This window comes from Phaethon aethereus (genome assembly GCF_964289735.1).
Source record: "Phaethon aethereus genome assembly, chromosome: 2".
Classification (NCBI taxonomy): Eukaryota; Metazoa; Chordata; class Aves; order Phaethontiformes; family Phaethontidae; genus Phaethon; species Phaethon aethereus.
The window spans coordinates 72,631,942-72,912,713 of NC_138582.1; the positions used below are offsets into that span (position 1 = coordinate 72,631,942).

General features: G+C 40.7%; 8 protein-coding genes across 8 annotated transcripts in view; 5 read left to right on the top strand and 3 right to left on the bottom strand.

The window, feature by feature from the left end:
* The first annotated feature begins 27,841 nt into the window (after window positions 1-27,841).
* LPCAT1 (lysophosphatidylcholine acyltransferase 1) lies at window positions 27,842-95,768 on the top strand. Its single transcript, XM_081996553.1, is given in 17 exon segments — window positions 27,842-28,416; window positions 28,418-28,456; window positions 28,459-28,501; window positions 28,504-28,727; window positions 36,072-36,214; window positions 37,715-37,929; window positions 49,001-49,113; window positions 50,652-50,712; window positions 53,233-53,291; window positions 58,563-58,597; window positions 61,038-61,092; window positions 64,860-64,942; window positions 79,134-79,259; window positions 85,765-85,918; window positions 86,843-86,941; window positions 89,955-90,093; window positions 95,079-95,768. Coding segments are annotated over 17 exon segments (1,896 nt in total). The 5' UTR covers window positions 27,842-28,293; the 3' UTR covers window positions 95,264-95,768.
* Window positions 95,769-107,991: 12,223 nt separating this feature from the next.
* CLPTM1L (CLPTM1 like) lies at window positions 107,992-137,850 on the top strand (the record flags this gene model as incomplete). Its single annotated transcript, XM_082015112.1, has 17 exons — window positions 107,992-108,165; window positions 108,857-108,957; window positions 110,937-111,126; window positions 112,208-112,350; window positions 114,329-114,407; window positions 118,319-118,436; window positions 121,115-121,209; window positions 123,323-123,407; window positions 125,097-125,200; window positions 127,814-127,879; window positions 128,960-129,010; window positions 129,640-129,722; window positions 132,552-132,586; window positions 132,885-132,940; window positions 133,022-133,066; window positions 136,392-136,507; window positions 137,766-137,850. 17 exons carry the CDS (start codon window positions 107,992-107,994, stop codon window positions 137,848-137,850), a joined length of 1,626 nt encoding a protein of 541 aa, XP_081871238.1.
* Window positions 137,851-148,282: 10,432 nt separating this feature from the next.
* Window positions 148,283-181,853, top strand: TERT (telomerase reverse transcriptase; the record flags this gene model as incomplete). The annotated part of the gene is made up of 16 exons (XM_081996644.1): window positions 148,283-148,969; window positions 150,084-151,986; window positions 154,680-154,875; window positions 159,221-159,410; window positions 162,871-163,053; window positions 164,313-164,474; window positions 164,853-164,948; window positions 166,948-167,033; window positions 169,720-169,833; window positions 171,644-171,715; window positions 173,600-173,785; window positions 175,242-175,368; window positions 175,694-175,755; window positions 177,481-177,605; window positions 177,971-178,108; window positions 181,750-181,853. Exons 1-16 carry the CDS (start codon window positions 148,742-148,744, stop codon window positions 181,851-181,853), a joined length of 3,972 nt encoding a protein of 1,323 aa, XP_081852770.1. The 5' UTR covers window positions 148,283-148,741.
* Window positions 181,854-191,016: 9,163 nt separating this feature from the next.
* Window positions 191,017-216,868, bottom strand: LOC309417337 (sodium-dependent neutral amino acid transporter B(0)AT3-like; the record flags this gene model as incomplete). Its single annotated transcript, XM_082014816.1, has 12 exons — window positions 216,166-216,868; window positions 206,763-206,903; window positions 205,047-205,184; window positions 200,487-200,668; window positions 200,006-200,116; window positions 199,228-199,340; window positions 198,708-198,836; window positions 197,937-198,093; window positions 196,106-196,310; window positions 194,338-194,497; window positions 192,366-192,528; window positions 191,017-191,229 (listed from the first exon to the last, which is right to left on the bottom strand). Exons 1-12 carry the CDS (start codon window positions 216,320-216,322, stop codon window positions 191,017-191,019), a joined length of 1,869 nt encoding a protein of 622 aa, XP_081870942.1. The 5' UTR covers window positions 216,323-216,868.
* Window positions 216,869-218,917: 2,049 nt separating this feature from the next.
* LOC309402583 (sodium-dependent neutral amino acid transporter B(0)AT1-like) lies at window positions 218,918-241,968 on the bottom strand (the record flags this gene model as incomplete). The annotated part of the gene is made up of 12 exons (XM_081996445.1): window positions 218,918-219,127; window positions 220,149-220,311; window positions 222,633-222,792; window positions 223,391-223,595; window positions 224,332-224,488; window positions 226,019-226,147; window positions 228,477-228,589; window positions 229,353-229,463; window positions 230,232-230,413; window positions 231,258-231,395; window positions 232,945-233,085; window positions 241,767-241,968. 12 exons carry the CDS (start codon window positions 241,966-241,968, stop codon window positions 218,918-218,920), a joined length of 1,911 nt encoding a protein of 636 aa, XP_081852571.1.
* Window positions 241,969-255,414: 13,446 nt separating this feature from the next.
* Window positions 255,415-257,153, bottom strand: CCDC127 (coiled-coil domain containing 127; the record flags this gene model as incomplete). Its single annotated transcript, XM_082015002.1, has 2 exons — window positions 256,759-257,153; window positions 255,415-256,088 (listed from the first exon to the last, which is right to left on the bottom strand). Exons 1-2 carry the CDS (start codon window positions 256,877-256,879, stop codon window positions 255,415-255,417), a joined length of 795 nt encoding a protein of 264 aa, XP_081871128.1. The 5' UTR covers window positions 256,880-257,153.
* Window positions 257,154-257,565: 412 nt separating this feature from the next.
* On the top strand, window positions 257,566-273,340 carry SDHA (succinate dehydrogenase complex flavoprotein subunit A). Its single transcript, XM_082015504.1, has 15 exons — window positions 257,566-257,736; window positions 261,009-261,095; window positions 261,396-261,557; window positions 261,960-262,103; window positions 262,250-262,414; window positions 263,622-263,770; window positions 265,054-265,178; window positions 266,435-266,603; window positions 267,356-267,551; window positions 268,336-268,507; window positions 269,830-269,948; window positions 270,332-270,443; window positions 271,591-271,721; window positions 272,255-272,368; window positions 273,247-273,340. Exons 1-15 carry the CDS (start codon window positions 257,671-257,673, stop codon window positions 273,331-273,333), a joined length of 1,998 nt encoding a protein of 665 aa, XP_081871630.1. The 5' UTR covers window positions 257,566-257,670; the 3' UTR covers window positions 273,334-273,340.
* A 1,425-nt stretch (window positions 273,341-274,765) lies between these two features.
* The window catches only part of FH (fumarate hydratase), a gene marked incomplete at both ends in the record, with an annotated part of 19,676 nt that continues 13,669 nt past the window's right edge, over window positions 274,766-280,772 (top strand). Inside the window, one exon of the mRNA XM_082014670.1 lies at window positions 274,766-274,885. Coding sequence (XP_081870796.1) covers window positions 274,766-274,885 — 120 coding nt within the window. The remainder of the gene's footprint in view (window positions 274,886-280,772) is intronic.

Genomic DNA, 280,772 nt, shown 5'->3' on the forward strand with positions numbered 1-280,772 from the left:
TTAATGCAGGGAATATCGCAGATTCATGAAGAACCCCTGGAGCAAAACAGTTAATAATATCGTGTAAACATTTTCCATACAGAGGTCACATATGACTGACACACAGCACTACCGATTTGATAAAACACTTTTGTAGACTAAAACAACATAAGCCAGGCTGTCACTCATTTAAGCCTTAGCCTCAAGGCTTATTTAAGATATAGAAATGAAAACGAAGTGTGTTTTACTGATACTCTCTCCTGTTTCTCTTCCACTGGTGCTGGAAGGACCGGTAGGAGTTCAGTACATGTTGAAGGAAATTGTGGTACCTATTGGTGAATGACACTGCTATTTGTACTCTGTGCCCTACATGACCCAATCAATTCTCTGTTGCAATAACCACCACTGCCTGACTAAAGAATTTAACCTGAGAAATACTGAACCCAAAACAAATGTCATTTGACCTAGATTGGATTTTTTTGTTTGTTTGTTCATTAAAATTGTTCATAAGGTTCCATTTCCTGAGGCAAACCAAGGGCAACAGAAGCAGAGATACACAACTAAACATAAACTTTGATGATCTTATATTGAAACATCAGTGCTCGGCTACTGCCATACATCTTAATTACCCTCTTCTACTCAAACATTCAAATTAACAATTCCAACCAAGAATGCATGAATAAAAAACCTTACTAAAAAAGCCTACCTTCTATGTTTCTCTCTGTTGTATTACTGTATATCAGGCACTCAACCTCAGGTCAAGATTTAGAAGTGATGGGCTTGCATCTAAACTTAGAGTTTTGACTGATATGACAGCAGACTATTCCTGTCTCTTTGTGACCCTTTTGTAAAAAAGACCTGTTCCTAGAGGGAAATACATGGTGCTATTGCAGTTAGCTATCTGGGTGAAGAGTTTCCTTGCTGTGTCTGGTACAATCAGCTTCTCAGGATGCTTTTGCTCATTCAACCTTATGTCTAAGATAAAAACATAATGTTACTAAATGAGCTAGGCAGAGACTAAAACAAGGATATTTTTCTCAGTCCTTGCTAATGTAGGCATCTAGAAAGGTTCAGTAATAGCAGCTTGCCCTTGATATCAGCTTGCAGACTAGTTGTCTAACCAACCTCGGTGAAGGAAGCCACTGGCTGACTGATCTGCGAGCAAAATAAAAATTTTGTCAACCTACTCTGGCAGTCTGAGAGACCACAAGCCCAAAAAAAGAAGCCCAGATATGTTCTAGAAGGCTAGAAGGGTGCCAAAACCTTCCCAGGGAGAATGAAGCATATCATGAAAACTATCAGAAAATCACAGTTGTAGCTGAGTACTGCATGGGACCATACTTCCCTGAGCCTAATTTTGGAATAACAGCAGTACTCCCAGCCATGCAAGAGGGATGGAGAAGGGCTTTCTACACCAACACCACTAAGAAGGGAACAATGCCTGCACCAGAAAAAGACTGTAAATTTTATAAAGTTGGTGTAAGTTGAGTCAACTCCCTCTCCAGATGAACCCTCAGCAATATTTGTATCATCCCCTACCAGTGGAGGGAATCCCATCATGGTACTGAAAGAAATATGCTGAACCTATGACAATCAGTGAAAATATTAGATAACATTGATGCAGATTAACTAGTCCTTGCACAGAGAAGGTATGTGCTATAACTGATATGCACAATGATTTTGCTGTTTTACTGAAAACTTCCAGAGAAAGTGTCATTGTATTATCCATTGGTAGGCTGTTTATTCCACAGACAGTGTTTTATTGTGTGTTTCAATCTACGTTAATTGCTTCATCATATGTTGCATTAAACCTTGAAGACCTTCATAATTTATTGATAATTTAATGATAATTAAAAGCAAAGAGCAAGAGGGCTCCATTGTAGGACTCACTCATTCTCAGAGACAAACATCATAAAAAAGATTTGAGGACTGAGAAAACTGGCGTTAAGGTGTTGTGAAAAAGGATAGGGTTATTGATGATTGCCAATTACTGAAAGACAAAGGCTAGCTATACAACCTTTCTTCACAGAGAGCACCCAAAGTATTTTGGTATTATGGTAGCTCTGATGGTCTAAGGACATAAACATGACAAGATCTGTAATCATCATCCCCTATTAGACCAACTCGTCAGGTTTTTGGGCACAGAGGCTCTTGTGTACATGAAAGCTTGTCTTCATTTTCCATCACATAATAATATTGAGGATATATACTATTAAAAACACAACAATGCAGTTTTTGTTCAATTTTAGGCTTTTTGGAATCTGTATTTGAAGAGTCTCGGGAAAAAAAGAAGTGTTCTTTTTGCCAGTCTCATCACTGTTACAAACACTGTGATTGACTGTGGTTGTTAGTTAATTTTGATCTTGGGAGTAAATCCAAATGAGTGGCATGAATCCACTTTGGATCAGGACTTGACACCATTGTGAAAATTTGTCATGAAAATGGATTAGTGTTCACTTTAATCTTTAACATGCATGATGAAATTTGTGCTGTACATACAGCAATGCAATTTTGAGTGGGGACTTTCTTATAAAAAGATAGAATCCCATTCACAAATTTGGATCTTGGTGACTCTCTTTAGGGTCAACAAATCTGATTTCAGGGACTGATGACTTCATGACAAAAAGGACATTGAGGAATTCCCTTAGACTGTCATCACAACACATTGATTGTGTCCAGTTTCAATCTGCATTGAATGTCATTATATTTTTATTAGTACTAGTGTTAATCATAGCTATAAAAACAAGCTTTGCCCCTGAAGAGTTCTGTTTAGTAATGCACAGCATTCCAACAAAAAACTCACTACAGAAATCATTATTCATATTAGAATGGTTGTAAAATGATGGTTGCCCAAATATAATTATTAATGAGGACTCATTGTTAATAAGGGGTTTCCTAATGAAGTCTCTCGGGGATCAGCTGTCAGGATAATATTCCTCAATATTTCCATGTCAGCTTTGAAGGAAAATACAGGAGGATTATGGCTGTGCAGGGAGCCCAAAGATCAATCAGCAGTGAAAAGGAATCGTCATTTACACAGTGGGGACCGTTATTCAAGTCAGATGGTGGAACATGGGCAAGCAGAAAAGGGTTATGTATAAGTTGTGAATGTTTTTGCTGGCTCTGGGTTTGTATGTATCCTTTAGCAGTTATGGCATGTCTGTCTGGTTTGAGCTCTCCCAAGCAGAAGACAGGGAGAAGCAACGGGTTCTTGTTGCAGTGATCGTTGTTGTAGTCAACCTGGAGTAATGGTGTAGGCAAAAGGGGAAGGGGTGGCAGCTTTGAGAGTGGCCTTGGGTACACACAGACATGCTGAATGAAAAAGGCTGCTGGTGAGGATGTGAATGACTGCTGCATTTTTTTCATAGAATCACAGAACAGTTTGGGTTGGAAGGGACCTTTAAAGTCCATCTAGTCCAACCCCCCTGCAATGAGCAGGGACATCTTCAACTAGACCAGGTTGCTCAGAGCCCCGTCCAACCTGACCTTGAAGGTTTCCAGGGATGGGGCAGCTACCACCTGTCTGGGCAACCTGTGCCAGTGTTTCACCACTTGCATTGCCAAAAATTTCTTCCTTCTATCTAGTTGAAATCTTCCCTCTTTTAGTTTAAAACCATTACCCCTTGTCCTATTGCAACAGGCCCTGTTAAGAAGTCTGTTCCCATTTTTCTTAGAAGCCCCCTTTAAGTACTGGAAGGCTGCAGTAAGGTCTCCCTGGAGCCTTCTCTTCTCCATTCTGAACAACCCCAACTCTCTCAGCCTGCCCTCATAGGAAAAGTGTTCCAGCCCTCTGATCATGTTTGTGACCTCCTCTGGACCCTGACCAACAGGTCCATGTCTTTCCTGTGCTGAGGGCTCCAGAGCTCAGACGCAGGACTCCAGGTGGGGTCTCCCCAGAGCAGAGTAGGGGCACAGAATCACCACCCTCAACCTGCTGGCCATGCTTCTTTGGGTGAAGCCCAGGGTACGGTTGTCCTTCTGGGCCACAAGCGCACATTGCCAGCTCATGTCCAGCTTTTCATCCACATCATCCCATCTCAACCTCACGGCCTGGTATTTCTAAGAAGTCTAAAATCAGTAATAAAATCTTTGTCAGTGGACTCAAAGGAGAATGTTTGGATGAAGAAGACAGACATTGTTTCTGGTTTATAGTAAGAAATCAAGAAGTTTCATAAACGGGGCAGAACTATCAGCAATAACAGGATGGCAGAACAGCAAAACTCAAGTGCACTTTGAAAGAATAATAAGCCTTTCAAATCCTTAGCTTGTAATATTATAATATATTGTGGTTATATCACAATGATTTAAAATGTTAGAAATATGTGTAATTATACTATACAAAGTTGTACTGATGAATGTAGATTCTTTCTAAAAGTAAAAAAACAAAACAAACCAAAACAAAACAAAATAATTGCAGTATTTTTAAGGGTGAGTTACAGGCTTTTTATGAAAATTTTTTTAAGATATTTTGGGGAAAAAAACTGAAGTTGACTTTTATTCATGTAAAGAATGAAGTCCTACAACATTTTTCCAGAAAAAAGAAACCTGTAAACAAATAGAAGTTCAAACTTGAAAGAAACAACTAATAGTCTAAGGCAGTAATGAAAGTAGATACGGTATAATTTTTTGTTGTTGTTAATCAGAAAAGATTTCCACTTCACACAAAGTCATTTGGAGGGAGTGGGGCTCAGAGGTGCAATTGAAGTCAAGTATGCTTCACTTACAGGAATTAAGAGCATGCAAGCTGTAGTACGCTGCTGCTGCAGTGAAACAGCATTATGCAGGATGAAGGAACTCATTACATGACTTTGAGGAAGATTTCACTTTCTTTTAATGCTGATGTAAATCTGCAGTAGCTTCAATCACTTTAATATAGTCACTCATGGCAGACAATAGTAGAGAACAAAATTCAGGTCATTGTTCACATCTCATGGACATTAACCAGAATGCTCATTTTCAAAACTACTAATATCGAAATAAGCAGTAAGCGCCGGTATACAAGAAGTTTTTGTGCATGTGATCATTCCGTATCATTTTTTTCCAATGTATAAATTAAAGCTACAATCCAGAAAAAGAAGGCTTCTTCTAGTCACTTATTTACATTTTGTTATTAGACATCTCCCAATGCTAGACAACTGTTTATTTCTGAGAAAACGCAAGGTCCATATCCAATGGAAATATGTTTGCTAACAGAGCACATGGAACAGGACAAACATTTAATTATGTCATTTGGAAACTCCAAGAGGAGCAGCTAAGATGTAATTTGTCATGTTATTCTGGTTTTGAATACTTCACGGTAAACTGTCTGATTATATAAATTCATGTTGGCTCTCATGTTAAAGGCATTTTTGCTTTTCAGTAATACAGGACAGAGAAAGATTTTCTGTCCAGAAATTGAGGGGTGGGAGTTTTTCTAAGGAACCAATCCTGCTTTGCAAAAAAACACCAGTTTACAAAACACTGCAGGTGACTCTACTGTGAACTAGCTTTGTTTGCCAAAAGACTAAAGTATTTCCATCTGCCTACAGCCATTCAGAAATTGTCCTAGGAATTTTTTTTAATAGGAGATTGAAATGGAAATGATACAACTGTTTCCTGAGAAACGTATAACCCATAATTTATTTTACTCCCCTTAGTCTGAATACTACTTTCCTTTATCTAAAATGCATGAGCCCATTTACATCTATGGTTCATTTTGGCACAAAACTACATTAAAGCTTCCCTCTGAAAAGGAGCTGATTTCTGCCCACATTGTTTACTGTGTTCTCATTGTTCTTCAAAGAGTAAATCAGTACCACAATCGCTTTCAAACTATTAAGTTATAGACTTTGGTATTCTTGATGGATTGTTAGGTCGTCCTGCTCAAAAGCAACATACAAAACCAAAAAGCAAATAGACTTGATAAGTAAATGCGTTGCGATATATTTACAGAAATATGCTGGTGGAAAATGTGGCCAGCTATCAGCTTTCTGAAGTATGTAACCACAGCTGACGTGTAAAGTCAAAGAAAGCTTTAAAGACAACTACCATTTAGATTATATATACTAGTTTTCTGGAACTGTTGTAACTGATCTAACAAATTGTAAAAGTTTCACATTCTGCACTTGAAAGCCTTGACTTCACTATAATGCAGAACAGATTTTTCACAAAAGGAAATCTTCTAGTGATTTTGTGTACTCCCCTTGAGTCTCCAGCCTGTACCCTACCCATGATCATTTGTGGAAAGAAGACGTTTCTGTCTTTCCTGCATTCTTACTCCATCCTCCTGTCTTTGCAGATTCTGGTTCATACATACTGCGTTCATACATCTTCAGAAGACGATTTGGGTTACAATGAAAATATAATACAATTCAAGGGGGGTTGAGGGGAAACACACCAAAAACCAAACTCCAAACGTATCAGCTCTGTCCTGAAGTTCTTAATAAAACATTATATATCTTGATTGAATGTCTCAGTTGAGAGGTCTGAATGCATCAAGACTGCCAGAGAGCAGTGGGTCCAACACAGATGAGAGATGCATCTACAGCGTGCATGGAAGTACCGGACCTCGCAGAAAAGGCAAGTTGTTCGTGTTGGTGCTGATGAAGACCAGGGAGATCCATTATTTGGGGGGAACAGATCTCAAACTGAAGTGAGAGCAGAAAACATTTCAGAATAAATTCATGCCATGCATAGTAGAAAATCACAAGGACCTTTCCTGTTAAATAAAGAAGTTCAGTGAAAACATCGCACCTTCATTTGCAGTGCAAAAGTGATGGTTCAAAGGTTCAAAAAAAGGTTCAAAAACTGCAAAAAAATGCCTCTAAGAGTGCAAGAAAGACTTTAAGACCTCAATCTCTTTAACCTATCGAAGAAAAGACTGAGAGGAGAAATTATTACTCAGTATAATTATCTCCATGAGGGAAAAATACTAATGCAGGTATTAAGTAGTTTTTCAAACTGGCAGTGAAAAGTGCAACAAGAACTAAAGCTGAAAGCTAAAGCCTGACATAGTCACATTATTAAACAGGGAGAATATTTTAATGGAGCGGGTAGTTTACCTCTGAAACATGGCAATAGAGGAAGTAGCAGATTATCCATCTCTCATCGTCTTCAAATTGACTATCCTGCACTAAAACATGAAGGAACTACAGCTTCTTAATGAAGCAATTATAAAGAAAATGTTAACAGGTACAAAGCAGGCTGCTTCTTGTAATCTCTCTCTGGGAAATGACCAGACTATTTCAGGTGAAAATCAAACATGCACAAACACAGAATCAGCTTGAAGCAGGCTCCTTAAAGGTGAAATTTTGCAAGGCTGTAGACAAATTAAATTAAGTCTTAATTATAAGCAATAGTACTAGCTCATTCTTTTCAAACAGCCCTTGGATTTTACCGGTCTTCTGTTCAGAAGGTCAGCCAGAAACAAATTCCACAGCCCAGTGTACTAAGCAAAATTACTGACAGCATCTAGTCATCAGTAAAGTGATTGCTTTCAAATATACACAAAATTACTGTCGCCTCATAGCTGTATTCATGCATATATCTAATAGCCTTGATTAAAACTTCAAATAAAAAATAAGATTTTACGTTCAGAAAAAGATATTTTATTTTCATGAGGACACTAATCATTTCAAAATGCAATGTAATATTAAGAAAATTATCTAGTGTGTTGCTTAAACCAGGAACAATCTGAAATATAATGCAATTATAGAGATTAAGTAGGTATGTTTAAATAGTGAAAAGACATCATGTTTTGAGACCTTCCAAGTTTTTGATATTTTTTTTAAAATTTTTTTCATCGGTGTAGTACTAGGGGTAAAATGCACTGTATCCTTCAGCTATAAAATACAGACATAGTTCTGTACTAAAGCCAGACATACCCACATGCGTATAGTAATGTGCACTCATACACAGGGATTGGATGCAAGTAACAGAGTTTGGCTTTGTGTTTGCAAATTACATTTTTTCTCCCCCTCCCCTAAAATTCAACTGTTGTAATGTAAGCCTTATTAGATTTTCTGCTTATTATTAACCTGGAGGCCCTCCAGCCTCCTCCCTATTCTCTTTCTTATTCGTTTTTATACTCTTGACCCGATGCAATCTGCCTGCAGGGGCAAATACAGTTATCTTCTTCTAAATTAAAATTGTAACTCATTTGGTACAGTTTACACAAGGCCTCAGCTTTGACACATGCAATTACTATGAACATAGGAGGAACATGATTGCTGAGAGCCACCAGAAATAGAGTTTAATCAGAAAACATGGAGTTGTTCCAACAGATTTATAATTTCACCACTTGCTATTCTTTTATGTTCCTGAGTGCTCAGATAATTAGATACACTGGGTTTTTTATTCCCAAGAGGCCAGCGAAAGCAAAATCCCTACTTTTACATTAACAAGATGAAATTATAATACAAACAATCCATAACTTTTTTGTTGAAATGAAAAATTCATGCAACATTAATTTTAGTACTTACAAAATGTTACGAATAATTTGTTCTGTAGTATCTCATAACGTAGACTTATGTGAATTACTTACCCATTCAGATGGATCGCCCAGTCTGCCAGCTTTTACTTACATAAGAACCCCTAGGTAGCTCACCTCACCTATCCCAAAAGGCAGCTTTTTTAAATAGGTCTTTAAAAAATTAAGGTGCACATTTTGTGCCATTATTAGGCACAAAATCCTCCAGTGTTGTGGATCTGACTGCAGATCGGAAAAAAAATTGAGCTGTTACAAAGCCAGTTTCATAGCCCTGCCTGATCTCTGTGCCTCAAGTTCATCTCTGAAAAAAATAATTTTAAATGTATTTGATCAAGTTCAGTGAAACATAGAGTGGAATCAACAGAGACATCAGTCACTGTAATTGGAAAGGAAGATGCAGACTTCAACTACATCCTGCCTTGCATGAGGGCATTACATTCTTCTGAAGATAGGGGAGTTCATGACTCGATTGCTTTTACAAATAAAAGCATCTGAACAGTAAATATAAATGAATAGACATGTGCAACATCCCTGGGTTTTGCAATCTTTTTACTGAGGTCTGAATGCATTCATTTTGATTATACTTTAATATCAAGTTTCCAGGCTGATAGATGGGCCTCTGGGAGGACTGTGGGTCAAATAAGGAGTAAGGTTACAGAAAAGGGTGACAGAAAATACTTTGGGTAAAGAAGATGCATGGCTGATGGTGTGCTCTGTAGTACAAATGTGGTCCTGGCTCTCTGGCTGCTTTTTCAAGAGGCCACCTGCTTTCTATTTCTCCTTTTATGTTAGCCATTAATTTTGCTGCCACAGGCACAATTCATACTTACAAGCTTGGAGGCTCAGACAGGAGCAGCTGCTCTTTCAAATGGCACTACTCCATTCCCAAGACAGCCAACTCAGCTGCAACAGCATCAGTGACCTGGATATACCAAATTCACCAGAAGACAGACTTTCCCATCTTTAACATACTCTTTTCTGCTGAGTACATAACAGCAAGGCAAATACATAAGGCTGAAAGGAAACAAACTGCAAGTATGGCAAAGTTATGGAAAGGAAGAGCCTGGAAGAGCAACAAAGAGAAGCAAAGGAGGAGGGGGAAAAAAAAGGAAAAAAGGGATTGCATAAATATTAGTCCTGAGGTTGCCAATCTGTCTCAAGCAAACTGCTTGGTCTGGAAGCTTTTCTGTGTTAGTAAAAATCTAACTTAGGTAATAGTACTAGCTACCAAATTTATATGAGATGGCAAAATAGAGACATGAAGTAGCATCATGTTTAACAAGTTTGGGATGGCTGAGTCCAGCTCCAAAGGGAGATTTATTTTATTTGGCTCCAGGAAGGCACCCTGAGCCCCTGGGATACACTGCTGTTCTGGCAGCCTGCACACCCCCAGCCCTCTCCCCAGCACCCCGCACTCGGCGGTAGGAAGGCGAAGCACCTGCAGAGCCATCTCAGGTCTTAAAGAGTTTATGAGCTGGGCCATGGTCTTGGGCGACCCATGCTTTTTCTTTCTCAAGCCCATTTGTTTCCACTTCAGCCTGTTCTGGGAAAATCCAGAACTGGAAATGGAGGGGCAGGGCAGCTCAAAGCGGCCCGACGCTATTACAGGCGCGGCTCTTGAATTGCATCGATGCTGGTACAAGGACACAAGGAGGCAAGAGCCTGCAGCCAGGAGCAGGGTCAGGGAAGAGGTGGGGGAGCGAAAAGGACCACAGCGGCCCTGAGCCTTCTGCCTTATGTCACAGTGGAAACATCCCCTGAATCAGCTGAAATTTCATCGTGCCCCAGCGCACCAGGGAGAGTGAGCGCTTGGGAGCAGCGGCTCCAGTAACACATGGGTTCAGCAAGGGCTCACAGTGAGCGATTTTGCAATATCCTGAATGGAGAAGAGACTGACCGTTCCCTGTCTCGTCCAGTACAAGCAGCAAAAGCCATCAAATTAATTCAGTAGTAGCCATGTTCAAAACAAAGACAAGGAAATGTCTCAGCACACAGCAGATCGGAGAGCTGAGAAACTCCTCGCCCAAGAGGTTGTGGCTGCAGAAAGTCTGATGGTGCTCAAACGGCGGCTGCAGGAGCACTTCAAAGATCCTGAGTATTGTAAAAGAGACCACGTACTCTCAGCCAGACAAGTTTTATAAAGAGAAGTTTTTTATAGAATTGCTTTTATTGTTCCCAAGCCATCTGCTTGTGCACACTCTTGGAGACAGGATAATGGATTAGTTGGCCCATGATCTGGTACCAGTCCAGCCACTCCTCTCCTCTTAAGACTGATAAATCCCACCAGCTTCCAGTTAGCAGCAGCTGGGAGATTTCCAGGGCTGCAGCTAAACTGCTGTGTTGAACAGCCACATTAGGCCTCCAAAAATATGACAAATCCCACTTTTAAACCTGTTTCTGGTCTCCACAACATCTTGCAACAATGAATTCTAAACTTTGTTTATAAATTGTGTATAAAGGCACTTCATCTTTGTTACTTTAAATATGCCACTTGGCATCTTCATTGGAAGTGTTATACTCGCCATATTACAAGAAAATAGTTTAAAGTAGGGGAACTCTATCATATTCTTTCTCATATATTCATACAGCTCTTTTCTAGCCTGAAGCAGTTCATTTACTTATTTATATTTATTTATAACTCAACACAAAATTATTCTCATAAAATGTTACAAATTACATATCTTAGGAGGTAGCTTTGAGAGTTTAATGTCAAATCAGATAAAGCATAGTAATTTAAAGGATAAACATTTATTTCTAAGGATTATTTGCAATTCCTATTATGGTCTTCTGTTGTGCTGATTTTTCCTTGAATACAGACTCTACATTTGTACCAGACCCATCTGCATCCCTCTGTCCTAGTTCATACATTTACAGGCACATATACTGAGTCTAAGGGAGTTGGTTAGGACACTGAGTACTGTAAAATGAACGTGAAAACACCAGATGTTAAGTATAGCAGTGGGGAATCCACAGCACTTAAAAAAGAAAGGACTGTGTAAAAGGATATGCTGTATTTTTACGATGGCCATGAAAATCGATAGTAACGGCAGCTAGATAGGAATGAGGATAGAATAAAAACACTTTTGTAATTTGTTCGATTTGTGATGCTAGACTTAAACTAGTCCCCTGTGTTTGTAAATAGAGATAAAAGCAAATGTATACACTTCTAGCATAAAGACAAAATCTCTGTTACCCTCTAGAAACAGTTTGAATTATTTGCTGGACCAGCATGGGTTTCCACTAGATGGTGCTCCTAGGCTTTAGAAAAGCCATAAACGGATTAACCCGCTGCAATGCAAGGGGAGGAACACGTTTCCTGGGTGGTGAATCAACAACCGTGAAGTGGCTTCTTGCAGATCTCAGTCCACCCTCCTAGATCCCCAGGCTGCGGCAATTTTGCTCTTCCCTCACGCCTCCTAAGAACTCACAAGCACAACATTTCCAATTTTGTTCTCCTTTTCCTACAACTTCTCCTCCCAGTGACCCTCAGCTCCTGCCCGTGCCGCTAGTCTTGGCCAAGCCACCCGCACGCCCATTGCCCTCGGCCCATGCTCCAGCCTTCCCACAGCAGAGACTGGCCGTCCCGCACCGCGCTTTTCTTCAGCTGCAGAATTTCACAAAGCCCGTAAGACACTGACCTGCTTTCCGCTGGAATAGAGTCAATTTTTCTCCTAGTAGTGATATAGTGCCACGGTTTGGATTTGGGATGAAAATAATGTTGGTAACGTGCTGATGTCGCTAAGCAGTGAAGGACTGTCCGCCTTCTCACACTGGCCTGCCAGCGAGGAGGCTGAGGGTGCATGGGGAGCTGAGGGGGGGCACAGCCAGGACAGCTGACCCAGGCTAGCTGAAGGGACAGTCCATACCATACGACGTCATGCCCAGTACATAAACTGGGGGAGTTGACTGGGGAGCGCCGCTGCTCGGGAGCTGGCTGGGTATCGGTTGGTGGGTGGTGAGCAAGTGCGTTGTGCATCACTTCTTTTGTGTATTATGCTCCCTTCCTTTTCTGTCTTATTTAACTGTTTTTATCTTAACAGACGAATTTTACTTTTCCTGGTTCTCTCCCCCATCCCACTGGGGCGGGGGGTGTGAGCGAATGGCTCGGCCTGCCGTTTAGCTGCCTGCCAGGTTACACCACCACAGATGCTTCTAAAACGTTTTCTGCAAAGCCACTCATGCAGAAACACCATCTCTCAGAAAGCCACTGCAGGAAAAAATATGTATATGCATATGTTCTGCAGCTTCTTTATCTGGTCATCCTTATTCTTGCTGCTATTCTTTTTACCTCCTCCACTATTGCCATAAGGATTACCATCTTCTTCTTTTTTGACAGATAAACACTAAAAAAAAATTTCCTAAATAAGGCTCCACACACTCACTTTTGCTATTCCATTGGCAGACATCGTAGTGTAGACTGAACCCCAAAAAAGGCATTAATTTCTTTGATTTCTTGGGTAACACCTGCTGATACCTTCCCCTGTACCCTTCCATCTGAGTAGCAGAGCAGCTTTTTCATCAGTCCACTGGCAACATACAGAAGAAAGACATTGGAATACTGGAGACATTTCAGAGACGAGCTGCAAAAACAACTGAAGGTAGGAAAAAGTATCTCCCAGTGAGAAATTCAGAGTTCACATCTGTCTACTTTAAAAGTGCTTAAGCACCATCAAGTCCCAAGATGGGAAAAGAAAGGTAAGAATTAGTACAGAACAAAAAGATATAGATGTAGTTAAGTCCAACACACTATTGGTGTGGAGCAGAGCTGGGTTCACGTGCATTTAGGGACACCTCATGCTCACCGGGTGCGTGAAGAACAACTGCAGCCAGTTCCTGGGAACGCTGCGGTAACTGCAAGCACCAGACCTGCTGCGTGTTGTGTACGGCCACCATGCACATCGGCCACAGTTGTACGGAGGCTTTCCAGACACGCACAAGCCTGGTCAGGGCTGCTGTACAACTCAGGTTGTCCAATTATCTGAAGGGCTGACGTCATAGATTTGTGAGGTGGAAGAAGCTAAAACTGAGCAGACAGCTCTATATGAAGTCTTCCCAAAGAGCCTTTTTTTGCAAGAACTGCCTGTCTTTTGCTCAAAACAGCTGCTACTGGTTGGTGGAACAGACCAACAGCTGGCAGCACCAGCACAATTTCTGTTTTAAAATTGTGCTGCCTCAGTTCACTAAAGTTACATTTCTCTTTGGGATGTAAGATTTTCCTCTTACATCTGGAAGATCATCATTTAGAATTGCTGTAACTGGAGTACTGTTGATAAATCAGCTGTTGTGACAGTAGTACACACCAACATCATGAAGGAGCAGTACCCAGTGTCACAACACATCTGGAAATAACACATAGTCATGTGGACTGCTGGTGAGATTCATGTACCCAACACACTGAGTTTATTCATGGTAAGAATAGTTCTCTGTTGTTTGTCAGAGTTACAGAGAAGGCTGCAGTTACAATAAAACTGGTTTAGCACTCGTAATAGGGAAAGGCAGTTTGTTTTCTTCTCTAGGCTTCAAAACCCTTTAATAATTACTTTGCTAGAAGAGAGGAATGGCTGAACTTGGCCCTAGGCTGACTGACAGTGAAATTGCACTGACAGACAAATGAAGAAATCTGAGGTTGAGGCTGACAGACCCATTTAGCCTCTTCTGGGTGAGCAAGACATATAGCAGAAAGCAATAGACAGAGCTGCTAGAAGTTTGAACTTCAGATGTCCTTTTTATGAAACTCTGTGACTGGGGGTAGCCCACTTTGCCCTACCACTTTGAGCCTTGACTCCGTGCTACAGATTGCATGCCTTTGCGCTTAGTAAAACCGTATCCTTGAAGGGAAGAACCATGGACACTGAGTGCTCAGAACACCGCCCAAAATAAAAATATCTATGCCACCTCTCCCAGATTTATGGCCCTTACTGCTGAGTTTGTCCTCCTGCCCCATGCTCCAGTGCTACCTTGTAGAGCACCTAGTAGAGGAAGAGACAGGTGGCAGCAGTGGTCAGAGTGGTCCTGGTGTCCTCTCAAGCCCATGCCCTTCACAGCAGCAGTCAGGCTGCATTCTCCTGTCCCACAGAACAGAAGAGGTGTTGAAGTCACTGTTACCATGGGGTATCTGGTTGCAGAGATGGCAGCCAAACACCTTTCATTGTAGCAAACAGTGGGGCATCTTATGCTCAGCCTCTCTTCACCAGGGATTTGAGATGGTGTTGGTCTCTATTCCACAGCAGAAACCCTTGGGCTCACTCCATCACCTCCAAAGCCTCTGACGCGTCCTTTTTCACCAGACAGGTACCTGGTGGATTGACTCACCCTGGTCTGAGGAGCCTGTGATGAAAACATGGTGCAAGCTTATTGTGCTTTCTTGAACTTGAAGGCCTTCTCAAGGGCCAGGCACACACCCCCATTGACTACTAGGTCAATGTAAGTGGATTTGCAACCTCTTCAGTGACAGCTGCCAGCTAACTGGAATTTCTAGTTACTTGAAATCCTCCAAAGGAGGACAGATATGCACTGCTGCTACACTTTCTGGCATCTCTTCCTTTCAGGAGTTTCCACATGCAGATGTAGAATTCAGCTCCGTCATTCATCGCTGCAGATTGACCCTGCCCCAACTTGAATGGTAGTGGGTGAAAACTGTTGTGATTTAGGTATCTGTCTGGGCTACCTATATGTTAGCACTCTGCCTGGAAATCACACAGGAACAAGGAGATACACCAAGAAATATCAAGAGTTTTGAAACTTATTGAACTTGGTGCAACAAAAATAAAATTCTATCCATCTTACCAATAGATTTGTGTGTGCAAAAAATATCAGCCTCCAAAGAAAAAAGGTTGAAACCAACAGCTGCACACTCCATGAGTTATGATTAAACATGGCTGAATATAAGGACAGGCTGAAAAGATATACCAATAAAACAAATGCCTTATTTGTACAATTTGTCAATGCGCCTTTACTGCAAAATACAATGAAGTTGATCCTCTTTGGGTTCTTTTCTATGAGGAAAGAGCAATTAAGCAGCAGTCCCGAGTGAAGAAGAGTAACATGCCAGTTCAGCAGAGGTTTGGGGAAGGTTCACAGAAGAACACAAGACATTGTGGGTTAATTGACTTGTATCTTTTGCAGAGAGACATAAAACTGCAGGGTTTTTTATGTGGTCTGTGGCAACAAATTACCTGCACGTAACCAGTTCCTATATGGTAAATGACAGGAGACCAAGAACTCTAAGTATGGTGTATGCATCTGTGTGCATGAATATACATAAATTATTATTATCTATTATATTTTTATAAATATGATGCAGCAGCAAAGCTTCTGCTGAACAGAGAAGCTACCAAGCTGTATTTTTTGCAAGTCAGAGAATAAGCCGATGACAAGGAATCTGACATTCAGGGAGAGGGCCAAGCTAAGAGGGTGTTTCTCACATGCTGTGGATCCTGGCATGGTTTGTTTTTGGAAAAGCAGTATAGAAGATTCTCATAATCACGTCAGACATCAGAAGGCAGCGAGACAATGGCACAAAAGAGGCAAAGTTATGGGAACAAAGTTTTCTTATGCTTTCTGAAGAATCCCAATGAGCAGTTAAAAAGGAAGAGAAAAAAATGCTTTACACCACAGCAGAAATTTACACCATAGCAGCAGTTCATCTGAAAAAAAAGCTCTCTTCTGAGAAACCTCTGAGAAACCTCATTGTCATTCCCTGATTTCACAAACACTTCATGTGACAACAACAGCCTCATCGATGCTACAGATACGGAACTTGAGATTTTTAGGGCAAGTTGGCTATTTCAAGTTGGCTGCTACCTGTCACACTTTGCTTTTTCTCTCTCATACTGACTGCGACCATTGCCTGAGTCCCTGGCTGCTGGTAGATCTCCAGCACAGTTCATTAGTTTAACTTCCTAGCCAAAGAGGTAAAGTCCAGCACTTCTGGAGCAGTGGCCATTCAAGCAGAACACCACATGACCACCTAAGTCGATCCCTATAACTTCTGCTCCAAATCCCAGACAGTAACTTTTGCATTGATTTCTATTTCTATTAAGAAAGACATCAAATCTTTACTAAAAATGTCTCATGGGAGTGATGTAAGAATCTGAAAGGAAGCCTTTGAATGTTTAATTATTTTGTTTTCACTAGCCCTTCCCCAAATCTCCTCTTCTCCAAATTGACTTGAATCTGGATGCTTTCAGTTTGTACTTGCAGTCACTGAATCTTGTTATGATACTGTTTTCTGCAGGGTTAGAGTCATCTACCACTAGAAATCTCCTTAAGTGCATGTAATTATGAATCCTACATAGTACATCAGACTCCAAATTTCTCACCCCCTGTTTTTTTTCCATACCGTGGAATATTCTTTTATGTTCTGGCTGAAACCTCACTTAAAGGCTAGTGTCATTTATGAAGGGTGGATGTGCTGCTCAGGTAGCAATCTCATCTGTGCCACAAGCAAAGGACCGCCGGGGCAGACACATGCTCGATCCAAACAGGAGAGCCATGTAATTGCACGCTTATGACATGAGTGGGAGCCGGAACGTTGTGTTGGGAGGATTAGCTAATTCTGGGATGATGATCCCCTTGCCCTCTTAAATAAATTCATCATCTCTGAATACTGTTTCCCTTCCCTCTGAAGGGAAGTTCTCAGAGAACTACAGCACATGAGTTAAAGGATACAGATAGGGCTGCGACTGCCATGCAACTACCGCTGCTTCCCGGGTACGGCATGTGAGTAGGTCTGTATTGCTAGCAACGCGCAGGGCTGATAATCTCCCCTGCTCCCGTAGCAAATCCTCTGCTGGCTGACCTGTGATTACTGCTGGTTGTGGGTGGAGTTGTGTGAAGTCACACAGATGAGCTTAAACCTCATGTAAGACGTTTTGTTTAACAGGGCTGTTCCGTGGACCATCAGTATGATTACTCTTCTCTGCCACTGAGTAGATTTTCTAAGATCTATCCATCCTTGTCAAAGCTCTGGGAGAACAACCTGATCCAGCCAGCAGCAGCACGCTATGAACGAAGCAAGAGTCACGAGCAGGGAGCTCCTGCTAACTAATAATTGGATACCTAGTACCATCTTTTTCCACCTGACACAACTGATGTAAAAAAAATCAATTACCTTTTGGCAAGAGCCAATGAGAAAGTGTTAAAATCTGAGCACAAGACGAGTATAGAACAGGGCTATGCAATTTATAGCTGAATCATTTCAAGTGATTATTACTACTTGACAGAGTTTTACACTTTCACATTAAATTAATGCATGCGGTTTTGCCATCCTTATTGTTTGTCATCACAGCTCACTGTTGTAAAATATTTCCATTGAAATGTTACTAACACAAAATGTCATATCCAAAGAATAGAATTGTCTTTGTATTGGCAAGATGATCTTTAATTTAAGAAAGGCTTTAGAAAAGTGAGGTACAATCAGTCATATTAACTAACCACTCCGTTCTCCAGTGCCTAGAAATCATTCATAGCATGAAGAGCAGCTAAGTGATACTCAGCTCATACAAGAGCCTATCTAAATTTAACTGTTGTATCACGTTAATGAGAGATAAAATGCCCTTCATCCACAAACAGATGGTGTTAGCCCACATTAATAAACTCAGTGGAGAACTTAATATGCTTAGATTTAGATAGGTTATTCCACTGGATGACGCAGTCGATGACGCATCCTGAAGCAATGTATCTGTATTTGACAGCTCTTTATCATCTTACTCTGTTCTACTGGCTATCCTGTCTGCTCTCCCCGCATCCTGTCCTGCCTCTGGGTTATCCTGACTGGCAAATACACACGTGCAGCCCTTTGTGGTTCTTATCTGTGGAAGCCAAATGCAATCGGAATAAACCACTTACTGTTGCACAGCCATATTTTGTATTTTCACAAGATCTCTGGACTTTACTGACCCCAGGGAAGACCTGTGCACCCATCTGTACTTGGAGAGCAGTCAGTGAATCCCTGCTCTCCCCACCAAAACACACACACACACGCTTATTTTACCTCCCTCTTCCCCCAGCAGAGTGGGGAGGGGTATAGAGGTAAGAAAGATATGGCTGCCTGTTTCTGCCTTGCACCGTCTCATTTGAGGGCTGCAGCTGCCAGGGAGCTGGCATGGGCAGGGGCACGAGCTGGGCATAAAACCACTGGCACCACTGTGAGTCCCATATGGTCTCTTTTTCACTACTGGCTGTGATTTTGCCTCCCTACAATCTGCCTCCCAAGGCAACAGATGGAATCTGGACATTCTTGCCCAGGGATCTTTTGGCAGCTCATCCTATTTGCACTTCCAAAAGCATAAAATGTTTGTATGTTATGTTTTGCATATTTAACCAGTGTTACTAGCTTATAGTAAATAAATATTTCAAATATATTAAATAGTAGACTTTACTACTTCAGAAAAATTAAATGAAGCATTTCGGGTGACTGGAAAGTGGTATCGGATGTGACTGGATCATGGTATTAATTTCACAAAGGCTGCTTTTGGTGAATTCATTTATATGAATTTGATCCACCTTATCAGCAATCTCCATGATTATTTTATTATATGAATAATGCACAAAGCTTCCTAAAATAAATCTTGTGTATGCTGCTTTACTCATCTTCTGAATAATGTTAATTTCATGCTCTTTAAATAAAGGTTGCCTAATACAAAACCTCTGTAAATATGTACAATAACTTAGAAATGAGAAATCATAGGAAGCGGGCAGAAGAGAACATGTGCAAACTGAAAGTTCAAATGTGCTGGAATTCGGAAGGTATTTTCATAAGCTATTGCAATATTTGCACAAAGATACAAGTGTGAAGTCTGCAGAAATCTCAAGATGTTCTTATCTACTTTATATAATGTGATCTGGAAGACGGAAAAAGTTGACTCAGTAGTTAGTATTCCAACTTGCAGAAATTACCAGGACAGTCATATGGAGCTTTAGCTGCTATATACCTGGGCACGGGCTTTAAATATGGGCAGAGAAAAATGGCTTTTTTTGAGCGTAAGTACATCTGTAGAATTTGATGAGCATGCATATTCTACTCGCAAGCCACAGATGTACCTGCAAAGTTACAGAAAAGAATTCAAGGATTTCATTCCCTACCTTCCAAGATTATCTTATGTCAGGGAGAGAGTGCTTCTTTTCCTTAGGATTGCTCTTTCCTGCTGGGACTAGAAACATAACTGTTTCTGTTAGAATACTGTCAGAATCCAACTGACGCCAAGGGGCAAAAGGATTCTTGCTCATGAGCTGGCAGGCCTCATTGAGAGGGCTTTAAACTAGATTTGGAGGGGGGAGGGGATAAAACCGGCCTCACTAGAGTTGAACCTAGGGGTAGGTTCAACGTGCCAGAGTTGAAATCGATAGCCCAGCTCAGGTGCATCTACACCAATGCACGCAGCATGGGCACCAAACAGGAGGAGCTGGAAGCCATTGTGCAGTGTGACAGCTATGACGTAGTTGCCATCACAGAAACATGGTGGGATGCTTCTCATGACTGGAGTGCTGCAATGGATGGCTATAAGCTCTTCCGAAGGGATAGGCAGGGAAGGAGAGGTGGTGGGGTGGCTCTGTATGTTAGGTAGTGTTTTGATTGCATAGAAATCGAAGATTGTGAAGACCAAGTAGAGTGCTTGTGGGTAAGGATGAGGGGGAAGGCCAATGAGGCAGACATCCTGCTGGGAGTCTGTTACAGGCCACCCAACCAGGATGAAGACACAGATGAGACATTCTATAAGCGACTGGCGGAGGTCTCGCATTCGCTGGCCCTTGTTCTTGTGGGCGACTTCAACCTACCGGACATCTGCTGGAAGTATAACACAGCAGAGAGGAAACAATCTGGGAGGTACCTGGAGCGTGTGGAGGATAACTTCCTGACGCAGCTCGTGAGTAAGCCCACCAGGGGAGGTGCCTTACTGGACCTGCTGTTTACAAACAGAGAAGGACTGGTGAGAGATGTGGTGGTCGGAGGCCATCTTGGGCTTAGCGACCACGACATGATAGAATTCTCGGTTGTGAGCAAAGTAAGGAGAGGGGTCAGCAAAACTGCTATCATGGACTTCCGGAGGGCAGACTTTGGCCTGTTCAGGTCACTGGTTGAGAGAGTCCCTTGGGAGACAGTCCTGAAGGACAAAGGGGTCCAGGAAGGCTGGACAGTCTTCAAGAAGGAAATCTTAAAGGCACAGGAGCAGGCGGTCCCTATGTGCTGTAAGAAGAGCTGGCGGGGAAGGCGACCAGCCTGGCTGACCAGGGAGATTTTGCTGGGACTCAGGGAAAAGAGGAGAGTTTATCACCTCTGGAAGAAGGGGCAGGCAACCCATGAAGAGTACAAGGATCTCGTTAGGTCAAGCAGGGACAAAATTAGAAAGGCAAAAGCCCAGCTAGAGCTCAGTCTGGCCACAGTCGTAAAGGATAATAAAAAATGTTTTTACAAATCTATTAACAACAAAAAGAGAGGCAAGGAGAATCTCCATCCCCTACTGGATATGGTGGGGAACATTGTCACCAAAAATGAAGAAAAGGCTGAGGTACTTAATGCCTTCTTTGCCTCAGTCTTTAATAGCCAGTCCAGGTATCCACAGGGTATTCAGCCCCCTGAGCTGGAAGATGGGGATGGAGAGCACAATGTACTCCTCATAATCCAGGAGGAAGCAGTCAAGGACATGCTAAACCACCTGGACACCCACAAGTCTATGGGGCCTGATGGGATTCACCCAAGAGTACTGAGAGCGCTGGCGGAGGAGCTTGCCAAGCCACTCTCCATCATTTATCAGCAGTCCTGGTTAACAGGGGAGGTCCCAGAAGACTGGAGGCTTGCCAATGTGATGCCTGTCTACAAGAAAGTCCGGAAGGAGGATCCTGGGAACTACAGGCCTGTCAGCCTGGCCTCTGTACCGGGGAAGATTATGGAGCGGTTGGTCTTGAGAGTGCTCACAGGGCACCTGCAGGACAACCAAGGGATCAGGCCCAGCCAGCATGGGTTCATGAAAGGCAGGTCCTGCTTGACCAAGCTGATCTCCTTCTATGACCAGGTGACCTGCCTAGTGGATGAGGGAAAGGCTGTGGACGTTGTCTACCTGGACTTTAGTAAAGCCTTTGACAGCGTCTCCCACAGCATTCTCCTGGAGAAACTGGCGGCTCGTGGCTTAGACAGGTTTACTCTTCGCTGGGTGAGGAACTGGCTGGATGGCCGAGCCCAGAGAGTTGTGGTGAACGGCGTTAAATCCGGCTGGCGGCCGGTCACAAGCGGTGTTCCCCAGGGCTCGGTTCTGGGGCCGGTCTTGTTCAATATCTTTATAGATGATCTGGATGAGGGGATCGAGTGCTCCCTCAGTAAGTTTGCAGATGACACCAAGTTGGGTGGGAGTGTTGATCTGCTGGAGGGTAGGAGGGCTCTGCAGAGGGATATGGACAGGCTGGATTGATGGGCAGAGGCCAACTGTATGAGGTTTAATAAGGCCAAGTGCAGGGTCCTGCACTTTGGCCACAACAACCCCATGCAATGCTACAGGCTTGGGGAGGAGTGGCTAGAGAGCAGCCCGGCGGAAAGGGACCTGGGGGTGCTGGTTGACAGCCGGCTGAACATGAGCCGGCAGTGTGCCCAGGTGGCCAAGAAGGCCAACAGCGTCCTGGCCTGTATCAGAAACAGTGTGGCCAGCAGGAGTAGGGAAGCGATTGTGCCCCTGTACTCGGCACTGGTGAGGCCGCACCTTGAATATTGTGTTCAGTTTTGGGCCCCTCACTACAAGAAGGATGTTGAGGTGTCCAGAGAAGGGCAATGAAGATGGTGAGGGGTCTGGAGCACAAGTCTTAAGAGGAGCAGCTGAGGGAACTGGGGTTGTTTAGTCTGAAGAAGAGGAGGCTGAGAGGAGATCTTATTGCTCTCTACAACTACCTGAAAGGGGGTTGTGGAGACGAGGGTGTTGGTCTCTTCTCCGAAGTAACTAGTGATAGGACAAGAGGAAATGGCCTCAAGTTGCACCAGGGGAGGTTTAGATGGGATATTAGGAAAAATTTCTTCACTGAGAGAGTGGTCAGGCATTGGAACAGGCTGCCCAGAGAGGTGGTGGAGTCGCCATCTCTGGAAGTGTTCAAAAAACGTGTGCATGTGGCACTTCAGGACATGGTTTAGGGAACATGGTGGCGCTGGATTAATGGTTGGACTTGATGATCTTGAAGGTCCTTTCCAACCTAGTGATTCTGTGATTCTGTGATTCTGTTATAAAGTGTTTTTAGCTAAGACATTTGGAGAAAGAAGAGGAAGAATGTGTATGAAGACAAAAAAGAAATGAACACATATATAGAGGGTTACAAGCATAGTAAAGCACTGAAAACATTTGCTACTTTAATTTGTACTTAGTCCCCTTTCTCTGTGCTCTATTTTCAACTTCATACACCTTGTGTGTGTAGCCATTTATAAGGATGTGGTTTCTCAAGTCAGAACTGAAAGAAGTTTAGTCTACATCTGAACCATCCCTAAGAACCAATACATTTAAAGGTCAGTGAGGTATTACCAGAACCACTATGGCTTCCCTCTTCTGGGTTTCAGTCTAAGAACAGTAAGGCAGAAATAAAATACACAAGATGAACCGGGATACTCTTGATCAGGTGATGAAGTATAAGGCAGATCTCAGATCTCAGGGCAATTTGTTCCACAGTCTTGGCTCAGCCTTTGAAAGAGTTGAGCAAGGCTCCAGCTGCTCAAAATTTCTTTTTATCAACTGGGGAAGGATGGAATCAGCACACATCGCTCCTTAAATTTGCTCACCCTTGTAATGCTGAGCATTTCCAGTGGTGTGCAGGGGCAAGGTTTGTGCGACAAGTGTGGGCAGCTCAGCACCTTCCAAAGACTCTGTGACACCTAACACATGTGCCTTCTCCTACTCCAGTACTGAGAGGCCACCATCAGATCACAGAATCATAGAATCACAGAACAGTTTGGGTTGGAAGGGACCTTTAAAGTCCATCTAGTCCAAACCCTCTGCAATGAGCAGGGACATCTTCAACTAGACCAGGTTGCTCAGAGCCCCTTCCAACCTGACCTTGAAGGTTTGCAGGGATGGCGCAGCTACCACCTCTCTGGGCAACTTGTGCCAGTGTTTCACCACCTGCATTGCCAAAAATCTCTTCCTTTTATCTAGTTGAAATCTGCTCTCTTTGAGTTCAAAACTGTTACCCCTTGTCCTATTGCAACAGGCACTGCTAAAACATTTGCCCCCAAATGGGAGCTGATGAGTTTGCTCATAGTTGCTGAAGCCAAGGTCATACGTGAATTATAACACTGGGACTCCTGAGGTGAAAAGTACATATTAAGGGAACAATAATTTGAAATCCCTGAATGTTGTTTCCTAATAATTCCTGAATGAAGGAGGTCTCATCCTTTTTTTTTTGTCACAGGGCCTCTTATTCAGGCTGACACATCCAAGATAATACAGCACTATCAAAACAAGAAACCGCTGTTCTTCCCACAGACCTGCCAGTAACTCCAGCCATTCCTCTCCTGATTCAAGAATGTCAGATGGATTCTGCATTTCCTCACGTCAGAATAAAAACCTGAGCACATTTTCATTCAACATGAACTTATTTGATTTTTCTCTTCACAGAATAAAATTTTTCCAAGTGTTTTTAAAACCTTTCCTGGTTTAAATACTGAATAGATTTGCAATGGGAGTCATGAGGCAAAAAATAAGAAAGGAAAACAAACACCCCAAAACAGAAAAAAAACCAACCCTATGGAACATGTGAAATCAACTGTAGAAAAGTTGTTTTAAGGGTGGAGGCGTACCTCAATTGTACTTGAAAAGGTATCAGCTGATTCCACCAAATGGCCATCGAGGTCAAGGACCATCATAAAAATCAAAGCAAGGACTTTTCCTAGGCAAGAATTTTTTTTTTTTAAATAAAGTTCAGTGCTGTGGTCAACACATATTTGCTTTTTATGAACATTTATTTGATTTATTTTAGAGAAAACCACTTCAGTTTAGTTGTTAAATATTGAATACTCCTTTTCCTACTTCAAGGCACACAGACGCATATTTCATAATTAATATTTGTATGCTTTTTATACGTGAGTCTTCTTATTTGTACAGCTCCCTATAAATCATATAAATGAATGACAGAAAGGACCAATTAGAGCTTTTGCGCACCAGGGTAGAATGGCACTCATATGTTTGTGCTGTCTCATTTTAATGGTTTCAGGTTCCACAGTTTCCCTGAGGAGATTATTTGAGAGGTTACTGCAATTTATTCTCATGATAGTCAGCTTCAACATTTCCTTTTCCAATTGTATCATAATACACTTACATCCAACATAATGTATCACGTTTTGTCCTCTTGTGAAGCAAGGTACATTCCATAAAACCTGCAATAAATTCGTCACCTCTTTTTATGTCCTTGTAAGTCCTTATTAAATGAGCTATGTAACATATGCCAGCCTTGTCAGCAACATCATAGTTTGTGATTTGCACAAAAAAGCAGCAATCAAACCCCAATACTAGACTTGTACTTTATTAAATCTCAAAATTAATTCACAAAAACCCCAGGATACTTGTTTTTAAATATGTATATTATGCTACATATTACAAGTATAAAATACTGCCCCTTTTTTATGCACGCTTGCACAGTCTTACTCCCAGGAGCAAGTCTCATCATGTGCCTCTGAAAGGATCCAAATAAACTTCCCAATTGACTGCACAGAAAGGAGTAGTGTGGTATAAGCATGGCTTATTCTTCTGTCCTGCCACGTGTGCCGGTGTCCCTTCAACCCCCGTTTACCACACGCCAAACTGGTTTGCTCGCAGTCTCCCAGCCTGCCTTTCCCATCCAAGCCCTGCCATGGGATTGCCCCTATTCCAGGGCTCCTGCTCAGCTCCTTCACCAGGTGAATTTTCTTTCACAAGGAACAGGGCTTAGACCCATCTTTTTACAATTCCAGGCTAAAGGGACTACAGAGATGGGGAAACACATTCCTGCAAATTTAAGAAAGCTAGGCCGGACATTTTAACTTACTCAAGTTATACTGATCACAGCAGAACTCCAAAGAAAACAAATAAGAACCAAAATCCAGGGAAGCACCTGTTAACCTCCTAATAGTTCGTGTATGTTCATTATAGACTCTAAAACAAACCAGAAGATGGTCATCAAATTACAGCTCATGGAACATTATTTCTACCAGACAAATGAGTTCTATAAAACTACAAAGTCTCCTCAAACTCCTTCAGGTGGTACAGACGTGGTAATTAGAAACTAATAGACTAAAACCATGAAAGCAGTAATAAAAAGTTAGAATACTGCTTGTGCACTCGGTAATACAGAACAGGTGCTCTAATAGTGAAAGTTTACGTGCTAAAGGAACAGGCAGATGTCTAATACTCCACTAGAATTTAGAATTGTGGAAGATGCTACACTGGAGGTGTTCAAAAAATGCGTAGACGTGGCACTTGGGGACATGGTTTAGTGGGCATGGTGGTGTCGTGTTGATGGTTGGACTTGATGATCTTAAAGGTCTTTTCCAACCTTAATGATTCTATGATTCTATGAAATACCAAAAACTCTGATGTGATTAATAGTAGTATTAGATCATTTTTGGAAGCTGGCTTTAGAAAACTAATAAAATACAACTAGAGAACTAAAGAAGTCTGCTTGCATCTCACAGCTGAACCTGTTCCAACACCCTCATCGCACCTTCTGTCCTATGCCTACCAAACGAGTGCACGCGCTGGAGCCCTCCGACGGGCTGCATGCTGTGTAGCTGGTGGCCACCACCTCCTGCCTGCTGACCTGACAGGATGACTTTGACCAGCTGGCAAGCCGGGCAGATCCCTGTGGGGAGTTGCCATGAACCCTTCCCTGGGCACGTGGTGTGCAGGCCCTGTTAGAGGGAGTCTCTGCTTCATTCTTCCAGAAATCTGTCGTTTCTTAGTGAAATAAGCCCTGTATGGTTGAACTCATCACTGGCTTGAAGTCACAGGAGAGGGAGCAATGGAGAGGGCAGCCAAATCGTTTGGAATGCAGCTAAAACAATTTACAGAATTTAAGGTTAAAAGGGATCATTGGATCACATACTCTGACCACGGGCCGGTAAGTCGTACCACTAGTCCCAAACTGAACCAAGGAGCTTATTTAGGATTAAAGCCCTTAGATTTGCCATAGGTTACCTCAGCGCCCTACCACTGATTCTTCTTACACATTTTTCCTACCATTTTATAAAACTTTAGCATGCGATACTTTTCTCTTGTGAAAGTATTTGAACACTGCAGTAAAGCCAACTCTTGCATATCTTTTTGACAAATTAAATTGATGTAGCTTTTTAAATGTATTGTTGTAAGAGATTTCCTCCACTCCTGTAATATTTTGGCAGGTCTTTTCTGCACTATCTGATCTTTAATGTCAGAGCTACATACCTTGTTCTAGTATCAGCCTCATTAATAGACACAGCAATTTATTTCCTGTACGCTAATCCTCTTAGTACATCCAACAGTCTTGCAGGACACATCGCACTGGGACCTCATCTGTACTAGTTTGCCTGGAACTGTTCTTAGACAATGTTTTCCAAGACAATAGCTCTCGTTCCAGAGGCATGGCTTATGTTCTTGGAAAATACATACACATTTGGCTGTAAAAGCTTGTTTGAAAGTGTTAATTTTCCTAAGCAGTCCAGATGACATTGCAGTTGCTCTCACTGTAGTTTACCAGGTTACCATTTAGCACATCCATGAATTTTATTAACAGTGAATTTATTTTGGATCTTTGCTAAACATCTTGAAAGATGCTGTGTCTGCAGAACGTTGCAAACCCCAACATCATGAAGATTAACCTCTGAAAATGTTTCTGATGTTTCAAAAGTCAAAAACTATTTATGTTTAACATATTAACCATTTAATAGCGTTAGCCATTAGAAGTATATACGGTATTAACCATAGGACTCGGAGACCATTTTGCAGTTTTAAGCCTAATGATGAGGAACTGTAGAGTCATTATGTTTCTGCAACTACTTTTATCAATTTACCTTTAAATCTCACTGAATAAGGCTATTGGAATTGTTTTGCAAGACCTGTGAGATGATTGATACTAAAGATATCTTACTTATCGAACTTCCTTATCGTATTAAGAAATGTAAGAAATACTTATCGTATTTCCTTACTGAACATCTTACTTTTCTACTGTTTTGCCTGTGGTTGATGTTAAAAGAGTCAAGAACCATACAGGTCATTGTGCTTGATCTTTTGAAAACGGGCAGAACACGGGTGCTTTTTTTTCTTTCTCAAGAACTTCCTTTCCATTTAAAGATTTATGAAAACCTAAACTAAGATACTTCCTTAGCCAACTGTGTCAAGATCCCAGGGTGCAAATTAGCTACACTCTTCATTAAAAAAAGTTTAGGTGTGCCTGGAACAGAAGATTCCCCACAGACTTGACAAGCACCTCGCCACATGATGCGAGTACCACATCTGGGCTCTTCCAGGTAGGGCAGAGGTGTTCAGTCAGCGCTACCGACGCCAGCGCACCTAAGAACCATCCCCACCTCTGAGAGATTCCCCTCAACCCTTTTGTTTTTCACGTTTTTTTTTTTTTTTAATTTCCCTCAACTGTCCCACGCCCAGCAGCAGCTCCGCTCTGGGGCCCGAGCGAGGTGCCAGCCTCGGCCCCGGGGCGCACCTGAGCGGCCGCGGGTCGCCGCCGCCGCCGCCGCCCTGGACGCTGGAGCTCCCCCCCCCCGCCGCCCGCGACACCGTCCCCGGCCCCGTTCGTACCGGGGCGGTAGCGCGGCCGCGGAACCCGGGCGGCCCCCCCGCCAGAGCGGCCGGGCGGCGCCCCTGCCGCCGGCGGGAGGGGGCCGCCGCGGGGGGCGGGGCCGCTCTCCCAGCATGCCCCGAGGGGAACGGTCGGAAGGATGGGTGGGTGGGCGTGTGAGTGCGCGCGCGGCGGTCGGCGGCGCGCGCGCCCACCCCCCCCACGTCCTCCCCCCCTCCGACGCGGAAACCGGCGCCCAGCCGAGCCGCTGTAGCCGGCGCGCAGGGCGCATGCGCGGGCCCCCAGGAGGGCGGGGGCCGGCGTCTAGTGGCGAGCGAGCTGGCCGCCGGTGCCCGCTCGTCGCCCTCGCCGCCGCTACTCGGGGACTAGCGGTCGCCGCGCAACGTCCGCGCCCTCTCCTGTGCTGGGCCGCGCGTGGTCCTGCTCCGCCATGAAGTTGAGCAGTCGCGGCCAGGGATGCTGCGTGGCCGGCAGCCGGGAGCGCGGGCCGCCGCCGCGGAGCCCCTTCGTGCACCAGCTGCGCCTCAGCCCCTTGGAGAAAGCCAAGGTACGGGCGCGCGGGGCCCGGCCTCCCCCCACTTCGCCTCGTTTCCCGCCGCTTCGCCGCCTCCTTCCGCGCGTCCCCCCGCGGCGCACCGGCTGGCGGGCCGCGGCTTGCGGCGGGCGGGGGCACCCTGCCGCCGGCGCTTTGTGAGCCGCCGGGGGCGGCGGGACCGGGGGAAACCCGTGCGTGTGTGTGCGCGCGAGGCGGGCTTGCGAGGGCTGCGGCGGGCGGGCGGGGGTGGCGCGGTGCAGTGCCCGGTGCGGGCGGGGGGCTGAGGGCGGCCGTGGAGCGAGGGGTCGACGGGGGCGCGAGCGGCCAACGGCCGCTGTAGCGCCCGCTGCTCGGAGGTCGTGTTCTTGAAGCGCCCCGTCACCCCTTTCTTTAAAAAAAAACTAAAAAACTGGTTTCTGTTTTTTGTGTGTTTTCTTTTTTTTAATGGTTTTGTGGTGTGGTTTTTGTTTAAAATGGGGGCCAGGGGAACAGTCCTGTGGAGGCACTCTTTTCCAGCGTCCAGTTTAGGACTGGATGCCTGGGCCGAGGCATCCCGTGCATCTGAAGTTTGGCCCCTGGGTAAATAATCCCTGCGGCATAATTTACCCATTGTACAGGTAGCGTGAGATGACAAGAACTGGTATTAAAATGCAAATTTGCAGTTGCATGGCTTTTTCATTTTTTTTTTTTTTTTTTCTTCTTCATGCCACTGCCTCGCTCACCTCACACAGTGAGGAGTAGGTGGTTGGATATGCAGAGTGCATGGCCCACGTCTTAGGCTTTTGGTAAGATCTGGGTCACTTGCTGGATGAAGAAATACAGTCAAAGGCACACCTAATAAGTGATTGGTCATTTCTTACTACTTTCATTGTTGTGATACTTCACTTCCTTAAATCTGTTGTTTTGGGGGCCTAACAGCCTACAGTACCTATCAACATGAAGATTAAGGTCCACTAATATTGAACCTCTCGTATCAAAATGCTTTAAACGCAACGTTAATTTAATTTACATTCCAAATAAAGTTCATTGTTGCGTTACCCTGTTGCTATCCAGATACTTAACACAAGACATGTATGGCCTGATTTACAAAACATTGGAATGCGCTTCATGTTAAGTATCTGGCAGCCAAGAAGTTCATAGTAAACTCCAGTGGAAAAGGTTTTTGCTTTTTTTAATCAAGTTTCCCAGGATGATAGTTAAATGCTGAATTCAGCGGTTACTGATAAATTGTTGTTTGAATGGGAAAAAGGAGAAAAGTTTTGTGTCATTTGCCTCAGTTTATACTCAGAGCTTCGTCAATAAATCACATAGTTGTAATGACTTATTTTCCATGTAACCTTACTTCATTCCTTAAGTCATGTTTTCTGTGTAATTAATGAGGTAGAAGTCTTTTAGAGAGTAGAGAGAAGCAAAGATGGCATGTGTTCATAAGGACTAAGATTGTATCTAATTATAACAATAACAACGTTTTATTTTGCAGTGTTAATGTATCTTTTTAATGTCACTTTCTACTTGGTTATTGATAAGCAATTTTAAAAATACTGTTGGGAGGCCTGAGTACCAGTTTCACAGTTTTTGCAGTATTGAGTCTCATATGAGTTACTGGCATTGCTGATCTTTTGTTAGTCCTAGCAGACTTTTAGCTGTTTCACCAGCAAAGTGATTGGTTGTAGAACGTACCTGCCTTCTGTGTGGGCTGCCCTGTACCTCTGTATGAGATACGAGCTTTGCCACAGGGTTTCAAGGATTTGTTACTTTCAATGAAAACTGTAAGATGTGTTCAAAGCTCTGTAGTTTTTTACAGTGTGCAGACCAAAGGAATAGCCTCACCAAAGAGTGTGGCTCGGTCTTGCTTTTGAAGTGAACAGTCTCTTATTGATGTACAGTGGCAGAGAGTTCTTTAACCCAGCCTTGCTCAACACCTTATTTCTGCAGTTTCATGTGAGGAATGAGTACGCAAGCAGAGATACAGAACTGTGATAGATTTTCTTCTTTGCCTTACTCATGCTCTCCTAACCTCTTCGCTGATTAAGAGTTGTGCTTGAGATAGAGACTGTTAAAGAAGAGCTGTGGAACTGTTCCACTTGTGACAAATGCTGCTCTCCCAGGCAGCTTCTTGAATGGGGAGGCTGCTTTACAGTGAGTTGCAGCAGTGTGCATTCTCTTCCATACACCCCTGGCCTGTTACCATGGGTTTGATATGAAATATTAGAGCTGAACTCATGTCCTGTTCAGCCGTAGGCACATACTGTGTCACAGGCTTTTCTGTCTGCCCTGTGAATCTAACAGGGGTGAGTTCTGGGATTGCAAAGGCTATTGAGGAAGGTTAGGAATGTGTGGGGACTGGAGGTGCGTGAAGAAGTTGATGAGCACAAGGGACTGGGAGACAAGACTGCTTTGTCTGACGGTCTGTCAGATAGCCCCATTATCTTCACTACCACCTCACCCCTCCCTCATCCTGCACTCTGCAAGAGGTTAGATTAGCTTTTTTTGCTCGTTAATACAACTCAAAGTAAATGCATTTTAAAACATTTCAGTCTGAGAATGTGGGAGTGAAGAAAAAAAAAGACAACAAAACAACTGCAAAGAGGAAGAACAGCAGCAAAAAGAAATCCCTTTGAGTGCCAAGGAGTTGTTCACATCATCTTTTATTGCCTTTATGAAAACTGGGAGATAACAGGAGTGTAAAAGCAGTAAGGCTATTTGAGAACTGAGTCTCATGCTTCCAGTAGAAATGATGGTTATTTCACTCTGATCTGAGGGTGACAGTGGGGGTCATTCTTGAAGCTACCTGTTTTATCTCAGTGCTATAATAAAAAGATCCTTTCTGGAAGAAAGAGACATGATTTCATTAACTGTAAATTTTGTTCATCCCGACATCCTCTGGACACCTATCACAAGTCAAAGCTCGTGATTCTAGTTACCCTTGCAGAACAGGTAGAAGCATTACTAGAGCTGTCACAAAGTGTTTGTAGCTTTGTTTCTGTGACAGTTTTTTTGTGGTTTAACCTGGCAGGCAGCTAACCACCACACAGCTGTTCACTCACTCTCCCTGCCCCCAGTAGGATGGGGGAGAGAATTGGGGGGGGGGGGGGGGGAGAGTAAAATTTGTGGAGTGAGATAAAGACCATTTAGATAGTACAGAAAAGGAAGGGAGAAATAATAATGATAAAAGAATATACGAAGCCAGTGACCTACAGTGCGATTGCTCACCGCTCACCATTCACCAAGTGATGCTCAGCCAGTTCCCAAGCAGCAGCCCCCAGCCAGCTTTCCCCCTAGTATATATAGTGAGTGTGATGTTGTATGGTATTCCCTTGGCCAGCTGGGGTCAGCTGTCCTGGCTGTGCCCCCTCCCAGCTTCCTGTGCACCCCCCAGCCTCCTTGCTGGCAGAGCAGTATGAAAAGCTGAAAAGTCCTTGACCTCGTGTAAACACTGCTTAGCAACAACTAAAACATCAGTGTGTTATCAACATTATTCTCATCCTAAATCCAAACCACAGCACTGTACCAGCTATCAGGAAGAAAATTACCTCTATTCCAGCTGAAACCAGGATGCACTTAAAGACATGGTATGATGCCATTTTTCTTTCTTCCAATGTTTCTGGCCCATCTATTGCACCAATGCTGGTGTTCCTTTGGTGCCTTGGTGAGCTGATTTGGCTCATTAAACCAGCAGATTATTCTATTTTTCTGTATTCTGATTGTTTTGTTTTGCTGGAATTGCTTTTCTTCGCTCTAATGAGCTGCATTGGCTCATTGCAAGCTCAGATAAGTGCTAGAGCTGACTCAAGGGAAGAATTGAGGAGAGAGTAAACAGGACCACCCTCTTCAGCAGCAATCATCTATTAGATTGGCTTAGTTGCACATGAAAGTTTCTACTCCTGTGTTTATTTCCATGATTGTGTCAATTAGGGAATTTGCAGAGTGGGAAAGGAGGTAGTAAGATAATTGTTGAGGGGTGAATTCCTAGCACTTTCAGTACCATCTTTGGTGAATGGAGGCTATAGGGATGATAATAGTGAAGCAATGCAAGTGTGGGGCAAGATGTACTCTCTATCTGATATGATTAAAAGAAAAAGCAAAACTTCAACCGTGTTAAATGTGCAACTGTTCATGATTCCATTTTCTTTGTTCACTATGTGACTGTTACTTTGCAATTAGTCATGGAAATTTTATTGTGGATAAACTGTTTTTTAATCATGTTTCTCACTGTATCGCTAATTTCCAAGACGCATTTTTTTCAGCTTCTCTGTGCATGAGAGGTATGATACTGACTTTCAAGATAGGAAACGGAGACATACAGAAGGAGAAACAAGGGTACTCTGATTCTCTTGCTCAGTGCTTAGATATGTAGGACCTGATGTTTTAGAGAACTTAAAAAGGACTTAAGTTCATATTTTATACCTTCATTGTAAGTTCGTACTCAAATCTGAATGTGAGGTCTCTAATAAATGAGGGGAACGTACGATACCTATTTAGTTTAAGTGACTTGCCTTACATCAGATTGAAGCCCTTCTGACGGATGAGTAGAATACAGTTTCCCAGGGCAGCCTTCTGTTACAAGCTGTAAGACCATCCTCTCCCTTCCTGCAGTCCATGGGTCTTTCACAGCATACACTTAACTTCTGAAAAACTATGTAGGATCCTGTAGACCAGCAAATGTTAAATGAGCTGTAGTCAACCCCCTCTGGAGAAAATCAGTCATGAGCTGAACCTCCCACGGTACAGCTCCGGATGGACCTCTAGGGTTTTCTAAATGTATCTCAAAACACAGGTGTTATATGACTTATTACCAGATAGAATTTGTAATTTTAATAGAAGACATGTCTGTATGAATGTCGTAAATATGTAGAAATAACGATCACCAAAATAAGATGTCCATACAAGGTTAGCCCAGGAGTGCATGTCTCCTATGTTCTGATCTCTGACAGCGGCCAGTATAACGGGATCTTCTCCTGTTTTCACTGACACTACTACTGTACGTAGGTTTTACAGGATAGAAGCTTTCTTACCTAGGAGGATGTCTGAATGTAGAGGTAGACAGAGCTACTTTTAAAATGTTAGTATCTTTGTTGATTCCTAACCTTCTTCAGAGGTAAAAAATACTTCTCTCTCCTACCAAATTTCTTGTGTGGACAGGCACTGCACTACCACCTGCTAAAAGAGGCTAGTGTCACAGCCAGACCCTGTACATCCGTGTACTTGGAACTGCTTCTTGCTTGCTATTTCCACTACTGTTGTCTCTGGACACGGAACACCAAGAGGCCTTTTCTACACATTTATACTATCTTTCACATCCTTACAGATGCAACTACTGCTTCCATTCTGTGATGTGTCTCTAAGTGATCTTGATACAAGGGAATTCTACACAGACGCAAAGGACTGAATAGCTTGGCACCAGTCATCTGCCATTCAGCTTTGTCCTGGTATAGGAGGAGACGTTGAGGAGTGGGAGGGAGAAGGCACGAAACCTAGAGGACTGTGTTTTGTTTCCCTTTTTTTCTTGACAGCTGGGCTTCCTCATCTTTCAAGCCTAGAAGGCAGCTGCTCTCCCTTCTCCACTTCGCAGGTGAATGCTTCCCTATTTGATGCCAGACATGGTGGTCTTGTCTATGGGCACAGAGTTGCTTGATTTGGTATGACTTTGGTGCTCGGCTATCTGACCGTTGCCAGTGTAGGAAGTTGAACTTGTTCATCTGGGAGACTAGCCTATCTAAGAAGAAAATTCCTTTTTCTTCTGATTCTGGAAACTGAAGCAGTCCACCCAGGGATGGGAATCCTGTGTTGGGGAGTGAGACCATGGTTGTTCTGAGATCATGGTGCCAGTCTGAACCATCACTGTAAAATCTGACATTGCAGTGGGCTGATAGCTTAGGGTTTGAAACTGCTGTGTGTTCCCTGCTTCTACCCTAGATCTACAGATTTGTGCAGCTACAGGGTGAGTTGGTTATTGAGCTGTTTTGGGAAGTGAGAGGAAGCAGGAACTGATCAATGGAAAACGGAGCTGCATGATGACTAGATCTGCATCAGGGAAGAGGAGAATAATATGAATAATGCTTTCCACAGCAGCCTGGAGATGCATCAGATTAAGCACAACATGAGACAGCACCTTGTGCCTCATTACTCATCCTTGCCCAGCCATTGTGATGCTGAAAAGTGCTTTTCTGCCTCATCTGTTGCACCTGTGAATACGTAGCATACTTCCTTTTGAATTCTCTTTCTTTACATGGCCTTTCTAGTTCATAGTGTCTTCATCTTCTGTTAGCCTGCACTGTACAGCTTGAGGAGCATTGGTGCTACCCCAGTCGGCTTCTTAGAGTTTTCAGTTCCCTCTCTCTCCCTTAGCCATTCATCTGAAGCTGTACCCTTCTCCATTGTAAGGGCTTTTTTTTTTTTTCCTTTCTTCCTGTCCTTTGAGGGAGAAAGATGGGAGTCTTGTCTTCTGGAACTGTTTCTTGGAGCAAGTGGATCATTGCACAGATAGCTGCTAAGCTGCGTTTTCTGGGGGACAGTTGGGGTAAAACTCCAAACAGCTCAGGAAAGGCCGTGCTTTTGGCAGAGTTCTTCAAAAGCCTGTGGGAGAACTTCCAATGTATCACGTTTTCACCAAAGTTGAAGGCAGGAGGGCTGGCTGGCTGGGAATAGGCTCTCCGAGAACTGGAGTGCTGGGAGGAGGTGCAGAAGCAACTAGGTTCACCCTGGCTTCCCAGGGGATGGTAACTTCTTCAAAATGTCTGCTTTCTAGGGGGCTGTGTCTGTTAGCACAGGCCTGGAACATAGACTCATATGTGCGTCTGGACGTTTGTGCAGAAGTATCTCTGCACAGTGTTCCCCACTGTGGTTTCCCCACAGCTTCTGGTTCCAAGAACATACTACAGAGGAACTGGTGCCTTCCCAGTCCTGGAGGAGCTTCCAGGCTGGGGCCTGTATTGCTGTGTGAATGCACCCTGCTGAAGTGCGTATCACTGGCTGGGAACTGCTGTGATGGACTGGCTTCTCTGTAGCGCAGTAAGATTTACAACACACCCATGCTAAGTGTTTACTTAATGTGAGGCTGCAGAAGAGGAGAAGAGCATGCGGATGTATTCATTGACAAATGCAGGGTCTGAAGAAATGTGGAAAGCTAAGACTGCTTTTGCTGTAAAGAATGTGCTGTGTTTCAGCTACAATTGAGATTGGTGAATACAAAATTGTTACACATACACCACAGTTATTTGTTTGGAATTGAAGTGTATTCTGCTGGTTTTAACATTAGATATTTTAAAGTTAGGACTTCAGATCAATTTTTAGGAATCACTGACTTTTTCAGTCTGAGATTGTGTTAGAATAATGCATTTGTTTTGGATTTTGCAGATTGCCTTCATGACCTTGACTCTGTTTCCTATCCGACTCTTTTTTGCTGCTTTTATGATGTTGCTGGCCTGGCCTTTTGCATTCATTGCTTCCATGGGATCTGATGAGCAAGAGCTTGAAAAGCCCCTCTCCTGGTGGCGAAAGTGAGTCACTGATGTGGTGAAATAATGAAAGAATCATTATTTAGTTCAGCAGTTTGAAATAAGAAGATTGGAAGTACCTGATATCTGTCCCACAGACCTGCTTTTCTTGTCAAAAGAAAAATATAAAAATCATCATTTAAACACTTTCCTCAAATGGGACACTAAAAATACCTCAACTTTTTGATGTAGCGGGTGACCCGAGAATTACAGGGTGAAAAAATGATCATGTCTGGCCTCTTATCTTTATTGAGGATGTAGTGTGACGCTTCATTGTGACATCCTTCAATTTCAATTGTTCTCGTAATGCCAACTTCTTGTTATGAAGATTGACACTACAGAATGTGCCCAGATTTCATATTTGAAATTGTTGTTTTAACCTGCTTCACCCCATTGTTTGCTACCCTGTGATGAATTGACAAAAATTCTGTTGATTCTCTGAGGGTTTGCCCCATGCTTTGGCGCTTATTAGGAAGTCTGTGCTTTCTTTGATATTGGTATGCTTATTAAGGTAGAATGTAAGATAGTGTTCACCCATCCATGAAAACTGCTAAAGAAGTGTATCGCCTCTTCTGTAGAGAACTCTAAAATTTGCTGGCACTAGCATGAGGGAAGCTAGTTGTATTTTGTATCACAGGAGGGAAGGAGGTTGAGAACCAGAGGCATGTCACTTTACATTTCATTTGGAATGATATCAGTATAATGACTAAAGGAATAATGGACTGCCTTCAATCTTGCATACAGTTATTTTGAAGCTTTTTAGATTGTCCCTTCCCCATTTCATCCAGTTTTCAGTGTCGCCCTGCTCTCCGGCATCCAGTCCCTGTGAGTGTAACAGTTTGTGGTGATTGGTTTTTACACTCTGTTGGTTCAAAGTAAATGTTTTTCTTTTAATGACTGTCAGTTCAAAAAACAAGCAAACACCACTCCCCCCCCCCAAAAAAAACCCAAACAACTTTAGGAAGAGATAGGGAAAAGGGAAGAAAATAAAGTATTTCCAGAGCTCCCAGATGTGTTCTGTAGGCATCCCTGTGTTTGAGAATCTCTGCCTTACACTTCTCCACTGTTTTGTTTGGGTAAACTCGAACCCAAGAATCAGGTTTGTTGCATTCTAGCAATGTGCTAATAGCATTTTTCAGGACTCAGTTTATTAGAGCTTTTTTGGTGTTACTAGAAAGCTTTATTAGGCATTGTATAGAAGAAACTCAACAGTCATAGTCTGAATCAAAATTAATTTAGTGATAAAATAAATGCCAATCTTATTGTTATTAAAAAGCATTAATATTCAGGCATGAAATGAAATTGAATGGCATCTTACCTTGAAAGTGGTCTTAAATCTGCTGAGAAAGACAGAAGAGGTCTATGCAGTGTTCCTGCTCCGCTTAAGCAGCGTATCCTATCTGTACTTTTGTCATGCTAACAAAGATTTTTATGTAATGTTGTTCTTTTCATTATTTTAATGTATTCCTGTGGCAGCATAACTGTTTTCTCAACTCTTTACAGGATAGTGGATATTTTGCTGAAAGCAATCATGAGAATGATGTGGCTTGCTGGTGGATTCCACTGGATAAATGTAAAAGGCAGACGCGCGTTGCCGGCGGAAGCAGCTATATTAACTGTTGCTCCCCATTCTTCCTACTTTGATGCCATTCCTGTAACTATGACGTTCGCCTCCATTGTGATGAAAGCAGAAAGCAAAGATATTCCTGTTTGGGGAAGTAAGTTGGTAAATACTTCATTTTTCAAGAACAATTAAAAATTATTACTTGGGAATTTCACTGTCTGTATATGAGAAGGCCTGAAACGCAAAAAAGATTTTGCTATAATATATGGTGAGTTTGTTTGGTTTTTTACTGGTATACTTTGAATGTCAATAGAAAAAAGCTGAGTGGGATTTCCCTTTCTCCAAAGTGGAATCATTGTACAGAGTCAAAACAACGCTATAGAACTCATGGTTGAATTTGCAGTGAAATTGCAACTTTTTAAGACCTGACAAATAGAAAATCAAGTTAGGATGTGGCTAGAGAAACAAGGGTGAAGCTATAGAGAAAGTCCACCAAAACTTCTTTCTTGGTGCAAGTTGGGGTGCCGTCCCAGAAATGCATTTTAGGAATGTTGTCTGCTCTGAATGGTATCTTGCATTGAGGGAGTGCTGCTAATCCTTCATGCATCAATAAGTTTGTTTCAGGCAGAGTGTGAGAGATGAGCGAGCTCAGATTGTTGTGCACTCAGATTTAGTCATAAGAAATGCAGATGCCCAAGTCAGTAGTGTTTGAATACTATCTTTGGAATTACCAATGTAGATTCTCACAAAAGGCTTGAGATAGACCTGTGATTTTTTTTTTGGTGCAGTTGTGCCAAAAAAATGGGTAAGCTTTTAGGCTTGTAGACTTCTAACCAAAGTCTGTAGAAGCATTTTGGAGAAACCCACCATGTTGTGTCTAGGGACCAGCCAAGTTCAAAGAACCTTCCTGTGACTTCTTGTGTCAATTTTAAGGGTAATATAAAAAGGACAAAAGATTTTACTTTGGCCTTGGGTAGGGACTCTTTAAATTAAAAGTCTAAACAAAAGCTTTGAGTTCCTTCGCAACTAAGTGGAATCAGGTTGTTGGTATCGACATCCTATTAAAATTTCATTAGGCAATGTGGTTTTAAGGATGTCTTCAAAATGAGAAGCTGAGACATGGCCGCAAATGGTGAGTGGTTACATCTGGAAGCTTCATGTAGGGAATCTCTTGGTATAAAGGCCTCTCTGTATTGGGTAAAGTTCATGCCAGAACTGTAGCTGTATCTCAATTTCACTGAATATCTGACGACTAGAGTTTAGTAAAAGTTGGTGGCAGTGAAAAATACATGTAAAAATGAATAGATACTCTGAACAAAAAGGGTGTAGGCATGAGTTTTTAAAATCAAATGTATACAAGCAAGCATAATGTGAAAATAAAAAGAAATTTAACTTCCTTCTCCAATACTGAAAGAAGATATTGTTGAGAGATGTTTTGTTGACACTCCTGTACAGTGTAAGTGTATCCAGGCCAGCTTAGGCTTTAGGAGCAGCCCAGCCATAGAAGCAGGGACAGACTGATCTTTCTCAGCTGACTCAATTGACTGTTCAATAATTGCTAGCTCAGCAAAATAAAGTAGTCCATGTGGAGCTCTCCTTTACTTGCAGCTGGACAGTTTGGAGGACCCAAACTAGATGAGGTAACTCCAGGCTATGTTGTGTTACTGAAGGGTGATGAAATGTCAGAATGGCATTTGACAGAATGCTGTAATAGCTGCTTAACTATCCCATGTAATAGATTCAGTGGGGAGTAGTGGGAAAGCCTAAGGAGAATCTGTAGGGATATGGAGGTTGTAGTTACACTGAACATAGCACAAATAATGCATATTGAGTAGTTAAAACTATTTCCTGTATACCTAATTTAATTTTAAGGTAACTATTAAAGGATTCAGTTGAAAGTCTAGACTTACTGCAATAAATTTTAAAAATTACTCACTTGATTTTGTTCATGTGTGAGCAAAACCAGCTACAGAAAAACAGAAAACACAGAAAACTACATATAGTGATTTGTTGGAGTATTACTGGACTGTACAGTGTAGTCAAGTAATGAGTATTTTGTCCTGTATAGCTGCATTCACTTTGTCATGCAGCCACAAAAATTATGTAGTCCCTTATGAAGTGTTCAGAAAAATGCCATGGAAATGAAGCATGGCAGAGATCGTAACTGGGATTCAGAGTTCAAATTTTTTTTTTTTAGAGGAATACTTTTATATTAGCAATATTAATTAAAGCATTTTGTGCTATTAAAGTAAACGGATCTTAACAGAGAGGTAAGTAATCACTGTGATGATTAGTTTGCCTTAAAATTTAGTGAAAACTTTTTCCAGTGGAGTGAAGTTGTGATTTTTTTGTTTTCTTTTACCGCTTGAAAGAGGTTTTCTGTGAAGCAGATGGTACTTACTGACTGTCCTCTCCTCCTTTGATCTGGTATTTTAATTCCAACGTTATTTACACTTCTCTACGTACACACACAAAAATGTATTTCATGTTATAGGACCACTGGTATTCCTCTTATGCTATCTGTGAAAAGATGGTAATGTTTTTCTTGGGTTGTGTGGTGAATTGTCAACACTCTAGACATTCATCTAGAATTTATCCCAGCGAGGTCAGAGTCGTTTTTTATGTCCTTCAGTTTTGTAAATCTTGCAAACTTATGCCATCTCCAGTGAAGTTTTGGAGCCAGCCATTGATAATCCTAACTTTGCTATTTCTTAACTGAGTCTTGTTAATAGTCATTCAGAATCTTCTGGGAAGTTTTAAATAAAGTACATTCATTTAACTCTGTGAGCAGACTTCAGCATATAAAAAATTAAGCAGTAGAGAAAATTTGAAGACAATCTCAAAGGATGAGGGCTTTGAGTGAAGAGTAGAACTTAATCCAGAATATCTAAATATCATATAAATCAGTTGGCTTTCTGATGTAATGACATTGTTTATCAGGACATTGTACATTGTTTACCAGAGGGATCAGGTGCTTTAGCAGGCACAAAAAGATCTGATTGCTAACTGGTTACTGAGATTGGTTCCGAAGGTGGTTTTAATAGGTTTCTGAAGCAGCTGCCTGTATTATTGTACCCTTAGTTTGCCAGTCATGGAATACTTAGTGTTTGATCAAAACACTTTTAAGTCTAGGTGATTAAAAGCCTGTTGTTTTTGGGATTGGAAATATTCCACGAGTGTGTTAGTATGAGTGTTTTATTGCTTTCTAACTTGAAGGCAGCTCTGCTGGACCACAAAGTCCAATTTCAGAAGCAGACTTAAGTCTTGTGACTCCTTCAGACAACTTCCTTCTTTTGAGGAAAATAAGAAAGAACAAATTAACAAATATGACCTCTTCAGTTAGTGGTCAGTAGTGAAGAAGATTATCCACTGAGCACACACGCTCGGTTAACGAACTCTGTAGAGGAACTGCTTGTCCAAATATAAATGCGATATGAACGATCATTAAAAAAAAAAAATCGTGTCTGGTAAGAAAAGAATGCCAGAACAGATGGAGCACATCACCACTATGCTGAAGAAGGACATGTATTTCTGCGTAATGGCTTTCCAGACTTTTGGTAGGTTGGAGATGTGAAGTTTGCTGGACCACTTTAGTGTAATGTATGCAGCCCAGTGAAGATGATGTCTATGGATCTGTTGCACCTTAAGTTGTCTGAAGTAGTTAGATCAGTTCATTCCTCAGCACAGGTCCTTAAACTTTCTTGTTTTCTCTACTGGACCCCAGTTCAAGTCAGGACAAGCTCTTTGCTTAAATTCTGGGTAGTTACACTTCACTGCCTTATTTTTTTCTAGTAAAGCAAGTTGTTATATAAAAGTATATATATTATAGAAGTTATTTTTTCATTGCTGAAGTGGTCAGTGCTACTACAGAAATAGTTCAATAAGAAGAAAAAGGGATTTGTCAGTAAATGTGATTTGGTGGGGATTTTGTTGGACAACTTTTGTGATTCAAACATCTGTGGTCTGAACTTTCAAAACCTAAATTTAAGGTGATAACTAATTTAAATTTTAAGCAACTTCTTAACATCTGTAACCTCACCCTCTGAAAAAGAGAGGAAGTTGATACCTGTGAGATGAATGGGGGAATATCTTAGCTTAAGTTTATAAAGGGGAAGGAGGTCATTTGTACTTGGCAGAATACAGAAGAGCTAAAGAAGGGAGAAGCACACTGCACTGTGTGTGAAGCCATCAATTCTATTGTGGGCGTGTTTTTCCACATCTAGTAAACTTAAGATTTTTTTGTTGTTGTTGTGCAAGCTCATCTTTTGAAAGGGCTTTACAGGCCTTTCTTGAGCATCATAACTAAAAGACAAGAAATAAGTAATTAAGTGGGAAATATTTATGCTGTGGTAGCTGGGTATGTCTTCATCTCAGAACTTAAAAGATGCCATTTTACTTACTCATGAGCTCTGTTATGCAACCTTCAGTCCTCCACCCCAATTGCTTTCTGCCCCATACCTTCCAAATAACACAAGGAAGAGAACCGTGGTAGACCCATAGTTCTTCAGTGAGGATCTCACATTTAAATACTTCTGAGATTCGTTACAGTCCTTAAACAGTCCTTAAACCCCTTATAGAAAAACCTGCTTGTAAGGTGAAGGTGTCACAGATTTCTTCTCTTATATGCTGTAAATCAGCAGCTTAAACGCTGTTAAGGTCACCAGCTTGAATGCCACCATCCTATGGTATGTTGGCATTGTAGCCTGCGTTGAGTATACAAATGAGCTCCCCAGTCCTGGGGAGCATCTTGAAGTTATTGCCAAGCTTATCTGTTTCATCCTCTCCTTTAAAAACTTCCATTTCAAAATTCAGTGTTTCCTTCAGGCTGTGGGCACCCAAATGGTCCCGCGGTATTTCAGTCCTCACAGGACCTTTCTTGGAGAGATGTAAAATAGTTTCACTGTCACCTATGTATTATAGGTATGCCTTTATTGTTTGGGTTGGAATCCTGGACTCGTTGGATTACTATTTTTTTTTTTTACCATGAATTCAGTAACAGTTACTTCTCATTTAAACCACTGCTGGAATACCTAAACCACCATCACATTTTTTAAGCCATCCTAGTTAATATCATTAATGGAAGTTACAAACTACAGTATATAGGAAACCTTCAAACCAACACAACTGCTGCTGTAAAATACTTTTTAGACTGGCAGCAGCAAACTAAAACATACAGCCAAGCCTTCATACAGGTAATGCAGGTACGAGAGCACACAGCAATCTTTGTGTTATGAAAATGGTCTTTGTCCCTCAAGAAGTCCTTAAAGGAAATAAATCACATTTTGAAAGACCAACCCAAATGTCATGGAATTTACTACTTCTGTTAAAGTTGAAGAGAACACTGATTATTTACTTCCCACTACTGACCTGTCCTTGTCCTACAGAGTGCATGTTTTCTGCCTTTCCCTTTGGAAACAGGGAGAAGAACTTTCCCGTTAACCCTACCTCTATACCAGGAATACTTGGTATCTGTTCTGTCAGGTGGTCCGTCTGCTAAGCGTTTAGTCAAATGCTGAGAAGTTGTTCTTGACACATATTTAACTTCAGTGCTTGGTTCAGGCTTGGGTCAAAAAAGTATTTCTGTGTATGATTGTTGCTCTAATAAGATACTACCACTAACTTTTTAAATCTCATGTAGTGTACTGTGACTATGATAACGCTTCTGTCTGTAAAAACACTATTTCTGGTAATGGGACCGGCAGTTTAACATCTTTGTTGGCAACATGGAGAGTGGGGTTGAGTGTGCCCTCAGCAAGTTTGCCAACAACACTAAAGCTGTGTGGTATGGTTGACACACTGGAGGGAAGGGATGCCATCCAGAGGGACCTTGACAGACTTGAGAGGTACACCTGTATGAACCTCATGAAGTTCAACGAGGCCAAGCGCGAGGTCCTGCACATGGGTTGGGGCAATCCCAAGCGCAAACACATTCTGGACAGAGAATGGACTGAGAGCAGCCCTGAGGAGAAGGACTTGGGAGTGTTGGTTCATGAGAAGCTCAACCTTACCCAGCAATGTGCTCTCGCAGCTCAGAAAAACAACCATATCCTGGGCTGCATCAAAAGAAGCATGGCCAGCAGGTCAAGGGAGGTGATTCTTCCCCTCTGCTCTGCTCCGGTGAGACCCCACCTGGAGTACTACTTGCAGCACTGGAGCCCTCAGCACAGGAAAGATGTGGACCTATTGGAGAGGATCAAGAGGAGGGCCCCAAAAGTGATCAGAGGGCTGGAGCACCTCTCCTGTGAAGAAAGGCTGAAAGAGTTGGGGTTGTTCAGCCTGGAGAAGAGAAGGCTCCGAGGAGACCTTATTGCAGCCTTCCAGTGCTGAAGGGAGCTTACAAGTAAAACTGGAGAGAGACTTTTTACAAGGGCATATAGTGGTAGGGCAAGGGGTCATGGCTTTAAAATGAAAGAGAATAGAATTAGATTAGAAGGAAGAAATTCTTTGCTACGAGAGTGGTGAGGCACTGGAACAGGCTGCTGAGAGAAGTTGTGGATGCTCCATCCCTGGAAGTGTTCAAGGCCAGGTTGGATGGGGCTTTGAGCAACCTGGTCTAGTGGAAGGTGTCCATGCCTGTGGCAAGGGGCCTGGAACTAGGTGATCTTTAAGGTCTCTTCCAACCCAAACCATTCTATGATTCTATGAATATAACTTCAAGTGGAAAAGATCCTAATTTTGGTTGACTTCAGTTTTGTGCATTGATACAACTTTGTGTATTTGTTGTGTGTAGATCTGAGGTTTTTTCCCATTTTTAAGACCTCTCTGTCAATATACACAGGAAGCCATCTTATTCTGGAACCTTAATGTTTTTTTTTTCCCATAACCATTAGAAGACTTTTGAGCCCATTGCAGATTTCTTCTTTCCTCTCCAGAAAAGAGCAGTTTTCATATTGGGTATTACTTCATTAGAAAAGGTGTGAGGTCAGAACTTTGTGAGCATGTTCATTTGAGTAAGGCAACTCTTAAAAACTAAGCACAAGATAGCGCTTTTCAACCTTTAGCCTTCATATTTTCGTAAGCCCTAAATACAGAATGCACAAGCAGGCAACTGCTATTAGAAAAATAATCTGTATTTTTTCCCATAGTAGGAAAAATAAAGGAGTAAATACTGTAAATGGATATGCCATTGCAACTCTACCTGTATTACACAGCCTACCTCCATGTTAAATGTAAGCAGAGTCAGTTGTGCTGGCTGTATAGGCTGCCATCTCAGAGTATCACAGGAATGTAGATGATGGGATTTCGTGGTGTTTGGGAGAGAGGCCAAGTGAAAGCCTCAGGTTCAGCATTGTCTACTCTTGCAGCAGATCTGTCACTCTGATGCAGTTTCTACAGTGGTGAAAATTTAACTGCCTACTCAAAAATGCGTGTATGAATACATGTTAGAAGAACAGTATTTAGTGCCACATTGCCATTTTGTTTTTTGTGTTCTCTGATGCCTTGTAGACTAGTGGAGATGCTGCCAGTATAGCTTTATCTACTATGTAGTTGTAACTGTCAAGCATAACTTAAATGGTTTGTTAAAATACTTTCTTCTATTGTATGTTAAATAGCACTTCATGTCTTGATTTGAAACAAGGTTTCCTCACCAACATTTGCCTGGAAATAGGCAGGTGAAATACTTTTTTTTTTTCTTTTCCCTTGTTATCCTGAGAAGTTCATTGACAGCAATTGTATGTGTTCAGCTCATCAGAAACTTTTTTGCTTATACATCAAATGGTGCTTGAAATGATTGCATGGGAGTTACAGTTCTGAAATCAGTTGGAGCTGCCACCCTGCAATTAATTAAAACAATACTGATTTTTTGCAGGCTGTCTTAAAAAAGGCTGTTTTGTGCTGCAGAAAGCAACTTGCTGTCAGTTAGCATATCTGTAGCATTCTGGCTGCCCTGCAAGGCAGAGGATTTGATGAATGACTGGCAGTACTGTTTAAATTGCAGTCACCTGCCTGAGAGGGAGTACAGCATCTGTCACCTGTCTTCAGGACTGTATGTAATGAGCTGAAATTGGGGATGAGTGACTACATCAAGTAGGACTGACACTGCTAGAGAAAAAGCTGGAATAATGACACCGGCAAGGTCAGTTTTGTGAACTGAGGGATTTTCTGCCATCACCCACTAGAACATATAATTTAAGGGAGGTTTTAATGGAGTGAGATGAGATGGGCAAGCACATCTTTCAGCACCTCTTTCAGCACCTCTGAATACTTGAGCTATGGTCTTTACTACCTGGTTACAATCAGTCTTGGACAGTTAAACTGATGAGAAGAGAAGGTTAAGATTGTGTTCTGTTTATTAAGCAATTACACAGTTTGCATGTTTCGTTTAGTCGCTCGGTATGCCAGCTGTCAAGCATTTTCTTGCATGCAGCTTTTTGTTCCTGCTCGGGCTTTACTCTAGTCCTGCCTAATCCTTGCATCATATACTAACTTACAGTACTGCCTCCAGGCTTCCCCATGTTTTGACTTCTGACCACAGTCTCATCTAGTCCACCTATTTTTGGTATGTTTCTCAGCTTCTCTTTACAGACCTTTGGGTCTGCTCCTGACTGCTTCTTGTCCCAGACCAACTTGGTACAGCCTTTCAATTTTCAGATTCCTGCCTGTTTACTGAACATGAAAATATATGGTGAGAGTAAAGGTCTGTGTAGCCTTGTGCTCTGTTTTCAAAAGTGGTTATGAAAAGAGTGTATGAGGAAAAGCAAGTACAGAGCTAGTCTTCCCTTGGTGTGTGCTTTCAGCTTCTTATTGATGAGTTTCAATTTCACTTAAATCGTTGGACTTAGCCACTAAGGCCTGGTAGTTGGTGTCTTACAGGATCTTAAGTTACTGTTCAATGTTAAAACAAGAATTCTGTCAGGTTTTTAATCTGATCCCTAAGGAAGTAAGCCTTAATGTGATCACCTTGTCCCTCCATTAGGCTAAGATTTGGTGGGATGGAGTGAAATGGTGACGGCTTCATGCATGTTTGAAAAAAAGCTATTAGTTTAAAAGATACTAAGTTCTGCAAGCTGCATGAAAATAATGTCTGAACCAGAAAAAAGAAATGAACTTACCTTGCAGCCTGTAATTCAACAGGCAGGACAAATCCATAGGAAACCAAACTTTCAGTTGTCTCTGTTTTTTTGGAATACCATAACAGTTTTTCTTTGCATGTGGGTGTTTTGCTGTTTGTGGTGGTGTCCATTTGTAAGATAACTTGCAGTGTGTTATTTTAGAGCTTGGTAACATTGCAATAGCTTGTTTTTAGGAAGGTTGTAAAACTCCCAGGTTAACACTGCTTGCCTGTCCAGTTTTCGGATGTAGGTTACATTAGTGATTAGAGATTCAGAATTAGTAAGTTGTCTGTAGTCTGATGTTTCTGTCATAATGCCCTAAGTAAAATCTATCTGCTTTCTTAATTTCATGTGTTACTAAGAAGACCCTGCTTGCAGTGCATCCTCAGATAAGAGCCTCAGAGCTCTGGAATTATCTTGTTCATTCCTTGGCCTGAAGTAACCTGAATTCCATTATTCAGGCCTAATGTAAAAGAAACTTCAGTGTGAAGGTTGAGGCTGTTTGAGTCTTTTTTGCTTTCATTTACTTGATAATGTTTGTTTTGCCACAGAATAGTAATATGCAGCAGTAGGGGAAACTGAGGACTAGTGTTACTAAGAAACAAAATGAAGAGTTATGAAACCCAGTATAGATTCTTTGGCATTGTTTATTGCTTGTTCTGTTTGTTTTTTCTATTTTTTTTTAATGTGGTGTTTTTGTGATTTGTTTTAGGGAGTTTTTTTTGGTTGGTTGGGTTTTTTTTTACCTTCCCACAGCAGTAACCCCAGCTGGCCCATGACAATCTTTGCTCCCCTAGCAAGCATTATTGTGTGAATATCGTCTCAGAGCAGGCACGCAGAAAAAAGTGCAAGAGTATCGTAACTTTTCTCTGATATTCTCTGTCTCCTAAGCTTCGGCAGCTTGTGGGATAAAAGCAGTATTTCGGAGGCTGGCGGAATGTTTGGAAACTTGCTGTAAGGTGTGACAGATTAGTTTCACAGAACCATAGAAAGATTTCAGTGAGAGCTGACTAAACTGCCAATGGGGTAACACCAGAATCAGCAGCTTTTGCTGAGTACAGGACTGTAATTCCTTATGCTGTTTTTTTTCTTCACACTTTAAGCACTGGCTGATCCATTAACACAGCAAGTCTATCCTTGACAAAAGAAGATTATACAACAAGTGTCAGTGAACTCATCTTGCCGTAGTTGGAAATATGAAAACTGTATTTTGTATTTGTGTATTAGGCAAATAGAATAGCTAATGATTTAGTGGCTCTTGAACCTTCAAATAGGATTACAAGATACAAAAATGATAAAAAGGTATTTGAAGACAACCTGCTTAAAAGCATGAAATAGTATATTTGAAGATGCTTCTCTTATAGTGCTTTTTGACACTGCAAAAGAGTTGTATATGCTACTTACTAGTTTTTAAGTGGGCCTTGATGTCCTTGTGACGGACATGCATGGAGAGAGGATATTGTGGATTGATTTCTGGTTCTTGCTCACGCTCATTTTGTGTCTGGCTATGTATAAGAGGTTTCCTCTGAGCCAGGAAGAGGATGCTTGAGATCTGATTCATCTGGTATGAGGAACAGGCAAACAGGTGATAGCACAGAAAATAAGCATGCTTTTTTTTATCATGCTGATTCTTTGGAAAAGATAACATAATCCATGTATGGAATGTCTTTGGTGTATCTTCAGTGAAGCTGAGCTGTCATAGGAGACAAAAACTCTAAAAGACAGTGGCAGTTTGACCCACAGAATGTGTTTTGGAACTACTTGGGAGGTTCCTGCTACTTTGCTGGATTGGGGGTGGCTATAGATTTTTGTGGTAGGAGGAAATGGCCTGTAGTCAGCCACAGCTGCTTTGTTGCAGAAAACTATGCATAATATGTATGATCATGTTTTAAATTATGTAATATATGTGTATTATGTGTATTAGTCTATTAAAAATTGAACAAAATGCCAAAATTGTGAAAATGGTTTTCCTCATGGGAATTCATGAAAATATTTCAATAAAACGTCAATAATTCAGCTGAATATTTAAGTTTGCAGTGTAATGTAGTAAAATAGTTATGTACTTGTACCAAAATTTTTGTCCAGAGGACCACGGGGGGTGAGGCGGAATCTTTTTCAAACAAAGATGAAATAAAGGCTGTTTTGCTTGGTTTTGTTTTCCTTCCTCTTCAGCTCTAATCAAATACATCCGGCCAGTATTTGTATCTCGGTCAGACCAGGATTCTCGCAGGAAAACTGTTGAAGAAATAAAGAGACGTGCTCAGTCTGATGGTAAATGGCCACAGGTACTGTATACTACTACTGTGTGACAGATGGTATTTGGGATTTCCAGGCTTTGGATCAGCAGTTTAGTTTTTTCTTTGTGGGATGCTTTAGGTAGTTTGTAGGAAGTGGGCTTTCCCCCCTTCTTTCTAGAAGATACAATGTAAGATTCTCATCTGTACAAAACACTAGTTTTTCATTGAAATGTTTCAAGGGGAGACTGGGTAAGTACATGGGAATACAGCTCTATTAAGTGATACTAAATGGACAGACCACAGCAGGTTTAAAACATCCTCCAAGAAGAAAATAATCAGGTGCTCAGTAGAATACCTTGGGGGGAGTATTGTGTGTTCTTGCTCTTCTCAAGATTTCGACATACTGTCATTGTTGGAGATGCAATACTGGCCAAGACAGCCCAAGCAATTCAGATGTTCCAGTAACTGGAGTACACCTGTATTGGACCACATAATGAAAACATTGCTAAAATAAGTGGCTCAGGGTTTTTTCTGCACCTGAAATATGACTATTTATAATGTGCCTTGGAAGAGGGTGATGGGAAGGAAGGGATGACTACCTAAGGCCTCAGTTTTCTAGAAGCATGTGATTATTTTGAAAACTTAAAGCATTCTTGTGAATTTTTGAGATTAAGATAACAGTATTTCTTTTATGGCATTGTTATTACTACAGTGGTTAGGTCTGCATACTGGGCTACAGAAACATTATAAACAGTTATAAACAATGTGATGGAAAGGCGATATATAGCTTTCACATCATGACTTTTATCAATAGATTTCAAAGCACTTTAAAAAGTAAATATTCTTACTTACAGATGAAGAAACTGAGCTGAAGTGATTTCCAGAATATCTAGCAAGCTAGTACCAGAGTGGGCAATAAAACTAGTAATGTTCATTCTAGTCTATTGCTTTGTCCCCTTACGATATGTATCTGTTTCCTTTAAATATGTCATTCTGTAACTCGACAGACTTTCAGCAGTACTTAGCTTTTTGCTGTCCAAAACTTTTTTTTTACAGTCTAACCTCTTCCTCTGAATTTGGTTCAACTTGAGCATTTTTTGCATTGTTAGAATTCTGTTTAGATATTTTCAGCCTTTATCATTCTGACATCTGTGCACATGCCAAGTAAGAAATGCAAAAAAAAATTCCTTTTCTTAGCTTGTAAGCAGGTAGCTTGGGAGCAGGAATTTTGTCTTGGTACAAAAGAGAATGTGGTATTTTTACCAGCACCAAAACCTTTTGTGAAAATTCTCTTGCAGTACTCACAAGTGTTTCTAGTCACTGTCCATGTTCCAGTCGAATGGAATTATTATCAGAGATCAAGAGAGAGGCAAATTCAAAGATAAAGAAAAATATTTTGACTATTAAGACAGAACTGTACTTGACTACTTTATTGAGCCCTATCTTTTTTTTTAGTCTAACTGAACTGTTTTTCCCTGAAAACTTTTTTTACTGTAAACAGTTAATGTTAGCTTTGAAAAGATGTGTTTATAAATAAATCCACACTGAAATATTTCTTAAAAGTCAACTTTTTTTTTTACTTCAAGATAATGATATTCCCAGAGGGCACTTGCACAAACCGATCCTGTCTAATTACATTCAAGCCTGGTAGGTATTGATGGTAATTTCTCTGTTCTCTACAGAATGTTCTTGTAACATTTTCTGAAATACCACTTGCATTGTAATTTGCTTGCTGTTGCAGAAGTTAAAAAACTTGCAGTAGGGTGGAATTGGAGTAGAAATTTTCTGATGTTACAAAAGGATTGTAGTTCCATTGTTGAGCAAAACATTTTAGATAATTCAGAGTTTTTCTTGACTTCTGAAATGCACGTGAGCTGGAGAACTAATGTTTCAAAATGGGTTTTTATTTGTGGTTGTCTTTTTCCTTTTTTTCTTGCACCCTCCATTTCCTTTTTTGGGTCTTTCATGCAGTATTTAGATACACTGTGAAGCTTAGGGTATCAGTGTGTGTCTATTTCAGGCTGCTGCAGCATTTGTTGCCGTGTTGTAGGTGGCTGATTCCTCTTGAACTCTCCTGTTGAATTGCATTCTGGTGAAGATGGCATAAGAATCTTGTCAGTATAGCACTTGCTACAGAGGCTGTCATTTTTTACAATATTTTTGTATTTAACATCCACATTCTAAGATGTCTTCAGTTAGTATCTCCCTTCTAGCTTATCAAATTAGTAGAGGGTATACAGTGAACATTGTTGCAGCTGTAAACTGCGATTACAATAGGGAGAAATGCCAATACTGCAGTGAACCACCAATGTTTAATGTAAAATTAATAAGAATTAAAATGGAGGTGGTGAATGAGGAGGTTGCAGTGAGTGAGGCGGTTGTGAATGTGTTGTTTGACTCTTCCTAGGTTTCTGCCTAGCTCATTGTGTTCTGGTCTTAATGTCTGTCTTACATTTTATGTTGCTTACAACTTACATTTCGCTATTAGAATATCATGCAGTGAGTCAGCATTGTGATTCCTTGCACTGATTCATTTGGCTGAAGGAATCTCAGTATTGTCTCCTGAACAAACATTCAAAAAGTTTTTCTTCCTTCCCTCTCAGCTCATACCTGTTTAGATGAATGAGTGGTGGTTAGGAGAACACCCGCTTCTTTTGCTCTTTACTCTCTCTCTCTCACTCTCTTTCCACCTGGATCCTGGCCATGCTTTGAAAAACAGCCAGAATCCTTCATTAAAGCCCTGATTTCCTGCCCTTCCTCTGAGCCGTAGACATTCCAAGCACCATATACTTTCCACCTCAAATCCCTCTCCTCTGGCCTGGTACGTGCCTCTTGACTATCTCTCACTTTTCCTACTGGAACCTGCTTCTGTATCCATCCAGCCTCCCAGAAATCATTTGCCTCAAAATTCCTTGCTTACATCAAATTACTTTAGATGTCTATTCAAGTAACTACTTTCAGGATGCCTTTTCCCATTCCACTCATGTGGCCTACACTGCTTGTTCTTACTACACAGTTTTTTGGTTTTGTCTTTGTGCAAGCTAGTCATACAGGGCAAGCTAGTCTAGTCTTCTTTAAATGGTGGTGTTGTCATCAACGACTCAGATTTTGTCATCTTCGGATTCTTTCAAAAGTTGCTTAGGCTGTTGTTCTTGGAGACTGAATAGAAAGTACCACTGGGCCAAGAACCACATCTCTGCAGGATCCCATTCAGATAACTTTTGTTTAAAGATGTTCATTCTAAATTAACAATTACTTCTTTTACAACTATGCAATTTTTCTGTGAAGCAAATGTAATGCTAAGAATGCAGTATACTTCCATCTTTCAGTTCTTAATTTTGATCAAAACATTAGGCGGAACTTTGTAAATTGCTATAAAAAAACATATTTTGAAGACTGTCTTTATTAATTGTTTTCACACAAAAAATACTTGGAGAAATCTTGAGCAAGATAGTTATCATGCTTACCCAATTTTTGTGCTAGAAACCAACAAAATCATTAGCAAGTGACATTTATAGATCTTCTGCTACTTATTTATCAGAACTATAATTTTCATATGAAATGAAGCGATACTCCTATACAATAGCTGTAGTTCTACTTTCTAACTATTAGATTTTTCCATCGCTACAGAATAAACAAGCCTTTCTGAGGGGCCTTAAGGTAGGAGAAAATAAGTTAAATTAATTCTGTTACTTCAGAGATGATAAATTTCCTATAAGTCAACATTGCTCAGCTAAAAATAGAAGGCTTCTTTTACATAAGAAAGCTTACGTTCTTCACCAAAAAATACTATTGACCACAGGGAATGTATTGACTTAACTAACTATCTGGCACATACTTTTATTTTTTAATCATTTATCAAGCTGAATTTTGTCCTGGGCTTTGACTTCTGTACATGACAATTTATGTAAGTAGTAGCAATAATTTAGAGAATGCAAGCAAGCATTCTTAATTTATCTTCTGAAAAGGTGGGTATACATTGTCATTCTTCAGTACTTGCTCTCTAGATTACTTCTGGGGATGCTTTTGGAGCTTATTTTTTCACTATCAACTAATTCCTATGCACATCAGCCTAGTAATTGTATTCATTTTTTTTCTTTACTACAATAAATTTATTCTGTACCAAAATGCACTATAAAGTAATGATATGCCATATGTGCCTTCTAGGAGCATTTATTCCTGGAGTTCCTGTACAGCCAGTGGTTTTACGTTATCCAAACAAACTGGTAAGTTCAGCTTGCAGTAAATATGAGGCATTTTCCTCTAAATATGTTGGCACTTCTGTAATCTTTTAGGTTAGATAATTAGGTTTAAAAATTAGGGAAGTGTTAATAAATCCTTATTGATAAGTATGTATTCCTTAAGCCGCTAGCAATATAAATAGTCTTAACTGAGACAGTTTAAATGTTTCTGCTTTTATTAGGTTACTCCTTTAAAACAGTGCTCTGATAGTTATTCAGGTTGTTAGAAGAAGTACTGTACAAATGACAAGACAAATAAAAACTTCTGTCTAGGATCTGTGTTCCCCTCTACTCCCTGTTGCTGCAGTGTGTGCCGGAGAGTTTTCTTAATACCATTTATTGCTGGAAGATGCTTCTGCACCTCCTGCCTGTGGGGATGTTAGTCACAAATTAATGCAACTAGCTAAATGATAACAGGATAATGTGTTGGGGACCTTGCCACCTTTATAATGTGTCTCATCATCCATGTTTTACATTCCTTAGCCAAGTGCACAGTGAATGGTAGACACTAGCTAATTTGGAGTAGTCCTTCAACATAAATCAGATTCACGTAAATTATACATGCAAATTATAGTTTGTTTACAATGTCTAAATTAAACAGTTGTTACAAATGCTTGTAAAGATAGAGGCAAACAAATGATGACAAAGCTCACTTGATCTGCTTCAAGATCAAGCCTACAGGAAAGCACAGAAGAAGGATTTTTTTAAAATTATTATTACTCAGTTTACCTGATATAGATACTTTCCTGTCCTACTGCAGACAGAATCCTGTCTGTCTACATTCCTTAGTTAGTTGGAAGATGCTTCTTAGTGAACTTCGATAGCTTTTAAACTTGAAGTTTCTTTTTGAGCCCTCTGGGGCTATTTTCAGGTCCAGTCTGTCCCCCTTCTAAAATTCAAGTTACATAGGGGAGGATGGGGGAAGTGTCAGAAGTAGAATAAGGTCTATCTTGCCTCTTCGCTGATGCATGTGAAGTCAGAAGATCTCATGTTATCTCTCTCTGACTATTGCATTAAAAACCTCCTTGATCTACGGAAGGATTTTTTTTTTCCTTTTGGTACCTGAGTGCTTATGTTTAAAAGTATTTCCATCTGTTGTTCTTTCTGTCAATTTACAGGTTGATATGAAACATATGCTTGATTAAAGAAGAAAACCTAAGCAAAGTTAATATACGTAGACCACTATTTGCTTTTGACTGAGACAAGCTGTGATGGCAGTCAACTAGTTTGCAGTAACAAACCCAAAAACTATCTTTGCAGATGCTTTGACAAGTACTATGCTCTCATAGTATTAAGTGCGTTGTAGCAGGTTGCCTGGGACTTTTCATTACATAATAGTTTTATTTTCAAGAAGAAAGATTCTTTTCTAAATGTATTTCTAAACATTGCCAGTTTAAGTTGCAAAAATGCACACGCCTTATGTCATGCTTAATATACCTTGTTATTTTTGGTTAATAGTAAACTTACTTAAAACAATATCAAACAATATAGAGCTATCAAACATTAATTTGCAAGTATCTTCAAAAATCCATTTTCATATTGAAATGTGCTTATTGCTTGTAGTACATAATAGGCAGTGGTGGTAAACTAATATTAAAAATTCCTAATCCTCTATTAACAGAAATCACGATCTTTTTATAGTGAGGTAAATCAATGTAAATTTTAATGAAAACTTTATTATTTTTTAATATTCTTGCAAAATGTTATAAAAGAAACTGAAAATTTTATGTAGGTATCCATCAGAATTTGCCTGTGTTCCATATACAGAGTTCCTGTGTATGGAACTTCACAGCAATTAAAAGTGTTAGGAAAAAGTAAAACACTTAGGTTTTCAGTGCCTTACTGAGTCATTTAACCTCCTAAGGTCTACTTTGACTAAGCGTGAAAGGGGGGGGAGCAAAATTGCTATTACTATTTAATTTTTAGATTAGCTTGGGGGCTGTGGAAGAATTTCAGCAATGTTAGAAGGAGGAGTATGATGTGATATATGAAGGTGAGACTTACTTTGGTTAGGTAGCAAGTAAGAACAACAGAGTAGGGAGATATTTTGATAGCAAAAACAAAACCATTGTTTTTCATACACTAAGACGGCATTTCTAACAAACTTTAATTGTCTCTGGCTTCCTGTTTGTTGCCTGGTTTGACTGCTGCATATTATAATTTTAGGTTTAGAAAGGAGTTTCTTAAGATTTTTGCTTAGCCAGTGATTTCCAGATGTGCATTGTATGCAGTCACCCCACTGCTTTTAGCTTGAACTGCCTGCTCTGTTGTGCCTTCAGAGCTCTGAGTTCTACAGTACAGATGAGAACAGCCTTGGACTTGAATGCAGCTGACTGTTTTGGGAGGCTTTCGGAGATCAGAGCCTGGGGTGAATGTAGTAGGTGTATGCATTCTTACATGTTTGTTTCCTTGTTCTGTATTCAAGAACTAGGTAAAGTACTATACTGTTCTGCAGTGGACTGAAATGTGGCAAAAAATGATGATATAAATTCATTTCTCTTCTACCAAATGAATCTAGTTCTGGTTGCCATGAAGAACTCTTCCTCTAGTCAGGGTTGCCCCTGAATACCTTTCTTCTTTGAGCTTGTGATCGTTTCCAGTAGATGATGCCTCTGGTCCGGTGTCGCTGTTTCTTTAGGAGTAGTATGTTAGTATGTTGCTCCTCTTGATGCATGAGGAGAAAGAAATTGTAAGGCTTAAAATGTTGTTTAGACTTGAAATTAGAAATTTGCTTCTGTTTATCTTTTATATTTTTATCTTTATATTTTGCCTATTGGATGCTAGACAGCTGTTGCCTATATTCTAATTAAAAGAAATGCTCTGATGTCTCCATCCATAGGCTCTACAGTAATCCTTATGTATACTTTATAATCTTTATGTATACAGCTTTTCTTTCATTTGTATTTTCTGTCAGAGTGCTGGTAATTATGAAAGGCTATATACCTGTTTAAATATCAGAGACATTTAAAATGTATTTTTATGTCCAAATGTCTCCTACAGGTAACTGTGCTATTTGATAAAAGGTTTGGAAGCATCTCTTGTGCAGCTTTGGTGTATCAGGGTTGATTGACCATGTGAAAACACAGCCAGTGTGCTGTTTGAAGCTTGGCATGATACGCAGTATCTTCTTGTGTCAAATACAAATTATATGGAAGAGGTACTTCCACACAATTCAAACAAGTCATTACCTAGATGTGAAAGTTTCAAAATGTACTCAGAATGCTATCAAAGTGAATGCTGTCCATAAGCATAAGCTGGTAACTGTGATAAATTTAAAAGGTATCTAAACTAGATACAGAAAATACCACTTCCTGTCTTCTGCTTGCTGTTTTTATAATAAAAAATATTCATATGCTAGCAGGAGTCTCCTACAAATTAGGTGTGCCTCCTGCAGGACAGAATCCTGTTTTCTACTACCTAGCATTTAGTCGTCATCCCTGGTGCATCCTGATGTTCTCAATGAGAAAAAGCATGCATTTCTCCTGTGACATTCACACTGTAATTTCTCACAGGATTGTTGATAGACACATGGCTTACTTGAGTTTGTCGTGCCAGCTAGCCAGCCCAACGGCTGGATTCTGAAAATACCTATTTGCTGTTCAGTTTCATTGCCCAGGCAAGGTACCTGTATAGAGTTCACTTTTTTGTTTGTCTCCTTCTGCACTGTTACAGTTTAGAGCGCTGAGTGGTATATGTGTAGTGCTGTGTTGTTCTATATGGCAGATGTAGTTTCTGATTAGAGAAATTACCAACTATCTACATTGCAATGGTCAGGATTTGTAAATGAAAGTTCCCTGTGGAAAAAACAAACTCCATAATGTGTTTACTTGCAGTATTATCAGAGACATCAAAATTGCCAGAAACAGTTTAACAGTAAAACTATAGACATTGAAGTTCTACAAGATGACTACATGGAGAAGTCTATTTTCATGCATGTATGTTGATTGCTGAAGATAGAATTGTTCTTTATCATATTTTGTTTGATTTAAAATAATTGTTGAAAGTCAATATTTAAATTTTTAGTAGTCCTTCATGATATATTTAACTTACTCCAAGCTGTTGATCTGTCACATTAATCACATTTTTCATCTTCTATGGATGTGTTGCTTGCTTTCATTTTCACTTGTGACAGCCTTTTGCTCTAAATGGTAATTAAAACAGGAGTTTGACTTGATTTTTCAAGCTCATGGCACATGTGATCACCTAAATGCTCTAAAATGGTTTTGGGTGATAGCGTAGAACTGAACTGGAACATTTTCAGTAGGTTGATAGAAATATCTTTCTGATACGGTCTTTTAGAAACCTTAATTTACTGAGTCGTCTTGTGTTTCTGTTAATGACTTGTACATTTTTTTTCCCAGTTGGTCAGAACAGTAGCTTGGAACTCATTTTCAGGTTTTTGGATTCTCACTTCTACACTTAAATATAATTTCCAAGTTTTTTCCTATGCTGTTTCTTCGTCTTACAGTTAAAAACTTGATGACCTTTTGCTGTCATATTTCTTCTCGTCACTCCTTTCCAGATCTGTTCCCTTTTTGCTATTTGCATCTTGTTCACTTTTTTCACTGCTATTTGTCCTCTCTTACTGTTTTACACACTGTTCATCTCAGCCATCTGATGACCCATGCTGGTCTTGCCTGAGAGCAAATTGGTGGGTTTAGATGTCTTATAACGTACCTTTTGATTCTTGGATCAGGCAGGTGGATGTATGCCATCTGTGAGTAAAGGCAACTGGAAAAATACTGTTTTAAGGTAAGACATAAGGTCTTACTTGTCCTGCTGCTTCATGTCAGTTGAGCTGACTTCCTTTCAGTCATCCCTACAGGTTCCAGACACTTCAGTAGTGTTACAGTGTTATATCTGTTGCTGGGAGATCCAAGTAAAGTGTAGGGACACTTGAGGGACACTCTGTTGGAACAGGCTGGGTTAGGAAAATACACATGGACAATGCATATCAAGGAACATCAGTTTACAGTAAATAACTTTCTTTTCCAAGGCTAAGAGCATTTGAAGAATCCCTGGATCTTTGAATGTTTTATGTATACAGATATTCTGTGTTTACAAGCTGGATTACTGGGTATTTCCTAGCTACATAAAAGATAGGCCGATTCCTACTGGGGCTACAAAATTCTGCAAAGAGGGCACTGAAGTTTCCATGAAAACCTTTTAGTCCTATGTCGTCAGTTCTACTATCTATAATGTAACTAAAGTTTAAAATACAATAATTAATTGCAACTGTCATGCTGCTTTTCGTAGGATACAATCACATGGACGTGGCAAGGGCCAGGAGCGTAAGTGGTTTACGTTTTATTGCTTATATCATGATTGCTTTCCTTCATTGTTTTTATTTACATGTCTTATAGGTATATATATTCAAGTAGTAATTGCTGGTTATTGGATTATTCCTTGGAATTAATTTGTGTCTTTTATCTATTATTTCCTAATGATGACAACATACAGTTAGAGCAATCCAGGTAGAAACGGTGTAATTCTGCTGCTATGATTTTGGTGGTTTGCAGAATGGATTTCAGGTTTTTATTCCAATTTTTTTTTTCTTCTATTTAGCCAAGTAGCTGAAGTAAAACAACTTCTGCTCTATGTATTTCATTGCCTGCAAATCAATTTGGTGTGTTTCTGTATAAAATCTGTACGGCTGTTGTTTGAAATTGGTCTAGTCCCACTGAAACAGTCAACCCACTCAGGGAATTTTGAGATACTGTTTTCATTATCTCGACTGAATGCAACTTTTTTTTTTTTTTTTAAGGTTCCTTAAGAAATGCATGTAATGTAAAATACTAAATAAAGCAGTTCTTACTTGTTTAAAAAAAAAATTGGGGAGGCCTTATTTTCATGTTGGAGTTGGAGTAGAAATTCAGAAATGTTTAGATGAAGATAAAACCAAGAAATTTTGAACCCTAAGTAAAGGGGAGTTTGATTCTATGGTTAATGGCTTGCCATTAGCCTTCTCCTTGGGAGCTATTGTTTTGAATGTCCCATCTGAGATCCTATATTGTAGTAGTAATGAGGAAACCATTGGGATTAGCCAAGATTCAAGTAATTTAGAATTTTGTCAATTAATTTTGCACCTTCAAATGGTCTGGGAACCAGGCCTAGTTAAGGACATGTCTAAATGTGGAGACTTGAGGATCACTTTTAAAGGTTCAGCTTTCAGTTAAATCATCATGTTGGAAGTAGGTGAATCTGTGATAGTGTCTAAAGTAGGTAGGTACAGCATTTACTGCATGCAGAGATTTCTGTTCTCTCCTTGTGAGTTCCTATCTCTTGCATTTGCACTACAGTTCATCTAGCAAATTCACTCAGGCAGAGGGGAGAAAGGTGAGTAGCTTACTTCCAGCTTAGTGCCCTACCTGAGGAGTCAAGAACACACAGAGGGAGGAAGAAGAGGGAGGGAACTTGTAGGTTGCCTCAGATCACTTTAATGTGTACAAAGCCCTTATTTGGAAGTGCTGACCTCTGCTAATAAGGTTAAATTAAATTAAAGCTGAATCAGAATCTGAGGTAGCATGTGACATTATGCAAATTCATTGGGTCAGTTTAAATTACAGCTTTACTTAATTAGGATTAATTCTCCAGAATGACCTAAAAATGTATTTCTGATGTCTTAACAGGAAATACTGTTAAAACTGATAGTCTTCTACTTCCTCAGCACATGTCTCTCCAGTCATACTGTTAGCCAAAACTTAATCTGGAAATGTTGAAGTATCCAGGACTATTCTGTTTGTTCAAAGTTGTTGTAGCCTATAAATGGATTGAAAGCTTGTCACATGGAAACTATACAGTTTCTTCCACTTATGGAAAGTAATGTGACAAGTTTAATCTTTAAGGATTACAGAGAGTTGGCAGAGAGAAAAGTGTCCTTGTAATTTAACGGGGATTTTTACTGCTCTTGGACAAGGACCTACAAACCAGACTTTCATGTTTTCTGTCAGTGGTGTAAACTTCAAATCACAAGTTCCATTGTTGTTCCTTTTCTTTGCTTTAATGTGTTGGAAGTTCAGTGAGAAAGTAGGAGGGAAGTACTACAGCCCTGAATGAGTGTATTGCTAAATGAGTAAGGTATTGCTTATAGGAACTGCACTTTATCTGCCTAAGAGGATTTTGACCAGCCCTCCTCTCAACAGTGATTGACTGCTGTAACTATCTAGCTACTGTATAAAATGTAGCTACTGACGCTGCTCCCTAATTTAGGTTTACTAAATCCTTTCCTGGATTTGAATCTTACAGCTTTCTAAGGTCAAGTTTATTCCAGTATCTTGTGTCCTGGACTACTAAAACACATGTGCTGCATTTCATTAACAAACTTCTGAAGTATAATGAAATTTAATTCCAAACCAAGGTAATGATAAAATCTTAGTGGTTATAATTAATCTTGTCAACTCTGCTGAATGCAGCATTTTCCTGAAACAGACTTAATCTTTCTTTATATACTATGCATACATCTTATCTTACTGAATGTATTAGTACCTGTATTATTACTGCTTGTTTTCCTGCTTTTGGGTATGTTTTAGGATGCAACTGCTCTTGTTCCACCTTACAGAATCTAATGTATAGAAGTACTCTCTAAGACCATTTCTGTTAATTTTGAATCTGAATATGAATGTACCTACAAGTAGGAATGTTACTTGAAGACTTTGGAGCATAAAGTACGACTGTTGCACTACATGTACATTTTTTTCCTCCATACTTTTCCTTTTTTTTTTTCCCTTTTAGGTTAGAAATTCTGTGGCTTACTTTGTGTCAGTTTCACAATTCTGTGGAAATTGAGGTCAGTAAAAAAAAAACACACCCAGTGCATTCTGAGCAGTATCAGAATACATAATATTGTACTTCATTCTGCAGTGACAGTTTGTATTCAAACTTTATATGTTAACACAGTCTGTAAAAACAGGTTAAAATACCACTTACAGAAGCCATTTGTCCAAAATGTATCTGAAAATGTAGCCTAAAAATGGAATAACAAAATACAGTTTTCCACTTGGCTTAAGACTTCACTTTCTTATTCACTTAAATTGAGCAGATAGATTTCTGACTCTGTTAAAAGAGTCTTTCGTGAACAAATTTCTTGTCTTTTAACCACTTGATTGCTATTCCAGCTGGTATACCAACTGTGTGTGTTAAATATCCAAGTATGTGAATGCTGATGTCCAAACTAAGGACTATCTTCTAGAGAAGAATCATTGTAGGTGGCTTCTGATAGGCCAGATAAGTTAGCCAGACATATTAAATAACCTTTTTATTAGGCTGCACTGTTCAGAATGTGAAATTGGAAAACCCAAAGAAAATGCTTTTATATATATTCTTAACTTTGTTTTGAGGAAAACACTATGTGATCCTAAGGCTGAAGACTATTATCGTGAAAATGCAAAAACAATTAAAATTTTTCCTTTTAAATTGCTGTCCTTATGCGTTTTACAGAAAGTAATTACATTTTTGTGAAGTATGGTGTCTTAAAGGTGTTATATAGGATATTTGACAGATGTTCTGCAGTTATTTTACTTAAGTTTTAAAATTATGAAGTTATTTAATGAAGTTAAATTACTTCTGTCTTACTGATGGCAGGGTAAATTAGTAGGAAGAACTATTACGTATTTACATACATATATATGTTACAGCAGTAACATAAGTGTTCAAAAAACGTGTGGATGTGACACTTCAGGACATGGTTTAGGGGACATGATGGCGCTGGATTAATGGTTGGACTTGATGATCTTGAAGGTCCTTTCCAACCTAGTGATTCTGTGATAAAACATATTCTAATCACAGTATTATTGCTATGTTCTGTGTTTGTTTACGCTATAAATTCTTCTCAAAAACAACAAATGCATGAAATACCAGCCACTGAACAGTTGTATCTATTGTAGAAATTTGCAGTTTGTGTTAATAACTTCAGTTGCATATTTTCAGCTAATATTAATAGTATCTTAAAAAAAAAAAAAAAATATCTTATTTCCAAAACAGTGGCCAGAAGGGACAGCTAGTGACTGCCTCATGCAGGGATAAGACAAACCCAGCTGATTGGCAGGATTTTTACTCTATCTCAGGAACATGGTTTTCTGCCCTTGGCAAGTAAAATGGGTTCTTTCACACAGAAGTGAACACTGCTGAGCTTTCTTGATTTTTGAGGCAGCAGCTGCTAGCAGATGCTGAGTTTCTGTAGCACATACAGAACCTGCACAAGGACAAGTTATATCTTTGGTCTTTTTTAAAAAAAAAAAAAAAGCAGCTAGTGACTTTCTGAAATACTCCATGCTAAAGAAAGAGCTGGCAGAAGGTAGAAGAGCAGACTTCTTTGCAAGGCTGCTTGTAAGAATGAGGCAGAGTACTTGAGAGCTGCTTGTTGAATCTGTTTTTGTAAGGAAGTGCTGCAGATTTAGGAACATAGAGGGCAGAAAAATTAGTTGTTCTGTGTTCAAAGTCATGTTTTTCTCTGGTCTCCAAAGTTTATTGGCATTTATTCCTGCTTTGTTCCATCAGCACAGAGATACTGGCAAATACCAACCAGCCTTTATACCAGAATTACTGCTGAAAATCCAGTAACTCGGGGAGACGTACAGCAAAACAACACAACTTCAGTATGTTTTTGATTAAATGATAGCTTGTAAGGTCTAACAGCCAGCAATCAGGATCCAAAGTTTGTTAGTCTGTGCTTCTCTGCATATAATGTATGTTCTGGCATATTATACATGTCATCCAGTATGTATATTGAGAAGCAAGCATCTATGTAGAATTTATAGTAGGTTACTATAAATATTGGCCCACCCATCCATCCATCCTGTGTTTCGAACTGACATGCAAGCAGTCTTGTGAGGAAGAAAGGGTATGTGATCATCTCCACATGTAGTTTGTTTTGGCTCATGTCAGTTTGTTTTGCTGGTGTGTCAGCTTCAGTGTTTATACATCCATCACAGTCTGCAGCAGCTGGGAGTTCTTCGCTTAGTTCTGTTAGTGGTGCTGAAATGATTTTGTTATTTCTGTCTAGTTAGGCACAGACATGTATAACACCTCTGAAATCACCTCATATCCAAACTTGTCCTGTGTTTGGATGAATGGCTTGATAGTAGTTTGCAACTCGAAGTAAAAGAAATAGAATTGTGCTTGGAACTTGAAGGAACAATCTTTCTGTCTCTGTTAGCTTCACTGTCTTTGTTCTTTCATATATTACAGCACATCAGGCTGGCATACCTGCTTGTCAACCTAGTAGACAGAAGTTGTATGTTTTCAACTGCAGTGGTGCACAGAGGGAAACGTGTAGCAAACCCCAAAATAAATTAAAGATTTGTCCATCACTGAATACTTCTAAGAAACAGTTAGACAAACATCTAATGACAGCATTTTGGGTACTGCTGATCATACCATTATGTGATTCTGAAAATACAGCTAACTTCATAGTTATGGAGAAGTATTTGCTTAAATGATAAACTTTATATTCATTCCCCCATTCTTATTTTCTTTTTTTTAAAGACCAGTGTGAAATTTCAGGATCATAATTCCCACTTTGTATTACAGATAGGTAATTATGTGAAATACAACTAATCTTATTACAGATTTGGTTTCTACTTCATCAGCTTCCTACAGCATTACAAACATTTTGTTCACTTAATGCGTAAATATCTCATTGCAGTGCACTACTAAGGGAATTGTCTGTCTGGTACTGAGCAGGGGTTAGAATTGGAGTGATTCCTTCTTGTTCCTTCCATCTGAGAAGTTAGTTATTTGGCAGAAATGGGATGTTTTGAGGGTTTTTATAGGTGAGACTGGCCATGATCTTGGGGCTTACATCATATTTCAGTAAGTACTTAAAAACATAGCCAAAAGCTGGAAGGTCTTATAATATAGGCCGTACCATTCTGAAAGCTGCCTTTTCTGTTGCAGGTCTCTAGCAGTTCTGGCTTAATTTTCCCCTTCTAGTCTCAACTGTTCTGTGATTCTGTGGCCATCTGCATTTATTTAGAATTTTTTTTTTCACTTGAGTATTAATATCCAGTGTCCAATTTGAAGGAGAAATTTTTCAAAACCTCCAACAACAGAAGATAAAAACACTTCTGATGTGTACATTAAGCAGTTATATATGATTTCAAAATGTGCAAGGGGAACAGTAAATACCTGATGTCCTGAGAATTTGAATTCTTAATGTTTAAGCTATTGAACAATGTTCTTGCAGCAGTTCAAACCAACTTTTCTTGGTTATCTGTAAAGAGCTGAACAATACAGGCTGTAAGAGAAAAGTTTGTGCACGAAAATGCTAATGTTTTTAAATTATTTTAAAATTCCTGGTCACACTTACAAAAGGAAGATAAAGCTCTACTTAGGTTCCATGAGGTAAGAAATGAGCAGAGTCACCATTATATGAATTTCTAGAAGTATGATGCATGCTTAAGCATTTAAGAGTTCATTTTTAAATTTTTTTATAGTCCTTATGTTAATACAATTTTGTAAGTGACAACAAACTGTGTACATTTTTCACCATAGTGCTATAACAGATATTGTTTAAAATGTTAAATATTCATGGTATAATCAGTTCTTTTTATGCAGTTTCTACCAGTGTATATTCCTTCAGAAGAAGAAAGAAAAAATCCAGTGTTATATGCCAATAACGTCAGGCTTGTAATGGCAGAGTAAGTATGTTGTAATATGGAATAAAAATAGATGTGTAATTTTAATTTTAGGAGCAAGAAAATGTCATGAAATTGAGTGAGTCAGTGTAGTTGCCTGCTTGCAAAGAAGCTTGTAGTCTGCAGTAGCATATACAAAACTTTTTATATAGCAGTTGCCTTCCTCTCTGAGGAGGCCAGGGAGCCACAAATACAACAGGTACTGTAGAAGTCCATGGTTTTGGTTTGTTTGTGTTTGTTTTTTTTTAACATGTCTTCATATAACAAGCCAGTTCTGCTTGCTGCTCTGGGTATTAAGTCTTCTGGGGAGAAAGGTATAGTTGAATTTTATGGAAGTGAATGTAACTGAATTTTGTGCTATTGAGGTTGCATTTTAAGCTATGACTTTTTAATGAGGTTAAGAATAGTTTCATGTATTCATTGTTAGCCTGTGGTTATTTCAAATTGTAAAGCACAGGAAAGCTGCTTCTGTTGGAAATAGAGCACTGATACAATGCAGACTAATTGAAGTTGAATGTTAGTGTGAGAACACTTGCAAGACTTACCGATAATGTATAATAAAGCCAACATTGAATATGCAGACCTTCATTCTCTTTTGTTGTATTTTTGATTAACCTCTCATTTGTTCATTTTTTGTTGTGTCAGTAAATCTTCCATCAGTCAGTAGATGTTCTTTTCAGTATTTACAGAGAACGCTCAGGTCTATGATCATTATTAACTCTTGAAGGGATTTATGAATCTTTCTACTCCTAATTTTGAAAGAACTTGTGAAATCTTCATTTCCTTTGAGTAACTTTTCTTCCATTTCTAAGTTACCAGTTTCAACCAAAGGCCAGTTTGTAAATTGAAACTGGTAATTTTTCCCTGGTTTGTACGCGGAACCCAGCTCTGTGAGTTTCCTTAAAGATATTGGGTCTATAATATAACAATATATCAATACTTGAGCTGTTGTATGAAAGGACATTTCTCACGAAGGAAAAAACCAAAAGGATCTGTGTGAATCAACCTGTCTTACAGTTGCAGTGGCCTCAAAGACTTTTGTAGTTCACTTAAGACAGTCAGCTGACGCTACATAAAAGTGTTGTCCTTAGACTTTGGATAGAAGGCTGTGTTATAAAACCTTCAATCCAAACTCTGCTTCAATCAGATGACAGGGATTGTGTGGTATAAGGAGAAATTTTGAAAGTCTATAGAAATTTACATGCATGTTGAAAACTTCCTCTTCTATGTGTGCGTAGGAGAAGAGAGATTATTTTCCTCTTCCTTTTGTTTCTCTTTCATACCTCTAAAGAATTAGGCATTTGGGGTAACAGAAGTGAGATGCAGGTCTAAAGAGAAGACTGGCAGAATGGGGGATAGCAAATATGGCTTGCTTTAAGGTGAAGAAAGAGCTGCTGATGCTGTGTTGATATGAAAGAAAAAAAAAATGTTTGGATATCAAAGTTCTGAAGTTAAAATGCAGATGGGAATAAACCAGAATGCCAACGCCTGGATACCGTGGATTATTGTAGACCAGTTAAAATAACATCAACATAGCCAAAATTTATTTATTCTGACCACTTCCAGTTGCTGACTTCTAGTGGCAATTCTCCAGACTCTCCCAGTTCGTTCAGGTAGCTTTTGATATAGGAGGTGAGATAGGCTCACATGCTGTCAGTCTGTCCTGGAGCTGTAGCAGTTGCAACTCTAGCACCTCAGCTGCTATTCAGTGCTATCATTGCACCCTGCATTGCTGAATAAAGATCAGTATTATTGCTTCATCTAAATTTGTCTCCTTTTCTTGAAGATTGAATTGGTGACAGGGTACCATTTTGATGTCAAGAGGTCCGTTCAGGATCTGTTTAGATGTCTGCTTTCCCCTGCATCCCTGCTTTCCCCTATTCTTCTGGAAGAAGAGTCTAATGCTGCTGGCTATTTTACAGCAGCAGAGGTGACAGTCCCAGATAATAATGCATTTTTGAGTCTAGAACCAGTGTTGCAGCAGAACCTTGTCTCTTGCTCCTGATTTCAAGGGGAATTGGTAGAACTTACTGAGATATGATTGCCACTCCTGAAATCTGTTTGTCTTCATCATAATCTTGTCTTGTGAACATCTTCTGTTAAGTGTTGAACAAAGCACTTGATGGGCTTTCTGATTCTTATGCTGCTTTTACTTGTTGACTCTATGGAGAATTTTTGGTATAGTCTTATTTGTTTAGATTTTCCGTGGGCAGCCACAGGTGCGAGTGATGGGGGTCTCTAGATAGTTCCTTTTCACTTATATATAAATTGAATATTTGCCAAAGAAATTGCTGTCATTCACAGAGGTTTGCTTCCTCAGGACATTAGTTTCTTGCAGGACAAATTAATTTACTTGCCCAAAAAGTGAAATCCAAAGTGAGCCTGGCCTTTTGGCTCCCTGTTTCTTGTTTGCTGGACCATGTTGGGGATGATCATCTCAGTGATGTGAATGTTGTGACCAGATGTTACTCAGTCTGGATCACTGTTCTACAAGCACCCTTTCCTACTGCTTTAGGACCTCATTTCACAGACTTTTTTTCTAAACTAAACCTAGTTTATGTTTTAATTAATTCAAATGTAATATGAGCTGATCTCTTCTTGATTGATGGTGTTTCAGTATTTGTGCACTGATCTTGTTACTAAATTCCACAGGAATCCAGGTGATACATTTCCATTTTTTTAAAGGACACTGTCATGGTAGGAAATGAATTTAAGGCTCACAACTTCTACAGACCTTTCAGTTGCACCTGTGGCTACTATGTGCAATGCTGACTTCTAGTGGTGTCTTTCATTAGTTTTTCTCATCAGGAGGATTAGCAAGATCCAAGCCTTCGTGGTTGATTGCTTTACAGCATCTATAAAAATCCAAATTTTCTTTCTAAAAGGATTTCTTAATCTCACCTATGCAATTACCAGTTTTTTAAGGTCTGTGATCTTCAACCTTTTTTTCCCATTGGCAGATATTTATTCAGTAGCATTGGGCCAAAAACTAGAATCATGTGCAGTCTTGTTACAGACACTCAGCTCACTGTTTTTTCTGTTTTGGGGATTATCTGTAATCAGAACTGGAATTACTCATGCAGGATAGCCACTGCTGCTGAATAGTTACTCCATGCTTGTCTTCTGTAGGATCATTTTTGTATTCTGCACAAAAGGTATGTGCAGATTTGGATTAGTCTACTGTTTAAAGTATGGACCCCTACTTATTCCCTATCAGTATGCTTTGGATTTTATTTTTCTCATATAACCTATTTTGAGCGAGTCTGTTGTCTTTGGTCTTTCTGGCCTTGCTGTTCTACTCTGTTTAATCAATGTCCATCTTATCCACAACATGCCATCAGGAGGTGTGTTTAGAATCACTTTTGAATCACAGAAAATTTTGAGTGCTATAAATATGGCAACAGTCCATACAGGTTCCCTCTTTAAATTAAATACACTTTGGTGATATCTTGAATTTAAATTCACTTGATGTGTTCTCTGTTGCTCTAATACAATTCTGAAACCACCATGCTAGTAAGTCATGCCATGTAGACATATATTATATTGGCTCGCTTTTGTAAGTAGTACTCACAATTGCAAAATCATCATTTTGGTCGTCCTGAGTGTGAGCTGTTATCACCTTACATTGATCGTAGTCAATGTGGATTATTTTGATCAGTTACTTTATTAATTTCAGCACTTACTGTTTCTTTTATATATTTTCCAGTTGTGTCAAGCTTTCTGGCCTATGTTGATACATTTTTTTTAAACTTTTTCTTTTTAATACCTTCGAAGTATTAACTTATGATTTACTGGAACTACGGTAGCATTGTAAAATGATCATTGTGTAGACTTGAGGATTCAACCCCAAGTGTTCTAGAATTATCAGGAACAAATCATCTGACCTTGCCATCACAAATGTTTATTTCTAAAAATTCTTCAGTGATAAAGGAAACATCTCTACCACTGTTAAAGCATTTGAGAGTACTTCATTTTATTTGTAAGATATGTCCCCCTAATTGTTTCCTCAAGTAACGTATTTATTGCATATGACATCTTTTTTTGCCTCATGGCAGTTTTACTATCCTCAGTTAGTAATAGGTTATGTCACCGTTTATATTTTTCTTACGCTTTAAAAAGTCTTATGCTTAGTAGCTGTATCAATTGCAACTTCTTCTCTGTCTTTACCTTTCCATATTATTTTTATGTATCACAGTTTTTCTAATTTACTGAAGTTCGTTTGTTTTTGGTGTTTTTATTTCCCCTAAAAAAAATATTAGTTGTCTCTTTTCATTGTGGGATTGTAGTCTTTTGCCTGCTGAATAGATTCTTGAATACCTAATTTTCATTAGCACTTTTATTCTGGAAGACATCTGACGGTGGTAAAGTAATCAAAGTACTGTTTAGGGTATAGAAATGCTGCTTTAAAATAAAAATAGGTAACTTTTCCACTCCCGCTTTGCAAAACAAAATTTGTTTGTTACCTTACTATCAATTAGAGCTCAAGTATATTTAAAAGGAGTATGTGAGTAGCTCAGCTTCTAGTTAGTTGCATGTACTTGGCACTATCCATTTTGTACACAAATAAGCCCATGGTAGTACAGGCAGCTAATTGTGAAAATCTGCACTGCAGGCTTTTTGTTCAAGTCTAAAGTAACCTCGCCCATAATTACAGATGTAAGCTGCTTAGATAATTATACACAGATCTGTTGGATGCTTATTAACATATAAATACGATTTGTTTTGCTTTAGTTTGTTAGCTTCTCTTACAGAGATTATCTTCAAAATAGGGAATAATATGATATAGATGGTAAAATACAAAAAAAATTGCAGTTTAAAATATTGCAACTTTGTAAATTTTTTTTATGCATATGGCAGATGTTGAGACTGAAAACTGATGGAAACTGGACGCCTTTGCGCCTTGATTTTTCAAAACTAAGCACCTCAGAACTGAAGTTCTGTCAGTGATTCTGATTTGAGCATTTCTCTTTTCTGATCTTTCTGCTGTTAGAACTCAGCATTATAACTACATACATGACACTAGCCAGCAGTTTTGAAGTTTCTTTTGTGGTGAGACCAGAAAGGCAGACTTCCTGTAGAAATACTAAAATGTCATAGTCTGGTTTGCATTTTTGCAATAACTTTGGTTTTCTTCTCCACTTACACAAACGTTTAAAGACATGCTTTTATATTTACAGTAGATGCTCAAATCAATTGAAGGTGCAGAGTGTTAAACATGGAACTTGAAAACAAGTCTTCCTTATGTTTTCCCTATCAAGTGCTTGCCAGGATCACTTTCCCCTTATTGGAGCATGTCATACTGTTAAAGCAGTAACTCTTATCAGCTTGACATATGAGGATTATGGTTTTGCTTTTGAGAAATTAATCCTTTTTTCCAGTATGCTGGTGAAGGACAAAGATGCTAGAGACAGTATTCTGTGCCCATTTCACCTTTTGTCATCTTCTACATAGTCAAAACCAGGTAGCATTTTTTTCTGGCAGGCTTTGACAGCATCAAAATGTGATCTTGGCTGCAGTATGGGGTAGGGTAATGCTAGTTGCTGAAGAATAGTCTTGAGGATGTGGGTTTACAGTAGCTTACTGATCTATCTCATGGCTGTTGTATTTTCAGTGGCCGGTTAAATGTAACTTTGGAAAAACTGCTATGCTCTGTGCTTGTGCTGTCTGAAGTTTTTATATGTGATTCTGCAGAAGCACTGGTTGGATGCTCAGCACTAAACTTTGAGATTCAGGACTTCTTCTGGTCTTCTTTATACCACTGAAGACATGAGGATCAGTGTAAGTCAAATTACTGAAGTGCTGGAGTTAACAAGCATCCATTTGTGTAGGTTTCAGGTTGCATACAGAAAAGGAGATAACTACATTGTGCACTCTATTTTTGTGAATGCTGTAAGTGTGGCATTTAGGCAAATGTACTTGCTGAACAGAGTTAACTGTGCAGCTTCTTGCTAAGTTTATTTTCTCATGAAATAAATTTTTTGAAGTAATATTTTGCAGCAGTCTGGTTTGAACTAGATTTTTGAATTCTGACAACACAAAGAGACACTGCTGCATTTTTTACCCCTTGAAGATTCATGATGTACAAGCCTACAAGATCTTATCCAGACCAACAGTTACAGGACCCATTTTCTTAACACAAGGGATAAATGCAGCTGTTAGCAGCTTCTTTTTCTGTCTAAAAATTAAACCATCATGAGATACTATATTCTTGATGTGAACTCTCAAGTCTTATGACTGGCCCTCTAATTGCTTGGAGAATGTCATAAAGTAGGAGTAGTCCAAGGAGAGAAAACGGGCTATCTATCCTGGCCTTGCAACACTGAATAGGTGAAAGCTCTTCATCTTGGCAAAGAAAGAAAAAAAAGAGAAAGAAAAAAAAAATGGGGTGTTGTTTTGAAGGTCACTAAAATCACAAGTGTTCGAGAAATAGATAGTAAGTCAAATTTGTTACTTTCCATAGCAGAAGACCTAGAAGGCATTCAGCAGTAGGTCAACTAAAAGTAAATGGAAATACTCTTTAAAAAAATATGCAAAATTGTGGCATTCACTAACACAGGCATAAAATTATTAGAGCTGAGATGTACTGATTCTAGACCACACTGGTGCAAATAGTGTCTGGTTTGGGAGTCATAGAATAGTTTCAGTTGGAAGTGACCTTTTAAGGTCATCTAGTCCAGCTGCCCTGCAGTGAGCAGGGATGTCTTCAACTAGATCAGGTTGTTCAGAGCCCCATGCAACCTGACCTTGAAGATTTCTAGGGGTGGGGCATCTGCTACCTCTCTGGGCAACATGTGCCAGTGTTTAACCACCCTCACTGTAAAAAACGTCTTCCTTCTATGTAGTCTGTCTGCCCTCTTTTAGTTTAAAACCATTACCCCCCTGCCCTATTGCAATAGACCCTGCTAAAAAGTCTGTTCCCATCTTTCCTGTAGGTCCCCTTAAAGAGTACTGGAAGGCTGCAATAAGGTCTCCCTGGAGCCTTCTCTTCTCCAGGCTGAACAACCCCAACTCTCTCAGCCTGTCCTCATAGGAGAGGTGTTCTACCCTTCTGATGATTTTGGTGGCCATCCTCTGGACCCTCTCCAATGGGTCCATGTCTTTCCTGTGCTGAGGGCTCTAGAGCTGGACACAATACTGCAGGTGGGGTCTCACCAGAGCGGAGTAGAGGGGCAGAATCCCCTCCCTTGACCTGCTGGCCATGCTTCTTTGGATGCAGCCCAAGGTAGGGTTGGCCTTCCGGGCTGCGAGCACACATTGCCAGCTCCTGTCCAGCTTTTCATCCACCAGTACTCCCAAGTTCTTCTTGGCAAGGCTGTTCTCAATCCCTTCATCGCCCAGCCTGTACTGATGCTGGGGGTTGCCCTGACCCAGGTGCAAGACCGTGTACTTGGCCTTGTTGAACTTCATGAGGTTCACATGAGCCTATTCATTGAGCTTGTCCAGGTCCCTCTGATGGCATCCCATCCCTCAGGTGTGTCAACCACACCACTCAGCTTGGTGTCATCTGCAAACTTGCTGAGGGTGCACTCAATCCCACTATGTCATTGATGAATATATTAAAGAGTACTTGTCCCAATACAGACCCCTGAGGGACACCACTCATCACCAATCTCCATCTGGACATTGAGCTGTTGACCACTACTCTCTGGATGCGACCATCCAACCAGTTCCTCATCCACCCAACAGTCCACCCATCAAATCCACATCTCTCCAAATTGGAGAGAAGGATGTTGTGGGGGACTGTGTCAAAAGCCTTACAGAAGTCCAGACAAACGGCATTGGTAGTTCTTCCCTTGTCCACTGATGCGGTCACTCCATCATGAAGGCCACCAGGTTGGTCAGGCAGGACTTGCCCTTGGCGAAGCCATGCTGGCTGTCTCCAGTCACCTCCCTGTCCTTCATGTGCCTTAGCATAGCTTCTAGGAGGATCGATCTGTTCCATGATCTTTCCAGGCACTGAGGCGAGGCTGATGGGTCAGTAGCTCCCAGGGTGCTTCTTGCTACCCGTTTTTTGAAAAATGGGTGCAATGTTTCCCTTTTTCCAGTCTCCAGAGACTCACCTGACTGCCAGGACTTTTCAAATATGATGGGGAGTGGCTTGGCAACTACATCAGCCAATTCCCTCAGGACTCTGGGATGCATCTCCTCAGGTCCCATAGGCATGTGTATGTTCAGGTTCCTCAAGTGGTCTTGAACCTGATCTTCTCTTACAGTGGGAGGGACTTTGCTCCTCCAGTCCCCATCTTGTAGTCCATCCCCTCAAGAGGTGTGGGAAGAGAGACCGCCAGTGAAGACTGAGGCAAAGAAGTCTTTCAGTACCTCAGCCTTCTCAACCATTCTTACCAGTTTGCCAGTCTTGCTTATCGGGGGGATATGCTTCCTTTGACCTTCCTGTTCTGGCTGACATACCTGTAGAAGCTCCTCTTCTTATTCTTTGCATCCCTTGCCAAGTTCAGCTCCAGCCGTGCCTTGGCCTTCCTGACCCCATCCCTACACAACCAGACAGCGTCCCTGTACTCTTTCCTAGGATACCTTTCCCTGCTTCCCCTGTCTCTGCATTTCCTTCTTGCCTTTTAGTTTGACCAGCAGGTCTTGACTCAGCCATGCTGGCCTCTTGCCTTCTGTTCCTTACTTCTTACACCTGGGGATCAAGAGCTTTTGCGCTCTATGGAAAGCGTCCTTAAAGATCTGCCAGCTCTCTTCTGCTTCCTTGTGCCTGAGGGGAGTTTCCCAGGTGGTTCTATTGACTACCTCCCTAAAGAGCTGGAAGTTTGCTTTCCTAAAATTCAAGGTTGTGATTTTACTCTTCACTTGCCCCCCATATCCCTCAGGACTGTGAACTCCACCAGTGTGCGATCACTGCAGCCCACACTGCCTCCAATCTTGACGTCACCAGTCTTCATGACCAGCAGGTCCAGTATGGCATCCCCTCTGGTAAGGCTGTCTATTAACTGGCTTAAGAAGTTACCCTCAATGCATTCCAGGAGTCTCCTGGATTGCCTACAGCTCACCATGCTACTTTTCCAGCAGATGTCAGGGTGGTTGAAGTCCCCCAGCAGGACAAGAGCCTGCGAGTGCAATGCCTCCTGTAGCTGGAGTAAGATCCTTGTTTTAAAGGTTTCATTGATAGGTTCCCCTAGATGGGGCAGCCTGTAGTAGACACCAACCACAAGGTTCCCTTTGTTGTCTTGGTCTCTTGGTTCGTACCCACAAGCTTTCAACCTGCTCATGGCTATTCTTCAGAGACAGCTCTTTACACTATCCATTTCTCGATGTAGAGGGCAACGTCTCCTCCCTCCCTAACAGCCTGTAGGTGGGATTCATCCCACCAAGTTTCAGTACTGGCAACCAGGTTGTAGCTTTCTAGCAGCATGGTGGCTTCTAGCTTCTCCTGTTTGTTGCCCATGTTGTATGCATTGGTGCAGAGGCACTTGGCAGCTGGGCTGTTGGCCATGTCACCGATGACTGACACCATGTTTATTTTGGAGGAACACCCCTTTGTTCCTTTAAGGTCTTCCACTGGTGTTTCCCTGTTGGCTTCTGTTACCAGGAGCCCCTGGCTCATTTTTTTAAGACTTCATGTGCTGCACTGTAGCCAGCAGGTCTCAAAGCAACAGGCTGAGAGCCCTCGCTAGCACCCCATCCCTCTAACTTTGGCACATCATCCCACAGCTTGTCATGAATAAGCCTGATACTATCCCCTTCCCCCTTCAAGTCTAGTTTAAAGCCCTGTCAATAAGCCCTGCTACTTTGCAAGCAAGGAGGTTCCTATAAGATGACTACTAAAGCTGGGGTTATTTGTCCACCATGTTTTGTGTGTCTCTTTCCTAAACATTAGATAGTGAAGTAAAATACCAAATTTGCTATCCTTTTAATATCTTCAGCATCCTCTAAAGACTATAGCTCATTTAAGGGGTTGATTTTTTGAGCAGCCTGTGGAATATTTTCTAGATTAGTTCACAGCTCTGCTTATTAACAATGTAAAACATTTTGAAAATGTTTTTGTTGAAGTGTGGATTCAGAATGTCACAATATTGCCTGCACTATTTTTTCTCACTTTGCATAATATTACAGCAGTCACAGTCTGGTTTATGTTCAGAATTTTGTATGTATGGTGGATCGGTATACAGAAAATGAGAAAGCTGGTAATTTATTTTTATATTGTGACTGCACACTCTAGGGAGCTGTTTGGTGTGAGAAGTCGGTATATAACAAGTACAACTGTTGAGTGTAATAGATTGGGTTTGCAAGAAGGCTTTTGAGTTTTTGTTTAGTTTTATTTTTTTGAAGGGACTTGCTGACCTTGGAATGTCATGTAGTGTGATATCAGGACAGGTAAATAGCCAGCATTTTGGAGAAGGGAGGGAAGGAGAAAGTCTCAAGGTGTGTCAAGCCAGACATGCACATCTGCCCATATAAAATTGCTGAACAATAAAAAGGCCAGACTCAGATTAACTGACTGTGAAAGCAGACATAGTATGATGAAAAGGTGAAAAAAATGCTTCCAAATGAAGATATGGGAAAAGCTGTTATATTTCTAGTTTATTAAAAATACTGGGTTGCACTTGCAATTCACATCTGAAATTGAAATGATCTTTTTTTTTTTTCCTAGTAGTTGAATTGAAGTTGAGGATGATTGCCCAGGAGATGAGTTGGAATAGTTCTGTTACTGGTTCTGTAGAAAATCCTGTGAGTTGCAGTTGTACCCAGGCTTTACAGTGAACTCTAGTATGCTGGTCCTTATTCTAAGAAATTGAAAAATTCACAAGTCTTAGCACAGATAATGAACTTTTTATGTTCCCCAGCTTCAATTTCTCCAATGTTTTGAGCTGAAATCAAGGCCCTTTTGTGTTAAACTGCTAGCCCTATAGAGCTGGTGATTTATCTTCTGAACTCAAGAGCCCCTTGAACTCTAATTTGTCTGGCCTTGGTTGATCCTATGACTCAGCTTTACTGTGAGCAAAAGTTGTTACTTCCCCTTCTTTGCTTCTGATCTTTGTAATTCTGAAAGTCTGGATGTATATATAAACACACTCTTTCAAAATTTTGCTTTTTTTGGAAGTCCAAAGGCTATAAAATTGCCCAACAGGTGAGCAAGAGAAGATGCTTTTATGCTTCTCAATTCTGTTTTGTGTATGTGTTGACAGTGGGCATACATGCATGCATTAATTGTAGTGGGAATTTTCCTGCACTAATAGCACTATATGTCTGGTCCAAATACTGCCCCTCCTGTAAGTGCCCATAGCTATAAAAAGATGCAGGTTGTACTTTTCCTCTTATGGTTTGGCTGAGTCTGAGATAATCCCTGCTTTTGATTGGAATTTGTTCTGTATCATAAGTTTGGTTTTGGTTGTTAGTTTTTTGTGTTTGTTTTTTTAATTCCTCTTTGGCTGGGATCTTTCAACATGTTTGGGAACCATTATTTAGGAGAAGTTATTCAAATTTGGCATTGGTTCTGGGATGGCAGTCAGGCTTCTACCTTCCCCCCAGGTTGAGTGGCCTGATCTTTCTTAGTCATCTTTCTTTTGATGTGTTTGAAAAGCTTCTAGCTCTTAATTTTAACAAGTTATTGTTTCTTACTTTGGCTTGCTGCCTTATGGTTGTGTTTTAACTTGCCTGTCTTCTCTGTTTTTCTTGAGAGAACATGGGTTTTTTTAAAAGAAAAAGTCTTTTAGTTCTAATTGCCACCTTTAATCAGTTGCCAAGTCATATTGGATTTTTTTTGTCCTTTCAGAATCTTTTTTGATAAGTGTCTTGTCACTTCTCCTGGTTCCCTAATATGGCGTGTTGTTTTGTACCACAAATGAACACTTTACCCTTTCAGTTTCTTCTTTTAACTTCTTTTTAACCAGCTTCCCCTTTTCTGTGCTTCAGCTGATTGCCTGTAAGTTCCTGTATGTATTTTGTGTGCTACACCTGCTGTTGCCTTAAGATCTGATGAAATTTGGTGTAATGTGCCAGGCTGGACAAGATCTTTGGTTATTGCCACATTCTCTTATGTAAGCCACACTGGATAGTACTGCTTATAGTGTGTCCTTCCTGTCCTAGGGAGTTCAGCTATTTCACTGACAGTTGACAGGGAAGTTTATAAGGATGATCTAGCATGCACACAGTACAAAAGAGGGAATAGGAAGTAATCTAAACTGGCAGGATAGACTCTTCTTCTTTCATCCATCCCTTTTTCTTCTTCCAAGGAAAATTGATTTTGTATTGTATCATACTAATGATTTCATATTGTATAATACAGTGTTACATTGAATACGATGCAATATAGGTATTGACAGGACCTGCAATACCTGATCTCTAAGTCAGGTGTAACTTGGAAATGGATTTATATCCCCACAGCATAGGGCAGTTTTTCATCTGGATTTTACACAACATTCATTCCTATGTTGACCATAAGATTATGGAATGAAATATGATACCACAAGAACCTCTCATCCATTCTATTGAGGTGGTTTATTGATTTGCAAATACTTCTAGGACACACTTCCTAGGAGAAGTAGAGTGATGAAGCAGGAACAGATCAAGAAGTGAAAAATGTGGAGAAACGGAATTTAATTGCTTAGGATTGCCCATATGAGGCAATTTAGCCTTCAGTAGTCTGCAGGATTTTAAGATGCCTTTTCTATGTACCTGTATCTTTTTGGTCTAGTTGGCTTTCTCCTTTTGTTTGTTGCTGTTTCTTGTTCCTTCTTGCAAGGAGGAGGCTGTTCATTCAAAATCACTACCCTGTATGCTCTTGTTTTATTCATAAGCAGTTTATAAATAATATCTAATTTCTTAACATATTTGGTACTTTTGAGCTTGAATATCTATTAGTGAGGTGGTATTCCTGAATATTTTCTTTTCTCAGCCTTAGAGAGAAGAGAGAAACTCTGATCAGTAGCTTTAATGTTAAGTGCATGTCTTACTAATGTATTAGAATTTCTGAAGTTTGACAATTGATTGGTGGACAAGAGAGGCCTTGTAACGGGATTCTGGGGACTTAACAGAAATTAAGTGGTTATTGCATGAGAGGTAGCTGCCATTACAGATCAAACTGTCTATGATAAAGCATAGAATTGAATGCAGAGTTTTCATCAAAGCCAAAATGACTGTGGCATGCCATGGGGTTTTGTATCAATCTTGCCATTATGGTATATTAATTTCACAGATGAAAAAGTTCGTTAGTAGTAACGTAGAAAAACCTGTAGATGAAAAGAATGAAGGTAAGTCAAGAAAAAAATTTTGTGAAGACCTCATCAAACTAGAAAAGGCTGCACGAAGGAGATAATGTTCTGTGCTAATATACGCAAAATCAAGTATAATAGAAAACATGACAGATGAGTAACTTACATGGAGCAGTATTTGCTTGCTAAATTGCATCTCACATTTGTACACTGAATTCCTAAAGTCTTTTTCCAACCAAAGTGTCTTTCTTTCAACTTTGGCACAGCAAATGCAGTGGAACTACAATATCAGGATTTCCTTGAAGTATATTTTGGTGCTGCTGTTACTAGAGAGCATCAAGTTAGAAGTAAAGCAAAAATAAGTACTTAATTGTTTGGCATATAAAAACTTGGGTGTATTTTTTTTTCTTCTACCTTTCTTATGTCATACACTTTAATATGTCTTTGCTTGGAGTTTAACTCTACTTGCTTTTATGCTTTATGCTCTAGCCATTCTTTATAGAGAAATGTTGTCTGCTTTATAACTTTAATATTACCTGAAGGTAATAGTTGTTCTGCTGTAGTGATTATTGATTTCTTGATATATTAGTGAAATAATAATATAAATATTTAACATAATTATTAATAAATATGTGATTTTGTTCTAGATTAATAATTTTTAAACCCTTGTTATTCACTTCTATGAAAGTATTAAGGAATTTTAGTCTATGCACTGCCCAGTTTTTCCCTTGTGTTCTTTTATATTTTCATGTAAAGTAATTTAATCAAGTATTTTTAAAGTAATATTATTAATATTTTAATCAAGTATTTTACTTGTAAACTAAAAATAGACGTCCCGCAATGGGTAGAGTACTGTATTTCATTCTTTGTATGTGAACTTTCTTTTATGAGCTCTTCCTTATTGTTCTTCAGAATAGAGAGCATAATTGTTACAGGATTTCTTGCTATTAAAAAAAAATGTGGTGATTCTGCTCCGTTTTCTTAGATTATCTTGCTTACTGTGTTTCTTCGGTTTATTCAAGGGCATTGGGAGTTTCAGTGACAGACTATACATTTGAAGACTGTCAGCTAGCTTTGGCTGAAGGACAACTTCGTCTGCCTTCAGACACATGTCTTTTAGAATTTGCAAAGCTTGTGAGAAGCCTTGGGTAAGCATATACAATATTTATATATAAGGTGCATCTTTATTATATATCTGTTTTAAATCATTTTTCCCTTCATGTAACAATATTGCACTTAGGAATATATGGAATGTTGTCGTATTACAATCAGGGAAACACTAATGTAAAATTAAACCAATACTGCTCTCCGCTTCTGAGCAGCACCCCTAGATCCTAATGAGTAGAGTAGGTTTTAAAATTCGTATTTTCAGTCTGACAAGCGAGCAGAGTGTGTCTGAAGTCTTCAGTACTGAACAAAACTAATGAGTAGATCCTAATGAGTAGAGTAGGTTTTAAAATTCGTATTTTCAGTCTGACAAGTGAGCAGAGTGTGTCTGAAGTCTTCAGTACTGAACAAAACTAGAAGACACCTCCTGGAGAGGGTCAGGAATACTGTGGAGTTCCTAATACTTGATACAGTTAAGAGTCAATTGCCCTTTCATGTGACATCTATGAAGGGAGAACAGTGCTGCCACAGCAGTCCTGTGACTGGATTAACGTTATAATAGTGAGGGCAGAGGGGTCACCCTCTCCCAAGAAGCACGAAAAAGTGGTTGATCTTTTGAGTAGGTTACTGCTAGATGGACTTTCTAATGAAACTGTAGCTTAGTATATGCAGTGTGGCTCCTCTCTTATATTGTCAGTTCCCTCTGGCTTTACCTTTCAGAAAAGCTTCAGCAAACAGTGAAGAAAATCATATAAACCAAATAGTAGAACTTGTTGCTGCTCTTTTCCAATTTTTCTCCTCTCATACTGTTAAAGAACCACAAGCTAAATTTACAGCCACATCCTATTAAGCACTTTAATATACAAACATACTTTCCCATTTTTTGTCTCCTCACCTGAAAGTATAGAGCATAGTTTCATGTTTCCATTTTTTACTTTATTTCCTTTCAATAATTTTTCCTTCATCTTCCAGCTTGTGTAGATAAATGAAAAAAAAGAAGAGAAAGATCTTACTGGAGAGTAAGGAATGTAGGACAGCATACATTATGCATTCAGATGGAAAGCATATGTTAATTCATTGGCGGGACCTGCATCTGAAAAGAATTCCAGTAGGACAAGAGAGACTTCTAAGGGGAACAAAGATTCTTGCTTTGTTCCAAAGGCTATGAATTTACAGTACTAAGGAAAAAAAGCAAACAAAACAAAAAACAACCCAAAAATCCACCCACATCTCTTATTATGCAGTTGATAATCCAGGGATTCAGTTTAATCCTCTTGTTAAATTGTCTGGCTTTGTCTGCTCAATTTTAAGCTGTTCTTTCAAGTTACGCTTTTCTGGGGGTTTTTTTTGGCCTCTAAAATAATTACGTGCATTTGAGTGAGGTTCCCCACAACCCAAAAGTTCTCTATCTAGTTTGAGCAGGTGTACATTGGTGAAATATTATCTTGTCTTGATTTGGATATGTGCCAGTAAGAAGGCTGTTACGACGGTATTTTTCTGGCACAATTGGATGAAGATTGCAATATGACTTCATCTCTAATGCATGTTTGATGATGATGCAGTTGTTCTGTTTATTCAAAGGTTTTGAGGCCAGGGAGGCATTAAGATCATCCAGTCACATCCCTACATAATTGGAAAAGTAAATTATATCCAGTGGGTTTTGCATACAGTCTTAGTACTTGTTTTTGAGCAATAACATACTTTCAAGGTAACATCCAGTTTTTAATGCAGGATTTTTATAGTAAGGCAAATCCAGACTTGGTTTTGGTTTAGATTCTTTGAAATCAAGTTATACCTCAGTTTGCTACATTGGAGAGTTATTTCTGTTCGCATTATGTATCTACAGGATTCATTAACGTTGTCTGTAAAATTTGGTTAGTCTGTGCTCAGCTGGATGGGGGCCAATCCAGAAGCTATGCAGCCACAGCAGCGAGTTCTCATGCTTCATCTAATGAAGAGCTTGGGCTCTCTTAACAGCTATACAGCTGCCAGGTACATCTGGCAAAAACTCACCTGCCTTGTACTGAACTCTGTGATAAAATGACTGCTGTATCAATGAGATCAGTTGATCATAGTCTCATGTTCTCAAATTCTGTATTCATCCTCAAGCCGTTATGCTTTTCTTGAGCCTGATAATCTATATCTGACCAATGAGCTGATTACTAAGCTATACGCAGTCTTATATGCAGTCTATATGTAGCTTCCATAAATTGTAAACCCTCTGCTTTATTTGACGATTTATTCCACAATTGATTACCCTGCTGTTTGAAGTGATTCTCTATTTGTAGTTTGACTGGATCTTTGACTTTGACCATGTTCTAGACATTGAAGCTTATTTGGATTTTGTGCCTTATTAAAGACCTCTTTGGATATTTTCTCCTTCAGAAAGTGTTAATACAGTATAATTAAGTCTCATCTCCATCTTTTTATGAGATACTTTTTATGAGCTGCTTTAGGGTCGTTGCCTGCAAGGAGATCCTTAAGTTCTGATTTGAATGGATTTGTTCCTATTGTGTCAAACTTGTGTTCATTCTAATCTCTACATTTACTTTCCCTATGAACTATTAAGGATCTTCTGGCCTTAATAGTTGTTCCCCTTTCTTATGGAACAGTGGCTTTTAGGCCGCCAGTAGCTCCTTAGAGAATTCCCAGTATTCAGTCAGATGACTTTCTAATTTTTTTTACGTGTGATTATTCTGAGTTTTAATTGTTTTGTTTTCTGAAAAATGACCCTTTGGTTTGGTAGGTTCTTGATCTCGTGTATGCATTTAGTACAGACTCTGAGGTTCTTTGTTCTTTTCACTGAAGACAGTATGGCTTTGCTGATTATGTCCAATTCTTTATAAAGGAACGGTTTGCATCAAATCATCTTTTTTGGGTCAGATTTCAGAAAAATCCCCTGGTTTTGCTTTCTGGATTTCTTAGTTTTCTCAGTAGGATTAGTCTTAGTTAGTAACTTTTTTTTTTTAACAATGGCCAGCAATTTATTTTTTAATTCTTTGTGGATCCTTAACTATCTCCTTTTGTTTTCCCGAGCCTCAGTATTATTGGTGTCTTGTACCCATGTGATGGGTACTAGTCATCTCTGCCCCCAAAGAATGTTCTACAACCTTAGCAACCCTGCAAAGTTTACCTCCTTACACACTTCCTGGCCCTGGTGAAATTCAGTGTTAGTAAACGTACTTGTGTTGAATCAATTCTGCTGCCTCTTAAAAGCCATAATATTTTGGTAAGAAAGACCTGAATTAAACATCAGTTCCATTTTGACCACTACTCCCCAATATTATCTCATCCAGTTAGCCACAAGGATCCTACTAGGTAATACCCCTATAGGCTCATAAGATCTGCAAGGAGGAGGTAATTACCTCATAGGCCTGGTGCCTGTCTATTCTTGCTCAAACAGCCTTTACCATCCAGACTACAATGCAAACTTCTGGTGTCCATTTGTGCCTGAAACGGTGGTCCAGACTGTAGGTAGAGCTTTGCATTCCCAAAGTAATAACCCCTCACAGCTAACTAACAGTGCCATGACTTCAGAGTGTTCAGAAATCATCAGTAACAAGAAGAAAGCTCTGGAGGATGTTGTCTATCTGCATTCATGATAAAAAAAAATACTGTCTGTTATAGGAGTTGATCACGGATCAGGCTGCACATAGCAAATACCAGCCATGGTAGCCCCTGCCTCATGGATCAAGGCAGGTGTGCCAGAGTATTTGGAAGGTCAGTTTTACAGCTGTTCAGTATCCTTTCTCCATTATGACAAGAAGTTGTGCAGAAGTACATCAGCAGGCGTAAAACTGAGTGTATTGTGCTTTTCTGGCTTAGGGCATGTTTCTCTGAGCTCACAGTTTACAGTAGCTAGCTGCAAGATCCAGCTGTTCTTATGCAACTTCCAGCTGTGTGAGACACTAAGTTTTTTGGCAGGTTCCCAGCATGCAAGAAAGGAGTTTGTTTCCAAGTAGTCAAATACAGCTAAAACTAGCTTTAAGGAGGTAAGATATCTCATTTGCTAAAAATAGTGGTAAATATGCTGAAAATATCCTACCTTCAGGGATCTGGTTTTCCTTGTGAAGTCTGCTGTGAAGGATTTAATGTTCAGAGCTGTTAATCTTGAAAAATACCCTTTCCGTCTTCAGGGACTTGGGAGTGACTTTTTGTTTTCTTTAGTGCGCACTGGCCTAAAAAATGAAGCAAAACACCACAACAGCAAATAGTGTTATGTATCGTAAAGCCTAGATCCTGCACAGAAGCCATTAAGCAAACAAGCATGATTTCGTGAGCAAAGACATCCACTGTTGGCTTTCTAGCTTTTATAGCCTCCATTGAGATAAAAGTAACAATTTTGAAGGAATTGAGACATTCAGACCATTTCGCATTGGTTCAGAACCTATTGTAGGATTTGGAACACTTGGCTTCAAAAGACTTCAGCATGGTAGGTTGTGGTCATCCACACATCAATTACTTCCTGATTCTGAAAGGGCTAGAGGGAAGCGAGCCCACCTTGACTTACCAGAAGTACAATGCCGTCACACTGAAGGTGAAGCAATAAGTTTGCCTCACTGATCCACATATTCTTTTAGAGATTGGCTCACATCTCCCTCTGTTTTTATAAAACCAAAACCACAAGATGTCTGTGAGATTTGTGGTAAGCCATGCTACTTTTCCGTACAAGGTTTTGCCTTCAAACTTTTTAGCTTTTTAGACTTAGTTGACTGATGAAGATGAGAGATCACAAGTCTCAAATACTACCCATCAAACAAATACTCAGTCAGTTCTAGAAAGTGAGTTTTGAGTCAATTCATTGCAAATCAAATCCCTCTGATTTAGAGACAGGTGTTAGACTGTGTATTCTGTGTCAGTGGTGGCTTATCTCAAGGGAGGATTCGGCTGCCAGCTGTCCTTCATCCTACAGTTAAAATCCATTTCAGCTACTACAGTGGAGATGTATTATCTGTGGACAGTTCTTACATGTAATTCTGCACGGGAGAAGCTGAGTTCTCTGTGCATCTCAAATCCTCCAAATCCTCCATGGATTCCTTCGTCACTATTCCTGCTACTTTTCTACTTCATCATGGAAAATTAATGTTTGCAGAGGAGTGCTTTGCTGCTGTTTTTGTACCATCTAGAACCAAAACTTAAGATAGCTGCTTCAATGTCAGGATAGAGAAAGTATGAATGTTCTGTAAAGGCCGTGGGCAAAGGCCAAGGCCATGCAAGAATTCTTGCATGTTCAGGTCTTATAATGCAGAAATACAGGGCTTGGTGTTGTTTAGTTAGTACATTTTTGGTAAGCCAGTTTAGGTAATGGCAGACAGCATAGTAGTGTTTTTACTTAAAAGCAGTGATTTTCAGGAAGGATCATTTCAGCAAGCGGCCAAGGTCTGGAGCTGACGTATCACATAATTGCCCTATCAAAAATGCTCTTATCTGTTTTTCATAAGCTCCTGAGAATGCCGATACTAAGTACTTTATTCATTCTTGTCCCCGAGAGGAAGCTGCTGAGGAGTCCCAGCTGCAGTCTGGGAACAATTGTGAGTTCTGTAAATAACTGCTTTTCCTTGTCTGCAGCAGCAAACAGCAAAACAGACAACTGCAGAAGAATATTGTAGAAGATGTTGCTGGCTTCTTTTGTCTTCAGACTGGAAAGCTTGGACGTCCATGTTACTCTAAATCAGTTCAGAGGAAACCTGCTTATCAAGATTTCATAGAATCATAAAATAGTTTGGGTTGGAAGGGACCTTTATAAGGTCATCTAGTTCAACATGTATTTGGGAAGGAGTTTTCCCCACATACCTGCAGCACCATTTGTTATATTCATAGTAAGACTTATTTTCGCAAAGCAAAAACAGGAATCTTGACTTAACAAAAAAAATACCACACACAACAGTGCAGTAGATACCTGCATAAATGTCATCAGTCAAAATCTGGTTTTGCAATGAGGAGGACTGAGGGAATTTCTATAGCTGTATTAATTGTTATACTTTGTTTGTAACCTTGTAGTGGTGTCCAACTCCAGACTGAATGTGAAAAATGAGGACTGACAAACAGGATTAACAGTATAATTGCTATTATGTAAATCCCCGATTTCTTTTAGGCAAGATGCATCAGGTCTTTCCTGTTCAGTGACATTAGTAAGTTTGGAATTGTAATTGCTTTATGTTGCTGTCCTACAATATGGCCATATTCATGTGACCTAAATCCCACCTAGTTCTCCATGCCTGGTATTTCTTATTAGCTAGTTCTAGACTGTGTTTCTTCATGTTGAACTGCTTGCACATATGACTTATAATCAAGGTAGAATAAAGGACACAAGTTTATGTCCAGGGTTCCTAAGCCCTTGCAGTAATTTCTAATATAGTTCAACAACTAATGGGAGCCTTAAAATTACAGGAATACATTATTTTATTATAAAGTTGCTTAGTAATTATCTTTCCAGATTTTGTGATGTTTTTCACCTTTATCATTCATTGCTTCATTTGATATATTGAAATTGGTATTGTTAAAACTGTTTATTTTTAAAATGTGCAAATATAACATGCTTTCTAGGCTTAAGCCAGAAACACTTGAAGATGATCTTGATAAATATGCTGCAAGTGCCATGAAAATGAAAAAAGAAAAGGTTGATCTTAAAGATTTTTCAGCATACTTGGAATTTCCAGTTTCTCACACATTAGAAAGTATGTTTGCACTTTTTGATGAGGTAAGAAACAACACCATGTTTAAGAATTGTGCTACTTTTGGTAACCTCTGCTTTAGCCTAATTCTGTTCCAGTTGGATTCACTGAGTCTGATTTAGGCCAGTGCTAAGTGCTTTTGAGCACTTCACCACAGTATTTGCCTACTGCATTTCCCTTTCAGCAAGGTAGTAGCATCTATCATAAACTGAATAAAGCATTCATTCAGGTAGAAGTTAAAAGGAGTGTCAGTTGGACAAAACTGATTTTTTTCTAGATGCAAAACTTAAAAAGGAAGAAAGATGGGTTCAGGCTAAACCTCTGCTGCGGTTTGTTGCTACTGAATATAATGCCTATTAGCTGATATTTCACTTACCCTGTAAATAAATTGCTTGTTCTTCTAGGATGCCTGAAACCTGAAGAACCTAGGAACTTGGCAAATGAGCCAGTTTTTCATTCCTCTGGAAATCAGTCAGGATGGGGAAATTACTGTTATCTTTGTCTGAATGCTGTTTGGACCAGGAGATGGATATGCCCACAGTGTTCTCTTTTAAACCAAAGAGCAGATGTCATGTATTCAGGGCTTAAATTAGGCTACCTTGTCCTCTGGTTCTCTGATTTTAATTTCAACCCAATAATTCAGATGGTGTAACATTAAAATCTTAAATATGCAAGTGAAGGGTGACAGTAGCAGCACTGTCTTCCAAGAATTTCTGAATTATGACTTTCTGACTAAAAAGGGCTTGCAGAGCTTTGACCTGGGTTCTTGCCCTGAATTAATTCCATTTTAGTGAGACGTTTTTTGCAGGGGCATTTCTGAATTTTTTTTCATTTTCTGAATTTAGCAGTGGCAGTTCTTTCTGAATATTCTGCATCTTTAGCAACTGTTAGTTATTTATGAAAGTTCTTGGACAAATTGCAGTATTTTGAGGTGAGGTTTTCCTTCACAGAATGAAGATGGCATAATTGACATTCGGGAATTTGTCATTGCTCTGTCAGTTGTCTGTAAGCCATCCAAAACTCTGGAAACAATTCAGTTGGCATTTCAGGTAAGCAGCATTTTCTTCCTCTATATAGTTTACTTTTTTTTATGGAATTATTAATACTGCCGTTAGACTGAACAGGAGATTGTTTCACATGCCCTTTTAATACTTAATTACATTTCACAATAACATTAATGGAAAGTTAGATTCAGAGGGAATTCAGTGCAAGTTTAGGTTGTGTAAAATTATGGAAGTTTGAAGTTGTTCTCTGAGGAATTCTAGTAGAATCTCTTTCAGCACATTGAGTCTCAAACCTGAAGTCCTTTGTACTGATTCCTCTAAACTAAAGGCTAATGAGTTGTGCTTATTACTTTTATAATGTTTCAATCAAATCTTATTTTTCAAGTTAATAAAATATTTTAAAACTTACCCTACATATTAATAGAGATTAATCTTTTTACCTGCTTTTATCATCTTGGTAAGATTTTCTTCCCTCTTACTGTGTTTCTGTTTTGGTCTGCAGTCTCTGCCCTGACTTCATGCTTCCCAGCAGTGGTCCTGATTTGTTCTAGCCTCAGTGGTTTGTTGTAGCATCAGCATAGATGGTTAATGCAGGCTTTCTGGCAAAGTGACAGCAGCAATACTTAATGTTTGCCATTTATCTTTGTCTGACACCTCAATTTATTAATTTTAAATTCATTTCTTTAATATTGCTTTTTCAACACACAAATTCTGCTGCATCCTGCATCATCTTTTCCCTTTGCCTTGAACTCACATGGTCTTTAGTGTTACTGAAACTGCAGAGTGCTAACTCTTGATGCCATCATCACTGGCGAATGCATGGAGTTGAGAACATTCATTTGCATGGTACTACATAGCCTTATTTTTTGAGTAGTTGTTTTCAGGTTCTTCAGCATGTTTTGCTAAAGAAGCGAGGCTCCTGTGAATGTCTAGTGTTCATATCTATCATTCTTACCCTTTGGCCAGTGTCAAACAAATTTGACAAAGGAGGAACTAAATATTTTTGTTTCTACCTACAAATATTGGGGAAATTCTGCCTCTAATAGTTTGTTAGTTACTGCTACTTGTAAAGGAAAAGCAGAAAGGTCTCTGCCCTTATTCTATTTGATCTATATAACGACATAGAGAAATGGTCAGGTGCTGTTTGGTCAGCTCTGGGTCTTCATACTAACATGAACAAGCTTAAAGTAAACAAAGGTGGCTTTTGGGCAATATTTCAGTGAAATTTAGCTGTCATGATGCGTAATGTGCAATATACTTTTACAATTTTAGAAGAAGAAAAGCTCAGATTAGGCAATTATTTTCTGTTTGGAAGCACCTAACTTTAGGCTAATAGAACTGTTTCTTAAAAAAAATTTTGTTCTTCACTATCTGCTCTTCACTATCACTCTTCAACTCATAATACATAATTATGAGTTCCCTGGTTGATTGCAAAATGTAAAGTGAACTACAAAGAAGTTCTATGAATGTATGAAGAAGGGGAAGCACTCAGCAAGGGGAGACAGGTTTGGCTCATTTTATCCTGATAGTGATGACTGGAAGGGTTAAAAAAAGTCTCAAGCTGAGGAAATTTTGCTCACAGTATTATAGAAAAAAGGGGGAGAGAACTTTTTTTTTAAAAATCCTTTCTTCCCCCCCATTTCCTGGGTTCATGTACCGTAAGATATTCACACAGCTTACTGAGAGCCATTGAAGGATCTGGCCAGTTCATGAGAGTGTGACTTCAAACAGTTTCTGTATTCTGCCATGTGCTACTTTTTGCAGAACACCTTGTAAGTTGTTTTCAGGGATGAAGTGTAACATTTCACGTAGCTGAACAAGTTTTCAGAGTGGAAATGTTTAGTATATGGTTGAAGAACTTGAAAAATAGGAGTTACTGAGCCACCAGGGCTCTAAAGCAGCGGGCAATTAAAAGAGAAGGGAGGATTATGGCAGTTGAGTCTTAAGAGCAGCACTCCACCGTGAGTGCTATGCATCCTTCTTTCCTAATTGCTAAGGAAACAAAAGGGTGTTGTAAATCTTGCCAGTATGACACTTGTGAACCTTACCATCAAGTATCACCTTCTGACTACTTGATCTGTGAAATGTAGCAGGTTTTATTAAACAAATGTCTTGACCTTGCCCCTAGTCCTTGTGAAACAGTGTGCAAGTTAAGGTGCTGGGGAGGAAAAGGCAAAATTCCTGATTTGAGCATGAATGTTGTCTTCAACGGTACTACAGGTTTTTTATTCCACTGACTTTTTTTATTCCATTGAGGTGAGCTGTCTCGTGACATCAACTTCTGCTTGTGTGAAAAATATATCCTTAGGCCTGGTTTGTTCAATCTCATCAGTTCCCACCTTCTCAATGACGCAGAGAATCATAGAATAGTTTGGGTTGGAAGGCACCTTTAAAGGTCATCTAATCCAACCCCCCTGCAGTAAGCAGGGACATCTTCAACTAGATCAGGTTGCTCAGAGTGCCATTCCACCTGACCTTGAAGGTTTCCAGGGATGGGGCAGCTACCACCTCTCTGGGCAATCTGTGCCAGTGTTTCACCACCCTCATTGTGAAAAATTTCTTCCGTCTAGTCTAAATCTACACTCTCACTGCTGATCACAGCCCATGCTGAAACAGCTCTGCCCGGCTCGCCTGCACAGGCATCAGTGGTTTTTAATGGCAAATCTGTGCATTTCTTTTAAGTGGTGGGTGGTAGCATGGGCCGGCTATTGGTATTGAGTGCATTAATCCTGAGCTGCATTATAATCCTCTTGCCGACTGCCAAAAGAAGTCTTCTGCCTCAGGGGCTCCGATGACATCCCACCTTTGCTACGTGCCAGGAAGCTGGGCATGTATCTCTGAATATAGCAAGCTTTGCTCTCTAGGTGTACACAGGTGAATTAATTATCAATGCTGTCTTCTACCTAGACTAATCAGAAATCCGTAGTAGATCACATCAATCTGAGAGCAACTAGAATTTCCAATACCAAATTTTAATTTTGCGTAACTTAGTGTGGTCCTGTTTATAGGAGTGAGCATTCAGCTTTGTAATTATTTATCTTGCTGTCTTGATTCATAGCTGTACCAGTCAGAAAATGGAACTATAATAGAAGAGGATTTAGCTCATATTCTGAAGACTGCCATGGGTGTGTCACAGATTAATGTTACACATCTTTTTAGAGCTGTAGATGAAGAAGAAAAAGGAGAGATTACATATGGTAAGTGTTTTAAGTGGGTCTGAATTGTCACAAAACGTCAAAGTTGTCTGAACTCATGTTGATATACAAACCAGTTATATTTTTATTAAATTTTACCTTTTTTAGTTGACTTGTTTACTTTAAGAATTGTAAAAGCACTGCAGACAAAGCAAATCTACAGTTAAAAAAAAGTATTTGAGTTTATTATCAAACGTCAGATTTACATGTTTTTAGAGGTTTTCCCTTCCACATTGTCAGACAATACATAGATTAGCTCTTTCAGCATATTCTGTTCTGTGACTTCCATGTACATGAACATGTATTTTTAAGAAAGCTGTCTTAGCTCTGTCCTGTTGTTTTGTCTCTTGTATCTGTTCCCCACTATCTCTGCCCTCCCGGGGGGTATTAACCAGGCTGCTCAATATGTAGTCTGTAATGCAGGGGATATGAAAGTGAGAAAGTTGCATTTGAAAAACTGCGAGATCTGGGTGAAGAAATTATGCTGGGAATCAAAGTACATGTGTGTTCCTTCAGATTCTTCATCTTTTATGCAGTAAGGTTCTAAATTTAGTTTTATCATTTTAGTATGAACTGAGCTGTTGATAGTCAACATCTCATGTATCTCCAGTAGAAGTGTTTGACATGCCCTGTTCTAGTGGTTTTCCTTCAGCATAATCAGTATCCTTTTCCTTTCTGTACCTTTCATCTGTCATGTCCCCAGCATTTCCATGCCCATCGTACACTATTGCCTTTTTCCTGCCTATCTCTGTTGCCTCTTGTCTCCCAACTCATTTAGGTGGTAACTCAACTCCCGCCCCACACCATCACCAGCTTCAGAAATACCAGCATAGAATCTTAAGCTGGTAAGACTAGCAGAACTCTAATTTTGGCACACTTCATTGAGAATAGCTGAATTTGAAAGAGTGTACAAGTGAACTCAGACCAGTTCATGTGAGTTGCCAAAGAATTAATATTTTAATACCCATTTTTAATAGTACTTAGGGGAAAAAAAGTGCAGATTTAAATGCAAGTAAGTGGTCATAGTATGCTCCCATCACAAGAAAATCTGGACCACTGAGCCACAGGAGTGGCCACTGAAGTGCTTAGCTCTCATTTTAACTATTTTATTTCCTGTAGTCTTTCATGAGTCTACACAAAGTAGGATGGTGTTCACATCATTTCTTTGAAACTTTGCTTGGATCTTTTTCTGAGAGAAGTGCTCATTTTATATTATAAACATTGCACTAAGATTTTTAACGTATCTGAAAGGTTAATAGTAAGAATAAATAAGAATAAAATGTGGTAGAGAATTAGAAGATAAAAATAAATCTTTGGTATTGCATTTCTGTCTTGAAAGTTCTTGCCATAAATGTCCAGTCTCTTGCCTTTCCTGAGAATACGTGCAGCTTTCTACATACTCAACTTGTTGCACTTAAATACTGAGAAAGGAGAGGTGGAAATCTTGCAGACTATACCTTTTCTGAAGGCATTGTTCAGACAAGTTCTGAGAAATGAAAACTTTGTATCTGGTGGAAGAGTACTGACCTTACTTTGGATGCACGCAGCAGAGGGGTCTGCTGACAAGCTCCTTCTTTCTAGGGTGTTGGAATATGAAGCAGGAATATTAAGTCTTCAGTCTTACCTGTAGGAACAAAAAATAAAATATCCAAGGTATCAAACCTAAATTGCTGCACATCTAGCAGAGTCCTTGCAGCCAGAGATCTCATCCCAAAGGAAAAGCTCAGGTTGCAGGTAAACAGAATAACGAATAGCCGGATCGACATTGTATAACTAGATTGATAATTTTGGATATGAATTGTTAGAAGTCGGGATTTTTGTTGCATGTTTGAAAATACAGTAGTTGCCAACGATCTGTGTATCAGTTCCCTTAAGCAATGTGCTGTTGGCTTAACTGTTTAGATGCACCTTGATTCCAAAGCCCATCCCCTCACTGTAATCTAGAGAGAGACAAGATTTCTCAATCTTAAAACATAGAATAGTTTGGGTTGGAAGGGACCTTTAAAGGTCATCTAGTCCAACCCCCCTGCAATGAGCAGGGACATGATTCTGGAGAATTTGAATAGGTTCTGTAGGTGGGCGTCACAAACTCGGAGACACTCCACCTGCTCTTGATAGACGAATGATGACTCTGAAAGTGTTCTGAAGAGTGCCTTGCTTGCTGGTAACAAGAAAGTGAGGATTGGCTGTATTGTGAATATCCGTATGAATGAACATTCAGAGAAGAATTATTTGTCCTTTAAAATGTAGTATCCTTACCTATATTAACCACAGAATTATCCTATTAAGTTCCCATACACTAAAGCAATTATGTAGCTGAGAGGGAGCAAAAACTAGAGGAGATTCATGAACATACAGCTTCCATCAGGAGCATCAAGTAGTAAGAGGGTATTGCAAAGGCAGGAGAAAAACCTCTTGAAGTTCTTGTAGCACATATGCATACTTAATGCAAAAATATGGACAGGAGTCTTAACTCCAGGGTCTTTCTGTGTTTTTGTCTCTTTCCTCTTAGTAGGGGTAGGAAGCAAAATTATTTTTTTTCCAAGTAAATTACTACGGTGATCTCCTCCGGTCTAATGCTTCACAATTGCTTTAATCTTGAGCTCCAACATGAGACCTGTGATTAGAAGTAATGCTGGAATAGGTCGTTATTCTTGCCTCACCTTGTCTCACATTTCTGATGAATGAGGCAAATGGGATCCCAAGCACTTTTCTTTGGGCTCTGCTGTGTACAATTTTGATAAAGATTCCTTAATATCTTCAGGACTTGTTTCAGCAAGACCCAAAATGTCTACTTACCGAGACCTATCAGAAACAGTATCTTGTTCAATCAAGTCCTCCCTGGGATCTGAGGTTTTCCATTTGGATGCAGTACTGATAAAACATTGAGGGATGGATCCGAACAGAGTTGCCAGGATGCCCTTTTGGATATAGACTACCGTACTTGTGTGAACAACTGCTTCAAGGGATTTTCTGAATTTATTTTCTGAAAAGATACAGTAGCTTTTTGAAGAATTACTTAGAATGGCATCTACAGTAAATATTCTAGTCTTTCCCAAGCGAAAAGGATTATGCTTAATGTTGACTGTAAGAGCATCTCTAGTACGGTTGGTTGAAATTTTTACACTTGTCTTACCTTAGTTGGGCTAACTATCAGAATGACCTTTCCCAAAAAAAGCTATTTTTTAATGGTTATTAATATGATGCACACATTATATGTGATGTTACAAAAAGGAATAAATCCTTGGGATGGGCTTAAAGTGTCCATGTGAGAAAAGGGAATGGTTTCATGTTCCTGCTGCCGGCCAGACCCAGTTAAGGCTGATAGCTTATTGCTCTCTCCTTGTTAGCTGCAGAAAAATAATATACTCAGTTTGATTCACTGAATGTGCTTAACTTTTGATTCTGATAAATCAGTTTGCGCTCAAGTGTTTCTAATGTATTATTGCAACTACTACCACTGTTAAATATTTTAAATATAAAAGTTCTACATTTCCTTCTTGAAAAAGGCCAGATGCATCATATCCTTTGCTATGAGATTATTTTTTTTTAAAAGGTGAAGTTGCATTAAATATTATCAAAAGAAAAATTTTTGCTGTATGCATTTTCAAACATTTAAGATTTCTTTTTTTTCCCCTGGAAGACTTTATCATTTACATGATCAAGCAGCCTGTTGTACATACAGGTTTTCAACATAGGTGGTAGTGTTGGTTTTCATGGCCTGAACATCATCAGCTTTTGTTGAAGTTACAGGGTCCGCAATACTTTAGATCCATATAAACTGTGGATAAAGGATACCCATTTTTTGTTCGTGGAAGGTTGAAGTTATATTTATTGCATTCTTCCTACCTATCCCTTTGCAGCAGTTCAGAGGCAGGGCTGATCTAAACTTCAGTGCCCCTGTGAGCGAAGTGACATTTCCTTGCCCATTGGAGTACTGAGAAAAACATGCCGTCTCAAAAAGAGAAAGGTGGTGGAGAAAGAAAGCTGTGGTAGTACCCTTCTTCCAGCACCAGCCCAGTTGTACCAGGAGGAACTGGGCTTCACTCCTCTGAAAGGCTATGTCAGCTGTCATCGGTGCTGCACTCCAGGGAACTCGGAGCATCATCTGATCTTGAGCTGTTCTGGCATAGCACAGTGAATTTGAGTGGGCTGTATGTGGCACATCCAGCTTTTTCCAGTGTCAGTTTACATTATAAGAATAGCTTTTTTATGACTTGGATCCTGTACAGTAGCTTGTGTTCAAATAATGTCTGAATAAACAGTCATATGGGCAAATTGTGCCACAGCTTCAATGTCTGATTTTTAACACCAAATTTTACTACTTGATGCTAAGGATTCCCCACTCCCCCAAAAACTAATCTTGCTGCTTTTATTGTCTTACTAGTATCCAACATTAAAATCATTTTTTTTCATAATGTGTTACAAACTAATTATCTTCTCAAAATATTCTTCTCTAAAACATTAGGACTTTAGAAATGCTGAGATCTCGAAAGCAGAAGGCAGCAATGACAGCTGGTGTTAGGTTGAAGAGAATTATGAGTGCAAAGCATTAAAGGGCATGTTTGCAAAAGACTTTCCAGATTTTAAGAAATGACTACTCTTGTTGTTAATTGTTCCTCAGCTGGAGGGCTTCTGCCCTTCCCCCAGTGAACAGCAAGAAGCTATGTCAGGGCATGTGGTGCTCCCCATGCATTTTAATGCAAATCTGAGCCTCTTTACGCTTTCACCATACAAGCTAAGCCCCGGTCTGAAGTGTTTTAAGAGGGCTTAGACAACTCTTCCCGGCATCTCAGCTCTGGGTATGTGGTAAACTTCTGCTGAGAAGCTAAAACAAGCTATGGAAAAAGCATTATGTTAACTGCTGCTATTTTTCTATGAAGTGATCGTGTGATTATATATGTGTAAGTATTCAAATTTAGAGTCCTTCTGTTTCAAAGAGCTGATCCTGAGTAACAACAAGGTTTTTTTGGTGTTTTTTTTTTTAGATGACTTCTACAGATTTGCTGAATTGCACCCACACTTTGCAGAAGACTATCTCTATGCTGATCAGATGGGAGCTGAGAGTGGCTTGGAGACTTCATCTCTTTCTGCTCCTAATGGTATCTGTACTGACTTCAGCCCTGAAAATGCTCAAGATAAAAACAAGCCCCTGCAGAAGAAACTAAATTAAGACTACAGCTGTAACCTTCCTCTCCTGGTGAGAGGATTGTCTTTTCTTGGGATTTTCATAAGTCACTCCAACTATACAACGAATACCAGTTTTGTGTGTGAAAGTTCTTCTACCTTAATACCGTTCTTTGAATCCTATGTGCTATATTTAACAACATGTTCCAGGTTACTTTGGGGAAGGTGTTTTTATTTTTTTTTTCCTTCAAAAAGGTCTTTGAAAGGCAAAAATGTGAATGTGCTTCATTATTAATGTTCATATTTAAAAAGGAAGCGGCACACTTATTTATACTCCATTGGCTAGTTTCATGTACAAAGTGTCGCACAAACTGTGCATGTATAAAGAAACTGTAGCTACTATGGTGTTAAGTGCACTTTGGTGATTAGTGTTTTCCCTAGTTACGGGGATGTTTATTTGGGGCCAAACTTTGCTGTCCATATTTGCATAGTCTTCTTGATTTCAGTAGGATTATTCTCTTGAGCAAGGCAAGCATATTTTGGCCCTTTGTTTTGGTTTCGGTGAACAGTTTAGAAACAATAATGCAAAAACTTGCTAAGGATTACTTTTTATTATTGAATGACAGAATTGTTTCTCTTTCAGTCTATTCCATGGTAGAATGAAAAGGAAAGGCTCCTTATCCCTCACCCCAACACTTTTCTACTGTAATCTTCCGGATGCAATTAAAAGTTAATTTTTTGCAAACTGACATGCCACATACTGTTTGAAAATATGTAACAAAACTGTTTGTGCTTTTCTCTTATCAGTCCAGATCACGTCCACACAACATTCAAGTGGGAGACATTGACACAATTGTATTTAATAGAGATATATGAGGAATCACAGGTTTCTTTTGTAGCAAGCCTCTATATACAGATAGCATGGAACGCATTATGAAAACTTTGTTGTATCGGAACAAGTTTGAAAAGGTTGTAGTTACTTCAGAGGCCAAGCCAGCAACAAGCTGCAGAACATCCTGAAGAAACGCTAGTTAAATCCATATACCAACATTACATATACTGCGTATAGCGTATATGAAGCTTAAAACAGTTTAGAACTCCTTAAAAAAAAAAAAACAAACAAAAAACAACCCAGCCTAAAACATTTGTATTAGCAATGTTTCTTTATCTTTCCTTTGTAAAGCCAGATGCCTTAATTACCAATGGAGGTCTCAGAGAAAAATCTAAATTATTATAAAACCACAGAGCTTCACTGATTAGGAAATGTTGCAAAAGCCTCAAGGAGTAGGAAGGATGTCTCCGTCACAAAACAACTCTTGATAACAACTCTACTTCCAAAAAAAAACCCCAAAAAAATGTTCACATAATTTCTATGACTAATTTTGTAGGGCTGTGCTAAAATATGACAGTTCTGTGATTGGAAGACTGTTGAGATTTGAATCTTCCACATGTTAGAGTAATTTAAAACTAGATTTGAAAGAGAGGAATTTTAGCAGAAGGAAATCTGTTTGTATCAAATGCTTTTATTACTATTTAAATGGCCGGAGGTGTTTTAAAGCTCATTAGTGTATTGGAATGTGTCCTTAGAAATCCCTAACTGTATGTGGCAAGTCTTCAGACTGAAACTGGCTTTCATAGAAGCAGTATGGGGGAAAAAAAAAAGTAAGAAATTAGGCTTTCTGTGGGGTATGTGGAGGTAGGTCCTCATTTGGAGGTAATAATTAAATTTTAGATTCATCTAGGTAATGCATGCGAAGCTGACAGGGCTGCAGCAGACTGGCAGACAAAATTTGAATTAAAACGGTTCATGAAAAATAGGAGAAATTATTTGGAAAAATAAGGCACGTGAAGAATGACACTTAGGAATAGTCAGCTGTACAGAAAAGGGAGTGGGTATTAACTGCATAAAAATTCTTGGGGTAGGGATGGTACAGAGTATGACAAACTGAGCACTGTTAAGGCATTGCTGCAGAAAAGACACTCATTATAGTGGGATGCATCAACAGTGTAGCCTGTGAGAAGCATGGTGGTATATCTGTGTTACCGAGGTGTGATAAGGACTTTCCTAAAGTACCTATCCATGTTAGGGCACCTGAGAAAGATGGGGAGTAGCTGGATAGAGTCTGGAGGACAGAAAGTACTCAAAAAAAAAAAAAAAAAAGTATTCTTTAAGCCAAAGAAGAGGAGACTGAAGGAAGATGTGAAAACAGTCTTCAAATACAGAAAAAAGTTGCTATAGAGAAGATAGGAACACTCTTTTCTCCACATTGGTGGTAGATACCAGCTATTCATTTAAAAGGCAAGTTAAGCATTAGGAAAACTTCCTTAAAATACACCTAGTTAAGCTAAGGAGAATGTGTTATTCCAGGTCGGGTGAGGAACCTTCCTTCACTGGAGGTTTTGAAAACAGGACAGACAGACAGCTAAGATGGAGACACTTGATTCTGTTGATCATGCTCCAGGGTCATAGGGATACAGCCTGAGGTCCACTCTCTGTGATTGTACAGTATGTGCGTTAGTATGTAAGGGAAGGCACATGAACGGTAGTCTGGGCGTATCGCCTCCCCTCTGCAAGGTTTTCTGTGGCGCGTGGCTCAAGCTGGTGAAGGTAGTTATCTTTTGCTTTTTATGTGAGCCTGGGAATTTGAGAATTTCAGAGTGCAGGGGATTCTATAAGAGTTCCCCAAGACACATATCTGAAACAAAGAAAAAGGTAAGCTTAGTTATCCCATGGACAACCTTCAGGTTAGAGAAGCTCCATAGGAAGAGATATTCTGTCCACATCTGTGAAAGAGCAAAAAAAGCTGATTGAAGTTGGCTGTATACGAGTGTGCCTAATTTGCATGTGTGGTGTGTGAAACTTGGGGATCTGCCTTCAGAAAACCAAAGGGTTCGTTTGGTTTCATATTTGTTTTTGATGAGGGAGATACTGTCTTAAGTGTGGCAAGTGTAATAGCGGCATGTGCGTGCCACTACGCTGCGCAGTGTTGGGGTCAAGGGGGCTGCAGCCTGTGATAGACGGGCCCTTAAACAAACGCCACATTGCATGGTGAAGAGGCGCTGAAAGTCGCGTGCGTCAGCGAGTTCAGTCCAGAGCTGCTGCTGAAGAAGGCTGCTGACCAGTGCATTGTTTGCTTGGTGAACAAGTAACTCTTGGTGGAAGCAACTGTTAGAAAAACACAAAACAAACCAACCAAAAAAACCCCCACCAGCCCACCACAAAACAATGCTTAAATTCTCTAATGAATTGAGATGCTCTCTCTTTTGTGAGATTGTTGAATGAGGTAGACACATAATAGGATGAATGATAGGGTGAAGTCCCAAGCAGCCTGTGTGGAAACATTGTTAGATCATGCGTGATGTCACAAAAGCTGAGATTAATTAATATAATTCAGGTGATTTTTGGCATCTGTGGAATATAAGGCTGTAATATTAGACTGCCTCGTAGTGACAGAAAAGCCACTTTACCACAGGGTGGGAAACTCAGACTTTTTTGAGGGCTGAGACCTGTAACACACTGCACTAGTGCAGCAATGTTCATTACAACTCGTCTATCAAACTCCTGACTGCTGATATGTTTTCATAGTTCCACGTAGGAACCCTTTTTAAAGGTGACTGGCTGTGGAACAGCTGGGCTGTGACAGTCAGGTTTCAGTGCCTTGCTGCAATGTCAGGTTAGAAGAGAAAGCTTCCTTTCCCCTTCACAAAACCTTGACATGGAAATGCTTTCAATTAAAATATTGCAGATTTTACAAATGCATTGTTTTATTTTAACTGGTGATTTCAACAGCCCCTAACTTTACAGGGAGATAGATGAAGAAACGGCTTCAGTTCTTTGCAACAACTTAACTTAAATGATCATTCCATAAAAAATGCAGGGGTGTGAAAGCATTTGACATTTCTGAATAGAATTTTACTACTTTTATGTAATAGTGCTGTCCCTTGCCAGTAGAGCTGTTGCATCAGACTGAATTTTTACATCTTGTATGAGATATCCAGCCAAAGCTTTGCTGTTCCGAGAGGGTTAAACAAGTATTCCCTGTATTTGGAATGTATTTAAAGTAACACAGAAACCCATGAAATCCAAGATACCTAAAAAAAGGGCAGTTGTGGTGTGGTTTTTGCTTCATTTATGTTTCTTCAAACATCATAAAATCCCACTAAAACCAAATAAATGTTTAGGATGTGCAAAGCATGTTCAAACCACTTTCTCTACCACAGTAAGGCAAGTGCTGGTACAGATTTCTCCACAGTCCACTGCTTTAAGCAGATACATGTAAAAGGCATTATAGGCAATTTGTAAGCCTTATGGAGAAATTAGGTTGTACACTTTCATTTTATACCAATGAATTAACACTATATGTTTCAATGCAGTTATTGTAGCTAGAATAATCTTACTATGATAAAAAGCAACTAGGCTTGTGTGTGTGTGCTTGCTAATCCCACTTGGAAGGTATAAATCCTTAGGTCACAAAGGCTGAAAAGGAGACACGTGTACTGTGGGGAAGTGATGCAACCTCTTTAGTGGCAAAGCTGCCAGAAGTAGGGCCCCTCACTACAAGAAGGATGCTGAGGTGCTGGAGCGTGTCCTGAGAAGGGCAACAAAGCTGGTGAGGGGTCTGGAGCACAAGTCTTACGAAGAGTGGCTGAGGGAACTGGGGTTGTTTAGTCTGGAGAAGAGGAGGCTGAAGGGAGACCTTATCGCTCCCTACAACTACCTGAAAGGGGGTTGTGGCGACGTGGGTGTTGGTCTCTTCTCCCAAGTAACTAGTGATAGGACAAGAGGAAATGGCCTCAAGTTGTGCCAGGAGAGGTTTAGATTGGATATTAGGAAAAATTTCTTCACCGAGAGGGTGGTCAGGCATTGGAACAGGCTGCCCAGGGGGGTGGTGGAGTCACCATCTCTGGAAATGTTGAAAAAATATGTGGATTTGGCACTTCAGGACATGGTTTAGGGGACATGGTGGCACTGGATTAATGGTTGGACTTGATGATCTTGAAGGTCCTTTCCAACCTTAGTGATTCTGTCATTCTGTGAAGTAAATAGTTAAGTTTTATACATAGCTGTTTATTAATATTTTCATGCAAACTGAGTAAGTTTATTAGCTAGTTTAAGTATTGGGCTGGTTGGAATATTTTTTTATTCATGAAATGTAGTAAACATTTGTCTGGAAAAGGGATTGTTGCACTTCAACGTCTTCTGCATAGCTGGATCAATTTTCTAAAGCAGATGTGTGTTTATGAATTTAGGAGTTCCCTTACAAGGCCATCTTTGGTATTGCCATTATTCTTCCTACTTTTACATGACCATGCGGTAAGTACAGCTTTTCATGTTAACTGTTTCAGTCACATTCTGCTCTCTGCTCCTTCAGAAATGGTATTCTCATTTAAAAAAAAAAGGGGGGACACAACTTAAAGAATACAAGTTGCAGAACTTGAGCAGCACATGCTGTAGATCCCATGATTTCAGAAAAACACTGTAAGCACAGCTTTGCATATATTACGGGACCAAACTAGGATGAAGAGGAAAAAACATTCAGATTAAAAACTCCCACCAAGTCAGACTAATTTTCCTTTAGGTCAGAGCATGGGCCATAAGACCTTCTGAAATGTTGCATTCTGCTTAATGTGAAGCCTGTTTTTTTTCTAGCAGCACTTTCATGAGCATTCTAAAATTCAGAAGTGACAAATACGTTGGCCAAGAGTTTTACATTAGCAAAACTTAAGTTTGGCTCCTAAGCCCATACTGAAGCACAGAAGTTCCCTGTGACCCAAGCACTTCAAATGGGTTGTTACTTTTTAGGTATCTGAACTTCAACTAATTTGGAAAACTTAAATGTTGTAATTTATATAGGTCGGTCCTTTTGAAAAAGGAAGTGTGGGTCCAACAGTTTGAAATAGGAAGTAAGAATTTGTCATCACTGCCATTGATAATTATTTATTAATTAATTTAATTATTAATTAATCAGTCCAGCAGGATCTGTTTCACAGATGAGCAGGAAGACTGAGAGTGTCACTCAGGTAATTTTACAGTCCTGGCTAGGCAGAAATTAAGCCAGCCGTTCTTCAGTCAGAGGATTTCTTGAAGGCACCACAGCATCGTGTGTCCAAGTAATGTCTAGGTCACTGGCAGCACAGCCCATGAGGTTTCATCTGCTCTCCCTGCCTTTTTCCTTTGAAGACTGGAAAAAAGTGTTCAAACTGTGACAGGAACCTTGTAAGACCTCCTTGAAGGTAAAATCCTCCAGAACCACCTCAGAGGAACAAACACCATCGTTCTGTGCTCTAGCTAAGGCAGTGAATTGGGTATGCACGTTAGTCAGTGGCATGTTGTGATCAACATGCGCATAAATTCTCTACTACTGAGGTAAAACTACTGAGAGAATGCATCAGCAAACATCCTCCATGAGATGTGCCTGGACTTGCATCTGTGAATATTTCCTGCATCTCGTAGTCATCAAGTTAAGACGGTTTCTTTCTCTAGGAAACCTTTCAGGTTTATTTCAATATAACAATTACTTTGAGTTTTCCAAGTGGAGGAGCGATTTGTTTTGTAGAAAACAGCCTTCTTTTTCCCCAAAAAGATCTGATGTGCTTTTATCATGTGTAATGGGATTAAACTGAAGTGGGTGACTCCAAAAGAGCAGAGGATTTAAGAGGCTTATAAAATGGAGGGTTTACGTTTCTGTGAAATATGCTGAGACCTTTTTGCTGCAGTTGACGCTCTGCCTAGATTGTCCTGCAAGTTCTTTAGGCAAAATAATTTTACTAGTTATGTGATGGCGGCAGCTGCTTACTCCATTTGGTTTAGCAAAGTGGCAGAGCAGGGTACTCCTGTGCAGGCTAACTTGGGGAGGCCATCTGTAACCGGTGAAGAGGTATTTGAAGTTTTCAAATGATCAGTCTCTGGGAATGGAAACAGAATCACCTTAGCACAGACTCTACCCGAGTAAGGTATTCCTGTTAATTAATTTATTTGGTTGGTTGGTTGGTTTTTTTCCCCAAGGTAGTTGCCATGCTGCATTATTCAGAGCTAAATTACAGAGGGCCATATGAACATCAGAGCTCATTTGGGGTTAGCTTGGAGATCTCAAAAAAAGAGCTGTACAACAATCTGTCTACAGAGGGTTGTTTCAGTTTTTCACTTTGACCAAAAATGGTAGAAGCAAGAGAAAAGTCATAATGACTTTTGTGATACTCTATTTTGATATTATGAATGGGGTGTTGAGAGTGCCAGTTCTGAGCCAAAGAGTCAGCTGGAGAAAAATCAGGCTGAACTTCTGGTCCTGAAGCAGCAAGTAGAACTACCCATTGAGGCCAGCACGGCAGCGAAGCTTTCACTGTGCAGCTGGCGTCCTCCCACAGTGAAGAAGGATCTTTTCTGCTTCTTGGGCTGGTGAATTCAGTTTTCTGTGTCCCTTGCTCTCGCTTGTGCTGTCTGTTCTTTGCTGGTGTGCTGCAGCCTGAGGGAGACCTCACTGCCTCTTAAGCTTAAGTGACATTCATGGACTTTCTCCCTCAGCCGTAAATGGCAGGTGAATATTGAAGTCCCATTCTGGTAACGCCACCCAAAACTAAGGGCCCGTTTACTGCTTTGGCTTGTGCCTGCTGTTAGGTAAAGGATTGCTTTTTCTTTTCCCACACTTGAACTGCTGCAGGTCTGTCCAGGTGACAGCAGCTCTGAAAGAGCTTGGGAGGCTCTCCTTGTTCCTGTGAACAGTAAGAAATTAAATTTAGAAATACAGTACAATGAAACCTTAAATTGGACTGACTTCTGACTCGCTGTGTCACTTTTGCTGTGTGCCTGTTTACTTCCAAGTTACAAATGCAGCATCTATAAACATGATGGCAAAGTCGCCTCATGGATACTGAAGAAACCTGCAGCTCAGATACTTTTCATCCTACCATGGTACTGGAAATGAAATTAATCTGGCGATAGGTTATTTCTAAGTCTATGAATGTATATGGGGAAAACCCAAATACATGTCTTTTATTCACTATCCAGCATGAAGACAATTTTGTATTTTAAATGCTAAAGAAATAAACATGTGAAGATCTTGTATGCCCTAAGTATATATTTTTGTCCTATGTTTTCTTTTATAATGAAGTTCAAGCAAAATATTTCTTGTATTTCAAAAGGGAGGTTTAGGTTAGCCAGTGGTGTACTTTCCAGACTAAAAAAAAAAGCAGTTTTTAAGTAAAGCATCTAAAAATGAAATTGTATTTTTAAATATGTGTATTAGAATTCCTTAAGTTAAACATGTCTCCTTAGCAATTGTATATACTTAAAGTGAAACCATTGCAGCTGCTTGTCTATATCATTGTGTTTGGTGATTTGTTTATATTGCTCTCTCGAATTGCTTTAAGGGTATTAAGAGCTCCATGTAAATCCGTAACATTAGAAATAGAAGTCAGAAGTAGATTTCTTTAGAAGCGATAGATTTCGTTTCCTGGAGGAGGACCAAGACTAGGCATCTGCTAACCTTGTATTATGTACTATACACCGTCAATGTTGTGGCATTGTGCTGAAAGTATTTGGCATCTGTTCAGTGGGACCACTTTCTAAACCTTTTTGTAATTCCCAGCATCTCTCCAGGTATGCAAAACATTCCTAATTTGATTGCAGGTACTAGTTCATCTTTTTGGAAGAATAAAATTGAATTATCAACAAGCTGAGAAATAATTCAGAAAAAAAATGTTTTTGATCACTTGAATTATTGTTAAACTTGCATTGAGGATATAATTTATATATTTTGGAAAAAATATTGCTATGTTTTTGAACACACTTGAGAATTTAAATGCAAAAGCAAAAAACTTAGCCTTTTAAAAAGATCAAATTTTGGAATTTTTTCTTACCACTACTGAATCCAAGTGAGGCACTGCCATGAAGAGGATGCTTTAAGTTGAAAACCTGGGCTGACAGAGCAGGAAGCTGTTTAGTAGGAACTCACTTCCAAGGTATCATGTGCTTGTTCCATTGGTGGTACAACTTCTGTTGACTTCAAGGCTGCTCAAGCAGGCCTGGTGTGTTTAAAGACGCATATTGGCTGCAAGCTTTCTATTATAATAGCCCTTGGATATGCAGTGTAAATCTGTAACAATATATAGTGCTACTGGAGAAGAATAATAATCTGAATGCGTATTTTCTGCTGTAAATTTCCCTCCTATGGCTCCTGTGGTATGTGTACATAGACTATTACCTTTGCACTGAACTGACTATGCTTCATAACTGAAAAGCAAAAACAAGTAGTGTACTAAAGATGACTGTAGCTTGTGGTTCCAATTGGGGAAGTACTTTCACAGAATGAAAAGTATAGCTTCAGTGCTACAAATTTGATTTTTATATTTTTTAGTAACATGCATGGAAGATTAACGATATTTTTTAAAAATGAGCTTGGTTTTGTACATTTTTCAATGTTTAAAATTCTATGATTTAACATTACCTCCAAATACCAGTGATGAGTAAATTCTTAAAGGAAATACCTCAATTTGAGCATTCTTTTCTTGTTAGTTGTTTGATAGTTTGAAATGGAGTATAGTGTGTGATGAATTGAGCCAAATGATGTAGACGCTTAAACTATGCTACGTAAATCGTATGATGATTTACTAAAAGGGAACCAAATGATACACCACAGGTGTTGATGTGCAGCAGTCATGGCTCATTCTGCCCAACTGGACATTTTCCTTATGAATGGCTTGTAAATTGAATTTTCAGCGTGAAGCCAAATTAAAAATGAAACAAAAAATGTTTGGTTTCTTCTGGATTTTCTTTTTTCAGTTTTAAGTTTTTTATAAACAACAAGGTTTACAATAAGGTAAAGGATACAAATCATAATTATGAGTAAGACTGAGTCTGTGTATGTTTAGGCGTGCTTTGTTGATGTATGTTCTCTGTGGCTGTGTGTATAGAACAGTGTTTGTTTACCTGACAACTGGGAGTATGAAATACAGGGTTTTAAGGGGGTTTTTAGTTTGGGTTTGGGGTGTTTGGGGTTTTTTTTGTGGGGGTGTGTGGGTTTTGGTTTGGTCATTGGGGTTTTTGTTTTGTTTTGTTTCCCCTAAGGATGACAGGGATATTGACTCCAGTTCTATTTTCTGTGCTTAAAGAACAACATCAAAAGATCAAAAAAGATTCAGAAAAGGGGCTCCAGAAGTCTGGACAACAAGTCTGCCTAAATTGGACTGAAGTAGCTCTGGCTACTTCTATTTATCCAGGAAACAGACATGAAGGTATGCAACACTCCAGCTACCTACATAAATGAGAAATTCGTAAGAGGGTGGAAAAAAGCGTAATGAGGCCCAGTGGATATAAGCTGAACCATTAATATGGACATTTTTAAGAATAAAAGTGTGACACTGGGGAAGTTTACCAGAGAAGACTTATTAATATTTTTCTTAATGTTAGTCTCTAATTTCAAGTTATGAGGTGGATGCAGATTTTGAGTACGTTCTTTGGCCCAAGTCAGGTTAGTCATGCAGTGATTTGTGTGAAAGAATAGACATCTGCAGGTGATAGCAAATGTGTGTAACTTCATTCTGTTTAAGAAAAAAGACTGAATGCTCTATTTGCCCAAAACAAAATTTAATGCAGCTATTTTTTTCAGCGAAGTCTTACTAGTCGCGCAGCAATGTGACATGCATTCTTATGAAGCATTAAAACATTTTTTTTTTTTTGGCTTAAATGTATTTTTCCTTTTTCTTCTGCTCTAAAATGCAAATAACTTACTTGCTCTGTATTTATGAAAGTAGATTACACTAGAAAATGTTTCAACTATTCCCAGAGAATGCCATCAGAAAGCGGTACACTTTCACAAACGCTTATTCATTACAAAATGGAAGTGACTGACATTATTAACGAAATGTTACAGATGTGTAAATGCACAAAAAGTATGTGACATTTCTTTCTTCCAGGGGTAAAGATTCCCTTACCTGATACTATCTGGTTTTAACCCTGTTTTTCCCTGCTGCTTGCCAGTGTAGCGTGAGGCCTGCCAGAGGTGACAGGCTATAGCCCTGGCTTTGCTCTGCCCCAGCGGCAGAGCCCTCCTCTGCTGCTCCTGCCACTGTGCTCCTTGGTTCAACAGGAAGCCAGCGGGGTCTGAATCTGCAGCCAGCTGCAGATCCTTCTGGTGTCTTTTCAGGTGACATGGTCTCTGCTAAGGTAGCAGCATGAGCTCTTCTTCCCCACCCTCGTCTTCACACCTTTCTCCTGTTGCTCTCCGCCACCTTCTCTTAAAGAAGATACCCGTCTTTACTTTCCCCTGTGGTATTTCCAAGCTCCACGCATCCTGCAGTGCACTTACGGTAATGCCCCAGACTGCCTGAGGCCTTCATCTGCCTGCTTGCCCATTTCCTGGCTAGTCTGCAGCTGTACCGCCTCGCAGTTGTCCCTAACCCATGCTTGCGCCTTTTCTGCCCCTGCATACCTTCTGCCTGAAGCTCTCAGCTGAGGTCTACTTGAGGTATGTACCCATGTCATCACTTTCTCCTGGCTGACACCATGCGAGCAGACACGTGAGGACTGCAAGAAATGCTCCTTTTCTACTCTCAGCACAGGGCCTAGAAAAGCCTTCCCAGCTCCCTTGAGGGGCAACATGGATGGGGTTGGGGCACAGTGCCACACAGCAGCCTCCTCTCCCCTTCCTACCCTTTTACCACACCTTGGCTGCCTCACGCCACAGAATCATAGAATATTTGGGTTAGAAGGGACCCATAAAGGCCATCTAGTTCAAAGCTCCTGCAGTAGGCATGGACACCTTCAATGAGACCAGGGTGCTCAGAGCCATATCAACCCAACCTTGAAGGTTTCCAGGGATGGGGCAGCTACCACCCCTCTGGGCAACCTGTGCCAGCGTCTCACCACCCTCAATGTGAAAAATGTCTTCCTTATATCTAGTCGAAATCTACCCTCTTTCAGTTCAAAACTGTTACCCTGTGCCCTATTGCAATAGGCCCTGCTAAAAAGTCTGTCCCCATCTTTCTTATAGGCCCCCTTTAAGTACTGGCAGGCTGCCATAAGGTCTCCCCAGAGCCTTCTCTTCTCCAGCCTGAACAACCTCAACTCTCTCAGCTTGTCCTCACAGGAGAGGTGTTCCATCCCTCTGATCATTTTTGTGGCCTCCTCTGGAGCCGCTCCAACAGGCCCATGTCTTTCTTGTGCTGAGGGCTCAGAGCTGGACACAGGACGCCAGGTGAGGTCTCCCCAGAGCCGAGTAGAGGGGCAGAATCCCCTCCCTCGACCTGCTGGCCACGCTGCTTTGGATGCAGCCCAGGATACGGTTGGCCTTCTGGGCTGCGAGTGCACGTTGCCGGCTCACGGCCAGCTTTTCATCCACCACGAACCACAAGCCCCTAGTGCGTGGTGAGGGGGACAAAAAGCCTCAGGCGCTGGCAGCGCAGCGCTGCTCCTTCCCGGGGAGCCGCCCGGGGCTCACGGACATGCCGCGAGGCCGCTATCCAGCCCCACGCCCGCCCTGGAGCGACCGAGCAGCGGCACCACCCACCGTCCGTCACCTCAGCGCCCCCTAGCGGCGGCGAATGCCGCCCCGCTGACGTCATGCCGCGAACCACGCGCCGCAGGTCGGGCCGCCCCAGGGGCGAGTGCTTCCCGCAGCCCGTTGCTAGGCGGCGGGGCGGTGCTTCCTCCGCCCGCCGGAAGTGACGAGCGGGCGGGGCGGGGCTGTTGGCTGCGTTGGGGATGCGCGTGCGGTGTCGGTGGGGCGGCCCGGTTGATCCCGAGCGCGGCTGCGGGGTAGGGGGGCGGCGGCCGCCGCCATGCTGAGCCGCAGCTCGTTCACTAGCCTGGTGGTGGGGGTGTTCGCCGTCTACGTGGCGCACACGTGCTGGGTGATGTACGGCATCGTCTACACGCGGCCCTGCCCGGCGGCGGCGGGGGCCGGCGCGGCGGGGTGCGTCTGGCCCTACCTGGCGCGGCGGCCCAAGCTGCAGGTGAGCGGGGCGCAGCGGCCAGCCGGCGGAAGAGGCCTGCGGTGGGGCCGGGAGCGGCCCCTGCCGCAGGCCGCCTCGGCCCCTCAACTGGGCGCCCGTGGAAGGGGCTCCTCGCTCGGTACCCTCTGGGCCTGCCTCCTCCGTCACCGGCTGACAGCTGCGGTCACGCGTGGCCTGCCCGCTGCCCGCGCGCGCAGCTCCCGACTTCTTCCCCTGTAGTGCTGTGCGCGCGGCGAGGGGGACGCAGCACCCCTCTGGAGCTCTCTGCCGGCGTGCCTTGCCTTCGGGTAACGCCCGTGGCTGGTGCACGGGGAGGACGAACGTGTATTTTAATTTCTGATTCTGTGTGTCAGTGGGCACGGGCTGGCGGCGCCTCGCTGGGGAAACGGCCCAGCTTCCTTCGAGATCTCCGACTTGTTCAAGGATAGGTCGCCCTGTTAAAATGTGTTCGGTGGCTGGGTTACCTACCGTGGGTTTCTGCACCCGGCAGGAGGGAAGGGGTAGCTGAAAGCTGCCTTAGGCTCTTTTTTTTTTTTCCCTTAGGCTTTTTTGTTTTATTTCCCTGCGTATATAACCGTGATGTGACTGGGAAATTAGCGAAGCTGAAGTACAGATCTGTACTCTAAGCGTGCTGGTGCATGAATCTAATATTTCTGTGGTCTGATTTCTCTGTTCTGTGCTTTGATTTCAGTTAAGCGTGTATACTACCACACGGTCAAACATTGGTGCTGAGAGTAATATAGATCTGGTTTTGAATGTGGAGGATTTTGATATTGAGTCCAAATTTGAAAGGTGGGTATCTGAACTGTGAGTTCTTTGTTTAATTCTGAAGTCTGTATCCTAACTAGTAGTTACATGTATGGAAGTATGCCTGAAGCACGGTAGACTGTTCATGGTAGTTATGTTGAAAGAGTAGAGTTGTTCTTGCGTTCTTTTTTTTGGAGTTGAAGCTATTTTTGCGTGCTGTACCGGCTAGGGAGTTCACACTTGTTTTCATAAAGTAATAACCATATTTGCTGTGTTAAGGCAGGAAAGATGTTAGTTGGATTTCAGCCTTAGAGTTGAAGACAAAGTGCTGCTGTTAATAAAAACAGTATTTTTCTCTTTAATTACAGGTTCCTAGAATATTCAATGAATTAAACATTGGTAAAGTGCCTGCCTTGATGGAGATAGTGTGCTAAGTTCACCTGGCACTGAGGAATAAGCTCTTAGACAAACTATTCTTGTATTGAAAATGATCTCGTAGTTGCGAAAAACAAAGCTTGCAAAACAAGTCTATAGTAGTAAATACAGAAATGCTTGTTTCTCTCCTGTACATTTTATAAATCTTGAACGCTGTCCTACATTGGCTGTCTTAATTTTCAGGTCCCACTCTAAACATCCATCTCACTAGCTGTGCTAGATCAGTAATGTACATATGATGTGCTAAACTTAAGTATTAGTTAGTTTGTATCAGCATACTGTTTTCAGCCATGTAGACAAATGTTTTACAAAAGTACACTTTGCTTATAATAGTAAAAATGACTTTCAGTTGTGAAAATCTAAGTGAAAGTGCCTGGAAATGCTTGAGACTTTCCTATAATAACACGTGTAGCCAGTCTACTAGCTACATGAAGTTTTGTTCTTAATAGCCGTGGCTTCAGACCTGGAATAGAACTTGGAAGTCAAACTGTGTTCTCTTTTCCTGTGTTTTAGCAACATGCTTTTCTCTAACTGTTTCAGTGCTAATGATCATAAAAGTAAACCTTTTTCTGGTAGCTTGGGGTTTTGAGACCTTCTGAAGGGGTGTTGGTGCTAAAATGGAGTAAGACTGTGCCCTTAGACAAATTTCTGAGTATAACAGTGTACTCTGCATATGCCTCTATACAATAAAATTATTAGAACTACTTGTTTTGTGCTTTGTATTTGCTACCTCACTTTTTTTTTTTGTTTAAAATAGTCACCTTATTCTTGACTCTCTTGTCGCAGAGTCTCCCAGGTTGTTTCACGTTCTTGCATTTTCTATAATTAAAGAACACGTTGGTCTGCAGTTTAGGTTGTATTAAACTTCCTCTCTGACAGACTTGAAAATATAAAAATTGTTTTACTGACAGAGTCTGCGAAGCCATTGAAAGTATTCAGAACAAAATAACCTGAGCAAATTTACAGGAATAGAGGAGGCATTATGCAAGCTTGCAAGTAGGATGATTTCTTTGCTAACAGAAGGGGAGTGACTTCATGGTTTGGGGCTCCTATCTAGAGTTCTGTGCTTGGCATACCATAGCTGAGAAGATATTTCATTAATGCAAAGTGCTTGTCAAAACTGTAATTTTCTTTTTAAACTTTGTATTATGTATACAAACCGTGATACGTATTCAGCACACGGAAGGCTGTTTTCTACAAGTGCTGTGATAATTTTGGCCCTATGACCTATTGGCAGGGGACAATAACAAAAGAATGGATGATGCAGTCCTGTGTTATCTAGGGTAATAAAGTATGAATTGGACAAAGATTAAAGTATCTTAAGATAATAGTAAAACTTTGGAAGCACAAATATTGCAGTACATACTGGAGTATATAAATTGATCCCATCCAGCCATAGCTCACTAGGGCATATTAACCAGAACTAGTTATTCTGTGCCAGGCAACCCAAAGGTCACTTCTCTTTGCTTTTTATGTCCCCAACCTTTTTTTGCTTGCTTCCAGAACATCTTCAGTGATCCTTATATGTAATAGCTAAATATTTAAACATGTGCTATGTCATCTCATAATATGTTTATTTTGTATTTTAGGACAGTGAATGTCTCCGTACCAAAGAAAACCCGAAATAATGGCACATTATATGCATATATATTCCTTCATCATGCTGGCATTTTGCCCTGGCATGACGGTAAGCAGGTGCATATAGTAAGCCCTCTGACCACATACATGGTCCCTAAACCAGAAGAGGTTAATTTGCTCACTGGAGAATCAGCCACACAGGTAGGTGGTTTTTCCATCTATAGATTAACAACTGCAAAAAAAGTAATTTATTTCATAGACACTTCTAGTGTTAGCATCTGCTGTACTTTCATCTTGCCATGGTTTACCCCCAGGTGGCAACTAAGCCCCACACAGCCGCTTGCTCACTTCCCCCTGGTGGGATGGGGGAGAGAATCAGAAAAGTAAAAGTGAGAAGACTTGTGGGATGCGGTAACGGCGGTTTAATAGGGAAGGCAAAAGCCATGCACACAAGCAAAGCAAAACAAGGAATTCATTCACCACTTCCTATCGGCAGGCAGGTGTACAGCCATCTCCAGGAAAGCAGGGCTCCATCACGCGTAATGGTTTCTTGGGAAGACAAACACCATCACTCTTGAATGTCTCCCTCCTTCCTCCTCCTTACCCCCAGCTTTATATGCTGAGCATGATGTCATATGGTATGGAGTATCCTTTTGGTCAGTTGGGGTCAGCTGTCCCAGCTGTGTCCCCTCCCAACTTCTTGCGCAGCCCCAGCCTACTTGCTGGTGGGGTGGTGTGAAAATGAGTTGAGGCTAGAGTCTAATAAAAGAGAGAGTAAAAGTCAGAACAGGTGGTATTCATCCAAAGAAAAGCAAATGGAATGCGCTGGGGATAAGGAAAGCTAAAATTGCACTCTTTCAGCACTGCTTTACACAGCTTTTGGAAGCTCAGAAGTTCAAAACAAATGGTCTGATCTTTTTAGTCCCAAAAATTAATATGGTTGATCATCCACATCCTTTTGACCATTTTGAAATAACATCTGATTACTCTACAGTCCTTATTTCAAAGTGACTTTTTCTGACTAGTGTCCACATTTGTAAGATATTAAGATTAATTAGCTGAATATTCATTCTAGATGAACAAGGCTGTGAATGGGCACTGAAGTTTTTCAGTGTCAGATTATTGTGGGCCTTTACACCCAAAGTTAAGGTAAAAGTGTTTCTTACTGGGCTTCTGTTTTGTGATCTAGTTAATGTCTCCATAGTTTCTGTGAGTTAAGAGTATTATCCTATTCAAAATTCTGTATTGTTTAGCAGTATGTATGTTCATTCTATTTTTAAAGCAAATTGAAGCAGAAAAACAGACCAGTGCTCTAGATGAACCTGTCTCTCACTGGAGATCAAGATTAACCTTAAATGTCATGGTGGAAGACTTCGTGTTTGATGGATCATCCCTCCCTGCTGATGTTCACCGTTACATGAAGATGTAAGTTGATGACTTAATTTTGCTAGGTTTGTTATTATAGACTTGCTGCACGTTTCCTCAAAAAAATACTCCATGGCCTCCTTTAGTATTTTATGTTTAAACTGGAGCTTAGGAGACAAGAATAGATACTCTTAATGCTTGTATTTCGGTAGTGACAATTAGTAAGATATTATGTACTAGAAAACCTGATTGGAGATCTCTTGTTCCTGGGCAGCTCAGAGTTTAGAATGCTTTTTTGTAGGGAGTTATCATAGTAAGACAAAGCAGAACTACAAAGGCACAAGTAAAATGCTACCACAGACTTCAGACCCCCTTGTTCTCAGATCATACTTCTGGCCTTTAAGGCAATTACTGTCCCTTGACCTTTCTGGTTATCCTTCATCTGCAAATTATCTGTACAAACTGCAAGCGGTGAAGAGGCACAGCTGATCTTCTGTGACATATTTTTTTCTCCCTCTATGATTGGCTTTATTTTACTTTGACAATGTGTGTGCCTACATTATGTCATTTTCTTAAGAAAATACTAAAAAGCAGGGATAGGTTTTTAGGCCACTAAATGCAGGCAGTAGCTTCTGTTCACAGCTTGCTTAAATTACTTCCAGTGTTAACTATATAAATAGTGCTGTATTGGCTTGTGCTGCTGTATGTTGATGCCTTTCTCTACAAGTATCCTGTTAAATGCAGAAGTTGTTGCTTAATCAGCAGACCCTGGGGTTCTGGGATAGCTTCCCAGCCAAAATAGATAAATTTAGTAACTCATAACATAGGCCCATAACAAGAAGGGGTTGGACTGGGGTTGATGAACGAGGATACTTTTTCTGGTCATGTTTAGATATGCATCAGTGCTGTTTTGTCGTTGCATTATACAGGAAATAGTTTGGATATGAAATAGCCTGCTGCAATTCCACTAACAGTAGCTTTAATTGTAGTTACTATATAGAAATCTAAACCTCTTCAGTTAAATAACTAACCAGTATTTCTGAGCCTCAGTTTAGTATTCTTCTATATTACTGTTGTCCATTGTATATTTAGTATGCAGTCTTTTTTAGCATGCCTAGAGACTTCTTTCTTTTGTCAACAACTAAAATTCAATTTTCAGGCTTTAAAAAGCTCTGTTGTGCTAGTTCCATAGACTTTCACTGAGAACATCACTGGATAACTGCCTTTCTAGTGAAGAACTTTTATGAATTTCTCTCTTTTAGGGCATTAGGCTAAATACTTTTCTAAGATACTGACAAAGCAATTGCATGTAGGTCATCATTTGCTAAATAACTTTTCAGTGGTCAACTCTGTAGAGGGCTCAAAGGCTGGGAAGTTTCTATTGGTTTCATGCAGGTTGGTGAGGTGGTAGAGCAATCCAAACGAGAGCTTCTGTTGAGGAGAAGGCGGAGAAGATTTCTGCTCCTTGTGCACTCTATCCAGTAGTATCTAGCATTCTTGTGTGCGTACCAGCCATCTCGTGTTCATAGTCCCATGCTAGCTAGAGCATGTGCTATTGCTGACCTGATGTCGTTGGGCATGCAGAGGAGTGGGGCAGATAGTGGAGAGCTGTCATTGTTGCAGTAGGAGAGGGATACTTGAGACAAAGGGTACAAATATATGGTAGTAAACTTCAGCACGTTTTTGTTCAACAAACATTTTAATTTCCTCTACTCTTGGACATGCAACAGCTTCAGAATCATCACAACCAATTTCATTTGTCTTTTTTTTTTGCTTATTCTGTCTCTCTAGAGAAAAATAAAAACAAACTAAAAGGAGAAATATGACATGCCTAATTTTGTATACACACATCTCTCAATGAAAGACTGTAGGCTAGTGGCTTCTTTCTTGCTGTGTGTTAAAAGAAAATGTGCCTGAAAAGATGGTGGGAAATACCTACATGGGTAGATCTGAAAGCGATGAATGAGTGCTAATTTGAATAAAAGTAGTTTTCTTTTTAGATCACTTCAGTCATAAAATCCATGTTTAAACATCCTAGGGTTCAGTTGGGGAAGACAGTGCATTACCTTCCAATATTATTTATTGATCAGCTAAGCAACAGAGTGAAAGATTTGATGGTGAGTAATAGAATACCTTTAATTACATTTAACAATTTTAACCGTACTCTTCAATGTTGTTTTAATTAAGATTTTGTCATGGGTTGTTTGCTGTAATGAAAAAGTATAAATTCACAAAAGGGCTCTATTAATGACTGTTTAACTTAATGGGGTCAACGGTGGTAACTGTAGAGGCTGGATCTGGGTTTCGAGACTCCCCACTGGCAGAAGTATCTGCCAAGCACTCCCTTCTATTCCATCAAAATATATTTGGATTCTCTTGCTTCTGTCTTCTGGGTGGATATGGAGGACATCACTGCAGCACCAGCTGTGGTGGGAGCAGTCTCATGAGCAATTTGACTCCTTAAGCTGAAGAAGTTGTGTTAGCATCCCAGAGCAGCTTCTGATATCTTCTAGGGAAATGAGCATACTGAACACAGCTGATACTGGAGCTACACTGAGATAAGTCAAGTATCTATTCTCTTATCTCCAAAAAATTCACTTGTGGTTAAGTTTTCTGCTGGTGGTTTCTATCATGTTGAGCACCTGGAAGCTTGGTTTACATCCAGTTATTTTGTGTACTCAAACAAATCAGGACTTAGAAACTTCCCTAATGGAATTACAGAAGGATGAGGTTGGATGAGATTTCTGGAGGTTGCTAGTCCAACACTCCTGCTCGTACTAGGGTCACCTAGAGTGAGTTGCTCAGGACCTTCTCCAGTTGGGTTATGGATCTGTCCAAGGATGGAGACGCCATAGCCTCTCTGGGCAACCTGTACTAGTGTTCAGTCACCCCTGCAGTTAAAAAAAAAAAAAAAGTGTTTTTACATTTTTACTTTGCTGTATTCAGTTTTTGCCCAGCTCTTCTCTTGTGGGAAATCATGCACTTCCTTTACTACAAGTTACACATGGCAGTCCCCTGCATCTAAACCATGTTCATCTTAGCAGCTCTTAGTTAAACCGTGCAGTTCTTTTCAGTTGCACTGGCTGGAATTTAGCAACTGCAGTTACTGAGAGCAAAAGCCCTGGGGAATGTCTCAAAACTGTTTAAATGAGTATGTCTGGATTCAGCATCTTCTGGGTGGAAGTCTTGGTGGATGTGAGCTTTTTGTAGACCTTCTAAGTTGTCTTTCCGATTCATGAACTTTAGCTCAGACAAGGAATTTTGTTACTTATATTGGGGAGAATCTTCTTTAAGAACTTGTATCCCCTCCACCCCAAGCTTGTTCAGCAAAAAAACCTCCTGAGCATTTGTTACAAATCTTGGTAGCAGATAGCTTTGTCCGGTATTTCTTTAGATACACTTTTGCGATGTCTTATCAATGGGTGTCGTCCTTTGTTTTAAGTTTCTTACCACAGCTCATTCAGTTCAGTACATTCATGTGAGCTTCTTACTGGTCGTGTACCCTGTTTATAAATAAGCACAGCATTCACATGTTATTACATAACATTCCTGCAGTTGTCATGCATGCCACGGTAATGCTATTGTAACTGACTGCCTTGAAGTCATTAAAGATCCCGAGAAGTTCTGCAAAGACTATTCCATCAAAACTAGCACACTTCCCCTTCAGCACTAGCTTATGTGACTTCTCAGTAATGACTTGCCAAACTGCTCACGAGCCTTGCAGAAAGCGTGGTCTTATAGTATGCATACTGTGAGATGAGGGTAAGTGAAGAGCAGGAAAGAATAAGGGAAGAGGGTGATACAGCTTTTGTGGAGAAAGGTCAGCATTTGACTCTAAGTAGGGGCATGGACTCTGTCTGTTTGGTATGCTCAACCTAAAGTCATGGAGCTGAAGATGCATTTTCCCTGCTTATGCTAGCCTGTGTAGATTTTGAAGTGACTATTATTTTGACCCAGATATAGGTGTTGTGTGGTAAGTACTGTAGTCTAGAAGTTATGTGTTCCTTGTGTTCCTAAGTGTTCTTGCCAGTGCTGGGGGTTTGGGGATTGCACAGGGTTCTGATTTAATAAAGAGAAAACTTTAATACCGCTGAACTTATTTGCTGTGTTTACACACTGTTTTGTAGTACTGATAAAGTGGAGTGCTAGAAGTAATAAACTGATGTTCTGAGGCCATACTACAAGACTAGGTTGTATTGCAGAGGTTTGGTAACTTTCTAGTTTTCAAAGGCTTAGCAAACATGACACTCAGCTAGGTTGTGAGGCAGCACTTGTGGACTCTTAATTGTTCATTGAGAAAGTTAAATTCTTCTAATCTTTGTATGTTCATTTAATTTGCTTTTGGTTTTGAAGAATTGCTATCTCTGTGTTGTATTGCAATCTGATTTTCTCCCTGCACTACCCCTAACTCCACAGTAGTGCTTTGTCTGTGTAGAGCACACTTGCTGCATGTTACTTACCCATGCATTTGCAAAAGTTTTGTTTTCTATCTGTTCTGCACAGATAAAACTTCTTTTCCTTTCCTCCCAGAAATGTTGATGCTATCTTTGATAGACTGAGAAATTGGAGTAAGAATGGAGGGATTACAGGTATCCTTTAAAAAGAGGAAGAAGCCTGGAAGATATTTATGTAGCTTTTGCTGAACAGCTATAGAATCTTACCAGCACTCTTTACCACATTGTTTTCATGCTGTTTCATTGTTGTTTTTTTTTTTAACAGACAGTTCAGAGATCACTGGCACTGTTCTAGTTTCTCAAGCTTTCTCCCTGCTGTATTTATAAAACTTTCTCATCTTCCCTTTCTCTCATTTGCACGCATGCGTATTCTGCTACTGTCTGAAAAGCTTGTAGAGTCTTGGGAGGGTGTTGAGATTGAGAATTGTTTGTACTCGCTGAATCGGAGAGTGAACGTAATCCGAAGTTCACACCTGACTGATATGTGGGGAGGCTAAAACCGTGTTCTGTTACATAGGGATCAGAAGGAGCCTATTCATCTCAGATAGGTGTCAGCTAACTAATTACTGTAGAAACAGATACAGTGTCAAGTAGCAGTTCTGAGATGGGAATTATGATCAGGTAGTCATTAGGAGCTGGGAGCAATAGATCTTGAACTGTTGCAATTCAGAGTGTCTGTCTGTAGTCTTGAGCTATCTTTAAAAGCTTAAAACATACTGTCTGAACTTGTACCTAGATAGTTGTGGAGAATTGTAACATCTGTGAGGACATTTTTTATTTGTTTGTTTTAAACTTACTTGAGAGACAAGTCACCTATCATGCAGAAAGACCTGAGGCAATTTAAGACTTTTTTTTTTTTTTTCCAGCTTAAGGGGTCCCCAGGTAGTTTTCATCCTAACTAAGGTCTAGAAGATACAGGAGGATTAGCTGAAATTTATTTCTGTTGGAGTGGGAAGAAGGTTTCTGTGACACCCCATATCCCAAGTTTTGCAGGCAAGGTAGCTTGCTTCGCTTTAGCTGTGGTGTTTTCCCCAGTCCGAGCAAGTAGGATCATCTTGCTTCCCCACCTTTTGTTTTGGTATGAGTTGTTATAACTTTAATTTCTCTCAAAAACAGCCTCAGTTTAGTAAAGTTCTGACTGTGGCCTTTGGGATATGATTTTTTTTTTCTTTAAATCTTCTAGTTTAGGTAATCTTAGTATATACATTCAGAAAAGAACTGTCAAAAGAGAATTACCTTAAGCACACTTTTCCCACTTGAGCTAAGACCAGCAGAGGGAACTTTATGTAAACATCTCAGAGGCATTTATGTACAATAACAGTGAGGTTGCTATAAGAACTTGGACAGAACAACCTGCTAATTTAGCATTTCTTGGGAAAAACCCCCAAAGGCTTCAAGCATAGTATGGAAGTCTAGTGTGTTATTCCCTTTTAAAAAACAAACTGACCTCCTAAAACTGTGTGATTAAGTCATAGTGTGATATAATAACTTTCCTTTATTTTTAAAAAGATAAAGAGAAATAATTGTGCAATTTTTCTGCTATTAAAAACGAAACTATATTTTTGAAATTACAGGTTATAAATCGTTCAACAACAGAGCTACCTCTGACAGTGTCATATGACAAAATATCTCTTGGAAAACTCCGATTTTGGATCCACATGCAGGATGCTGTGTATTCCCTCCAACAATTTGGTATGTTTTTATCTTTAATGACTTCAGGCAAAAAAAAAAACACCCAAAAATCACTTTTGTAAGTACATAGATGACACTTAACACTTTTTTTTTTCTGGTTAGCTGCTACAGATCTTACGTTACATTACTTTAAGGTAAAGATGGAAATAAAATGTTGACGTGTGGTAGGAAACAAGAATAGAGAAGTGAATTAACAATTTTAAAATAAATTTTATTTGGATAGTACTACTGTAAAAGCATAAGAGGCCAAAATAGAGGAGAGAATTTTCGCCACAGGTTTCCCCTATCATCCGTGGAACAGAAAAGCTGGATTGGTGTTACATAAGCTTTGATATAAGCTATATACCTGGTCACTGTAGCCATATACCTACAGTGAAATATAGGCAGACACAGCAAAGTCTTTGGTCTCAAGCTGAGCATGAAGAAGGAATCTGGGTTCTCATACTGCTTCTGACAATTCAGCATTGGCTGGCCTCTCACTTCGGCTCAGTTACAAATTTATGCAGTAATTCAGGTAAACTGGAGGCTTTACATGCATGAAACTACTAAATTCTGTGTTTCACTTAAATGTAATGGAGTACATGTACACTTTCACTCTGAAGTTCATATGTTCTGTGTTGGTAATGGTATACCTGAACTTTTACTGTCTTTAAATATTTGTTCCACTGATGCACACCTTTGTGAGTCTAATCATCACTCTTAAAAATCCGCATCTTATGTTCAGGGTTATCTTTGCTGACTTAGTTTTCTCTCGCTAGGCTGTAGTTGGCTTCTTTATGCTAGAGTAAGGAACTACATCATAACTGAGCTGGTGTTGATGTATATGTATGTAGGATTTTTTCTGATCCTTTCTTTTTAAGCTCTTCAGACAGCAATTTGAACTTTTTTTCAGGCCAAAAGATCTTAAAAGCTTTCGTGCTCTATTATTTTAATGATTTTTAAATCCTTCCCAGTTTATCTTTTTAGTGCAGATAGAAGCAGTATTCTACTATTTTCCCAAGAGACGTATGCAGGGGTAATGCTGCTTCCATACTACTCAGTGGTAGTCTTTGTTCACCGAAATTTAGTAGTAAGAGGGAGAGGGTTTGGTTATTCACTGTCGCCTCTGAATTAATGTTTTATGATGGACAACTTAACACTTAAGGCATTGATTCCTCTGAAAGGGAAAAAAAAAAAATGTTCTGGTTCAGCACTAGTTTGAGAGTGTAGTATTGTAAGACACAGTACCTGTATGCAGTGTAACTTAACTGAGAGTCTAGACTTTCTGCAGTTCTTTTGCAGCTTAAGCTTTTCTCATGTTTTGTTGGGCATGGGAGGGTGGGTAAGGAGTAAGGTCATCCCAAGTAGAATCCAGCTGCTGCTTCTTAGCTCAGGCTAATGTATATCGAAGCTACAATTACACCTGCTTAAAATACCTGTCTTGAAAGAATCAAGTAACCACTTGCTCCAAATTCGTGTGGGGCATTTGACTACCATCTTTTCTCCGTAAATTTTTGTGAGCCTCTTCAGAATGGCATAACTGAAATTTTCATGTTCCATGTCTTCACTGTCTTGTGGTGGACATGTATACCAAGACGTATCATCCTAGGAGTACCTCTTCTGCCTGGGAAAAAAAGCTTACCTAAGATGCTGTTTTTTCTCTATAAGTATGCAGATAGTGAAATGTAAGGTTTGGAATGTTCCTTTTGGAATAACTTATCAAAAGGTCTCCTTAGAGTAGCAAAACTGGAAAATCTTTTGAAAGTTCACACTATTCTTGCTGTGATGCAGGACAGTTGATGTGACAAAGTAAATTGGTACTGAACTCACCAGTCTCATAACCAGCACCATTGCTGTAAATGCAGCATTGTGTATTTTCTGAGAACAGTAGACTTTGATCACAGTGGCTTCTACTTCATGAAGAAAGCATCTTAACACTGGCTGAAGGTGTTAGAAGAGGTGCTGTATCTTCTGGAAAACACACTCCTTGGTCCTGGCAACCATATTTATCATGGACAGGCTCTAACTTTTTTTGAATTAATGGTTGTCCAGTATATAACAAGAAAGCAACATTCCTCCTTTAGGAGAATTGATAAGACAGTAGAGAATATGTATTCAGCTTACAGACTGTGATTTGTGGAAGATGCTTTGCCTTTCTCTATTTATCAGAGAGAAGCTTCCAAGTTAATTCTGCAAGGGCTGTCAAAAGAACTGATACCTAATCCATGATCTGGGGTCTATACTGTTGCATATATGGCCGTGTTTCCCACTGACCTTTGTTTCCTCCACAGTGTAGTCCTTTTTTCATTTTTCATTTTCCAATGTGAAGCTCACCTTTCTTATGTATCCAGTAAAAGCTCAGAGGCCAAGTTGAACAATTCTTTTTCTTCCCACTCAGGCCAGAATGACTTCCTCTGGCTTGGCTTTTGTGTCTCTGGTGTTCAGCTTGGGTTGTAGTTACACAACCTGTTAAAGGCACATCAGTCTGTTTGCTGGATTTTTTTTTTTTAAGGCAAGCCAAATAACTAGCCAAAATATAGGTAGGCTTGGGTTTTACCAATAAAGCTGCCATCTTGGTTTGGATTTATGATTCCTTAGTAAAACATGTGCAGGTGAAATAAGATTCCTTTCATACTAGGCTCTAGCATAACAATTAACTGCCTAGTACTTCTTGCATAATTACTTGTTCTTTCTCTTAGGGTTTTCAGAAAAGGATGCAGATGAAGTAAAAGGAATTTTTGTTGATACTAACCTGTACTTTCTGGCTTTGACGTTCTTCGTAGCAGCATTTCATGTAAGTGGAGAAACTCTGTTTTGTAGCAGTTGGGGGCGGGGAGGGGCAAAAAAAAAAAAAGAGGTGGGTTGATCTTCAACTTTCATTTATTAGGAACTGTTCTTGGAAATAGTAATTTCTGTAGAGCAGTAGAAGTTGTTTCTGGTACAAGTCAGCTGTATTTCCAGTACCAAGTTAATATAAAAATGTCAAAGAAGATAGAAATATGAGATAACTAGGTATAAACTAAACAGTCTTGACTGAAATATAAAATATTTAACTTCATTAGCATTCCTTTTTTTTTTTTTTTTTAAGATGAACCAAAGCACCCAGAATTAATATGCCTGTCAACATCAGTTCACATTTTCTGCTAGGCTGAGTTATCACAAAGTTTACTGCTGCAGTGTCTTAGCTCAGGCACCAACAGTAGGATTTGAGTCTCTGACTTATGACTCAAAAAATTGTCACTGTAAAGTGCAGAGCTTGTGGTTCTAGGCATGGTTGGTTGGTGTTGTGTCTCTCTGTCAGCTTTGTGAGTGTCTTGGTTTAAATATGAATCTTTTGTTTTAATGAACAATTTTTTTAGACTTCATTGTTCTATTTTGAACATTTTTGTCATCTACAATTACGCTCAATCTAATTTCCATATTCTGGGATACATAAGAAGTTGCTGGGAACGTTATGTTTCTTTATACTTACAGTACATAAAATTGATTTGGTTGGAAACCGTTAGACTTCCCAGGCATTTAAACTTTTTTTTTTCCCATTCTGTTTATTAAGTTGTAAGGTATCTGTAGGCTGAGACTAGCTCTTCTGATTTTTTTTTTTTTTTTTCCTTTGGTGCATCATTTGCCCGAATTAAAAAAATATATAATTTTTTCATATAAAAAAATAATTTCTTGAATCTGTGCTGATTTCTTTTTTTTTTCTTAAGACAGTGAATGCTTAAAAGAAATGCTGAAAAATATCTTGGGAGCCAAAAGGGCAAACTGCATTCTGGGGTACATATTAAGCACAACATAACCAGCCAGACAAAAGACGTGATTATCCTGCTGTATTTAGCATTGATGCAGCCTCACCTTGAGTACTATGTGCAATTCTAGGCCCCACAATTTAAGGAAGGTGCGAAGGTACTCGAATGTGTCTACAGGAGAGCAACAAAGCTGGTGAAAGGGCCGGGAGGCATGTCCTGTGAGGAACGGTTAAGGACTTCGGGTTTGTCTAGTTTGGAGAAAGGAGGCTGAGGGGAGACCTCATTGCTTTCTGCAGCTTCCTGAGGAGGGGATGTGGAGAGGGAGGTGCTGAGCTCGTCTCCCTGGGGTCCACTGACAGGACTTGCGGGAATGGTTGAAAGCTGCACCAGGAGTGTTTAGACTGAAGATGAGGAAGCCTTTCTTTACTGAGAGAGTGGTCAAACACTGGAACAGGCATCCTAGAGAGGTGGTCGATGCCCCAAGCCTGTCAGTGTTTGAGGCATTTGGACAAGGCCCTTAAAAACATGGTTTAACTTTTGGTCAGCCCTGAATTGGTCAGCAGTTGGACTAGATAATCGTTGTAGGTCCCTTCCAATTGAAATACTCTATTCTGACCATCAATACTGAAAATTCTGGAAAAAATGCTCAGTACAAATAAACTTAATGCTAAAACATCTTTGAAGTTCGGATCAACTTCTTGGTGATCAAATAGAGGAGAAAATTACTTGCTGTATTTTAGGAATTTTTAAAAAAAGTTGGTACTATCCAAGCATAAATTGACTTGATCCAATAAAAAGGACTTTGAATCTAATTCAGTGTGGCTTTCCCTGATCTGTCAAGGAGGTGAGTAGTTCCTCAGGGTCCTCAGTTCTTCATCCTCTATCATGTGTTACCCTGTATGGGGTCAGTAACTTTCTTTACCAGATGCAGCATTGTAGTAGTAGCAGTACCTGGAATTCCTCCTGTCATTTTGCACTGCTTTTGGAGCTTGGGCTTCAAAAACAGTTTTCCTTTTTAGCTTTTATTTGTGGTATTTAATTTTTATTTCTTAATAAAAAAATAATTTTTTGCAATTCCATCTTAAATGCATTTTTCAGTTTAGCTGGTAGTTTTAACTAGTGCACATTTGAACAAATGAGTGTGTTTCTTGCTGTTTGCAGCTTCTCTTTGATTTCCTTGCCTTTAAAAATGACATCAGTTTTTGGAAGAAAAAGAGGAGCATGATTGGGATGTCTACAAAAGCAGGTATGGGCCAGAATGCAAAGCATTGTGCATGTGTTGTCTAACATATACTGTGACTCTAAGTTGAAACTTTGTAGATTCAGCAAGATGGCAAAATGAGATGTGTTTGTGTATGAAAGGAAGATGACTAACAGGCTGGTTCAAACTTTGTTAGCGTTGTGCTCAGGTATCACTTGCTTTTAAGCACTGGTGTTACTTCTGAGGTTTGACTGTCTTACAATTGAGAATAAGTTTAATACTAAGTCACCAGATTTACTTTGCTGAAGGAACAGAAAAATACTTTGATAAAAGAATAAGGACCAGAAAAAAATCCCATAGGTGAAAAGAATGTGCTTTCATGGGTAATGCTGTCCTGCAAGTCCCATGTGTTCCATGTAGATCACTGCAGGTTCCAAAATATTCGGGAGGGAAAACTCCGTAGTGTAAGGCTGTTGTTTGATTTGGGCTTTGGTGTAAAAAGGAGCAGTAGAAGCTCTGGGGCAGGAGAGAGTGTGGGAGGGTTGAGTTGACTTGGATGTAGGAAAGATGAGAGAAACATAGTGGTCTGACATCCTGACAAGCCTTCCTAGAGACAGATGAAGGTAGTAACCAGCCCTGGATGCTTGAGGTTTAACACACCACTCCCCAGCCTTCTTTATTGTGCTAATACTTACTGCTTGTTTTTCTAATAGATTTTTCCATTCTGATTATAAATCAAAATGATAAAGCTGGAGTCACTTGGCCCCTCAGGCTATCCCTAATTCTATCATACATATACAGATTGATTAAAACGTGAGGAATATCAATACCAGGAAAATATTAGGCATTCTAAATTATGATGAACAGCAATGTCTTTTTCTCATGTGGAAAACCGGTTTATCATCTTTATCGGAGTGCCTTTGTTTTTGTAAGGCGTTTATACTGCTGTTGACGTATGCCAAGAAGTGAGTAAAAATTCAAAATGCTCCATGCAATTTCAGAATTAACTGTTAATTGCCAGTTTAAAAAGCGAGTAAAGTAAAATTGGAAAGACTGAGTGACAAAGGATTTTTTAACCTTACTATCGAAGTATCAATTTTCAATCTTTGTCACCTTTCTGCCTGCATCTCCTCCTTGCCTGGAGGGAGAAGTGCAACAGGCAGTTGCTTTGGAATGGTACAGTGTAACTGTTGATGGCTGAGTGTGGTGTAGCTCTTCTCCCTTTCTGTTTCTGCTTAGAGGGATGGATATTCCTATCTAAGAATTAGTTGTAGACACTTATAAGCATCCAAGGTTTTGCAAAACATGAAAAATAACCCTAAAGAATACTTCTTAATATTTACAAACATTAAATTAGTTGGATGACTTTCAAAGACTGACATTACATTATCTCACAGCCTTTCAGCTTCCTTGAGACAAGAATCATGAACATAGTTCATAATAGTACTGAACATTGCTGAATTGCTGCTGTATAGAAGTCATCTTTAAATATTCTGATTTCTTTTAATCTTTTGTGATAAGGATTTCATAACATGTTTTTGTTCTTTATTTGCCTGGAGGTATACAGATCACTGGCTGTTTCTAAGACTACTTGGTATATCAAGATGTATATAGGAGAAGTGCATGCTTAAACTGCGTAAGATAGAATTATAGCAAACAGGCCAACAGTCTTCTGTCATCTCAGCTGTTCATTTAAATATTAATAAGCCTTTCGTTGTCGTTTTTTCTATCTAGTGCTCTGGCGGTGCTTTAGTACTGTGGTAATATTTCTTTTCCTTTTGGATGAACAAACAAGTTTATTGGTACTGATCCCAGCAGGCATTGGTGCAGTGATTGAGGTGAGTTCTTAAAGCTCTGCAAATTACTGCAAATACCAGTATTCGCAGCAACATCCAGAGTTTATTGTAGAAAAAGAATGCTAAACCAGTTACTGGAAAAATACTGCTGTTGGAGTATGCTGTCTTAGCAGCATTGTTTAACTGGCTTTCAGTGGTAGAGGAGATTGTGTCCCTGTATCAGATAACTAAACTAGAAGTATCGGGTTTTTCTGGGATGGGCCAGCTGGTATCGTGGAAACCAAACATAGTGCTATGCTGAGGTTCCTTCCTGTCACATCATCTGATAGGCATCACTCCAGACCAGGCATGTATAACCATGTCAACAAGCTTTCACAGAAATACATGTCAAAGAGCAGGCTGTGTGCCATCAGACAGAGCTGCAGGTCTGCAGCTTTCTCCCTGGCCATGACTGAGGTGCTTGGGGAAGGAGGGAAAGGAGGATGCTGCTGTCTGTGTTCGTTGTTCCAGCAGATCATGTCCAGTTAGCACATTGCAGGTACTGCTTAGAACCTGCAACAGTAATGGGAAGGGGAGAGATCTCTACCTAGCATTGCTTGCAGATCTAAGTACTTCTCAAGTATTTAAAAATCAGTACAGGATTCTCAGTGTGGAATTTTGGCTACACATCTGTTATAGTTGCACATAGTCCCTGTGGAAAAAAACAGTTCAGAATTTTTAGTTAGTGATTAAATTGTTGAATGAAAGTCACAAAGCAATCCTTAAATTTCAGCTTATTCTATAAGACAGGTTAAGGTCTTGCAAATACTATGAACTGTGGTGTCCTAAACATTTTTTAAAATGTAGCATTATTTCTCAGTAAGTTGAGATTTTTAACTCTGATGTATTTCTGTGTTAAGTTTTCTGTATCAGATAAGCCAGTGTTTTTGTTCCTATAAATAGAAAATTAGTCTTATATTTCAAACTTTCTTTAACTGTCTGAAATTTTAACAGTTTCAGGAATAAATATATATTCCTATAAATATGCTGCTCCTTTTGTAGAACATGTTTTATTTTGATCCTATACCTAAGTAACTAAATTTTAAAAAATCCTTGAATCTAAAGACTTCAGAAATTCAAAAGTGTCAAATGACTTAAAAATGTATTGAGTCAAGAAAAATTATGTGGGGAAGAAATAGCCCTAGTCTCTAAATCACTTTTTTTTTTTTTTGAGAAGTTTTGGTGGAAACCAGATCAGGCATGTATGGTAGGGTAACAGGAATGATCAGCTATGCTACAGGATTTAAGTTCAATTAAAACTGTAAAGATTCGGCATTTCTCTTTTATGAAGATGGATTTCTCAGTTGCCACTACCTACGAATAGGCAGATCCAGATCTCATTTGGTTGTTGTGCCTGTCTGAGATTCTTCTTGGAGCTGCCCAAAGATCTGCTATATACATCTCTCTCAGATCTGTAGTCCCTATGACTGTTTAGCTCCTATCATCTTTCTCATGTGCCTTATGTTCCAGTATGTTAGTTTGGATTGCACGCTGGGGGAACTGGTTTGAAAGGATTATATAGGAACACCGTGTGGGACACTTAAATGGAAGACAAATGTTCTGTAGGTTCTGTTGAAGTAACATATCTCTCCTCTCAAGTGATGCTGAGATAACATGGTTGTCTCAAGGTGAGAATGAACATAAGGACTATGCATTTCAAAGGAAGTTGTCTGCTGGGAAGTTTTTTCACAACTTATCTTTTTCACAATTTTCACAACTTGTTTTTCACAACCTGTTAAGAACAGGTGTTCTTAACACCTGTTTCTCATGCAGTACTAATAGTGACATTGCTTCTGTAATAAGTAATTTTCTTGCCTGCATCAAAGATGGCAGTAAAGGATCATCTTTACTGTATTGCACTTTTTTGTTTGGAAGATATAACAGGTGAGAAGAGAATATTGGTGTATCTAAAGCTAAACAAACAAACCTTGTCCACAAAAAGCTTCATGGAGTATGGAGCTCCTGGTGAGCTTGCTGCATTGCCTAAGCTGTTCAGTCTGTATAACAGCATAAGTACATGAGTAAATTTTCAGGTGCACTGAAACTTTGGTTACATTAAGGTCAGCCTGTTGCAGCTGTACAGTAAATAGCCAGACAATTCAGTGGATTCACTGAGTTTTGCTTGTAACCCACTACTGAAATGTAATGACCATGTAAGTGCCTACTTAATTACTGGTAAGGGTTCTAAGGCACCTTCATCTTGCAGTTCCCAACTGACCTTGAAGGCATGTAAAAACTTGCTTGGCAGGCAGTTACTGGAGAATTCTCTAAATGCTTGACCTGGGGTGCATGCTGGTGCTGAGAGCATCTAACCCCCCCGCCTCCCCCCAAGTGCTTCAATCCAGATATCCTGGAAGGACTACCTTATTTCACTTAAAGTACATCATCTGATATGGAGACATGCACTAGCATGTACCCAAAGTTGTACTTGTCTGGTGGCACAGTATTTAGTTTGCATAGAGACTCAGGCAGTGTGCTGCAATCATGCTGTTGCTGCTTTATGTGATGGGTGCTTAAAGCAGATATTCTGGGGTCTTGATTATGAGTATCTGAATCCTGCATAAGACATTCCCCGGACAATTCTTTATGTCCGCATTTTGTTTTTGCTAATTACAGCTCTGGAAAGTGAAGAAAGCTTTGAAAATGACAATCAAGTGGCAAGGCTTAAGACCCAAAATTCAGGTATAGTAGACATTGGCCTGTTAATGATTACACTCCTGAGCTTTCCATATATTTCCAGGTTACTATGCACCTTAGCTTTCAGTGAAATAAAGATTAAAAAAAAAGTTTCATATGTACATCTTCTCTTTATGCACAGCTTAATCCAAAAGCTGGATGAGCATTTTCAAACTTAGGAATTTCTTTGAATTCTGTAGAAGAAAAAGCTATTTGTGTGTGTATTTATGGTGTGAGAAACTTCAGAACTCCTCTGTCAGTCCTGCTAAATCCTAACGGGTGGGACTATGCTCTGCCACTCTGTTGGAAAGGCACTCTTAACTGGCATCATGATTTGAAGTAAGAAACTGAATTTTTCATGAAGCTGTAGGTATAACTTCTCCATTGTGGAACTAGTAGATGATGTGACATGTTCTGGGGACAAGATGGTCTTTGACAAGTAAAAATTTAAGGGTAAAAATTTAAGTCCCAAGACTGTTTGCAGGACATGCAGAGGCAGCTGGAATTCAAATTAACACTTTTTAAAGTACAATCTACATTGAAAGTTTCCCTTGTTGGTAGGAGAAACAGTTGCCTAATCTTCAGAGTTTACTTTGCAAGAAGTACTGGGGTTTTAGTGCTGCTTGAAGTCTGTGCATCTTGAGTGGCTCATAGGTCTGGTTGTTCCTTTACCAGTATTCAAGGAACTGAGTTCAAGCAGTCACAGTTTCTGGAGACATGGAGATAATCATAACTGACATCTTCATGCATGAAAATGGTTATGGATTCTAATAATGGCTTCCTGTATCTGCCAGATTCTTAGCCACTTGACTTCACTTTTGCATTGTGAACTCTGCTGTGTCAACAGCATTTTCCTAAGCAAAGAAGTCCTGGATGTTTGGTGTAAAATATGAAGAGAAAAATTAAATGTCTTGCCTAGGACATTTATATGACTCTCCTGTATAGAAACGTATAAGGACTTTGAACTGTTACCTGGCTTAATGTCTAAGCAGTTAGTTTGCAGTTTAAGTCTCTGTTTAGGGAGTTGGACAGCGAGTGCTTTTTCCCCCAGTTCTGACTTGATTGTACATTTTATATTTATTGCAGTTTGGTACATACAATGATTCTGAAAAGAAGACTGAGGAGTATGATACCCAGGTAAGAGGGAATCCTGTGACTTCTGTTCTATAAAGTCTATATATGTGGCCTGCTGATTGACATGTTTCACTTTTTATTGATACGAGTGCATTTTCCATTTTCTCATAGTTTTCAAGTGGATCATCATTATGTGGGTGATCAGATAGTGAAGATTCATTCTAACAATTTATGAAAAGAAAGTGAAAGAGTTGTTTATTAGGTGAATCTGGTTGAAACATTTCTCTGAGAAGCAGAATTGCAAGTGACTTATCTGAAGAGAAATACCTGAAAGGATCTTCATTCACAAATTTGAACATTTATATTTGTACTTGTTATTTACACTGGAGGCATGTTCATGTGCTTCCTGATTTCTGGAAGAAGTTGAAGAAATCAGGAAGTTAAGCAGAGAGCTGTTCTGCTTTTCATGCTGATTCTTGTTGCTTATGCTCTAAGGCCCTTGGTGGTCTGAACTGAGCATTGGAATTTTCACCATTTTCTCTAGAACTGGAAGCATATTGGAAATAACAGACATTTGGAAATAGGAAAAGATTTTCAGGAAGAAAAATTATGTAACTGTCTCCTGGTTAATGCCATGACAAATTTGCTGTATATAAAATGGAAGCTAACAAACTATTTTCGTTGTCTGTTAGGCTATGAAATACTTGTCATATTTGCTCTATCCACTGTGTATTGGAGGTGCAGGTTACTCCTTGCTGAATGTCAAATACAAAAGGTACTGTGAATCTATAAACTATCTGACACAGAATTGAAATGTTTCCTCTTTTCCCCATATTAATTAATTGGAGATGATGGGTTATGGAATTCAGTTATTTTGTTTTGCTTGATTTGTAAGCTAGGAACTGGAAACATCCGTGTTCTGTATGACCCAAAGCTGAAACATCTAGCTGGGTTTTTTTTAACATCCTGTAAGCTACAGGCTGTCGTATTTAGCAAGTAACCTGATAATTACTGTAGTATAGAATTCAGTAGCTTACATACAAGAGTAAGCTGTGAATCAGAAGAGGAGGAAGAAAGCTACCATTGATGTTCAGAGAACTGATAAAAGTGACAGGAGAGGTGAGAAGAATTCAGTGGTTAAACCTGTCCAGTAAGATAGAAGCAAAAACAGTCCCAAAATGACTTGCGCCGCCCAAGATGTTCCTCTTGGTCAATGGCTCAATGTCCAAATAGAGATCAGTGATGAGCAGTGTCCCTCAGGGGTCCATACTGGGACCAGTACTGTTTAATATCTTCAGTGACGTAGATGGTAGGATCGAGTGCACCTTCAGCAAGTTTACAGACAACGCCAACCTGAGGGACAGGATGCCATCCAGAGGGACCTGGACAAGCTCAATGAATGGGCCTGTGTGAACCTCATGAGGTTCAACAAGGCCAAGTGCAGGGTCCTGCACGTGGGTCAGGGCAATCCCCAGTATCAGTACAAGCTGGGAGATAAAGGGATTGAGAGCAGCCCTGCCAAGAAGGACTTGGGGGTACTGGTGGATGAAAAGCTGGACAGGAGCTGGCAATGTGTGCTTGCAGCCCAGAAGGCCAATCATATCCTAGGCTGCATCAAAAGAAGTGTGGCCAGTAGGTCAAGGGAGGTGATTCTGCCCCTCTACTCCGCTCTGGGGAGACTCTACCTGGAGCCCTGCGTCCAGCTGTGGAGCCCTCAGCACAGGAAAGACATGGACCTGTTGGAGAGGGTTCAGAGGAGGACCACCAAAATGCTCAGAGGGATGAAACATCTCTCCCATGAAGAAAGGCTGAGACTGTTGGGATTGTTCAGCCTGGAGAGGAGAAGGCCCTGGGGAGACCTTATTGCAGCCTGCCAGTGCTTAAAGGGGGCTTCTAAGATGGCGACAGACTTTTCAGCAGGGCCTGTTGTGACAGGGCAAGGCGTAATGGTTTTAAACTAAAAGAAGGTAGATGTAGACTAGATAGAAGGAAGAAAGTTTTGACAGTGAGGATGGTGAAACATTGACACACGTTGCCCGGAGAGGTGGTAGCTGCCCCATCCCTGGAAACCTTCAATGTCAGGTTGGAAGGGGCTCTGAGCAACCTGGTCTCATTGAAGGTGTCCATGCCTACTGCAGGGGCGTTGGACTAGATGATCTTTAAAGGTCCCTTCCAACCCAAAGTATTCAATGATCCTATGATTCTCTGTTCCTAAATATGATAGCTAGGATAGCAAGCAAGCAATGCATTTTTAAGAAAGGACTCTCTATTCCTTTAGAGCCATGGGCTTACAGCAACAGATTGATACTTTAGCAAGAGCTGAAGACTCAGTATTTCACAAAAAGGTGAAACTCCTGTCCACTTTCACTCAAAATAATACAGCTAGTTCATTTTGTATTGGAGAGATGCTGGCAAGTATGCAGCCGTGAGACTGTGTTGTAGAAAAAAATCTGCAAACGCAAGCATGGTGATGGCCATGTAGACATATTTTTTAATAGTCTTTAGACCCAAAACGGAGACCAGGCAGTGGCTTAAAATAACATCAGAAAGAACTACTGTTGCTGCATACATGGGATGTAGCAGTTGTACTAGAAACTGGGACAATTTCTGGGCTATTAGACAAATAATTTTTCAAAGTGTTCTTGTAATAAGGAGCTAACAGATATGCAGCATTTAAAAATTCCGCTTTTCTAACAAAATTCTTAAATTCATTCAGTACTGCAAAATATTATATGCCACGTGTTCTATGAGCTGTAGCTTAAGAAAGTGACAACAATTGATATCATAGAATTTTTATTATTGTTAAATCTATTTGTAAGGAAACGTGATGGAACAAGTAATCTTAACAGGGAATGATCCTTTAATCTTGCAGGCATTTTCTGATACATTTTTTAGATGCTTGTGGATTAGTGAACTGCTGCTACAACTGTAATGTTGCTATTAACAAGTCACTAACAGAGCCTTGCAAGTTTAATTGATGTAACCTGAGCATAATTGATGTAACCTGAGCATCACAGTTATTAGCTGTTCTGTCACAAGAACAAGCATGGAATTTGACCACTATCTGTAACAGTACTGCTATGTTGCTAAGATTGTGCTGCATTTTAAATGAGAGGAGGGGAAAATGTAGATTCCTTGTATTTACCTTTTTTTTTAAGTGCCTACTGTAGTGGTTTGCACTGAACGGTATATGTTGTTTGAAATTATTTAAGCCCTTACAGTGCCATATTAAGTGTCTCTAGGATTTAGAATACAGTCTTACCTTTGCGAGCCTTAATACAGCCAGGGTTCAGTGCGCTGTATTATCTGATGTCATTTTGGGTGCAGAAGTCTTAGAAGGTTCTGAAAAAGTACAAAAGCAGTTGATAAAGCTCTCCAAGCTTGTTGGATGCACTGATAAACATCCTTTGCTTAAGCTGTTAGCACCTTCTCAGGAGTCCTTCCTAATCAAAGGAAGATGTGAGGTGTTTAGTTCTTGTGTGAAGTAATTCACAACATAGCCATTTATTGGAGTAGTCAGCATACAGTCATGTAGAGGATGTATTATAGGTATATATTTTTGGATGAGGTGAAAAGATAACTGGCCTGTCCTCTCTGTTTGTAGCTGGTATTCCTGGTTGATTAACAGCTTTGTCAATGGTAAGTCCCTTATGTTTTTTTTCTATTCATATTTCTTCAGATGGAGGCCAAGACTCAAAAGTAGAAAATTAACTGCTATCAGCTGGATCAGTGTAACACAGAGCAATAACTTGACTGTAGGTTCCAAAATTACCACAGTGTTTGAGAAAGGGAGAAGAATCAACCCAAAGTGAAACAAAAGGATTAGACGCAGCTTCTCTCTTTAGAAATATTAGTGTAAATCTCTAAATGTGAAAGTATAGTTGTGTGGTGTACTTCTTGTGCATTTGGCTGTAAGTTTTCCATCTTTTATCTTCAGGAGTGTATGCTTTTGGATTCCTGTTTATGCTGCCCCAGCTGTTTGTAAACTACAAGGTAAGATTGAAAAGTGACAAAAGACTACTTTTTTAGTCTCTTCTTCCAGAATTTATTACAAATTGATATTTTTAATCCTAGATGAAATCTGTTGCACACTTACCATGGAAGGCTTTCACATACAAAGTAAGTAAAGCTCTAACTTAAATCTTTGTGCAGTCACTTTGGAAATAATTTTCTGTGAGAAACAGCAGTATTATGTAGCTTAAGGCTGACAGTGCTGTGTTTCTTTGTTTTAAGAACTGAATTGACAGTAAAATAAAATTTGTTTGCAAACGTATATTAAAAAAAGTAATATTGATTTCCATTTTTCATAATGATTTACATGTAATGAGAATATCTGCATCCTAGTTTTGATGATAACATTGTTTTTTCTGCTGTCAACTGTCTTGCATGGGTGCAGATGTTGGTCCTGCAAATAAACTAATTAGTCTCAATTTAATGTATTATTTTAGGAAGAGAGATATTCTATTAACAAAGGATAGTTCTCAAGAAACAGATAGGACCACTGAGAGACCTTATTTTGGCAAGTTCAAGGAGATACCAGAGACTGAAGTAATGTACACACTGTTCTGTGCTGGGGTGGTAATTCTGAGCTGCTGGCCAGAGTAGTGACAAATGTGTGGTGGGTTGTTAGATGGTGGAAAAGGAGATGCACTGTGGTGTCCCCACTGCTTCGCCTGCCCCCGTAGGAAATAATGCGATGCTATAGCGAAGCTTAACACCAGACCTTGGGATGGTGAGTCTATTTCAAAACAAAGTCAACTTACTAACACTTTGATACCTGCATACCCATGAGCACCCACATGTGTGTCTGAGTGGTTTGTGTATTATTCAGGCACCAAAACGGGTGGTACCTGAGTATCCCAGCCAAGATTCCTTGCACTGATATGGAGGACAAGGGACACCGACTGTTGAGTTCCTGTGTCTCCTATGTTCTTCCCCAGTCGACAGCTACATGCGAGTTTTGTTCTTGTACTCCCAAAGAGCTGATAGTGTTTTGACTCCGTCCTTTCCCACCTCTGTGCGTCATGAGGATTTTGTACTGTCACTTGTTTTCTTGATCATTGTGTCTCAGAGACCCTAGATGGATGTGCTGGGATCATCAAGACCTTGATGCCCTTAACATGTGCTGTGGGCTCTTACGATTCCACTGATAAATGCTTTCATTTGTTCTGATCTGTTCTTTGTGCTGATGTTACTACAATTCTTCAGGACATCAGCACTTCAGAAGAAACTGTGTTAAAAACTGCTCAAGACATGGTGTCCAATTCTGAACAGATGATCTGGGACAAAAGAAGTAAAATCTTAAAATTCCAACTACCTTTCATAGCTTTTCCATTTTTGTAAGCCTACAGTAATAAAGCAATAGCCCAACTTTCTGCTGCCTAAATATTTTTAAGTAATCATGTGGCATCTAGGAAAACAGATTGAAATATAGCTGATAGCAGAATAGCAATTAAACAGTGTTTGATATGGGGATACAGTAAAAAAATAAAAATAAAGACCTAGTGTTTCAGACATATACTAGACAAATCGGCATGTTTCTTAAGAGGGGAGTAAAAGGCATATTAGTGAAATAATTTCACAGTTTTACTTCAGCAACAAAATACAGCAACTGAGCAGAGACATCAGCAGTTAAGTAGACAACAAAGAGACAGTATTCAAGCAGGTAACCTTTAAAGTAGTAGAATTCTCTTGCTGAATAGCCTTTCCTTACAGAGCATTTATGGTTCCTGTTAAGGTGCCAGAGGCTACCCACAACAAAGGCTTGTGTGTATGTAGAAAGAAGTATATGATGTTTTCAATTATGTTTAACTTACTGGTCTTTGGAGGGGTAACTTACTTTTTCCTAGCAGATGTTTAAAGTTGCTTGCTCTCTTCTGGACTTTGAAGAGTCAAAAGAGTAGTCCGAGATCTCATCTGTGACTGTTGTTTTAGAGAGCTTTGTGCTTTTTCCTGCATTTGAACTGTTTCCTGTTTTGGAAGACCTTGGCAAAAATGAAGATCAGCCTACCTTTCTGGTTTCTGTAGTCTTTATGCTTTTTATACTGTTATGAGGGGTACCTTCAAATGAGGTAATCTCAAAAGCAAACTAGCTAGGTTAAATACTGTTAGAAGGGCTGCCTTGATGCATTCAATTTCAATAGCTTATGAGGTCTGCCCAAGTGCCTGAAGGATGGAGCATTTGGCTTTTTCTTCCTTTCATCATTGTAGGATCACTCACATGGGTGTTGACTTGGAAAGGCTGCCTTTTCCAACTTGCAAAGTTGTTTTTGTTCCATGACAAACCTTCTTTGCACAGGCTTGAGAAGTGCCGTCCATATTCTTTGATCACTTTGGATTGATGGATTTGTTTTGACTTGCCAGAAAGAGCTTTCCAGAAAGAGCTTTCCTGTTGTAATTAATCAGAACTCTTTCCTGTCCAACACCTCCATCTTCTTTGTTTCATCATATAAAGATTGGTTCATTTTGAAGAGTGAGTCCTTCTCTGCTTAGACAATACATCTTTTTCCCCTTTCTTAGGGTTTGGATTTACGTACAGCTTGCTAATATTGAAAGAAGAAGCCATGTTACTGACTCAGTTTGTTAATCTAACATTGAATATTCTTTGCTGGATTTGTTTCCTGCTGTTTTTAGTGAGTTGAAACAGTTCAGTTGCACTGTATGTTAAGTACTAGAGTTGATTCCTAGTCCTCCCTGTAGGCTAGAGCCAGATCCAGAGGAGCTGCCCTTCTGTGTACTTTCTTTTCCTTCTCTGACAAAATACTGTTGTCTTTGCATGCTCGGAGCTTGTTTGTGTTGCTTTCCCAGGAAATGTCTGGGAATTTAAACTTTCTCATTCAGAAAGTAGTGAGAAAATACTTCATTATTACTTCAGTAACAGAACCTATAGTATGCCTAGTTGTGTGGAAATGGTGTAGAAAATTATGTCTCAGATAAGGGATGGATGATTACTTCCAGGAGAGCACTGAAAATACTTCAAAATCTCTCCAAGGCTGTCAAGTCAGTGTTCTTAAGAGCAGTAAATTAGGAAGTTTTTACACAAGTTTCAAATTCCCACAGAAAATGAAAGTGAACTGACATTTTGTAAATCTTAAATCATTTGAGTAATGAATGAATAAAAGTTTTTTGCCTTTTTTTTTTTTTAAAGACTTCACTGAAGTTGAATCCATGTTTTTCCCCTCACATGACAATACTCTCACTTACCTGAAGTAACTATAATTGTGCAGTCTGGAGTAGACAGTATGTTCTTATTAAAAGAAAGCACTTTAAAGTTTGCATTAATTAGTTTTTCAGCATAATCCTGTATTGTTATAAATATGGAAATAGTCTGTGTTCCTACTGAAAAATACAGTTCTAGGAAGCTTGTTTCCTGTAGCTTTGTATGCCAGATGACTGACTTCCTTTCTTCACAGCCAACTGAAGTATACTTTTCTTTTATTTGTAGGCATTCAACACCTTTATTGATGATATATTTGCTTTTATCATCACTATGCCAACATCTCATAGGCTGGCGTGCTTTAGAGATGATGTCGTGTTCCTGGTCTATCTTTACCAAAGATGGTATGCCTTTCTTTAATAGTCATCAGAGTTTTCACAACGCTGTAGATGGTTGCAGTCTTATTGCTATAAGGAACTATGAAATAGTTTGGGATAGACTTCAAGCAGAATTTTTATACTGTAGTGATATATAGTATAGTCTGGGTAATGGTAGCTGTATATATGCTTAGTGAAGAGTATGTTGAGCAGGGGGTCCTGAACAGCAGATCTCAGTACAAATAAGAGGAGCAAAAGTGCTTTCCTGTAACTGACAGTATTCCTGGACCTTTTTTAGCCTACTAAGAGAGTAGTCAAGAAATTCTTGTTCTGACAGCATTTACAGAATGTTTGTTAATTACCCCTTCTCCCTCCCCAAAACAGTAGTCCTCCTTTTCAGCAGATAGTTTCACATTTGCAAGTTAAAAAAAAATTAACCTAAAACATGAATCCCTGAAGTAAGCTGAAGGAGAGCAACTCTTAAGCTTGTATTCACAAATCATCTTAGAGGAGTTCTGGGCTTCTAACCTTTGCTGAGGGGCTACATGCCTATGTATGCTCAGTATCGGAAGCATGCTTTCCAAGTATCTCTGCAAGGCAGTAGCAAAGGATATTTTCTGATGAGGGATTGCCCTGCTCTGCTTTCCTCTTTATCTAGTTTCCAAACACGAGTTATCAGGTTCTCCTGTAAGTTGAGTATCTGGCAAGTTTCAGATTCTTTAAGTAACTAAAGTCAGATGGGGAAGAAGGCTATATGCCATGATCATTGAAATACTGTTGATGAGTGAAGCTACAGAAAGTGTATTCGTGTTCACAAGAATAAATATTTAGATGTGGAGCAAACAAGAATTCTAAGCCTAGTTCACATTATACCAGAATGTGAACTTCAGTTTTAGGTTTATATAATAGCATGTAAATGTAGTAAAATAGGTCCCTTTCCAAGGTATTTTTCTAGAAGAGCGCAAGAGCTCCTGATAGGGGCTAGACACTGGTTTTAAGTTTGAGAGGTATCCTGGATTGCTTGGGAAACACTCCAGCCAAGCCTTATGGGAGCTACTACATCTCTTAAGAGGCCCTGTTATGAGGTGACGGTTTAAGCCTTAATGTGAAGAAGCTGATGTAGCTAATGTAGCTAATCTTTAAAACTGTTGTATTTTTTGCCGCAAGTGGGAATAGAGAATATGATGAGAAAGAAACTGGCTTTTAAAATTAAGTAGCACAGAACTACTTAATTCCTCCAGGTAGCAGACAATGTTGTAACTAAGCATTTGGTTTTTTCTGCCAGGCTTTATCCTGTGGATAAGAGCAGAGTGAATGAGTATGGAGAATCTTATGAAGAAAAGCCAAAAAAAAAAGCTCATAGAGAATAACTTGAGAATTGAAGAAGATTCTGACCCCTGGACTCTTACTGGCTTCATGTATTATTTGGTCTTAAGGAAGGAAAACTTATTTAATAAGAGTATTTTTAAAGCTTATGACAGAACTACATGGACAATATGTCTTCTATATTGCCAAAATCTAGTTTTGATATCCTCCTATTTCAGGATCCTCTTTTGTCCTCACAAGGTCCACAGTCTGCCAGATGTCATTAAATAAACTTCCTGCATTTAAACTTCTCTTGGGTGAAAACCTAAGTGTCCTGACCATTGTAATTAATATCCAAATCTACGTTTTTAAGACAACTCACTAACTGGGAGTGTGGTGCCTGTGCCACTAAGCTATGAAAAGTGGAAAAAGGCAGTGTGTTACAGCAGAATCGAGCATTATTGCCAAACTGGAGGCTGTCATAAATAAAATGTATAATACTGGATTATACACTAATTACAAATCATTCTTCTTTGATAATGGAATTCTAGAAATCATTATTAAAGTTGTGAGTTGTATGTGGGCATTTAAGTTCATAGCTTAAAAAAAATTTTGTTGGAAGTACAGGATGAGAGAGATGGGGTTGTTAAAATTCAAATTCTGCCACATTCTCAGAGGGCAGAGGGTTTCATTTGTCTTAAATGGAACGAAGATGTGAAAAAACTGTAACATGATTTCCTTCAATATGTATCCAAGTTTATATAAATCCTTCTGTATTGTTGACAAACCTTCTGAATTCTTGACATAGCCGGTATTTGTATAATGCAAATCATTGTTACATGCTAGGCAAGTCTCTTAACAGCTTAAATTCTTCATCGTGTGGTACCCCACTAGCCTACTAGACCAAGTCTCTTATGTTTCAAAGGGAGTAATTCCTTGGTCTTTCCCTTCTCCCTCCCTGCCCCATTCTATTTATGAGATGAAACACATCATTCCAGTGGAATGATTTTGCTCAAATACAACACAGGTTCGACAAATGTTGTTTAACCCGAGCTGGCAAGTAAGCCCCACACAGCCACTTGCTTACCGCCCCCCCCTCCCCTGCCCCAGTGGGATGGGGGAGAGAACAAGGAATTCATTCACCACTCCCCATGGGCAGGCAGGTGTTCAGCCATCTCCAGGGGAGCAGGGCTCCATCATGCGTAATGGTGACTTTGAAAGGAAGACACCCTTGCTCCACCTGTCCACCCTTTCCTTCCCTCAACGTCCCCCCTTCCTTCCCCCAGCTTTATATACTGAGCATGATGTCATATGGCACGAAATATCCCTTTGGTGAGTTGGGGTCAGCTGTCCCAGCTGTGTCCCCTCCCACCTTCTTGCGCACACCCAGCCTACTCGCTGGTGGGGTGGTGCGAGGAGCAGAAGAGGCTTTAACTGTGTGTGAGCACTGCTCAGCAATAATGAAAACATCCCTGTATTATCAACACTGTTTGCAGCACAAATGCAAAACATAGCCCCATACTAGCTACTATGAAGAAAATAAACTCCATCCCAGCTGAAACCAGCACAACTACCTGGATACAGAGAAGAAAAACCCAGCCTGGTGAAGAACAGGTATATTCCTTTCACACAATTTAGAATCCATTTTCTATGGGAACAGTTCATTAACGGAGTATTTTGATCTGTTTCTTTCAAACTCGTAAAAATAATCAGGTTGAATAATTATACCAAAATTGAGACTTCACAGCTATATCTAGAAACCATGGTTCTAGATTTTTAAAAGCAAGTTCCTTAGTAAGTGAAATACAGAGTGCATTCCTTTTAGCAGCAAATAAAATGCAATTTTAAAAAAATCTAAAAGGCAGAATTCTAGTTTCCAGTTCTAGTTTTGCTTTAGTCAGTACATTTATAAATTAAGCCTAATGATTCTTAAGTTTCTTTATTAAATTGCATGCTGTTTGTGCAAGGCTGTGTATCATTGGTTGAAAATATTAACTGAATAGCCTTGAAGAGCACAGGTCTACTCCTGTAGTCTGTAACTACTTTATGAAGTGGATTTTATCCAGTTCTGATACTGCAGAAGCCTGAACGTATAAATACCTGGGTCCAAAAAAGATACAGAAGTGTGCCTAACCTCTTTTGTCCACAAACTATAGGCTTTCTTCCACTGAAGTCCTCCTTACGTGCTACTGGCAATGGAAAGGAGTCTTGAAGTGAATATTTAACTCACGTTCATGTTAAGGTCTCATTACACTGTTAACTGGAACTAAGCAGGACTGTTGATTTTAGCATTAAATATGCATAAATAAATCTGTGCAAAACCAGGGATGCATTTGCTATATCTTGTACCTGTTTTGGATTTGTTTGGAAGGAGATCTTTGCTGTTAGGCAGACTAATTTGGGACTCCTATTTCATCATAATAGTTAAATTAGCGTGTGAAAAATTTTCCTGGTATAAATAATGCATCTAGCAGGTTCTCCTAGAATAGCTTCTGAAAGTCTAGAATACTATAATGGGGTATTCCTAATGTTTCATCACTCATTTTTGTAAGTAGCTGGTGAAAAATCACTCTTGCACCTTTACATACTGTGAGTTTATTGGTCTTCTGTCTTGCATTTCTGATGACAATGACCCCATAATATCATATACAGTAGTCATAAAGAATATAAAATTAGAACATTTTAAGTCTTTAAAATGGGAGAGACTTTCCTGCTCAAGTCATTGTTTTATGCATTCCATTTCCAAATAAAAGACTTGGCGTACAGGATAGAGAATTACCTTTTATTGTTGGAAAGATGGTGACGAGCTACATAAGCAGTGTGACTTTGGAGGTATTAAGTGTTCTAACTTTCTAGTTGTGGAAATGACATCAGCTTAAAAACAAAAATGCGGTTCTATATGCGATTAATGCAGAAGAAAAATTTCCTATATATAAAATGTCATTGACTGTATTGCAGCTCATGCCGGATTCGGTATCTGTGATCTATTTAAGAGTTCAAGAGTAACTAAGAACTTCCTCACTTCTAATGAGGTTAACTGTGGTAAGCACCTTGGTGACCATCTCACACTCTCATCTTCATTAGGCTTGTAATGAAGTGATTTTAGGGTTGGGGGTGGGGCTGCTGTGGAGTTCATTGGACGAATCTTCATAGCTTCTGGAAGATGCTCTTGCACCGTACTTACTAGTGCATAGCAGCGTATCTCTAAGGACGGAAGCGAAGAAAGGCAGCTGACAACGCTTTCTGAGTGCGTACACGACCTGTGGCTCAGTGCCCCTTAGCTGTGTTACGGAGACCGCACTGTACTCCTGCACAGTTCCCCAGCTCCCTACCGGGCTCCTTCCTGCTCACCTTCACCTGCTGCTGACTGTGTTCTCCAAGAGGTGACCTTACCATAGAATCACAGAATCTTTGGGTCGGAAGAGACCTTCTGCCCCTACAGTTTTTTTCCCTGGAGCCACAGAGCAAACTGGGTTACAAAATGGGCAGCAGCACAGACAGTTTTCTCTCATCATCAGAGCTCAAGAAGCCTGCTCTGCTCTGCTGCTGTCGCTGCTAGAGCAGGTGCTGTATTCGCTGCAGACTCAGCACAAGTATATGTTCCTTTTGATACGGCGTTCCACTGCAGTAATTGTCAGCTCCAGCATCTACGCCTCGGTGCCAGAAGCATTAAGACAGATAATTCTGTAATTTGCCTGCTTTTAAACACCGCATTTTACATTTTTTCCATCAGAAGACAAATCCCATGTTGAGGAAGTGAAATACAATCACGTACTAGTAATGCTGGTCCTCTTTACGTTACAGCTTTTCAGTATCATAAGATCTAAAATAACACAGGTGGGAAGGGACCTCAGGAGCATATCCAGTACCAGCACAGTCTTCCTGCCCTGTCCCTTACAGACTAATCAGGCTTTCCTGATGGTCCTGTGTAAAACCGTCTGAGTGAATAGATCTAGCTGTAGGAGTTGAGAAATAAAACCACAAAGAGCCCAACTTTCCCAGATGCCCAACGACAGTCTCTGACTGTTTCCCCTCTCATGCTAGGAGAGGTTTGGTTCTGTATCTGTGAGGATCCGTGCACTTTTCCAGGGGTTACAGACACATTTAAGAATTTCCTCTTAGTACAGAGGAGGACCTGTGATGTCTCCCATGTTTTCATCCATCTGTGTTAAATACCACTGCTCCTTCTTACGGATAGCTGGAGCTAATCAGTTTGCTCTAGTTTTTCCTATATGCAACTCTCCTATTTCTTGCTGCTCCTTTTAATATTGGGTCCTGATTATTGATGGTTGGACTTGATGGTATTAAAGGTCTTTTCCAACCTTAATGATTCTGTCCCCCAAAATACCGTATTCTTTTTTTTTTATCCTAACCCCCACCCTGATGAGTATACCTGCATCAAAAGGAACAAAATACTTTAGATTCAAGAGACAAACACACTAACTGGGGAATTCTGGCTCCTATCTGCTTATGTTTGGTATAAAGAATAGAATATCTTCTCCCCTTCTCTTTCCAGCTTTCTGTTTGGCAGTGCTCCATCCTTTTAGTCCTTGCCATATGATAACCATAAAACTTCTTGCAAGCTGTTTTGGTATAGTATGTACCAGCCTCTCAGTTTCTGGCCCCTAATGTTCTCCTTGGTCATCCACAACTCCATAAGCCTTATTAGCTTAAGGCAGAGGTCTTTCATGGTTGCCTTTATGATGATTTGTCCTCCTTCTGTTCTTGCACTAACGGAGTCTTACATGCCTGCAAAGGCTCATGAGCTATCTTGCTTTTATTTCGGACTTTGAAAATCTCACTCTGAACATATTTATTAGGCATTAAGTGCCTCTAGCAGTCTCTAGCCACAGGGTAGTCTGTGTTGAGCAACTTATAGCCAGGTAGATGTTTCATTGCCGTGGTTCATCTGCATGCTCTGGTCCAGCTAACCATCTGGCCACTGAAGCAAGAGCCCTGGAGCAGAGACTTGCGAAGTGCAGCTACGCTCTTTGCTCCATTCAGAGTACCAGTCCTGGCCCAGCTCCAGCTTAGTGCCGCAAAACGCTCAATGCCTGGCTCGTGGCCAGCACGCTTTGCCTCCTTGCTGCCCTGCAACCTCCCATCTACACCCTTGCAAGCTTCAGCTCAAAGAGTCATCATAGATACCTAGTTTGGAATGACTTCCACAGGACCTACTGGAGTATAGCCTCTTTTCCAACTGGACGTAGCAATTTACATTTCCTATTCTGAAATTCTCAACTCTTGCTACAGCTGCTGTTTAGTTCCCAGCAGAAGCAGGCCTTCCATTTGCCTAGTGCTGACCATGAGAACAGAAAGGAATATGTGGTGTTTCATTTGGAAAAACCAACAAACCCTTCATCAACTTGCTTGAGAAAGAACTGGTTAGCCTCACCCTCTCTGCCATCCCAGAAGTTGTTACAAAGATACATAGGAGAAAAAAAAAAGTTAAACCAGAAATTTGTGGTCTTTCAAGCCAACTCTGATTTCTTAAACTTGGGCATCTCAGAAGATTAGTGTCAGAGGACCATGCAATCTGAAAAAAATCCCAATCACAGACATTGACTCCATTATCCCTGGAACAGAGTAAGCATTGCTCTGCAGCCTTATACAGGCTACCTCTGATCCTCTTTAGTTACGCCAAATGTGCAAGGACCAGAAATACACGATGGATGTGTTTGCTGATTATCAAAAACCTCCACTGAACAGCAGTTTGAAAAGCAGACTTGAAGATACAAGGCTCTGCGAGCATCCATGTCCTTCACTACTGCTTTCTTCAGCCTGCCACTTCAAAGAATTAGATTTTCAAGCAGCAGCTACTGCTTACAGAAAGGGAACAGAAACATATTCATGCCTTTTGGGGAAGGGAGAGAGCAAAAGCAGAACGTGCGTTTTGGTTATGCTGCTTTTAAATGATTGATTAGAAATACCTCTAGCTGGAGTGCCAAAGAAGTCACTTATACTTTCTGGTTTTCTATCACAGGAATTCAGAAAGGGTTGGGGTTTTCTCCTGCTAACCAGGTATAGCTATTCTCAGTCTGCAACAATCTTCTTTAAAAAGCTGCTCTTTTTTGCTGACCTCTGCATTTCTAAAGGAAGCACAGTCTTTGACTCAAAGTCTCACAGTGACAAAGGCTAATTTAATTCATACGCAAAGGTAACTGTAATAATAATAGTGCGAGAAAGGGCTTGTTCCCCAACACCACATGCCCCACTGCAAGATGAGCTCTGTAACTCAGGAAGCTGGCCAGAGAAACAAATGGCACCTCCATTTACCAAGACCACTGTAAAGACAACCAAGGCTGAAAATTCAGCCCAGCAGAGAAGAGAGTAAGTCACTGTCATGGAAGGCTTTATTCCACAGCAGATGAAAGCTGTGACAGTCATGGGTGCCCTAAAAAGGGATTACACTGAGTAGCTGGTTAAACTGGAGGGATGTCCTTGATTAACAGCATATGACTGTATGGATCTAGCAGCCTCGGGGTGTGGCTGGGACCAAGATCAGCCACTTTGGCTCAAGCCCCCCTAGTCAGTGATGACTCAGGCCGATGGATGTGATGGATCATTAAGGGGTCTTACTCTGACAAACTGTACTGAGTCTAGCTGAGACAGAGTTACCTTTCTTCACAGCAGCCTGTATGGTGCCATGCTTTGGATCTATGACTAACAGTGTTGACAACACACCAACATTTTGGCTATTGCTGACCAGTGCTTGCACAGCATCAAGACTTCTTTTTTCCCACTCTGGCCCCACAATAGGTAGGCTGGGGTGGGGAGTGAAGAACTGCAGCCTGTGGGAAGGACTCATGTTGGAGGAGTTGGTGGAGGAGCCCTCCCCCTGAGGAGGAAAGAGCAGCAGTAGCAATGTGTAATGAACTGACCACAACCCCCATTCCCTGTCCCCCTGCGTTGCTTGAGGCGAGGAGGTACAGAAAATTGGGAGTTTTCAACTCCCAATGTCAACAAAAAAGTTGAGCCCTGGAAGAAGGGAGAGGGGGAGAAGGTGTTTTAAGATTTGGTTTTATTTCTCATTATCCTCCTCTGATATCGATTGTTAATAAATTAAACTAATTTCCCCAAGTTGCATCTGTTTTGTCCATGGCAGTAATTGCTGAGTGATCTCTCCCTGTCCTTATCTCAACCCATGAGCTTCTCGTTATATTTTCTCCGCCCTGTCCAGCTGAGGAGGGCTGTGATAGAGCGGCTTTGATGGGCACTTGGCATCTAACCCAGGTAAACCCACCACACTCCTCCAACATGCCATAATTATTGAATTGTCCACCAAATCCATTCTCTATTATGCAGTTAGTCAACTTCCACAGCAGAGTCCTCAGACTTACTGCTAGGTAGTCACCATGATCTCCTTTAGGATCCTTGGTGTCATCTTACCTACTTTCATGGCTCGTGATATTAAAACGTTCTGGCATGACATAGGTAGTTGTTCAGTCACTGAGTTCCTTTAAACTCACTGGTAAGTACCATCTGACCACAGAGACTCACTGATATTTGAATATTTTTTTCCTCTCTCTTTATTGAACAACGTAATTTGTAGTACTTGAGCTTGAGACAGGTCATGCTGTGTGCAAAGATTTGACAGAGGACCCCCACTCAAATTATGTAATTTCCTCAGTATTGCGAGTATTGCCCTAAGTGTCCTTCTCTTCCTGGCAAGCTGCTCACTTCTGCTGTTTGATGTTTCTTTCACCTTTGAAAAGTTATTCATCAAACTATTCTGATGTTGATTTATTAGTTTTTCGCTTTTGTGTTTGAACACAGCTTCACGTTTTTGCAAGACACCTTTCCTCTTCTTTTTGTGACATTTCTCATGACAGTTTTCTTTTAGCTTTTTCAAAGAGAGCTTTAAAAAAAGACACACATTTGCAGTAAGCTTGTGTCTTTAAATAGTCATTACTGAAGCTAGACCTAAACATAACATCTTTTTTTCTTTCACATCACTGTTGGATTATAAAAATGGCATTTTATTTTTATCACTGCACTATCATCATCCATTCCCAGTGTAACTCCCTTTCACAGAAGCTGGTCATAATGCAGGATGCAGATAAGGTTAAGTCTGCCTTGAAGGATAAATTTTGTTGAGGAGAACTGTGACTTCATTATTTGTACAGATCTGGGTTCCCAGTACAAGAATTACATGGATATACTGGAGTGAGCCCAGCGAACGTGCCTCTAAGGGCCACTAAGATGATTAAGGAGCTGGAACATCTGACATGAGGAGATGCTGAGGCAGCTGGGATAGTTTAGCCCCAAGAAGGAAAGGTTCAGTGGGGATCGTACCAAAGTGTATAAATAGCTGTAAACAAGATGTAAACAAGATGTATCCAAACTCTTCTCAACAGTATCCAGTGACAGGATAAGAGGCAGTGGGCACAAATTAAAATAAAGGAAATTCCACTTAAACAGGAAAAAAATTTTTACTCTGAGGGTAATAAAATACTGGAGCAGGTTGCCCAGAAAGGTTGTGGAGTCTCCATCCTTAGGGATATTCAAAACCTGCTTAGACATGGCAATGAGCAATCTGCAGTGAGTGACCCTGCTTTGAGCAGGGGGGTGGAACTAGACACCTCCATAGATCTCTTCCAGCCTCAGCTATTCCATGACTCTGATTCTATTATTTTCCTTATTCATCCTCATAAAAAAAACTTTACTCCTTTTCCATGTCACTTCATTCCCCTACTCCCTCCTGAATTCTCTCCCCAGCCCAATGGTAGGCACACAGAAAATCATGTGGTACCTGTGAAAAGAAAAAGGAGGAAAGAAACTGCCTTAACTTGGATGCAGCAGCCCTCCTCTCCCCCTCCACCATTGCTGTGGTCATTGCCACCAAGAAGGCATCAGAAGGAGGCACAGGTAGGGACTTACTGAGGGAGTTGGTAGAAAAGGTAAGAGACCTCTTCAGAAATTCAGTCTGCAGCAACACGTACAACCCAGCCATCTGCGATGATCATGTCAACCAGCTTTGAGAACATGGATCTGACACCACCAGAGCTAGGGCCAAGTACTTGCAACCGCACCTGCAACCAGCATATTCTCAGCTGTGGGCACATCATTCACAATCCCATTACTTTCCTGCACACTGGTCCTGGAGCTGAACCTGCTAAGGGAAGACCTACTAATAGAAAGGCATAGACCAATGTCCACCTCTTCAAGGAGACCCTAAACATGCCCTTGCTTTCTCCAGTGTCAACCCACTGGCTGCTGAGGAGGACTCCATTATGGCAGCCAGGGGCTGGGTTGTCATTTTCCAAGATAAATTAACCCCTTTTTCTTCCTCCTCCTCCTGCTTTTCTTCCTCCTCTTTCTTTCTTCTCGAACATGTTCCTCACATGAAATGGTGAACCTTGTGTTTGCCACATGCCTATCTGCATTAGACATTACCATTGGATTCTACCTTGAGGGTGCTATCACCTTTGGAGCAATGGAGGGAGGGGAGAAATACATCCAAAATAGACCCACCCAAGGTCAGACCAAGGACATCCATCTTACTCTCCCTTAGGTGCAGCTGCTGATGAATCCAGCCCCGTCTCCAAATTCCCTGCCCTTTTGTATGCAGTGGCAGTGCAGTATTTCAGTTACAGCATTGCTGAGGTCCCATGAAGCCTTCTGGTGTTACCACTCTTCCTCCTTTGGAAGTGCCATCTGGTGCCTATCATCTGTGTCAAGGGGCAAAGAGGTCTGGCAAACAGGCAGTGCTGAACTAGGTGACACAGGAGTGCCTCAGCTTGAAGGCCGTAAGGTGCCAAGGAGCTGACTCCTCAGCCATGCTGATGTCAGGAGATGAGCTGCTTTGCCCCCTGGAAGAGATTAATTGTTTTCAAAAGAAAGTAGGCCAGTTCTTAATGAACAGTGGTATGCTGACCTCATTCCCTAGTCTGTAAAGGCTTCACATGAGGAAGGGAAGGTACACATTGCCCTGTCTCAGCAGGCCCACAACTTCTACACCTCTGTACCTGCCATCGGTGAGAATTACTTGTTGCATGGCACCACCACTACCAGGGACAGGACTGTCTCTGGCCACAGGGCCACTAACGTCTGCTTTCACCTAGTGACACAACCAAAAAAAAACCCTTCTCCATGCTGGGAGCTGTTGGAGCTTTCCTTGCAAAGGTTTTTGGAAATTCAAGTAGGATATATCAAACAGATCATCAAAATTTTCACATCTTCCCAACCTTTCACAGAACTCAAAGAGTCTTCTAAGGCAGGGCTCCCTTTTACGGGAGCAGTGTTGACTAAGCCACATGTATTTCTCCCAGCATCTACTAATCCTATCTTCTGTTATTTCTACTAATTTACCTGGAGTAAACATCAGGCTTAGAGACCTACAGTTCCCCAGAACTCCACTGCAATGCCTTTTACAATCTGGAATCAAATTCGCTACCATGAAGTCTTCAGATACCAAGAAAAGTTTATAGTAGGAGGTTACACACTACCATAAGCGATTTGGCATCTTCATTCATGAGTTTGATGAGAAACCCAGGACCAGCCAGTTGGTTATTTTTACAGTTTACTCTCTTCATCTCCACCATAAGCTCTTCCACAGTTGCTCTTATTTCAGACCGCGCTAGTTCTCTGCCTCACAGAGGCCCCAGCCGTGCCTTCGCCGCCCCAGCCCGGGCCCAGCTTCCTCACCCGGCGGCGCCGGAGGCGGGAAGGAGCTCCGGAGCTGGACAGCGGCCTCCCGCCCCGCCCCGCCCCACCTCGGCCACCGCCCCTCCGCGGCCACGTTGGGGCCCGGCGGCGCGGGGAGGCAGCGGCAGGAGGGTAACTTTGCAAGGGCGTTTTCTTAATTTTTTTTTTTTTAAATAGCACGTGGGTGGTTATTTTTTTCCCCAAGCAGCAGCTCCCTGTTGTCCGGCGGTGGCGCGGAGCTCAGCGTAGCGGTGCGGGAGAGGGGAGTGACGGGCCGCCCCAGGTGGCGGCGTGCTCCGTCTCCACAACATGGCGGGCGCGGAGCCCTTCGCGGCTGTGCTGGCCGCGCTGCGCGGGTGCTACGCCGAGGCCTCCTCGCTGGAGACCTTCATCCGGCGGCTGCGAGATAGCGGCGCCGGGGAGGCCGAGGTGCTGCGGCGCGACGACGCCCCCTGCTACCGGACCTTCGTGGGGCAGTGCCTGGTGTGCGTCCCCCGCGGGGCCCGCGCCATCCCCCGGCCCTTCACCTTCCAGCAGGTAGGAGGCAGGGCGCCAGCGATGGCCGGCTCGCACCTGCGTCAGGCCCGGGGCGAGGAGCGAGGTCCCGTTTCCCCCCCGCCGCGGGGCTGCCCCGGCGGCTAGCGCGAGCGGCAGCGGCCGCCGGCGGCCCTGGGCGGCCGCGGAGGCGGCGCCGTGTCCCGCCGACCGCGCTGGCGCGCGCTTCCTCTCCGCTACGCGTGCGCGGGCTGCGGCTCTTTGCCCCTCGTGGCTGCCGCCGGCCGGGCCTCGCCTGCCCCCTCCAGCCTCCTCGGCTGCCGGCTCCGGCGAGCGGTGGGGGGGTCATCGCACCCCCCGCCCTCCCTTTCTCTTCTGGGGGGTGGGCGAGCAACGCCTTGGTGCCCGCGGGTGGGTGGTGGGTAACGCGGAAGGTCTGCGGGCCAGGGGCCCCCGGCTCGCCTCCTGCCCTGTGGGGCCGGAGTGAACGAGCGAATGTGGCCGGGGAGCAACTGGAAATGGAAAGTGCCGCTTTCCCACCCTGGAAGGGTAGAGAAGAGGGGGGAAAGCTGCTTGCGGGTGGGCGTTTAAGTAGAAGGAACGTTTCAGAGAGGAAGAACTGCGTTTCTCGCAAAGCTGCACCGCCGTAGGAAACCTTTCAAGCTTGTTGAGCGGGTTTAGCGCGGTGAACTCTGTCGTTCGGTTGAACTTTTCTTCAGGAGGAGAAGGAAGGCCTCCTTCGTGAGGAAATGGAGGCCTCAAGAAAATCGGTGTTGGTTCCCTGGAGCTTAGAGCCTGCGTGAGCATGTGTCTGTGGGTGGAGTGACCTGAAGGCCTTGGAGTCCGGGTTGCTGAGGGAGCCGAGGGGAGTAGTGTAAGGTGTTTCCTGGGCATGAAAACCAGGATCAAAAGGGCCGATGTTGAAAAGACTTCCTTAAAGCCGTAGGCGCATATTGCTGCATGTAAACATCTTGTGGTATGCTTGAAAACCTTTCTTTTTTGGTATGGCACATCATTAATACTGCTTTGAAAGGGTTTGATCTAAAGCAGATGTCTAGGACAGTCTATCTATCTTGCGTGTCTTTATTTAAAGCGTGTGTTGTGGTTTATAGAAGAGTTGGTGGTAAATGCTCATTTTCTTTTTTTCTCTCTTCAGTTATCAAGTCAGAGTGAAGTCATCACGAGAGTCGTTCAGAGACTGTGTGAAAAAAGAAAGAAGAATGTCCTTGCATATGGATACTCCTTACTGGACGAAAACAGTTCTCATTTCCAAATCATGCCATCTTCAAATATATACAGCTACCTACCCAATACTGCAACAGAAACTATTCGTATCAGTGGCCTCTGGGAAACACTGCTGAGCAGGATAGGGGATGATGTGATGATGTATTTATTGGAACACTGTGCAATCTTTATGCTGGTTCCCCCTAGTAATTGTTACCAAGTTTGTGGGCAACCAGTTTATGAACTTATTTCACCTCATGTAGAGTCATCCCCAGTGTTTGTTAAACAAAGGTTTTCAAAGCATAAACGTAGTAGCTTGCTTGATTATATACAAAAAAGGCTTATATTTCATAGACAGTATCTTTCAAAGTCGCATTGGTGGAAGTGCAGACAAAGACTTGAAGCTACTGTCTCCAGCATGGGAAATAAAAATAACAAGATACAAAGCTTAATGTCCAGTTACCAGTATTCTGCAAAAGCTGTTTCTAAAGCAAGCAAACGGATCAGAATGGTTACTGAACATCTGGAAAAACAGAGTACCTCCAGTTTATATTTGTCAGCTACGGCACCATCTTTAAAAAGAAAGCTTGATAGGGAACAACTTGAAATTCCAGCTAAGAGAGAAAAAGTAGAGGAGAAAGAGAGAGAGGAAAAAGCTTGTAATCTCCCTTCTGATGTAAACCAAAGTAGTTCCAAGAGATACGGGACTGGGTGTATAGCATCACATTCTGTAAGTCTCATTAAAAAAAAGCACATTTATCAAAGAAGTAACAGTGATATGTCTGGTCCTTCTTTAGTTCACACATCTCATGATGGGAAGAAGCTTGTGGCAGGTGAAAGCTCTTTTCTGCGAGGAGTTCAGAGTAACAAACCTTTAAAGTCCAGCACTGAAATGCAAGCAGAATCCCATAGGAAAGGAGTAGAGATGCATATGTATAAATCTCAATTGGATTCTGTACAAATCAAAACCATGGAGGGTATTTCTTCAAAATGCAGAAGGCAGGAAAGTCCCCTAGCTCATTTGGCAAAGAAGTTACCAAATACGCTCTTGCGTTCTGCAGTGTACATTGACAGGAAGTTTCTTCTGTATTCTCGTAGGAGTTTCCAAGAATGTTTTCCTAAATCGTTTTTACTGAACCGCTTGCAGGGCTGTCGGGCAGGTGGAAGACGGCTTATAGAAACTATATTCTTAAGCCGAAGTCTGTTGGAGCAAAAGCACAACCAAAGTCTGCCACATCACAACTGGAGAAAGAAGAGGTTGCCCAAACGCTACTGGCAAATGAGACATACATTTCAGAAACTGTTAAAGAACCATGGAAAGTGCCCTTACTTAGTTCTCTTGAAAAAAAATTGCCCTGTCTGGATACCTGAAACCAGTGTGAGAAAAAGTGAGCTGCCTTGTCAGGCAGCCTTGCCTGGGGAAGCAGAGGTTCACGACCAAGCAGAACAATTTGGGAAAGAGCCTATTAAGTGTGTGACAAGCAGCAGATGTGAATCTGGTCATGCTGATGTGCCAGACAGCTTAGACACTCCTCTTGCAAAATCTGTGCGTGGGGAGTCGCAGAGTGAGGAGCAAAACCTGGGAGAGGTGTGTGATTCAGCCCTCGGGGAGCTCCTCAAGCAGCACAGCAGCCACTGGCAGGTGTACATCTTTGTGAGGGAGTGCCTGGAGCGGGTCATCCCCGCTGAGCTTTGGGGTTCAAACCATAACAAGTGCCGGTTCTTAAAAAATGTGAAAGCATTCATTTCCATGGGGAAGTTTGCTAAGCTTTCATTGCAGGAGTTGATGTGGAAGATGAGAGTGAATGACTGCATGTGGCTTCGTCTAGTCAAAGGTACATCTTATATTAAAGAACTAAGTGGCGGGGGTGTTGGATGATTGGTGTTCACGTTTAAGGTGGGAAGGGGAGGGTACTGAATCTGGGTTCAGAGTTGTTTGGGTTCATTCGTAATAACTATAGCTGAGAGAGCAAACCTAGCCGTGTTTGTAATTGATGGTGGAAGAACACTTAAGCCAGTCTTCCTTCCAAAATTTAAGTTTTCATTGTTTTCATTCACGCTTTTTGTATTTAATAGGATGACATTTTCATAAACGTGCCTTCAGAACCTGGGCCTTTCAACAAAACTCCCTTCCACCCCTACCCTCCAAATGGCAGTAATTCTGAAAGTTTGTTGAAGTATGCCCTAAGCACGTGAGGAACAAATGCAGTCTGCCGGCTGGTTACCATAAGCCTTCAGAAAGAACTAAAGGCAGATCAAGGTGCTTGTAATGGCATGTGTTCCTCTGCTATGGGAGCAAACCTTCATCCCACACAGCGTGATGTGTCATCCCCCCTGCATCAACCCTGTGAGAAAGACATGAGTATGGGAGCCATGCAATACAGGGGTTGCCCACCATCTGTCACCTCTCTAGAGCCCTTCTCTAGGAACACAAGACCCTTACTGAGCACTAGTTTAGGCTGGGCAGTTGGTGGTGCAGAGGTCACCAGATGGAGTGGTCCCTGGCTGAAAGCTGTCATGAGGGCATCAGCTAATCGTTCCAATTTCTATATGAATCCCTTCTGTTTAGTCCTCTTTTCCTATGATGACAGGTAAATCTTGCTTCTTCTCCAGGTGCTATCCTAGGACTTAAATCTAGGCTGAAACTGTGGTTCTGTGGTCGATTGCTGTAGGATCTAATACATATTGCCATTTTTCTGTGCTTTGTTCTCCATCTGTACAATGTGGATTGCACTTCCTTAACTGGTATGTTTGAAGTATTTGTTCTTACCTGGTCATGTACTTGGATCCTACAGTACTGTGAGCTGAAAACGGTATTCCTTTTTAAAAGGTGGGATAAGGTTCTGAAATTACTACAGGTTCTTTGTAATGGAGGAGGAAAACAAAAAGTCCAATGTTTGAGAACTGATGTCAAAAAGAAGGGAGTTTACACTTCCGTAAGAAACTCTTAATTCTAGCAAATATATTGATTCTGTTTTCATAAACTGTGGCTCAAAACATGGCTTTCAAAATGCTGAGGAGTTAGATTATTTTAAAAAATATTTATTGTAAAATATACATTTGTTTCATAGTCATTTGGAACAACTTACCTTAAAAAGATGTAATACTCTCTTATTCTCTGGCCTTATTCCAGGAAAAGCAACACATAGGCTTGATTTTAATTTTCATGAAACTACACCCTTGTGCTTTAAGTTTAAACACACGTTTAATTGCTTTGCTGCACTTCAGGTGTTTTTTTTTCTTTTCTCCAAAAGTAGTAGTAGTGGTTTCTTCTCAGTTCCCTGAATTGTAGTCATCTTTTACACATGTTGTCAAGAACTTAGAAAACAAATGATCTAGTTCCAGCACAGCTACTTAACAACATCCTGATTTAATTTGTGTATTGCAACTGCATATTGCAACTCTTCAGTTAGAGAATTTCCTAACAATCACTGGATTTTTTCATTGATGTTACATGGCTTCTGTTGAAGTGAACAGTGTTTCATCTCTTTATGGTAGTCTTTCCTTAGGGCCTGTAAATACGTGAAAATGTCTCTGCCCTGAAGCTCACAAAAACCCAAAGGGTAGAGAACTGGAAACTTACTTCCATTTTATAAGTTTTAGTTTTAAGCCTCGGCTCTGTTGTGTCAGAATTAAGCTATTTTTAACACATTTGTGCCGTAATCATGATTTGTGCTATGCAGCTAAACTAATATTTCCGTATAATTTCTTCAAATTATCCTCTTGTATTTTGCTAAATTCTACTCTTTAATTAGAAAAAGTACTGTTGGAAGTTGGCAAAAATTCAGTATTGTAGCACAGGGTTTTATTCCCTACTTACCCATATTTAGACATCATTGTGAATCTATGGCCTTAAATTTGACAGTAGCTAGGAATGTTCTGGGTTCATAATTTTTGTGCCATCTAAATAGTACAAGTGCTGATGGACTTAGTCAGGGTGATTGTTTTTTCTTTTTTTTTGACTGCAGCAATTAGTTTTATATAGGATGTCTGTAATAAAGCCTAACCCTGAAATTAACTTTCATGTAATTGGGAAATCTGAATATCATTCTCATCCCCCAAGTCAGCCCTGTTTAATTCTGTTATTTTTACAGTAGATGTAAGTATTTTCATTCTTTTGCGTTTTTTGTTTTTCTTTTTAAGTTTTATACTGTAGTAGGCTTACCTCCATTCTATCTTTCCCTTCACAATATTCTTGCCATTGGCTATTAAAGATCTTGCACAAGCAATGTTGGCGGAAGCAAGTAAGTCTTTGGGCTACTAATGGCATTATTTGTATCCTGTATGTCAATTTGTCACTGCAAATCAGTTTCTGTGTTTGTACTTTCAAGCTTGGGTTGGTCACATTATTTAATGCCAGTGAAAATTTGGAGTGGCACCCGTGCAATTGTTTGTATTTGCTTTCTTTTCTTTTCATTAACCTCAAGCTAAGGAAAGAGTGTTATGTGTGTTTTTTTGTATGTTCTGTTTCTTCACTAATACAAATAGTTGATATTTACTATAACTACCTTTGAATTGTTTATTGAAGGTGATCACTTTGTTCCTGCCTATGAACATTGTCTCCGTGAAGAACTTTTGGCTAAATTCCTATACTGGCTGATGGATACCTATGTTGTTGAGTTGCTCAGATCATTTTTCTATATCACCGAGACCATGTTCCAGAAAAACATGCTATTCTACTACCGAAAGTTTATTTGGGGCAAGTTACAGAACATTGGAATTAGGTAACATTGGAAAACTAATCAAACTTAATGGAATATGTGGAAATCTCATGTTTTGTAGTGTAAAGTTTTAATTCTGCTTTTATTTATTGCCCATTTATCCTCCTTATATTTGCTTGATTTCCAAAAAGGTGATTCAGCCTGTGATTGTAGTATGCACACCTTGTAAATTCAGAAATATATTGTGTGAGAAAACTGATTCATATTTAGAATTCTTTGGTAGGAGAAGAGTAACCTTTGCAATAATAAAATACATTATGAAGAGGACTTTGTTTTGATAAGTCAATTTTTTACACCTTTTAATAATGAGTAAAGCATAGTGATGGAATCCCAAAGTAACCTTGGGAAAGTTAATTTTAAAAATACTCAATTTACTTCAGCTGCTCTAAAAAAAAACAAAAAAAAAACAAACCCCAAAAAAACAAAAGAACAACCCCACGAAAACCCCACACACCTCTACTGAAATGCTATAATACTCTGTTCATAAATTCAGACAGTAGCCTTATGGGATTTTTTTTGTTGGTTTTGTTCAAGGTTGGGGGATTTAAAAGCTGCAGCTGCTTTTTTAGTGTAGCTGTGGAATTCCATGCTGCTTTTTTGGTCTTAAAGTTAGGGCATTACTTAAGATCAATTTTTAAGCAATTAAGTGAGAAAATAGGAAAGATCTGAAGGCAATTTTAATTGAAAATGTTGTGCACACATCTCCGTAGTTCACATCGTCTGGGTTTTCATTATAAATTGTTGGTGTCTGAGAGAGCTTCGGGACTGTGCAAAATGAGCATACTTGATGTCTTGTGTTTTAACAGTCGTTTTATATAGCGAATGTTTTGCTTTCACAGTGGTCTGTTGGTCTACAATGTTATATGTGTGATTTTTTTTCTTTTCCCTCCTGCCCCACCACTCCCTGATTTCAACATTGGTATCTCCAGTGCAGCTCTTCTGCATATATGTTTGAACTTAATGGGGCCTCAATTTAGTTTGCAGTTGTAGCACACAGTATGCAATTTAAATAGTAGTAGTAAGATATGATTTTCAGTCCCACATATTCTGTTTGTCTTGTCTTCAAACTAACAGCCTCAGTGTTGCAGTTAGTGTTTTATGTAGTTTTAATGTACTTCAAAGGCTACTCTTTGGCATAAAGTATCATTAAGAACTAACTTGTACATATTAGATATAATGCTGGTTTTAGTGGGGTATGTGATTAAAAGAAAACAAATATTTTTTGGTTTAGCCCTTTTGTCCCCATCCTGTTTCCCAGAAAAAGTCAACATGTAAGGACAAGGTGCTCTGAAACCAAAAGACCCTAAGCTGGGCTGATCCTGTTTCTTCTGATGTCCTTCCCACTGTGCAGGAAACCCCTTCTGACCTTTGGCTCAGGAAGTCTCTGAACTGCAGATTACTGGAAGCTGGGGAAGCATCCCAAGGAAGTACTGCTGCGTGCTTGCCAAGGGCATGCTCTAAGGACAGGGTGTTTGGTGTTGGCTACAGGATACGTAGCTATATGGACTTTTAGTCTGACCCCAGCAGCTGCACTTCAGCTTCACTCAACAAGGCTAGGGCTTTCAGCACTCTGCTTTTTTGAGTGTGCTGTGCAGTGTGAGGTCTCCTGCTAATCTGGTTTACTGTGTTCATACGGGTGGCAAGCTGCCTGCTTCACATGAGAGGAGAGAAACTGGCATTTAGATATATTAGGAGACAACTGTTGAGGGCTTCCTGTGTTTCCTTGGCCATTTCAAGACTCTCCAGGCACTATGCCCTCTTACCCAGGCAGTGTTTTCAGTTACTGTTGGTGAATCAGTGCCAAAGGCTGTTGAGTTGCTTCCATCTTCCGGGGAGGAAGAGTGTCTGTTGGCCTCAGTTGTTGCCCTAATGGCTTTTCTATGGCTGTCCTGGTTCTTCCTCCTCTTCAGCTGGAGCTGGTTGTGGTGATTACTCTGAGGAATCTGGAGCTGGCTCACGGGAAGGTGTTCACAGTGAAGCAGAGCCACTGATGCATTTCCAGTTCTTTTGCTTTCTCCTTTGGGAGGAAGAGGATGGACTGAGTGGATCTGGACTTGACTCGTGATCTTGCCTTTGCACTGCATTGTCATTAGGGAGTAATTCCCCATCCTGAAGGGCTGTCTGTATGAGTAGATCTTCCTGTGCAGAATCCCAGTCAAGAGTATGGACCACAGTTCTGGGAGGGGACCTCAATCCGTATGTTTGTCTTGCTGTATGGGTGGAGGTTAGTGTGTGCTGGACTTTTTGCACATAGACAACTTCCTATTTATTTTTGAAGCTATACCAAACTTCACACCCCAAATTAAAATAGTACTTATTCTTTATTAAGAAAAAAATCAGTATTTAATGATACAACTGGTTCAAGTTATGTGGCCCACAGAATACAAAGTTATGTTTTAAAAAACCACCCTCCCTGCCCTTGCCACACAGAGTAGATGCTGAGGATTGGAAATGCTGCAGAAATTCTAAATCTTCCGCCATCAGATTGTGGCAGGATGTCAGAAGGCAGCAGCACCATCCACTCAACTTTCTCCAAGTTCCAGTGCGTAACAGTGCCGTGAGTGTACAAAAGAGAGTAGGGTGGTTCAGTGGCACTAGATTAGCACCTGTTTAAAATCATTAGGGCTGCTATATAAATGCCATGAAATAAACAATGAATGTTACTGCTGGCAAAATGTTATCCAATTCTACAGCTGGCCAGAGGTAGTAATGATGAAGATCTGCCAATAATTGGCCTTTGTCTTCACTTTCAGAGGAAGTAATATTTTTATATAGTTGTTTTTGTTGGCTTTATTTTCCCTCAGTATTGAATGTGAATTGCAAAGCTATGGCGATTTGATCATTCGGTTGTTTCTGTTGAACTGGAGTTCTTTGTTTTATCTTAGTGGTCTAGCTAGTACTATAATAGATGATGAAGTTTTACTGGGTTCAGGAAAGAATTTAAGTCATAATAAAGAATAGTGATCTCTAGCTGTAGAAAAGTCATCTCCTGTCCATTCTTCTTTACTTTGGGCTACATCTGTACCAGGAATTTAATTCCAAAGTTTGAATATAAATCCTCAAAAAAGTTTCTCAGTAATAGCTCAGCTTGCCATCCCTGGATGCCCCTATACCTTCTAGGTGTCATGCCCTGTATCATCCAGATGCCGACAGTCCCAAGCAGCTGGATCATTATCTTGTATGGGAGCTGTGTTGGCATACAGAAGAGAAGTATTTGTGTGCCTCGCTTACCTGCATGCTTGGCTTCTCAGGTGTCTCCTGGAGCATGCTTAGCAGGTTTCCACCAACCATCCACTATCTTTTGTGATAGCGTGGCTTCCTTTTGCTAAACCAGCCTGTTGTTTCCTGTGGGATGACAAAAATTTGCATGCAAGGTTAGATTTGCATCCCTCCTCCTGCAGGGATTTGAATTGTCTTGCTTCCCTCCTCGGGGGAGTATCCTTAACCACTATGCTGTGGGGCTTTTGGAACGGCACATTTTGTCCTTCTGAACAATAGAAGCAGCGCAGGAGATTGATCCAAGTCTTTTACATTGCAAGTAGGCCACTTTAACAAAACATTCTTAAGTAAAAGTGAGGGCTTTTGCACTACCTCCTCTTCCTGCCTCATTGCATGGGAAAGGATTGATTTGGACTGAACTGAACTGTAAATCCTGAGGGGGTGCCTGAGGGGGGAAACACACTTCCTGGTAAGACGGACTTACGGAGCTCAGAATCTGTGACCTGGGAGCCTTCTGTTCTTCATTATTCTCTACTGTTCACTTTAGCTGATGCCTGATCAGCAGATCGGTTCTTTTGAATTGTTACTGGATACCTAAATGCCCTTACATTGTCTATGTACCTAGTATCTCAGCTCACTATAACTTTTAATAAGTAGTAAGTCCCCTAAATGTTGGGGAGTAGAACAGCCCATTACAGTGTGTAAGTCCTTCCCTGGATCTTAACATAGTTTTCAGAAGGTTCTATTCAACTTTGTTAATGTCTTTCAAGCTTCTGAAACAATGAGGAATACCCAACTTCCTGTTGTCTTGCATAAAAAATATTTTGTAATGTTCAAATGTACTCAGCTAATCTGTGCTTAATTTTCATTTGTGTTAATTAAGTTTTTTAAAAAATTATCTTAATTTGTATGAAGCAGAAATGTGTACTCTCCTATTATTGTATTACATTGTCATTAAGATACTGTGAAATTGTTCTGAAATTCAGATTTCCATGTCACTTTCTGCAGAGGTTAGTATTTGTAATTATCTTCTCAGAAGAATATTTGGCTTCAATTATCATAAAGAGATTAAATATTTTAACTTACTGTCTTTCTTATTGCTTACACTAAATGTGTATTTATATTTTAGAAACCATTTTGCCAAAGTACATCTACGTGCCTTATCTTCAGAGGAGATTGAAGCTGTCCGTCAAAAAAAATGTGTTCCTATGGCATCAAAACTACGGTTCATTCCCAAAGCGAATGGGTTAAGACCCATAGTGAAAGTGAGCGGTGTTGTTGAAGCACGAGCATTCAGCAGGGAAAGCAGAGAAAAGAAGGTTTTTATTTTCTTTATTGTTTTATGTGGGTTGATGTAGGCAGCTAATAAAGTGAGTGAGGTTTTTTATGTTATATAAATATAACTAGTTTTAACATGGTGACCTGGAACATTTGAATCAGAATGACTGAATGGGTCTACCTTAGCTTCTCCCTTCCTAGCGCTTAATTACCACTAGCTTCCAAGTCCAGAATCACATACTTCTGTTTGCAAGCCTGTCTTAAGGAAATGAATCTAACAGAATGGCATGGCCTGTCAGGTAATCGTGTTTTCTTTCTCTTCTCTTTCCATCTCTTTCCCTCAGGCCTGCTAACTGTGCCTGGTTGTGGTAGGCACTGACCATCTGTGGGAGTAGAAGGACGGAAATCTCAAAGATACTCAGTATTCTGAGCTAACATGTCATATTTGTTTGGCACACCAGAGGGTGAGGGACGGATGAGTCTGGCCTGTTGGGATTTACCTGAATACTGATTGTGTGTGTTGATCGGCTAGTTGGCTGTGGTGCCCAGTTCACCCAGGGTGCCAAACAATGGTGAACTGGGTGTGCTACAGAAGTTCTAAGAAGGGCGAGGAAGCTGGATCAAGCATAGTAGGGAGATAGGAAGGAATCTGGGAATTACTGCAGTGTGGGAACAGAGAGAGAACACGCAGTGCACAGAATAATCTATTTAACAGGCCAGTTAACCACAAGACGTAGTGGGAACCCAGTTTCACTGTCTTGCATGACTGCATTAATTGTTTTTCCTTAAGGTTGAGTTCCATTTAGTGCACAAGATTAAATGTTCCCCAAATGGGTGAGAGGTCAATGGCTTCTTAGTGCTTACTGTTCAGTATGTGATCCCTGACAGATTTACCGGGCATCAACTAAAAGCTGTTCTGAAGAGTTATTTCTTCATAGTCTTTCTGTGACAATCAGACTGTCGGATTTGAGGGTCTGCACACAGTTAATCTGGAAATAACAGCACCTTTAAAGCACGGCAGCTGCTTCTCTAACAGATCTGGTATAAAGGATGACATGAATATACTGAAGAAGATGAAGGTTCAAAGTCAGCCGTGTAGTTGGTAGGTGATTTGAGCTAACCTGTCTGTCCTGGAGCTGAGAGGGCATATCTGTATCTACTGACAAGTGGGAGCAACAGACTCTTGTTGGAGAACGCTGATAAATAACTGAGGACACTAGGGTCTTCAGCTTTTAGACAGACCTCATCTGTCTAAACTAATCACAAAGCATAGCTAATGATTTTCATAAATCCATGAAAGAGAAGGTGGTAGTAGTGTTCTCTCTCTTTTCAGGTAGTAGACCAAGACAGAAAAGTGTCTAGTGCAAAACAATCATCTTACGCTACGCATCCGTTTAGGGCTTCCAACCTAATGGAAGTGATGTAGTAATTTTTTGGGGGTGTTTTTGTTGTGTTTTTTTTTCCTTCCCCGGAACTTGTATGGCTACTCAGCTTGTTTCTGTCATGGCCTTTTATCCTGCACTCTGTTTCAGTTTTTCGTCCTGTACCGTAACCAGCTTGTTTCTGCTCTCTGCTTTCCTCCTAGCATTTAACTCGTAGAAGGACGATGATCTTCCAGTTCTTTCTGTCTGACAATATTCCAGGTTTTGGAATTTGGAAGCCGGTTTGGAATTGTAGGGGTAGTCTTGGCCAGCTTCTGTAACTCAACACTGGAATGTATCCAGATGAATTGCCAGAGAGAATCTCCCAAATATCCAGCAAATCAACTTCTGATTCTTGGGCAGCTCTCAAACTTTGCTGCAAAATACATGGTGAAATGAGCCCATTCTGTGAATTTATCCTCAGATCAGTGTAGATTTTGTTTTGTTTCAAGGATTTTACGTATTTGCTCTACATCCTTCTTCTGTTTTCATTTGAATCAAATTTTTTTTTTTTTTTTTTTAATTTTTATTTTTAATGGGGAGCTCAAAGCACTGGGATGAAGCAGGTTGTCTAAGATCTGGTTTGTCTGAGAGCTTATAGTCTTTTAATGCATTCTGCAGAGATTCCAGCAGATATTTAGGTTTTGCGAAAATCTTAACTCTGTGGATTAGATCTATTCTGGGGAACTAAGAGGCTTGAGGGAATTCCTTCTAACATGAAAATGAGGAGTTACTGTGACTACTGCAACTCCAGGTCCCTTAGGTCTAGTTCAGACTGGGTTTGAAACCAGTCTCAATTTTATTTTCTTGACTCACCTGCTAACATCCATATGGCCGTCAGCTTTGTGAAAAGGCGGTGTGCTTTTTGTGAAAAGGAGCCATCCTGGGATTTGCTCATTAAGAAGGAAAGGAGGAACTTTTCTACTGATGATTACTTTGATCTTGCTGCTTCTATTTACCTGTGAGCTACATCTCTACCCTTTTGACTGTTTTTCTTAGGAACTTGGCCTGTAACAGAAAAGATACCGCTGCAATAATTCAGGAAAGCGTCTTAATTTTCAGAAGTCTTTGCTTTATAAACTGGTCAAAATCATTTTGCCAGGTCAGCCAATGAATGAACATAATTACTTACCTTATGTAAAACAGTAAAGTCAGATCAAGTTGTTTTGGAGGCAGTGGCAGTAGTACACTACACATTTTTTGGTGTACTTTAGTTTTGCCAGCTTTACACTGAAACTTGTAATTGAGTTTTTCAGTGCAAAAGTAATTGTTCTTAGATGAATTGGAATGCTTCCGTAATTAGTGGTTTCATTGTATCTGTATGATCACAATACTACCATTGAGAGTAAGAACCCTTTTATGTTCTGGTTATACATTTCTGGAGGATTTCTCTGAAGTTCTAAACTGATTTGTAAGTATGCTACGTGTGCAGGTTTTTAAAATTTTCTTCAGTTGTATGCCTTGCCCTTTCAACAGTCTTCTGTTGACAGGTCTGTCAATATTTTTTTTTCCTTAAGGTGTTTGCAGAGCTAATCAACCTGCATGACTTCACTGCCACTCTGGTGTACTTTACTATTCCCATAGCTGAGAGTTAAATCTTTGCTAACACACTTGCATAAAGTACCTCCAGAGGCTCAACTGATGGTGTAGCTGGAGTTAGCCTAAAGTCTCAGGGCACATGTTCTTTTTGCTGTTCTTGTTGCAGTGATAATCTTCAGCAGAGAGAATGAATGATATTTAAGAAGTTGTCTTCTAATTGGTGGCAGTTTTATTTGCTGGAGTACTCCATCTATTTATCTCCTTAACTATTACACCTTGATTTCCAAGAGTTAAGTACAGAAAAAACATTTTCCATAGCATTTAAATGTACACACACAAAAAAATATGTCGGAGGCTGTTTTGTCACTTCCAAGCAGTTACTGCAGCTATATTCAGGGTTTCTGAAAACTGCAGTGGACCAAAATAATATAGTAAATATATAAATTTAATCTCATATTTCATATAAATGTGAAATCTGTGTATTGCACAGAATTTAATACGTTTCAACATACTTTAAGGTGATTCTCTTTGGTCTCTTTAGATGCATCACTACAACACTCGACTAAAAAATCTATTTAGTGTGTTAAATTATGAACGGACTATAAACACCAGTTTTATCGGCTCTTCAGTGTTTGGGAAGGATGATATCTACAAGACATGGAAGAGGTTTGTTACAAAGGTTCTTGAATCAGATGGTGAAATTCCTCATTTCTACTACGTAAAGGTATGTTTTTCATTACATATTCAAACTAACTTTTCAAAGTCAACTTGTGCCGATGCTTTTATAGCTGTGATCTGAGTACATAATTATTTCTTTTTCAAAATAAACTTTTGTGCCTACCTAACACAGGCTCTGGTTGGTTTTTTAGGGTGGGGGATTGGTTGTTTTTTTGAGGGGGGTGTCCCTGCAATTCCTTTGCTTGGATATTTTTCTGTCCATCTTTCTGTCATGTAGCAGCTCTTGCTTCTGCACATGCACTAGATTTTTGCAGTTACATTTACTTAGGTATAAAAATGGGACAAAGATACAAGCTCAGATATGCTTTTAGAGCCATCTTCCCAAAGGGCAATCACGAAAAACTTGCTATGGCACATTTGGATAAATTCAGCATCTTTTTAAAAATAGGTCTCATCTATCATTCATTCTCTCTGCTGAACTCTAGTGTCTCCATCAAGCTTCTTCTCCCACTTGAAAAAAACGAGTGCTTGTTGTATCCCACTATTTGAAGGAGTTTCCTTAACACTTTTGTTTCTCAGTTATGTCTAACATGTTGTGTTTGAGCTCAATTCATAACTTTGAATTGGGGCAATATATACAGATGTATGTAAATTACACAGATTTATACATGTTGTAATGGGATTCCACTCCTGTGCTGTCCTATGTCAGTTGTCATCCTGTCCTGAAATTACTTTCAGTGATTGTCTTGTTATCTTTCAAGCCAAAGAATCATGTCATTGACATAGTTCTCCTAAGATTGTTTCTTCTTCAGAAAGTTTTGAATTTTGACTGTGACAAGTAAAAGCAGAGGTGAGATTGCAATATGAGGTTTAGGAGAGGTAAAACATCTGGGTTTGCAGCGTAAGATGTCACCTCCATGATCATATAGAGAAGAAGGTTTCTTAAAATATTTAAATACATAAAAATATCAGTAATAAACTTTAGTTAAATGATTGAAGGTTCAGCATTAGATTTAAGGTTGCGTATGGTTTCATCTTCTGTTCAGCACAATTCTTGTTATTAAACCGATGGTTTCGTTATTCCTTGTAAGGGAAAATTCACTGATGAGTGAGGAGAGGTTTTGCTGGTAAGCAGTGAGTTTTTGTTTTGTCACGAATTTGGACTGAATGATGCAATAATTTCACTCCTACATGATTTATCCTTCCACCGTGTTTACATACTACAACAATACTTTTTTTCATACTACCACAGCGTTTATAGTGATACTGATGAATACGTAATGGAAGATATTTCTTCTATTTCAGGCTGATGTGTCCAGGGCTTATGATACTATTCCTCACAATAAACTTGTGGAAGTGATTTCACAGATCTTAAACCCTGAGAAAAGAACTGTCTACTGCATACGGCGCTATGCTGTGATTATGATTACCACAAGTGGAAAAGCCAGGAGATTCTATAGGAGACATGTATGATTTGCTGATTTCTTCTATTTGCTGCTGTAGATATGTTTTGGTCCAAGGAATATTTTTGGGTTTTGGTCACAATTTGAATTAGGCAATTACTTCATAAACCCTTTTTTAATAGTGTTGGATATTTTCCAGAAGTAGCAAAGCTTCTTCTTACTCTTTACTTCTTACACTTTTTACTCAGCACTAGTAAGAATAAATATAAATGTGTTGTGAAAATAGAGATATGTGAGGGAGATATTTCATATTAACAATAGCAGAATTGTTGAATTAAAATAAGGCAATAAGGCTGGCCCTTTGACCTTCACTGAATAAGAGAGTCTGGTACTTGAATTTTCTATTGCTTTTGTCATGTATTTCTTTACACTCAATATACAGGTTTCTACTTTCAAGGATTTTATGCCAGACATGAAGCAGTTTGTGTCCCAGCTTCAGCAGAATGCCTCATTGCAAAATGCAATAGTAGTTGAACAGGTAAATATTAGGAGGCTTCTTTTCAAATGAAAAAGAAAGCTACAGAAGAATTGGAGGAAGATTGGGGTTTTTTAATTGAATATACATATTATGTGGTGACACCACCTCTGTTCGTGTTACCCAGCACCTTCTGTAGAACGATTTTTGTCATCTCTTCTTTGATGTTTATAACAGGGTTTCAGTGTTCAGTGGAAGGAGTGCACCAGGCAAGAAATCTGACAAAATGTCCGTCTAGACTTTTCCCAGATTTTCTCATTGTTGTCTCAAACTTTCATTTTAACCAATGCTTTCTTTTTCTTTTCCTAATTCCACTATTTGATGCAACAGTTCTCAAATAAGAAAATTAACTATCTAGTAAAGAAGGGCTTCAACACTTGCTATCTCCAAAACATACAGAAGTAAGAATGAGCAAAATGTATTCTAAGCCAACTAGCTAAGTAAGTATATGTAGCATCTTGAATAGTAAACTGCACAGATTAGAAAAATTACCTTTAAAAAGAACACAACTTATTTTAATGACCACTACCAACGTTGAAAAGAATGAACTCTTCAGAAGAGTTAAAATGCAGTACAAAACAAGATCAATTCTTGTATTTTTTGTTTAAAGAGTTTTCTCACTTTCAGTGAATAAAAGTACAGCTAAAAATTATATGTATTTTAAATTTACTCCAGCTAACGCTTTATTACAAGAAGCAATCATCCTTATGTTGTTTTTATTCTTGTGCTGCAGAGAACTGTACTAATTCCAAATGTTTGTTCTCAAGACTGCCTTCTGTGCAAGGAGCATGACAGGGAAAGGCACAGAAGCAGGTCATATGCTCTGTCAGTTCCTTAATACATTTTATTGCTTGGCATCATGGTGTTCCATGATAACAATCTACAAGATTCCTGAGCATCAGATGACCAGACAGGTATTTTCTCACAGGCTACTTCCTCTTTAAAATTTTTTTTCTAAACTTGCCAGTGGAAAATTTTGACATAGGGCAACTTATGCTTCTAACACACAAGTAAAATGATCTTTTATACCTATGGACATAAGAATAGAATGTACAGTATGGGTAGTGCACAATGCCAGGGTCCTACAGAGTGCAGAGAGCCTAATGAGTACCATTTCATGGATGGAAATGAAAGCTAGATGTATCTATGATGATGTGTATGTGGGTTTGGTTTTGTTCTTTTTTTTCCAGTGGACATCTGATTTAGATAACTATGCTAGATACTACATGAACAGCAGCATTCTATTTCAAAATATTTTGCATTTGAAAACAATTACTGTGTGTGATTAAAAAAAAAAAAAGGCATTCTGAGAAAAGTATCATGTCAGCCTGGGTGTCAGTACCACAGGTGTCATGTTTGCTTTTCAATACAAATAACCATGATATCACATGGCTCTATCAAAAGCTGGGTGCATTTGTCTGGTGTCTAATCTATGCAACTAGTAAAAGGATTTTTGCTTTAGTTCTCATGAAGTTATTATTAAAAGGATTTAAACTGCTCTCAATTTTTTATTACACAATTTTTAACACAAAAAGCTTCATAAATACTGGGTGGACAGTGATGCATGGAATTGTTGGTAATATGTATCTGTACTGGGGAATCGTAAAGAACATGATAGTTACAGAAATAGTTCCACAGGATAGAAAGTGGCCAAAAGAGCAAGGTCTCATACATTAAAATCAATATAGTATACCAGCACTTTAAAAAATGTTTTTAGATGTTTTGTTTGACTATTTTCACATGTAACACCAATCAAAATTGCTTTTCTCCTAAAGTAAAACAAAAAAACCCAAAACCCTGTGCCATTCACGTGTTTGATGTGAGCAGCTTTTTAGTGTGTATATTCAGATCTTGGTTTTAGGTGTTTTGTTTCTTACCTTAGGAGTTTGAACAACAACAGTCTAACTTTTCATAAAGGTTTGTGTATCTTAAGTTTATACTATATTTTTAGTTTCAGTACATTTCTAAGTACAAATGTTGTTTTGTTTTGTCCCATTTCTAGAGCTTAACTTTTAATGAGACAAGTTCCAGCCTGTTTACTTTTTTTCTTCACATGATACATAACAACATCCTGGAGATTGGGAGCAGGTAAAAAAGAAGTTAGTTTTACTTGATATAGTGTGTTTGGGATTTTTTGGTTGTTTGTTTTTTTTTCTGTTAAGCAGGATACTTTTAGCTGGCTCCAGGGGTTTTTGATAGTTGTCTTTTAAAGATTTTTGTTTCATGTTAATTTGAAATCTATTTATCAGTTTAAGCTCCATGAAGTCATGAAGACTTTGGAATCAAATTTATATTTGAATAAAATTTCTCTTTCCCACCTGGATGATGTTAAGCATACACAGAACACATTATTCTATAAATATGCAACCTTCTTCATTTAAAACTGCAGATGAAGTTCAAAAGAAAAATACTTTAAATTGTTGGGATTGATAGTGGTGAACAAAAGCAAGGTAACATCCAAGCAGTCATGGAAAAGCCTTGTTAGTCATTTCCCTGTAGTGCAAAATTAAACCTTTTCTGCATGGCCTTACTATTGGCAATTTGCAATAAAAATGAAAGGCAATAGCAACAGGAAGTAAAATTATTGGCAACTCTAAAATTAAGAATTGGATGTTATACAGGGTAGAAATATAGATTTCTTTTTGTGTTGCTAGAAATGCTGGTCTGGTATTTACATTTTGCCTCTAGGTGGCAAATATTTACCATATCTAGAAAGCAAGTACTTATATGCTTCTTGCTCTTGAAAAAATACATTTATTTTAGAATACTTAATCTCATGGGATTGAGGGAGGGGGGAAAAAAAGCTTTTAAGGAGGCCAATAGAAGAGCATTTATAGGGTTTTCTAGCACTGATTCTTATGCTCCCTGTGGCAGGACCATGAGAATGGTGACTGGCATGCCATTAATAAGAACTAACTGACATCAGTGTGTTTAGTAAAAGTTTAGTGGCTGTAAAGAAAGCACACCCTGACAAAGCCAGCTTCACACTTATTTAAATTCAGTCACAGCTTGGCTGAAAAAATGCTGTTTGTCCTGGAATTAATTTGCCCTTTTTAAGTAGCTCGTTCTCATTTGTTCAAAAAAAACCCCAAAACTGCAAATAAGTTTAGTAAATGAATACACTCTTTAACTGATGTTTCTCAAAAAGCCATCACTGTTAGTCAACATTCACTTGATGTTTTGAGAAGAGTGCTGATTGTTGAGCTGGGGACCTAGGAGGAACCTTTTAATACCACTTGATACATTTATAAAAAGTCTGGAAAACTGTAAAATGACTGCTAGAAAAATGTGCAGATGACTCAAAACATAGGTAAGATCACTGTTAGAATGTAGTATGTGTCACTGATGGCCAGTTGCATAATTTCATTCTCTTCAGTTCCACTAAGCCATTCATGTAGTTAATGGTAAAATGGACATATAATATCTCACTACTTCAAAAGAGTGTTGTGAAAATAATCCCCTTGAGTCTTGTGAGGCATACTTACTCTGCTGCTGCCAGCATAGAAACATCCATGCGGGAATGGGGAACTCTGTATTCAGCAGCTTATCTAGATGTGATACATTACTATTACTATGTGTGGTTTTACTGACTTTATATAAATAACAAGATACGGGAAGTATTAATGAACCTCCCCCTGGCTATGTCTATGTGAATTCTTTGAAGCCATGAGAAACAAATGAAGATTTATTCTTTTGCAAAATGACAACTGGCAGCTTTCAAGGGGTGGGGTTGGAGGTTGAGTATAATTACAAATAATAAGGGTTAGCATTTCACAGGATGTAGTGTTTTTTCGTAATTAGAAGTAAGAGAGCTTCCTGCCTCAGCAGTTAAATGAGGAAAGAAATGTGATTTACAGTATAGCTGGGATGTATATAACCAGATCACATGCTGTACTGGGCTAAGCCATCAGAAATTTCCCTAAAATTAAAGTGATGATTATTTGTGGGAAAAAATGCCAACAACAAAAAACCCTCCAAAAACAAAACTTCAAGAAAATACTTTTCTTGGCCAGATCGTGCTGTGCAAGTATAAACGAAGAATAAGCATCTCAGTTTAAATTACTGATTTAAATTATTTCATAGTTAAATATTTTTACTCTGACTTGTCCTGCTGAAAGAGCTTTTTTTCAGAAAACTTAGCAAGATTTGATACTGGTGAATGTTTATGTTTGAATTCAGTGTGGATGTCTGCTGTTTCTGGGAAAAATTGGAAGTGTTCCATCTCAGAATCCACCCGAGTTTAATTCCTGATGTAGATGTACAGTATGAGCTTCAACCTATGGATTTTTAGTGCACACCTGCTAGGAGCTGTTTGGATTATAATTAAAAATAACTAAATAATAGTTTGAAAGATTTGTTCAGTGCACTTTGTTTCTTGTACAAGAACACTTATTTTGAAGCGATGTAAAATGTAATATAAAGAATTAAAAAGCTTAAATGAAAGGTGGCTCTGCAGTGGAAGGAGGCATTGTGGTTTGAGATCAGTTATAAGATTTTTTTAATTTAAAGACAGCTGTCTACTGGAGTTTGTTAATAAGAAAGGAATATGTGTATTAGTGGTTTTTATCACTGTTTAACTTAAAACTTCTGGGCCCATATGTAGATTCCTAGAGGAAAGAATAAACAAATTTAAGTAAGGCTAACTAGCAAGCATGTGGCATATTTTTTATTGAAACGTGTATGTTATCCTTGAAAAAAATAAGTAAAAGTTTAACGGCTATTGCAAACTTCCTGTTGCATGTTTTGATTTTTTTTTTCTTTTACTCTTTACTAGGTACTATTTACAGTGCTGTGGAATTCCACAGGGCTCCATTTTGTCAACCTTACTTTGCAGCTTATGCTATGGAGACATGGAAAACAAATTGCTCTGTGGAGTACAGCAGGATGGGTAGGGATTCTTTGTTCTGTGCTGTGTTATAGTAATGCATAATATATTGTATATACATAATATACATATTATAGTATATGTGTGTTTATAGTATATATAGTATAGAATATGTGTGACATTTTCTTTGAAGTTTAATTTTTAAATTCAAGAATTTCCAACCCTCCATTAGGAAGCATGGTCCACACAAAATTCTCTGCAGCTTCAGTGTCACTGTGGTGGTTTTGTGGGGAAATTTCCCTGTTTGCCCTAAGATGGGGAGAAAAGTGCTGAAAAGAAGCTGTCCCAGATCTGTGGGTGGCTGACCTGTTCCTACAAAGAGCACAGTATTTAGGGATGCTTTAAGGAGTCTGACAAGCTGCTCTCCTATGAGTAAGAACATTTGTGGTCTTTTGTCCTCAGACAAGATGGGTTGTTCGTTACAGGCTTTCCGATACTTCAGGCTTCTGCCCGAGGGCTTTCCAGTTGACCATGTGTAAATCTTAACATTTCATCAAGGTCACAGCTTTATTGCAGATTTTTTTACAAGGCATGTTTGTTCTTGTTTGAAGCCCTGTGTGGCTCTTGGTACATCTTCTACGTGTTTGTGCCCTGCTTGTGCTTGCTTCTTAGGACCTTGACAGAAAGCTAGCCTGGTGAAAGCTCTACCTCTTTATTAGCCATAAAAACTTTAGGATCCCTTTTACCTCCATATGAACTGATCCCCAGCTGAATCCCAGATTAGGGTCTTTAGGCAAGAGCTAGACATTGATGAAGCCCCTGAAGCTTGTTTGTGTTCACACATCTCCCTCCATTGCTGTGAATTCTGTCCTAAGAAAGAAAAAAGAAACTAAGAAGTGTGTAGGGTGCATCTGTCTGGTGTCTCGTCTTGGGAGGCTCGCAAGGTAATGGAAAGTCTCAGAATTTTAAACATTTCCCTACGCATATAGTAGAGTTCTTCTCATAGACTTTAGGATGGTGTGATGATCTGAGTCTAAATAGCTATATTTTGCTTTCAAAGGATGTTATGTTTATACATAATGAAATTATGAAAGTGATTCAGAAGAATGCACATTTTACGTAACAGCTGATTTTATATAGAGCGGATTTTAGTATGTTTCTTGGATATCTGTTGAATGATTTTGATAGTTTCATTTGCCCTTTAAGTCAAAAAAATAACCTGGCTGTTGACTTGCCTAGGCAAAGGTGCATCTGATCTGATCATAGTGATGGCAGTACTCCTGCTTTGAAGGGAAGACTGGACAAGATCATCTCCAGAGCTTCCTCTCTATGATCTACTAAGCAGAATTTATCAGAAAACTATGGGCATGCTTGGGGCATGAATACTGTTGAAAAAGAACAGCCTTTACAGTGGTAGACTGTAGTCTGTTTTACATTCAAGTTACAGCTTCATAAACAAGTTATTACATGGTAAACAAAGATACAGAATTAGAGCACATGAAAAATCTGGTATCTGCTTGTGTACCTGGTATAACACTTCCTTTCCTTGTCTTGTGGATTAAGATACTGCAAATTCTCCCTTGGAAAAGTGTAAAACCCTGCATCCAAGAAGCTACCATGGAGTAGCTTGTGTGCTGTAAATTCCTGTCATGTTTCATATAGCCAGCTTCTTTGCTTTCTTATTTTTTTTTTTTATTTATTTTTAGGAAAGAAGCAGAGCTGAGAATTTCTTCATGAGACTCGATTTGGAGATCATATTGGCCTCTACCTTCTTGTGAATTGAAATGGGCACATTGGTGCTCTGAAGAGTATGGCAACAATTTGAAAGGATTACATATCAAAAAATCTAACATCAGTTTCTTCTTGATTACAGAGTCCTAATACGTCTCATTGATGACTTTTTGCTGGTTACGCCACATTTAATGCAGGCAAGAACTTTTCTAAGGTATGTTATTCAAAACAGTTTTCAAAGAAATAAGCATTAACACCTTTTAGGTAATTCTTTTTCATCTCCTTTATATATGCTTGTACATATATTTGTTTTATGGGTTAATAATCAAAGGCTGTTTTGGAGTCCTTGCAAGCACAGGCTACTGGCAAAGAACCCTAATAGCTACGTTCTTGATGGCCATCTAACAATCTGTTGCAGCACAGGTGGGGCTTTTTAAACCTTTTTTTGGTTTAACCTCCTGCTGAGGTTTAAATTAGGGACCTAGCTAGTGACCTTGATGGAGTTTCTAGCAGCAATTAGTAGTGCAGACTAACCAAAGCAGCTGACAGCTGTCCTTTTAAGACCATTTTCCCTCAAATGTTTAAGATCTCTTGGTTATATTCTTAAAATATTTTTATCAGGTAGGTGTGCTGCTACCTTTTATTCCTGGGGAAAGAATGCAACTTTTCTGTGATCCAATATTGCTAAGAATTTTCTGGTCATTAATATTCTAGGATGAGTATTTGAAGATACTGATAGCATGGCAGCATGCAGCTCACACAGAAGTTTTCATACAGTAATTCTTTAAAATGCTGCAGAACTACTTTTTTTTTTTTTTAAATTGGGCCCTAAAATAAGTTCCTGGTTACCATGGATATGAATGTACCATCAGTATCCAAGAAGGATACTGTTGATGCCAAAGCCAGTTTTAAGGATCCAAAAGAGAGGTCTTGAAGAAAAGCTTAGCATCTGCAATGCAGTGAGTTGCATCACGATTTTCAGTAGTCAGAAAGATGCAGCTGTGTTGTGAGCCTGAAAGGTGATAGGGAAATCACTTAATTATAAACTGTACTAAATAGTGAATAGTGTATTTTTAAGACTTCATTTGTCCTAATTTCATTATCAGAACAGAAAGAAATTTCTAGAGGTGTGTGGATTTACAGTTCTGGAAATGATAAGTCAAACTAAGAGACTGGGGATGCTTCAAGATATTAATCTCTATAACATCTCTTCAGTATAACATCACTTGTAGTAGCATTGCAGATATTGATCTACTTGCCCTTTGAAGCTATCCGCATCTTTGCTCTATATCAATTTCTGCACTGGCCATGCTGATTTTCTGTAGACAAGTAGCCTCTTCTGTACAGGTTTTCCAGGCTGCTTACAGAACCTATGAACTCTCTGCCACAAATGGAGTAGTAAGAGTTTTTTCTAATGTAGTATTAGAACTGGGGGACTCAAGATACTAGTTTTAAGGAGATAACCATTATGACTATTACTCCCAAACAAGAAGAGCCTACCTCTTCCTCTCACTCTTTAAAAAGATGAAACGTTTAAAAGATGAGGTACATGAATACATAGCCAAGTAAGACAAACTGCTGCTTGTCCATGAGATCACACTGCTGATACAATGTGTGGTAGGTAATCAGCAGGCATTCTGGCAACGAAAACATCCTTAGGGGAAACTTTGTGGCAGAAGTTCAAAACTTTTCATTGGGTAAATGAGGTTCCTGTTATGTGGATTCTCCTTGTTTGCATTAATTTTCAAAAACAAGAACTCTTTATCTGTCTCTTTCCAGTGATTTTGATCTCAATGGTTTCTGTGAGTGTGGCTTATGAAGCTTGTCCTGAATGTTTGATGGCTTAATTTGTAAAAGTTTTTCTGCATTACCCTTGTACCCTTAAACTTATTTATGTATTTAATGTATTTATTTACCTCTAATAACTTTAGTTCTCTTTATTTCTAGCTGTGTTCCTCAACCTAAAGAGTTGGCTGTGGTTTGCTTTATTCTTTGGTTTCTGTCCTTTTATGCGAGATCATATGTGTCTTGAAGCATGGTGGGGGTTTTTGTTTGCTTTTGCGGGGGGAGTTAGGCTAACTGTTTCTGTCTGTTTTAGGACTCTAGCAACAGGTATTCCTGAGTATGGCTTTTTAATAAACCCCAATAAGACAGTCGTGAATTTTCCTGTTGATGATATCCCAGGATGTTCCAAATTTAAACAGCTGCCAGATTGTCGTTTGATCCCGTGGTGTGGTTTATTATTAGATATACAGACACTTGAGGTTTACTGCGATTACTCCAGGTAAATAGAGTTGCATACTCCAGTGTCAGCTTTATTGTACACAGTGTGAGAAGCACAAGAGTGTCTTGCGAATAGTGTAGCTGAATTAACTGCAAAACAGATTCTACAATTCTGTCTCTTATACAGCAATTTAAACATGTTATTCTGCTGTGCAGTCTGCTATTTTCTTCATTCCATCCTGGTGGAATGAACATACCATTAATGCCCTCGAATGTGGCACAGGTCACTAGTAACTGAAGTCGTATACTGTATGGTGGCTACATGGTTCTGGGAAAGTTTATACAATCACCTCAGTTCAGCTTCTTTCACCATAATACGCTATAGTAGTTATAAGGTATCAGGTTAATAAATCAACACATTTATTGTTCTGAAATTGTTATTTTTTTACCTTCCTAGAAGAAGCAGTAAGTATGACATGGACTACAGATTGGTATTAGTTTTGTGTAGACTAGAGGGACTAGTAATCCTTTCAGCATCACAGGTGTTCCCTCTGGTACACTTCAGATGCCAGTGCAGGGGAGAAGTAACCTCTCTTTAAACTAGCAACTTTGACTATATACACAAAGCAGCCTGAAGTGCCACAGAACTCAAGACGGGACAACGTATGCTACTGAAAAGCTCTGTAGACCCTTTACATGGACTGCTAGAGATGGCATTAGATATTTGCTGAAGATTAACAAGAACTGTTTAAATTGAAGGATAATATTGCTATGTTATTGAACATATTTAGTATAAGCAGCCCATGCATACATTTAATTAGGAGATTAGGAGGGGTTTTTCCATTACCAGAGTGGTGAAGTTCTTCAGTAGTCTTCCAAAACAGAAAAGCTTGGTCAGTTTAGGAAAGGAATTGATATGACATGATTTTCTATAACAACAGAGGACTAAAATCAACAGCCAAAGAGATTTATTCACTAGCTGTGTTTCTAAAAGAAACAGTTTATGTTGATGAGGACATTGGTGCTACTGGTCTGGGAGATACTAATCAGAACCCTGAGGGTCTTTGTTAGAAGGGCCATCTTGCTTTTGATAAGCTTGACTTAAGTAATTGGAACACCAAGGTGAACTGAAGTGGATTCCAGCCCAAGCTCCTGTGTTGCGTGGATTACAGAGTATAACCTGGTTGTCACTGGAGTCAGTAGTAATGGTCTTGCTAGACCATGTGCTTTAGAAATACATCTAGTTTGTGGTTAAGGTTATTGGCTTGGTTTTTTTTAGCAGGGTGAATTATTCAGCCCTGAGGTATTGAAGTAATTCCTTAGCTAATAGCCTTAATGCCATAATGTCTAGTCTCTTTCTAAATTGAATTTAGTTATAGTCATCTTGTAACTATGGGCTTATTGATTAGCAGGCAATGTCTGTAACATGGAAAGTTAAATGAGGCTTACTTTACAGAATTTAATTTAGTCTCTTAGCCCATGGAGTTTAACTACTTTTTTTTTCTTCTTTTTTCTAGTTATACCTGTACTTCTATCAGATCAAGCCTTTCCTTCAATTCAAGTAGAACAGCTGGGAAAAACATGAAATACAAATTGATTACAGTCCTCAAATTGAAATGCCATTGTTTATTTCTTGATTTACAGGTGGGAATATGGAAATGGATGTTTGGAAAAATTGTGATTAGTGATAAAGAGCATTAAACTGCTTTGAGTTCTAACATAGAGTTGATTTTGAGAGGTAATCCACATAACTTGGAAATGTTGACACCAACTAAAATGTGGGGCCTCAGCACCTTCCAGAGCTAAGCCTTCACAACATGGTTAACTTAGGTATATAGAAGAAATCTTTGAAGTTTAGCATAAAATGTTTTTTTCTGTAGATCTCTAAATCATCTTATGCTGTTGAACCTGAACAATTCCTATAGTGACACTAAAATATTCCTATAGTTCTGTTTCTGTTCTGTTCTAGATCAACAGCCTTAGAACAGTTTTCATTAATATCTACAAGATATTTTTACTTCAGGCTTACAGGTAGGTCACTCTCTTCTGCAGTAACTCTGAATATTTCATTACTCTTTCTTGACACATGGAGGAGCTACAGGTTAGGAAAAAGTGTGCCGTATAAATGTGCAGAGGTAAATGTCAGTAACTCACATTATTCTTGTTTCAACACTGTTCTATGTCATGTTATTAGATTCAGGATACAGGATTATATTGATGTGTGTGTGTAAGTGACTCTGCACTGAATGGATTTTCAGTGTCTCTTGGTATTGACAGCTGACCTCAAGAAAAGCAGTCTGTTTTACTGCAGGAAGATGATGAGAAGCCTTATCACTCATTAACCAGTTTATATTTATAACTTTGTATCTATTAAAATCATATAGAACTTTGACCTGTATAACTTTGCCTTAAGTGAGGCTTCATTCTACCAAGTTAATTGCAGTTGCTTAGCTGCTGATAACATCTTAATTGCTCCTTAGCTAGTAATATCTTAGTTTTTGTGAACTGTTCTTGATCAGCAGAGGAAGTGAATGTTTTAGACAGTGGTAAAGGGAAAGAAATCAAAACTGATAAGCAAGTTGGGAGAAAATGCTAATCTCTGTGCATCAAAAACTTTAAATGATTGGCAGCACCAAGCAATGGTTTGTTTATTGTTTTAACGCAAAAAAGGTGTAAGAGATGCTTCCCTCTTTACAGAAACCAGGTGTTGCTCTTTTGCTAGGCTCATACTTGTTAGGAAGTGACGTTTTAGTTTTGTTCTTAAGTTCAGCTTGGTCCACATTCACCCTGTATCATTCTTGTGTCCAAGAAATGTAACTGGACTTGTCTAGTACAGTACTGATGTGTCAAACTCCTAAACTTTGGGTTATGAGTGACTTACGATTTTCCTCTGACGTTCGACATGATTACTTAGTTACTGCTGTTTGCTTTTATGGTAACACTCTAACAAAAATCTTTATGCCGGAGTACCTTTTAAAAACTGTCCACCATGCTAACAGCATGTTAGGTTAATTCAGACAGAGCTCTGTGGTGCAGTGTGGTAATTACATTTATCCTTTAAATATTTTCAAATTTCAGAATTTCACAAAGCAGTTATGCTGGGTTAATTTAATAAACAAGCATATAAATTGTTGAGTAATTAAAAATCAGCGTTGTAATTTTTGACCGTATTCAGCATAAGCAGGATTATAATGCCAAAGTCTGGAGAGGAAAAAAAAAAAAAGCCAGCAGTTTTAAAGTAGGTTGAAATAGAGGTGTAAGGGAGCGTACAATACAATTAATTTCCATAGAACTGGCTTCCGAATAGACGAAAGAGTGGGGATCCTGGTCTGTGGAACACTATGTCATTTGGAGCTCTGTTTTCCTGAATTCCTGGACAGAATTTGATGTGGGGTTTTGTTTTGTTTTTTCTTCCTCTCACACTCCTTCATGTGGGTGTTCTCTGGCTGCATGGTCTGTGATAGGGAATTGGTATGGGTGTGTATTTTAACTTTCCCTTGCACAAAAAAGAGTTGCCGTCCTCAGAAGAGAATTCTGTCACCGAGGAAGGCGACTTCCAGATCTTTCAGAACAGAATTTACAAACAAACATCCTATGTGTCTGACACTCCAGGGATGTGTATATACGCCGGGAGTGTTGATACAGCTAAAAACTGTTTGGTTCTTTTAAATGTTGTGTAGTGCCTAAGTTATGTAATCATAGTTTCACTTGAAATTGCAAATGACTTGTAATTAAATAGCCTGTTTTTTTGAACAGGTTCCACGCCTGCGTTCTTCAACTTCCATTCAACCAGCAAGTTAAAAACAATCCTTGTTTCTTCCTAAGGATCATCTCTGAGACTGCATCATGCTGCTATTCTATCCTGAAAGCAAAAAACACGGGTATAGTATGTTAATGGCTATGAAGTAGCGCGTTTGGGTTTTTGTTAGTTGGGGTTTTTTAGACAAATAAAAGGTCTTGAATGTGCAGTCAGATCATGTCATTTTGAGATAAAGATCAAAAATTAAAAATATGGAGTGCATGATAAGAATCACAGGGCATTTTTTTTTTTAAACTCAATTTCCTGGAAATACTAAAATGTTTCAGGTTTTAGGTTTCAGTCCTCTGCTGACATAGGAGACTTCATTGGCTACATAGGTTTTTAGTAAAAAATCTTGGAGTGATTTTATAGAAAGAGCAGAGAGGTCAGACATACTTCTTAATGCTCATCATTTTCAGTGACATAATTTTCCTGATCTGTTTCTAGGGGTTGCTTTAGGTAACAAAGGTGCATCTGGCGTGTTCCCTTCTGAGGCAGCAGAATGGCTCTGCTACCATGCCTTCACTGTCAAACTGGCAAACCACAAAGTTGTTTACAAATGCCTGCTTAAGCCCCTAAGTATCTGTAAGTATTTGATTATTTTTACAGTTTGAAATATGGTTAATTGTAATAAAACTTGGAACCTAATGGATTTTTTTAAAGTTTTCTTACCATAAAGTGTTGTTCTAAATGTACATTAATGAGCTTTCTGATTTTAGGCAAATTAAAATGATATGTTTTTCAGCATTGCATGTTCTAGAGCCTTGTTCTTAAGGGACAACTATTGATATTTGGCACTCAATAAGTTTGTACAGTTCAGAAAGCTTAATAAGATTGGGTTAATCGTAACAGTTCTGTTCAGTCCTTCTAGAAGTACCAGAGGAAGCAGGTCTGCCTCTGGGAAGGGAAGAGATGGCTGCTTGCTTCATGTGGAGAGGACAGAAGCTGAAGAACTGAGCAGAGAATGCAATAGTCACACCCAGTGTAACTGCTTCTCTGGGAGCTGTGTCAGTTCTCTAAGATCCATATAGAATACACCTGAGTTTTCATCTCTAATGTGGAAGGTTTTGCTCTTGGGATCTTTGACTGGCAGACCACAATCCAAGCCAAAGCTCGCTCATCCTTCTCTGCATGTGTTTTGCTGCTGAATCTGACAGTATGCTCAGGCTGGAGGTGCAGCCCCAGGCAGCTTTACTGTTCAGCAGAATCTTGTCTTCCATGGGTGTGTGCATCTGCCAGAAAAGTGGTCTCTGCTGTCCATGAAATCACACCATGACAGACACCAGGAAAATGGGCTGGGAGATAGAGGTGGAATCTTTTCATTTAAAACTCATTTAAATAATGAGGTTTTCCTACATATGATTGACTTTAGGTTCCTTTTGCTGTACCCGCACGGCCCCTTGCCTAACCATGATACTGACCTGAAACATGTGTGGTCCAGGCCTAGCTCTATATACACAGTTCCTAACCCAAGAAGGGAAAGCTGACTGTCTGTCAGCTGGCTCCTCTGGCAACAAGAATTACCCTTGCAGAAATGGAATAACCTTGCTTCTGAAATTGCTGGAGAGAACTATTGATGTTGTACTTGTTGAGTATTGTGGGAGTGGAGCAGGAAAGATCCAAAGGCAAGAAGAAAATTAGTGATGACATTCTTTTTTAAAGAGTATAATTTCCAGCTGTTCTTTCATAAATCTTACCTTCTCTGAGCCAGAATCTGTTCTTCACATCCATAACGTCAAGACAATGCTCTGTTTTTACTCACCTGGGCCAGTTTCTTTTGGAAATATCTGAGACTTCAAGTACACAGCTGAAAGATCAAGGGTTCAGAGATATTTGCTTAATGGCTACCTAAACAACTAGCAGGCTGTAACTTGTTTTTACTGTGAAACTTTTAAGATGGAAGCTTTTGCTGTGATCGGTTAACAGATCACTGGGGCCCAAGTAACTCGAATGCCATCTCTGAGAGATCTCCCTTTGCTTATAGCCCCCTGAAATCTCATCTCTACTTCCACTAGCCCTGTTCCACCTGTTCTGCAAGGGTTGATACAATACTTGGTGGATCAATTCTGTAGTAGTTGTTTCTGTGAAATGCCCCCAAAACATCTACTAGGTCATTTGGCAGGAGGGTAGCTGTTTGGGATCGGCTTGTCATGCAACTTGAATACTTAGCAGTGATTGTGATTTTGAGAGGTGCTTTGACTGCACATATATTTGATTCCCACCTGCCTTTCTCTTTCCTTTAAGAGTTGGTTGAGGTTTTAAAAATCATTTCAAACTGTTTTTGAAAAGGAACTGAGAAGGCTTCTCCTAGGGGCTGAGCAGGAGGGAAGATGAAGCATCAGTGTGCTGGTACTGTAAAGCTGTACAAAGATATCTTGTGATCTGTAGTTATAAGTCATATGCATACACTTGGTGTCAATGTGCATCATTTTCTCCCTGTTTCTGAGATAGCCTTTATCTATAATCAGAGATTTTTCAGTCATGTGATTGTACATGGTGTTTATATTTGTATTTTCTTCCAAATCTAGTAAGATACTAAGTCTCCTGATCCTGCAGGAACCTACTAAAATCCATTTAAAAAGACATTGATAGTTTTCATTCAGTCTTGTGAGTTAGTTTTGTTTGGCCTGTATCAGACTTTTTCCAGGGTAATGTTATTGTAATCGGAGCATCATGCTCTAGAGAAGGTCACCGCAGAGCTGAGCACTGTGTAGAGATACTGGAGCTAATTTTAAACAACATATTTTAAGTTCTGTCTAACTTCTGGAAATCAAGTAGCATGTGTGGATGGCAGAGTACCTGTGACAGGGAAGTCACTGGTTCTCAGGTGTGCTCCAGTGAAGTTAGCTCAGTACCTCAGTACTATGGCACAGCAATCTGTAGCACAGAGATATCCAAGGCTGGTAATAGCGCCTGTGTTGACTTAACAACTACTCTTGCTGTTGTCATTTTGGAGTTTGTATTGGCTATATAAAACCTATTATCCCTGTAAGATCATGTTGTTGACAGGAATTGAGAGAAACTCAGGTTTTTTTCTTGTGTCCCTGCACATGCCTTTCCATTATTTTCCATGGAAGACAATATCAAGCTCATAGGTTTTGGGGAGGAGGTTCTTCCCACTATTCCAAAACCTGTTAAATATCAAAATCAGGGACTTGTCAGTACAAGTTGTCGTCATTCTTCAGAGTTAAGTATTTGAAACGTAGTTACTGTTTAACATCCCTCCTATTATTACCAGCTGGGAAAGGAGCAAGAGTCTTTCCTTATCATGATAAGATATAAATATATCATCTGTCTCTTTTCCAAACACAGAACAAATGTTTATTGAGCACTTCTGCCTTTCTGCACAATTGACAATTTTGCCAACTCTGTTTAGGTAACGGACTTAAACTGTTGCTAGGATTTTACATGTTCTTCCTAATCTTTAAAAAGTCCTTTTTATTGTCTGTAATTCTGTTAACGATAGACTCAATGACCTTCCATGTTTCAAAACTGTTACATCCTCTTGTAAAAATTTCATTCCTAACTAAAGAGCCTTGTTTAAGTCTCCAAAATACTCCACCTTAAGGGTGACTTTCCAGTTAGTGTCTCTTCTCTTGCAAGGAAACACAACAGGGAAAACTGCTGTTGCCAGTGTTATAGCAAAAGGTGCATTTTGCACATGATTCTATTTTTTTTAATCTTTTTGTATATGTCAGTTCCCAAGCATAGGCTACTTTGTCATATTTGAAAGGAGAGGGGAAAAGAAACAGTTTGGGAATGCCTTCCTACTGTAGGTAAACATTAGCAACCAGGTAAGGACATGTCCTTTGTCCTCAGCATTGTTTAAAATAGGGTCTTTCAAAGAAACTGTGCTTTGACAGAAGGTCTATTTTGGTGCATGTAATTGTTGAATAAATGGCCTTATACTTAAAAAAAAAAAATTCTTAAATCCAAACAAAGAAGTGTTACAAGGACATAGTAGGAGGAATTTGCAAAGACAGCTTGATTTTCTTAGTTTGAAAATCATGTTAAAATTTTAACAACCTTTTTATTTATTAGCCTTATTTAAGGGTGGAAGAATAGTAGCATATTTTATTAGATCTTTTTTATCCCCATATTCCAAGTGTTCCAAGTTTTTAATTGGATTCAGCTAGTATTGCTTTAATTATTTTATTAGTGTTTTCCCTAAAACAGAATTGTTAGTTACTTGCAGTATTAATGAATTTTTTTTGATATTTTGGTAGGTAAGATGCAGCTATTCAGGAAGATCCCAAAGGATACTATGGCATTACTGAAGACAGTGACAGAACCATCTCTGTGTCAAGATTTCAAAGCTATCCTGGACTGACTGATTGACGTTTATTTCATAATTTTTCCAGGTTTGAAAATAAATGCTATGTCTTTAGATGACTATTCTCTGTAGTTTATTTTGCTAGAGTGGATCGGAAGCAATTTCACTCAGAAGTTTTCCATATTTTTTTCTCAGATACCACACAAGGACTTAAAAAGAGCAGACAATTTTGTTAATACCTTCTTGTTTGTGTTTGCCTGTAAATCTACAGGCTATTTGAAGTACTTGACTTGGCTTCCTTCAGTAATTCCCATCTTCTTGAAGAAGGCATCATTAAACTATTTTCTGTACGAACAGATTTGCTTTCTTGTTTCAGTGTGTTGTTTCTGAAGAGCTGTTCTTTGCTTTCCTGTGTTGCAGAATATTTTGTAATAAATTGTCTGGGTAATTAAGTAACACATACTTGTCTCCAATACCTTTATTTTATAGTAATCTTCAACATCCTGCCCAGCTGGGTTATGTCCTGAAAGACCGTTACCTGCACAGGGCAAGTGCATTTCATGGCACTACCTAGCAAGATGTACAGGTTAGAAATTTTATGCTTTGGAGAACACAACTAATATATGTGAAAATTTAAGCATCAAAGCTGGTTATGTTTAGTGTACGTTTTATATATTTTGAATACTTGGTGATATTTTTAATAGAGTTGATACACAGAACGATGGTGGTGCATTTATACCTACAAAACAAAAGTTCTTTACTAGATAATACACAGAGTAGATTACTCTTCTATTTGCATTTCCTGTTCTTTTATTTAGGTTTATCTTTGGCTCCCTAATGTTACTGAAGTACTGTCTAGCCCTGGTGTTGGTGTGTTGTGCATGGCTGAATTTTTCCCTGTGGCTGCTCTGATGAACCTGCCCATACGTTTTTTTTCTCTTCCAGGCTGGTGTGTTGAATTTGCATTGCTCTAATGCAGAGCTATTTTATTACGATTTTTCTGTCTCTGTAATAGGCTAAATAGCAGCTGCTGTGAGTTTTTCTCAAAGCAGATGGAGGATATCTTGCTGGAGTGAAATACAGTGTAGGCAGTGTTATTTGATGGATGTTTTCAAAGGATTGACAGACCACCACCACGCAAGGATTGGTAACACAGCTCCTAGAAGCCGATTTGCAGTATTGCAGTCTGTCCATTAACGTAACTCAGTTCAAACTATACAAGTTCAAAATGTACAGAGGGTCAGTCATACAATTGTGAGGTGGTTTGTGTTTTTTTTCTTTCCATGAAGTAGCACTCTTAAAATAAAAATAAAATTAAAAAAAAAAGCCATGGAACAATTGCCTCTAGTAGAGTAGAGAGCAGATGAAGAACAGCCCAGTTGCTCCCCAGCCAGCAGCTCAAACATTTAAAACCCCCCGTCACCCACAATGTTCCGCAGTGATACTGGTGTTGAAGAACACTATCATGGACACTGTCACATTAGAGAAGCCTGGCAGTGCAGGAAGCTTTATTTTATTGGATCATGTGGCAGGAAGAGGCAGTGAGATAGTCCGAGGGCCTTGGCAGGGATGAGACTTGAGCACTTGGAGAACTTCCTACTCTTTGTCCAGTTCACACCTTACCCAGACTTTTTTCAGCTGTGCATTCCTTCCTACCTGCTGCTTCTCCCTTCTCCTTCTCTACTGCTGTAGCAGTTGTGGGTGATACAAATTTTGACTCTTCACCATTTTCTGCACAGGCCTTCTGCATTTTGTGTGTCATGTTGAAGAAGGCTGTGCTAGTCGGCAGAAGTAGGGGTGAATACGTACTTACTTTGTCCTGGTCATTGTGTTCTGCATGAACCTTCAGAGGAGGTTGAGGCAGAGGAGCCCAGTCATTTCCTGAGAGCCAACAAGCATGCCTGTTTGAAGGAATGGTCTGGAATAGGGTTTGGGCAGCCTGAGAGAATACCTCATGAGCCAGGATTCTACACCACAAATCCATATGGGGAGGATGGGCCCCTGGGAAGAGCAAGGAGCCTTTCTGCAGTGAACAGCTGTCCCAAGGTAAACTTCCAGGGTGATCAAAAGAGTGTCCTGGATAACTGGGGTAGGAAACTGGAGCAAGAACTGTGTTGAACTGGTCACTCTTTCAGAAACCATTGCAGATAGGTGGGCTTGGGAGGACTAGAAGAAAACCTCTCTGCTCCCATCCAAGAACAAGGTAGTTATGGATAGATTTGCTTCTAAATCTTTGAATTTATATTTTAACATGTTAGCTAAAACAGGTTTTATTGTATAAGTTTTAATGTTAAAGACAGAAGTTTTTAATGTCATTCAGCATGCTTCCATCTAGAAAAGGATGGGGTTGTTTCCCCCTTAAGGTTCAGAAAAACAGGTCCTGTTTCCAACATCATTGCTTCTGTATCTGGCTTCCACAGGATGCTCTAGCATAGAGAATGGAGAGAATGTAAACTTCACCGGTGGGTTGGATTAACCCATTTTTGCTCTGTATCACAATGGATACTGTGATAATATAAACTGTCAGTGTGGTCTCAGTTGAAGGTGTAATTTTATAAAAGTGTAAGAAGTGTAATGCTTTGTCCTGGTTTCAGCTGGGTAGAGTTAATTTTCTTCATAGAAGCTAGTATGAGACCATGTTTTGGATTCGGGATGAGAAAATGTTGATAACGTGCTGATGTTTTGGGTTGTTGCTAAGCAGTCAAGGACTGTCCGGCTTTTCATGCTGGCCTGCCAGTGAGCAGCCTGGGGCTGCACGGGAAGCTGGGGGAGGCACAGCTGGGACAGCTAACCCAAACTGGCCAAGGCAATATTTCATACCATATGACATCATGCTTGGTATATAAAGCTGGGATGAAGAAGGAGGGGAAGGGGGGACGTTTGGAGTTATGGTGTCTGTCTTCCCAAGAAACCATTACACCTGATGGAGCCCTGCTCCCCTGGAGATGGCTGAACACCTGCCTGCCCATGGGAAGTGGTGAATGAATTCCTTGTTTTGCTTTGCTTGTGTGTGCAGCTTTTGCTTTGCCTATTAAACTGCCTTTATCTCAACCCATGAGTTTTCTCACTTTTACTCTTCCCATTCTCTCCCTGGTCACACCATGGGGGAGTGAGCGAGCGGCTGCGTGGGGCTCAGTTGCTGGCTGGAGTTAAACCATGACAGTCCTTTTTGGTGCCCGACGTGGGGCTTGAAGGGTTTGAGATACTGATGATTTGATTGGCATGTGCTAGATCAAATATATAGCTTATTGCTGTATAGCTATTGATTGGCAGGCTCCTGAGGTTGCCATGGGTTTGCTTTCCTTACTGTATATTAAAGTCCAGTGCTCGTTAGTGGCTGCTTTTTGCTTTCGCTGGTGCTGTGCTGCCGGTCGTCTGCCTCTGCTGGGCCTGGGAGCAGCCTGGTGACAGCAATGGCCACGCGCCTGGGCTGGCAGATGGCCGGGGCTTTGCTGCTCTTTCTGCGCTGCTGTACTGGACAGGCTGGAACTCCAGTGTGAACTGGAGTCGAAGGGACTGTGACCTGTGGATGAGTCCATGTGGGAGCAGGACACCCCAAAGCGTCTGTGGCCATGGATAAGCCCATGCCAGAGCAGGTATGTCTGGAAGCATCTGTGGCCATGGTTATGTCTGTGATGCAGCAGGTATACCTCTGACTGGATTGTGGCCCAAGGATAAGTCCACGCTGGAGAAGGTACATCTCGAAGCATCTGTGGCTGTGGATAAATCCATGCTGCAGCAGGTACACCTTGAAGCATCAGTGGCTGTGCATGAGGTCATGCTGGAGCACCTCATGCTGGAGCAAAGTGTGTGGTCATGGATAAGCCCTCGACAATGCAGGTACATTCCTGGAGGGACTGGAACTATGGGTGAGGCCACATTGGAGCAGGTATATCTTTGAATTCATTGTGGCCCAAGGAGGAGGCTGTTTTGGAACAGATGCACCCCAAAGTGACTGTGACTGTGGATAAGTCTATGCTGCAGCAGATACACCCCTGGAGAGACTGTGGCTCATGGAAGGGACTGCAGTCTGTGGATAAGTCTAAGCCAGAGCAGGGGCAAGGGGAGGAGTTCATTGCAATGAATCCCTATGGTCCAGTCCAAAGGGCCCAGGGGTGGAGCTTTTAATGGAAATATCTTTAAATTGTTATAACCCATGATTTGTGTTGCATGTTTTAGGAATTGCTATAGCAGGAACCACCTGAACCAATGGAGGACAAGCCGTGCAAGTGCAGCAGTGACCCAACCTGAGCTGGCTTTGGTGCCCAGTAACTCACGCAACGCTTCGCCCGTCCTGAGTGACCACTGTAATAGATAGAGTCCAAAGTCATGGACTAAATGAACACAATGGACGTTTGTGGACATTTTAGAGACATTTTGCAGGGGTGGTCCATAGATTAAGGGAAAAAAATAATATCTATTTATTATATCAAAGGATGGGAAGTGGGGTGGTGGTTAATGAGGTTGTATTGGATAGTGTGGTACGTGATCATAGCGTAAATGATATGGATACGGTCCTGGTTTCAGCTGGGATAGAGTTAATTTTCTTCATAGAAACTAGTATGAGGCTATGTTTTGCATTTGGGATGAGAAAATGTTGATAACATAGGGCTGCGCGGTGCTTAGTTGTTGGCTGGGGTTAAAGCACAACATGCTTGCAGTTCTCTGAGCTGATGTTTGCCTTTCCTCATAAGTACTTGCTAAGTCTTCGTTTTAGAACAGTAATTGCTGTTTCTGAAGGCTGTTTGTAAACAGATGCAAATACAATTCAGAAATCACAAGAGAAGACTACTTAATTTTAAAATTATCTTCCCTTTAAGAAGGCAAATGAAAATAATGCTGAAACTACTATGTGTAAAATGGAAAATTTGGAAATTTAAAGAAGAGCTGTACTAGAAACTTGTACTTACTTGCTGCTATGGCTTTGTACAATTGGAAAATATGCTGTGGGCATAAGTGTAAGGAATAGATTAACCATAGCAATGGCATAGATTTAATTCTCTAAAATGAGATGCCTGTATTGTAGGGAAGGTAGAAATCTTCCATAAAGTTACTTCTGTAAGGAACTGTTCTAAAAGAAATAGTGCGATATATTATGATGCTAAAATATTTTCTACTTAATTGGTAGCAAGGTAGTATGTTAAACAGCAACTGCTGACAGGAAACGTCTGGGTGGATTGAATAACTTGAATCTGGAAATATTAAAATAATTAGCTTAAGAGCATTCTGAACCTGTAATGTGGATTTTCAACAATCATTGGAAAGCTGGGAAAATTGCAAAAGATTTAAGGTTTAGGGGGAAAGTTAAAATTCTCTCAGTATTTAGGAGAAGGTAAGTAGAGAGTTTGAGAGCTAAGCCACTGGGTGTAACTGCACTGTGCAACCTATGTTGCAAATGTTGCCAACCACCGTGCAAGCCAGCGCTGGAGGCTTTATGTGGGGAGGAAGAGGGATAGGGCTGAAAATTGTTCGTTAGTGTCTCTGCAGGGCTGGAATGGAGGAGTTGGACAGAAGCCCCTCTAGAGGAAACCGTAGCATCTGTTTGTGTCTATCAAACACATTCTTCTCTCCGCTGCTTCCTCTTGTGAGGGGATGGTGGACTGTGGACCTCAATTTGAGGTAGGTATCAAATTTTGCAGTGCAGGGAACTGCCTGTGTTCCAGAAGGAATATACTTTTCTCTCTGCAGTTTTGTCTATTTATTGTTTTATGATAATTTGGATGCTTCCTTATTTATAGTGCAGTTGTAATGCTCCTTCTCAGACTTTTTCCTTTAATAGCTCCTTAAGCTATTAAAGGAAGCTCCTTGAGCTCCTTGTCTTAGGACTGTGGATTCTGCCTAAAGCTGAACTTCACCATGCCTGTGTCTGTGTCCTTTAGAGCTTTACCCCCAAAGAATCCAGGCTGTCCTTACAGCCTAGACAATTCTAGAAAAGTCTTGTCTGTCAGAACAGAATGAGATCACAGCAGACTATTATGGCAAAGAAGATCTGATGGGATATGCAAGTAAAATGTTGGGAGGAGAGTGAGCAGAACTAGAAGGTACTTGGTATGTAAGACTTTGAGACAGATTCAGTGTCATGTTTGCATGCACATCCTTACCCAAGTAACAGAGTCAGTCACGCTATTCAAGAGAAAAAAGTACCTATAAGATGCTGTGTTTCATATGAATAGGAAGGGGAAGACTGTAGCACCAATTTTACTGAAATAACTATGGTTTTGGCACAGGAATTTTAGTAGAGGTCACACCAGAAGTTCATTGAGAACAGAGAAGCAATGTTCCTGCAAGAGTTGCTCAACACATTTTCTACACTCCTACTTTGGCTAAACAGTAACTTCAGCTCCTGCGTTTCCCTGCCATGAGTTGTAGTTACCGGAGCTGAAAATTGCCTTCCTCCTGTGTCCCGTCCCAGGCTGAACTGTGTGTCCGGCGACCCATGAAGTATCCCTTCTGGTGGATGGGGAAGGGGCACTGCAAAAGTCAAGAAGTCTGTGAGTGCCATGACAGTAACTCGGGATAGGCTGATAGACTTGCAAGTCTTGTATATGTGGTTTAATTCTTTTCTCAGCTTGTGTCTGTATTAGTTGGATGTGTTTTTCTTTAAGAACAGATTTCTGACCAAAAACTTAAATCTGTGGCGTATACTCTGCATATATGATTTTAATGAACATCTAGCTATCTCTAGTCAAATACATGCATATAGAGTGTACACTTCAGTTAATTAAAAATTCTTATTTATGTATTTACGGCTTTTATATGAATCTATGCTCAAAATTGCAATTATATCGGGGTTTTTTGATTATTCATTCTTTATGGAAGCCTTTTTTACTCATAACCTTTCAAATTTAATTTGCAACTGGCAGAGTGGCAATTGGGCTGTGTCAAAAGCAGCATGGCCAGCAGGTTGAGGGAGGTGAATCTGCCCCTCTACTCCGCTCTGGGGAGACCCCACCTGGAGTCCCGCGTCCAGCTCTGAATGAGAGGGTCCAGAGGAGGGCCACACAAGTGATCAAAGGGATGGAACACCTCTCCTGTGAGGACAAGCTGAGACGGTTGGGGTTGTTCAGCCTGGAGAAGAGAAGGCTCTGGGGAGACCTTATTGCAGCCTGCCAGTACTTAAAGAGGGCTTGTAAGAAAGATGGGGACAGATTTTTTAGCAGGGCCTGTAGTGACAGGACAAGGAGTGATGGTTTTAAACTGAAAGAAGGCAGATTTGGACTAGATAGAAGGAAGACATTTTTGGCAATGAGGGTAGTTAAACACTGGCGCAGGTTGCCCAGAGAGGTGGTAGCTGCCCCATCCCTGGAAACCTTCAATGCCAGGTTGGACGGGGCTCTGAGCAACCTGGTCTAGTTGAAGATGTCCCTGCTCATTGCAGGGGGGTTGGACTAGATGGCCTTTAATGGTCCCTTCCAACCCAAATGATTCTATGAAATCTTCTGTGTCATTGACAACAGCCTTTACAGTGTGCAGCTGCAGAACATCAAGAAGTTTGCGTGGACCTTTCTGACTTGTGAGGTTTCTGCTGACAGAAGCTGTGTTTCCTTGCAGGGTTACCTGCCGCTCTGCTGACTTGAAGAGCTGGGGCTGTTGGCAGGTTACCATGGGGAACTGCTGGATGTCATCATGCAGACCATTGGCCTAGTCCATGGCTCTTGGGAATAAAAACATGTGGAGCCCAGGCACTTAACTGTTTTACAGGTGATACTACTTATCCCACATAGTGGAAGGGCCAGGAGGCTCTGGCCTGGCAGCTGCTGTGCACACAGGCAGTTAACCCATGCATTTCCTTGCAGCAGGCAGGGGCATGGTGTGCTCTGGTGCATCTGGTGAGGCAGACTGGATGCTGCTGTTTCTAGTACCATTACTGCTCCAGAGAGTCTTACTGTCCAGGCTCGTTGCAGGACAGGAGGTTGCAGCAGCAACTGTGTGAGTGGGATACTAAATCTACAAAAGAAACATCTTAAAAAAATTTTCTCTCTCTTTACCCTGCTCTTTCCTTAAGCAGCAAGATAAAAATCATCCCTTCATCCATTCTAGGCTTGCAGCTCCCATTGTGCCCCTTTCAAGGAGTCAGGTAACAGCCTTTCCTCTGCAGAGTCTGAGTTGGTCTCATTCATCTTCAGCGTGTGGCCAAATCCCTGTTACCCATTATGAAGCCCTACGAGTGCGTAAGCCTATAACAAGGCTAAATACTGAAATTATCTCCATTTTCCTTCATCTTCCTTTCCTTTCCTTGACTCTCTAATTATGCAGACTAAAGGTTTTGTCATACCTTATCCTCACATACTTTCCCTATGTTTTTTCAGAGGCTGCTGGCTGCTCAAGTATCTACATCCCCCATCACTGCAGAGTGGCCAGGATCTGCAGGCAAGTACAGGAAAACCTGTTTTTAAGGAAAAAATTAACTTCATTGCCAGGTCATGTAAGGTTGCAGCTCACTGGGAGTCTTCCATACATCTGCACTTTTATTACATTATTCAATTATTGTGTTCAGTATGGGAAATTAAGGGGAAAAAAATTGGGGACAGTTGTTTTCACAGTATTTTCCACTACAGTAAATTCTGGAATCTGCTACAGTAAGGGATTTGTGCAAAATTAATTACTCAGATTTACTTAGTGTACATTCTTTTAATTGCTGATGCTTTATTTTTGCTCTTTGCAATGCTTGGGAGTATGAAATGATCATAAAATAACTGCTATTTAAATGCATATAGGGATTTACAAAAAGTGGAATGTAAGAGGAGTCCTTGCTCTTCGAGAGCTTCCATTCTACATCTGTCACCGGGGGGTCAGTGAATGAAACTGTACGTGCTTGTGTTTCAATTTTTATCTTGCTGATCCTTAGGAACAGACTGTTTATTTAGAAGAGAAGTGAAGGACGACTGAGGACACGTGCAATAACTAGCAGGCTTTCCAAGTTTAAAGTCTAGCTGGAGGGAGATATAAAGTCGGTAATGCGTGAAAAGTGTTAAAGCAATGGGGCTGGTACTTGGTCTCTATGTAGGGTTCAGGACAGGATGTAAGAGGGACAAGATTAATATAACTGCTGTGAAACTGGTTGAAAATAAAGGAAAAATAGCATCTCTGTTTATAGCTAGTGATTGGCTGGAAGCATAGGAACTACATCAACCAGGTTGGTTGGATGATACCATACTACAGCTAATCACGTCTAACAAAGGCTGTCTTATCTTTACTTACAGACAAACACAATGGGTATTTATTCTTTTGGATGACAAAAATTGCCATTAGCACCCTGACATGAAAACACTTCTGGTGCTACGAAGCTTGAGTCCTTGCTTCTACGCATTCGTTTGATCAGATGGAAGAGTGCTACCAGAGGTACAAACACACAAGGGAGGACAGATAGCAACACACAGATGGCCAATACCCAAGGTGGATAGATTTTCTCCTCTTTCATAGGGAAGCCTTCCTATGGAGATAAAAAAATAAGCAAAAGATATAATTGGAAGGTACAATTACATTTGGCTATGATTTCCATATGCATTTTCTTACGCTGTTATAGTAAGGACAGCAAAAGTTTTACTCTTGTGCTACAATAGCATTCAGTGGCCATGTCCTCTGTGTATCCTTCTCTTGGGTCTAAAGATGGCTGTAAACGTTTTATAGTTTCAAAGACTTATAGCTGGAAGTGTGAGATACTCCTAGGGATGCAGGGGTTGCCCAAAGAATTACCAAACTTTCACATTCCCTGAGTTAAGCTCTGATTATTCAAGTGCTCAAAGCTTACACGGTTACCATAATGGTGTTTGAAGGATACCCTGCTGGTGTATGTACTATTGGGAGCGCAGAGCTTTTTCTTGAGGTACCAGTCCATATGTATATTTATACTATGAAGGTTGACGCCTTTCCGTGAGGGTAACTGCAATCCTCCTGCGGTTTAAGGCCAGAATCGATCTTCAAACCCCTATGCAAGATGTATTTGAAAACTATTCAAGAAACTGCAACTGACGTGAGCCAGTGTCTCCCAGGTCAAACATTCTCAGCATTCACACCTATTTGGTGCTGAATTAACCAACGCTGTTCTCAGACCACTGCCTCCCTCCCCATCTGTCTGTCAAAGTTACACATTCATGTCTTCCTCGGGGCCCCAGTGATATTGGTAGTTCTCACTGAGAAATGTTTTCATCCCCAGCGTCTGTTATGCAGCTCTAAAGCTTTGCTCATGCATTTGTTCCACCTCTGAAACCCCTGCAGGTTCGGAGTCTCTGTGAGACATTTCACTTCACTCCAACAGTTCTCTGCATTATGCACATCTGAAAGACATATGGAGCACAGCATATCTGAGTCTTCTCAAGAAGAGGCCCTGTTAACAGGAAGGCGTTTTGGGACATGTAACCTCCTAATCTCTGTGCATACTGGAGCCTTCTCATTCTGAGCATTGCATCATTTCTGAGGTCCCTTCCAACCTGGTGTTCTATGATTCTGATTTCAGGCTGCATTATGCAGGTAAGCAGTAGAGAGCAATGATTTTAAAGGATCTGGTAAGGGAGAAAAGTATACAACTCTTGCATTTACTAGAAGCTTAGAAAATATTTGGGAACATACATATTTAGGGTTCCAGGCTGCATAGCTTGGCGGCTTCTGTATCTGAAGAGTAACAAAGGCCACGAAGACAATTAGCAGGAGCAGAGGGCTAATAAACCTCCATGTGATCTGCCAGTAGAGATTGGGTTTTCGTCCAGTCATCCATTTCACGTCTTTACTGAACCTTTTAAGAGGAGGCATGTTTATGATGATGTCAGATCGAAGTGGTAACAGTTTAACTTTTTCGTATTTTTCTGTAAGTTTTCAACACAGAGTACAACTCCTTAAATCTTTTCTATTCCATCCTCTTCTTTAATAACTTACTGTAGACTTAAGTAAATAATAATATCAATAAAGTAGGTCTTTATTGATCCCTACCAGGGATGATCAGTTTACATTACCTGAGCACCTACTCTAAGGTTTCTAAGCACAGATAAGTGATGAAAATATTACAGCAGTTCTGTAGAACTATTCAAACATTTAAAAAAGACAAAATTGCCAAGGGAACAAATGTAGCTTGTTAGTAAGAAGTCTGAATTAACCAGCACCAAATGAATCTAATCAGGTCAGGGACAGAATTATTGCAACCTGAGCCAGCTTCCTCTGCAGTCAGTAGTGACAGTCATTTGGGCATGGAGCTGATCTTTTACATATACCTCTTACAATTTTGTACATTGAATGGGCAGTAGATACATGGTTCTGGGTTTACATGATAACCTGTATCTGTCAAGTTGGAAAGAGTTTTGTAATCTGGAATACGACTTGTGAATTTTTTTGTGTGTGTGTGCATATGTTCAAACACCAGCTTTATCTTCAATTCTGTTAATCTAACTGAAGATATTAGAAATTCTCTTGAGAACTAGGAAAAAGTGATTTGACTATGCTCATGTCCCGTAGTAGCAAAGAGGAAAAAGTATATGTGTACTAGCACAACAGAGAAAATACAGGTGCTGTAGAATCCAGAGTCTGTTGTAGGCTGTGAAACCAGATTTTATTGCTACTTCTGCATCATAGAAGATTGAGGCTAGCTGTATGTTCCGCAAGAGGGACTTGTGAAATTGTTTATGATGATATAGCCTGGGAGTTATCACCATTTAACACGGGAAATGCTCCAGGGATCTTAACAGTTAATCTAAAAAAAATGAATGCAGTGACTTTAGCTGTAATTGAGGAGGGGTTTTTTTCTGTTTCTTATTTTTAAAATCATAGCCTATGGTAAGACTGAAGTTGGGATGATACTGAAACACCTTCATAAGCAACAGCACTGGCCAAATGGGGGTTCATTACCTATACAGTATACAAACTGATCCACAAAAAATCAGGAACTTCATGATCCCTGTGCCAGAGTAAGAATTGGAAAGGTGAAGTCCCAACATGTAACTGAGTAAATAATAGAGGGGAAAAGATTAGTATTTATTGAGAATTGGGGAAATTTCTGGGCTGAAGGGGCCCTGAGTAGAGAAGGCAGGTTTATTCTAAATCAAAACGACCTAAGTTTTCTGGCATCTACAGTTACAAAGTATGTAAGGAAAGCTTTTAAAATAAAGAGTGAATTTAATTAGCATCTGCAACTGAGGAGGTTCTCAGCAGGCAGGTTGAACCTTTTAACATGGGAGAGTTACTGCGTGTTGCTTACTATGAAGTTTGAGGGGAAAAATAATGATAAACAAAAAATACAAGAGTATACAAAAGAAAAGGGCGGTAACAGGAGGATATTTGAAAGATGGTGTAACACCTCTCGGCCAGAGACTACAATAGCTGTTGACTTTCTAGCTTTAAACATAGCATCCCCCCTTCCATAAGTGCTATGCAGAGATTACCCCTCCTGTTTTACAAATATAGGAGACTTGAAGCAAAGAATAACTACATTCACAGAACAGGTAAGTGCTACAGAAATAAGTTAATATTGTGTACCTGTATGTAACATACACGGATTGAGAGGAAAACGCATTTATCTCTTATGAGAAAAAAATTCCGTCTCTTTCCAACATACCTTTTAATTTTATAGACATATGCAACCCCAATCACTTCAAAGAAAGCGATGACTAGAAGAGGCAGTGAGCCTGCATAGCTGTCAAAAATGTCAATCCAGTAACTCCCCGAACCCAGCGTAAAACACAGAGCAATGAGGAAGCAAATTGAACATATTATACCTGAAGAAAAAAAAAAGTATTGTTGTTAGTGGCTTACAGTTAACTTGGGAAGTATATTTTTGTTTAAATTATTTTTGCTCTTGTTCTAGTGGTTTTTTTTATATTCTCTTTCCCTCTAGGGAGCTACAACATGCTGTTTTTTCCTTAGGGGAGCTAATCACTTCCCAGACTCAGTTTTCCCCTGTGTGTTGGCCACCACCCTGTTGCAGGAGGAGTGCGCTGCTGTGACTCAGAGTATCCTTCAGCTGTTAGTACTTCCAGCAGATAGCCTGGGCTGTGCTATGCTGTTGCCCTATGTTAGTTTTTGACTGATGTAGCAAGTCTCAAGCACCTTCATTTCTGTGCAGTCATAAGCTCAAAGCACAGGCAGCCGGCACCTGGAAAGCGTAAGGGCTGCCTGGATTCTGCCCCCCGTTTCCTCAAAGGGCCCAGAGGCATGTGCATGTCCCTTATGTCCCAGCATGTACGGTTTAGGTTTCGCCACACTTCTGTACAGTCAGTTCCCCTTTAGTCAACATATGGATTTGGGGTAACTGAGAGGAAAAGTGTGAAGGAGGGAAAGTGTTGCTGGATGCAGACATGAGCTGCAAGTCAATTTGTACGTCCTTGTGCTCTGTTACTAATTGCTTCTGACTCTGAGATGGGCTTTGGTTCCATGCTGTGTAAAATTGGCTACAGGCTTCTTTTTTTTTTAATTAAAAAAAGCTCACAATTGGAAAATCAATTACAAATTGGTATGGGTACCTCATCAAGTTGTAAATAAATTTGTTCCTACATAAAAAGTTGTAAAATGAGAAGGATATAATGTAGATGTCACAGGAAGACTCTAAAAAAGGCATGACAGCAATATTCCCCATGCAACTTTGTAAGGGCACATTGCAGAAGTGTTAATCCATTACTTCAAACTGCCATAAATTTTTCTAGACCAATTTCACAGTACAGAGCCAAAACGAACATGCTGAGCACAGAGTCTGCTTTCTGAGGAGCAGGTTGGGTTCAGTCACTGTCTCTGGTTGGACAGATTCCAGTTTTGGTGCAGGAGCAGGTTTGCATGCACTTGTTCCTCTGTTTCCATGTGGCAATCTTCTACTCTGGTGTGTTCACGGTAAATGTGAAATAATCTGTAGCAGCATAAACCTGGATGAAATAGGGATGAATGACCTATCTTACAGTTGTGATGATGTGGTAAGTTCCTGCACCGGTGACTGCGGCAGACCAGGTGATGTCACTGGTTGCCTTAAAGTGACTGACTTAGTTGCCAGAGGCTTAATGGAGAAAAGGCTCTTCCTGATGTTTACAACAGCTCAGAGTGAACTTGACTGCAGGAGTAGCAATTTAACAAGCTTTCTCAGACTGCAACAGCTCTTGCAAGCTAGGAAAAAACCTGGCATGGGCAATATAATACTGTCATCTGACAGCTTCTGCCATAACTGCTACCTCACTGATGTGCTTATCTTCTGCAAACACAATCCACTGCCCTTACTAACACTGTTAGATAGCCAAGTTAATATTAGAAATTCTTAATCCCTCCGTGATATTTATTAACCGGGTGCTAGTTTGCACATCTCTAAAGAAGCCACCTTCTTTGAAGCAAAGCAAATACCTTACCAGATAACAGCTCTTTGGGTATTGATTTAGATACAATACGAAGCTCTAGAAGAGGAGTGAAGACTCCCTCGATGTTCCCAAACATAGAAGAAAGGCCCAAGCTGAACAACATTATGAAAAACAGGATGGCCCAGGCCTGGGAGCCTGGCATGAGAATAATGGCTTGAGTGAAAACGATGAAAGCCAAGCCAGTTCCCGATACACTCTGCAGAATTCACAGACAAAATTACACATTATAATGGATTAAATGTAATTTTTCAGGCATATAGAATTATAACATGCTTCTATCCTTTCCTGGAGTCAAAAGTGCTGGTCAGCCTGTGGGCTTTTGTGGCAGCCAGCCATAGAGAAAATGGGTAGTGGGGAGTGTTTAAGGGGATTTTAATTTTAAATGGTCTGTCAATCAGAGATGTGTAGACAATCACAGAGCAGAATTTTAGCTCGCACAGAGAGATGGGTCCAGAGTAAAGCAGATTTGAGAGTTGTAATTGAAATAGCAATTGTTTTGCTAATACCATCTTAAGTATGTTTTTTAAAAAAATCTATGATGCAATAGCTGCTGGAAGGAAAGAGATGTAAGTAAGGATATGATTGCCACTCCAGCAGCAAGAGGTTTAGTGAATTGTTAATCACAAAAACTCACATAATTACCAGGGCAGAAATGGCTAATAGGGAAAAACCCAATTTCAGCCAAATTTCCTTTAATTCAGTCTCCCAAGGACAAGGATAATTAAACCCAGGCAATGAAAATATGCTAACGTTGCTCTAATTTAGAAGTAAAATATGTCAATTAAAGTGTAAATCAAAAAGTATGCAATAAAAGGAAGCCAGAGAAAACAGAGTCGTCGTCAGGGCTGAAATGTCTTCATTGGACTTCTCCATCACGTGAGTAAAATAGCCTATTTCACCATCGTTGTGTTAAGGCTATTTTGCATTAGCCCACGCTGTCTCTAGCAAATGTGTCCACCCTTTTGTCCTAAGACTTTTTAATTTTTTTTTTTTTCTGAAGTTCCCTTCTTTCTTATTCTGCCCTCCAACCGCGGCCCTGTTCTTTTCTCGTTAGGTAGTAAGGACTTGTAACAGGGAAATACAAATGGGTGAATAGTGAACTAGAGTTACAGGGCTGGATGGGATCTCTGGAGCAAGTGGAATGAGATTGGAGAAGAAAACAGAGAAGAAACATCTGTTTTTAGTGCTAGGGGAAAAAGAAGACAGGTTCAAAAAGAAGGGAAAGGATCATGATGTATTTTAATGTTTTTTGGGGGAAAACAAACAATAAAACAAAGAAAAAAAAGGTGAGATCCTGTGCTGAGATGAGCGAAAATAAAGAGAAGACAGGAGGTAATAGGAAGATGGGGAGTGATAAATAAAAGACAAGACAGTGATAAGTTACCTTCCTGGTGGTCACATGTGTGATTTGAAGACAAACACTGCACATGTATCCTAAGAGATTTTTTTGATTGCCACATATGGACTTGGGAAACTCCCATTCAGCATCCCTTTACTATAATCTTTCAGCTAGATGCATTTCTTGTGTTGTGCTTAATTCCTCTAAAGTAAGACTGAATCTAGTATCCATGGTAGGTTGCAGGTAGGAGCACCTTTGAAAACTATTTTTGTGATAATGTGTAATTTTGCATGCTGTACCAGACAGCTTTGAGTTCAGACTGTCCTACAGCAGTGCTAATATTTGAAATTTTGAAAAATTGTTTTGTTTCATGATGATGTAGTATGTAAAAGTAACATAAAAGTACTTATAAGAAAAAGGAAGATACCAGACCTTCTACTTCTTTTTGTTTAAGGATTACATTGTTGAATACAATTGTGGTACCTGATCAAGAAATTCTTGAAGGTCACAGCTTTTCAGTTTGAGTCCAGCAATTTGTTCTGGATAAGATGAATTTAGGAAACTAATCCAGGCTGTATAGTTCTGTCGCATGATGCTTTCTTCTGGAAGATCAAATTCATTGATGATACTGATAATGTTCCTGGCAGAGAAGCCAACATATCATGAGTTTAAATATTTGCAGATGATGTGGCTGGAAATGCTGTGCCGTGTATTCAGATGTTAATAGAAAGTTGTGTTTATTTTCTGTGTGATGTTATTTTTATTATAAAGGAAAATATTAAATGAGGACTTCTATGTAAAATAATCAGGAGAAAATATTCAGAGGCTCTTTAATGTCTTCTCTTTCAGATACAAACTCTGAGTGCTTTATGCAGACGCAGCCTCTAAAACATTGCTGTTCTCAGTTTTTCAGCTCTCCAGACCATTTCCACCACTTGTGTTTAATAACTTAGTGAATCTGGTGGAATAGGAGAAGGTTTTGGTTTTCTACCTACTTCTAATGCTAGTCTGAGATTGAGATGTGATCCTTGATTTACTGCTTGCAATGGATTGTTTTAGAATTTGCTTCTTACAAACACTACTCCAATCATTCTTGCTTCAGTGCCATAATACTATTTTTACGGTAGACTTCTCCATACAGATGCTTTTCTTTTTTAGTGAAAATGAATTCTCTAAATGCATGTTATTCAAGTAACACATCATCTATTTAGGCATTGAAACCACAGTATAACACTGGAAACGCAAGTTTCTCACCTGTCCAAGCAGTCCCAGTAGCCTGTGGTTGCTTTAAACCCCAAAACAGAAAAGACTGGGATGGAAGCGTAGAGGGATGTCACACTGTTCACAATTGCTACAGTCACAGCATCCTTTTCACAGTCATTTCTAGAAATAGAATTCAAACAAGCAAAGTGACTAAAAAAAAGGCAGTATTTATCATCCCCCTGGTATAGAAAATAGTTATTTATTTTTAGCCTACTATACAATTTGTTAGTCTACCCTGAACGTATTTGCTGAGCCTGAGAAACAAGCCTGTTATAACTGGTAAAATAAAACTTATCTGTCATCCTCTCACGTGTTTCTGTAGGCATTTTCTTTTTTTAGATCTTTTTTTTTCCCTCTCTTTCTGTTAGAAAATCTATTTGGCCTTTTAGAAAGACAGCAGCTGTTAAGATCCTTTAGACGTATCCCAGGAAAAGAGTTTTGAAAATTTTAGAAAACTGTAAGAAATACAGCAAGAATTTAACGATCTTGCGAAGGTTGTACTTCTACTTACTTTGGTGGATTGTAGCTTGAGAACGCAATAAGCCCTCCAAAAGCCAAAGAGAGAGAGAAGAAAATCTGGGTAGCTGCATCAAGCCATACGCGGGGATTTTTCAAAGTGTCCAGCTGAAATAATTGGAATCAACGCATGGATTAGGCTTGAATTAAAATTTCTCTTTCTCTCCCAGTTCTCATAGCTCATCTCATTTCACATGTGAAATTGTGAATTGTGTTGCCATTTAAGTACACTGAAAATGGAAATTAGTACAAAATGTGTCAGTAAAGCAGGCGTTTCTGAAGACATAATTTGGTCTATTTAAGTGTATGTAGTAATTACAGAATCAGTTTCACTTTTAAAAGTCTCGTTAAAACAATCGTATACCTCTTGAATGATGATAAAAATGTGTTTCAATAGGCATGCAATAGGGTCTGTACCTTACATTTTTCCTCAATTTATTTCTTTTTGTTAATGCACATACTAGGTAACTTGCAGTTTAACATAATCTTCCTAAAACTGTATAAACAAATACTAAACTGTCATTGTTTTAACACACAAAGTGATTCCATAACTTTCCAAATTCACTTACAAAAAATAAAAAGATGACTAAAAGCCCAAGCAGACTGTGCTGCTTCTTTTCTTGCTGAAGTATGTTAAAATACTAAATCATATCAGAAAAAGCAGCTTAGCTGAGCTCTTGGATGGGGAGTTCCTGGAAAATGAATACGGAGCATGAGATCTGAGGGGGGGGAAAAGGAAAAATAGTATTTCTGACTGTAGCAGTAATACTTACGTTAGGGGTGAAGAGGTAAGCTAGACCTTCAGTGGCTCCTGGTAGAGTGAGTCCGTGAATAAGGAATACAGTTAGGACCAGGTAGGGAAATATTGCTGTTACATAAATTGCCTAAAGTAAGAAGACAGACAGCTACTGACAATAACATTGATAAATCCTATTTAAGTTATTGCAACATACCATCCTCATAATATTAGATAAGACAGCTAGAAGTCAACATTGCCACCTCTAAAAGCAGCAGAATGTGCTTTTGGAACAAAATTGCTCTTAAAACTGTGAGGGGAGGCTGGTAGGGCAGAAGCCTTTGCGGTGGGAAAGCAGAGGAGTGTTGTTTTGATCCATCTCCACCGCTGCTACCTCTTCGCACACCGAGATGGTGCTAGCCTGGCAAACGGGGAGGGCTTTCCTTGGTGGTGGAACTCGGTATCTGGAGAGTAAGATCCAAAGTGTGGGGTAACGCGCTTCTCTCTCCTTTCCGTACCTTTCCTGTGGTTTCGATTCCTCGGATGGTGCAGAGGTAGACGACTGCCCAGCAGGTTGCCAGGCACAAAATGAGCCACCACTGTAACGTGCCACTCTCGGTGACATCGGGTGTTATGTTCAAAGTTTTCCTGTACCAAAAATAATTTACTGCAGTACTTTCGTAACATTCTTCGTTGAGCCCTGGAAAAAAAACGTGGCAAGCGTGAGAATAAATTTTAAAATTGGTAATATTTTTCCCACTCACTCTATGGGTAGGAAGCAATACTTCATGCTAACGGAGGGTGGCAGGACGATCTCTTGTAGGCAGCCGGGTCAAACACAGATGGACTGAACTGGCCTTTCTCCACTGTCTGTAATGTGCAGCAAGACAAACTCTTGTCACGGCAGCCTGAGGCCGGAAGACTTGCAAGAGACCTTCACCAGAACATCACCAGCATTTCTACTGACATTAACTTTGTAAATAGAAAAGGTGTCATACTCGGTGCAAGGTAAAATCTAAACTGCAATAGCGGTGGAGACTGTGCCATTTTTTAGCTGTACGTCTACAAGTTGGTGGGGATGTAGCAAGAGTCAGGCACCTGAGAATACATCTAAGCCCAGGATCTCCTGGCTGTGTCATGGCCCTGTTAGAGGGGCAAGACTCTGGCATCAGCCTCTTTGGTTCATGTTTCCAGGACTTCTGTGAGGAGGAACCTTGGGCACCTGCAGCCGGGGGAGCGGGCACTCCCCAGGCAGGCTCTGCGCCTGGAGAAGAGGGAACTGGGAACGCGACGTACGCCATGACCCATGCTCATCCCTCTGCCTACGGGCAACCTAAATGCCCGAAGAGGAGGTTGACACAGGATCTTCAGGAAACCCACAGACCTGCTGTCTTGAGCTGGAAACCTGAGTTCCCTGGGTGCTGCTGCTCCTGCCTTTGCTCCTAGCCAGAACCAGATGTGTCCTGAGAGCTCGAGGCAGCCCTGTGCGTCTCCAGGAGCCGGGGCTACACAGCAGAGAGCAACAGAGGCGGCACGGGTCGCAATCCCTGTAACCAGGAGATCCGGCACACACCACGACCGGAGGAGCTCTTTCTCCCTTCCCTGCCTGGTGGGACCCGAGTGCATCTCTTCCTCTGCCTGGGAGAGCGCGCTGATTTTCTTGCGGTGTCTCCTGCTGAATCTGCTGTTTTGCACTCCATCCCGATCAAGTTTAACATCGCTTTTCTTCCCCTCCTTCCCCAGTTTCAAGCCCTGTTAGCCCAGGCCGGAGGAAGGACGGCTTGTTCCGCTTGCGTGGAAGGGTCAGTCGCTCGGTCGTCCTGTGGTGACTCTGCAACGGGAAGGAGCATGTCCGTGGGCAGGAGAATGATGAAATGCTGCACTCCCGCAGCATCCTGATGCTGCGTGGACTGGTAGTAAGTTTGAGGTGGCTGAATGAGGTAAGTGGCTACAGGGAACCTCCCTTACTCTCCGGAGTAAACTCCAGAGCTGGGCTTGATGATACATTTTAGGAAGATAATTCTGAGGGTACAAGAAACAACTCCTCCCTCCATTTCGAATTTTCTCCCGTTGTACAAAATGCCAGCCTGTTCCATCAAGCTCTCAAACCGGCCCATTTCTCCCTTTTCTTATGATCTTTCACTCGCTTCTGAAACAGCCACCGTTCACCACAGAACTCTGAAAACGAACGAATCGACGTGGCGAACGCTGCGGGTTCCTTGCCCCGTGGCTGCGGCGGGGGAGCGCGCTGCGATGCTCCCAGGCAGCCAGCTCCGTGACCTCGGCAGTGAATCGAATTTGGTTCACTTTTTGCCCTGATAAATTCCTTTTCTTTTAAGGAGTCCCTTGTTATGCAGGAGATGGTAATTCCGAGTATTTTCAACCAGAGGGAGGAAGCAAAGTGTGTCACACTTCCATCCTCGCCTCGCAGCCCTCCAGCCTCTGGAAGTGACGGCGGCTGCAGGTCCGTCTGCTGAGGTTCAGGAGAACGAGCTGACCGAGGAGCCCAGCTCCAGGAGAAGTTTGTGGAGTGGTGCCCCAGGGGCAGGAGAGGCCCCCCCCCACCTGCCCCTGGGGTGCGGAGCCAGCGGCTCCAGCTGGGTTAAAGAGAACAGGAAGACCTTTTAAAAGAGCAAAAAAAACCCAGGCAAAAGACATCATAAAATTGTTATTTATGATGTAAAAAAGGTAATATTGCTAAATCAACATTTGGTCTTCTGTAAAATAGAGCCATAACAGGACTGCCACGGACTGGGAACTGCAGGTTGCATTAGAAAAAATCTACAAATTTTTAATTGAACAGGTGCTGCAAATCCCAGCAGAGACAGTGGAGGAGTTTGGTGGTTTGTAAATCTTGAAATACTACAGAAATTCTAGCAGACAGAGAGTGGGGCCCCTACCTCTGAAAAGCAAGAAAAGTGACCTCAATGAGCAGTGGCAAAATGTTGACATAACTCTCGGCTAAATTCTGGGAAAGCTGGCAAACGGCTAATGGAGAGGAGTAATCATGGTTGTGGTCGTTGCGCCTCTATGAAACTTTTCAAACAAAACTTGCTCTGGTGAGATTGCAAAGGCGGAGAATGAAGTAACTTGCAGGTATGTGATGTGCTGATTTAGCCAAGTGACTTTCCAGTTACAAATTTACACTTGAAAGTGTGGTTGCCACCAAAAGGTCATTACGCCTGAAGCTGGTGATTCTCTTCCAATGTACGAGGACACTCGTGTACTCAGACTTGCTGGTGTCCTTTCCTCAGCTGCGAAATAAAGGAATCGAACTTGCACCCGGACATGCACTGACCCGCGCAATCCCAGTTACCTGTTGAATGAACAGTCTCTGGCTGTTGCATGAAAGTCCGCGGGTTATAGCAGGATGTACGAGTAATGAGCTACCTAGTGAAAAGCTTTGCTGCTCTTGTCCCTTTAGTCCCCGATTAAGTAGGTGAGCCTGAAATAATGCCATTTTAGTCTCCGTTCAGCTAAGCCTGGTGGAGGAACAGCTGCTACTTGACCCACTTGGGAAGCAGCTCCCTGGAGAGAGCATTGCAATCGTGATGGAGAAGTGCAGGTTCTTCCCATCTTAACACTGGTATTGAAAAATCCATCATTAAGGGACTGGACTTCGTCAATATTTTCTAAAAGATTGTCCTGGTTTTGTCTGGGATAGAGTTGTTTTTTCTTCCTGATGGCTGGAATAGCGCTGTGCTTTGGATTTGGTATGAGAATAAAGTTGATAACACACTGATGGTTTCGGTTGTTGCTAAGTAGTTGTAGTGCTTATACTAAGTCAAGGACTTTTCAGCTTCCCATGCTCTGCCAGCAGGGAGATAACTAAAAATGCAGGTTTTTGTGTACCAAACTAGTTGATTAAAAAGTTGATCTCCAAAGCAAGTTTGGAAAACATTTGTTTAGCTCACTAGTTGGGACATGTGTATCCTAAGAAATGAAAGAATCCTATTTCTTAAAGCCTCCAAAATTTTCACTACTTCTGTAACAAAGATGGGGCGTGTCTGATTGTATTCCTGCTCTAGGATAGTCCTTAGGAATAACTAAGGTCTCCAAAAGGAAGTTAACTTCTGCTGTGTTTTGTCTTTTTTCTTAGCCTCTTACTCAGATTACGTTTCTTGCTCTGCCCTGGAACTTGTCGTTTCACATGCTCTGAACAAAAAAGAAAGCTGAAAAATAAATTTAAAGGTAGGAGAGCAGTCTTCCTTATCCTGCTTAGGTACACTGTCTGTCTTTAGTCTTAACAAAGGTTTTGTAATGGGTAGTGTGAATTTGGTCTGAGCCTCAAAGATTCCCTCTTTAAGTAGTTTCTCTGCTGCCTCAGAAGTGTTCTGCTTATTTAGTTGTTTCTTTTTTCTTTTTCTTTTTTTTTTTTAAACGCTGTTATTTCATTTCCCATTTTGAAATCAGGCAAAAGGAGTCATGGACTTTCTGGCTTTTGTTGACCCTGCGAGGATGATGAATTTGAGCAGGCTATCATCACTCTCGTAGCCTTTTGACAGGAAAACAAAGCAGGTCTTGTGCACAACTCAGGGCCAGATCAAGTGTGGCTTCTCTTTTCAGGGGTTTCTTGGTTAGCTGCTCTAGGAAGCTCTCTTGTCAGATGTGTAAAGGTAGTCTCAGCAATCTACAGGCAGAAACCAAAGTTCTCCAGTAGGATTGTGTTTCCTGCTCTGGCAACTCAGCTGCTCTTTCTCAGCACATCACGAGAAATGAGCGGAAAGGCTTCTATAAGAGCTTGTTATGAGTCACAACCAATGCATCACCACCTAATGAAAACTTGAAAGTCTCATTTAAAGCAGTTACTGAAAGACGTAGTCATAAATTCGGTTCTTAATTACGCTAACAGTCTCACTCACATGTCTTCATACACAGTTTACGATAACAGACACGTGCGTCTTGATAAAGGACTATTTCCCCGTAGGCAGAGAGCAGAGGACGCTCTTTCAGACTGATATTTGTATCACAGCACAAGCATAAAACATAAACAAAACTTCCCTTTTCCCCCTGCTAGCCTCCAGACTGATGTTTCTGATCCTCCTTTCGCTAGCGGTGGCGCTGGAAATGGTAGTTACCTGTTCTGTTTTCATTTAGAGGACACACACTCCAAGGCAGAGGTTCTTGGAAGGAGTTTATGAAATACCACATCACCCAGGTTAAAACGGTGTTATAATATAAGCTCACCAGAACCGACACCATCCAAGAACCAACCCCTGCAGAAAGCACAAGATCTCAGCTTAGAAAAGCTTTGGAAAAAAATATCAGTCGCAGTACTTGGTCACATTTCCTAATTTTACAAGACTTTCTGTTTGCCCCCTGAGATTTTCACGTGAAAGATGGGCATTTGTGTCCTCTGTAGCCAAACGCTGGTGCACAGTCCCCCAGCTCACCAGCCCTGCTCCATGGAGGCTGACACTCCCTTCTTAGGTAGAAGATTAGGGTTGAAATCTTTGCTCTAGTATATAATGCATTGTTTTCTACAACACAGGACAACTTTAATAGCAGAGGCCAACAGAGACCGAAGTTTCACAGCATGCTATAGCTGCATGAGGGCACTCTTTCATCCCAAATCATGCATATATGCCCTAAACTCGTAACTCTTGCTCCTACAGTAAGGAAGGAAGAGTAGCAACACCACAGACTCTGCTTGCTTGCATTTTTGCAAAGGGAGGATGAATTTGCCTAATTGTAGGAGATGGGTTTAGCTGGAGGCACCACCCTGCTGCCTGGTATTTCTTCCTGGCTGCCCTCTGGCCTGTAGGTAAGTCCTCTTAGCCACCTCTTCTCCTCCCACACACCCCCGCAGGCATGGCTGTTCCTTCCAGTCCCATTTTCAGGCACGTGCTTAAAGCAGGCCATGATCCAGCAGTCCTGGCTGGAGCATCCGAGGGCTTCTCCTTGCCCCCGCAGGCAGGAGGGTGCTGCCTCAAAACCGGCAGAGCCGATGGTTCAGCCCCAGCAGCGGCTGCTCCCGTACGCTTCTCGCAGCAATAAATGCACGCAGGAGACAAGGTATGTTTTTTCAGTGTGTATTAAATTTAGTAAATAGAAAAAGCTGCCAGTACAGGAGCGCACACCGATCTGATGGACACTGCCGTGTGGATTGTCCCTCGTGCCCAGCCATGTTAAAAACGTGCCTTTAGTAGCCCCACCGTGTCCCCCTCTCATGCTGGGGAACTTCCCCAGGTGCTTTAGGCTCTTTAGGAGATGCCAGGCTCCGGTTCCTCATTTCCTGTCTTTCTGTCCCCCCTGCAGTCCGACTGTCCCTGGACGGAGGAGACTGGCTCCCGGAGGGGCTGTGAGGGAGGAGCGAGAAGCACCGCGGGCAGGCAGCTCTCGTGTGACCACCAAGATACAGCAGGGACGGGGCAGCGCTGGCCAGCAGCGCTCATGATCGTTTTGCTTCCCACAGCAAAGGTTATGAGGTTTGCATTTAAGGCTCCCATGTGCCCAGAGTAACACTTGATGGGAGTGATACAGAATTATAGAGTCATAGAATAGTTTGGGTTGGAAGGGACCATTAAAGACCATCTAGTCCATCCCCCCTGCAATGAGCAGGGACATCTGCAACTAGACCAGGTTGCTCAGAGCCCTGTCCAACCTGGCATTGAAGGTTTCCAGGGATGGGGCAGCTACCACTTCTCTGGGCAACCTGGGCCAGGTTTTCACCACCCTCACTGGGAAAAATTTCTTTTTATATCCTAACAAGCATCAGGCACAGGTCTGTAGGAAGTGAGTGCTGGGTGCGAGCTCAGCTGCAGTTCCTTGAGCTGGGACCCTGAGAGACGTACCGACTCCTCCGAGGTAAGGTGAGATGGTGTTCCAGGCACCGATGCTGCCTTTCCTCAGGCACTGTCCTAGGGCCAGTTCGAGATGCAACAGTGGGATTCCTTCGAAGAAAAGGGCGATGAAGTACGGGATAAGGAATGCCCCTGAAAAAATTAAGTGCAATTGAGCCATATAATTATCTACATCTCTCTCAAATTACTGTTTTGTAATTTGACTGTTTTATGACACTAGCAAAGTCCTTGTAGGATGTGTTGAGAGAGGGAGCATTGCTTAGGGACAGCTGCCGAGCAACATCAGTTACTGGTAGTTCTGTTAGTGCAGATGGAGGAGGAAGGGCTGGGATGCTCAGCGCTGCAGGATGCTTCCCCTTAGGCACTGCTACAGCCCATTAACACAGAAGCTCTAAATAGCCTCACCATTTCCTCCATTTGCCTTTCTTTTAAGCATCTTCTTTCCTTTTCCTGTTCTTGAAAGCACAAGGGTTTGCCTCTCCCCTGTACCACCGGTTTCCCCTTTGGTGCATCACCTCGTTTCCCTCCCTAAAGGACGGGTGCCTGCGGGATGGCTCCTGTGGATGGTGCGTGACACCTCATTTCCCCCACCATCCCTCAGGAGGGGCACGGGCTTGGGTCTCCCTCCTTTGCACAGATACTGATTTTCATGAGACCAGGAGAAGTTTCATCAGTACGCTTAAACCACCCACCCATCTGTCTGCTTCGGATGAAATGATGTAACAGATTAAAGTTTATTGTCATGGCCAACAGCCACCGTGACCGTGAAGCCTCTTTTCTCTGGGGAAACAAAGAAGTCCTGCCTTGTCCCCCTCCCAGTCCTCCTACCAACTCATACCAACCCTGTGCCCCTCCTCGCTTTCTCGATAAATCTGTGCCTTGTTACACCATTTCAGCTTTGCCTCCAAATCTCATGTCTAAGCCTACCCAGCTCTGCTCTTCCAGCTCTGGAAACCTTCTCCCCTCCCTCCAGGCGGGCAGGGAGAGCAGCTTCACCACCACCCCAGCCCTGCTGCTGAGCGAGCGGAGCAGAGCAGCTCGGCTGGCCACTCCATCTTTGGCCCCAAGAAGGAGGCAGGGGAATGAGCGAGGATCTCTGGTCTCTTCTTGGAACTGCTCCTGTGTTTTGCAATCACTGGCTATTCAGCAAGGCTGGGCAGATAAACTGAATCACTTTGGGCTAGATATTGCAATAACTTTGGTGCCTATTGCTAGGTGTTGCAATAACTGTATACAACACCCAGAGAAGGTGTGTTGTTTAATAGTTTAGCCCTTTATCAAGAAATACATAGGAACAAAAATCAGTGAAGCTCTTCTCAATGAAGGACTGGTCTGAATTTGCCAAAGGTGGAGATAAATGTCTTGTCATCTGATTTCCTAAGATGTTTTCAGCTGATGAGAAGTGGACTTCAAAAAGGAGCCTTACAGTTAATTCCCAGTATGTTAAATCCACAATGTGGATCCTCAGTACTCCTGCCCAGTAGTCCCCTTGCTTGGAGACAACTCCTAAATGGCTTTTACAAACAGCCCCTAAGAGAGAGATTTACAGAGGGAGTCAAGGACCACAATAGTTTATTTAAGTGTCGTACCGGCATGGAGCTAACTACCAAAGCTTCTGTATAAATACAAAGGAATTTGCAGGTCCCTTCTGCAGGAGGTCAGAAACCTCTTGCCATGCTCAGTCCTGCGCTCTCCTTCAAGCCTGGCGAGATCTGCAGAACCGCATTATCCCTTTCAGTGCTTAAAGGGGGCTTCCAAGAAAGATGGGGACTGACTTTTTAGCAGGGCTTGTAGTGATAGGACAAGGTAATGGTTTTAAACTAAAAGAAGGCAGATTTAGACTAGATAGAAGGAAGACATTTTTCACAATGCGGGTGGTGAAACCCTGGCCCAGGTTGCCCAGAGAGGTGGTAGCTGCCCCATCCCTGGAAACCTTCAAGGTCAGGTTGGACGGGGCTCTGAGCAACCTGGTCTGGTTGAAGGTGTCCCTGCTCATTGCAGGGGGCTTGGACTAGATGGACTTTAAAGGTCCCTTCCACTATTCTAAACTATTCTGTGATTCTACGATCCCCCCGCAGCACGGCTGAGGGTGCCCACCCATCCCTCCTGACAGCCCGATGCCTTGGGCTGTCTCCTGGGAAGAGCAAAACATCCCCGCGAGCGACCGGCGCGGTGCGGAGCACTCCGCCCGTTCTCTGCGGCGCCGGGCAGGCGGCTGTTGGGCGGCGATCCGTGCGACGCTGCGCCCTCGCGAGCACAGCGCTCTGTAAGGGACCGGCCTATCTCCCGTATCACATCTCCCTGGAGATAACAGTGCAATAATTAGTGCAAACTGCCCTCTCTTATCTCTCTCCCCTTTTCTGTTTGCTAGGTGAACCATTGACGGCAGAGCATGTTTAGATATTCTGCTGATAAAAGCCTGTTTACTTTGTGCTGGTTTGTGCGTATCTCCAGTTGTATTTACAGCACAGCAAAACATAATGTCACACTTGGAATGAAAATACTGGTTTTCCATGAGAGCAATATAAACAGTATGCTACCTACAAAGATGAAAATATGGCCGAAGATTGGGCTAAGAAGAAATAGTTATCAGAGCTAATCTTTCTTGAACCGAATTCAATTAAATGGCTTGTAGTGTAGAAAGTTATTTTTGGTTATTCATTCCTTTGCTCTACAGTATTTTTAGGCAAAAGGAAATAGTCAGGAAAAGCAAAGACAGTCTGCTCAAGCACTTGAAGCTTACTCCTTGCACTTGAAACTTACTCCACAATAAAATCCCCCACCAATAGAAAGAAAAAGGATACTGGAAAAGTATCAGATACCTAATAGTGAGTAGGAAGCCCCTTGCACGATATAATCAAGGGCTCTTTAGTTTAATAGATGGGGGAGGATGTGCCAGAACACAGAAATTAAATACTTTAAAAAAAAAAAAAAGCTGTAAGAAATCTACCCATGGGAAAGGCAAGGAGAAAATCCGAGAAGCAGAGTGCTGGTACCTAACGCAGAGCACGTATCATAAAACAGAGCTCACCATTCAAACATGGGCACAGCAAAACCCTGCCAGCGCACATGCGATGCGTGGCACAGGCGCAGCAGAAACTCAGTAGGTTTGGCTCCATGAGGCGTGGGAAAAGGAAAGCTTAGCAGAAACAATCATGAAATAGCAGGAAGCAAATTTTTCTATATATCTGGCTGTTCTAGGTGTATTTATATCTATTTCCTATCTGGATGTTCTAGATCTGCATGCTCCACAGTGAGAGGACAATAAACAATATAAGAAGCAAGCCTGGGGGAAAACCTCTAAGAACAGTAGTTTATCTTCAGGAACTTACTTTTTAATCTCAAAAAACGAACAAGGAAAATCGTAGTGGTCCAGTATTTGTAAGTACCCTAAAAGCCTGAAGAAATGCCCATAAACATCAAAAGTATCGTCACCAGGGCATGATTTAGCTGCATCCCTGGGACAAGACCTAGGAAAATTTTAGTCTATGCCATTCCTTTTGTCAAAAGGACTCCCAAGATACATAAAACATTCACCCTGAAAGCAGATGCACGCACTACTAAAAGAAGGTCAAGGTAAAAAAACAAAACCCACAACAGTCCAAAATCTACCAAAGTTAAAAGTTAATTGGAAGGAGATTCTGCACAAGGATAATGCACAGCCAAGGAACAATCCCTGCCACATGAGAAGGCACAGAAAGCCTAAAAGAACTTTGTCAAATGAGGCTATCGGCAGCTACGAATATTGCACGTATTGGTAACTTGGTTTCATTAATAGTAGAGTCCCAAGTGACAAGGAGCACCAGCGTGTAGCACAGTCGGTATCGTTGCTGACTCCGAAGAGCCACTAGAGTGGAGACAGCTCTATAGTCATGGCAGTAGAAAAGGAGATACCTGGTGCACTCTAGATACTCCGAGGGTTTTTAAAACCTGATCCCTTGATTGCAACGTATAGGCAAATCAGGTCAGAAAAGCAACCGCTCAACCATATTCATCCCTCTGCCTGCAAAATGACACTTGAAGGGCACAATCTTTGTTTTAGCACCCACACATGAGAATCTGGAAGAGAAGTGCATGAACTAAAGTGCAGCCTGTTGAGAGCTGCTGATGCGCCGGAGAGCAGAATGACCAGGAGGCTAACGAAGGAGCGCAGTCTAAAGCTGAATCGTGGCCACTGGAAAAGCAGAGTGAAACAGCCAAGTTTTCATCACATCTTGGAAAGACAGAGCAGTAGACCTGGCTAAAGGAAATGTAAAGCAGCTTGAAGTATCAGCCAGCTGACCTCCTGAGATGCACGAAGACCAGCAGAAATTGATGAGCCTCAGTGAGAAGAAATGAAGAAAACCCAACAGCTTTGCTTTATGTCAGGGTACCAATGGAGGCTTCCTAAATGGTGCAGAAAAGCAGAGGAACTGATCCATGTGCTCAAAATTGCATCTTACCAGCACCTGCAGATCAGCTAGTAGAAGTAAGGCAAGTAACATGAAATGATGATCTAAAGACACAATAGCATTTGAAAGGCCAGAACATGAATAATAAATTTCCTTCAGATTAGAGATTTAGGAATGGAAAAAAATAATTATAAGGAAGATTGAAGTGACCTGGAAAGTGGCAAACTAGTAATTCCAAAGGAAATGCATCTGTAGAGCCGGAAAAATTCTGAAAGCACATCGCAGCACGATACAATGCAACAAGCATTCAGAGATCCAGTTCACCGGTTCTGATGGTATGTAGGAGAAATGGCGATCGGTGCGTTTTTCCGAAAGACTGAGAACTTAATGGCAAAATACCTGTGATAATTTGTTTTACCTGCAAGAAATTGCAATAGGTGGTAACTACTTGTTCAGATACAGAGAAAAAGCTATCAGCTATTGAACGATGATTATCAGACCCGTCCCCCTTTCTCCATGGGACTTCAGCTAAGCAGCGTAGCAGTGAACACAGCAACACATCACATCAAGACAGCAGGTAGGAATAAAAGCAGCAACTTAACCATATTCACTTCTCTCTCTGGAAAATAATACTTCATGATCTTTATTATGTCTTCTGCACATGCCTTAATCCAGACGGAAAGTATGAACTACTATAAACATTGTATTTGTGCAGGTACTGATTTTGACTTACAGGCCACATCATTGCACATCTCACAGCCTCTGAAACCTCGCAGGGTTGAGTTTCCCATGTAAATAGCTGTATCTCCTTGAGCAACAATGAAGGAGCTAAAGCCGTGTCCAAAAAACCAAAGGGGGCAATGGCCATTTCAAACAAAGATGGGTAACACCCATAGATCAATTTATAAAATAACCTTGGGAACTTCCCTATGAAATACTCGTGACTGAAGGATGCCAGCGAGCATGACGTGCACGCAAGCGTGCACCAACCTGAGCTGTAAAGGGCAACGAAATACAGCAACTTGTGAAAGAATCAACCCCAAACGCCATAGCTTCTCACCAACGACTTGAACAGGACATGGTAACAATCCAGAAAATTAAGTTTGTTACTTGTTGTAACGTAATTCATTTTTCTACCAGAGCGCGAACTGTTCTGCTCTTCTCAACATTCTTTTTTTCTACAGTATCTTCCAGGTATACCTGTTGTTCCTCTCAGATTTTATTTTCCTTCTGAGGACACAGTGAACCAGGCAACTGCATTTTGTAGCAAGTTATAGTTCAAATTCTAGCAAAAGGTCAGGTAGGCCACAGATTATGAAACTCTGTAAATCATTGCCCCAGAAGTAAACAGTTTTCCCTTTTTAGCGGGACTTCAGTGTTTATGTGCATTTATTTTCCTAGAAAGAAACTGTATTTTATAATTAAAGATATTTTTCAGTTATCCTGTAGGCTTGGCCACTATGCACATTTTTAATGCCCATGGGTTAGGCAAGAACACATATACTAGCTATAATCAAAAGTAAAAGACTGCAGTAAGTGCCAGCTAGAACTGGGTTGGGGTTTCTTTAAGTGTACTCAGATGACTGTATGTGTACATATACAGCTATATGACTTGAGTCTCAGTTTTAAGTGACAGACTATATAAACTGGGCCATTTAGAAACTTGCTTTCAATCCCAGTTGCCTGGGAACCTTTGTGTTTGTCCCTGCTTACCGTGGCAAACAACCTTCATATCCATTAGTCATGAACAGTAAATAACTAACTTAACTCAGGCAATAAATCCAAATAATCAGTAACGACAACGGGTGATAAATGTCAGCAAAACTGATATTATATTAGATCCTAGTTACTGAGTAACACTAATGTGCGATGAATAAGGTCCAGAGGTCTGATGAGAACAGCTGACATGAGACGAATATACAAGCACTTTATTTTTATCTCTAGCTTTTCAAAAGGTCTAGAAATGAGGAAAAGTGCATTGCCCAATTCTTAAACACTTGGATGTCACCCGAATCAGCTGTGAAGCTGTGGTCTGTAGCCCAGGAGCCGCTCAGCCTTAGAGCACGTCTGTACGTTTCCGTGCCAGGCTTTGCTGAACGCGTGGCCGCGGCTGCGGGCGGTGAGCCGCCCCGGGCTCCTCGCTGGCCGCAGCGCGGCTGCTCTACCCCATGGCCGCATCTTCAGGTGCACACGGGCAGGATTTATGCTCCAGTACAACTCCATCTCAGCTGTTTGCTTTCAGAAATGCAACCCCAAGTCACATCGCTGCCTTAAGTTAGCAGAAGAAAAATGCCACCACGTTATATACTGGCATAAAGCTAAGAGCTCTGTATGCTTGGTAGTCTTCATGACTCGCTCAAACTCTTCCAACGTCAGCTTTCTGGGGTACATTATCCACAAACCCCACAGCACTTCGTTACCGAGTCCATCCTGCTGCTGAGCTCTCTGAGCCTTTTGTTAAAAGCCGGTGACCAAACGCTGGCCGTACATCCATACATTGACCTTTACTCACCACTGTCTTGTGCCGCTGTTCGCAGTGACGCAAAGTAGCTACATGCCGTTACTGGGTCTGCGAGCCGTTTTATGCCGATTTTTCACTGGCAAAATTACTACTCACAGTGCGAAAGAATGACTCAACCTTTGTCCCTGCAGCATTTTCCTATTTTTATTATCTTCAAGCCTGCTCTAAAATCTGTCTTTTTTGTGCCTAGCAGCTCCTGTGGGATATATCAGTGCTCAGAAACTGGATACACAAGCAAACAGACTTTCTGAGCACTGTGCGGTCCCTCAGACAGGTCACCGTGGGTCTCCTTGCACTTGAACTCAAGCTTCTTCTGCAGTGGTAGAGGTCTGTAGGGCAGGGATGCAGGGCACTCCAGAGGGGAGGGATGGAGGGACGAGATCAGACCTCGATGGGAGGCAAGTGTTGCTGATCTTTGAAGTGAGGCTGGCATCTGAAGAGGTTGAAAAACAGCTGGCCACCGCTAGACCCCTGCCTCCAGCACTGAGAGGCGACCCTTGGTGCTTCATGGGAAGGAGTGAGAGCCTTTTTATAGGCAGTAGAACAATATTTCATCTTAATCTGCAGTACTGATCTGCACAAAATGCTGAAGCACAAAGTTGATGCAGCTGGTGGCCCAGAAGCAACTCTCTAATGAGATGTGCAGAGGACCTGCATCTTGCTGTGGTCCCGACTGTTAGTTTCAAACCTTCCACTGAGCACTTTGTGTGAAATGTTCACTACATTACAAAAATGTTACATTATTTTCATTTTCTTACGTTGTTTGTTAATACCAAATGCTTGTTCCTTGCTCCAAGATAGAAAGGCCACCTGAGATGCTGTAGGGTATTTGCCTGACCTACAGCTCCTGCTCCAGAAGAACATCTTCCTAGCAGGCCCCATGCCATTTCTGCTGCGGGGATGGCTCTCTAAAGGTGTGTATCGTGTCTTATTAATGCATGTGACATTAACTGAAGTGATGGGCTTTTCCTAGCCATCCCCATGGGCAAACCCAGAGAAGCAGCCTGCTTGCACCGGTGGCTTTCTAACCACCCGGTTGTGGCACTCATCTCGGAGAGTTTCACATCGTGCAAATAAATAACGGAAAATGTTAAGTCTCCTGGGAGGAGTCTAACCTACCGCTTCTTCTCTTTTCATATTTGAATTTGTACAATCGTATCTTCCAGCTGTTACATGTTCACCGATAAAGAGCTCCTTTGCCACCAAAATAATTTCCATTTGCTTGTTTCTAGACTGGGATAAACACACTCTTTCATTTTCAGTGTCATGAGCCTGAATAGATTGGATTCCTAAGTCGTTCCTTGTCCCACAAACTTTACAGACCTTGAATAACTGTTGGGGCTTTTCTGCATTTTGTCCAGTTTTTCAGCTCGACTGTGAAAGGTGGACTTTCAGAAGAAGTTATCAGAATTTCAGAAGTTGTCTTAGTATTGGTAGAGATATCTCCGCCTACTTCCGAGTGCTCTGCTTATATATGCCAGGCTTTTTCTGCCGATACAACCTGCTATATCTCCTTCATTCAGCTACTCACCAGAGTCCCTAAGTGGCTACTGCTTTCTAAAACTCCTCCTGCCATTAAAGGCAGCATCCATTTTTGGTTCCTTGGTTGATTCAAATACATGTAGTTCACCAAGTAATACGGCTACCTTGGTAGAGCAAGCTTGGATTTAATAAATTTTTCTGACATTTGCCACTTTCTCCAGGTTTGAATTTTATACTTCTCCAGTCAAGTGAAAGATAATGAATAATACTGGGCTGAAACAATTTGCTTTATCACTCTGCTTTAGATAACTGACCAAGGCAGATCTCAAAACAAACTGTAAACGGTGAGTTATCAATTACTCTTTTCTGATCCATTTATATTTACTAAATTGGCTGCTTCTAAAGCAATTCTTCGTGGGAATGGTGCTTGGGGATAGGCTTGGGCAGCTGCCTGCGCTGTCTGGCAGGCTCCTCTTGGGGGTCAGCATTTTAAACAACTTCACAGCCATCGAAAAGTCCAATTTAGTTTTGTGCAGGGGCAGTTCCAGATGATGAGGTAACTCCTAAGAGCACCAGAGAAGCGAGGGGAACGACGTGGTCACCTTCCCAAAGGGAGGCACAGCGACCATTTGCCTGGGGGGAGCGGTTCACTTGGGCCTCCCCAGGACTTCTCGCTTTTCCTTAAGGTATTGAGCTGCAGGTTCAGTTTCCTGCTCCCGTCGGGACTGTAGCAGCAATGTAAGAACTTTAACATCAGTCTTGCTGAGAGTTAGCATCAGCCTGGTCTTATTTCCTAAGCAAACACATCATTTTAAAATGAAATATACTTCTATAGAAAAAGCTGATCTAAGTTAAGCGGTGCAAAACATTTATGAGAGTTAGGTAGTTAAAAAAAAAAAAAAAGTTATGCAAATATATAACTTCCATGCCCGTCATAAGTTAGTATAGTTGTATTAGAATTGTAGTTTAATATTTTGTCAAAGTCCCATTTCAATCTTACCGCCTCCATGTATCTGACACAAGTATGGAAATCGCCACACGTTCCCCAGCCCGACGGCAAATCCGATACAGCTTAAAATATACTGGAACTTATTGTCCCACTTGGGTCTGCCATCTTCTTTAGGGATTTCAGGTGGCACTGATAAATCTTTTGACATTTTTATGAAATGTCCTTCGCTCCCTACAAATGGGAAGATGCTTCAAAACTCGCCTTTCCTACCGGTTTTATGCGGGGTGACTGAAGGATCCTGGAAAGAGAGGTGGAGCTTTCTTTTTATGTAATGCAAAGGAATGTGTCATTGCAAAAGCTGCAGTTTAAAGACAAAACCAGGAATTATTATTATATAGACAGAGTTACCACTCTTGACTTTTTTGCAGTTCCGTCTATAGTTAGAGAACTTGGGAATATGTTGTTAATGGGTAACTCAGGATCAAACAGGTTTTTATTTTCTGTTCTCAGATACTTTCAGAGAGGTGTGACACTGAATATAATTAAAAAGAAATCTTTGCAGCAGACATTAAAATTGTAAAATACTTGGAAAAAACTGAGGATAAAGTGGTGCCTCTTCCTTTCTTAGTATGTTAATGGAGGTAAATGAATGAAGACAACTTTTGCAAGTGCAAAAAGTAGATAAAAAAAAAAAGGCAAGAAAAATTAGACCGTGTATGTTCAGACGTTAGAATTTGGTCCATTTTCACCATAGCTGCTAGAGGTTAATCACTTCCCACCTGTCAATGAATCCCAAGTGACTATTTTTATTGTTCTTTAAATAGTTACTGATGAATGCAAGAGCTGAATACTTTCCTTCAATTGAAAGTATGTGAAAATGTTTTTCTGTTGTCTTTCAGTTATACCAGGGTTTTGCTATTTCACACGCCAAATCAGTTCACTCCACACTAAGCAGGTCAGCCAGTCAGCTTGCTTGCTTCGGTAAAGCAACACTTCATGCCTGCATTCCCCTTTTCAAAATGGGAAGGGTATCTAAGTGGTGATGGATTTTTTTCCCCCCAAAATACGTAGGAAGAAATAAAATCTCTGCTCTGCAGCTAAGCGTAGAAATATGGTCGGGATGCAGATCATCCAGCCAGAAGCCAGTTTCACATCCAGGCTACACAAGTCTCCCCAGGTAGGCACAGTTCATCTGCCTCCAGCTCTGCAAACACCCAGATCCATAGGTGGAGCAACTCAACTTCCCAGTCCCTTTACCGGGATATCTCACAGGGCACGCACGAGTCGGCGCACGCAGCGTGGTTTGGCAGCACTTACGCGGCATCAGCGTAAGTGATGTCAGTACACCATCATCGCCCCCGCTGCTGCGGCGCTTCGGGTCCGGAGGTGCCCTGTGCTGTGCTGGGGCCATCCTAGCAACACGGCACCTGCAGCCGACCGCTCCAGACTCGGTTTTACTCCTTCTCAGTGGCTGAGCTTTTCCTCAGCAGGAAAATCCAAAAAAGATTGTTTTTTCCGTTACAGAATAACATCCTTAAATAGTTTAAATAATTACCTACATTCAAATAAATAAAAAAAAAAATTGAAATTGGAATGCAAATGAATTTAATCATTCAGATACACACACAATGCTTGGGTACTTCAGTCTCTGTTTAGAGCAGATATACTACTCTAAAGATACACTCTAGAGTAGATATGCCCTAAATATCCCTATTTCTCCTAGGGGAGTATTTTGACTATAAGGGAGTGTCAGGGTGTGAACTGGATCAATTCTTGTCTTAAAAGGGGGGAATAGGAAGAGCTGCAGAGTGATACAAACGCGTTGTCTACCTACAGGGACAGCTGGATGAAAGGGACCACCTCTCCAGAGGGGACGCTTACACGTGTCTCCTTCTGGCATCCAGCCTGGGTGCTCCAATGGGGCCCCCTTCTCCCTCCAGCGACCACATCAGGAACGGGAACGCCTGACGGAGCTCCTCTGCGTCACACGGAAGTTAGAAGCTTGAAATAGCTGTAAGGTGGGGTGCATGTGTCTGTGCGTACGTGAACTAGAGCTACCCACCTTGACAGATGAGGGCAAGGAGCTTTGCACCACTTGGGTGCCTTCGCGGACCTCCCAGGCAAGTGGTGCACCCCTTGCTCAGGGGTGCCAGAGAAGGCAGATTTTGCCGTTTCCTGAACTGCTGCTGCCCCGTTGCAAGATTGCCTCTTCTGTCATCAGCAAAAGCAGCACTATCTGCTGGGAACGTGGATGTAAGAGGCAATAAATAAAATATGCAGAATTAGAAAGGAATCAGACTTGTCATTCTCATACTTAGAAATGTTTTTATTAAATATTTTAAACTTCTGCATGAGATGCATAATAATGGTGGCTTTGTGCATCGCAGTGGCATGTAAAGTAAAAACCATTTCATGTGCAAGAGGAGTCAGTACAAAATTACCCTTTATATTGGCCACCCAACCAGAACGATCGGACATGGAAGAGTCACTTACGGCACGCCAAGCGCAGTGCATCCCCAAACAGAGAACAGCAAGCCAGTTTCAAACAAGCTGGCTTCAAAACCAGAAGGAGCACAAATGATTTGGCCTGGTGCCCCAACCACTCGCAGATGTGGCTGTTTTGTTCCCGGGAGCCAAGCCATTAACTCTTCACAGTGCATTGCATTGTTAAGTAAACAAATGTTTACCTGGAGACAGCACATAGTTATCCTTTTATGAAAATAAAATTAACTCTGGATTCCTTAAAAAAAATATTTTTACTTCTCTCACTGACAAAGCATTCTTCCACATTTTTAAAATGGTTTTATGGTGAATGCTTTAAGTTTCCATTGACAGAATTCTCAGACGTGGAGGTCATAAGGCCCGTACGATCATTTGTTTTCTGACAGCAATTTCTGATGGCCTTGTAGATGGCAAAGGCAGGGATGGACAAACTAGGCACTCCAGAGAGGGTTACAATAATAGCATACACCCAGTTGGGGTATTCAACCTTCTGTGTTTTGGGAAACTCCTCCTGAAAGAGTGAAAAATCAAGTTGTAGAAAGTCGTGAGGAGCAAATACCTGGGAACATGCACGCATTTAATAATTCAACAGATCAAAATGCAATCAGAAGAGTAGCTAGCCACAACAGCACAATAATTTGCCACTTCCACTGCAGTTTCCAGCTCAAGGGTTTCCAGCCTCAGCTGTTTTGGACTTATTTTCACTTAAAAGGCAGAAACACAGTTAAGAAGGAAGTGAGGTTGCCAAGAAGGAGAGAATAAAGCAGTCCCATTTCCCCGTCTGCCTTTCTCTCCCTTTCTGTCTCTGTCTTACAAAAATTAAAATTCACCTTTACAAATTAAGTGTGCTGCATGGCTGTTTCTGCTTTAGGGAAGGCGACTGGTATAATGCCAGAGAACTAAAAGCAGAGCTAGACAGGCAGGGAAGAGATGGGGTGACAGAGAAAATGATGGGAACCACACTTTTTCTAAAATGCCCTTCTCTCTGTACCACATACAGTTTTTTATTCTGCAAGGGGAAGAAAGGAAAAGTAGGTAACCTATTGCTGCAATTATAATTTAAATCACACCAATACATTTGGAAGAAGAAAGAAGAAATCTGGATATTAATGTTAAGGAATATTAATTTTTTCTGCAGTTCTGTGATTTTAAATGCACACAGAAACAAGTGCAACATCAAAATGGCTTCACAGATTTGGTCCTTTGTCAGCAGAGAAAGGTTGTGACATTTCCAGCTCTTCTATAATCCCGGCTGGGGAACTGGCATCCGTTTGTCTTGTCTGACAACTGGACTAATGTTTTGATTTTGTCCACTTCGGAAAAGCTACTCAGGTGTCACTATATACCAGTTGCAGGCGTCACAGCTGAATTCAGGGCTCATTTTTCTAAGCGTTACTTTTTATTATTGCTTTATGTCTTGTAGTATGTTTTTTACTGGAAAACCGTTTCAAATGGAAGATGAACATGACTCTTACATTAAAGAAGAATACATAAAATAAATCTAAATAAAAATTTTAGGTTTATATACTTACATAGCTAGGGTCCCAAACGTTGTAGAGCAGTTCTTCGTTAACTTTCACCACAAAATAAAAGAAGAAGATAACTAACATAATGAGAGGACTGATAACTCTCCAGGTAATCTGCCAGAAAATATTGGGCTTGTGTCCAATCATGAACTCAATATCCTTGTTAAACCTAGAAACAAAAACAGGAAGTTCAGGACAGTAAAAACTGGTCAGGATCAAAGGGTGCCTGCTGATAAAGAGGGGTGTCCAAACTACACCGAGCTCTGCTTGCCAGGACTTGGCTAATGCAGTGTGAAACGAGGACTGGTAACAACATCCGGAGTTAGATCTAAGCAGCTCAAATTTGGGCAGTTATTGCTGCAACCACGTTAGAAGTTTTTAAATCGTAGTTCTCAAAAGCAAGTCAGTCAGGGAAATTCTTTTCGGGAATGTACTTCCTTCGAGAAATCTGTGAAGCATCTGCGAAATAGTTTCAGCACAAAAGAGTCAGTGCGGATGGACTTGCCCTATAGCCTGCTGCAGTTATTGTTTCAGAATTTTGGGGTAAGCATCTCAGGGCTGCATAAATTAAAAGGAATGACACAATATTAAAAAAGAGCAAAAGCAAATTGGAATACTTTTAAAAATTAGATTCTATGCATCATGTTTGCTTAATTTGGATTTTGACCAGTTTTTTCAGGTTGAGTACTGAAACAATACTTAACTTTACATATTATTAAGAACAGCTAAAAATGTGTTATTTGGGTTGTTCATAGAGCATGAAGTGGACAATGAGGCAAAAAACCTCTCCACAAGAAGAAACAACCCCTGCATTGAGAGTGATACTATCTGAGTAAGTCCTGAACCAATTTATGACCTCTACATATGATGCAGTACCATGTGCACACATTTCTTAAAAAATATTATTTTGGAAGTTTGGGGCCTCTATTGTTAGCCTTCTTGTCTGGCTTTCCAGACAATGGGGATAAGTCTGAGGGGACTGTTCAGTTGGTCCTACAGCTACGACCAATACACAGAATTCAGCTGAGTCTCAATTACTACATAAATTTATTTTATCTTTTCATCCCTACCTTCTAAGATCTAGGTATCTTTCTTAAAATGATATGGAGCCCTGACTGCAGAGCGTGTCCAGGTGTAGTTCACGTGAGTGCCACGGATAACAAGCAGGTTGTCCTTCAAGCAGGATAGCCATCTTTTTACCAATGACCTTTTCTCAGAAAAAGGTCATGGAAACTCATCCGGGGCAGATACCACCACCTTTGGGCAGCCCTGATAAACTCTGTACTTAATGAGGGCTACAGTGATATGTAGTGGCCAGAAACATGAAAGTTGGGTGTGAAGCTCTTTTCTGAATCAGTCCCCACCCCTCTATAGCCTCAGCCCATGTTTATGTCCTGGGAAGAGTTTTAATTTGACTTTGTAAAGTGTTCTGAGATTTTAAAGGGAAGGAGAAGTGATCAACACAGACTCCTCTGTCCTTAACAAATTTAAATAAGCCTCCTTTTGCCAGGGTACTCCCTCTGCTTGTCTAACTTACCCAAGTTGATTCCTACCTCCTCAGGTCAAATAAAACTCTAAGTACGGGAAGACGGGCCACAAGGGCATTCACCTCATCGCCAGGAGCAGCACAGCTGCAGGGTCTGGCACAGGTTCAAGCAAAAACTACGGGTGACTGAAGTCCCCACGCTTTTTTCATATTTCGTATGTATTAATTATGAACAGAAAGATGGTGAAATGTGATTTATCACATCTCTAGAAAGTTGATAGGAAAATTACTCACTGCTACAACTGGTAAAGTCCTGAATCTATCAGCTAAGAACATATCTCAGTAGCCTTGGATTTGCATCCTGTTGTAAAACGATCTCTGCAGCCTGCCTGGAGATCCCCGCGTGGGACAACACCATTAAGCATTCACTTTGAAGACGCCTGGGATATACCTCTGCTTTAAACTTTCAGCTCAGTGCCAATGTGCTTGTACTTTGCTTCTGCTAATTAAATATTTGATGCAATTATTCTGAAGAGGATTTATTGCAAATGCCATCATATTTAAAATGTAAATGGGCTATAGAGGCATTTTGTAACGTGCAAATACATACATTCTGATGCCTACTTTAAAAATATAGTATTTGCGTTCATATTATTATACTCCAGGGCATTTGCTAATGCTTAATATTTTCTTGCCGTTTCTTAGGGATGTGTTTATTTTAGCTGATTGTCATAGAGAATTATCTATTGTAATATATTAATAGAAAAGCGGAAAGCTTTCATGTACAAATAAAAGCTCCCACCACACTCTTGACAAAGCCTAATTTCCTTCTGTTGAGAACTATTTTAGAAACCTAAATCAATAAGCAACCCTAAACTAATTTTTCATCATTTCAGTGATTTCTATAACAGAAATGATAAGCACTGAACTGTAGCAAGATTGCAACTATACAACTAATCCATTTGTGCACTAGTTTCTAGCAATGTTTAACTTGTATTTCATACCTGTCTATTCCATAGATGTAGGTGACTGAAAACATCTCAAAAAATGCAATTATTAGCAAGGGAATAGAGCCAGCAAAACTGTCAAATAGAGCCAGCCAGTAATTACCAGACTTCAGCACAAAAATAAAAGCTATCAAGTAAGACCCCACACAAATGAGACCTGTGAAAAAAACAAAACAGCACATTTAGGCAAAGAAAGAAAAACAAACAAACAAACAAACAAAACCCCCAAGATATTTTCCCAGTAGCTAGAAAGCTTTATAAGTAATTTTTAATCCAGTTGCAGCCTGAAGGTAACCACTTTATTTTTTAGTGGTACTCTGAGAAGGCCTGCTTCTGTGCAGGTAAGGTGGCAAAACTCTCCTAACATCGCACAGGTGGGAGATGCTGCAAACGAAACGGGAGAAGGCTGAGGAGAGAAAACAGGTCCTCTTCCTCCTAGCTGATGGGACGATGTTGCCCTGAGAGAAATCCTGCCTGGGTGACGGACTTGGGTCCTCCAGCTTTCCAATGGAGGAGATGACAATCACCACCAGCAGGCTGACAGGCAAGCCACAGGGTGAGCAGCTGCCCGCAGGCTGAGAAGGACCCTCACAGGACCTGACCCCTTGGGGGACATGAGAAAACCTGCAGTAGGTTATCCAGGAGTCTTAGGACCATGCCAGATCAGAAGGTAGATGGGTGGTGGGTTGATTTTTCATCTTGCAAACTATTGCCTGGGGAGGGGGGAGGTCACTTGTCTCTAAAAAAGCACTTACCAGTAACAAGTTCCTTAGGCACTTTGGGGGGTATAATCTTAAGGTCTTGTAAAGGTACAAGCACACCTTCCATATTTCCAAACATAGATGACAAACCCAAGCAGAAGAGCATGATGAAGAAGAGAATGGACCACAAAGGTGAGACAGGCATTTTGGTGATAGCTTCAGTGAACACGATAAAGGCTAGGCCAGTTCCTTCAACTCCCTGTGGAAGATTTCAGAAGCTCCAAAATTAGGCTCATTAACACCATGCAGCACTTAAATTTACATTAATATTCACTAGACTTGGTGTATGCTACACCATACCACAATACTTAATGCTTTCTGTTTCCACAAAGACCTCCTAATGCAGCAAGATATTTACTGTAATTATACTACAAATTCTATTTCATGGAATTTTATGGACACCTATTTTCATCTGTAATTCACCACCTTTTTAACAAAAAAAAAAGGGGGGGGCCACCCATTTAATTCTCCTTCTTGTAACTTTTTTCACCCCATTGTCAAGGTCCATTCTTTCTGTGTCGTGACACACTCGTACTGATGGGGACAGGGCTTGCTCCAGCTGCTTCCTCGCTCTGGGAGTCTCTTCCCTAGTCATCTTGTCCCACCACGGCTGCAAACAGTTCCAGAGAAATACCTGCACTGCTATTTTGCCAGCTACATGAGGTCAGCCTAGAACACTTGTGGTTTTAGTTACTAGTCTGATAGGTTCCCAATACTTTTCAGAGGAATTAAACAGCTTATCTCCTCAAAAGCAAAACGGGGTAAACAACAGTAATTCTTCAGTCCAAGAGCAGTCCAAGCCAACTGCAATCAATCAGTGGAAATATATTAAAAAAACCAACAACCTCGGAGGAAAAAGCATTAGGCAATTAAAAAATTGCTATGCGTTCCTACTATATTTATGGTACCGATAGGAGTCAGGGTATTAAACTTACATCATTCAGGAAACTTTCCAGATCACAGGATTCAAACTTCAAGCTTGCAAAAGTCGTCGGATCAGTCATGTTACATAGCTTCTGCATTTGTTTGAAGTTATCTTGGGTTACATTGCCTTCTGGCAAATCAAATGCATTCATCAGAGTAAGAATGTTTCTGAAAAAGTGAAATAGTAGAAATTTGAAATTATGTATTTGTAAGCATCCTCAGGATTAATTTTCATCATCAAGTTATTAAGAGAAAGATGTCTTTTATAAAGATACAAAGGAAGCAATGCTTCTGTTGCTCAAGATCAGATTTTGACATTGGGAAGTCCAGTAGCTTTGTGCATGCGCAATTCTTTCTTTCTTCTTCCAAGGCGACTCTGATACTGTCTTTCACGGCACAGATGGCAGCTAAATGGATGGGCACTCAGGGACCTGTGCAGAAGGTAGGTGCCCATCTTTGCGCTCCAGGCTGGGCACCAGTTCCCAGACTGGGCAGCTTCTGGGGATGTGTAAGGTGTCTGCAGTTATGTATCATGCACTTTTACAGCTGATGTGGAGGAACTGGACCGGAACCTGAGGGTTTGGCAGCCCCGGATAGAAGAGGGTCTGAATTGCTCCGGTAAAATTAGGTACCTCTGATGAGAACGAAGCATTTAAGCTCTCCAGGAGGCAATTTAAATACAGAGCTGACGCAGGGACCAGGGCATATTACATTCATGCCATATGTCAGCACACCAGGCATAGATTATTGTGAATTCTGCTTTCTTTTTTTTTTTCCCCCAGAATTTCTAGACAATTTTCCAGTGGTTGGTAGAGCTTCATTCAATGAATTAAAATGGGAAGAATTTCATTAAATAATTTGGGTAATTTCCCAACATAGTATGCAGAGTCACCAGCAATACCTGAGGTGCCTACGCTGTGATCCAGCTGTGGACTCTGCAGGACTGTCAGAACTGCCTGGTCACGGGGAGCTTTCTTGAAATGGGCAGCGCTTTCAGCGCCTCATTGCAAGTGATGTCCAAGGCAGAACTGCGAAGTTTGGCCACTATGTCAGGAGGCATTTGAGGATTTGACATCAACCATAGTAGAAATAACATCAGCAGCATCCTAGTATCCTTCTGTTGTTTGGTTGGTTTTGAAGTATGTGATGTAAAATCCAGTTTTTCACAAAACCCATTTTATTGAAACTTGCCTTATCCATTAAGTAAATGCATTCTTTCAGAATGTGTTTCATATCTGTTATTGCAAATGACTGATTTTTCACATTTACCTCTAAAACTATAGATATTCTAGCGTGTTTTAGTGAAATAATATATCACAAACTGAATCTACCTTTATATAAATAGAAACTGTTACATAAACTGCAGTTATAGTTGAAAGAACTGTTTAAAAAAATTTCAAACATGGAATATTCTCTTCCTCCCTTGTTACTTTTCAGAAACATCAGGGGATAGTGTAAAATATGGTTGCTTATGCAGTATCTATGTAGAAAATAAGATGGGTCAAATAATTACCACTCCCTATGGGATTGATACCACTCGATTTAAATTTTTTGCAGTAATGGGTCATCCGATACCATGTTGGTCACGAGCTGTAATTGTTTAGAAATGATAAAGCCATTACCATCAGGTTAACAGAGCTGCCTCAGCCAAACACACACCTGCATATTCTCTTTTTTTTTTTTTTTCCTAAAACTTACTTGTCAAAACAGTCATCATATCTTTCTGTGGCTCTGAATCCAATGATGGAGTATACGACAGTTGCTGCATAGATGGATGTGAAACCGTTGATCACCGAGATAATCAGAGCATCTTTCTCACAGTTATTACTGCAATTGAAAGAGAAGAAACAACGGTTTTCAAACACATTCCCAAAACAAATACTAAAAACTGGCTATCAAAACTAACAGAAAAGTAGTCTACAGATGCTTAGGTACATCAGTATGCTCTGTAAGAGTATACAAGTGAAGCTGTTAAAGAGAGATTGAATTGAAACTTGGTGCCTTCAGCAACTTAATAGTTATGTTTTGGTTTTGTTGTTTTTTGTTTGGTTTTGGTTTTGTTTTGGTTTTCCCCCTCAAATAATCCTACTTATAAGGAATAACTGCCTGAGTTGTTTCCACATCTGGCTGATGGAAAGTAAAACATGGGGGCAAAAAAGTATGCCTCCTCCTTTCCATGCCTGGAGACACACATTGGCATAGGCTGTATTTTAGCTGCTCGGGTATTCTTCTGCAAGGTGAAGGATTTGGGTCTGAATTCAAACAGTCAGAAAGGAAAAGTGACCAAAAGTTTCCACAGCACTTTGGCATGGTGAAATTGCAGTAGCCAAGAGCACTGGGGAACAGTTTTTTTGATCGTTGGACAAAAGATGGTTCAAAATGTCCTCAAGTTTTGGAAATACGATGGAACGTTATGCAGATAAGTTTGGACAGACAAGCTCTTCCCTTGGGAAAGTTAAACTGCTTGGTAGAGACCTCTCTGCTGCAGGCACTTCTTGCCAGTGTATCTGTGCTAAGATGAAAAAATTGCAGAGCCAGAAAGAGACTTTCATCTGAGAGAGAAGATAAGGAATCAATATTAAATTAGTTAATGGTTTTATGAGAAGGCTGTAAAGCTCTAGATACTGTATTTCTCTTGGGCAAGAGAGGACTACTGAGATTAACTTGATGTTGTCATATTTAATTTTCTGATCACCTTCAAAGGGAGAGGAAAGACAAGCCTGTCCAGCCAAGACCTGTGACACTGACCTTTCCCCACTTTTAGCGTTGCAAATAGGTGCCTAGAGAGGGCATTGAATTGAAATTCCTTGCTGTACTCTCCTGTCAATTTTTTCACTGCAACATGAGATTCTCAATGACAGGCTTGATAAAAATATTTCTTCCTTTCAGAGAAAGTAAGCTGCTCAAGTTCCTCCTGGCTATGAATGAGTGAATTCCTGATGGCATTGAAACCTCATGGTATTTCCTGAGATGTTTATACTCGCAAACCATCGAGGAGCAGTCTCTCACACCTGGTCCAGCTGGTGCTGGACTGCAGGTGGCCCAACACCACAGCGTAACACTATGGGATTTGCGTGTTTTTTTTCTTATATCTCCATGGGAATTTCATTACTTTCTGCTGTTTCCTCCTTAAGCCGTGAATGGTTGAGAATTGAAGGAACATGACCTGGTGCCACAGCCCCGTGCGTTGAAAAAGCAGGAGGACACTGCTCCTTTTCTTTGGGTCTTTTGCAAAGATGCAGAACATTCTCAGCCCTACTCCTCATGGTTCTGGAAACATTAACTTGGACCTGAACTGGGCTTGTCAGCTTGCACTGAGACTCGCAGGCACCAAAAGTTCTAGATGAACTTTTGAAAAACATCTGAAATCAACAGTGGTGTCAGGGAATTACATCAGTGGCTGAAATGCTGGTGTGCTGTGGTCGAACCTGAGCCAAAACTGAAACACACATTTCTTAATGCATGACCAAACCAGATAACCAAAACTTAATTTGGAGACATTTATAAGAAATACTAGGTTCAGAGAATGCACAGTTTGTCTTTCAAGAGGACAGTGCTGAGGGGATGGAAGGCACCAAGAGGCACTGGTGGTTGCTCCAGTATTTTGGGAGGGTGAGTGTAGAACATAGCACCATGTCATAATTTGCTGACTGAGTCATCCCCGGGTGATGGGGGTCTATACTCCCTCTCTTCCCTAGCCCCATCGCATATATAAAGGAAGGAACCGAATTTGAATTTCAAAACTTCTAGATATATCTTCTAACCTCTAAGCTAAAGGTTTAAACTGTGGTCTGTAAATTGCTTTGAAACGTGTGTACCATCACCCAGCTCTGACAGCGTGGAGACAAAGGGCAACACCATGCATTGCGCACTCCCGCGAAGGAAGCTCCTGCTCATCAGCTGGTGGTGGGCAGCCAGTCCCCTTCTTTCTAGCCTGCACCACCGCGTCTTTCTGCAGGAAATCAGCCTGCACTGGAACCTGAAATCTTGGCTCAGGAGAGCTAGGATCAGTCGGAGGTGTGCCTTACCTGGCTGAGGGGTTGGTGTCCTGGTCCCAAGTAATGACTGTGTAATGACTGACAGGGCAGAAGTGGACATGCTTCATTTGAAAGAATGAAATATTCATGTAAAATTTGGCTTTTGCCTGGCTACTTACTGAACAGAGTTGTAACTGGAGAATGAAATGAGGCCTCCAAAGGCCAAGGAGAAAGAGTAAAACACCTGAGCACCCGCATCCAGCCATGTCACTGGGTTAGCCAGCTCGGTAACCTGAGGCGTCAGACATACAGCTTTAAGCATATGCAACCTTGCTCTTTAGACTGAATACAAGGGATTTAAAACAACAATTAAACAAGAACATTAACCATGCAGAACTCCCCATTTTTGAAGAATGCTAACAAATAGGTCAATGCTATTGTCAAACCTAAATTCTTTCCAAAAAGAAAAGCTCTGTGTAGGTTTTCTACAAGTATTTTGAAAATTGAGAAACAAATTACTTTCCATAGATGACAGCTGCCATGCCTGTTTCCAGAAAAGGTGCTTATTATTTAGCATTAATAATGACCGTTCAGAGGTCTTCTCATGGAAAATGAAACCCCTTTTAATTTTGTTTAAAAACTGTTGCATAATTAAAACATTCTCTTAGGTCTTCTGTCCATGTAACCATACTGATTAGATGGGTTCTACTCCCAACTGGATGATTCGTGCTCTAAAGTTAGACTTGTCCTTAACTAGAATAGAGGGACAAAAAGCAAGCCCCCTTATGGCAACCCCATTGCCTTGCTCTGTGATGATCCTTCCGGTTTTTATAATGGATTTTGACGGGGGGGTTGAAGAGAGAGAGAGAATGTGTGTGTATATGTATATTTTACATCTGATGCAAAGGATTAACCTCCCCCAGAATCAAGATTTTAAAGGTATCTGAAGGACATTTAGAGAAGCACCGATGGAGGGGCCTAATTTTCAATCAGTTGTTGATTACAGAGAGAACTACATCGTGTTTCATGAACGGGTGAACCATGCAGTGACTTACATTAGGGGTGAAGAGGTACACAATTCCGCTGGTTGATCCTTTCAGCGTCAAGCCACGGATTAGAAAAATGGTAAGCACAAGGTATGGCAGAGTTGATGTTACATACACAGCCTGCACAAGAAACATGTAAATAAAACACTTACTTAAATAAAACAGGACACTTGAATAAAAATAGCACTGCAGGGAAGAAAAGAGGGGAATAAACAAGGTACTGTGACTAACAATAATGGCAAGTTTCAAGGGAGTCACAATTAACATACTACAGAAAACTGTGTTCAAGAGGAACAGTATATGCAGTACATTTTGATAATAAACATTTTTACAGTTATAGTGCTCATTTAAGACAACTTCTCAGTGTTGAAATTCAACTCAGATCATGCAAAAGCAGCATAAAAAATAATCTACCCCCTGAGATCAGGTTGATGCTGCCGATGCAAGGATGGGCTCCTAGGGCTTCACTGGGAAGCAGGACATTTGTCACTCTTTTAGAGAGATAATCTTAAGGGCTGACGAAAACCCAAATGACTCTGTATATGTATGTTTTGAAGAGAATGCCTATAGCAAAAAGGCAGAGTCTCTCAATCCTGCATTAAAGGTTAATACTAATGTTAAGGTTGCAATACCTAAAGAATGTTTTACTAGGACTTACAAGGACAAGGAAGCCAAATCCCTCACAAAAATCTCTACATCAAATCAAATTAAATTCAATTGCATTCAGCTTCCTTCTTCAAAAATCAGCCCCAGTGATGACACACAAAGTTTTAGACATGCTTTTAATCAACAAGTAGGCAGTTTCTACGGTATGATTAAGTCTGTATGAATAAGGAATCACAACAGCATAATGAATATAATCTCATTAAAAAAACCACAACAGAGTACCTTTCCTGTTGTTTCGATGCCTCTGATCGTGCACACGTACACTACACCCCATGCGCATGTTAAACATAACAAAAGCCACCACTGTATTGCGCCTGAATCGTCAATGGAAGTGGAGATGTTTAATGTTTCTCTGTACCAGAAATAATCGACAGGAGAGCTCTTGGCGCACTCTTCTACGTAACCTGTAACCATAAAATGGTTGTCATGCTGTATGTCCTTTTTTAAAAAAGGAAGTTAAAGAATAAATGCCAGTATTTTAAATTATACCACCTAATGCCAACGAGTTTGTTGTTGGCAAATTTCAGGTACTTAGAGGTAGGTTTCATGGAAAAATGAGAGATTTAAAAGAGAATTGTTTAGCAGGGATTTTAATACAGGTTTTATTGTTATTTCTATTAATTCAAACATGCAGATAAAATCTTTGAAGCTCACTCAAAGACTCTTCTATCTTTATAATTTTTCTTTTTTCCTACAAAATGTGAGGTTAGCATCTCTGAAGAGCTGTTCACCGACCCACCAGAAAAATCTGCTTCACATAGTTTCATGCAGGGCTGACTACAGAAAACAAAGCTGCTGTCACCAAGCAGTTTCCAAGGGGCTATAGACTGTTGTCATATTGAGAGATACAGGTGTTGCATATGGATTATGCACCCTTTCTTTTTTTTTTTCCTTTTCAATACGCTAACAGAGGACTGTTGGTGAAGAGACGGGTGAAACATATTGTTTAAATCTGGAAAATGCTAATGTTTATGCTAGAATTGCACTTTGTGAATATTCAGTGTTTGAACACATCAAAATCAGCCCTGAAGTTTCATACAAGAAGTCAAAGTTTGTCTCAAAGATTAAGCATTGATCACATTTTATATAATGCGAATTTTTACAAAACACAAATATTAAAATAGCACAATGTTCCTGACAGGACTGCCATGCCTTGCTGTTGTTTTACAGAAAGAGGCTCAATTAGGCTAATTCCTAGAAATGGAAAAATGTTCTGCACAACAAAATACAATATTTCACAAAATATACCTGTTCTGTTGTCATTGAGAGGACAGGTACTCCAAGGCAGGGGCTCTTGGAAGGAGTTGAAGAAATACCACATTACCCAGGCAATAATAGTATTATAATATAAACCCACCAGAAAGGATACAAACATTGCCGCTATGCCTAAAAAAAATAAAATCAGAATACAATGTAAATTTCAATACTCTTGTCTTCAAGACGTATCAAAATATACGGTATGAGCCTCAACCTTTCCCTACTCTCCTCCCCACCCTAATTCCATAGTTTATAGCCTTTCCCCTCCCCTCTCTTAATTTCTAATGTAGGTTTAATCGCTGCAAATTCATTACCTAAATGGACAGGTGAGTCCTACATAGATGTACAGCCTAAAACTACTCGGGGACTGAAGCTGACACCCACTTAGGAGCCAACATTATGGGTGGACTAACTCCCTACAGACACTACACAATCCTGTTCACAGTCTCGTCTGCTGAAATCTAGGGAGTTTGGTATGCTGGGACATGTAAAGCTTGGCTGAGTCGGGATTTTGCCTAAACGAGACCCGGATTATCTTTCCCTTCCACAGTGTCACTGCAGAGGTCAACAGATGTGTTTGGCTAATCTTTGTAGTATAGGATGGATAGCTGCCCAGCAGGCACAGTCTGTGAAAAGGTGTGGATTCAAGCTGGTATCTCTCCTTCTCCACTTGCTCCCAAGTAGTCAACCTCTGGTGACTTCTCTGGCAGACAGTAAACACTAATGATTAGCTCCTGAGGGCTTTCAGGTTCTGAAAGTTTGAAAAATTCCAGATGCAATGAACAAATATCTTTTGTAACTGATTTACAGATGCAGTGGATGCCAACAACAGTCCTAACTGGCTGTATTTCTTCCAAGAGTGTGGTAATCCCAGAATAGCTGGGGTGGGAAGGGACCTCTGGAGGTCATCTTGTCAAACCCCCTGCTCAAACAGGGCCACCTACAGCCAGTTGCCCAGGATCGTGTCCAGGCAGATTTTGAATATCTGGACACTCAGGATGGACACTCCACAACCTCTCTGGGCAACCTGTGCCAGTACTTGGTCACCCTCCCAGTCTTTCCCGATGTTCAGATGGTACCTCCTATGTTTCTTGTGTAATGAGGTATCTGTGGAGTTTTTAATGCTGTGTGCATCATGCTGCTTTTACTACCTTGTCAGATAGAGTGTTTGAATACTCAGAAGTCTAATACAGATGTGAAGAAGTATTTTCTGCAAAATACTGTCTCTGTGGCTTTTAGCATGGTACCTCTCTCAGATATAAGAAGGTAACATTACATGGAGCTGAATTCTGGTAGACCAGTTTAGAGAAAGATTCTACTATTATTTATACACAGAACAGTCACAGAACAAATTTTTGGCACACTTAAATGTTCATCCTAATGGTAAAAACAGCCAATATCATAATACAGAAAATATCTCTGAATCCTGAAATTGGTCTCAAACTAGAGAAAGGTTTTAACAGGACCTACAGTACCTGGGAATGTAGACACAAAACTGTCACAGCGCCTTATCATGATTAGTGTGACCTATCAATGGAGAATTAGTGAGAAGGGAAAAGGAATATATCCTGGAACCTCTTATGGCACACCAAAATAAAATCCTGAAGCTTTGCTCTTAAGGTTATCCGTTCAGAGACTTGTCCTTTCTCAGGTGGCTTTTTGTAGCCTGTTCACTTACCAACCCCTTTCAAGGTAGGGTGAATAGAGCTCCAGACACCCACACTGCCTTTCCTCAGCCTTTGACCAATGGCAAACTCAAGATGAAGCAGGGGGATACCCTCCAGGACTAGCAAAATCAGGAAAGGGATCATGAAGGCTCCTGAAATGGATAAGAAAAGAAAGATGCTTCCCATCAATGAAGTACTACAATAAAGCACAAACTTCAGTTCTCAGGACTTCTGAAAAAGCAAGGGAGTTGTAAGTATACTTGTGGAAACTCTTCTCCAGTTTCTGAACAATGCTTTTGCCTGATTGCCCAAACAGGGGACTTCATTACATATGTGGTTTCAGGTAGGAATTCTTATTCTTCCCAAGAGACAAACATAAAGACAAATTATACACTCCCAAGGTTAAACTTTGAAGAAGCCACCTTTGGATTGCAAGTGGAGGAAAGGTAGTTACTTTCCTGGAATGACTTCCTTTTTTTTGTCTGAAAAAGATTACGGTTTTTGTAATTGTGAATCATGCAAATTATATGAGTTAGTTGAATGAACTAAGCAAGATGCCTCCAAAGATTAGGCAAGGAGCCTGGGCCTGTCTACATAAAATAACCAGTAACTTCCTGGCAACTGTGTTCAACAGCTTTTACGTTTGAGGAGAAGAGTATCTGAAGTTCAGCGTTCAAACCTTGTTCATTATGACAAGGCTGGTTATACAGAACAGGTTTTAAAAATTAATTTTTTCCTGAATAAAGTGTACCTCGGACATGGAGATAGCATATAACACCACAGTGGAATACCAAAGTGCAGAGTCAAATGCTTGAAAATTGCTACATATTAGAATTATGGTTACCTGTCATTACAAAAAGTCTTTTACTTCCTAATCATAGGCAGTAAATAATCTAAGTGCATTAAAAAAATGCAAAACAGTATGTGAACAGTTCAGGTGTGGGTATTTGCTGACTTTTTCCTCATGTATGCAATAAAAATCAGATAACAGTGAATGAGGAAACTTGACGAACGGAAATTATAGTTTTGAATTCAAAGCAGTTGAATGTTTTTTGGAAGAGCTGAACTGCATGATTTTCTGCTCCATGGGGTATCTTCCTGATACTGTCTACACCAGTGTTTTAGAAATGATCATTACTGCAAAGTCTTCATGTTCTGTGTACTTCAGTAAAATCTGCTAAAAACAATATTGTTGTATCAAGTGGCCATTACTATAACAAAATCGGCCGGCTATGCTTTTTGCTTTCCACTCCCATGGAATTCAAGTACTGCTAGTTACTCACCTGTCTTTCATTGACATTTTTAAGGTTTACTAATCAAAATCATCAGTTTTGAATATATAAAATGCTATTCAAAATGCTGAGCACTTTGAAAATGCACATGCCACACATCAGGTTAAATGACTAATCACTGATGCACCAGCAAATGTATTTTTTGTTGAAGCCAGTTGCCAAAGGTAGCTGTATAGACATGATATTCTCAGACTTCAGTAAAGTACGTCATTTAGCAACACAAAAACTTCTTACCAGAAATGTAACACTTTTCAAAATCAGTGTAGCTCATCTTGTATGCGTTAAAAACTAACTATCACTGTAAAACCAGAGACTGACAAACTGAAGACATTTCAAAAGAGAGACAGAAGAATAGCTGACTTCGGATATATTTTTTATTAGTGAAAAACTGAAAGACTTGCTATGAACTGTTATTTGTAGAGATGTTTGCTAAACTTCCAACTCCACTGACTATTCCTTTCTTTCTTCTGTGTCAATATATCACCTTGGGAAATGGATCATATGGACATCATCACCAAAGAGGACAGTATTCCCTTTGTTTTCTTCCCTAGTCCTCACATCTCAGCTACATTCCCTTTTCCAGAGACCATGTAGTCCGTGCAAGAACAAAACCCTTGTATTAGTGGCGAGCAGCTACCTGTTAGATCTAGGAGCCTCAAGCTTGTACTCACCTTGAAGGAAAGGGGTTATATTGTAATGCCAGAAAGGAACGAAGGATGGTGGTCCATCCTAGATTTGAGGAAACTGAACTCCTCTAGTTGCAAATTAAAATTTAGCACTGTGGTCTTAGCTATCATTACAAATGGTATCACTTCCTGACTTGTGTCTTTCTGAATATGTCTTTCCATTTCACAAGCATTTGAAACATATAGGTTATATTGCAATTTTAGAGGGACTAAGTTATTCCCCTCTGTCTTCCCACCACTCCAGGAACTTCTACAAAATCACTGGTAGCAGGAGCTGCTAATGTCAGATGTAACGGGGCAGTCCTCCCTCCACATCTTGTTGACTGGCTGCTGAAAGGCAACTATGCCAGAAATGGTGATGTACTCTTCAGCTGCCTGTGCCCCAGCATCATTGTTGAAGATGCAAAAGTCTTACCCAACGCTGGCAGAGGTTCTGGGATTCACTGAACCTGTGTCAGACCCGGACGCTGCAAGGAACTGACTCTCTCTGTCCTTTCAGATGGTTTCTGACATTTCTAAAGGTTTGTCCCATTTTGTCCGGATGGACTTGCTTAGCTGTGCTGGAACATGTACTGGAGTGCACATAAGGGCCCCCTTCATCTGATTAGTCATGCACTGCATGCATAATTGGCTTCAAAGAGTTTGTTCTCTACTGATACCCCACTCTATTCCCGTGAATAACACTTCTCCCATTTGTTTTATTCTTGCTTTCATAGAAAACAGGATTTTTGCAGTATACGCGATGAGTGCCCTCTCACTGTTGAGATCCGTCCCTCTACATCCCAATGGCTTCCTTCCTACATGGGAGCGTCAGTGGGACAACCTCCACACACAGAGCCTCCAGCCTTTCACGGAGACAAATTTACTTATCAATGCGTGGAGCTGCAAGCAGCCAGAAATATGTCGTGTGCTCCAACCTCATGTCAGGCAGTTTCCCTCTTGTCGCACTCTGTCCAGGAGCTCTCATGAGGCTAAGATGAGATAAGGACAAGATAACTGTGTTTATACCAGCAATTTTTAGTTTCAGAGCATTCTCTCTGTTCTAAGCCCAAGACACCTCCTAAGAGTCTGCAACCTGACCCTACAGAGTTTGCATGGCTTCTCCATCTGGATCTTTTCTTTTTACCTCCCCTTTCAGATGCCGGATATGTCTCTGCTGTACTGCAGTCTCACTTCTCTCTGGTAAAGCCCTTCCTCAGCAATGGTAGTCATTAAGTCCGGAAGATGGATCCGTCCAGCTACTTGGTCCAAACTCCTCATTCGCGCTCAGGGTAAGTCCTTGTCACCCTTTGAAATTCAACCTGCAGTGATTTTAGATCGTCTCTTGAAACTAAGAATGGACTGGCAGTTAGTTCTGCTAAGGTGCATTGCTTAACCATCTTTGCTCCCAATGAATACATGTCACTTTATTTTCATCAGGTCACAGTGAGGTCGCTTAAGGCTTTGATTAGAAATCCTGTCCCTGGTCAAAGAACTTGTTGCGTAAGGAAATACATAACCTTTATAGTCCTTTCAGTCTATGACCACTTGTTTCTTATATCACATCTGTCAAATACTTTTTTGGTAGTCTCTGTTAGCAGAAGGGAGGGAAGATCAGGCTATTTATTTCCTATGAAGGATTAGAAGCATTTCCTTTAGAAAGCATTCAAAGGTAGCCTCAACTTTTCACTTTCAGTAGAAAGCAGGCTGACTGATATTCTCATTTGGGCTCCATTTTTTCCATGCTGGAGACATTCTTGCAAACCTTAAATGCAAAGTGCACCTCCACTCCCACAGCTATAGCAGTCTGGGTAGACATCATGCCTCACCCTCCAAGACAGCAAGATTCAGCAACAGTACTGTCCTGACACCATAACTCTCCCTGTGACAGCACAGTGCATCAGAGGTGCTGCAAAACTCTCAGAACAGAACCATCTTCTGTGGTGGGCATGCCATGAGCGCTCTATCTACCTCAGTTGATTTCCTGATTTCTCAAGATGCTTACAGAGGTACCTTTATTAAGATGTCATAGAAGTCTTTAAGCATGACACATCTTTGACAGAGCAGTCAGATAAAAGGTACTCCATGACCCTCCTTGTGCAACCATAGAAAGGGGAAAGGATGTCCTTCATGGAGCCATCTATCACATGAAAAGGGTGTGCGGTCCAACTGTGTGCTCACAGCTCCCCAGCTTCCTCGCTACCTTGGAATCACCGGGAAATAAATTCCAGGTTCTGTGATGGACACAAATGGAGAAGGTGGGTCTCTGTCCACCCCTTTCATTATCACAGATGTGCAGTACATGGTGTGCGTATACACCTGCACTGCAGAATCTATATGCCTATGCAAACATATGACTAGAACATTTCTAGCTTGAAGGGCTAGCCATGTATAGTATGGTAGCTCTGATGACTTAAAAATGCAGAGTGTGCCATGTCAGAACTGGACAAATAAGTAAAATTGCCTGTATTTACCTGTAGGAATATTGGTATATTTTCAAGAGAAATAAAACGGCAGTTCTCAACTATGCATGCCAATTTTTTCTCTGTCTTGGGTTCTTCTTTTTCCAGGGTTCAATTCTAAAAGCCACCTCAGAAATCCAACTCTGCTGTGTTTTCCATTTCTCTCAATTTCTCCCCAACCTTTCTGAAAGAAGCTATAATGGAAAAATAATTCATAATGACCCTGCAAAGCTGCTATCTGGGACATAAAAAAAAATCAATGCTTTTTAAGCTGTTACAATTTAATGAACCTAACAAATAAACCAATGATGTGAAAATAAATGCTGTAGAGATGTATATAAACAATGAGTAATCTTCCAGTCTGAAAACCTTACAGCTGAGCTGTTAGATTGTCATCCTGTTTCAGTACTGTATTTCAGAACACATAATATTTGGTTTGAACATCTGTGTAGCTACCATTCTCACTTTAATCTAGGAGTTTCTAATGTGAAATTGAAAAAAATATTATTTTTTTATCACATAGTTCCTCATAAAGGGAAGACAGGTAGACTTCAGATGGTGATGGTTTCCTATATCATTATATTCTTAAGACAGGTAGACTTCAGACGGTGATGGTTTCCTATATCATTATATTCTTAGACCTCAGCTGTTAGTGAGGGTACCAGAACCAGCGAGGAACTGCTGATGTCATTACTGTCACTTCATTCAGTGTGGCGTGCACAGAGATGAAGAAGTTGTCCCTTACGCAGTGGCAAGGTGTACGGCAAACATATGCTAGCTGTAGACTTAAAGACTTTTTTTTTTTAATCAATGGTTTAAACATTAAATATACATCCTCTTTTTTATACTACTCATCAGGGATGAAACAAAAATGTTTAACAGTTGATTAAATGACATGTGGCTCAATGAAGATCAAAGAAAAGCTATGTGTAATGTTAGAGATAGCTATCAAATGAAAGGACATTTCAGTCTCATTAAGCCAGTGAAAGCACTGAGGCAAACACCATAGCTTTTACATTGTGTGCGCATTGAAATCTAGTTTGCCTGTGGTGATGATGTATTTTACAACTTTTAAGACATGAAAAAGATAAAATGTGCTTTACTAAATTTTACTGGGGTCAATATTCCATTTGTTAATATATAAACTCATAATATACGACAACAAAAGTAAGTAAATTATGTAACCACCGATTTCTTTTTGTATATTTGGGTCTCACGGTGTTAAAACACTACCATAGTGTTGTGTTTAGGAAGAAGCAGCCCTCAAATAATTCTAGATTTACATTCAAACAACTGAAAATAAGAGTTATCTATAAACTCATCGTTCCTAACTACCTTCACTACAGTCAATTTGCAGAGAAAAAATCCATCTTCCTTGAAGTCCAAGTACTACAAGGGTAAATTTCATACTTCACTATAGTCTGTTTATGTTTTGTGAGGGATATAAAATGTGCAAACACCGATTCACAAAGTAGGTGGACATCCAACCTCATTTGGAAGTGTCCTCACTGAAATACTGTCTGTCTACATCCTTGCTACCAGACCTCACCTGTACTAAATGACTCCAAATGTCCATTCATATAACTCATATTTCAAAAAGAAAGAAGTTAAGATAGCAAAGACAACTTTTTTCTTAAGGTAGTCTATATAACCTCGATTCTGCATGCACCTTATGAAACAACCTTTAATTACGTGATCACATAGGATTTTTTCTCATGCTCTGCAGATATTTGCTGTGTGGTAAATAGCTGTATTTTTTTCTATCTCTTAATGCACAGCCATAAGCCAGCGTTAGATCCAAAGGGAGCTTTAGGACTCTATAAAATAATCATGTGAGGGACAGACTGAGGAGCAGCATAATCCCCACCTCCAGCGCAAGAGAGCAGCAGCAGGGATTCCCGCTGCTCTGCACCCAGGATTCAGTGAAGACTTATCTTGAGGACATGAAGTGTGAAGACATACACCATCCAGGGTAAAGGCACTGGACCGACTAGGGGGAATGGAGCTTCCTCAGCGCACTCATGAGTGTGGTGTATGCTTTGTATTGGTTAACTTGGAAGAAGGTGCATAACATTTTAGTTTTCTCCGACTCTGTTACAGAGACACATCTGTGTCCCTGAGTGGGCCACCCAAGTGCAAAGATGAATGAATCATCCTGGCCACCATGCTGAGTAGCAAAGACTAAGGCAAACCTTGTCAAAATGGCTAGTAAACACTAGTATTTCCAACTGGAGGTAGCTGAAGCCAGAATTAAGAGTGTCTGGGCAATCAAAGATGATGCAGTGTGCTGCCTCTATTGGGTGTTTGCTATGCTGTGAACATGGTTGAGTGGGAATTAGAGATGCAGAAGCCAGAAGATCTCATGAGGTACAAAATATCTCAACACCAAAATATCTTCCGAAATAAGAACTTCAAGATCTGTTTTTACAATACGGGTAGTCACATGTTCAAATTCAAAGGCATCCATACAAAGAAGAGCAAAAGCCATTATTTTTTTTTTTTTCTGATGGAAGAGAGAAGTTGGAGAACAGGTGCTGTAATGAGAGGATGGCAGTGGTGGCAGGAGTTGATTTAGACCTACCAGAAGAGGCTGAGATGCACCGTACAGCAGGGAAGGAGGACGGGTTGCACAACAGCTCTCCACCCTCATGTGTGATGAAGTTAAGGAGTCCTTTCTAGGAAGCCACGGGAAGGCATTGCTGCTCACTCTCAGGTATTGATATGAGTCACAGCATTTGGTGTTATGCAGAAGAGTCGATAGAGAAAGTAGCAGGTCTGGCTACAGGGATATATATCTGTACAGCAGTTCTAAGCCCAGAGCCAGCTACGTCATTTCTTTGCTATGTGCTGCCTTTCAGCTTCTGCCTGAAATGTGAGTGAGAGAGTCCCAAGGAAGCAAGAAGCTGAGCATAACTGTTGTTACTGTTCCTGAGCAAGGACAAGCCGCAGGTTGATGAGAAAGCAAAATAATTGCTGCCAAAAAAATAAATTAAAACAGAGTACTGACAGCCACACACAAGCAATTCGTAAATCTTCACTGACATCAGTCAGAAAACCATGATCCATAACAAGTTCTTTGCGTTTGTTGGATGTTCATTTTTCAGCTGCATTTCATATGGCTAGAACACGAGGGAAAGCAAAAGTAGACAGAAAAGCAGGAAAGTGCCTATAAGTCAACCCTGGGAAACAGGGCATGTCCACTTTCTAAGACTAAGTAGAAGAACCTGAGAAGCCAATGAGTGCCATGAATTTTGGAGAAATCCATCCACTTTTTCAAATTAAAATCGTCACACATGGAAAGGACTTTATGATTTTTTTTGTGTGTGTCTTGTAACTTTTTTGTTACAAGAGTTGGCTGTGCTGCAAATGACCTTCAGTTTGCACTGCAAACTCTAAAACACCAGCCCATGTGAGAAAAATTTTAACGTTGAAAGCATCTCTTCTTGCAATTGAGTCATCTGTTGTTAAACGTCCCTGAGTTTGTATCAGCAGCTCCCCACAGAGCCGTCCTTGGTCCCTACTCTAATGAGGAGGAGCAATTTTTAAACATCTCACTGTACATTTAATGAAAATTACTTTGAAACACTGTTCCTTAAGCCAAAAATATTCTTCCAAGGTCAAACACCACAGAAGAACAAATGTTTTTTACAAACATCCCAGAATGAAATGCAGATAACAAGTAGATAGTGGGCAGAAAATGCTGTTCGAAAATGAGAAATTTATGTTGTCATATAATATTTAAGTAATGGTCCAGCTCAAGATCATTTTTAAAAACAAACAGCAAAACAGTGAATCAAAATTTTTAATACAGTCATTCAGTCCTAACCTGAACACTAAGGAGTCACAGTAAATTATGTGGTAAATATCATACATTTGGCTTTTAAATGACTTAATAACACCAACTGCTAAAAATATATTCTTAATGTTAACTACTTTCACGCTGTTAGTCCTGTCATAAATTACACACACGCTGACCCGACAGCTGATACACAGATCCGTCCAAAACCAACAAAAACCCTATTATGAAAAGATCATTTGGACCTGTGATCAGAATCATACTCCCAAGTAGTTTATTAATATTTTAAAATATACATTATATATATTTATGTATGTAAAGTAACATTAGTTTTTGACTGAGAAAATATACTATGTACATGACAGCGCAAGACTGATTTGATCAATCCTGTGTCCCGAAATAAAAACAGTCCTGTCCTTTTCTTCCATCACTAACATGACTTCAGTGGATGTTCACAACCTGTGAAACAACCTTCTCCATTAGACAGGCTTCTAAAGACGAACATCACTGTTCTTGCAGGAACTGACCAGTTCGAAACATATTCCATTATTTGCTTCCCAAAAGAGAGATTAAACCTAGTTTACAGCCAAAGTTAGTTAAGATATAGTAAAGACATACCTCCTCCGTGGCTCTGACAGAGATATGGAAACCGCCACACATTTCCTAGGCCCACACAAAACCCTACACACGTCAGCATATACTGAGCCTTGTTATCCCATTTTGGTCTGGAGTCTGCCTCTTCTTTCTCAAGGACCTCAAGTTCTGCATGGGAAGGTATCCTGTCCTCCAGGCCAGGATTGGGCAACTGTAGCTTCACCATATTTTAAATTTCCTGACTGAATACACTGCCCCAGTGAGGAGATAAGGAAACAGGCAGCTAGTTAGAAATCTGCGCAAAAAGAGAATATCTATTTGCTGTCTTCAGCTATATATAGTGAACCTTTGGCACTAAACTTGAAAGTGCAGGCTTGTGGTAAAAAGAAGTGTCAGCAAATCATTCGATTGGCCAAGTCAGCTCTGACACTTATTAATGCTTTATCTGTCAAGGTTTTATGGAACAGTCTGTTCATCTAGTAGAAGACATTGATTTCAGCTAATGTAATTCAGGAGATAATTTGGCTATAAACTGTAATCACCTATAAGGTTATGAAACACCCCCTGCCACTCCCCTGTTTAAACTCACTTAAATACATATATAACCCTAGAAAATACGGAGTAAAAAGATTCCACTGGCCTCAGACTGAATATAGATGTTTCATACAATTTTTTATCAGGAAGATAAGCTGCTTGTGAGTCACTGTCACATTCGGTTTCCCATAGCGTATGCTTACAAATCTGTGTGTTTCATGACAATTACCGAAACAAGTTCTTCCTTCTCTGCAAGAGATCTTACTCTACTAACTGCTCTGACAAAAAGGATGGAGAATGAAAAGGATTATAAAATCTGACCTTTAAAGTCATAAGCGTAATCTGCTTACCCTAATGCCTCTAATCATTACAGAACAAGGTCTGAAGAACATAACATAACATAACAAACATAACATAATGTAACATCTTTCTTGTAAATGGGCTTGAAATCAAAGGTCCCTTCACCATTTCAATGACCCTATGATACACTGGTCAAAAATAAGAGAGAGACATTGGTTAACAAACACCACAGATATTACTCACATCCTCATTCTTTCAGTACAATCATAACAAGACTGTTCTGTTTGTACCTCAGTGTTATCAAAAGGTAAGTACTTGCCACTGAAAACTACATATAAAATCTAACACAGTATGTGTCATAAGAAAGAATTTTGTCAGCTAAGCCCTACAGGCTCATGGCATACAACGATACAGGGTGCTCAAACATAAAGAACGAGAAGGGATCTTGTAAGTCCATCCCCTGCCAAAGAAGGTGAACGCATCGCAGCATCCCTTTGCAACCTTATCATGTTGATTGAAAATTGGTTTTTTTGTACTCCCTATTCCTAAAAGGCTGGTCTAGAATTTCAGTCCTCTTATGTGCCAGGAAGACTGTTCATTATCTCTTGAATAGAAAAGTTACAAAAAAGGTCTTCATTCTTGACATGGGCAACTGTATACACTAGCCTAGATGGATTTTCCCTGTGCCTTGCAATCTGGTATTAATATTTCTCTAGCTTGACTTGAAATATCTCCATCAGTCTGCCTAATGATAGCACTTGCCTTTTTCATGACCCTTGTCAATCCTGTGGATGAGCTGTCTCCTGATTAACCACTGAATCAATGCCTTTCTTCTCCTTTGGTGGTTCCAACTAAGGATTTCCTACCTTGCAGCAAAACTTCTTTTTCTAAGTTACCAAAAGCATATTTTAAATTTCACCATTTCTGCTACTCCAGTACATTGAGCTACTCAGTTCTTCCTGAATGATACTTTTTCAGCATTCACAATACTTCTGAGATTGTGTCATGAGTATTTCGCTAACATGCTACTATTTTTTGTCCTCAGTCATTAGTGGAAGAATGACAAAAGACTATTCCTAAAATGATCCCTGAGGAACTGTGTTAGTAACCTCCCCTTAGACCACCATTTCTGCTTTCAGCACAGCTTACCATCATCATCAGATCTTTACATAGCTCTTTGTTCACATTATATCTTCTATTTAGTTCAGTTAATGCATCCAGTTGTGGTCAAGTGGCAACTGGTCTACTGAAGTCCAAAAAGACTACATTTACTGTACTCTCCTTGTCTAGAAAAATCAATTTTCACTTATAAGTGGTAATAGAGAACTTCCAAATTGCAGCTCTTCAACTTCCAATTTTGCACAAAGATGTTGACCTATTGGTCAATAGCAAGAAAACACACGGTTCAGGAGCTCACAGCTCATCTGGGTTATTATTCTGCCTCCTGACTCACGGGAAGATAATCCTAATATTCATGTTGTAGGGAATATGAGGCAGTAATAAAGATCAGGCAGAAGATAAATAGGAAAACTCAACATCCTCCCCATAATATTTCTACATTCCCTGACTTGTAGGCTTTAGTTCTAAATCTTTGCAAAGTCATCTGTAGAACCTCTTTCAATAACTGAATCAGATCATGATTACATGCTGTCCACACAACATATCTTACAGCTACAATCTAATGACTCAATGTAATCAGAAATCTTTGACAATCAAGATTCTGAATAGGATTTATTGAACCTAAAGTAGCTTGTTTCTCTTTAAGCACAGTTCAAGCTGACAGGGAAGGAATGGATGTAGATTCCTTCGGAAATCAAATTATATGAGGACAAACTGATAGGATATGAAATAAATTCACACTTTTGTTAGGATGATCTCTTTGCTAAGTTTCATGGGCAAGCAGTTTCTATCAGGATCCAAAACTACATTCCAGATTGCTTTCTACTGAATAAATCCAAAAATGTCTTTCCAGAGAAGTTTATCTTACTTCGGTAATGCCAGGTTCCAGTGGTTGTTAGTTATCTATCAGTTGTTAAATATTTGCAGAAAGAAATATGCTGGTATAGCAGCTAGCTCAAATTTCTTTATCAGTGTAATTGCATGGCTAATGACCTTGGAAGTCACAGCGCCTTTTTCTGAAGGTCCTGCGGTAGCAGTGAAACCAGCTCAAACATGACCCGCAATTGCATGGAGGGGTTGTCTATATTGCCACCCTGTGGACTTGAACAAACAAGTTGGGGCTGCTCTGCAGTAGTCACAATCATTTGCCTATTCCACAGAGCCCTTTCCTTTGCTGTAAGGTAAACTTCTCCTTCAAGTAAGGCAAGGTTTAGGTCTGGCACGTCCCACAGGGTTTGCTACGGCTAATAAACCTCTATGAAATCAATCCTTTCACAATATATGCTGCTAAACAAGACATGTTTTGTAAATTGCTAAATATAAATGCAGGAGAAAATGGGTCTTATATTTAGATTGGATTACTTGTGTTAAAACATTTCTAATGACACATTTGTTTTTCTGTCTACTAACCCGGTATTTTTAATGCACTATTTTTTTCAAAAGTTAAAAGAGGTTATACAAAACAGTAGAGCAACTTGTTCTTAAGTAACTTACAAAAACTTGATTAAAAACGAAACATTCCCTTTCTAGAAGTCATATATTTTACTGGAATAAACACAGATAAACATTTGTGGAAGAATATGGGCATATTCCTTTTCTCAGATGAAAATGTCTTTCATCTTGCAGGATGATGAAGATGTTAGGACAATATGAGAGGGGTAAAGAAACTTTACTATTTTTTTAAACAGTAAAGAAAAGAAATGTCAGTAGAAGGATATTGAGCATGTAAATCAAGACAACAGCAAGGATGGAGCTGCTTGCTCCTCCTTTGTCGGGGCATGGTGTGGTACACACCTGGGTTGAGGGGCTCCTGGCTATGGGCAATCCCCAACATGTCTGTGGTAGCCTGGGCTCCACGGGGACTGTCCCTGACTGGGAAACAAGCCCTCCTGCCCTGAGGTGCAAATGGGGCCTGACATCTTCTCCCAGGCTGACCACCTAGCAGCCACTCCTACTTCTCACCTTGCAGGGGTCTCTCTTTGTGGTGGCACGGGTACTGCTGGGCCAGCACAGCTCACTTGCCCCGCAGGAAGCCATCCCCGCATGGAGAAGGACAGGTTCTTCTCTCCCGTGAATAAGTTGAGTTGACTGACTAAAGGACCTGGCTGAAGAACCTTTCTTCTTCTGCCCTCCACCATGGGCTAGAGGCAGCTGCATTGGGGGAACCTCTTCTGGCTGGATCCTGTGAAGGGGAGGACAAGGAGCAACCAGCAAGACAGGGCAGGGGCCTGTTCTTTAAGAAACCCAATTCCTTTCATGTAAAGCCATTGAGAAAAGCAGAGAGCAGCAGTAATATATGTGGTTTGCATCCAGTCATAGCTTCAGGAATGAAACACAATATGGTCCTTTCCTTGTGATCCCATCATCCCTGGTATGACATAGGACAAGACTGTAACTCTCCAAACATTTTCAGAGTGACATTTACAGAGCGTTGCAGCTAAAGGCAATTAATCATAATCACCAAGTTTGTTCTCTAATCTTGCCTTACCATGCTATTAGGATTAACTACATTATTATCTAACCCTTTTTAGTACTGATGTGAAATCTCTTACTCTACTGATACTCTAGCAATATCTCACCAGCATTGATCATATTTTTTTCAGTCAGCTTCTACTTTGTAGTCAAAGCTATATATATGGCAATCACAATTACTTTTGGTTGTGTGATAAGACTAAAACAGGAAAAGATGGAAATTCAAACATGGTGGTAACTATACAGACAAATGTCTAAAGCACAGGATTCTCTTTTGGAAGCTGTCCTGGTTTTGGCTAGGATAGAGTTAATTTTCTTCCTGGTAGCTGGTATAGGGTTTGGATTTAGTATGAGAATCATGTTGATAACATACTGATGTTTTTAGTTGTTGTTAAGTAGTTGTAGTGCTTATACTAAGTCAAGGACTTCTCAGCTCCCCATGCTCTGCCAGCTGGGAGGTGCACAAGAAGCTGGGAGGGGGCACAGCCAGGACAGCTGACCAAACTGACCAAAAGGATATACCCTACCCCATATAACGTCACGCTCAGTATATAAAACTGGAGTTGGCTGGGGGTGGGAATCAATTCTTGGGGACGGGCTATTGATCCCTGGGTGGTGAGCAATTGTTGCATTGTGCATCGCTTGGTGTTGTATATTCCATTATTATTGTTGTTGTTATTGTTATTTCCCCTTCCTTTGCTGTACTATGAAACTGTTTTTATCTCAACCCACGAGGTTTTTTTCCAATTCTCTCCCCATCCCACCTAGGCAGGGGGGAGGCGAGCAAGCAGCTGCATGGTGCTTAGTTGCCAGCTGGGGCTAAACCATGACAAAAGCATGAAGTGGCAAAGATGCAATAAAACTGAAGAAGAAGAAGAAGAAGAAGAAGAAAATAATAATTCAGAGGTTAAATAAAATGCTCCCTGACAGCCTGACCCTGGCAAAATCTGTTTGGACCATCTTTTAAAATATGCAGAGAAAACACAAAATCCTTTTATGAGCTGCCAATGGGCAAAATCCTTGACCAGCTGCTCAAAGAGGGAGCACTGAACCCCATGCTCAGGAGGAGACTGAAAATCCCCAGCCTAGGGGACACTAATGATCATATTGGAACAAGAGATACACAGGCAAAATGTTTCAGAGTTGCTTAGTTTTAAGGCTAATAATCAACGGCAGGTGGTTATGGAGTTTACCTTGCCAAGAAATGCACTGTAGATGTTTAACTTGATCTAAGTTTTATGCTCTGTTGTTCTCAAACTCTACCTGATAAGGAACCAAAAGACATAGCTTCTCAGCTGGCATGATTTGATTTCTCGTGTTTGTACTTCAAGGCTGCTGCTGTCAGCCCACAGCAGTTCAAGCAGGGATACCTTGAAGGCTTTGAAGAAGTCCAATAAACTTTGGAGGCTAATTCTTGTTCCATGTGATTGTAAACTTCTCCAGATGGGAGAGAAGTCCTTTTGTGCCAGCAAGTATCACTGCAGAGGAGAAACAGGACAACACTGAGATGTCATTGAAACTCTGTCTCAGGCCATTGGGAATGCAATAGAGGTAGGATGTCATATACAATGACTTCCACAAGCATCCTGTTCTGGAGTGTTTTTATGGTGTCAGGGAATTTTCTTCAGCAATCTGACATGCCAAGACCTTGCCAGACCATGTTTACTGTGGAAGTAGCAGTGTCCTTAGCCACAAAAGAATTAAAGGGAACAAGCTATGAACATCATGTCTGCTGTAGTTCATCCAGAACTGAGCTGACACTGATGCCTATGTGGCACGTTTCTCCTTTTTCTGTTCCAGAAATAGGCACAAACTTAATTTTTGTATATACTGGTAGTTTGTGTAATACTTACTTCAGCTTTGCATATAAATATTTCACTGAAGTAATATCAGCTCCAGCAGCATCATCCTTCTTCCTTGTTTTGTTCTTCTCATTGACACCAGGGAGGGAGTTGTGTTGTCCTTAATGTTGCACTGCATACATTCAGAAGATCCCCAAAATACTGCATTCACCTTTGAAGAACATATTTCATCTTTAGAATCAGTTTGCGGAGGAACTACAGGTAAGGTCCACGGGTGTAGAAATCCTTCTGTTGACAGCATCAAATCATATGATCACATGATGGCCAGCATCCCCTTAAATTTCTTTGCTATTGCTTGCATCTTTCTTACCACACGCACCACTTCTCCAGCAGGAAGCAGAACATGTTGACAGTTGTAGGCTGTTGCTTGCCATGTTCATTAAGGAATAAAGTGTTCTTTAATCAAGGTTGTTTCTGTTGTTTTTTCCAGCGCTGTAGCATACAATGAGATGCTAATAGGTTGCTGCACTACATCCAACGCCTGCATGCCACCTTTGCATGGCTGTCTACTGCAATACCCACTTCGGTGGAGACAAGTTCATTCTGTCTTGGTCACCAAACACCATGTTTTTTCTCATTTTTCTTGTTGTTATGCTCCGTCCGTGTTTGGACCAGAGACCTCCGACCGTGTAGCATCAGAGATGCGCTGCAGAGGAGCTCATGGGAACAGAAGGTGCGGCTGAGGCTGCTGGCTAGAAGAGCCATTGGCCACCAGGGGGTGGTAGTATTTAATAATAAGAAGCACCAACCGCTTTAGATGAGGATTTTGTTTTGATTGATTGTGTAGAAGTGAGGTGTCTCAGAAATACAAGCCCGCAGGAGCAGTCATAAAGAGAAGGGTGAAGAAGTGTTTTTCCAGCAGCTGGATGGCTCAGGCTGGGATCAGACTGGAGCACGGGGCTGTTTGAGGTGCATGAGAGCAAAGGGCCATCATGGCAGGTCTCACAATCCCTCTGTGCTCTGCAAACTCTTCCACGAACTTTTTGTTTCCAGAGGCACCATATAGTTTCAGTTGTTTGGTTGTTGCCGTTAGTACTGTGTACAGTAGCTACCACTTTCAAGGCTGTTTTACCAGTAATGTTTCATCTTTTCACTTTCTCTGATGGCTACCCATAACGTCTGTAATTAGTCTTTTTGCACAACTCCTTCCACAGTAATTTCTCAGATGGTGACACCTTGTGAGTAGGATTGTATGCTATGACTGCACTTGTCCATTTGGAATAAAACTTGCCACACAGGTGACTTGTTGGCCACCACCCTTAGTGCTGTTGTACAGTAGGCAATTACACGTACAAGCTGGGAGGAGAGTCCATTTTTTAACAGCCCTTCTGATGTTAAGCTCTAGGCTTCGCATCCTTTGTGTCCGTGTGGTTCATCAAGTATGTGAGTCTTGGTACTGTGCACGTCTTCAAAGTTGTGAGCTTTCTGCAAAGGTTTTGACAGAGCTGTTCCCATGTTAGGAAACCAAGAATCAAGATTCAATATTCAGATCTAGATGTCCCTATCCATTGGTAAATTTTGAACCTGGGGTATTTTTCAGAGTCTCTTGGAGCAATTGTGTTTGGCTTATATTTAACACCTTCCAGTGGCTGCAGTTACTGATCCTGTAAAAGTCATGGGTGTGCTTGATGAAAAAGCCATGACATTTCTACCTCATGGGTTTTTAGATCAGTGTACTCACAGAAAGGTATCTACAAGGAAATGTGTTTTGCATCCTCTCCCATGTGTTGCTTGGCAGGACCAAGTCATCAGCAAAGGCCAAGGTGGAAACGTGTTTTTGCCACATCGCAGCATTTGCTCTGGTGGAACCCATAGACGTCTTTTTCTAGGTTACAGAGATTTGCTGACATTGGATCCCCTTGTTTGACTCTGACCTTGGTAGTAATTGGCTCAGCACAATCCTTTTTCAGTTCCAGATGAGTGGTGGCACTTCCAGATCAAGTTTCATCTAACCACAGGCTCAGATAGTTCTTTTTGTTTCAGAACCAGAGGGTATGTTGAAGTGTCAGTGAGTAGGAGGCTTTGGCCGGTTCTGTAAATACTGCCCACAAGAGTAATGCTTTTTCCTAGTATACTGAGTGACAAGTTGGAGTGATTCTAACTCTCAGAGGTAGAGTTTCACCCAGGTTCAGTTGTAAGGCCTCTTTGTTGCCCATTAATAGGCCAAGCTTTTGTTACCCTCCTTGTCAGAATCCATGGAAACAGTATTATGATGGTTGATCAGATTGTGGTGGGTCTCTCAGTTTTGCTACGTAAGTTGATTTCAGTATCAAAATAGTTCTCTGTTCCTTGACATTACCCAGTACATGTGTTGGCAGCCGTTAGTTCAAGTTCTGCTGCTGATGCTGATGTTGCAAACATCCCTCAACAGTGTCTTCAGCTAGATGGACTGAGACTCCCCAAACTATTGTTCTGGTGAATTACAATCCAGTTGGCCTGTGGACCTATGTGACCACTACAGTGTATGCATGATCAGTTTTTGTTGATCCCTTTAAATCATCTAAGAAACAAATTTTAAGTACGAGCAGAAGACAGCTCCATGTGCCCATCCTTGCATAGGTAGGAACAATTTCTAGTGCCTATATAAAATTATGGATGGTTTGGTCAATTCAATTGACAAACAGGAACTGCCTGGGGAAATCCCTGGCCATGCACCGCATCCTTCACCCCAAGTGGTTAAGCAATATATCTAAACATACAGGTAATGTTTATCAGCTTACACGCAGCAGGAGCTGCACCTCTGGTGTGGCCCCAGCCGCTGGGAGGGCTCCTGCCGCAATCGGTCGGTTGTTTTGCTGTGAAGTGGCTGGCACATCAATTGGTCTCCTCATTGCCAAGCTACCCTAAATTTCGGTGAGTTACTTCTTTGCAGATCCATCTGTTGTCGCAGCTATGCAGGGATTAGCTGGAGAGCTCTTGGACCGGGCAGTCAATTCATGACTGTGTGCCCTTGGCACGCACACAGGCAAAGCCTTCACATCCAGCTGCAGCACGACCGTAACTATAGAGGAAACTTGGATTTAATCCTTTTATGACAGCTGCAACTTAATCTCCATTTCTTTTGCCACAATACCTGAACCGTTGATCACTGTTTCTGCCTTGTATCCTCCACAGAGGAACTCTCACTATTTTCTCATCCTCACATCGGGGCGCTCAAAAGCTTGACTTAAAGAGCGAGAGGTAATGGGTGGCTTCCTAAGACCCTTCCTTTCACGGGGACTTGAACAGAGCTGTCACTTCCAGAGCACAGCATCCCTTCAAGCAAGACACGTTATCATGTCAGCGGTCTTCTGGCAGCTCCTATTTAGGCAAAAGGAGCAAGAGAAGGCCGGACACTCTGGGCTGCTCCCCTTTACCCACTCCCCTTCCGGAGCATTTTCTAAGGAAGATTTCCCTTTTCTAGCACTCCGTCCAAGTTCTGTCAAGTCCAGAGCATGTTTTGTCGTTGCATGCACCCAGGACGGCAGCTGTACTGCACAACGGACAGGTCAAACAGAACATGTTCTTTGCTTTTATTGAAAGCATGAGATGTCTCGGGGCGTTTCCTTACCTGTGTCTAAATGCCGAAAGTCGTATTAACACAGCTACTGCCCTGCGGGGTACGGACTGGGGACAACTTAGCTGTGAAGTGGTGAAACCAGAGCATGTAGCAGCTCTCAGGGCACACTCCCCTGGGACTCAGACGAGGAAGAGAGACTTCCCTGAGGGAGGTTCCCTTGGTGGACGCCTGTGGGGCAGACACCTGGGGCCTCCTCCATGAAACCTGGCACCACGATCAGCACCTCCAAGCGCGTGATGGCTTTTTTTGGAAAGGAACCTGCAGCCCTCTGTTCCTTAGCAGCCCTAGGACACCTCTTCCAACCTGTGTATTACTAACTTTCAGGAAAGGCTGTGACTGAGTGATGTGTGAACCACTGGAACAATAAATGCGTTAAAAAGAAACTCCAAACTCCAAGACTCGAACAGTGCGATAATCCTAAACGGAAGTTATGAGAACAAACCTAACAAACACTAGCTATTGTTCTCAGTTTGGTATCAAGCTGTCCTCTTTTTTTCATTTCTAATACTTCACAAGGATGGCATTCTCCACATGAAGATGAGGGATGAGTAAATGCAAAGGATTGTGTCAAATATAAAGAGATTAAGGATCTTTTATGAAGGGAACAAGAACTCCCAGTATCTGAACACCATCCTAGAGGAGCTGGATTGTATTTCTTCACAGAGGGCAGGAAGACGAGAAAATCCATACAGGGAAACGAAAAGGAGCCGACATGCAGAATGAGACATTTGAGGGATTCTGGAGGAAGGCAGAATACCCTGCATAACAGACAGAAGGAATTACCCCAGTGTTTCAGTGGGGCAGTCATCTTTAATCACTCATCTTTAGTTAATGCTGGTGCACTTATCTGTTTAATGATGCTGTTCTTTCCTAAGAAAGAAAAAAACTTTCCAACATATCCTCTTCTCAGCATGAAACTTTTTACATGGTACTTTAAAAATTTTGCAGTTTGCCTAGAAAGTTGGAACAAAAGAGCAAATTCCACTCCTCCCACTTACCTCACCCACATTACAAAACTGTGCAGAAGGATGTAAAGGTTTTTATTGTTACTGTTGTCATTTAACAGGTAAGTGACCATTTTCATAACCAAAAAAAGTTCACTAAATATTTAAAACCAATTATTCTTGCATTCTACATATATATGGGCATTTCCAAACAAATAACCAATTCAGAACAATAGCTGTTGTGCAAGATAAAGCTCACAATAGAACTTTCAACATGACAACCTACAAAGGGGGAATGTTTCAAAAGTACGTAACACGCTAAGAAACGTAAGTTTTGGTAGAAACTAACGGGACCAGTGCTTCTAAACCAGTTACACACTTTTAAAAATCCTCCTCAAATAACTCTTCAGTCTTAATACACTGATCTGTAAAGTGTCCATGAACAACAGTTCAACAATTAGTTGTACAAATAATTGACACTTCTAAAGAAGTGAAAGCGAGTGTCAAACATTTATTACATTGCATCCAACTCTGTACAATTGAGCATATAATGTTTCAACTTACATATTTATACTGAAAAAAAAGAAAACACATAAAATGTTTGTCTTTTAATACTAAGAACTAACAAATATGTACACAGTCAAGGCATGAGTCTCAAATACATTGGCATTGATCTGCTGGCTGCTGTTTGTCAGCTGTGTTGCTTAACTGCCTGTATGTATGTATGACAGCTGTGTGGTCAGACACCTTCCACATCCTGGAGGAATTACACACAGGGTAATTAGATGTTCAAACTAATTTGTTCTACTGGGCAATTAGGGCATGTGCATACAGCCAGCTATAGCTGCTTGGCTCAGGCTGTCACACAAGAGTAGTAACTCAATTGTGTTCTCATCTCCCAACCCGCATACACTTGGCATCCAGACAAACTTTGGCCCCTCTGGTGTTTGTGACGGTATCTCTTTTTTTTTTCCTAGGTCTGCCTACTACAGCTTTATTAAAAAAAAAAATTAAAAATCAGTACATAAGAGACTAATAAATCAATACAACAGTGTAATTAGCATCACCAAGGTGAGCAAAATCACAACTGAAACACTGAGTAGTTGGGAAATATATTCCGTTTAAGAATTTTGTTTCATGTTAGATATTTTTGCTGAGTAACTGGATTAGGTTGCACACACTACTTCAAAAGATTTATCTGCTGTGTTCTGTGTCCAGGCTGAAATGAAACCAGAAGGAAATAATAAGAGAAAAGACCCATATCTGCTGGAGTTCTCTGTTAAACTTGGATGGGCATTCACTTAGCTGGATTGCTTCTGGGCCATGCAGTAGCTGATTGCCTAGAGCAAACATGTTTGTCAAGTCTAGCCCTTAGTAAATAAAGAACTGCTAATTAAAGAACTGACAACTACCAACACTAATCAAGGTCAAGTAACAGAGAAAACCAGATGTTATAAACAAAAGGGTAAACACTGTGCCTTTGGGGTCTAAGGCTAGATTAGAAAGGAGGAAGGAAAAAAAAAAAAGATTTATTCTCCAAAATACATGACACATTAGAAAAAAGAAGGTGGTTCCTACTGCTACAAGGACCCAAAGAATACTCAAAGTTTTAAGAGACTTCAAACATGGAAATGCACTGGGGTATTTTTTCAATAAATTTAATCTAGATCTGTTTATTTTACTGTGCTAACTAAAGTGAAAAGCCCCTTTCTTAAAACACTGCAAAGCTTGAATATCTGTAGGCTTTCATGGTCATGTGTATGTGAAGCAGTGAACCATAAGCTCAACATTTAAGAGCTGCGGAGAAGTGTACTTCAGTTCTGGGAGAACTGCGACAGTCAGGGAGGGAGGTACTGGCTACCAGTGCGGGCTGCATTTAGGTTCCTCTCTGCAAATAACAAACAGGACCTGTCCAAGGAACAGAGTCAGGTGCAATGGCTGTAAGCCACAGAGGTTCCTGCAAGCTCACCAGGTATCAGCCAGTGCACTGGGATGCAGAGGCAGCAGCACAGTGATGTCTATAATGGAGGCACACTGTTGGGTTACAACCAAAACCTTGACTGAGAGATAAACTAAATGTTCTTAACATACCTACAGTATGACAAGAATATAATTCTGAGTTCATACACTCTCTAGCATTCAAGCATGGATCCCTAGCTCCAATAAGACTTTCATCAATCTGTTTCTTTATGTGTTAATTAGCATCTTTTGGATGTTCCATTCATAAAGTATTATTTGTACATTAAGTTGGAAGACAATGCAAGACTGATTAATTTGAAACATGACCATACTATTCCCCGCCTCAGAATACTAATACATACATTTATATACATGTTCACACATATGTATTATATAAATATACATGTATGATTTATGTGACAAGGACCTTGCTCAAATACGGCCTCTTCCAAACATCTGCCTCAAAAATCAGTCTTGCTTAAAACAAACCAACAACTTAAAAAAACCAAAAATAATGTTGAGACATCATGTAAAACATCAGGGATAAGGAGCACAATGTAGTACCCCACTTGGGGGAGATAAATCACACTTCCCTGTTGATGGAGTATGACAATCAACCAGGTAAATCACTCTAAACAGAGTTCTGTTTTGCTGCATACTCATGGAAGCTGGCATGTCTCTATACTACGCTGCAGTCTGCAGTACAAACACACTCACAGAGTTTAAGAGCATGCATAGCTCACTGGAGCAAGTGTTAGACAGTGAAAGGAAAGGCACCAACACTGCACATGTCCCATGCAAATACAAGTGCAACAAGGAGGATAAATGGAAACACAGCAGGATAATTTAACAGCTTCAGACTACAACTGTGATTGTCCCTACTATGCATGGTGGATCACATGAAATCCCATTATTTCCCCTACTTATCGTTTCCCTAACATGGCCTTTTCTGCCCTCTTGAACTTTTGTAGTTCAATAGCTAGTTCCCAGTATCTCAGATACAGCCACATAAGTCTCCCATTTTGACTTTTGTTTCTGTTCAGCAGATTGCCACAGTAGTTATCGTGTTTGAAAATATCTTTTAAGCCACTTTCCATGTGTAGAGCCATTGCAACAGGATCAGTTGCCGCTTTAACTAGCAGATTTTTCTCTATTTCTAGTCTCTGGCTTCTGGGTACAACAGGACTGCAGTAGATGTCCTGTCTTTCTTTAAGTCCCTCTTCAAATTCTTTCAGTAAAATATTGGCTCTCTTCTGCCACTCTTCTTCCTTTGCCAGACAACTTTGGTACAAGTTACCTGCTGCTCCTGAGTGCAAAAGGATTTGTTTTTCTCGCTCTAACTTCTCCTGCTCCTGTTCTAGGATCCTTCTTTCTTCTACTAGTTTGCGACTCTGGGACACAAGGGCTTCACGATAACTCAGGGTTCTGTTGCGTTCCTTTTCAAGCTCCAGCTCCAAGTGAGCAACTGCGCGACGATTTTCTGTGATTACATCCCGGTATTTGGCTTCCAGGTCTTTTTGTAAAGATGAGTGTTTTTTGTAATATTCTTTTTTTTCTCTTTCTATTTCTTTTTGACATTCTCTGGTCCAGATCCAACCTATCATATATAAATGAGACTTCAGACATCAGTATAAACACATATAACATCAATGGGTATGATTAATTAACTATGCCACTCAAGAAGCTATTGAGTGGTGAAAACTTTTCCTTCCTGCTCTCCCCACTGATATCCACTTCTATTCACATGTCCCACAAAAAGTATTTCTGTGGGTCCATGTTTCACAGTAAGTCACTTTAAATGATCATGTTTACTTCAAAGTAAAATCTCCCCTAGTCTTTCATTACTAATACATACATTTCTTGGATTAAAGAAGGAAAATAAAGTTATGGGGAAACAAGGTGGAGGTTTATAATGCAGGAACTGCACTGAGAACTTTTCAGGTCCAGTAAATAAAAATCAGTGGTTCTTTGGGTTGTTACCTTTGGGCTCTCTAGCACATCATATGTCCACTCTTCTGAGAGAGCTTGGTAAACTGAAGCTTATTAAATACAGATTCGATTCCATGTGTGAAAAATGGCTGTTGCCTTAATGTTTTAAACAGTACTTACTGTTTATGACATTATAAATGAGCAGACCAGAGGAAATGTCTAGATGGAGCATTACGTTATGACTGTACTGCTTCAGAGATTCCCCTTTGTCGGGCTGGTGAGATGCCTGAGCCCAGCACACACTCCAGCTCCACCAGACAGGCCTGGGCACTACTTACGGAAGGCAGCCAAGCCCAGCATGGGGACCAGCAAGGCGTAGTTCCATCTGCTGCCTTCATCTCCGGGCTCTCGTTGATTTGGCAGGATGTTCCAGTTGGGAGGGTCATTTAAGTTATTCATGAAGGCACCTTTGGTGTATAGGAGAGAAACACGGCGTTACTTGCGTGCAAAGGAACCGGGCCGCTCCCACAGCCACCTCTCACCGGGACCACAGATAACTCCCGCAAGGGTATGTCTGCCCGAGACCATCAAACGGCGGCCCCGTCACATGGGAACTTTGCACGGACGTCCAGCGAGAGGCCCCTCGGCCTGCTCCGTAACTGCCGGTCCGGGCCCGCCCGCGACCACACCGCGGCTGCCCGCCCGCTCCCGGGCCTCAGCGATGCCGCTGTTACCGCCCACTCCCTTCCCCGGCCAGCGGCACGTTAGCTGATGTTGCCGCCGACCCGAAGGCCTCCAGGTTACTCCGCGTTGCAGAACCCAGCCCCAACGCCGGCCTGGGGCGGGGGCGCGGCCCCAGCCCGCTGTTCCGGGAGCGGGACAGGAACCCACCGGCCCAGGACCGCGGAGCCGCGGCGCAGCCTTGTCGCTGTCACTTACCTGCCGGCCCCGCCCCCTCCCGGGCCGGCCCATTAGCCTACAGAAAGAGGGGTGAAGGCGAGTGGGACAACAAACGGATTCGCCCGAGTTCTGAGCGCTCCCGGTCGTCTGGCCGCGTCCCAGCCCGCTCAGATGGCGGGGAGGGGGAGGGGCTTGGGGGACACCCCGCATGCAAGTATGCACGCACTCAGCCCATGATTCCTCCCCCCCCCGAGCACAATTGGTCTCTCCCACCGAGCCTTGCGGGTAGCGGCGCCGTTAGCGGCGGTTTCGCGCATGCGTTCTGGTTCGCCCCTCTGGGTCCGTGCGAAATGGCGGCGACAGTAGCGGCTTCGCGGAGCTTTGCGAAGCGATGGCTGCGGCCGGTGGCGCGGGCGGTGAGTGCCAGTCCCCGACCCGCTCTGCCCTGCCCTCCTGCCGGCATCCCGGAGGAGGGGAAAGGGGCAGGCCGCGGGGCTGGCGCAGAGAAGCCCCTTCGGGAGGCAGACGGGCCGGCAGGGCCTGGGGACCCCGCGGCTCCCCTGCCCCTCCCTTCAGCCGCGGCGGGGCAGCGCGCCTGGCCCCGTCCTGGCCCGCCCTCCCCCGGAGCTTGGTGCGCGGCGGCCGGCGGCGGCCCGTACCCGCTGCCTCCCCCGTGACCTTGGCGGGCGAGCGCCCGCCCCGGGGCGGGGAGCAGCGGCTGGGCAGCGGGAGCGGGGCAGCTAGGGCCGTGCGGCGCCGAGTGCCCCCATGGCAGGCTCCGTCCCTCTGGTTGTTTTTTCGGAGTGGGGCCGTCCTTGTTGCTCGGCTCCTGGAGCAGGTTCCTGAGAGGTAACTGACTGTGGGCATGGCCGGCTTGGGAAGCGAGCGCTGTAGCCTTCGGCCGTGAGCAGGTTCCCCGCGGGACAGAGGAAGGCCTCGGGTACGCGATGTGCTGGGGAAAGGTTCTGGAAGAATCTGGCAGGTCCAGCACCTGGGTAGAAAGCTTACTGCTGGCTCCTTTTGGACCTGCCGTGGAAAGCCAGCTTTTATCTGCATGTTGTTTAAATCTGGCTAGCAATTCTTCCAGAAAGTGCTTTCTTAAACGTTTGACAGTTTTAGCTGATCTGTTAGCGGTCCTTAGTGAAGGCTTGTTTTTCTCTGTGGTGAAGTGGGAGTTTTCAGTGTCTTTCCACTGTTCTCACCGTGTGTGTCCATAATGAACTTGGAATTGCAAAAGGACCCTGTAAATGCAGCTGTAGTTGTCTCTGTCCTACAAAGCAAGTACAGAACAGACAACCAACTGAGAGGAAGAAATACTGTCATTATGGTAGAAATTAATGAAAAGAGTGTTACTATGTTTTAGATGGCAGTGAAGTGGCCCTGATTGGACCTTTAATTTCATAAGGGCCATGATGTTCCTGGTAGCATAAGAATTCAGGATTAGTGAGGTCAGTGTTTCCTTCAAAATTACTGTAACACCTTTTTCTGCTTTGCGGGTTTTTATTCAGACTCATTCTGAACAACTTAGTGGCAGCAGAAATTATTATGTATAGATTTAACAAAAAATTATATATGGATGGGAATAGCGGTCCTGAAGATTCTGTTTTGCAGAAGCTTAGATGTGAAAAGTAATCTGCTAAACAGTTGTGTAGTTATGTTGTGTTTTTATAATATATTTCCAAAGTCCTCTGCTGCAAAACATATTTGATAACTGTTTATAGCAACTTCAGAAAACAAAGGTTTTTTAAATGGAAAATAGTTGCAAGACACTGGCAGAATACTGACTGGAGATTGCAGCAGGCTGTTTACTCTGAGGGGACAGAAAAAATGGGTCCATGCTTTAGAGCACAACCACAGTTTATAGCTCTTGGGGTTTTCTTTGGTGTTGTTTTCTGCCCTCAGTCATTTGCAATTCCTTTAAGTAATGCTAAGTATGAACAAACCTGTTTGTTGTGTGCTGTCTTTACATACAGTAAATACTGTCTTTGAATTGCTTTATGCAATAACCGAATGTATTGTTGCACACTTACGAGAAATAATTTATTGTAGGAAAAAAAGCTGTACTGTTGCTGGAACAACATTTTGGAAACAAGCAGTAGTAATAATGCTAGAGAAGGCATGGCCACTACATTTAAAGTGTTTAGTTTAGCCTGCCACATCAGTTAGAGTTCTGCTAGTCTTCAGTTGCAGTCAGGCCCATGAAAGCAGTTTTGATACAGAGAGGACACCCCATTTTACCTTGAGCTGTGATCATTGGGAAAGATGTTTTGCAGATAAATTAGATCTGATACTTAGGTTTCACCTGGCTGTCAGTGAACTAGTTGATCTGATTCTGCATGTGAAATATTAATGAAGATTATTAATGCAGGAATTAAGATGGGCATGGAATTTCCCCAAAGCGTGATACCACAGCCGGGTGGAAGTGGGAGAGTAATTGCCTGGAGGGGAGGGTAGTAATAGAACTCCTTATGAATAAGTGTTAAGACTGATCTTATATAAAGATGGCTGTGAAAACTAGAAGTGTGTTACCAAATATGATGACACATTAGATTGACTGTTATGCAGGAAGATAATTTGAGGAAACTAGTATGAGAAATGATAAAGTGTGTTGTAGTTCACTTCAGGGTTGGGGGAAGAGATGGACATTTGGAAGTGGTAGGGAGGGAAGACCTGCTTGTTAGCGTATTATAGGGTGATTGAATCATGAACCATGAATCCAGTTGCTGGAAAAGGCAGGTATCACGCCAGTGCATTTTAGGATATTTTTCAAATAGGGAAGTGCTGATGTGGCTGCACAGGTCACTGGTATGGCTTGTACTGCTCATCAGTTGGAAATGCTGAGTTAGGTGTATTTTTCTGAGTGGTGTAAAGGAGTACCAGGTTCCAAGACATTGGAGTTTTATGGTGGAGACTAAAATTCTGATTGTTTTAACCTATCAAAGATAAGACTGGATACTGGGTAGGTTTGGGTGCTGGTTTTTTTTGTTTGTTCTGTTTTTTTGTTTTAAACATACCGGAGAGAGGGAATAACATTACAGAGGGGAAAATTGTGGCCTTGTGCTTCATTTAGGTATTAATAAATGGTTCTAAATTGGTCTAAAAATTTAGTTTAGTTCTAAACTAATTAATAGAGAATGAGAACAAGAGAAATATTGCTGACTTTAGAAGCAATGATGACCTGGAACAGCTTTCCCTACCACCTATTTTTTTTTATGTTCATTCCTCTTGACCACCTGAAATAATTCAGATTCTGAGGATTGCTTGACATGAGAAGTGTTTTCCATTAATTCCTGTGGTTCCCATAAAGCTGTTTTCATCTTTGTTTACTTATGAAAAAAATGCAAGAATAACAAACGTATTGTTCTGTCAGTGCAAGCTCAGATAGGTCTGAGAGACTGGTTAGGGTTAGTGAAGTAAATAACAGATAGTCTGTGACACCCTGTACTTGCAGGCTGTTCTCTCATCCAGTCGAAACTTTTTCTGTCTGCACTGCCCCCCCCCAGGTATGAATATAGGAAAGCCAGAACTTCATTGCATGTAGCTCTAAAATACCTTGATACAATATTCTTGTATATGGGTATTAGTGATAAGTAAAGGTTTGTTATAAATGTGGGGTAGCCGAGGATGCTGAAAGTCTTCCTTGTGGAAACATTTGTTCTATAATAGTTGTCTTGACTTCTTTCCGCAGTGGCCAGCGGCATGCCAGAGTCTTGCACGCAACCTACACTTCACAGTCTATGGAAAGAAAAAGGCTTCTACAAAGGTTTCTGATTCGGTATGTTCATACTTCTTTATATCTTGGGTAACAGATTAGATAATACATTTAATGCTTGAGAGACATGAAACAACCAGGTATTTGGCTTTTTGTGTTCAGGTCCATAGTGAGATTGAGTTGCAGAAATGCACGGCATTTTTTAATTGATATTTTTCACCCGAGAGGGTATGTAACAGATGCAGCATTCGCTTCAGGAGTTTATTAAGAACATTAAACTTATACTGCTAATGTCTTCATGAAACTTAAGTTTGACCTAGCTTGAAATATTTGTAATCATAATAAGCTGGTTTATTTTTCCAGATTTCTACACAATATCCAGTAGTGGACCATGAATTTGATGCAGTTGTTGTGGGTGCAGGAGGAGCAGGTCTGCGGGCTGCATTTGGTTTATCAGAAGCTGGATTTAATACAGCATGTGTTACAAAGTTGTTTCCCACTAGATCTCATACTGTTGCTGCACAGGTGAGAAATGAGGTAGAACAAATGTTTAAAATATGCCTGCTGTCATAAAGCTGATCTGGATATGCAACATCATGTTTCAAGGCCTTGCTTCCTTTTGTAAATACTGCGTATTTAGTTGAAACTGTTTTGGAGGGCAGTGTATGTTTGGATTCTATTCAGTGCTTTTTCACTGCATTCAGTGTAACTTTGCAATTCATTCCGTTCCACAAAAAAGAATGAGATAAGAGCCATTGTGAAACTGATAAATTGTGCAGGTTTTTCACAGCCATGTTCAGTCTGACTTTACTGTATTTCTTGTATGCAGAGGCATAAATGGTATGTCTTTTTTAACAGAAGTGAGGAAAACCTACTAAAACTGTATTTCAGTAATATAATTCCAAGAAAATGGCTTTTTATTTTCAGGGAGGGATCAATGCTGCTCTGGGAAACATGGAGGATGATAACTGGAGGTGGCATTTCTATGACACAGTGAAAGGGTCTGATTGGCTGGGCGACCAGGATGCCATACACTACATGACCGAGCAAGCCCCAGCTGCGGTGATAGAGGTGAGACTCACTGGAATTCATGTCAGTCCTAAGTATTTATAAAACTGACTGGCTTCCAAAGAGATCTCCTTACTAGGAACATAGTAAAATAACTTGTTGGCTTGTTGTGGGCAAGAGTTTCTGATGTTTGTGTTTGGGTTCAACAGCTGGAAAATTATGGGATGCCATTCAGCAGAACTGAAGAAGGAAAAATCTATCAGCGTGCATTCGGTGGACAGAGTCTTCAGTTTGGAAAAGGGGGACAGGCTCACAGATGCTGTTGTGTTGCAGACAGGACGGGACACTCACTGTTACATACTCTGTATGGGAGGGTAAGCAGCTGTGAAGTAAATTTGGTTTGGGGTTTTGTATTTGCAGTTAATGATTTTTTTTCTTCTTCCCCTGCATTTTGGAAAAAACCAAACCCAAACAACAAAAAAACCAAACAGAATGTCTAGCTGCTCACGTATGAATGAGGAATCCGGGGGAATGACTGATAACAATTCTAGATTTCCTTACTTCCTGAGGCAATGTGAAAGGATGTAGCCTAGGTGATGCTTGTTTTTGTGTGGGGTTTTTTTTGTTTCTGCATACTCCTGACACAGAACAGATTGAAAGATCATATTTATAATGGGTCTTGTGAAAACAGCAGATCTTAATTAGCGTACACTGTTAGCTTTGTGGTCTGTAGTAGTTCTTCACTGTTAATACTTCTGTGTCTGTTAACTAGACCCAAAGAGAATTTGTATAAACCTTCCCCAAAAAACTTTTTTCAATAAATCTGACAAAGTAGCTGTGGGGAACTCTGCAAAGAGGTACAAAGCAGTGTCTTCTTTCACTCATCTTTAAACAGGGAGCAGGGCATGAAGGCCTACTGTGCATTTCTGAGCTTGCTCTATGGCAAGTAAGTGACTAGTGTTCCATCATCTGTTCCTACCAATTCTACAAACCATAATTGAAGAAATATTTGGTTATTTTAAAATGATAGTAAGCAAGTAGAAACCTGAACTTAAGTACCTAGCAGCTAATTGTTTTTTATTTATTTACTTAGTAGGTAGCTAATTGCTGTCCTTCAGGTTCACACTATATATGCTTCTGCAATAGAGCTCAGTGCTGCCAGATACTGATCTGATCCTTGAGGGCATGAAAGAATGTTTGACTTGATGCCCACTGCTTTTGCTGGTGTACTAGGCTCCCGGAGATGTACTCTGCTTCTCTGCAAGAGGTTAAGTAGAATGTGCTTGAACATCTATCAAGCACTGCAGCTGACTAGGGTGTTGCCAGATGTAGAGGGAAATAACAAGTCTTTCTGACACGCTGTGACTTCTCAGAATTAAATGGTTTGGTAACTACTTGTGTCTCTTTAAGCTAGAATAAATTCATTAGCAAATTCTTATAAAGATTTGTGAGGAAACCAGCCTCCCTAAGAGTTGGGGGAGTGGTTTTTATCCTGATACAGCCCACATGCATTTGCAGTTTTGGAGAAGTTACTTTGGTTTCTGGATTTTTCTGAAAGTTCCTTTTTTTATTTTCCTCCAGTCTCTAAGATACGATACAAGCTACTTTGTTGAATATTTTGCCTTGGACCTACTTATGGAAAATGGAGAATGTCGTGGTGTTATTGCCCTTTGCATAGAAGACGGCACTATACATCGTTTTAGAGCAAAGAACACTGTTATTGCCACTGGGTAATGTAATGTTCATGATGGACAGAAACTTGAGCGTGCTATTAGTTGGAGGTCTGTGTGTTTGTACATGTATTTGAATCCACAGTGTGGAGATGACATGTTGACTTGAAAAACATAATTTGTATGTTCATCTCCCCCTGCCCCACCTTTGATCAAAAGCAATATAACTGAATTCATTCATTCCCTCTGAAAGAAGACATGTACTAATTTTGTGACCAAGTATAAATTTAGCACAAGGTCTAACTTTGAATTCTAAAACCGTGACATAAAGTTGGAATGTGTAAGTGCAGTATGTGTGGTCCAAATGGTCTTAGATTTTAAAATGTGCTGTTTAAAGCGGACATCATTGCAATGCTACCAACGTGTGTCTATCTGTAGGGTTCTGAGTTTCTGGTAGGAAACAGCTTTTTTTCAGAATTCTGCAGGATCTGTTACATTAAGATACCAACGTTGTAGGATGAAATTATCAGAAGATGAGTGTAACATAACATCGCTTGGTTGTGAAAGTTTCTGTGTGTTTATTAGAATACTATATGCAGTTAGTCTTTTGCTGCTTATGGCTGTCTCCTATCTGTGTCAGTATGCAAAATATTTATAAACGTGTCTGTCAAAGAAAAATACTTAGTTTGGTTGCCTACATAATTTGGTTTTATTAAAGCTGAAGCCATTTTCATGCTTGCATACTTTGAGGTACGTACAATATGTAGATTAATAATTCTTCTGAGAATTCTTCCTGAAATTGGGAGTATTGGCAGGTTTCAATAACGTTGGAAGCTAACTTATTTGTTTTAGGTTGAAGAATTGATGTTTAATACCTAATTTTAGACAACTAAGTTTTGAAATCTAAGAATATAAAATCAGAACCATATCAAGGATATAAACCATTGTTATATGCTATTTTTGATAAAACTGCTAGTAATGGTTCAAATAAAGTCTAATGGTATTGGATTGAGAGAACTTTCTGAAGTAACTTTTTTCTGGAAAAAAGGCTTCTCATATTAACCCAACTATCCTGCTTTGAAATTGTTATTCTTTTTCTTGGACCTTCTGTCACCAGCTATTTTTCAAACAGCTTGAGCATAACAGAGTTGAGCATAATAGGGCAATACCAATTTTGTTTTCTTTTGGTCGAACTTAGTACAGAAGATGGCAAAACTTGCATATCTTGCTTATTAACCTTTTGCTCTTATTTCCACCATTATGCGAACAGCATAGTTGAGTAGTATGTTCAGGTGATTTTTTTTTTTTTCCCTCCTAATTCTCTTAACTGTTGTGTTTTGTAGTGGGTATGGCCGTACTTACTTCAGTTGTACATCTGCTCATACTAGTACGGGTGATGGCACTGCTATGGTCACACGAGCTGGTCTTCCTTGCCAGGACTTGGAATTTGTACAGTTTCACCCTACAGGTACAGAATAAGAAATATATAATACTTACATCATTATTTTTAATACGAGTTAAATAGATCTTTTTTGTTGTTGTTTTAAAATGTGCTCAAGTAAGTTTGTACTTTTCTGCAGCACTTCTTTAGTTCATTAGTTGCTTGTGACAGGTGTTCATCTTGTCTGCAGCTGCTGTTGAATATGAATCTGAGGGTAAGACAGAATATGAAAAAGGTCTTGGTTATTCTAATTTAGAGATCAGTGTTAAATATTTTGAGGTGCTGTCTTGACAACACTAACAGGTTTTATGAATTCCAAGCTGAAACTGCTTCACCTCTTAAACTTACGTTTCCTTTTGCCTTTAAAATATTAAAGGGTTTGATACTGGATACTGGAGCAATGGGATGGATGCACATGTTAGGGAATTATACACTAGAATCTTTTGTGGAAGTGGCATAGTTGAAGTAAAGGTATATATTTAGGACTGTGTGTTTTTTAACTGAGGATCAGTATCTAAACTGTAGAAAACAATGGTCACAAACTGAAAAGTAAGACTTTTTTTGCAGCTAATTAAATGCTTAATTTAACTTGTGATAAGTGGTGAATTTTTTCAATTGTTCTCTTAATTTTACAATGTTATTGTTATATCATAGAGATCCAATGTTCATTTGACTTAGCTAAGGTTTTTCTAGTCAAAGAAGCTTAATTGTGTGATAATTCTACAGCTTTTAACATAATTATCAAGTGCATGAGTTGGTTAGCATTTTTGTTTACTATGATGACCAGTGCTGAAGGCTAGGTAGGCCTTCCTTCTCTAAAGGAAAACTGAGTAAGCTTTGACATTCCATGCGATTTGAAGCCATCCTGTACTGCCTTAGCACAGAAGGAACACAGATGAGCAAACTGGCCTTGAGATAATCAACTTCTGGTTTACTTAAAAATCTTGAACAAAGTAGTTGCTGAAGGTGTACAAAATCTTTGTAAAATTCTCCTTTTGTATTGATGGGTACAGATCTCTTCCAGTTCTAATATTTTAGATACTGTGGGTGTTCCAAATCAACCTGCTTACCTTTTGGGAAGAGTGTTTGAAAGGAATAACAATACTTGATTCTAAGCAGTCTTGGGGGACAGTTCCTAGTGGTATGATTAGGGAGGATTAAAATCCACCTACCCCGGTGACTTATTTGCATTATTTTAAGATGACCTTGTTTATTCAGTCTTGGTCATGATTATGAAGCTGTCTAGAGAGTATGTCATGTGATGGTATTTTCTTTCTTGACAGGTATCTATGGGGCTGGTTGCCTTATAACAGAAGGATGTCGTGGAGAAGGAGGTATTCTAATTAACAGTCAAGGTGAAAGATTTATGGAGAGATACGCACCTGTTGCTAAGGATCTGGCTTCCAGGGATGTAGTGTCTCGTTCTATGACCATAGAAATCCGTGAAGGAAGGTTAGTTAAATACTCTTAATGAAGCTGCAGAATAAATACTTAATCGTACTAGACTGTATATAGTACAATAGTTCATTTGATAAATACCTGATAATTCATGGGAGTGAGCTTTAATAACTGTTAGCTGAACACTGCATGTAGGGCAGGAATTTTGCTTGTTAATTCCTAATGATACTGAAAAGGAACACAAGAGGGTAGGATTATTCTGTTTAGATTCAGTGCATCTGGAGACAGTTGCTCAAACAAGTTTAGTGTATATGCTCTTACTGCAACCAATGGAAATAATGTGCTCTGTTCTCTTGACTAATTATCTTAAATTTTTCGTATTTCTGCTGAGATATGAATTATTGTGAAAAGAAAGCTGGGAGGTGAAAAATATGAATTATTGTGAAAAGAAAAATATGAATTATTGTGAAAAGAAAGCTGGGAGGTGAAAAATATGAATTATTGTGAAAAGAAAAATATGAATTATTGTGAAAAGAAAGCTGGGAGGTGAAAAATATGAATTATTGTGAAAAGAAAAATATGAATTATTGTGAAAAGAAAGCTGGGAGGTGAAAAATATGCTTAAATTCTGCCACGTTCAACAGTCTTTTCAAATATGCTAGGTATTAATTTTTGTCTGATAACCTTTGAATAAATTAATTATTTTCCTCCTCACAAATTAAATAAATTGGATTAGAAATACTGTTGGTGTTTGCAGAATTCCTGTTATGTATTCCAGTGTTGACTGTTTGGTTATTTTTTGGTAGGGGTTGTGGTCCTGAAAAAGACCATGTGTACTTGCAGTTGCACCATTTGCCACCACAACAGCTAGCAACCCGTCTCCCAGGAATTTCAGAAACAGCTATGATATTTGCTGGAGTTGATGTCACTAAAGAGCCTATTCCTGTTCTGCCTACTGTGCATTATAACATGGGAGGTATTCCTACTAACTACAAAGGACAGGTAAGTAATATGCATCACTTCTGTTATTTTTTTTCATCATCATAATAATATTTCCAAATATGAAAGCACTAACAATGTTCCTCGTAAAGGTAAGGATGATGAATAACATTAATAATGTAATAATGATGTCAGAGTACTTAAAACACACCATCTGGTTTGTTTTTGTAAATAACTTGAGAACCATATTCCAGTTCATCTGGAGTTGGGAGTTCCAAGAAACATCTAAAAAGAAGTTGCTGTCATGTCTGATATCAATTCTCTGTTTATTGAGTTGAGGAAAATTTGGTTGAATAAAGATCAAACTAGGGGGCTATTACAGTCTATAACTCAAGTTAATGTATGTTAATTCTCTGTACCTCATGTAATCTCTACACTGTAGCACTAACTTATAATAGTTAGAAGTCAATGTGATGGTGTCAGCTGAATTTTTCGGTTTCGGTGTATTGTACTTGTTAATTTTTTAATGTAAAATTTTGCCTTAGAAATGTGTGCAGATCAGACTTCCTTCCAGTGCTTTTCTGACTTGCTGCAGAATTGAGGTGAAACAGAAGTGCACACTCTTCATAAGCATAACTAAAGAAATCTTAGGTTTTACTGCCATCTGTATTTACATACTATTACTACTTAACCTTTAGAACTAAGGTATTTATGGTTTCAGAGTTGGAGAAAACTTTAGATTGCTGTTTTTCATCCTTACATGCACATGGCCTTTGCAAATCAGGAGGTTTGCACTGTTATAAACTGTTTTAAGAAACGAGTGTTAATCGACTGTCTGAAACGATAGGTGATTACACATGTGAATGGTGAGGATAAAGTGGTACCTGGTTTATATGCTTGTGGGGAAGCAGCCTCTGCATCTGTCCATGGTGCAAATCGACTTGGAGCAAACTCCCTTCTGGATTTGGTGGTCTTTGGTCGTGCTTGTGCCCTTACTATTGCGGAGACATGCAAGCCTGGTAAGTCTCACTTTTTTTAGAGACATTTGCCTTTATGATTTCCTTTCTGATCAAAGAGTTGTTGCTATCCAATTCAAATTCAGAATGCTAGACATAGACTCCTGTTGGTTAGAAAAGGCAGAAATCAGTGTTTATGCTTTTTATAGGCATGTTCTTTGCTATGCAAATGTTAGACATTAGCATTTGCTTTGTGAGTTGATCTTTTTAAAACTAGAATTGGGTCAATGCAAAAACAGTTGAGATTTTTCACAAATTAGCAAAACAGAGTATTGAATGTGAAGATGGACTTCTCTACATCCTGCACTGCATCTTCAATATCAAAATGCAGTCTGTCTTTTACTTGTCACTTTTGGAGAGTGTAATTTGCTGCCACCTTGTTGAAGGTGGACTGCCCATGCAAGTGCTAAGAGATAGATACTAAAAATTATAACATCTCATTCCCTATATGTGGATTATCACTGCTGAGTATTATTTTTAAATAATCTGGCTCAGCAGCAGTTACTGAGCAGAGAAAACAAGCAAACAAAAAAAACCCCACAACAAAATAGGCAGTTATATTGCCAGAGCAGCTGAAGTCCAGAAGTAGTCACCTGTTTTTCTCATTGCTTAATGTCCAAATTAATAAGATGATTTGTTTTTTCAGTCTGACTGCACAAAGTGCACAGAGTGATGGTTCCTGATGGAATCATCTTGGATCTAGTGGTGCCTGTTGGCACTGGCTGTGTGCAGACATTTATTTGGATCTTTCTCTGTCCTTTGAGTTTGAAGTTGCAGGAAGGTTTTTATTAGTCTGAATGCAAAGCTACAGGTGAGATGAAATGTGCTGGTAAGATGCTGTGTTTGGTTTGTTACTCGGTAAGAGATGGGCTCTATTATTAGAGGTAAGATGCAGAGCTCACGTGTACCTGCCAAGCTTATTGACTGGTCCCTTAACAGATCCAAGAGAGGGTGGGAGGTTTGGGGGTGAGGATACAAGGAAAGTACAGGAAAAGGTGGTAAGGAGCCACAAGCTTATTCCACAGCTTAGATGAATTTGCATCAAGTGCTATTTTAAGGAATTAACAGCAGAATTAACAGCAAACCTATAAATTCCCTACTAGCTGTCACAGGAAAGAATGTGACTCATGTATTCCACCAAGAATTCTCAAGTGTATGAATACTAATGGTGGGAGTTCAGGAAAGTTATAGTTAACCTGTACCTCAGAGGAAGAAAACAGATTGTGTTTTAGTCAAATCTGGTTTTTAGTAGTTGCTAGTCTATGAAACTGCCAGAAACAAAAACCAAGCCCAACCTACTAAACGTTCTGAAACTTTCTTATTAGGAGAGCCAGTTCCCTCCATTAAACCAAATGCTGGTGAAGAGTCAGTTGCCAATCTTGACAAATTAAGATTTGCTAATGGAACCATAAGAACTTCAGAAGTGCGACTTAACATGCAGAAGGTAAGCCCAGTGAAGCTCTCATGTATAAGGTGGGAGAAGCTGCAAGCGACAGAGGTGATCTGGTCACTTTGCAAAGTACAATTCAGGATTTGCTTTGCAAAAGTAAAAAGCAGTGTGAGAAGATTGTGTGCAGCAAAGGCTGTATCCGTTTTGTTAGTTTTTTCTCCCCTTCATGGTTATTCCTCTTGGGCAGTTTACACACTGTGTAATAGAGTAGTGTTTTGTCTGTTTGGGGTGAACAGAAGAATGTTTTTTTTCTTCAGGCTGCAGACATGTTTGAAGTCAAAACAGCTCCATATCAAGCTCTGTCAGAACTAAGGAAGTTACGTGGGATATTATGCACATGCCGTGTATGAAACCAATTTTGTTTTACTATCTTGCAGACAATGCAAAACCATGCTGCTGTATTTCGTACTGGTTCTGTACTCCAAGAAGGCTGTGAAAAACTTAGCCAAATTTATGGTGATCTGGCTCATCTAAAGACATTTGACAGAGGTAATTTGCTAGCAAAGAATACACTTGGCCAGCGTATTCTCTGAAAAGGGGTTGGTTTGGTTTTTTTTCCTTCTATAAACCTTCTTATGTATTTCTTGAAACTTTGGCTAAAGACTTTGACCATTTTTAATCTTTCAAAATATTTTGTAGAGCCCTATTTGCTAAACATGGCAATCAATGAAGTACTTGATCTTACTGGTCATTTTCTGATTGCATACTCTTTCAAAGAAGCAGAGACTGAAATAAAATTTAACTGTAGAAGGTACTAACTGCTGCTCTCTGAGAACATGATATGAAGTTGTTTAAATACTAAGATGAACTTTGTTATCATCTTCTGAAAAGGCCAGGGAGTTGCAAAAAGGTAACAAGGCTATTCATAGGCTGAACACTCAACTTTCATTCTTGAGCTGAGCAGATAGCTCTGCATTCAGATACTGCCATGTCTTGCAGTGTATCTTACGAGAACTTGTTTAATTAAGTATAACTGGTGATGTACCTTTTGTCCACTTGTGTGTTTCTCTCCAACTACTGCTATTGGACATGTATCCTAACACTGAAAGTAGAACTGGCTTTCTTGGACAGCTCTCACTAAGCATCAAAAAGTGTGTTACAGTAGCTTAGAATGTAGGGGTCAAAATGAAGATACGTTCACGTAAGTGAACTTGTGTCCACCTTGGAGATACTTAAATGCAGAAGAACCTTGTATGACTAGCAGTTTGGGTTTTAGCTCTCTCTGAGGCTAGGAAGGAAAGAAGGGAAGGCCCTGTTGTCTGGATCTGTTAGGGGTCTACTTAAAGAGCTACCATATAGCCAGATCTTGTGAGCTGAAATGAGGTATGGGGACTGAGCTGTAGGTACAATATAAAGGCAAGAATCTGTGGTGTAATTTTGTCTCAGTAGTACGCATGCAACAGGAACACCCGGTAGAACTACTGAATTTTTCTAAGTTTCATTACGATTATTAGGGTTTAGGAATTGTTACCGAGCCTTGCAGGCAATAGTTGGCAATTCAGTATTGCAGAATACTGTAACTGCAGTAGGTAGAGCATTGGCTAGTTCGATTGTAAGTACCAGCAATATGGCAGAAGTAAATTGAGGAATAACTTTTTTGTAGAACATCTTCCATAGTGTTTTAATATTTTACTAGGTATTGTGTGGAACACTGACTTGGTGGAGACACTTGAACTGCAAAACCTGATGCTTTGTGCTCTACAAACCATTTATGGTGCTGAGGCTCGCAAGGAGTCCCGGGGTGCTCATGCCAGAGAGGACTACAAGGTATAAATATTGTCTGTGACCTGGATGTAGGACTGAATGTCCTTGTTATGTGTCCTTGGATGGATTATTTAAAAGTTGTAATTTCTTCAAAGTACAGTCTTCAGAGTCTAGAGTTCTCTAAAGATCAGTGTAGTATTTTTTTGGGGTCCCATTTGCTCGGTTTTATCTGTTCTTATTTGTTATACATAAAATGACCAATACATGCAACACTGGGTAACAAACTCAAGAGAAGAGTTCCATGTGTGCGTCTGAATGATTAGAGAAGACTAAATCAGGACTATAGTAATAATAATGTCATGAATGCATAAACTGGACTTCAAGCAGAGTAATTTTCCTGTGCAAGGAACATTACCTTAAAGCCCTTGTTAACCTGCAGTATTTAAAATTTGACATGGGCTGTGTTAAGATAAAGCTTGCTGGCTGTTAGGAGACACATTGCGTTACAGTTGTAATTGGAATGCAACTAATCATGTGGTTGTAAACTGATTTGCAGATATAATTTCTGGTCTATACTAACCTAACTTTCTCCTTAGTTACGGATAGATGAGTTTGACTATTCTAAGCCACTCCAAGGCCAACAGCGGAAGCCATTTGAAGAGCACTGGAGAAAGCACACCCTTTCACTTGTGGATGTCCCATCTGGGAAGGTACGTTGAGCCTGATGCTTCAGGGTCTTTCTGACTGTCAACAGACAGGTGCTCTCATAGACAGCTCTTGATATCATGATAATACTACAAAGGATTGTCACTGTTTGAAGTACCTGATATAGTTTAGTGTACTTAAAGCAAAAAAAAAAAAAAATTGCACATTTACTCTGTTGTAGAACAGTAGGCATAACTGGGAGCGGTTACTGTTGATCTTTGGGAAGTGACTTTGCCATTTGAGCTGGAATTGTTTTTTCCCTTGTGTCAGGCTAGTTCAAAACCTGTTGTTGGTGCTTAGCATAAAGTTCTTATGGTATTTCAAAAATAGAACTGAAATCTGACCCTATAAAAATCTTGAGCATTTTTTTTTCTTATCACATTCTGTGAATTCTCTTTCCTTTCCCCCAGTTCCAGCTTCCTTGAATCTAGTTTGAGGACAAGTGAGAACACTGCACTTCTGAATAGCTGCTGAGGATGAAAAGAGAGTGTGACACAGTTCTGTCTCCTAACTGATCCGCTGGGTTCTCTATCTCCAAGAGTTTCTTAGCTTAAAGAACTAGGAACTAGCAATCTTAGCCAAAACTTTACTTTTGTCCAAAAGGCCTTTTTAAAGTAGTAGCCTTCTGATACCATTTCTGGTCAGGCTTTTGCTTTTTAAGGAATTTGGTCAGTGGTAACTTGGTGGAACTTAAATGTTCCTCCTAAATTACTAACTATTCATTTTCTATGGAAGGAAAAGAATAATGGAGAAATTAGCTTAGCATAAATGAAGTCATTCATTTACCTGTGTTGTTTGGTCATTCCTGTTAGCTAGGTAGGCTGTCTTGTTTAGATACAAGAGGTTTCTTTGTCTTAAAGTTCTCTGTTATCTTTTACTTTAGGTTACCTTGAAATACAGACCTGTGATCGACAGAACTTTGAATGAAGAAGACTGCTCAACTGTCCCGCCTGCTATTCGCTCATATTAGTAACTTAGGTTTACGTTGCAGTCCTCTCCCAGAGGGGGTTAGTGTACATAAGCATAGCACAAGCAAATCAAAATAGTATTGTCACTGTCAATGGAAGAAAATGCTGACTAAACTTTTCGCCAGCTTATATTCTGCTGTGGCTCACTGTACAATTATGAAAATGGAATGCAGGACAGCTTTCCATATGTTCTTTCAGCGATCTGTCAAAACTGACAGGGGAAAACACAAAATGTGTCTAAATAAAGTGATTAGAAGTCTTGTATTTGTATTTGCGTGAATATGCTGTTATGTATATAATTACAATGCTTTTATTTTGAATATATAGTTACTTCCATATTTTAAGAACAAGAAATGCATTTAATAGTTTTAGACAAGACTGAGATGATGAATTTTATGATATGGGGACTTAAGCATCATAATTGCTGATTGTAAGTAACATAGAAAGAAAAGAAAATGATGCACTAGTAATTATAAATTTGTTTTTTTCTGAAGCTAAAATTGTAAAACTTGTCATGCTGTTGTTTTATTGAAGGAAGCAAGATACTTCTACTCCAGTTACTTCATGCAAACAGAATATAATCTTAATAGCTAATCTCTACTCTTTCTGGAACTTCTGAAGCTATTTTTTGGGTCGGGCCCTGCGTGTGTATTTCCTAGACTGTCTTTTCTCTCGGAGGAACCAAGGGGTAGTTTTGCAGAAAACTTACCTAAATATTAAAGCTTACCAGACTTGATCTCAGTGTAACTTGTAAGGCATCTAGCAGTGTTTCTGTTAATAACTTCTTGGTTATTCTTGGAGGACTGAAGTGTAACTATGCACATTGCAGCTGGAGTGTTTCTTAATTTTTTGTTTTCTCAACTGCTGGATGGTGGCTGTTGTTGGAAAAAATGAATGTTGGAAAAACTGGAATGTTGCTGGTGATAGGTGGAAGAAGTGAATACGCCATATTTCACTCTTGTAGCCTTTCTGTGCTTTGTACCAGGGTTTTGAGTCATTGGAGAAACACAACCTGTCGCAGCACTTACACTTGCCTGGACAGGGAGGAAAAAGGGGATTATATCTTGACTTGGCTTTTTTCACAGAAAAGAAAAAAGGGTTGTTGAGGCGGGGGGAAACATAGTTTCATACATATTTAAAAATATTCCAATAAAGCAGAATAAACTTACGCCGCCTTCCCGTCGTCTGGAAAGCGCTGTTCCGGCGCCTGCCCCGCTGTCCCCCGCAGAGGGGAGGTAGATTTGCCTCAGGCCGGGCGCAACCCGCCCTTGCGCAGGCGCCGCCCTTCGGCCCGCCCCGCCCGCGGCAGCCGATTGGCGCGGCGGAGCCTTGCAGGCTGATGGGCGCCCCTAACCACCTTGACGCCCGTCCGGGGCGGGCCCGCTCTCCCCTCCCCGCGGCCGCCCCCCGGCGGTGCTCCCCGCTGCCGTCACCATGCACCGCTCACTCCGCGCCTGCCGCCATCTGGGCAGCTCCGCCGGCCTCCTCGCGCGCCAGCCGCCCCCACGCGCCGCCGCCGCCCGCTGGGGCTCGCCGCCAACGCGCGCCGCTATGGTGAGCGCCCCGGCGGGAGCGGCGGGGGGGCGGGGAGCGGGTGACCTCTAACTGCCACTGCTAGCCGCTGCCGCCGTGACTCCTCCCCCTGCGCCCGCCGGCGCTCGCGACCCTCCGTCAGCCCCCCCCCCCCCCCCCGCTCCTCGCCGGCCGGATAGGGGAGCGGGCGCGGGCGCGCGCTGCTTGAGGGGACGGCGGCCGCCGGCAGGGCCGAGGGCTTCAACCCGGTGTACTCCCCTGCGGGGAGGAGCGCCGGCAACGGCACCGGGGAGACGTTGCCGCCATCCGCGGTCAAGCTTGCGGGGCCGTTTACCTCTTCCGCCGGGGCGGCTGCGGCGCTTGTCCCCGCCCGGAGCCGTTGCGGCCTGCGGGGGGCAGCGGCGGGGCCCGACTCGGCAGCCCGGATTTGCAGCCCCGAGACGGTGGCCGCTGCTGGGGGCGGGCTGGTGGTATCCGCGGCGCGCAGCTGCCCGGGGGCGAGATTTACGTCCTGAGCGCGGCCGTTAAGCTGCCGTACCCTGGCCGGGGAGAGGAGGCGAGGAGTGGAGTGGCATCAGGCCGGGCAGCCAGGAAAGGTGTTACTGCAGGACCTGCTGTGACAGAGCTGTGGCATGCAGCAGATTCTTCCACAGAAACTTAATGCCCTTTCTTAGAGCTGTTGAGGTACGAAAAAGAAAAAGCTGCATTCTCTCAGAAGTGGGGTATCTGGAAGATCTTCGGGGCTGCCAGAAAACTAGGGAGCTTTCAAGCTGAGTGCTGCCTGTGACCTCTAGCAGGCATCCTCAGGTATTGTTCTAGTCACTTGACCGTTGGGCCTGAAACGTGAGTGGGACTTGTTTATTGCATGTGGCTCAAAGTAGAAATGAAATTGCTGTTCAAATAAGCAACTCTGAATCTCAGTATTAACAGCTAGGATGCTGCATGGAAGCCTTAGTCTTGGGTCTATCTCTGTAAGTTCACTCCTTAAAGCAATCAGATAACTTGGGAATGTTGGAAGAATTCCAGCAGCAAGTGGGATGTTTAGGATTTGATTAATAAATTAATTTTATTACTTAGTTTCCTAAAATAGTTAATATAACAGAGTCAGTCACTTTTGCATTTTAGAAACATCAGGATCTTTGACAGGTAGATGTGGCACTTAGGGACATGGTTTAGTGGTGGACTTGGCAGTGTTAGGTTAACGGTTGGACTTGATGATCTTAAAGGTCTTTTCCAACCTAAATGGTTCTGTGATTCTAAATTTAACTAGAACATTAGTTCCCAGTCTGTGATATTATGGTATAGGAATTAGCATTAAAAACAAGCTTCCAAATGAGTGAATAAACCGCATAGTGAATGAAATGTACCTGTATAAGAAAACCTGTGTCAGAGCAGACTATGTAACTCATAAACCATTGGCCTGACAGATGGTTCCCTTTTTTATTTTTCTGTTTGGCATCATCCAAGAAAAATACTATAGTTCATGGTCTTCATTTACTTGCTGAAGACCCAGTATTTATGAAAGGCTGCAGTGTTAAAGTATATATGTGTTTTGATCTTTGCAGGTCAGATATATGACCTGTCCTGTAAACATATGTTATTAATTGCTTGGGTTTAAATAACAGCAGAAGTTAATAGCAAAATGTCCCTCAGCAACTTTGGAACTCAAGTGGCCCTCAAATTCTTACAGGAAAGCTTTGTATATTTCTATTTCCAAGAGGACCACCAAAAAATATACCAATGAGTATTTAAATTTTAAAAAATCTACTTTTTGATGCAGAGATTTTTCAGCAGCAAGAGTTGTGTTTTGGAACACCTCCTATAGACACAACCAAATGGGTGTGTTTTTCTACAGTATGACGATTGTGTTGTCTTAACTTTAGCGCTAGATTGCACAAGATGTTTTAAATGGAATTGTGATCATAATGGTCCTTCTTCAGCTGAATGTTGTAAAATATTTGAGTTTGGTTTCTAAAGAGTAAATTTCAGAATTTGTGACCGAATTGATATTATAAAGGAGAAACGACACTTAAAAATGGAAGCATTCTTCATCTACTAAAAGAGAGCAGTTGAGCACAAATTCCTTCTTCTCCTGACCTTTAAAGATTGGTTTTGACATGCTAAAAATGATGACTTCTTAAATTTAAATACTTACATCCAAAGGTTGCTGCATCCTTAAATCAGAATGTAATTTTCCACAGGAAACAGTATTGCAGCAGTTCTGCCATTTGAATATCTCCAGTGCATTATGGTGCAATCAGTTCTAGCTGATTGGTTCCTTGCAACAAGGCAAAAGTACGGTTCTGTTTGCCTAATTGTGTAAGCTTTGGACTATGGGTTCGTAGGATTTTGAGAGGCAAAGCACACCTTGTCAGCCCTCTTTACAAAAAGAAAAAAATATTTTTTTTGGTAAAGGTGAGGAATGGTAGTTCAGAGCTGAGACTTGCTGTAGCTATGGTACAAACTAAGTGAGCATAGGAGTTTGCGTTGGCTGGTGGCAGAGTTGCTAGGTCTCCTTTTGGCTTCTCCTGTGGCCCACTGATGTGGGAGTAGAGGGTTGACACAAGTGTCCTACTGTTGCACCATTTTACAGCAGGTTCCCTAGGTCAGGGAGTGACTGCAGAAACCGCTTTAGGTACAGGAACTGGGACCTTCAGCTCGTAAAGCTACTCAAGAGCGTGAATTCTGTCTAAGGAGTCAGGGAAGCATGTTTTTTACATAAAAATTCAGACTGTGACTTCTGCAGGCTGCCATGTGAGTCTGAAGATAATGCTGAAGTTTAGTTTAGTTACTTTAGTATGTATGAAAAATACCACTTTGCTTTTTTTACCTAATGTCACTTGTTATTCTGATTAATCAGCAAATGACATTCAGCTTAAAGCACCTTACCCTGTTAACTTCATTGGAGTTTGTGAATGTGTGTAACGTGGAATTGGCTAGGGAAGTAATTTTTTTTTTTTTACTAACAGGATTTTGTTGTTTAAAAGGTACTTGTACAAGGAGGTATTGATCCTATTTATCTTTATTTCATCATTGTTGACATTGGAATCAATTCTGCAACTGCTAGCTTTTTTTTCTAAAAGGTTATTGAGTGTGGATACGTTTGGTGATTGAACGACTGGTGATACAAAGAGCTGGGCTTGGAACTGAATTGGTTCTGCTTATCCAGCTCTAGGGCAAGCTTGACGTTGTCTGCTTACACAAGGTGTCCAAATACCAAAAGCAGGGATTTCAGAGACCATGCATCAATGATCCCTACTGTTGGAATATTAATATGTGCACATGGTACAGTAAGACCCACAAGCATCCCTATTAAATATTTTTGGTAATACGATACTAAAGTAGTATTGACTGTTCCGCTTCTTGCTAGCATGTAAATGAATGCGAACTGACTAAAATAGGATAAAGAGGATTAAAGAACATAGTGTGGACCAGCATGCCATTCCTAAGCGTTGTGTTCTTGTGGGGTCAGTGTCTGGGAGAACATCAGCAGAAACACAAGGTGTGGGGAGTAGGAGAGCAATGCAAGAGCTAACCCTTGCTCTCTGGGGGCTGGGCTGCAGTTTCTTTTGGGTCACATGCACCATCTACTCTGCAAGAGTACTCTGAGTGAGCAGGGCTGGTGTCTCCGGTACACCGCTGCGGGAGTACCTGGTGGCAAAGTGTCTCCACCTGGCTGGGAACGCTGCTTCGGACAGTAAGAAGGCTGGAACACCCCCCATGCCACTACTGCCTGCAGCTTGCTGTCCCTGGTCATGCAGACCTGGGCAGGCTGCTGCAGAAAGTCAGTGCTGCTGGAGGAGATGTTCTGCCCAATACCCAGCTGTGCTCCTGTCCAAGAAGACTGAGACCTACTGAGCAAGGAGCAAGTAAAATGGACCAAGAGGTGACTTTAGAAATGGAGACCTAGGGAAGAGTAAGAACTGTGCAGACGTATACGATGCTTTTTTGTATTCTGACCCAGGCTCTTCATTTTCACATCAGGAGATTTCCTGAGTCTGTGGTTTGTCTCTATGACAACCCAGTTTAGATCTTTCCTCTGAGTGCGTATCTCGTCTTCCCTGAACTTGTGCAGACTTCTTGTATCCACAGCATCAGCTGGCAAGGAGTTTAGTCAGTCAGCTATGTGTGTGTGAAGAGCTGCTTCCTTTTCCTTGCTTTGAACTTGACCCCTGTTGGGATCACTCTGCATGGCTCGACCTTAAGGAGAAGAAGCTGTGGCATTGATCTGCATGGCTTGACCTTAAGGAGAAGGAGCTGTGGCATTGAGAAGATGGTAAACAGCTGGATATCTGCACGGCTCAGCCTTGAACCTCACAGATGGATCGGGGGGGTACCCTTTCTTTCGGCACCAAATTAGGAGCCTTCTAAGTGTATATTCATCATATTTCAGTCCTCTCTTAGAGAGCATATGCAGCAGGAGTCTGACTGTCGCCCCTTCTTCATGCTATGTGTTCTGCCCCATGCCGCCCCGGTTGCCCACCTCACCTCGCTGGGTGCTTTTCCGTTGCAACATATTCCTTTTTCTTCTTCCTTGTGTCAGTCCCGCTGACTGCAATTCTTCCAACCGGGCTTCTCCCGCAGCGTCCTCTGCACTTGACCGGTGTTCAACGATGAGATCCCATAGATCGTATCACGTCTCAGTTGCGGGAGAAGGATGGACTTCACAACTCTATGAGAGTTATATTCCGAAGCCATGTATTGTCTTGTCTGACTCCAATATATATCATAATTTTTGCTTAGTCACTGTGCACACACTCATGATTGGTTACAGCTTGTTACACACATTATTGCAATTGGCTATGTACAAAATATCATGCGCTGTCCATGTGCCTCTCACACAGTCAGGATTTGCTGCCTGCAGGTGTCCATGTGCTCCTTTGCTTCCTCTTAGTTGTTTACCACAGCTCCTTCTCCTCAAGGCCGAGCCGTGCAGATATCCAGCTGTTTACCATCTTCTCAATGCCACAGCTCCTTCTCCTTAAGGTCGAGCCATGCAGAGTGATCCCAACAGACCCCTGCCAGCCTAATGTTATAGCTCCTGTTTCTTGTATTAGAGGAGATGGTGAGACCCTTCACCATTCTACTGATGCTTTTATTGACCTCAGTTTTCCTTCAATCCCCAAGTTGTCTCTTTTCTGAAAAAAGAAGTCAGTTGTCTTAAGAAAGCTGTTCCCTACCTTTCTTTATTCCCTACCTTTATTGCCTTTCTTTGAACTGTTTCCAATAATTTTTGGGGATTAAAGAACCAAATCTGCACAAAGACTTCGGAGTGTAGATGAACCATGGTGGTACAGCAATGTTTCTTTTTGTATCCTCTGCTTTTCTTAATAGTTTCGAACATTTTATTTTCTGCTTTCACTGCACTGCAACACTGACTTGATGCTCTGATAGAGCTTTCCCAACTGCTCGCTTCTGAGGTCATGGTTAGGTCGGAGCTTGGCACTGTATATGTATATACCCTACCTATGGAGCTGGGATTGTTTTACTCTGGTCTACTTCCCCTTCCTGAGACTCTGCAAGAGGGTAATCTCCTCTACTGGGGAAGGATGAACACCTTTCTCACAGAAAATTGGGATGTTGATGACCAAGGCATCGGGAGAGGAAGAATAAATTGCTCTTGCTTCCTGTCCAGTCCCATCATCTTGGTAGAGCTGCATGTGAATGTGACCACACCATCACAAGTGAATGGGTTGTTTCACAAAAATAAAAAATTACTTTTTAGTTGGTGTATGTCAGCCAAAATTAATTTACCTCTGGCTGTGTTAGATAATAATGCAGCTAGGTGTATATATGATACAGAAATATCACCTTACATAAATAATGCACAAAATGTCCCTAGATGCAGTTTCCTTGTCTTGCACAGCTAGGGCAACTGTGTCCTCGTTTATTAGTGTAGTGGGTTGAC

Excerpts from the sequence above, each read along its gene's own strand:
- SDHA (XM_082015504.1), top strand. The coding sequence starts at position 257,671 with ATGGCGGCGACAGTAGCGGCTTCGCGGAGCTTTGCGAAGCGATGGCTG. Across the intron at positions 262,415-263,621 it reads TACATACTCTGTATGGGAGG|TCTCTAAGATACGATACAAG; the intron begins GTAAGCAGCTGT and ends ATTTTCCTCCAG. Across the intron at positions 270,444-271,590 it reads TCTAAAGACATTTGACAGAG|GTATTGTGTGGAACACTGAC; the intron begins GTAATTTGCTAG and ends ATATTTTACTAG.